This window comes from Anopheles moucheti, chromosome 2, assembly GCF_943734755.1.
Source record: "Anopheles moucheti chromosome 2, idAnoMoucSN_F20_07, whole genome shotgun sequence".
Lineage (NCBI taxonomy): Eukaryota > Metazoa > Arthropoda > Insecta > Diptera > Culicidae > Anopheles > Anopheles moucheti.
Genome location: NC_069140.1, coordinates 94,185,145 through 94,444,442, shown reverse-complemented (window position 1 = coordinate 94,444,442; position 259,298 = coordinate 94,185,145). Strand labels below are relative to the sequence as shown.

Sequence of the window (259,298 nt, the reverse complement as noted above, 5' to 3'; positions counted from 1 at the left end):
TGAAAAAAAATACCTTCCCATTCAACAACCTAAAATATGTTTACGTTATTCATCAACATCAACTATCACGTTGTTACTACTTATCCGCAAATAATAAATAATCCTCCACATTTCGTTCCCTAACCCATTATTCCCTACTAACAAGATACGAAAAACGATTTTGGAAAACATAACTAACATAAAGTCTTTCGTCTTAAGAAAAACAATAGTTTAAATTTCTTTCATCGTCGACATTCTTTGTAAAGGACACTACTCGCAGTAGCTTAACATCGTTTACCTTCTTTTTTTATCTTCACTTACTTTATTTCTTTTGACGCATTATTCGTCCGATCATTCACCCATTCCCCTTCACTCTTCCTGTCTCACTTCGCGTCCACCTCTCTACCTACTTCTGCTTTGTCGTGTTGTGTGTGTGTGTGTGTGTGTTGTGATTTGACTACAGATTACTCCTCGTCGCGGCGGCAAATATCTCGATCGATTCATATTGCCCAGCGCCACCAAACAGGCGCGCGCGCTCGCAGCTCCAACTAAACTTTCTCGGTTCCGATGTTCTTTACCACCGATGATGATGATGTGTACCACGCTCAAAAAGCATTACACACACGCGCGTTTGTCGTTCTTTCGCTTACACACTTGCGCATCTTTCCATAACTAATGATGGTTATTAGTATATATCCCTCTTATAGCAGAATAGTCTTCCCGATAGTAGTTATTAATAGTAGTTGTTATTCTTTGTAGTTGGATATTGTTAGAGGTTACGACGGGGTGTATGCATGCATGTATAAATGAAAAGTTTCCTTGTTTGTTTTTTTTTCCTGCCGATTTCGGTTGTTTCCCTTTTATTTTAATCCTTGCTTGTTATCTCTGTATCTCATTGCCACTCCATCTCGCGCTTTCGCTCCGCTTTCGCAGTACTCACTCTTGAAGATTTTGATGTATATGGTTGTGGTGTATGTTGTTGTAATGATTTCCTGTTCTTTTGTTGTGTGCGTGCTCCTTAAGTAGTACTTGTTTTGTTTTTTTTTGTTCCTTACTGACGATCAGTGGCGCGCAGCTTCTCCTCGACCGCTTCCCGAGATGCCTCGGAAAGGTCAGTGGCCTGAATGTATTTCTGGACGCCGACAAGCGACTTCTTCAGCGCATCGAACGAGCTCGAGTACAACATCTTCTTCTTAACCTAAAACAATAGCGAGAAAAATGAATATAGACATTACACTCAACTCCATCGAAGAAGACCTCCACCATAAACCCATGTGCGGAATGTGCCCCTACCTTGGCAGTATCTGGGCACCAGGACATCAGGAAAAGCTTCTGCTTCTTCGAACTCTCTGACGTTCCCTGACACTGGTGCATATACTCGAAATCAAACAGTCCATATCTAGCCGGGGGAAAAAGGAAACACATGATTAGATACTTGAGCTTCAACAAGCGAAAACCAAATGTACACTTACCGGCATTCGCCTGGACCACCTTTCTGTATGTCCTCCAGGAAGCTGTCGTATTCCGCATTACGGTCACCGATCACCTCGACATCGATCTGTTTCTCGTCGCGAATGTAGAAAATCACGTAGCGATGCTTCTTATCTTTCTTTATTTCTTCATAAGTGGTCTTGCACACATCCGATACAGTTACTCCGGAAGCCTGGAAGAGAATAGAGCGCACCCAAAACGAAAACAGGAAACGTGTCATTCAAATGCTTTACTTCAGCTACAGGCCCGAATAGTGTACATTTCTTTTTTGGCATTCACTAAAATGTACGGCTATATTTATTACCCCCGGTGTTCTTTCGGGTTCCACCAAAAATTGAGTCAAATTGAAGAGTGAAATGCACTTGTACGAAACGATAATCTCCACCACACCACATGGGTTTTCTTGGCATGCATGGGGCCCAGCTGCTGCTTCCCCTTTTCTATTCAAGAGGAGAAAGAAAACAACCTCTTGACGTACGATGATCTCTCCGCGGGCGCACAAGGAAAAGCGACACGCGTGATCACCCACCAACCAATGGAAGAGAGGGAAGAAGAAAATAGGAAAATGCAGGTTGGGCGGCCGGGTTGTTGGAAGAAAGGATGAACGGCCTAAAGAGAACGGCAAGCGCGCGCGCGTTCTTTTGCCGGTCGGTTGAAGTTAAAAATAAGTACCTTCCACCCATCAGCATTTCGGCCATGCGTGTCTTGGCTGCTCTCTTCGCGATAGCGGAAATAATGTACTTTTTCCACGTGCGTGTGTGTGTGTGTGTTTGTCTGAGGAGAAGGCCCTGCTGCTGCTGCTACTATGGAGCGAAGTTCATCCCAACTCCATCGGGAGTTTGTGGAAAAGGATGATGCGCCTGGGGGAATTGTAAAACTTGCGCGTGTTTTTTCGGGTGTTTCGAGAGAGATTTCGATGATCACCAAAAGCAGGAAAAGCGAGTGTACGTTGGCGATCAGGGCGGATCATCTTTCACTACTCCTCTCCTCGCTACAAAGCCATCTTAGCCATCGCACGTGGTTCTGGAATGTAGTCCACAGCATTGCGCTACCATCAACCACATCCAAATGAAAAGCCAGTAAGGATAAAGGTACCAAAAACCCTGCTGGATCTCCACAAGTGCACTTGACTCCATTCGTCGACCACGTGGATGATGATCTACCATGTATGTATTCAGAGGCATCAATAGCAACAAGATCGAAATAAAAAGTGTATGCGCCGGTGTTCTAAATGTAGAAAATCGTTCACCTTCCTTCTTTTCTACGGTTCGACGGATGTTTGGAACCATCGAACAGAGAACACAACGTGGCGTGTGGTGGTGTGGTTCAGGTTTCGTAGAACTCATACAGTATCACTAGGAGAAGTTATATACCACCCGTACCCGTATAAAACGTGTGCAGAGAAGAGAGATTTGCTCTAAATTTAAAACCTATTTTTGGAACCATGAAGATCGCACAACACAGCGCACATAGGTGAGTGGTACAAGCATTGAATTTTTGAGCTAAAGTCAACGTTCACAGTGACAGCCGGCCGTGGCCGTTGCTGCTAGTCTTGTGCGCGCTTTGCTTGCTGCAGACGAACCCAACGCATTATTCCACACACCACACCGAAGCAATTTCTGTGGTGTTTGGGGATGCGCGTAAATGAATTTCCTCTGCGAACCGGGGAACGACGACTGTGACACGTTTTGAACGAAAGTACATTGGAAAATAGAGAAAGCCATGATAACATCATATCCCCCCGTTTATGTTGTTTCCCACACAACACAAACTATTTATCTGCTCTAGCGCACTTGTGTCCCCCCCTTGGCAAGGGAATGTTACATATTAAATAGAAAGTTACAATTTGAGCTGCATAACACGACAACAAATGACTACATAAACTCGCCCCTTCTCCCTTTAACCCCCATGTTGTCATTTTTAATGCATAAGTTCTACGCGAGTACGTGCTTTTCGTGTTCTTCTGACCGACGCCAAAAAACAATGTCAAGATCGCAGTGTTTCACCAAAAAATATAATCGAATGTTGCATTTTAATGACACGAATTTCACGAACGAGAACCTTATCTAACAAAATTTAAATAAAAAACCCTCGATTGTCCGTAACAATCTTACGGTCTCTTGATGTCAAGACGTGACTAGTTCAAGCTAAAAGTTATATCTTGATTATACAACTACTGATAACAACATGGTAAACAAACTCTACACAAAGTGTGCTAAACTCTTCAAGTTTTAAGTGACATATTTCATGCGATTTTGATATCAATTTTCTGTTTGTGTGAATTGCATTTTACCTTCCTGTAAATTCTTTACAAACCTGATAGCTGTGACCCCCAATACTACCACATTGAGCTCTATAATGACTGACTGCACAAATCCCTAACAAATGTTCGTCCGCATATCTCGACAATCAAAATGAAAAGGTAGGTGCAAATCAATGCTCCAGGTATTTATTTACGACCCTAAAACCTTGAACCACTCACAGATGCGACACGTGCCTAACCGTGCATAGGAAGCATGGTGTGGTGCGGCGGCGATGAGTAACTTACAGCGATTCAGCAATAAAAACCCAACAACCAATTACATTTCGATTACTCACAGATCACCGATAAAACGTCATCGTGCAGTGACGAACCAGATGATTCACATGGATTTTTATTTAATTGTTTTCAAAGTAACAACAACTTGGTTAAGAAAATACGATTTCCGATATGTATTATCTTCACCCTGAAAATAATTTCGATCAAATTGTAATTAAAAAGTGTCGTAAGATTTCAATGAGAATACAAAATATCACCCAAAACAGGTTCTACGCGACCTTCACATACTGGAACACAGCAAGGGCAACAATAATATTGAATCACCAAAAATGGAGTTTCTCGCTAGCAATAGCAATGAATGAAACGGGAACGAACCGGCATCACCATCGCACGCACACGGTCCCCCCAATTGTACGAGATACCGGTTGATCCATGCTGTCCTATAGTGTGTTGCTTGTGTAGCAAAACCTCCGCATTGCCTACAAAGAACACGCGTACTACGTACATACACGTCAGCAACACCACACACACACCCCAACTTCACGGCGGATCTCCTTTCGTTTGACCATAAAAGGACATCCCAACTTGCAATGGACCGCGCCGCGAGGTGCGCATTTCTGGGCACATCTCGAATAGGCTGAAACATTGCGTTCCGTAATATTTTTCGAGCTCCAAAACTCTGCCTCGTAAGGAAGCACACTAAAAAGGTAAATCGTCTTCCGGCAGGACAAACCCCAACTTCCCATTGCTCTTCTATCGGAATATCCGTAAGTCTCGGGGTAAATGGGGCAAAAAGTTCTACTTAGACAATCAACATGACATGCAACAACACAAAAAGGATGAAGGAAACACGTCATCATGTCTGAGTTGATCGGTTGGACTGCCTCTCTCCGGACGTGGCGGCTCTGACTCACGGGCGCACATGCCAATGGTAAAAGATCGTCTGAACCGTGACCGTAAGATTCGGATGAACAGACATGCACACTCACACACACCACAGCACTAGAGTGCAAAAAGAAGCCCAAGAAATAACATGTGGAAATATTACTTTCAACCATGCCATGTGGATCAGCAACTAGCTAGTGATCGTAAATGGATCGATCGTCTCGCGTGATCTGGCAGCGCGCGCAAGAAAACCACGCAGAAAAAAGGAAGAAACTATCATCCTTCCAATACCTCAAGGTTGTGGCATACATTTGGCCAACAATTACACACACACACACACACACCAAAATGGAAACGAACCGTACGGGAAGATGCAATCCTCCACACCTCGCGCGTGAAGTACACGAGGACTTTTCGTATCGTGTGGATCGCGCGGTGGGTTGCGTGCTTTCCGTGCTATGTTATTGCTTCCTGTGCCATGTTTACAACACACCCGTCATCTACAGGTTTATAAACGTCCGCTCTGCTATCGCTCATCGACAATCAACAACAAGCAAGTAATTTCTCGCTATAATTGAAAACATACGAGAAGGTCCACCTTTCCCCGCTGGCACACGTAAACGAGAGAAGGACGCAATCTGGACCTACCGCAAAAAGTTACGAGAAGTATGTGTAAGAAATTTCCACTGGTAGAGTGCTAAGATGTGGCGTAGCCAATAATGTGATTTATCCGTGGTGTGTATGTCTTTTCTTGTTGGCTTACAATTTTCAACTGTTTATTCGATCGTTCATTCAATTTATGTTACATGTAGTTCATTCGTTTCAATTCTATAGTGTTCCTAATCTGTCATGATGCGTCCGTTTATACTGCTAGCTCGTAGTGTTGTCAAAGTGTAACAAATACAACACATAAATTTAAATTCATGCAATCTTTCCTAATCGTAATGTATAATTTCAAACAGTATGTTTATAAATGGAGAAGGCTTTTGAAGTGCAATGAATTAAAACACTCGCGTACGAAAAACTTCGATCATGTCCAATTCATTTCGAGGATATCAACTGCTAAGGAATCTGTCAAATAATCGATCAAATATTGAAACTGGTGAATTGAAACCAACATATTTTTTAACAATTTTTATTGAATCTATTAAACGTCGCCATTTGGCATTGAAATTTTGTTTAATTTTCACTTAGTAGATTAGTAGAATTCTCATTCATTCGCTACCATCCATTCGTCATAAAAATATTCAAATTTTAAGTTTAGATTTTAATTTCACAAATAATTGCACTAATTTTCATCCATTCTCACCAAATAATGCAAAAATTTAATACAATTATCAAACATAAATGTTGAATCCGTTTGTTAAAATATGAAATTATGTATAACTAATAGCTGTTGAAAGAAGCTGAAGAATTTCATAAATAAATAATCCCCCTTCAACCAAACAACTTCCGCAAATGAGGGGTGTCACCCACCCCGAGGGGGGCGATCAACCCCTAAAATAAGCGATGCCGTGAAAGACGTGCCAAAAAATGAAAGTGTTCTTCCGTTGCAGGAGAAGGTCAATGACCGTAAATGGCATAGCAGCAGTTCGATGGTGGTGGGTATGTACACAATGATCATCAACCTTCGCATCCTCGGATGCGCTGTGCGCGATTGCTATCCCTTTATCAGTGTGGTTGTAGTAGTGAGCGTTTTTCATACACAGCTTTTCCCAACCATAGACAGAAAACACACCCCCACCACCACAACATTATGTGCCAGGGGACGGGCCTGTCTTCCACAGGATACGGGGGGCAGGAGGAGGCTACGACGAGAGCAACTGTTTCGCGGACGTTGAATCCGTAGAATCATCATCATGGCCGGCACAAAATGTTCTCTCGGAAAAATGATATCCTCCCCCCAGCGATGGAAAACTCTGCACGTACCCAGAATTCTCCTCCATTCTTATTTCCCAAGTAGAGGTTCATGAATTTCCCCTAGCAGGAGAAAATGCACACCACGAAACGGCGCATTTGGGAAATGGTACTATCACACACACACAATGGCAAAACAGAAACAGTCAACGGCCGGAAGAAACAGGAACTGTGACAGTTGAATCTGGTTATCATTTCTTTGTCACCGGCTCCCGGGTCCTAATAAGGAGGGCAGCCGAAACTGACGGTAATTTGTACATTAAAAAAGCATAAAACCCGTGCTACTATATTCCACAAAGTCGAAAGTGATAAGAAATTATCATACCGAACAGATCTCGCCAGTCGTGTTGGGTGGTCTACCAGAAACAACTCAACTTGTACAAGATTACACCGCAAGTCATGCAAACAATGTGTGTTGATGAGATGAATCATCTCGCAAAGGGGATGCGTGGCCGCACGCGACAAAACCCACTGATTCTGCTCGTCCGATACAGCACGCGGCCCTCGTCTGGTGGCCTGGTCCTGTTTAAGATGTGGTCTTTATTTGTCTGCCGTTCGATAGGAACACTTATGCGTGGAATGGTGGCGAAGGAATGCAATAAACAACAACAAGAAACGCATATTTTCGTGTCATGCATGATAAACAGCCGGATCGGTGGAAACGGATAATGGGTTTCTTTATACATTTATACATTTGCTTTATACATTTGCCACCAATTTCGCAACCACTTTTCTATCAAACGCAATCATTTTTTTTCTTCTATGAATCGTCGTTATCGTTTTGCTGTTTGTTATCATTATCTCAGCCCAACCGGAACAATCTTTTAATCGCAATCGATAAGGCAAACGATTTTTATTGCGATGATACGTGACATTCGACTGAATCAAATCCTATTGTCCGACGTTTAACATCAACAAAAGCCATAAGCGAAACAATAAAAGTGCTATTAATGCGGTGCAGTATTATCGTTTGGACATATAAACAAGGATGTTGTCGATTATTTCTCTGCCGTAACTGCAGGCCACCAGTTGGACTAGTTTGTGGTTGTCAATGAGTTTATGATAGCAAACCCCCCCCTTTGCCAAACTTAGGAATCAGGAGACAAGGATCGTTTATCGCCGCATCTGTGTGCTACATTTGTTTACATGTTTAACGTCGCGGATTATCAAAGCATCATTACAAGCAATAACAATTACTTTGTAGTGGGGGTTTCTTCTTATATTCTCATGCTCGGATCATAGATTCTTACAGCTTGAGCTATTAAAAACCTCATCTTCAACATCCTGTACACAATGGTTGGATACATTTTTTCGCATCTTTCCTTCATCGATCGTACATAACCACTCACGCAGATTGCGTACATCATACCCCAACAAGGAGGGTGTGTTTAGGGAGAATGGATGCAAGATCGTAACATGTGTTGGTAACGTGTGCAATTTTGCAATGCTATTTTCTCATTTCTGCGTGTGTTCTAATTAGAAAAAAAAAACCCTTTTTTCCCCTGCTCAGGTTTTTCCCCTGCTTCCGGACACTACCTCACAAGCCTCTTGCCTGCCTAAGAACGGAACAGGTTGACTCATCTTGTCGCACGGCGAAAAAACCTCAGTAAGAAAAAGGTGAAAAAACAACATTAAACGCCTTTGTGTTGTGGCTGCTCCACACCTTACTTCGCTGCCCCCCTCTGAAGCAGCAGTAGTAGTAGGCTGGAAATCAGTCGGGAGACGACGTTTTTATCAGTAAAACACAGCACACACGCACACACGTGCCCATATCCAGCGCAATACACACATGCAGTTTATCGCAAAAGAACGCGCTTCACTGGGCGCTCGTCATTCGTAAAACAGCAGAAGACTGCAAAACAGTGTGGCCATTGGCGCTGTGACGTGTTCACGTATGCATGATAGCTGCGGAAGTATGGGTGTTGTGTGATCAGAAGTGAGAAAGCAAAACCCGGCGTATGAAGTATACAAAATTAACACGAACCGGTCCCAATCGTATATATCTCTCTCTCTTGCAGGAAAGAAATATCCAACACACACAAAATCTATTCGCCGCTATGGCAAAGCGCCGTCACTGTGCTGTGTGCATGCAGTGAGAGTATTGGTGAGCGAAACGAATTTCGCCTGCTTGGTGATCGCATCACATATCCAAAAAAAGAAAAGAGACAGAAGAGTCTGCTAAAATACCACACACACTCTTGTGTGTGTGTGTGTGCAATAAGAGCGATGAAACGCGATTGTGCCGTCTCGTCTCAATTCACGTCACCCAGTGGACGCACTGCAATCGTTTCACTAATGACTCACGCACTGCACGTCCTTCTGCATCTCCTGCTCCCTCGCCCTCACTCTCTTTCTCCCTCTGTCACTACATCCTTATCATATCATTATCCCACAACCGCGCACTATCCCACTCTAGTGTGAATTCGGTATTAAACCCTGCATTTCTCAGACCTTCTTCTCGCACACCTCCTTTGCTGACAACTTTGACCATATATGGTAATTTGGCTCTGTTTTTCCAACGCAGACTGGTGTTAGTGAATGTGGGCGCGCGCGCGCTCTCGTTGCAAAATACTAGTCAGCTACGAGAGGATGAATTAGGATGATGCTCGTCGTCATCAGCATTATACGCGCATTTGCTGACATTCGGAGCATATTATAATCTGTCATATCTCACGCAACTGAGAAGTGGTCGGTCGCAAGCCCTTTATCGTCGAGGAATATTACATACAAACCCGGTATGGGAATGCTTACAGGTTGTACCCTGCAATGATAGCGCTTATCATCTCACACATCGAAATATTTGGACAATAATTTCTGACAACGTTTCCATGAAATGGTATTACCTTTTAAGGTAAATCGATGGACATGGGTACAATACTGGTATCAACTTTCCGGCCAGAGGGCTGTACAGAATACAACACACATTGAAATACAAGTACGCTCTCCTTACACCAGACACACACTTCATAACGGTGGAATGAAGAGGCCTTCTTCAATCATGTCAGTAGTGTATGCAATCCATACACACATCCAAGCAACCGCGAAATATGCGATTTCTATCTACTGGTGTGCGTACGATTGGAATGGAGATGCTTTATATGGTGTGTTTTTCGCGATCATTCTCGCGATTTGATTTGACAGCATAACTCTCCATCGCTCACTACGGAACGTGAGTGAGAGAGACAGTCACGATCGTTTTGAAAAAGACCGGTTGATTATTTACTTCCTGCTCTTTTAACTGGGCGCTTTCGCTCTGACGTACGCCCAAACCCGTAGGCCAGTGATGTCAAACTCAATTTGTTTCGCGTGGCCAACTTCATCTAGAAACCTTCATGCGGGTTTGTTTTAATGTACACCGAAGTCTTCATAAGTTGCAACCTTCTCCCACAGATAGAATATGAGGATGAGATGACAGAATATCTCCCAAGGATGCGATTCTTTTTACTACATATGATAATTACACACGAAATCGGATTTTGAAACTATTCTGTCGTGTGAAGACTGGCACCGGTACCAATCCAACAAAGGGCAGCCCGCGTAAGGATTGATCCTTTGAAAATATTGAGGGAACTAAGTGGTCAAATCATGTGAACGAAGTGTCGTCAGTGCATCTTGCATGTTGCCGCAACATATCTTCAATCTTGGCATTGTATTGCCTCACCTAAACATAGCTGTGTTTGTCATAATAATAAACTATGTTCCATTTATGGTATTCAGAAACCATCTCCAGTTTGTTGCCATTGAACAAATGTAGCCGAAATACCGTTGTGCTCCAAATTTCCAGGAAGCTGGAACTTTCCCTAAGATGGCAGTCGCGCGCATCTTAGGGAAATTTCACTGTTCTGGCGGGTCCGTATTACACCCGATGTACTCGGGTCATATGAGCTGGGGTCTGCTTCATTCTTGATATTCCTTTGCGGGACCAGAAAGAAAAACTTTGCTGGCCGCGTGTTTGACATGTCTGCCACAGACGGTAAGCGATGAAGAACGGCGGTGGCACACCGATGCAAAAGTTGGGCGGATGACATGTTCCGATGACTGTACGCTACACACCCGTCACACTGTTTTTTGTTATAAATATAAAAGGGCTCTGGAGAGGAGTATTTCAAAAATATATTCTTCACGTTTTCCTCCCACTGATCACATGAACACACACACACACAGTTTCGCCCACTTTTTCTCGATTTCTGCACCACAAAATTGCTAATTTCACTCGCCCCCAAACACACACACATACCCATCCCACCGTTTACTCACCATTGTAATGCTCTGTCGTTATCTCTTTCTCTCTCTGAGCGGTGAATACGAAAAAGTGAGGTGCTGATACGCTTTTCCGGCGACTTTACGGTTCGACGACGGCGCTGGGGTGAATTTTCTTTCACACACACGCACAATGTACAGGTTCCGTTTCACACCAAACTCCTTTTTAATCCTGGAAGTGAGAGCGGGCACTTTTCGAAAAAAACACAATGCGTCTACTAAAAAGGAACGCACTAAACACACAAATACACACGTACGCAACTCCTCGGGTTCACAAACTCCACGGGATATAACACTCGCGGAACTGCAGCAAAATAAAGGGGAGAAAAAGAAAACACGATTAGTAGGGTGAACCTAATGCATAGAAAATTTTTGAATGATCGTATCAAATTAAAGGATCCTCCACGCCGAAAGGACACCCAATTGTTCCGGTTGTGGGGACGGAAAACGTTCCACTTACTTCAGTTCACGGATGCACAAGGCTGCCCACACAACTACCGTCAGTGGAGGAAAAGTATACTCTGATCGGCACCGTCAACTGTGAGTTGAGTTTTACTCTGGTTCGCTTCATCAAAAACCGCACACAGAAAGAGATAGCGCTACCGTAGCAACGGTATAGATGTGAGCGACAGAATGAAACGAAGGGTGCAAATACTCACCACTCGTCACACAAGTTTTCTGAAGGGGCACTTCAGATGCAATGGTGTGTGCGTGTATTGCTTGAGGGAACCGGCACGCACACCATATCAAATGCAGTAGTGTGTACTTCTACCAATTCAATGAAAAGTTCTACCAGACGCTAGCAGAAATTGAAAGAAAAAAATAAACCCACACACAGGAAACTTTTCCACATGTGGTCGCTGGGCAACTTTTCCATCGCGGACACGGAAGAAGTACATTTCCAAGGTAAACGAAAGCGTAACGACCGGAACCGGAAAGCGGAGGTTGTTACACACTACATACCATTGCGCCGTGCCGCAAACCCACACAACGTCGATCACGCACGTGTAGTGGTAGGTTTTCGGAGTATGGTGCTTTCCAGTTTTTGGTATAACAGAGACAGAACATGAAGCGCGGTTTCAATTTTACTTCTCATCACGCAACTCACACACACACTCTCATGCGTTCGTTCTCGCTCATTAAACCCGGCGCTCTTTTTCTTGATTTTCTTCTTCCCACACACACTCACGGTGTTCAAAATGGGTGTGTGCCTACGGGAGAATCATCTTCTGTGCCGGTAGCGTGAGTACACACTCAACCACATACACACACAGTACAATTTGTATGAAAAAAAGGAAAACGCCGCCTTCGATGCCACAATGCAGGTTGATGTGTATTAACACAAAAGGGAAAAAATCTATCGCCAATAACAATAGTAAACATATTCAACTTTTTTCATAATTCCAAAACTTTATGTTAGATAGAGAGCCGGTAATGAAACAATGCCGGTTCTGCACCACTTCTCGGGCAGTGTGAATGTGCCAAAAAAAACCTTGCCGGATACACATGATTACAAGAACTATATGAACAATCACACACAGCTTTAATCCAGTGTGAGAGTTTGAAGTAACGCACTTGGGGGAAATAATTGTGATAAAATGTATCCATTTAAGGCAAAAATCCACGGCTGAGCGCACTTCTGCACTCGCACACACACACACACACACACACGCATATTTTACAGCAGGGGGCATCCAAGTGATCGTCCACGATTTTGCTTCCAACAATTTCCTCGTTCATTTGTAATTAAATTGAATTTCGCCAGAACCGCAGTGTTTTCGGAAAGGTACGCTAAAACTGCACATCACAACAATTACCTGTACAGCAATAGACTATCCCAGACGAAGGAATACACCGATGGTGAGAAAGACACGTCCGCTCACTGTGGATGTTTTCACAAAGTGCAAAAGCGAACCTGGAAGCCAACCAAAGTGACACAAAAGATGGACTGTGGTTTCGAACAGTGAAATGTCGTAACGAAACTTCTCGTTGGTTTCATTTAATTTCTGACCAAAATAAATATGATTTTCTAAACTATTTTGTGAAGTAAATATTTATATTAACGGAAATAATAATTTCAATGATTCATAAACCCTCCATGACTACAGTGTCACCCTCCATGACTGCAGTCAGCCCATAGTGTCATGTCACAAATGTGTCAAAGGGTAACTTCAACCCCTAGGAGGGGGGTCTATAAAAATCATTTACCAACAGCATAGTTGTGGGTTTGCAAGGGAAGAGTGAGTTGTTACACCAGGAAAGTAAACACTAGCATAACATTTATCCAGCCAACTTTTCATTTTAGCCATTGCATCTTCGAGATCCAATAAATCAACAGCACCTTGGTGTCCTTGCTTCAAACACGGTCTCCCACCCCACACCCATAAAACAAACTCGCGATTTGGGGCGCCTTTACGCTCCTGTTGGGAGGGGGAGGACAGTATAGCGTCCTGTACGGTAAAAACGCGCTAAAGTTTGCGCGGACGCTGTTGGATTGATGAGCTGGTGGAATAACAAACAGTGAAGCTAGAGTGACATACTAGTGCCCGACGGTCGACACAAATTGGACGCCAGCATGAACCCACAACAATTTTCACTGAAGTGGAATGGATACAATTCCTATGTGGTGGGAGCATTTGGCTCCTTTCGCTATGAGGAAGACTTTGTCGATGTGACACTGTGCTGCGAAGGGCGCAAGATTCGCGCTCATAAAATATTGCTCTCCGCCTGCAGTCCATACTTTAAAGAGGTGTTTAAGGAAAATCCTTGCCAGCATCCGGTCATAATCTTCAAAAATGTGCGCTACACGGACCTGATGTCGTTGATCGAATTTATGTACAATGGTGAGGTGAATGTGCTGCAGGAGCAGCTTCCGTCGTTTCTCCATACGGCCGAGGTACTGGCGATTCGGGGGCTCACGGACAGTACGGCAGATACGCGCCAGCAAACTAGCTCCGCTACGTCCGCAATAGCGCAGCAGTTGATGCAGAACCAAGTACTGGAAAAGCCGGCAACGATCACCACGGCCGACTCGCTGTATCTCACTTTGCCATCGTCGATGCCCACCTTGGTGCACCAACCGAAGCTTGTACAAGCGCAGATTTCATCGACTCCGATCTTGACAAAAACGTTGATCAAATCACCACCGCCCGAAATGCCTCCGCTGACCAAAACCACTTCGGTTGCTATGCCAATTGTGCAGCAGCAACCTACGATCGTTAAAATGCAGGTACAGTCATCGCCGCAACAACAACAGGTCCAGCAAGTTGCCGTGCAGCAAATGCAACTATCGCAACCACCGCAACCGGTACAATCACAAACTACCCAAGCCACTACCCTGCAGGAGGTCGTGGACAGTGTTGTTCAGCCGTTGAAAAAGAAAAGGGTTAAGGTGCAACATATCAGTACGCCGCAGCCTGGCTCTTCGGTTCCTGCTGGTTCTACGGAACAAGTTGCTGCCGCGAACTCCTCGGGACAATCGGGCGAAGGTGAAATTTACGAGACGGATGCGTATACCATCACTTCAAACGAAACACCAGCCGGGGAAGAGGAACAGGACCAGTACGCAACAAATGGACAACAAACGGTTGATGGTGCCACTACGTTGAAGGTAGAAATACCGGAGTTTATCAGCGTCGGTGAATCGGTTAATGCGGAAACGTACGAACTTGTTGCGGAAAACATTGAAGACCGGGATGCCGAAGACACTGAGATCGAAGGGTCCGAAATGGATGTGAGTCGCATTTTCCAACCTTCAGCGGAACGGGACGTGAAACCGAACATTGTAAAGGTGACCTTGGAAAAAATCGAGCTGATGGGCGATGAAAAGGTGCACAAGTGTCCCGAATGCCGACGTACATTCTGCTCGATTAATGCGATGAAGCGACACCGGCAGGCGAAGCATTTAGAATTGTCAACATCCTATGCATGCGCCAAGTGTGACGCACGGTTCAAAACGAAATGGTCGCTGTCCACCCACAAGTCAAAATACCACCGAGGGCAAAACGTGTCCGGTACTAGCGGTGGGGAACAACAGCGTGCCGATAACACTCCTGGAGAGATCAAGAACACATCACCTACTACACAAAAACGGCACACGACTGGCACGATGTTAACGCGCGTCAAGGCGCGCCGTTTATCGTCGGAGGACTCGTAAGCGTAGTAGCGCATGTGTGCCATTAGATGATAGTTCTATATGCTAGGTTTAAAACAGTATGATTGTACTTTTGTGTAACGTTTTAGTTGATTAGCACTTTGTAACTTTTACCCAATTGATTCGAATAACATAAAACAGAGAAGAGTGGTTTACGGTCGTGGACATTAATTTACAAAGGGTGGAATTATTGTCGTAAAATAAATTTTAATTAAACCTCAAAAAGAATCATGCATTTCTTGTTCGACCGGCGTTCAACTTCTGCATGTTTTCGTACGATTTTATCTGTAGTTTGTTTGTAGTTCGCCTCCATTCTTTATTACCCGTTACAATGCGGCTACCACTATATGTACTATAGTAGAAGTTTAATAGTAACTGCACAATTTGATCATTCCCTATAGCTACAATAATGTGTTTCATCATGCGATGTTTATCGCTACAATTGCTTGAGTGTTCACTATTCCCCTGATTCTTAGTTTCCTTGTTTTTGTTTGCTAGCATCATCTGTATTAGCGTTTTATGTCTCCGAATGGTCTGAGCGTCTGAGCATGAAACATAACACATGCGTTATCGACATGCAATCCCATCCTTGCAGCCTACACAAACAGGTATGCCAGAGAAAAGGATGGGAAGCGGATAAAAAGATTGAAAATAAGCTATAGACGGTTGATTAAAAGCATTAAATAAATTATAGTTCTATTCATCTCCTAGTGCGTTCTCCGATACACGCGATTAATACCCTTACAAACATAAAGAAACGGTTTAAGGGGAGAGATATACACACAGACGCTAGGACAAGAGGTAATTTTGAAACTTTTTTTTGCCATTCTTTGGAGCGCTGAAGGGAAAAAGGTTTTACGGCTTTTTGAAGCGGCACAACAAGAGCTCTAGGCCTACCATTTTTGACCTTCTTTGACTTTATTTACCCATAGCTGGATAGTGAGTGCTGTGTACGGGAAATTTGCCCGAAAAGGAATTTGTATCGGTCCAATACACCCAATGCCCTGGTGTAAATATTATCTGATGAAAATTCCAAGCCATTCTGTTCAACTAGTATCCGAGAAATTCTGGATTCCCAGTTTTGCAAAGTGTTGTCCTGAGGCGTTTTCCCATAAGGGCAAATTTCCTATGTAGATTGATAACTCCTTCATTTGCCGGCCGATTATTTTTACCAGATATTCTAGAGCTTCCAGAGGCTTCCACAAAATGCAATAATAATGCTCGAATATCTAGTTGGCGTAACGATCTGCTACTAGGTCATGTCTACCATTACCGGCTTGTTCCAATTATTTTCCTACGCAGGCGGGACCGCCCGCATCCGCTGTCTGGATGTGATTTGGTACCAATCATGTCTTGTGGGAAACTGGCGCCACTACCAGGTCACCTTTTCGAACGTGCTGACTGTATATCTCCCTCTTAACTTTACGTTTTTACGTTTGCCGACATACGTACTCAACTTTCGGGAGTTATTAACGTAATCATAGAATAATGTACAATTAGATTGAAGCCGAGCAGTCCTCCTTTCGCTTCATTGAATCGAAAATTACAATGAAGCTTTACACTATTCGCTTACAATACAATCAATACCAGTCGCACCAGAACTAGATCAATCCACGTTTCTTTTTGTAATCCTCCAGGTTAAGCGATCGTTTTGGGCCAGATTCTCTTACGGGCTTTTCGACCGGCTTGGGGAGGACGTTCACGCTGCTTACTGAAAGAAGTAGAATTATATTTTAAAACCGTTATGCAAAACATATCATTGTACACGAGGAGCATGTACGCACTTGGCAGAGGAACTTCCAGATCGATGTCGAAATCATGCAGCGAGTACAGATTGTTGTCCGCCTGGCCACCCCCACCCTGATTGGACTTTTTTTCCTCCAGCTTTTTCTTGCCGGCCTGCCCTGGTGGTGGAGGAGCTTGCATCAGCAACATAGGCCCGTCGTCCCGCTTGTCGTCCTTCTTGAAGGACATGCGTGGTTGCGTTTGGCGACGTGTGAACGGATCTTCAATTTTAAGACCACGCGTCGCCCGCTTCTCCTCCATGATTGCTTTCTCAGCGTCCTCCACGTTACGCTTTCGGTTGCGATCGTTAATATACGAGATCAAACTAATGCTACTGCTGCGCTTTTTGTCCAGCGTGCTGGCTCGCTCTTCAATTTCCTGGATCTGGGAGTTGAGATCCCGTGCCAGATCGTCCTCACCACGTAGTTGGGCTGCATCACGCTCCTATAATCGAACAGTTAGTGGTTAATAACAGCACGAGGTAGTATACAACTTCACCTATACCCACCTTCATCAAGATCGTTTTCTTCATAGCGTAATTCGTCGGATGGGCTCGGAATCGATTCTTCTCCTCCACTAGCCGGTCAATATCTGCATCCTTAAACTCGTACTGTGACGCTTCCTTAATGTCACGCTGCTTGCGCTCGATCATGTCAACCGTCGGTAACGGTGTGCCGGATGTTTGACATATTGTGAGCCACTTCTGGTACTCCGTGTCGGAAAAGTCCTGGTTCGACACAAACTCCAGCCGAAAGACGCGCTCCTGGCTACCATGCTTTAGCTTAAAACCTTTGTTCGTTCTACTGCGTCCAAATTGGTAAATTTTGGCCGTCTCTACTACACCGACAATCTCCGCCACACGGTACACCGGTTTGCCCTGGTTGTTGCCGATGTTGATACGCACGAAGCAATTTAACACGGTCGGCTCGAAGATGGGCAAGTTGATAAAGCGTTCCAGCTTGTGGCGCGAGATTCGCAGTTTGTTCAGCTCGGCATTTGAACTAATCGCGACCGGTTTGCGACTGCTCGATCCAGATCCGGACCCGGATCCCGATCCCGAGCCCGACCCCGACCCAGATCCTGATTTTTTCTCCTTTTCTTCGCCCTCGGAATCGCTAGACGAACGACTGTCACTTCCGCTACCACTATCGCCGCTTCCGCCGGACCGAGACCTCCGATCACTCCTCGCTTTTTTGTCCCGTTCGTTTGCACCGCCAGCGTCGTCGTCTTCATCATCCGAGCTGCCAGAATCGTCCGAGTATATGTCGGATGCTTTCAACTTCATCTGCGATTTGCCGCCGGGCACATCCGACAGCTCTTCCTTGTCTTCCTGCTGGCTAGCGTCTTGTTTCCGTTGGGCTTCTCGTTTCGCCTCCTCCTCTTCACGTTTCGCCTTTCCTTCCCGTTTTGCCTTTAGCATTGCCATCGCATTGCTACGTTTGTCGTCCGTACGATTCATTTCGACCGTTTTCTTACGCTCCTTGGAGCGTTCCTTCGGGTCGAAGTATTCCGATGCACTCGAAACTAAAAAAGGAGAAAAAAACAGTACAATTAGTTACGTAACAAACGGACAAAGCACAATCCACTTACCATCATCGCTTTTCTTCTCCGGCGATGAGGAAGGACTATCTGAACGGACCATCACACTGCCGACGTCAGACGTATCCATTGAGCCTTGGTTAGGCATGTCGCCTCCCATGGTTGCAGGTCCCATTGCTTTCACAGATGCAGCGGTCGCTGCCGCCGCCGCTGCATTAGCGGCCGCAGTTTGTGCCGCTATTACGGCCGCAGCTGCCGCTTTCTTGCGCTCGCGCTCTGCATTCGCTGCGGCCGCGGCGGCTGCCGCTTTTTTCTGTGCCTTTTTCTTTTCCTTTTTTTTCTTCTTCCGTTCCGGTTGGGCTTGTTTGTCTCGGGCTCGTTCCGCGCGCTTCGCCAGCTTCAGCTTCCGCTCGATCTCCCAGCGCGTTTTCATCACGTCACGCCGTTCGATACGTTTGAAAATTTCCGTTTCACGCTCCTTCTCGGACAGTCCGTTCAGGCGCGCCCGATCCTCGTCATCGCCCATCAAATTTTCATCGTACCCATCGTTGAATTCGGAATCGCTGCTACTACTACTGCTGCTGCTACTGTCGTCGCTGCTGTTGCCATCGCTAGAGTCATCTTCGCTGGATGCAGGTTTTCCCGTCGTGCCTTTGCGGGTTTTCTCTGAGTCGGATGACACCTGGCCTTCCTCCGGTTCGGAACCATCGCCCTCATCGATAGGTTGTTTGCGTTTTATTCCTCCACCGGGCGTAAGTGTGTTGTTCACTGCGGTAGGTTGTGGTGCGTTGTTGCCCCGTTTGCGATCCTCACCGTCACGTTCGCTTTCCGATTCTGAGGAGGACGTTGGTTTGCCACCTTTTCGTTTGCGTTTTGCCATCGCTTCCGACCCGGACGCTTGTTCCTCCTCGTCCTCCTCATCATCGTCATCGTCGTCATCATCGTCATCGGAATCGGATCCGGAACCGGAATCCGAACCAGACCCGGAACGGTTGTGATTGGCATGATTGGGCGATGTCGACGCTAGACGGGTTGTTTTCTTCTTCTTGGCCAACGAAAGCAGCTCCTGAAAGAGACAAAAGATATGCAGCCGATGAGACATCAAACTGATTTCTTCTATGAAACCTGGTAACACTTACTGAATCGAGATCGGAACCCGATTCTGAATCACTGCTGCTCTCCGAATCGATCATGGCCTGTGGTTTGCGTTTCACCATTTTAGTATACGTTTTGTTTTTGTGTGGATGTATTTGTAGACAGGTGAGTGTGTGCGTATGCGTGTGTGTGCGTGCAGGTATGCAAGTATTTGCGATACACACAGCGAAGAACTTCGCGTTTGCAGTGCTATGACCAAAACGCCTTGCAGAAAGCGCTTTTCAGACGATTGCAAATTCCCGTTTAAATCCTGATTCGCAATTAGTAGTGACCTTTTTGTGAACCGTTATCGAGGCGGATGCACACACGCGCGCGTTTACGGAAACACGCCAATGTCCTCAAAGCTCTGCGCGCGTCCGTGGTGCGTTCAACTGTGGTCGGGATCGGTTGGAAACGGTTTTCACTTTTCACTCCCTAGTCCAGATTCTTCGACGGCACTCGACGACCGGGTTCGGTCCGGCTGCAATGATAATGATTACGCGATGGTTCGAAGTCCCAGCCCGGCCACTTTTTTCTCGATCGAAGCACAAGATGACAACAACCGCTGTTGCGTTTTTCAAGGCGAGCGCAGGTTGCCGTCCGTCTCTTTCACACGTTGACAGCAATTGCAAGCGACAAATTGAAGTTTGCTATCAAGATGCATAGAGAACGACTCCGTATATAAATACCTTGGACTTGGAGCACGGAAAAGTTTCGTACTCACTTGTAATTATTTATTTTCAACATTTAGAAAACGGGTATTGGACACATTGAGCAAAAGATTCAAAAGGAGAAACTAATCCAAATCCAAAAAAAAATCTACTGTGATTTCAATTCACTTTTTACACTTTCACTTTTTCCCAAAATAATAATAAAACAAATAAAAACCCATACTTTGAACCACTTTATTTTTAGTACAAACAATATCCCACAGTGTTGCATTAAACTGTCATCGACATTTGGAACAAAACGAAATCAGCAAAAATGAAACACACAGGAATACACAAGTGACAAAAGAAAAGCACACAACATTAAAGTAAAGAAATACGAAAATTCTTAACCACACGAATCCCTGCTATTGTCCCGATAACCGTGCCCGCCTGTAGGTTTCGAACGCTTTCTCTGGGATTCGATGGATGTTTGTGAAAAGTGAAGCAACAAGGAAAATCTCACAGCCACCTGCAGCACCAGTGTCATATTGTTGTGAAAAAATCGCAAACCAAAAAAACACCAGATATTAAAGTAATAACACAGTGTCCACAAACGGATTTCGTACGGTGCGCATAAATCCAATTGCAAGGAGATGAGATTGGACGGAAATTGAAAAACCAAAACATGCTAGAGCATGAACATCCACCACGGTAGGAACCATCAACTAACAACAGCTGCTTACTTGTCTGTTGTCGGAGCGCAGTTGGCTATTTGTTCTGCTGCGTGCGAAATTGCTGTCTGTTGATTGGCACATTCACAGACGAGGTAACGAAATTGCTTGCATCCTTGCCGTGTTTTTGCACCGAAAGTCCAGCAGCGGGTACGATCGCTATTATTTCCGTGAAGATCCGCTCGTAGTTTCAACAGTGTTTGACGAAATTGCGTTGGTGTACGTACATCACTGTTCTACCAGTACCGTCCAGATTTAATACTAAGCGGGAAGGTGTTCTTCTTGAAGCGTGTAAGTTTCCTTCAATGCACTTGCATGAGTAGATATTCTTTTCAATTTACCCTTGTACAAAATATCCGGCTCTCGTCTCACTTATCTATTCTCCCGCTGTCCTACTGAAGTGATAATGATTTTGTTTTTTCTGTATCATTCACCATCTCATTTTTGTTTCTAGTTCCCGTCTATTTATATTCTTGTCACCGTCGTGTAAGTGTGTTTTAGCCGGTGTTTGATCCCTGCAATCGTCCAAATTCCTGCCCGTATAGCTTATACACCTCCCGACACTGCACCCATAGTTTGACCGAACCATCTTCGGTGGAAGCGTAGCAGAAAGAGCATCCGAGCGATCGCACCCAAATCGGAATTGTCGAGGAACACCCACGCAAAATTGTTCCCAAGTGTTTTGAACGCGCCTCCGAATTGTGTGAGCGGAGGTTGAATGTGTGATGTTCTCAAACGGGCTTCCGTGCAATTTAGCATTCCCTAGCTGTCTCGGTGTGCCAAAGGATAGTGGAAGCGACGAGCTGCTGCCGACTAGCATGGGAAGCCGCGAACCTGTCATTCTCAACGTGTACGATATGGTGAGTGTGTGTTAATTCGTAATAAGAGGGAATTCGTGATGAAAACTAAACATTGTTGAAATTCCTTTTTTAGTACTGGATCAACGAGTATACCACCTCGATCGGCCTAGGTGTGTTCCATTCGGGTGTGGAGGTGTTTGGTACGGAATTTGCCTACGGTGGCCATCCGTTCCCATTCACCGGTGTGTTCGAAATATCACCCAGGGATCACGATGAACTAGGCGACCAGTTTCGGTTTCGGTAATTTTGTCAATTAGACTGCCATCGAGGCAATCGACTTATGTTTCATTCACTTCCAGGCAAAGCATTCAGATCGGATGTACAGATTTTACCGAGGAAGAGGTAAGGCGCATTGTTGAAGAGCTGGGCAACCAGTTCCGCGGAGATCGGTACCATTTAATGAACAACAACTGCAATCACTTTTCCGGCGCATTGACGCAGGTCTGTTATGGGATTTGGGAATGTTGGGAACAACTCATTAATCGCCCTTTCTTTATCTGACAGATTCTTTGCGGTCAGGAAATTCCCAGCTGGGTGAATCGGTTAGCACACTTCAGTTCGTGCGTACCCTTCCTTCAACGCTGTTTACCAAAGTATGATGAATTAATCAAATATGTTACAAACACACATTTTTTGTATGCAACTAATTGTTCCATTTCGCTTCCTTTTCGCCCTTTCTCAGAGAATGGCTAACGCCAAATGCCTTACAACAATCGATAACCGCCATACAGGATCGCGACTCCGATTCGAGTCCATTTTGAGAGTAGCACCGTTCGGCGCGTAATGACGATACCTCCTCCACTACTTTAATGTCTACTTTAAACACTACCACACGGGACGGGACTACTATCGCGACCATTTCCACCACCGTCCCTACATGAATAGGCCGGCACGAACCTTACGTGAGATTTGTGCTCCTTGTTTGTGTTACCTTTTAAATGCTTTACGCTCCTTACACTTCCTTTATAGCTTGCAAGTCTTGCAAGTTTGCTAATTATCTCACATTGATCTACAGCTGGTTGTTACATCAGCGTGGTACCGGTAAATTGATGTTTGAAGATCAAATAGACAGGAACACAAAAAAACGAAACAATCTTCCACGGATGAACGTTAGGTAAAGGTAACATCCCACGCATCGAAACCGATTTCTTATATACCTTTCTGTAACGCGTCAGTTATACGGCCTACGTTTGTGGTTAACTGCTGATAGTGGAAAAATCTGATAGGTTTTTGATAGAATAAATTTGCCCGCGTTTTTATATGGTCAATAGTCAAAGCGTCGAAGAGAATGTGGTAAATAACAAGCGAATTGGAAGAGGATATTGATTTAGATCTTTTTTTTAATTTCGTTGCTACAGATTTCATAGAAAAACGAGGAGTGAGAACTATTCGCCTTTTCCCCGGTTTTTCCCCTCTTCGAAACAACATTGTATTGCTTCTTCATGCAAGAAAAACATGTGTTTAGTAACAAAAACTGTTTTAAATTTATATTAAGTTTGTGCAATTTTACTTATGCACAGGCAAACCAAACCGTTTTTGTTTTGGCAAAATAACTCAACAAAAAATACGAACAACTGTCTTCAAGATACACATTTAACGAAACCATAGACTGTCGAACGTGTTTCCGCAGGAACCAACTCTCATCCAAAAACACCCACACACCCATAGCGAGAGAGAGAGCTAGGATAATTAAAACAATGAAGATATTAGTTTCGATTCTCAACGTTTTGTTTAGTTTTATCCGCGTTAGGGTCGCAAGTTATGCTGGATGTTGACGAACGGGGCGTGGTGCGTACGTGCGTGGTTTAGCAAAATCGTGTAATAAACAAAACTGTGTACATTAGTTTAATCCCGCATCGTCGGAATAAGTAAAAGCTTTATTGGGACAGGTAACATGAATAATCCAAATTCGTTAATATAAAGAACAGATTAACAACTCCTAATGCGCGCGTTAGATGCAATGGTTTGGAGGAATGTTCAGAGATAAAGAGTACTAAGCGAGTAGGTGTTGCGCAACGGAGTAAAAACGGAATATAAACGTATTACAAGCGTGAAAAACAAACCACAATACACATACGAAAGTAACTAGCAGCATATAAACAGTAACTAGCAGAAGAGGTTAACTAATCGTGCCCCCGGGGGGCATGGAATCCCGTTGCCGTTGCGATATATACATTATTTAACACTAGTAAAAACTTACGAAACATTATCGAGTGATAATCGAGTAGTTGTAGCGATGATACGAGTGTACAAGATATAAGGCAGCAAAAGGTGAAGTTGACATGTGTTACGTAGCATCAGCTAAGTGTAGTGTTGAGCAGAGCAATGAGGAATCGATGACAGATAATAATCGTTAACTGAGATTTATTAATTCACTGATTAATCGATTGGATGTGCGTTGGGATGAACAGATAGAACGAGGGAGATAATTTATCGCAAAACGGCGTACACTTCACACTCCTTCATCTGGCTATGAGCGGCGTGATGTACCTTTCTCCCCATCCTATGTTTCGAAGAACTTCATCATACAAGTGTAGGGCTCCGAGTCGCGAAAGATGTTCCAAATTCTGCCATAGGATTTAAGAGTGTAGTGCAGGTGTTTTTAGAAGCAACAGCTGCAACAAAACACAATGAACAAGACACACACGAAACTCGTACGGGAATAATAATCTTACCGCTGGAAAGTATTAAATCTCTTTTTTACTACGACCGAAGTTTGGGTATCACCACACCACTAGTTTTTTGCCTCTTAGTACTATGCGCTACAGCATCAGCGGGTCGCTTGTGTTTCGGATTCGATCCGACAGGAAGTTATATCCGTCGGACGGACGGGCGTAAGGGGTGTTCAGGATATTTGAAAAACCTTCAAACAACAATCATGTGCGATCACAAGCGTGTGTGTGTGTGTGAGTAAAAGTAGTAATAGTAGTTTGTAGTGAGAGCGTGTGTGTACAGTAGAAAGTGTTCTGTTGTCATTGTTTTGTTTTTGATACTGATATTCAGTTATGTTTTGCCTTTTTACCACCAAAACAGAACTACGAAAATGCGATGGCCCGGAAGCGTTCCGGGGCAGTATAATAAAGGTGGAGGAACACGATCGTTTGATCCTCACCAAAACCCCCGTACACTGTTATACATCACGTTAGGGTAAACCATAAGTACTAATCTGACTCTCGTAGTTACATTATTGCGCTCTCTTTCTCTTCTTCTAACTAGATTTAGCAGTATAAAAAGAAGATTTAAGAAGAAAAAATACCCGGGATTAGTGAAAGTGAACAGAAACAGATGAACAAACAAACCAAAACACTCAAAACGAAGTTAAACTAAATCGAACAACAATGTATAATGAATGAATAAAACACAAACAGAAGCAGTAAAACGGATATGATAAGTGAATGATAGTTGCAACAACTCAAAACGTAGGGAAAATATTTGAGAAGAAATAGCGTATGATAGTGCAATTAGCGATCGATTTTACAACATTTTTTGCTATCTGCACCTACCGCATTCGCTGCACACCACTAATGGGGCATCCCATTCGTTTAGTTTGACGGCCGTTTTGTTCTAATTCAATAATTCCACAGTTGATCTATTTATGTTCATCACGAAAGGTCAGCGATACGTCAGCGTCTAATGCAGGAGAAAAACCCATTCATCAAATCGTTAAAGTATCTCCATCTAATCCGTTCCCCGTTCCGGAAACATAAGAACGTTCGATAAGCGATAAGAAGTGGCGAACCTTTTGCCCTTTTCCGCAACAGGGCAAAAAGGCAAAGTGTGAAAATGTATCCACCAAGACAGCACAGTCTGGGAAGCGACGGTTGTAGTTGATTTAATTAAAAATTTATAATTTTTTTCCACAGCAGAGAGCTCTTTCCCAGTGTACTGATGAGACGCTTGCCGTTTTGCCGCCACCGCCACATCCATGGCTGTCGTTGCAAACAGGAAAGAAATGTTGCAAATAATTGACCAATTAATTCATTTAGAAGAAAACCGATCTACCGCCAACCGACGGGAGCACACGATTGAACATTGTCACCGCGGTGTGAGTCACAGAAAAAGGGCACAATGAATTGGTTGCTGCGATTAAAACGGCACCCCTAAAGACGGTTTGATTAATTCCAACGCGGTCCTCTTTCTTTGCAGCGTTCACAAATGTTTTATTGCTACGGAAAGTTTCCCGATGGCCAACACTGCTAGTAACAGCCAACTCCGGGGTGCAAATGCCGCTGCTGCACCATCACTGCCCGTGCCGTAATCGAAGAAATCGTTCGGAATCATATTGTCCGTAATGAGTCCACCGTCACCGAGGCCACCCGGGTCCGATTCACTGTACTCGAGCGTTTCCGTCGTTTGGATGGAGGACGAAGGCATCACGGACGCGGACGTATCTTCGCTGCCCGGTTCGATCTCCACTTCGCCACCGGTAGCGAAGCGCAGAATGTTGCTCGGATCGCTCCATCCGTAACGGTTGCGGGACAGCACGATCACCTCGTACACGCTCGTTGGCTGCAAACCCTGCAACGTATAACCGATCGCATGGAGCGGACCGTACGAACCGTCCGACGGTATGATGAGCTCGTTCCAGGCGAGCAGGGGAAAGTTGCGCCGCGCCGGGGTCACATTGCCCGAAGGCACCCGCCGAAACTTGAGCTTATACTCGATCAGCGGCGAGTAGCTTTCCGTTTGCCAGATGAAATTGTGCGTCGTCGGGGAGGACATTTCGGCCGCCGGCTTAAAGCTTGCCACCATCGGCCGGCCGGTTAGCTCGAGCTGCGCACCTGCAATGCCAACCCGATTGCCCGCCTTACACTCGTACTGGCCCAAGTCCGCGTCCCGTAGGTTGCGAATTGCCAGCTGATGGCGCTGCACCGTGTAGTACTGGTGTTTGGTGACGAGTGCGTCCAGCTTCACGATACGTCGATCGAACACGACCGGCAACCCGTGATGGAACCAGTGGATCGACGCAATCGGGTGTGCTGTTACCAGACATTCCAGGATGCCCGTCTCACCGACCCTAGTATGCACCGTGGGGCTTTTAACCTCAATCTCCGGCACGACTGCAATGTCCATTGTTGGCAATGGCGACAGCGAGAAAGATAGAGATAGATACAATGCCGTTAATATTCTCCAATGATTCCCACAACAATAGACTCAACTCCGCCATCTTCAGAGGTACAATAAGGGAACAATCAGTCAATAGCGGAAAGCACTTACAATGAACGAATACCTCCACGGATGCGGTTGCCGGATCTCCAACACCATTCGTAGCCGTGCACTGGACCGGCCCGGAGAAGCTACGATCCTCAATTAGCACGCTCAGCTTCCGTTCGTTTTCATACGGTATCGATGCATTTTCGTTCTGGAATGTCCGAAGAATCGATGTCTACATGTTAAAGACATACCTCGAACAGCAAGCACCTGAGCCATCCCTACCTGTAGTGTCCATTTAACGTACGGCTGTGGAACTCCCGTCACCTGGCATACGACTTCCAGAATTTGTCCCACACGAATATCTATCGGATCTTCCGGATAGACGGCGGCCGTTGCTTGATCTGGCAAGAAGATAAAGATCACCGATCAATATCTGGGAAGACTTAGATGTTCATGAGAGGCAAACATACACTGCACCTCGATGGCGTGCCGCTGAGAAGCCTTGCCACCGTCGGTCATGATCTCGCACATGTAGTCACCGGTATCCTCCGTCTGTACCTCCGTCACCTCGAGACTGCCGTTCGGCCATAGGCGCATCCGGGGCGGTGTCCGCAGGTCCGGATAGCGCGAGTCCACCAGCAGCAGATCATCCCGCGACCAGCGCACATACCGATATGGAGCTGCAGCAACATGGCCAACCGCCCAGGGGTTGATATGAGAAAGGTTAGTGTTAGCTGTCAATTGTGTATCAGCTCTCCGCTCTGTGCAGTGGTGTACAAGTGGTGACGCCGTTAATCTAATAGAGCGTCGCCCTAGGGTACGTGTGCGCGCGGTTAGTAATTGACTTAATGGTCCAACGTAACGGACGTACAGTAGAGCACGCTCGAAAAAGCGTCGGTCGTGATTTGGATACCACCGTCTTACTTCTCCTTGCCTGTTAATTCGGGTATTGCTTGATGCGGAAGGAATCTTAGGTCAGAGCGCAACAGCGCAGCATCTCTGCTGCCAAGGGTGAGAATTTTCATGCGTTGTTATCAGGTTCGGAAGACTCGTTCCTATCTAAACCCTTCCATTAGTATTGGATCAATTGAGTACAGTGGTTTGGACCACCGGAGTACATCGCATTTAATTACCGGAGGGTCATGAGCAATGCATATGCCAGGGTTAGGTCATACTCACAGTTATGATAGCACGGTAGCAGCACGGTGTCGTTTTCGTACCTCTTGACCGTTGTTGGCACGCTCAGGAATGATCCCGCCGCCGGGTTTCCGGTCACGATCTGCCGATTGGTGCCAAGGGCTGCCTGCAGTACGATCAACGCCGCGACCAACTGCACCAGGGTGGTTCTCATCTTCTCAAAATCCTCTCTCCGGATGCCGGGACCTGTTGTCGCGAAACAGAACACGCCGACTAATGGAACGTTTATGCATACGGAACGGGGTGCAAAATAACTGGACAGCAACAACTACAAAAAAAAAAACCCCTTCACGATGAAGTAACAACGCGGCGCGTAACCTGATGCCCAGTGTGTTCCTTGTTCTCGGTTCTCCTTCCAGTTTATGCCGATGTCGTTTTGTTTGGATTAGGAATCACTCTCCATTGCGTTAACGAGCTTGGTGTGTCGTTTCATCTTTCCACTGTCAACAATCATCTCGCGTGGATGATGGAATGGCCATTGTGCGCACCACAGCTGGTGCCGGGATATGAAACAAGCTGATGAGGCTGTCGATCACATTCCAATGTGGGATCCAGACTTTTTGAAACTGTCTGTTACATTCGGGTGGGGCTTTATGGCCTAACTGGGGTAAACATGGCAGCTATTGGTGGCTTGAGAGATATGGATATCGTACACCACTTCCACAGACACAACTTCTTTGTTTGGCATCAGTGTTCTTGTGGTGTATCACCCGAAGAGCTTAGACTATATTAACTATTTTGTCATGTTTGAGAGCACATTCATGTTTTATATTCATTCGATGACTTCATTGGAGATTAAATTAAATTACTCCTATGAAGTCCTCATTTGTGATGTTGAAGAGCATGATATAAACTTCATTATGGAACTTCAAGTTCCAAGGATTTCTTTATAGTTCAATTACTGACAGGACCCACTCACTGACTTTTATTAATTCTCTTCAAGGAATTAGGATTTTTCAGTGATTAGGCTATTTTTGACTATTAACTATCTTTTTCTCCTTGATGTAACGACCTACTAGGTCATGCCTGCCATTTCTGGCTTATTAGACTTCTTTTACCACGTAGCCGGATAGTCAGTCCTTGCTACGGGGGACTGGGGGCCCCAACTATTGACTATCATTCCTGCTTTTAGTGTGTCAGAATGTATATGCTACTGTTATCTGTCTTAAATGATAAATGACTCTCATTTATATGAATCTTAAATGAAGAGTTATTCAACTTAGGAATCGAATAACAAAACTATTCATGAATCCTCCGAGCAGAGGCGGAGCAGGGAGGCCCTTGGAGGCTTAAAGCAGAATGCAATTAATAGAGAGGTTTAGATTCAATCATGTACTTCAAAGATTCGTTCAGATGTATGAGTCTGAGCCATAATCACCCAACGGTAGTCTCAATATGTACGTTTATGTTTGCTCTTTGGAACCTTTACTTTTGGTACTGTATATAAGCCTTAAGTTATCTTACTAATATAAGTGAGCAGCTGCAACATTGGAATTTGGAAGTTGAAAAATTTTAGACGACTTCAAATTAGTCCCAAATGCCCACCCTAAAAGGTTTGTCCCTTGATTAAGAAAAGTATCGTGGGCGTGTGTTTACGTCTGCTAATTAATGTTAGTCCATATGTGGAACCCAGGCGGAACGATAAACGGTACAAAATATTGACATTCGTCCAAATTGGCCCATTTTGTCGAAGAGAAGCAAACGTCGTTGACGGTCATAAAAGACTACGCGCGATCAACGGAAAGTAGTGGGCATCCGTTCAGCGATCGTTAATGCCCATAAAAGGGTATAATGATTGGCAGATGTCCACGTTTTTTGATGACTTAATGCTGTGGGAAGCAAACCTTTTTCGAAGGACCGATTACAAAATACACACTCGAACGGCTTCGGTCACTGCTCTGGGTCTTGTTGGCGCCAACGGTTTGCAAGGGTGGAAAAGATTGTTTGACCACTTTCCGGGTGTCAATTTGTCACACTTACCGAACGTACGATGGATCACTTCATTAACCACGCTGTCCGTGACGGACAGCCGAGTAAATTCCGCCGTTCCCGTTCTTTTCTTCCGCTAATCTGTACACAGTACTTTAACGATGGACACACGCGAACAGATATCATACAATCTTCACTTAAGCGAGAGAGGTTTTGGATGTTTTAATTTACTTGCCGTTTGGATAACTTAACACAAAATATTCTTTCTTCTTGTTTTAGACCGCTTGATGCAACGGTCACCACCAGCTGCAGCTTCACAAAAACACACACGTTTTCTTCACTCAACTGGTACGGAATTGAAACCGATCCTCTTTGAATTGCATGACCAAAAAGATGAGGGTGTGTTCTTTTTTTTTGGGTAAGTGAATCTCACACTCGCATGGTAACGGTTGCTTTCCCTTTCGGTATTTCGGTATTGCACTGCAATTATAGCACCAGCAGAAACGGTTCGCTCTTTTTTTATTGTTCGTCCACCACGTCCCTTTTTTATGCTGCTTAATGAGCATAGAATGGACCCACCGGTTGCATTTGGACGTAATTGTTGCCGAACAACCCTGGTGGTGGTTGTTCCGGGGTCGGTTATTTGGTTTTGTCACTTGTTGTCCGATTGAAATCGTTTCCTTCCGCTACGATCGTTATCGGGAACTTTTAACGCACGAGCTGCACTCAATAATAACGCTCACGAAGAACGACACGCTGGGAAACAGAACGGAGCAGTACCGTTTCGTTCCGCCGCTTTTCTGATCCGTACCGTCCGGTCGGTGGATTATGACTGTGGTGCCTGCAAAATCGCGCATTGCGTGTCACCGTTGATGCTGATGCGCTTCTTGCCTCGGGAGCGTCCAGCGTGTGGCGTGTGTCCCAATGCGCAACTGACCGAGTATGGCAGGTCTGTCAAACGCGTTAACTTTATCACGATCGGTGTAGAGTTCTGGCGTAGAATGATTTCGTTCTGGAAGCCTTCGGTGTGTGATTTCTGTTAAAAATTAAGCCTTGGTTAGACCGTCGAGAAGACATCGATCCATTCATCATTTCTCTATCATATTCCTCATACCAGATAGTGAAATCATTGACCAACATTTCCAATAGTTTCAGAAGAGCTTGGATTTGATTCAGTGATGTATTACCAAATACAGCTAACCCTCCTATAACTCCTGAAGGTTCTTTCAGTGGAGGATCAATTCCCTTGGAGGCTCAGGGCGGAATTTTTAAAAGGGGGGCCTATAATTTTGTTACGGCATTATCGGTGTTAGGGAGGTGTACTTGAAACATGAATTAACAACACCAGCAAAGTCTCGGAAAGAAAGCTCCCTTGCGTACACCTCAGAGTTCTGTTGCGTAGTCCTGTAAACGGGTCGTTAAGCTAGTCTATATTTAAACGTTTGTATGCGCTAAGGAGAACCATAACGCCACTACTTGGATTACATTTTCTACGATTTACGTACATTTACGATGGCTGATTAGTCCAACGCCTTCTACGATTCTTCACCCAAGGTACAGTTTTCAATCGGTTTACTTCTTCGGTAACAATCACGCTGTAAAGGTGCTACCTCTTCGGTGGATGCTCTCCTGGTACTATACATTTGGAAATCCTGGTGCAATTTCGTTTATACTTTAAAGTCACAAAGTCGATATTCTTCTCTGCATTTAATTTATCACATATAAACAAATGTTTTATATAACCAAGGGCGATATTTTTGACAATTTTTTTTCCTTTTTAATTAATTTTTTTGCTTTAAATTAACTCTGCTGTTCAATTTCCAAAAATATATACAAAAAATAATACAAATAATAACATTTATGTTTTCTATACAATTTATACCTTTATTGGTTTATAACGTTAATATTTATATGATGAGTAGAACATCAACTATACGCCAAGTTAATCGCTGGTCAAATTAATCGACGGGCGGGCTATTCGCGTGCTGGAAAATTGCCCGGAAAGTCGACGTTCTACTGTTCTTTATTTTCTTTAAACCTTCGACCACTTTGTCGATAAACCAACAATACCCCCGCAAAGTTCAAACTTGCAGGTTTGACAAGCCTGCAGTGTGATAGTATTGACCAAGCTTTCCGGCTGAACGTAGCGGAACGAACGCCGGCTTTCGGTGCAGTGTTTAATATTACATTCTGGGAAATTGTACGCACTTTGAGACCGATAGCCAATGCTAAGGAAGCATAATTACGATAAAGCTGCCAAGCCGCCCTCTTATAGACCTGGGATTATAATGTGAGGGAAGCAAGTTTTGAACCAGCTGTGGAGCTGTGTTTTTTGGGGACTAATTAAACCGGACAACAAAAAAATCGTACGTATTCGTTTTCACATTTACAACAATGCCAGAAATGGCAAACAAGGAACATAAAATATACTTTTTACAAACCATGCGTGCGTGCTTTATTCGAAACCATCGACCGAAACAAACCACCTCGGTTCGGGTTAGTAGTTAATTCAGCTCTGCTTCCGTTGCGAGAATAATGTGGTTGAAGTTTGCAAAACCATTTGTGCTATCGGTTACTCATCGAACCTTTCCAATGCCCCGAATGGAACTTGGTAATGAATGGGGCAATGCAAATCGAATTTGTCGTTCTTCCAATTCAGCCACAAGCATGGATGATTATTAAGCCAGAACGCCAGAACTATTAGGTTGGGTATCTCCCGGTGATTCGAACTCATGCATTCCCTGGTTGAATATATTCTGGCTGTTCACTTATTTGCATAAAAGACGATCACACAGAAACACACACACGCACCTTTTACAGCTCCCGATCCCGAACCCAATTGTTGTCCAATTGAGATTACCAACCCGCAATGGATTTATTCATGATGAGAGGTTGTCCGAAATTGAACAATAATCCAAACTGGGGATTAGGACTTTGATTGCCAAGCAGAGCCAACGGAAAGATGGTTTATTCAACAAACAAGCACTGGGTATCATATGGCATGAACCGTGATGCATATTTATCACTCAAGGTAGTTGGAATTAGTTGAAAGCTAATCCAACACCTATGATTTTTTTGTCAATATCCCTTTAGAAGACCACTTATAGGATCATTGTCATATGACCACGAAGGATACTATTACTTTGGCACATTTGTAAGGTTCTCCAGGCACAAAGATTTGAGAGTTGCGAACAAAAAGAAACGAGTAATGTAGTGCTGAATTCCATCAGAAACAACAGTACAATATGCTTATTATAACAGTTATTACTTCAATAGGGTCAGTGAAACCAAAAGAGTACGAAATAAAGTGTTTAAAAGACAGTTCCCATCGAACGCACCCTCGTGCCAGCGTGCACTCATGCGCTATTGACCCACCATTTGAAAGGTGAGAAGGCTCTTAAGCCGAGTGTTGCTGTAAAGTGATACACATGTTTGTTTAGGGTCAACGGTAGTTGAACCGTACCAGCGGATGTATGATCATAACCATATCGGGCAGGATTCGATTATTAACGGCGATTGACACGCGTGGGCACGTGTGATGACCACGAGGGAAGTCTCCTGGTTGGACGAAAGTAGACATGCATCATGGATGCATATTATTTCCTTTTGTTTAACGTCACAATGCCTCATAAGTGTGTGTTCTACCTATTTATGCGCAATTCTCAAGTGTCCTGGGTGTTGTTCGGGTCACACTCAACAAAAAAATCGAAAAAGTAACAGGAGCGAAGAACATGCATGAAGGTAACGTTTTATAAATTTTAAAACCAACTTCAGCATGTTTATCACCCGTGATCGAACACTTCAATCGGACGGAAATTTTAACATGGACTTAAAAACGAAATTAAGCAAACAATCCATAAAACGTTAAACACTAGTTCATCGATTTGTTCCACATTCGCGCGAAAGAAAGTATTAAATAATAATTTTCCTTCTCTTACTTCCCCCTAAACGGTTTGATCGGTGCTTGCTTTGAACCACCCGTTGCTTGCTTTGATCGGTCGATGAACCACCCGTTACAATGGCGTCAACTACGAAGTGTTGGTTGTGGTCGTATTTCTATTAAATAAATGTTTAATTGAACTTCTTTCATGCTTTACTTCCAAAATCATAAAATAATGATATCACAAGCGCTTCGGATGCCGCATTAAATGTTCGCGCACGTCGTATTATATCGATTTATTTATTGAAAACGAATGCATTTCGTTTGTGTTTTGCCAAACAAACGCTTAATATGCTGCGCATCATTATCATCTTCTGTTTTTGTTCATACCAAATTGTACACGAGATCGAGACGTTTTTTTTTTACCAAAAACAGTTCGCTGGCAGTTTTGTTACTTTCTGCTTCGAGGGTTTACAATAAAATAATACAAATTATGCTTGCAAATCTTGCCCATTTCCGTCTCCGTGCACGGTAAACTGTGCGCACGGAAGAAGTATGGGAAGTGTTTCGAATTGGGTTCGGCTTTGTTATTTCTTTTTCGAATGAGTTTGAGCTTTGCGTGTCGAGATGCTTCAAAACAATTGGCATATTGGCCACACACCAGCCCATTATTTACAGATATGTGGAATTCGGTTCCAGTGCCTCGTGTATGCATATGTTCGGGAAGTAGATGGAAGCAGTTTAACCTGCCCTGTAAAACTATTTGCAACTATGTTAATGTAAAAAAATTAGTATCAAAAACCGAGTCTCCGTACTCCTGCCTCCGCTTTCCGTGAGTTGGGGCACGTGTTCTATCAAGCACGCGGCCCAAGATGGCTACTGGATCCTTCGGCAGTAGTAACCCAACGTTTTGCACTTTTCGCACAGCATCTGCGGGTGGACTTTCGATTGGTCCGACACATCCAGCCCGTCCGGTTTCTCCAATGGGCGCTGTAAAGACGGGTCCAAAGTTCTTGGTGAAAATGACTGAACTCGGTGTAGTAGGCGGCCCAGTACGTACCTGCTTGTGTGGATAGACATTGATGTGACACTTGATGCACTCCTGGCCGTGGTTTGCCCACGAATTGCCCGACATCCACTTTCGCTTGCACTTGGGACACTTGTACTCGCCGAAGCAGCGCTTCTTACCCTGGTACGGTGTTTTCCCTTCCGCTTTCGGGCGTGCCTGCGGAGAACAAGAACCGGCCGTTAGAGTATCCATCTTTGTAACTGATTCTAGTATGGACATGCTACCATGCTATGGACATGCTATGGAAATAGTTGTTCCGTGAATTCATGTCCTTTTGTTCTAGTTTTACCGATTCTCTTGCTTGGGATTACCTACAAACAAGGACTTCATTGTTCTCGTCTAATCCTGACAACTTCCCAACTTCCCAACATCTTGTTATTACACCCTAATCTCTCTAGGTGGCGCGTTTCGTGTCATAGCTAACCAGGGCGCTCTGGTCGCCACAACCCTGTTACGCTCACCTGTGGGCAATCTCTGATATAGTGACCCTTCTTGAAGCACAGATGGCAGAGATAGTTGGCCGGGGGCACCTTGCTGTACTTATGGTTTCCATTCTGCAGATGCTGATGCTCCGAGGCTCCATTATGTAACGGCAACGGGTGATGTCCTCCGTACGCGGGTGGATAATGGTGGTTCGTTAACGGCAGTGGTTGATGGTGATAGGCGTGCTGTTGATGCTGTGGTCTTGTCAATGGCAACTCGTGGTGATGCTGCTGTTGCTGCTGCTGCTGCTGAAGGTGCTTCACATGGTGATGGTGATGATGGAGTTGATGTATCGAAGCGTTAGGCGAAATGCTTCTACCATAACCGCCAAGGGAAGCCCTTCCATATCCCGCAAAATGGTCCACCTCCAGCTGATTCGGACGAGCTCTGGAAGTTAACTCGAAGAGCCCCAGATCGTCGAACTGGTCACACAGTTCCGCGAGTTCTTCGGCAAGCAGCGGTGAGTCACAGTCGTCCCTTTGATCCCGATCGCCTTTAAACGCTTCATTGGACAGTGAGGATGGCGCGAATGTATCAGATCCGTTCCAATAGGCAGGAGAGAACAGTTTCGAGCTCTAAAATAACATTGCATTTGAATTTGGTTAATATTTGTGGGTAAGTTGTAAATGAATTATTTTAATCAAAATCCTAAAACATGTCCCATCTTACGTGTACATAACTGTTCCACTCTTGCATGATATCATTGAGCGTGATACGTAATTCCATACAAACAAGCCGTTTTCAGATTTGTGCTACTAAGAGAGCATCCAAAGCAGAAGGTAACATTAATTCCCCTCCAGCGTGCACACAGCTGTTCCGCTCTCGCATGTTACCATTGAGCGTGATAGCAGATCTTCTAATATATTGGCTATCAATGTCGCATACCAACAAACTCATGAGAGCGATCGCTAGTGTAAGGAAGATCGATGAAACGGAAAGCATCCATCATCTCGCTCAAACTTTCCGTCGACTGGTACGAAATTCCATACAAACCACCTAGTACCAGCCGAGCAAGCAACTTCGTGTGAAATAATGAGCAACTGGCACAAAATTCCTTACAAAACAGCTGTTTTCAGTTTGCCGATACCAGGAGAGCATGTTTTTCAAGAGGTGACACCTAGTACCAGCCGAGCAAGCACAAATGTTTCATGAACTGTTTCATGAAATATTTCATGAAGTTGGTTTGAAAATTTATAAAATGTTACCTCCACGCGTGTTCTTCGCTCCTGTTACTTTTTCGAATTTCGGGATAAAATTTCCGTCCAATCGAAGTGTCCGATGGGTGATAAACATGCTGAAGTTTATTTGAAAATTTAGAAAATGTTACCTCGACGCTGAGCTTGATGAAGTGAAGAGATCAATTTGAATCTCGTTCCATTCGTTTTTTTATAGAGTTCGCTTATTTTTCAAAGCATCCATTGCTTTAGAATCATGACTTAATATAAGTAGAATCAAGAAGAATTAGATACTGTAAGCCAAAAAGAAGTGGCGACAGCTCAAGAATCACTATTTGTCATACTGACTACTAAGAGACAATTTCTGTCGTCCTTCCAAAGACATTATGCTAGTAAATAAACCCGTACTTCTTACCTGTAATGACTCGCTCGAATGTGCGTCCAAGTTCGCCAGATAGTACCATTGTAGCGCAGCAGTTGCCGCCGATGTACAGACCGGCGAATCATAAACGCCCCCTCCACCATTGTCCGAATCTCCGCTGGCCGCACTTTCCGTGCTGCCCTGTCGCGGTTGGATCGCATCCAGCCCGATCCGTCCAGTGCCGAGGCCCGGAGTCGTCACCGAAGTGGCAAGTGTGCACATGAACGGTGGTTCGCGCTTCGTATGCCGGAGGAAAATGTCGATTTGATGCAGTTGTTTACACACTGTTTCACGTTCACTCACCAAACACTATATCAGCACAACACAGGGTAAGCAGAATAATAAATCACACCGCCAGAGGGAGTTGCTTCGTACGCGATCACGGAAATTCACAATAATATTCAATACACAATTCATAAACACACGCCCGGTGGAAGCGCTGCTCAGGTGAAACACCAACACAACAGCCTGCCGGGATTCTTGTCCCAATTTCCCTCCCGACCGAAAGGGCGTCGCAACACCTTATTTTCCGTGGGATCTTCTGACTCCCCTTTTCGCGCTGGCCTCGCTCTACCACCACCTTCAATATATGATGTTAGATGGTAAAAATACTTCGTTTCCACTATTTTTAGCCACACACACCGGCAGTGTGGTGGTGATGATACGCTGTTCTGCTCGCTTAGAGATACGGATAGGGAGACGTCCCACGGGAGCGAAGATGCGTCGTATGTCGTAGTACAGAGACCTTCGTCATTTATCGAAACTAACTGCTTCCAAGCAAAATGCAATTTCCGGGAAGAATTTTCGTAACTTTACGCACCTAATCGTTGTTGGTGATTTTGACAGCCTTGCTGTTCGTCAGCATAATTGCCAACCGTTGTGTTGCAACGACCATTCGCAAACGTCGCTGCAAACTGCAACTAACTTCGTTGTTTCTTGGCCCGTGATCCTTGCCTCTTACGCACGATTTGTGGATCACAGAATTCGCAAACAAAAACACCGACACAAATCGGTCAGAATTCGGCTACTAGGCGTTGGTTGGTTAGTGTTGGTGATGATGATTCTGCGGATCTGTCTCACCGTGCCGCTGTCCACGTTTCGCGCTCAGGGCAGAGGTTTTTATTTTCCAATATGGCGCACCTCACGCCCACGCTGCCCGGCCCGCTTCACTGCACACGACGACACGGGCTGTCCGTCACGTCCTCAGACTGACCAGGAAAAGGCGCTTAGCGTGCGGAAAATTCAACCTCAATCACGTACGTGTCACGGACACTAGTATCATGCGCCGGGGAACATCTGCGGGGGATAACGATACGCAATTGCAATGGAAATTGAAAAATTGCACACAACTTCGATATCGGCAAGATGAAGAATTTGATCCGTGAGCATGCATGTTGGTGAGGTCTAATGTCCGCGTTAACCCAAAGATGGAATGGATGAGACACACGTTTTGCTGACGAAACTAAAGGGCACGAAGGTTATCGTCACTTACCTGCGGCTGAATATCTATTTTGACTAATGGAGTTGGAACTCCCGGCGGGGAGCAACGATCACGCGGACAATCTTTGGAGATTTCGGCAGGTTGTTATTCTAACTACCGGATGCTGCAATCTTGCACGACCACGATGCGATCTAACCCAACCGTACGCCATTGACCGTATGAACCGTTTTTTGAGCAGTCGATCTCGATTCCTCTCGGCACACGTATGTCCGTTGGAAAATCTCAGGATCACTTTCCCACCTACTGCGCACTCTCGCGGAAATTCTCTCGCACATTTTATCTTGCAAACGTGTATGAGTGTAAGTTGGGGGGGGGGGGGGGGGGGGGGGAGTTGGATCGGTCCGTTTGTTCCCAAGTCAATCTCAAGAACGCGCAGGAATACACCAACGTCACCCTCCCACCTCTTTCACCTTAGGCTGGGGGAGCTGGTGGTGGGAAACGTTCGAGACAACTCAGCAAACCGAAAATAACACGATCGGTTCGATGGAAAAGTGCATCAATCTGAAACACATGTTGGATGTTTTCCACCATTTGGTTTCGTTTGTCTGGACCAAGCTGTTTACCTTGCTGGCAATGCATGCGGGAGTACCAGTAGGTTGCGTTGCGGGATGCTTCTATGAGAGAAACATAACTGACGAGTAGAAAGTGAAGGTGTAATGAACTGTTCAGTTTTTACTGCTTTCTTCTGTGCATCAAAACAACTCGAATCTGTTGATCATTAGCCCAATTTCTTGCATCATTTCAATAACGTTCAATGAAGGATGAATTTTGTTGAGGGACCTGATTGCTGTTATTAATTCCCATAGAATTGGAAAATTCAACGATCGTCGGAAATTTGCAACATTTCAAACTAAAAAGTTTCATCCTGTTTTGTTATTGTTTTGCTCGACTACCTTACATTCACATACCTTGTCAGCCGTATGTCAGTTCACTGCTGACAGTTGTTTGTTTTGGAGGTGAACCGCGTGGTGGCGCGTAGCTATTTAACCGGAATCCGGTAAAATTTGTAACAGATTTTCTTCCAAAACAGTGAAAAACGTGCTGCACTTACCAAAATGACGTCAAAAATAGCTAAACGCAAGTTGGAACCCAATGGATCAGAGTGTCCTGTACAGCAAAAGAAGCAGAAATCGGTCAAGAAGGCAAGGCAACCGCACGCTGTTGGCAAACCTAAAGGTGGTGGCCGGCCGGTTTCGCAAGCATTTAAGAAACGCAAGACAAACGGCTATGTGGAACCCAGCGTCGAAGAGAAGAAAAGCAACAAAATTGCAGAAACCTTCCGACGGGAGCTAGAATCTGGAGTGATGGCAATGAGCGGTAAGTTAAACCGGGTACATCAACACACACAATGATTCCATCGTGTTCTTTCCCCTCAACAGCCATTCGCCATTTTCTGCAGGAAACTTACACGCAACCGGAGCTGGTTATGCATTACATTCGGTGTGGTGGTACATTTAAGCCACTGATGGCCATCCTGTCGTGTTGCGAGAAGGATAAGCTGAACGATATCGCGGATGTGCTGCATTTGTTGCAGTTGGTTTTGCTACAGAGTTTGGATTGTGACGCAACGCACCTGCAATACGCCACCAAGTGTGCCAGGTCGATCATGCTCAACTATCAGACCGTTATATGCAATCTGCTGCAGGATCAAGATGCGAATGCGATTTCGAGTAAGGCATCCGCTTTGCGGCTCTTGAAAGCAGTCTTGATGGTAGATAGTCAAACACACTGGCGAGATGTGTTACGGCTGGTTGACACATGCAGTTCCAAGATGGGTATGGCGGATCATCGTGAATCTATTAGGCAAACGGAGGGTTTTATCGGAAACTCGTTGCGTACGGCATTTATCGAGTTTAATTTAGCCTTTCTGATCGATACCCCAACACAACTGGTACGATTCTGGTTGGCCCGGCCAGCACTCGTTTTCCCGCTGGTACTAAATCTTGCGTTTGATAGTTCAGAGAACGTGGTTCTGGTCATGAAAACGCTACGGCAGTACGTGCTCGATAATCCTGACATCGACAAATACATTTACCGGACCGCCTTCACACCGGACATACTGAAGGCGTTGGTCCACGTGTACGAATGGGTCGGTCCCGAGAAACAGATGATAAAGGAGCAGGATAAACTACAGGTGCTGAACGCTACCGAAGAATTCCTGCTACCATTGCTAACTTCTCGTCGCTGCTTTTTAGTACCGAAATCGATTGATCTAGAACGGGCCAGTCCGCGTTACCGGCAGCTGTTGCAAAACTTGAAACATACCCAGCTGCACGAACACCAACGGCGCCTGGTGCTCAGTATGCTCGAAATGTGCCCGGAGGTGCTACCGGCAACGCTCGACATGTACGGTGGTTTGCTGAAATCGAAATCGGAAGAAATTCGCGAGATGCTCAAAAAAATGCTTGTGCTGTACAAACCGACCGAATTGATCGGGAAGCTGGAAAAGGGAGTATCCGCCAAAGCACTGTCAGCGTTTGTAGTGCAAAGTACGTTGCCACGCACGTTCCTTGAACACATCAGGGCAGCACTGGATGCACAGAAGGAAAAAATCCCCTACTGTCTAGAGTTTCTCGCGTTGATGGTCACCCGATGCGAGGAGTGTCTGCAAGCGATTGAAAGCAGCGGCTTATTGGATCAGTTTGGTAGGAAAAAGGTGAAGGTTGACGCAATTAATAAGATTGTGGCAATGTTTCCCAGTATCGATCGCATCATGGCAGCGATGGAAGCTCATCGTGATAATAGTGCCGCCAAGAACCGGGAAGTAGCGCTAGAGCACGCGATGGATATTTTGTTGGTTTGCATTCGTTCGTTCCGTGCGTACATCGAATCTTCCTCGTTCGTTACCACCTTCCGTGACATTTTACAACCGGCCTACCATACCACGCAGGTAGAGAAATACTTTTTAAACTACGAGTTCAAAGCGATCAAGGTGATCATTGCGCTGGAACCGCAGAGTGTCTCCTTCAGTTCGGATCTGTTCCCGTCCGTGTTTCTGCTGCTTACCAAAGCGTACTTCAACGGAAAAGACGATATGCGGCGTGATGCCATCGAGCAGTTGCTGACGCTGCTCCGCAACACGGCCCTGTTTGGTAACCGTGGTACGGAGATTGAATTCTGGTTTCAAGCACTTAGAGATGTCGAGTCTACCACCTTGGTACCGGAACTGGTAAGCTTTTTAGCGAGCGAAGTGCAACGAGCCGCACAACAAATCGGCCAAAAAGCGAATGTCAAATCTTCCATCGACCACAGCTTAATAGATGGGGCGTTTAACTTTGGCGCATCCGCGCGACAGAACGAACTGAACGCACTGTTCGACAGAGTGGAGCAGGAAACCGACGGTATGGTTGCGTTCGCCGGATCGGAAGCATTGCTGGACGCGCAGGTAGAGCTTCCCGTCGCGGATAACTTCTTTATGCATATGTTTGACAAAAACACCACAAGACCCGCACAGTTCCGTCTATATTTTGAAGCAGTAGCATTACGCTACCTGCACTACATACCGCATCCGGAGATCGTACATCGTGCTGTGAAGGAGCTCGACGATGGCAGTGTATCGGCCGCAGTTTATAAGTACGCAAACACCTGGCTAACGGGCAATGAGTTGGCTCTCAACTTCGGCGGAGCAAAATTTCGTCCACTGAGCACAGCGTTAATAGCGAAGGACAAAAGTTTCACTCTGGGCAAGGAATTCTACAGCCACACGAAGGATGTGCGTGCTGTGTTGTTGAATATGTTCCATCAAACTCTATTCTACTTCTGCCGCTGGGTAGCATCAGGCAAACTTGACCCGAACCATGCAGAAATAACAAAGCACTACTGTAACCTGCTGCTTGAACATCTACTCAAACCGGGCGTTCTGTCGGAGCAAGATATAGGCGAGCTGATGGAAGGTGTTTTCCTGCAACGGCCCGTGATCTTCCAACATTTTACCATAATCAAGCGGAACGAAGATTCGTTGCGCCGACAGGTGTCCGAGTTCGTGTATGATCTAATGCAGATAATACACCATTTGCCACACTTTGAAACGTACACAGAGTTGTACTCGAACAAGATCATTACCGAGCTGATCCAAGTTTCGACGGAAAACGCCCATACGTTCCTGGACGGCGAACTAGCCGAGAAGCTGTTAGCTATTTTTAAACTCAACGAGCGTCACTGTGCCACGCTTCTGCGTCACTACGCACAACTGCCTGCTGAGATCTTCGTGAACGGTAGTCAACGCTCGTGCCATTACCAGCAGCTGTGTTTCGCAATGCAGCAGCTGATAGTGCACAACCGGTGCCGGCAAGAATTCTTCCTTCCGGAGGAAACCGTTCAAGGCTTGGTGCGTATCTACATGGAATGTGGGCAAAGCAAAGAAAGCGACAGCCAGATGATCGAGTTGGAGGAGCTGGAACAAAAGCTTTGCGATTATTTCGATATGTTTCCGCACAGCATCGCGCACGTCGATCCCGCCCTGATGCGCGTGTTCATGGACAATAATCGGCGAATTAGCAAAGCGACGATAAAACTTGCGACATTCTTACTAGCGCGCTGTTCTCACTTGCACGCACCGTTCCTGCAGCTCGTGGGCCAGAATGTGGCGAAAAAGGAACTAGTGTATCCTTTGCTAAATGTTGCCTTCAGACGAGGCATTATTACCGAGAGCACAGCCGAAGCACAGGAAGGCAAACAATTGCTGGCGCAGATCTACGCAGAGTTTAAAGGTCCCATCCTGAAGATGCTGGAAAAACCAAACAAAGCGGCAGTGATATATCGCGATAATGCGCTAGCAAGCGAACAACTCGTCCGGCTGTGTATGCCACGCAACGAATGTGTAGATTATGCACGGAAAAAGCTTCGTATCGAGGCGGTAGAAACGTTCCAGCTGCGAGTGCTGATGGAGATCTATGGGGCAGCACTGAAGACATCGTCGGAGAGTGGCAATGCAAACGTACTGCATACTATCTACTGCAACGGGTTCAACATGTTGTTGCAATGTTTCGAGGTACTGTTACGTTCCATTTCGTCCGCACATTATCTGCTGCAGCAGGATGCACACATGCAGCGATTAAACGAGCTGACACTTGCAACATATCGGTGGGCAAAGCAATCTTCGCGCTACCACATCAAGGCGGACAAGATGTCTTTCGGGTCGGTAACAAAGACAGGCCAATGGAACACATTTTGTAAGAACTGTCTTAAGTTTGGTTTGGAAACAGTACGTCGGAGCGATAACGATCGACGGTTCGATGAGCGTTTGCATGTGCTGCTCAAGTTGATGGCGGTTTTGGTAGACCTGTTGTACGTCGACGATGGAAAGGAACAGGCGGATCTCGAACGCTACTATGACTGGGCTCTGTCACACTCGAACTTTCTGCGTGTGCTGCTGGTGCAGTATCAATACCTGCCGAAAACTGCTCTCGTACAGCTGTTGTATGCGCTGGCACGCAAAAATCCAACAGTCGCAAACCAGAAGCATGTCCCGGTGTTGTTAGGAGCGTATGGGGCCACACTCACAGACGCTAACCGCTACATTCTGGCGCTTCTCCAGCACTATGAACGTTCGGGCGTGCAGATGCACGAGTTTCGACCATTCTTGTGGGGTGAAACGGCTATTAAACATTTCTCCCTGGAATCTAGAACCACGGCGGAAGGGGATGGACAAGACTCAGGTCGTGGACCGCAGAACTCATTCCGCACGAACGTTACGGAGGTGTTTTCGTTGCTGGTGGAAGATAAGGTTATCAATATGATCGAAAATTTCCCCGTGTGGCGAAAGCTGGACGCATGTGCGCAACTACCGGAGACAAACTTTGACCAGCTCGCCGAACAGTCGGATACGGAAAAACGAGGACTGCTGGTGGATTATCAAGCGAACACCCCTGTGGAGCGGTTCGTTGAAAAGTATCGCCGAGGATACGGCAAAAAGCTTCATCCGCACAGCGATCTGCTGGAAATGCACACCACCAACACAGAGCAGAACTCCGTAACGTACGATCCCGCATTCCTGATGCCAATGATGAACTACCTGTACTCGAGCGAGCAGTCTGACATGTTGCGCCGGGGCATTCGGTCCGGCATCCTTACGTTACCATTCTTGTGCCTCGCGAGCAACGATGAGCAGATGCGTCTAGCGGCCGGCAGTGTACTGCTGCGCATTCGTAGCCACTTAGAGCTAACGAAGCGACTGACCGACTCCAAGACATGGCAGCATCTGTTCGCCATCGTGCAACGACGGTTTATCGAGATGTACGCGACGGCGGCTAGTTACAACGAAGATGTGCACAAACATGGACACGTCCCGAGAGCACCGTACCTGTCGATGCTGTTCATCGCCGAAACCGTCAAGCTGATGCCGAACGTGCTGAGCAAACTGCACGCACCGATGACGCAGTACCTGATCAACCAGGATGTGTACAATTTCCGCATGGTGCCCAACTTTTTGCCGCTGTTCAACAGCAGCGATGTGGAGAACAACGTGCAGCGCATGTTCATGGTACGGACGCTTCATCTCGGCGTGAAGTCCCATCGCGACTTTGCGGTACTGCGTGCCTCACCCATCATACAGGTGATGATGGGCTTCCACGGTTCCCCACTCTCGAACCGCGAGCTAAACATGGCCATCCTGAACCTGCTGAACGCGATTGCGAAAATTCCCAAATCCTGCCAATATCTGGTGGATTCCCTAGGGTTTGTCGGATGGCTAAGCGAGCGCATTGACGTGATAGAGAGTTTCGAATTCGACACGATCGAAGCCTTCCTGGGACTGCTGAGTGACTGCTGGTACTCGATGCAGGTGATGGCAAGCACGTACGGAGCCCCGTCTCAACATCATCCCCGCTCGACGGTGTTCTTCCAGCGTGGCATACTGATTTTAACGCTCAAGTTTCTTCCACTGCTATCGCCGCGCAGTACAAGCAACACGCTGACACGGTTCCTAAATTTGCTGGAAAAGACAACCTCCCCGTGGCACGGTTACCAGCATCTGATGTCGCTGGTCAGTGGCGAGGTGATACAGCAGCTGATGGACTACTTTGAGGAGCTGTTCGCCGAGCACAGTGAACAGTTGTCGTGCGTGCGGTACGTGCGACAATGTGGAACGTACGGTAAAGACGATGACCTGACGATGGGCAGAAAGATGCAGGATGCGGCGGTGGATCATACATCCATTCTCGTTGTGCTAGCATTGCGAAGGTTCGTTATGCGCTGGTGCAACTGTCAAAAGGATGGCACGGGCGTGGAAGTAAAGGATGAGTTGGAGGAGGTAGACGTTGTGATGGAAGGCGTTAACACGGCAAATGACGATGAAGAGGACGGTGATGTAAAGGAGCCAGTAGGTAATGCAAACATTGAAGAGGATGAGACACCGACGAAGGAATAAAAGTGTTTGATGATATAGAAGTTTTGTTAAAATTGATCAAAAAACTGCACACAAATAAATAAGATAAGAATAAAGAAATGTTTCTCAAACAAGGATAAATTGATGGCTAATTCCATACACTTAAGGGTTGAAAGTTTAACGGAGATGTAAAAAATATAAAAATCTCAATACTAGATCGTCTCTCCTGGTCGACATACGAAAGCTCTGCAAGAGCTTTCAAGTCCTCTTCCGTAAGCTGTTTCTCTCTCGCTCTCTTTCTCTATAATAATAGTTGCTCTTCTCTCTTCTCTTAGTAATCTCTCAACTTATTACATCCCGGAACAGGTTTTTCTTAGGGAAAATAATTTATTATATCAAGAGAACTAAACAAAAGCGCGAGCTCTCTCACGCTCTTCAATGCGTTTTTTTCATCTCATTCTGTCTGCAGCTTCACCAGATGTCTGAATTACACACCGCGCGGCGGTCACTCTCAGCGCGATGTAAAGCTCTCTGCGCAGAAGCAATTCAAAAGAGTTGAACGCCAGTGCCAGCGACGAACCTTTAAAGTATGAGATGCGTTACTATTAGAGCTTCCGTCGGCGACAGACGCGTTTTATATTCGCGCAAATTTACATTCGCTGGCCTCGTGAGCCAGCCTGTGCGTCCAGCTGTCGCTAGTGACAATTTGTCAACTAAACAAATAAAAACGTGATTAAGGTTACAATCAATCGAAGCTATTGCTTTTCGCCTTTTTCCACCAAACCGGCCACAAATGTTTGTTGTACGTGATCGCGCGCGTTAGATTTCTGTGTGCAACAGGGCGAGTTCTTCTTTTTTTCTCGTGCGTGGTTCGCGTAATCGTTCGCAGACTCGTCTCTGTTCTGTTTTGTTTGCTTTCTGGTGCGGTTTCCCGTGGCAACCTTTCGGGGGGAGGGGATCGAGTCTAGTGGTTTGACACACGGAAGGTTGATATATTAATTTTCGTTCCTTCGTACTCGTTCCGTTCCGTTCGTGACCCATTCTTTCCTGTCGTCCCGGGATGCAGCGTCCTGTGTACGGGAGGTGGACGGACATGGTTCTTTCATGCCGTCGGTAAACATGGCGTCCTCGGTGACATTGTCGCCGTTCCGTCATTGTTCAGCGCAGCTTGACTGTGAACGTCTGGCAAATGCATTGTGTGTGTGTGTGTGTACCTGAGTGTTGCGGTTAACCCGTGCCAGTAAGAGCATGTTGGCGATCGAGACATTTTCCTCAACTTCAGCAACTTAACATCATCAGTAACGGCAAGAATAAACGGCTTTCTGCTGTGTTATCTTCATAATACCTCATCTGAGACCACGTCGTTGCCCAGGAAGAAGGTGAGAAGCGACAACAATAAACATTGATCACGAATGCCCTTTTTCGGTCGAACTGGGTGAACAAGGTCCCAGATGGAAGAAAACGATCCAGTAGCGAGAGCGAGAGAGAAAAGAAACACAAAATCAAAACAAAATTAGATACACCTTACCCACCAAACAAAACAGGTCGATCAAACACGATCGATTAGGCAACCCAGTGTGGCAGGGGATGGTTTTTTGTTGGTGTTGTTGTTGTGTTCAAGTGCGTTACCTTTAAAGCTCTACCTTTTAGGGGATCCTTTTTGTGCGAGAACAAGTGTAAAGTGTAAAGTGACAACCGACCTACCACCCAATTATCTATCTTAGCTGTGTAATTTAATACTCCAACCCGGGAGTTGTGTGCTTTGTGGTGTGTTCTATCTGTTCGAAGTGCGCACCGTTTTTTTTTTGTTGTGAGAAAATTGTTGTGCATTTGAAGTGTGTTGTGCTTTTTGCCGCAAGAAAATCATCCTGAGAAGTCCGTTTTGTTTGAAAGTGCATTTTCCCCTGTTGCGATACGTCCGTGGAAGGAGTCAGCAGGCACAAAAAAAAAAGGTTTGCGTTTTCCACCAGCCAACAAACCGAAAAGGCAGCATCGGTTACGAGCATCATCATCATCCGGCGGCACTATTTTCCGAACCGGTTCGTGCAAACGGCGGGTTTGTACGGTGCGCGTGTGCGCTTGTGTGGAAGGTGCCGTTGTCGTCTGTGTGCGTGCTGGCTGCGGCAGCAGCAGGAAGCAAAGCACCAAAGCCGAGTCGAGACACGGAATTGCGGTATTACACTTGCGCAGAATAGCAATTGCGCAAGCACACCATCCAGCGACGCGCAAAACGGATTGTGAAGAATCGAGAAAAACGAGGAATTAAAGAAACAAAAAGTGCATCCGTACGAGAACCAGCTTCGATTACGCAGGTTCAATACGCACGCAGATCTACACAAACACACGAACAAAGAAGCGCCTCAGGAGTCAGCCAGCACACCAGGCCAGGTGAGGTGGATGGGCATCTTTTCGTTTCCCCCTTTTTCTCCCATGTTTTATTGTTTTACCCCTTATGGAAAATTGTTCCCTCGCCGTTTCAGTGCTAAAAATTTGGTTTTATTCTCCGGTTTGGTTTTTTTTGTTTGTCGGATAAAAGAATAAAACACAAACTTTTTGACGTTTCGCCTGCCGTGCAGTTGTTGGTTTTCTGTTTTGGGCATGTTTTGTTCCAGGCTTTATCACGCTTTTCCCCATTCCACATCGCCGCTGCTGCTTGCCGTTTGGTGCGTATGTGTGCGTACCATCCAGCAGCGCAACTCGCTGCGTACAGCAATCGTTTGTATCGAAGCGCGCGCGCCTTCCGTTGCCTTGGATACGAAAGACTTGTGCGTCGAAAGCGACGAACCTTTAACGCAATTCTTTAAAACCCGATGGAAAAGGAAGAAAATAAAAACCTCCCGATCCGATCGCACGACGCGTCCAGACCCCGGGTTGCGTTTTGGAATGTTTCTCCTTTTCGGTGAACCACATTCTTCCACATGTGATCCGCTTTAAAACCGTTCTACGCCTTTATGCGTGCGAGGGTTTGTTTCGTTCTTGTTGGCCTGAATTTTTGCTTGCTCGATGGGCCTTTTTTTCTTTCCTCCCTTCCATCGATAATATTTCGGAAGGCAAACAGTCCTCCACCGAATGGGGGGGCTCCGTTTGGGGTTTCAGTGGGTATTAAAGCGACCACCGGTACCGGGAAACATTGCATGTGTGCATGTTTCATGAACCAAACGAAAGAAAAAAAAACCAATAACAATACACCCCGTAAGCCATATTTAAATCGCTCCTTTCCGCAATTTTGCTGCCTGTGTCTCGAGGGCTGGATATGCGAAGTACACCAGACGGACAGCTTGCTTTTGTGTCTTCCCGTACACACACACACACACACTCGAAAGGGATCGTCAAAATTGGCATCGATTTTGTAAAATTAGCCATTTATTTTACCACGCCGACACGCACGAACCCCGCAAAGGAGCGAAGGATCGGTATAAAACGCTCGATCGCCCGCAAATCGCCCCCTTTTGCTCGATTTGCATCCTGTTCTGGGCTGGTAGCTAGAGCGCTTTTCGGGAGGGGGGGCCGTTTTGTTTGTGGTAACGGCACAAAAATTGGCCCATTTTTCGCTGGCCATGCTTTTCGGAGGGGCGGAAGGTTAGCAGCTAAAGAACAACTCTCGTACCATCGGACCGGATCGGGCGGGAAATGCATACCATGATAATTGTGATCAATTTACGCTTGACTCCGGGGAAAAGTTTTGCTTCCACTCAATATTTGGTGTCTGCGGATGATAAGGCAGCAGATTACAATGATGCTACACAAATGAAGATGATGATGATGATGATGGTGCACTCTTCAGCACACGCACACACTAAGCCGGTATGTGTTTGGTGCGGACTTGGGAAATGGTCGATGGGGGGCAATTGAGAGAAGAGAGAACCAGTTTGCCACCAACGTCCAGTGCATCATTGGCTGATGGCGGATGCGGGTGTATACGGATTTCTAGTGGCAACAGCTTTTTACCACCGCAAGCTACCCTGGTGCTGACCGAAACAAGGACAAACCACAATGCAACGAAAATGAACTTTCTTTCGATGGATTGTACAACCATTGTGCAGGGTAGTGGCCAATATGAATCAAATGGATTCATCGTTTTGTAACAAAAGCCTTTCCGGAGGGCAAGATTAGAACTGCTGAGGTGTAAGTGTTGGAAAGTTGTTGAAGATAATGTTTGAAAAGAACGAAATTCTATTCCTTAATTTGTTTAACTGAGGCTTGTCGTTTGCATCGTTTGCTTCACGAAGACTGGAAAGACACTCATGAGGAAGACTCAAACTAATCGAACACAGTTAGCAAGCTCAACGGGGAGAAATGTTAAATTTTCTTCACTAAAACGTCATGTTTACACAGAGTGAGATCAAAATTATGTCTGGAGTTCATTTTATGGAGTTCTCAATTTGCCCAGAATATTTGGAAGATATTTGGAAGATCCTGATGGACTATACATTAAATAACTCCTATTGTTGAGTGTATCGGAATGTGCCTTTGATTTTGAATGTATGACTTCGACGTCTCTGTTATGAACGTTCGAAAAATTTTTAAAATTCATAAATCGCTTAGGATATCTCCAATAATTCAAGGGTTTTCTGGCCCATATCTGCGGAAGGATAATGGAGGAGCCACTATGAGCTCGAGTTAGGAGCTTAAGAAGAAACTCTTAAACACAGCAGTTTATGCCATCGAAGAATAGTAATTTTAGGATTACTTTATCTCTATAATAATTAATATTGTAGATAATTAAAAATAAGTAAATAGGTATTAGAATCATAAATACTAAGATATTCTTGGATCCTTGCCGATTCTTCAATCCCTAAATCTTCACAGATATCCAAAGAGAGATCATTAAATGTTCATAATCAGAAGGATTATCAAAGATTCTCAAATATTAGAGAGTCGACTGATGATTCGAATGACTCTTTTTAGCGAATTTCCTTTGAATAACTCTTCTCGAAAGAATCATTTTCCACAACACTAACCAATGGCACACTTTTTACAAAATACATAAGAATTAAAATGGATTATTGGACGATCTTGATCCAATCTTTCAACAGATTGCAATTGAAAGATTTGTTTCATCTGTCTGGGCGCAACCACTGTAATTTCGAACTAATTTTGCGTTTTCACCAACAAATACAAAGGACTTTTCTACAAAAGCTTCACTTCGATAGAATTACCTAACTCGAAAACGTTTTCATATTTAGAAAGTACTCGAGCCGATCGAAACATTCAACCAACTCATATTGCACCGCACAATCCCGAAAGTCTATTGTTTTCTGCGTGCGTGTGTCTGTGTGTGGTTCTTTCTATTCCACATTTTCCTATCCATTTACTGCCATTGCCGGTCCAATCGAAGGCAGCAATTGCCCGACACACAGCCCAATTGTCGGTGGCGTCTGGCACAAAACACAACCCCAGCGCTTCAGCCCGGGCAAGGGAAAAAAGGAAAACGGGCGACGGGTGAACGGAAAACTGTAGCTCTCGGGAAAACGAGGTGAATCGAAAATCGGTTCAGAAGCCGCACGAGGCCAAACAATTTACCCACCCCCTCCCCCTCCCACACACACACACACACGGTTTTGGGGCATGGGGGAGGTTAAGCTTCCGTTTCGCTCGGGTGTATAAGCCTTCCCTCTCGCTTGCTTTCTGAACTAATTGAGACACAAATCGAGCATCGGGTGTCGTTGGCGAAGACGGGGCGCAAACCCCGATAAGAGGCAAGAAACGAGACGAGGAGACGGGTGGCGGCTTATGCCTTTCGACCATTGTTTCCACTGAACTGGATTCCAAGCAATGGCCAAACGATCGACACCGAAGCCGAAAGTGCGATCGATCGTCACAGTTTTTTTTTTTTTTTTTGGTTCGTGGACTTTCTTCTGGCAAAGCATCATAACGCCCGAAGGTTCACCGTGGAAAGTTGTTTTGCTGTGGGCTTCCCTTCCCAAAACGTTTGGTGGGCTCTTGTTCCTTCTTTTTTTATGTTGACGTCAATGAAAGTTTCGACCGAATATTACCTTGCAAAAACTTTAAGAGCCTTTCTTCGGAGTACGGAGGGGGCGCTCTTGACTTACCACCAATTAAAATGCATTATTATGCGGGCTATTGATTGGCTTTGATGGGGGAGGGTAAAATTTCCATCATAAACGGTCCGTCACAAGTGAGAAACATGGATGCTCACAATTGGGGTTCACCTTCCATTGTCCGGTAATGGATTTTCTACCCACAAGGGGAGAAAATTTGTCTCTCCTAATCCACCAAAGGGGTAGATGGTTACAATCGAACGGATATCGATCCGTAGCATTCTGCAGTAGAGGTGTGGCCCATTTTGTGCTTATTTGTTTCAAAACGGCACGACATTTTATGCCCCACAGCGGTAAGGGGAGCGATGCGGATAAGCGTGTCGGACGGGTGTACTCCCACGAAAGCAATTGAATCAAAATAAATCGTGATCACCTTCCGTTGCGGCCCCAGTGCTGCTGGGGTAGATAGACACAAGGGAAGCAAAACGGGCAGCTCCCGCACCAACAGGTGCCATTTTATTGCTTCCAAGCGCCTAAACCTTGACACCAGCACCAGCACTTCAAACGACATTTTGCGGTTCGATTTATTGCGCTTTTGGGTTTGGGGTTTGCCTGCAGAACACTGCTACGTTGTAATGTGTTTACTACTAATGCTCGCTTAAAAGCTTCACTGGACGAAAAACGGCGATCCTAAGCTCCACACCTTGTCAGGATCGGCGAGCGCTTTGGGTAAAGTGGGCAGCTAATTATTTACGCGCTCCAGATTTAATGGCATCCAACAACCCGCTGCCAGTGCTGTCATTTTACATGGTTTAGTCTGTAAAATGAGCTCTCTTCTATATCCTCAGCCGAAGCCATTTTTATTTTAAACGGTTTTCATCGGTTGCTTAAACAGATTGCCTCTGGGCTGGCTGGAAATAGATTCTTTCACCGGGTGTCTGCCAACCGATCGATTTCCACCGGAGGGAAATGTTGGAAAAGCGAGCAGTTGATGCGGACGCAGCTCGTGATGAGCTTCGACGGTGATGACAATCATAATGGCGCAACAGGGTAATGAAGAACCCGGGAGGGCGCAAAAAAGTGGTCGTTTCTGTCTAGTCGCTGTCAATTTTCCCGCGAAGATGCGCCACACCGGACGGGTAATCGATCAGCTCATTAAAAACAAGTAACGGTCGATCGCGTTGAGCGTTTTAATACCACCAGGTTGTGTTGACGTCGGTGTAATTACCCAGACAGTGTGCACAACAACAACTTTCACGTGATGGAGAAGGAGTTTATGATTAGGAGCGGGGTTTTGCTCTCTTTCTCTCTTTCTGGGTTTGTTTTGACGGGTTCGTGGCGAGAAGCTGAGATTGAATTACGCGGGGATATTTTACGACACGCGATTTATGATGATTCTATGCAAATCGGTGCAGGATATCCTTCAACTTACTTCCGTTTTTGCTAGACATCAGTGGGGAACGGTTGAGAAAGGTTGTTTGATGAGATGAAAACAGGTGATCCTGTTTCAACGTTGTCAGCACATAATAAGGGTTTATTTACAACGATTAAGAGAATAGTGATAGACGAGAATTTCTTCAGGGAGTTTCAGCTACGCACTATGTAAAACAATCGTATGCATCTTCAGTGAGAAGTTATTCAAATCATCAGCCATTTAAAAGATCATTGAAGATTACTGAATCCTCAAAGATTATTATCGCTCTGAGTCATTTTGAAAACAACCGTTCCAAGAAGGTTGGTTCTTGTTTGCACAACTTCATCCTCAACCTTCCGACAAGTTTAGTTGCACTTGATCCACCTAATGAGGTCGTTATGCTCCTATTCGACTTCCTGGTGGACATGAGCAGCTCCCTCAAACGAACACCACGTTCCTAGTAGGTAATAAGTCCGACATCCTCACGTGCTCTAGCCTGTACCACCATAAATCGGTATCGTCCAGAACTCCCTAGAATACCCATAGTGTACTAGAATTTGATATATAGGAGGCCGTGGAGTCCATAGTATTCACGATTCCCCATAATAATGCGGCTCTGGATTTCATACATCGGCGGCATCAACTGAATCTCTTCGTCATCACATTCATCCTCAATGAAGTACCTACGTTCTTGCGCTTCAAGCCGTCATCTGTCAAGCCAAAGAATAAGCGATTCACAAACGCTCAAAAATTCATGAATCCTTAATAGATTCATGCATACCCAAGAATCATAAACTCATAAGGAATACAAGTAACAACATGTAGTCAAAATCTTACAATTAGAGCTCCCCGCTCAAATGAGCGGTGGTCCATAATGGGCCTTTAAAAATCTCAATCGTAAAGCTCTTTTCAAAAACCGATTTAACAAAACACTTTTTTGCATGATAAATAATTCACCACTCTTTTACAGCAGCAATTGTAGTGGTAATTTATGTCAGAAACATTCCAAACGAACCAAAGAGAGCGGCAGCAATCGTATGGTTATGAAATTAAAAAAACCGATTACATCTTCAACTGCACCCAACCACCGGTTGTACAAGTACCGAACTTTGAAGGACGATTGAGGTTTACGGTGTGAGTTTCATTTGGATGCAAAACATTTTTGGGCGGTAATTTGTGAAACGAAACCAACCCATTTTACTGTGGGTTCAGTCCGAGCGGCATTTTCCAACTGCAATTGATGGCACTGAGCTGTCCCCCCGCTTCTTCAAAATAGAGGCCAATTGGTAATTATACAATAACAAAAAATGTCCGTAAACGGTTCGTTCATGCGTTCATGTCCCTGAGAGGTGAGATTGTTTGCTACTTTTGACCCATTCTCGACTGCAATATTGCCCATCGGGATGAACATCGTCCCCAAAATGAACGCAAGAGACAGTTTATTTCCGATCTATCGTAACGATCGGCTCACGATCGTTCCGCGGCTTAATGGAATATGATGCCTAATGTGCCGGTCAATCTCCACTCACGGGAACCCCACCCTGCCCCTCCCGGAGGGTGGTTTATGGATGTTTGGGCGATAATGCCCCTGCGGAACCTTTTGGGTCTTTTTTCGTTTTACCTTTACCATCCCCAAAGGTCCCATAAACGGGCCGAGCAATTTAAAGTTCGCTGCGTCGGAGAGCGCTCGGAAAACAACTACTATCGAAATGGTGTGAAGCAGCGTATAAACTAATCATTTTTCTCCGCTTCTATTTTGCCTCCACGTCGCTTTATGGCTTAGAAAGGGTAGAAGCAATAGCACAAACCGCCGTTAAACTTCGTGCGCCGAGCAATAAAATCTCAGTCCCCATCCATCGACCTCTCGACCAGTTCGGGAGGGTTAGGATCATTTGGCTTCCTCTGCCCCGAGAAAAGAACGGTCCGGAGTTGTTGATGTTGTTCGATTCCCCAGCACGGAAAAGAGAAAGAGCGGAACAGCACGGTGCAATTCAAATGTGATATTCGCGATCCTCGGTAGCCATTTTCCATTTCCTTCATCGACGAGTGAGCCCGGGTTTTGGGGGGTTTTCGGTGAGAAAATGTCCATTCCCGGCACTTGCCACGCTGTGTGCAATAAAGCAAACGTCATCAGCCTGCCGATCGGGAAATGCAATCAGTTTTTATTGAACTCGGACGCGGAAATTATTGGATCGGTTGTATTGAGTGAAGCAAATGGGAAAAATCGCACCGATTGTTGTCATTTGTGGTGGGAAAAGTTGAGCTGAGATGTGCCGATAGCAATATCCCGAATGGAAGCCTTTTTGTTTCATGTTTGCCGCTAATGATGTTGATAAAGCTTTAATTCACGGTTTGTAACAATCTCCAGTGAATATTTTGTATTTAAATGTTCTACGAAAAAGGCGGCTTCAGTTTGTACAAAGAAAACCCCATATTGCTTATTCCGGCATTGCATCGTCAAGCACTGCCCCTGAAGGAACTGGTTCCGAATGGGAAAGGGCACAAGAGCTTTTGTTGCTTTCTCCCAAATGAATCAACCGTTTCGACTGTGCCAGCGAGAGGATTTGCATATTTTTGCACACCGATCGAGTGCGGGACACACACACAAGCCAAGTAAAGTGGAGCAAAACAACAACTTTCATTGCATGAGCTTTACATCTGAAAACCGAATATTATTTACCTCATCGTTAAATTTAGGTCAACCAGTGTACCGTGTGCGCCCTATTATGTGTAAATTTTCGTACATCCAAAAGGCATTAGAAGTAAGCGGAAAGGTAACTCCGGCAGTGGTACAGACTACCCCGTAAGGAGGCTTACATTGTTGTGGTTTAAAGGTGGTCGAGGATGAGGAAATGTTCACCAGCAACACTCACATTACACGATCCTAATGTTTGCTCTTGCTGCTGTCGCAGCTGTTGATGCGGCAGATGAAGTGGGTATGTTTGCAGTGCTTTAAAGGCTGCAACTTTACACGAACACAATTATCTGCTCGGTTAATTGTCACTTTAAGCTGACAACTTACTTGTCCACGCTTGGAACATGCAATAAGGCGTAAGATGTCGGTGGTTGAATAGAGGAGCAGGATCGTGTTGAGCACGAGAGAAGGTTTTCGAGAATCTCGCCCGTGCATGTAATTTCTTCGTCCAAGTAGTCATAATCGTGCGACAAGCTATGATGAGGCAATGGTCTATTGAAGTTTGTATGCAACAAAATTATTTCATATTTATTCGTTGGTTAAATGTGGTGTGTCAACAAAAATGACACTAGTGAGTGATTTTATGGTGCAACATCTAGGAATTATTTCACCTCTTTATAAAACTTTCTAACAGAACTACAAAATTATTGAGTTCAGACATATTGCTGCCGCTCGGTCGCAATAAAATGGGTCTCGGACGGATTTATAGACTTATTCAACTTAATAAGCAAAAGCGAAGGTAAATTATTTATTGTTTAGGCAATTTTCTTCCTTCTTTTACTAATGATTCAGTGAATTTTTGTTCTGAATCATATTAATAAATAAGAATCAACAGATAAAAATCAAAGTAATATTTACTTCTTCAAATCAAGACATTTTAAGGATGAAGTTGAGGCTGTAATAACAAGGCAGAAAGAGAATAAGGATGGGACTTTAATTTTTTTTTTGAATTTTTTACATTTCAATAGAAAAATCATCGGTTGTCCGGAATCAATGTTTTTAATTTATGTTCGAACAATTATTATGAAAATGGAACTTGCTTGTGCTACATATGTTAAATGTTAATATTTTTAGTATATTTGAGAAGTTTAGCGCATCGGACAAACATTTATATTTTTAATGAGATTATTGACATTAGTTTTAAATTGAATGTCGTAAAACACAGCTTTGTTTTGTCCCTTATTATCAGATGTGTTGCTTCAATTTCCCTGTAGAACACATGTTTAATAGACAAAAGCAATTATAGACCACTGTCTCAAACCGGAACCGGAGACTACCAACGCGACACGCAACCCGGTGTCCGGTCGACTCCTCTTCAATCCCGGCATCGTCGCGTGGCGTAGGTTTGTCAACGGCGGCCGGGGGGGGGGATTGCACTCATTGCGTAAGTGAAGCAGCTAATTTCCGCCTCGCAAAGTAGTATTATTTTCGCTGATCAATTTCACCGGTAGCTAGCGAACTGTCATCTCGTGCATGAAGAACAAGCCGGGCCCGGCTGCTCAACAAGGCGCGTTCACTCTCCACGCAATAAAGTGATTAACTCTACCGCAACACTTCCACCCTCTCTGTAGTGTTTCTGGTAGGCCCTTCCGCAGGTAAACAACTTATCGTACAAATCAACCGCCTTTGCAAAACGAACGGTCGCGCGATTTGACAGTTTCGCCCAACGGTAGTCGTTTTGTTCCTTTTATTTTATGTGTGTTGCAACACTACAGAACGAAGGAAGTTAATGCCAAAAAAAGCAACAAGAAACGCACAGACACATTCACTTGGTCCAGTTTGATGCGGCATTCACTTAAAAAGGCCAGCAGCGGTGGGATGAATTATTCGCGAGCCTCGCACACCGAACGACCTCCAGATCACTTGGAACTTGTTTCGGGCCGCGCATGCTGCCGTGTTATTTATTCCCCCTTTCGCGCTCGACTTTATTTTCTCCCGGTTTGTTTTCTGTGTGTATGTGTGTGTGTTTCTTGTTCCCCCGTAGTTTTTTTTTGGGGAGTTTGCGATCGGCCTAACAATAATCGGTAGTCGACCTTCGCGGCATTTGTCATTGCGCCGTCATTCTATAGCGCGAGAACGCAACCACCACCTCGCTTGAGTACACGGTTGTGCAATTCATTATTCTGCTTCTTGAATTGTTTTATTAGCCAGAATTTGACAGAGTGGCTTTTCTGTTATTGTTGTTGGCCGAGAGTTGGACAAACCGAAGGTCAATGACACTCGAGATTAAGGCGAGTTTAAGCCGCGCTACTGGTTCACGTGCGGGTCGGACATAATGGTAGTGTTGTCTAGGATGCTGTACAAGGCGAAATGTGTACAAATTAGCATCGTCTTAGTAGTATCGATTTCTTTTCTTCACATTTAATTTATTCACGTAGGCGTAGGATATAAAAAAATATAATAAATTTCAAAAAAAACGTTACACAAACCATAAATTGAAGTCAATAAAGCCAGAGATAAATGTTTCGTGTGTTGCACAATCACAAATTGATGAACACCATTTTTAATTCACTGTCTTGCGTTAGTAAACGTAACTCGTTGCGCGCCTATTCGAGATAATTTATCAATAATCATTTCTTCTTTGAACAGGCAACAATTGGACGCTAATCTAATCCCCCAAAAATAGGCGTACTAATGAGTGAACACGAGATAACGCGGTTGTCCGAATCATTTGTCGGCGCTTGATTGCGTCCCGCTCATGTTCGTGCGATGCAACATAATTACACCGAAAGCGCACCGAGCGAATACAATCTTAACGAGATCATGCCATACTAAAGACTTCAACGATATGCCAATACACGAACCCTTTCCCATGCAGCATGATGCGGTTCGTTGCGCTTGTCGATGCCATTGTCTATTACAGGGAATTAGTGAAATGATTTGGGAAGTGATAAAAGAAAATGGATGCTATACAATCCATTCGAATCGTTCGCGAATCGAGCGAACCCTCATAAACAGACACTCACCAGTCACTTTCTCGGTGCGGTCGCGAGCATGTTTCTTTTTTTTGTTTCTGCGTGCGATTCGCATAATATTGCTCCCCATGACAATTGTCCCCATCCTTTCCGCCTGCGAAAGTGTCGATCGCGATCGCATGTGAATTTTCGCGCAATTTTTTCACCCCCCGACCAGTCGCTTCCCAGAAGGGGTTGATAAATCGCACCAACATGCGAACAGGGTTGGGGGGGTGGAAGGATTGGATTGAACGAAACAAAAAAAAAACAACACATTAAGAAGCTGCCGACATGATCGCAGTAGGCGGAAGGTGCAGTGTGGAGCTTTCTTTATTATTATTTGCATCATTACGGGATCGATGTTTGGGGTGAAAATGTAAATTGCCAGTGTCGATTACGGTTTACGGTGAAGCGTCGTGCCTTAACCTCGTGTGGTAAAACCGAATGCGAAGAAGACAAAGGCGTGCGAGCAGAAGAGGTGGAAACAGGTTTTTCCATGTGGATGGATCGGGGCTTCGAAGGGGTTGGCTTTTTTTTTAGTATCGACATCACCACAATAACCTCTACTCGACTTTAGCTTAAAAGTCTATTATTATTACGATGGCATAAAATTTCACTTTCTTCCGTCCGTTCCGTGCGAATGCGGAGAGTGAATGAAAAGTGCGCAAATGCTACCGGGGGTTGGGTGCCAATGGATCAATGTCGTGCCCGTGTATATACGATCATGTTTATCGTAGCAGAATGCCTGCACCGTTCGGGGCACAGGAGGAGAGCATTCTCATCGCGCTGTGTGCAACACAACGAAGCTTGAAGTAATTCATTTGCCGTCTGATTTGCATTGCCTTTGCTCGTTTATCGCCTGCGACACCACGTATCGGCAGCGCGCGGGTCGGGACGGCAAACCGGACGGTGCATAATACACATGGGAAACATGGGAAAATTAAACCTTCCTTTTCCCATCTCCCCCCTGCCGAGTGAAATCTAATACTCCCATCCATCACCGGATCCATTCATTCATGGCCGTTGTGTCGATATGTGTCCCAAAGTCAATGGGCGGATAATAATAATTTTCTTCCCTTTACTACGCCGAGGATCGGTTTTCACTATCGACACCGTCTGTTCGATGTGTTGGGCTGGGAAAAATCCCGAACGGAAAGGGAAACAAACTACCGTACCCCGACCGTATTAAGGGCCCCCGAAGCACTTCGACATTAATTATGAGACGGGTGGCCGATTTTGTTGCTCGGTCCCTCCCGGTGCTAATTATCTAATTATGTGGAAATCGATCGACATCCCACCCGTGGGGTTTTCCCCGGGTGAAAGTGATCGCACAGATGCATAAATAAGCAACTTTAACCGCAAATGCTCGCTTTCACAGGATCTTTTAGCGCCGATCCGTCCCAACGTGGGAGGGTTCGTCGCTTGCCGCAAGTCTTTCGTTTGTTTACACAACGCATGATCAATGGTGACACATTGGGATCATTTAGGGCCGCAACTTGTCCATGATTTCCAACAGATTTACAAAGTTTTTCCACCAACCAGATGCATCTTCCACCGAAAACAATAATCACGGTAAAGGTTCGGTTTTGTGGCTCTATAATCAGCTCAGAAATGATAAGTAAAAGCAGCACAAGCAGAACACTATAATTTTGAATTGGCCCCAATTCTTTAGGGGTTGCTTTGGCTACAACTTGATTGTAGGGACCGCGCGAAACCTCTGCCCTCTCTAACAAGGCCCCTTCCGATTGCGGTTGGAGTATTGCTAGAAGCGGCAACCGGCGTAATACACTACCAAGTGAAAGATTTGTTTGCAAGATTCACTAGAATGGCCAACCCTATAATATACTCGGGCTTTTCCTCCTTTCCGCCCTTATTTTCATTAGCCAAGTACCAAGCCTCCTTTCAGTTCTTTGGTACATAATTTCACAAAACAACTGATTCCGCATCGATGTTTCGTGTGAGAAAAAATAAAAACCTCCGAAGGCAATGGTGCGGAAGTTGTAGAAACATTCGTAACAGTCGGAAAAATCCACATTCACCTTGGGCGAATGCCAGTTGTAAGTTGTTCGCCAACTAATGGGAAGCATGTTCCGGATGGTGGCGAGAGAAGAGACACATCCCGCAAAGCGATAAGCTTAACTGACCACCACGGCTTAGCGGACTCGAGGGGGAAAACTGCATGGAAAATGCGCTCGAAATGATGGTGTTGGTGGTGATGGTGGTGGTTTAGTCACTCACACACACAACCTGTTCTTCACCGGTCCGCTGGTCAGCGTGTGAATCTCCGTTCCATTCGATGCGCCCCTACTGCAACGTTGCAGCCGTACGCATGTGATTGTTTTTATCATCTTCCGTTTACTTTTACTCTCCGCGAGAGGGCAACCGTATCATCCCACCGCCATCCCAGGAGTAATGAAAATTTAATTAATTCATTAAAATATTATAACATCTCGCGTGTTCGGTTCGTACCATATGCTTGAGAGCGTTTTCACTTACGGTCGCTGCCCATTTAAAGGGGCGCGGAGATGAAACCAGCTCGATCAACACGTACCAACGGCTCGTGATGCGATAAAAATCGCCGGTCACAAATTTGGTCGCGTCCGTACCGTGGACGATCGAGAAAGATGATTTGCCGCAAGATGGGCTGCAGGATAGATCTATCCTTATCTGTCATTTTCTCGCATGTTTTCGCTGGGTTCCTGTTTTATTACCACCGATTGGCACTGGTGTAATCGGTCGTAATCATACATCGGTGGTGCTCGTTTGTGACTGGCCGCCGGGAAGGTTCGTCCCGAGCGTGCTAAGATGCGTGCCAGAAATCGTGTTAAAAATGGCAAGAACGTGCCCTTACAAAGTAGTACAGCAAGCGTTGCACCGCGTGCGTCGGACGGTGAATCAACCGATGGCCATCGTAGCACAGCCGATAGCACCGAATAGCATCACGTTTTAATGGATTGCGATTGATTTTTTCCCATTGTTGCTTTCACTGCGATACGGCCAGGGTGCTCATTAGCGTTGCTTTGGCGGATAATGACGATACAGCACTGGCGGATCTATCCTTTTCGGCAATAGATCACGTTTCAACCGGCCCAGCCGGGGTCGGCGCGTGAAATAAATCTTCCCATTTCTGCTAGAGCGTTGCTCGAGCGGGGCGAAAAAAAGGTCAACCAGATAATCTTGATGAGGATTTTAACAGTTAAATCCATCGCGGGACATCGTTTCGGTAACATCGCCATATCTGGTGGCCGGTTGTGGTGTTTGTGCGCTTTAGGAGAAATGATTTTTCGATAAAAATACGCACAACAACCTGGTATGTCACTGAGAGCTAGCAGTTGGGCTCTGTCTGCCCTCGCAACAACCGAACGCACCAAGGCTAGAGCGCGGCAAAACCTTACGAACAATCACGACGCACAGCGCGTGGCCCCAATTCACGCTGGCCTACCCCGCAGAAGAAACATGGCCACAAAGTGTGAGAATCGTCACCGGTGACGATGCGGCGCACACTCGAAAAATAAAAAGCGGAGGTTCGTCGCTTGCGTGCAGTCTTTCGTTTATACGCTCGGTTTGCGGCTGTTTGCGGCCCTGTGCCGGGACCCGCGGGTTTGTGGTGTCCCAAAGCGAGAAGAAACAGAATCGTTTTACTTTTCATCTATTCACTCCGCAATCCGAATCAGATAGGAAGAATGCCTGGTGGCTGGTAGCTTGAATCGTGAGTAATTTCAACGCCACTAGCGGGACATTTGTGACAGCGGTTGGCACTTCCGTCTGTACCGGCACTGGGCTTGATGGACGTTCGGCAGTGGTTGTTTTTTTTTTTGGTGTAGTTCCCGCTTCTTCACCATATCATCTACATCTACCCAAGCTAGAAAGCGCACGATAAACATTTTTTTTTCGGCTCGGGGTTTTGGCTTTAGCCTTGCATGCCTTTCCGATTCGTTGTTCTCGCGGGCGACTCGTGCGACCGGAGATTAATCATAATCATCACCCACGAACGGTCGTTTTTCTTCCCGAGCGGACACTCGATGGGTCCCCGGTAACGAGACACAATTATGCGTCATTAGAAACGGCTCCGAAACGTCGGGCAGCGGCGCGTAGTACGAGAACTAGTTCGGCAGCATCAGCCCAGCAGCGGTTTACTCCTCTTGACGAATGTCTTTTAGAGCCGCTAATCCCGTTCAGGAGAGCGAGTGGGGAGGGAGACAAAAAAAGTAAATAAACGAACATAACGACAAATCAAGATTTGGGAGGTTTTACCTTTCTGGAGACAAAGAAAAGGCCACACGAAAAAAAAAACATAACGAGGCCATTGTAGAAACAAAAAAAAAACAACAACCCACTGGATGGAAGGGATAGCCAAAATTCGTTAGAAAAATCTGCGTCCACCTCGCTTACCGAGTAGGAAGTATGCTCTTAATATTATGCTCACGCCATATAATTAAATTAAAGAAGCGTGCGTCCAACCAGCCGTTCGGCGTTCGGTGTATTGTGGCGGTAATGGTACGGCATGCGCGCCGCGATTTGAATAGGGGAGCAGTTTTTTTTTTCGTGCGGTCTGTATGCTTCTCTGACCCACGCCGAGCTGCTGCACTAAACTATTCCGGTGAATAGAATGGTGAAAAGTAATAGTTTTTGCTTCATTTTTATTTCCCATCTCGTGCCCCTTTTTTTCGGGGGCACTGTTGTAATGAGATCACTTTCTACGATTTAAACACACTTTAACTAGCCCCCCTTCCTGCATAGTAGTGTACGGCGAGGAGGAGACAAATTGCTGCCCTGCCTGGCCACGAACCAACCAATTAAACTTTGCTAAAGACATAGCAACATGAGGAGCAGCACAAAAAAATATATAATGCAACACTTTGCTACGCGGCGATCGTTTTGCGCAGAACGGGTGTAAGCTTTGCATTAACGAGCGCAAATTTTTATTGGCCGGACCACATATGATAGAAAAATGGTTGGCAAAAAGGATTTCACTTCCGGTCGTAAAAGGGGTTTTATGTGTGCAGTTGGGAAGCTCTCATAAAGGGTTTTCCATTAGGTGTTTTCTATCGTTTAAGTTAAATAAACCGAGCTGGTAATGGAAGTTGTGTGTTGTTACACTGTAATGAATTGATTAAGAGCAGGTAAGATACATTAGAGATTTAACTCTTTTGGTTGAATCTTTAAAGATCTATTTTCCAATAGTATTATTGTTGTTTTATGAATTACTTCTCAGCATAACATGAAATAGGTGCATTGGTTTAGTTCAGCAACTCACCCATGGAAAAATTATTTCATTTATGAGTTATAACTCTTTGCGCCGACCATCGACTCACTCATGAGATTAATAGATCACTCATTTAGTTCTGCATCAGACCCATTATAAAATTATTTATTAACTAACTCAACAATCAAATTACTCGTGAGAGTAATAGCTCACTCATTTAGCAGCAACTCACTCATGAAAACGTTATTTAAATCTTGAGTTAAAACTCTTTGAGTCGAATATTAACTCACTCATGAGAATAACAACTCACTCACAGTGAGTAAGTTAATAGTTAAAAGTTGCTCTGGTGTGGTCTAAAATTGGAACATTAAAAAAAATATATCCTTCAAATGTCGTGGTGAGTTCAAATTTGGCTATAACATGGTGAAGACATCCATTTAATCAAAACTTATAAAGCGAACAATTTAAATCTAAATTCACAGATTCAAAATAGGGTTCAAATGATTATAGTCCTCAAAAATAAGAAATCTCTATTGGAAAACCCTTTAGTTTGCATGAAAATGATTTCTTGAGTGATCATTTATTTCTGCCAAAGTGTAAGCTTGAGAAAAATAAAGAAAATTCAAATAATTTCGTAAACATGTTCATATAAATACAATATTATAACAAAAAACGCATCCTGTGCACGATAAAGCCAAACTAATGAGACATGTCTCGTTGACTCGTTATGTGTGCTTCTAACACATCAATTTTGCGTTGCAGGCCAAAAATTGGGTCCTAAAAAATTACATCCACCATCCACCCGTACGCAAGCCAACATTCACAAGCGCATGTTTCTGTCTGTTTTCGTCGCCCCAAAAGAACGACACAGTTTCATCTCAATCATGATCACCGCGTTTGAAATCGCGTCTCTGCAGCGCACACTTTAGAACCGGGGAAGCAACAACTATAAAAAGACATACCATTCAAGTCACCTCTCGGTCCCACTCGCGGTCCACCGAAACGTCCCGTCGTGGCCATTCATCGTGCAAACAAACCAAACGCTTCGGTGGTACGGTTAAAGGTGGCGCTGAGTCCGCGTGTGTTTTTTTTTTTGGTTCAAACCCTGCGACTGAGACCGTTTTGCGGAATGTTAATGACTTTCGCGATTGGTTGTTTCCCGATGTTGTGGACGGTGCTTTTTTTGGGGGGAGTGAAACGAGACGGACGGGACGATCAAGAACGATCGTTTCTGGCGTTTAATATAAGGGAAGTGCAGAGTGCCGAGAACCCCGAACCAAGCAGAAGGGGAGTCGTGCGTGAATGATTGACTCCGGCCGAGGTTGTTGTTCGTTCGGTTCTCCGTTTCTCGATTACCATTTCTGCGCCGTCTTCGCGGCCCGCAAACGGGATGACGATTAATAAGATTAATGTTTGATCATTCGTTTGTTCACTCGCGTCCATCGTTACGGCGTGGTCCGATCTGAACCTGAATCGAAAGAAAATGAGTCCTCCGAAAATATGTATTGCCACAAAACCGGCAACGAAAACGAAAAAAAAAAACACTCCCAAGCTCATCTCAAAACTCATCACCATGAGCGGCAGCGTGCCCGTCGGGTGGATCGGTGTGGCTGATAATGAATATTAATGGTGATAATATTTTTTTTATCGCTTTTTTGTCCAACAACTCACCCGAATGTGTGTCCCCGTTAGGGGTCGGCGTCAGCTACTAGCGTCCATAATTTCTAGCATTAGACTCACCGTGCCGGCCGTGTGTGTGTTTGTTTTTATGGGCTGAAGAGGATTTTAGGCTTTGTTTTGATTCAGCTTGATCGTTTCATTTATTTGGCTCATATATGCCTGCTTAATTTAGTGACCGAGGGCTAAAGGGTGAGAAGGAGTATGGATTCAAATCGTGAGTCCAATCGTTCGATTCTTAATTAGAGCCTAACGTCGTCCGTTTATGAGTGTGTGTTTACCTTCATGCAATGATTTATCCGAAAATGATGCTAATGCGCAAAGGTGACTAACTCCCTCAATGTTCACTCGGGTTGAGCCGGTTTCCCATACGGACATTTGTTGAAAACGTGGCGCAGAGCGGTGAAGGAATTGTGAAGATATTAAGATCCATATCGGAACGGTGGTCGAACACGTGCCATGGAGCGTTGACAATTAGAATCGTTTCGATCGAGCTAGATAAAATGGAAATGAGTAGAGTTTGTGCAAAAATGTCCGAAAAAACACCAACACACACACCCAAAAATGCCTGCCCAAATCGTATAGAACCAGGGGAAGAATGGATCAGACACTTAATTACTGTAGCGCATGGCGAATCCACAACGTTTGCGACCAGTTTCAGGTAGCTCTAACCTTTAAACGCGTGAGATATCGTTAGTCTCCAACAACATTCCATTAGCATTGCTCGATCGCGCTGGTGATTATGATCCGATGTTTATGGGTTCGCTTTCCCAATAAACAACACATCCGTATGATGTGTGTGGCAAATCGATTTCAATATGTTAATACCCGTTCGTTGCTGTCTTTTTCGCTTCCACTTCCAATGTAGCAGAAGGAGTGCTGTAATAGGAGTCGAATCTTCTCCTTTAACGATGCATGAAATCAGTCACTCGTTTGCTAAAGCGCTGGTGGGAATTTATCGGGCTGTATCTGGGCGTCTTTAAATCACTCACCCGTGACGGTGTGGTGAACCGAATCACACAGCTCAAAGTCGTTGCCCTAGGTCGGTGTGGTTGTCGCGCAACCCGGGTATGGTGCAGCATCAAGGTGATGTTTCCAACACTTGTTACACACATGTCGCACATCCGCCCAACACTACCTCCGCACACGGACGCCTGGTTTCGGTATGTGGCATCAAATTCCTACCCACTAATGAGACCAATTTCAGCCAACCCTAATCGACATCGATCGATCTCTACGCGTGCATTCCAATGTTTCGCCATCGGCCACTTGCGGCTATTCGTGATTGAACCGCTTACATCGGAAGCTGCGCGAAGGAAGTGCAGTGAGCAGCATCTGTTGGGATGTTTTTGTTGAAATAGAAAGTCGATGGCGATGTGAGTGCAATTGCAAGATTGCAGGTCCCGGGATTTCCAAGGTTCGCGAATGAACGCTATCAAAAGCCGCAGTTGGTGGTTGGGTTTAGACCGGCACGATAGAGTACACGAATGCCTCGCAGGTAGTAGCTGCCTCGGCAAGGCGATAATGATCGCTCCCGACATTGGCCGTCGATTGGCGGGTACTTCAGAGCGGCTGGAAACGATTCTGCGGGCCAAGCCTATGTTTCCCATTTATTGCGTTCTTATGCGTGTTGGGTACGTTAAGGAGCCGTATAGCGATTGGTGAATTCTTCAAAAAGGGGGAAAAATAGCTCATAATATTTGTAATATTCCTGCACCTCATTACATTAATTAAGTGTGTTGTTCTACTCAGCTCTTGTGCATGCGGAATATTGAGAGACTCAGATATCCGTAGAGAAAACATATACTCTTTATTGTAGTAATATGTTCTTCAATATTCTTGCTAAGGGTGTGAGATATTCGTTCATCTGGACGAATTTAAATTCGGGAACTATCCTTTTGAAATAATAAAGAATCTAAAAACTCCCTGCTAAAATTGATCTACCTATCTATATATTCTATTCAAACTCTCAAGAGTAATAAATCTCCAGGACAGAAGACTCCAAAGTACAGCAAAGATAGAGGTATTACATTGTTGAATATCACCTGAAGGGTATTCTCAATAATACTTCAAGATTGATGTGTTCCTTTCGTAGGAATCTAACAGGGGTCGTAGGAATTTACACTCGGATATCAGAGTGCAAAAGTTTTTATCAAAGTATCGGGAATACAAAATGCTGACACCCTATTCTAGCATATTCTGATCACATTAATGGATGATATTTCTTCAGTAGTATGAAATTCGTCGAATCAGAAGTTAAAGGTGCATAAGACAATCAAGATGATGGTGGCGTCTCCAACGACGGCTCCTACTAACAAAGCCTGATTTACACAGGAAAGATACAGTACAAAATTTGACGTGCAAGAGTTTGTCTATAAATCGGTCGTATTACAGCCAAAATGAACTTTTACATTCGTAAAAGCTGTCTTGATAGTCAAAAGTTATTTAAACCATATATGGTTCTAGTGTTCACTTATTTAGTTCTTCCAGAAGTTATTTCTGAGACATGAACCCTGTCTAAAATTCATCAATTAGGAGAGAAAGATGACTTCAAGGAATTTTGGGACGTTATGTGCGAAAGGTCATGAGAAAGCTATTGCAACGATGTGTGTGATATGATGTATGATAACCACACTCTTAAACAGATTAGATTCTATCGCTAGATTGTGAGCGACTCCAAGGACTTCTGCAACTTTCTAAGACTTCTAATACAAATTTGATCTAAGATCATCCATATATTAGATGAAGAAAATTAGAATCTAACTCGTATCTCATTTTTGAACATTGCTTAAAAATGTATGTTCGTATGTATGTATGTTCTGGTCTTCACAAGAACGGACCGAATTAAAATCCCATCCGGACCAATTCCCCGTACGTAGGACTGTCGTTAACTGACTAGGACTGACGGGTAAACAAAGTCACAAAAAGCCAGAAATGGCAGATCTTGACCTCTTGAGGTTATTGTGCCGAAAAAAATGAAGAAGAAAAGCAGTTTAAGGGAATTAATTACAATCGTGAAAATAAACCGAAGTCTCACATGTTGCTGTTCCCCATTGAAGAAACGAACGTATTTTTGTGGAGTGAAAGATCACTCTGGGAGTTGATTGAAGTCACAATGCTTTTAGATTTATGTCAGCCAGAGTGAAGAAAAGCCCACTGTGTAAGATAAATTATTCGATGGGCAATAAATCGTTTTTCCACCCAACTACACCTGGCACCCGCTAGAGCAAACATAAACACCCTTATGTGCATAGCAAAATGACGTTTGCTTTTAGAAAGTCTCCGAGGTAGAAGCATCCCAGCATCCAGCGCATGAGCCTTTATGATGGTTAGAGTGGTTTTCCATTTGGACGTATTTGCATTCGTAACATTGTTTATTTCTCCGTTCTGTTTATTGTAGCAAAACCTCATTGACCTCTCCGGTAATTGCAGCGTACGATTGAACTCGATCGAGTGCATTTCCGATGCGATATTCCCACCAATCAGCAGCAGCCGACGCAGTGACGACGGTTCGATCGAGGCGCATTTGACAGTTGATTGGTTTGTTAACATCAAGCGCTACAGGGAGCTACACATCGTCCAGAATTGCATCCAAACGGAAGGACTCGGGTGGCTTTCGTTCTCCATCCCGCCCCATTTATCCATCCCATCGATTTATTGCTGATGTTGCTGACTGCGAACCCGATCAGTTGAAGCGATTGGGGTGGGTGATTTCGATGTTGCTGTACGATTCGCCTCAAGTACAACCGTGTACGCGATCTTTTCTACGGATAGGGCGAAACAGAGCGGGTAGCAATACTTACGATCAAACTCGATCGGTTCGATCGATTCGCTGCCGTTCGGAGGGTAGCAAGGGCGCACTATTCAAAGTTGCTGTCGTTGCCGAGGGTGAAATCGATTTTACGCTCATCCGGTTGGCCGGGCAGGCTGTTAAAGGTGACGTTTTGCCGACCGTTTTCGTACAGCCCTCGCAACAGGTTCCGCTTTATTTTACGACCAATCAACCCGGTGCCCGGTGGTGCGCTTCAGGCGTGGTGGTGGACAAACAAAAAACCCCGAAAGCCACCGATCTGGATCGATCCGGAAGCGCAAGCGTAAGCTTCTGCAACGGGCTTACGCAAAGCAAACCTGGGCTGGAAACGACATTGTTAAGCAAATCTGCTGTGGTTTTTGTGACTTTCCTCTCTTTATGCTTGCTTGTGTGTTTTACTATCGTGCTGTTGTTTATAACCGATCGTCTCTTAGCAACGATTTAATCTCTCCTCCATCGCCCATATTTGCATGTTTCACTTTCTTGCTCCGTTTCTATTCTATTGCCTACGGAACAGCGGCTACCTATTTCCTGCTGGACGCACGAAATGTCATCCACATCGCCGTTCAACACTTTCCCTTGCTGGGAACGAGCGTTCGAAACGCACAAGCGAAAAAGGAAGGCTGTAAAGGTGGTAAACATAGTTTACCTCCAAAAAATTTCAACATCCGCCAACCAAACATGATACTAGGGGTGGCTTAAACTTTGTTTTATTTTTTTTTTTGTAACCCTCGAAAGCTGCCAGTAGCGTTTGTGGGGAAGGGAACTCTCTTGTTGCTACTGAGCGCGTGAAAGGAGAAAATTATCGATTTTGGGCGGAAATTGGCGCTTCGTTTTCAATTTTTAATGTTCACCGTCACCGACACGTTTTGATCGCTACAATTGTCGCTGTTGTGCTCCGTCGTTTATCGATTTTTTCCCCTGTACGAACTGCTTTTGCCGAGCAATGTTTTATATCACAACACTCGCGCTTATCCTTTGTTGCGAATTGGGGAATGTTTTGCCGTTGGGCTGGCGCTTTATCGTGTTTCGCTTTTTGCTTGCACATAATTGACGTTGGTTTTAAATGGCGTTGAATGCTGCACGGGCAGTTCACATTACGTTTAAAAACCGATTTTAAAGAGGAACATGCTTTACTTTTGTTGATATTGCCACACCCTCGGAGGAAGCCACCGTTGGCCGGAGGAGGCAGGGTTTTTTAAAGAGAAACTACAAGTTAACTTTTATTAAAGTTGAGTCAACGTTTTTATTGTAGTTTATGCAGATATATAAAGTTTAGCTTTAAAAAGAGTTTTGTACTTCTGTCACATAAAAAGTCATTGAGAGTTATAGGGGATTTATCGAAACCGGATAAGCGGAAAAAACGGATAAAAAGGTAGATATGGTTTTGTTGATGTATGATACCCGATACAGACGATGCACTATCTCAAACATTACACATATTTTACAAAAAAAAAAAATAAAAAAAATAATGTAATAATTATTTACTTGTAATTCAAAACACAAATTAGTTGATATCATCTTTTTAAATATGTGTGGGTTGATGAGGGGAAATTATGTTTAATAGACAGATTTATGATGAACCTCTGAAAAATTTTTTTCGTCTAAGCTCACCATAGTGATTTATACAAGATGGTGGATGGAAATCATCTTAATGTTGATGTTAATGTCAAATCGTGTTTAGAACTGTCATTGCATAGTAGCACGGATAAACGATCAACTGGTCAAAAGCTACTCGCTTGTACGACATGTCTTTGAAATTCGAATTAGTTTTTAATTTCCGTGCTTTTTGTTTTATGAACAGAGGAATGATCTTTTGTTATTACAACAAAAGCTAAATGAAATAAAACTCTCCTTAACATAATCATTGCGCAGTTTTTGGTTGTTCTTTTCAGCAAACATTATTAAAATGTGAGTATAGCCGTCCTTTACAACACCATTTTGTTTCGTCTCAATAGATCACTACAGTAACTGAACTACATTTACTTCTACGTGGCCTCGTTTTTTTCCTTTTGACGCTCGTTTTGTTGTTAATTATCTTCCAAAAATCCCACATTCTCGAGCAGTTTTAATCTTTTACGACATGACGTTGTGCTGTTGAAATAGCGGCTCTCGTTATCATGAACGAGCACGACGGCCACGAACGAGACGACAACGATTGTGATCACCAAAGAGCCAAAGCGATAAACGCACCAAATGCTTTAATGGCGGTCGTGTGTATGTTGGACGAAATTTTGTGTGTGATTTAATTTTACGATCTACAGCGAGAAGGTTTTAAAAACCTGTACTTCCATGTACACAGATATCCATGCCAAACCCCAATACCTTCAAGCCCTGTTAAGGGGACGAAATCGTTTGGGGGAAAAAAAGCAGCCGAGATTTGCTCTCGAATCTCGGAGACTATTTGTTAACTAGCGGGGGCTATAAAAATTATCATAATTTTATCTCTAACCAGCGGTTCCGTTCTTCCTCCGGATGCAGGGTTTCACCGCGGTTCGGCGCGGTTTATCACACTAAATCATCACCGGTAACAACGGTGGAGCCGGGGTTGGCATTATTATTTTGTTTCGTCTATTTACCGAGAGGAACCATAAACAAATATCTATTTCCGTGTGTGCTTCCGTGTTTCTCCTTCCGATCTGGGAGGGCCCCTCATTTTTCGGGGCGCAGAGTTCCCTGCCTGTTGCCTGTTGACATCAACCAATAACTAATGTTCGGGAAACACGTATTTATCTGGATCAATCCAACCGAACCAGCCCAGATCGGTAGTTTTGTGGGCCACCCATAAAACGAGCGACTGATTGCTATGTGATCAAGTGATCAACTTCCCAACTTTGCCAGCGTCTCGCACGTACCTCCCCGAAATAAAACCACCCTTCGCGATAATAATAGGGGTTGCGAGAGATAGAGGGAAAGAGCGCCATCGGGTTGATCCACCGCCACGGTAGTGCGGTTGGACTGTATTTCGTTCGTCCGAAAAGTTTCTCCGTTGGTGGAATAAATGTATTTATACCCTTTGCCGGTAATAATACCCATGTCCCTGTGAGGACAGAAACATCTGTCTCATAAATGTGAACAAACGCGCGCGCGTGTGTGTGTGTTCTCCATCGATCTAGTCGCCCCGTTGATGACAAGCCCTTCGTCACGCTCTCCATATATGGGAAAACAGGAATGGAACAGAGCTGTATGTCTTTCTTTCTCTTTCGCTCGGTCGATGGAAAAACGAAAAATCACAAATTCATCTTTTAAAACTTCTTCCTTTCCATACTTTCGATTTTCGACTGACATGTGTCAACCTTCCCATGCGGGGTTGGTACTACAGCTACGAGCACAATTTTCGGTAGATTTTTCACCAGGAGATGGACTTTGTTCTCTGCGTGATCACTTAATTTCGCTTTCACGATGTCGCGACACATTCCAGAGCGTTCATTCGCCGCTCGCCCGTCGTATGGGTTGGGTTCACCAATCGATACGGATTTTTTTCATTTCGAGTTGAATAAAATTGCCTTCGAGTGGAGAGCGATTCAGAAGAAGCAAAAGCACTTCCCAAAAATCGTATTCTTCCAAACCGACCCGGTATGCTCTCGAGCGATCGCTTTCGATTCAATCGCGAAAGGTAATTTGAGTGTGGTACAGATTTTGCCTCGAACGGTTACATTATTGGCGGAGGTGGAGCCTTCCCCAGCAGGCTCCCGATGCCACCGGAGCCCGCTATGACATTCAATCTTCTTTATTCTTTATCATCCCCGGGAGCGTCTCTGCGGGTGCTGCCTGGGTTTGGCTTCATTTTTTTTGCCGTTCGAGGTGTGACCAACAGCAAACGACACGCTGTTGGTAATTTTTTCAGCTTGTCAAAATTCCAGCCTCCTTGAACGTGAGATGTCATTGCAGAGGAATGTTCTCTTAACCTTTCGGTGTATAAGGATAGGATGTAGCGGTTCAATAATATTTATATAAAATTGTTTGGCTAAATTTCCAACTAATAAAACGGAATACAAAAACTTCAATTTTTAACTTTCTTTAACATAATTTTTGAAGTTAAATTAACATTTAACGCATTTTTAAGATTAAAATATTTTAAATTTAACTTACTCCCTTACAAGTATTTTTCCCTCCGCTACAATAAGTTAAGTACTTCATTACAACATATAAACATTAATCGCATTACTATCTCACCGTAAAGTAAACACCGATTTTTAACTCAACCGCTCGCGTAAGTAAAATAAAATGTAAGCGAAAGACAAGCGCGAGGGACTTAAGGAACTTCCAGCTTTTCGCCCAGATGACGGTGACAGATCGATCACCTCCATGTCCGGCCGGTGATGGATTCGATGTGGCCATCCATCTGCACGGAACCGGTTCGATTGTTTCAGCCGCGTGCGCTCTCGCGCGGGTTTGTTGCCTTCGCCAGCATTGAAGTCTTTTCGCCTGTCGGTTGCTACCAAAGCCTCGGAGGCTACCCATTTTCATGCTAATGACGAAACTACATCAAGTGAACCTACCAGGAACAAGCAATAAGGAGGAAAACGGGGGTTTAAAATTGAATGGCCCCAAAAACAAGCCCCAAAACTTGTGTTGTCGCCATTCTTGTTGGTGAGGGCCCGACGGTGAGGGCTTGTTAGCTGTACTGTTATGCGTGGAAAAATGGCTTTTTTCGCGCTTAAATAGCATAAATCAAATACTGATCTAACGATATAACCGTCCAGAATTGTTCCATGCGGCAATAATCGTTAGTAAATGGTTCAGCCAAAAACGCTCCTCGCGAAACGTACGCCATAAATGATCTATTTGACATTTCCGCTTTCGGGAGAGGCACACGAAGGCCAAACACAACGATATGCCCATTTAGTGATGATTTATGAAACGGAACAACGGTTCGCTTGTTTGATTCGTTGGTGGTATTAAGAACGAAACCGGGGTCCGAATCCCGAAACCCTCCCGAGCGGTGCTAATTTCGTGCGTGTGGCGAGGACTTATATGGAAATGGCTTAGAAAATATAGCGCTGGATCTATTTTTACTACCACACCGTACCGCTGTTCTACAATGATGAATCACATCCTGCCACAAGGACAAGCGACAAGATAGCAGCGAAAGTGTGCTTGCCCAACACGAAGCGATAGAGAGAGAGAGAGAGAACCGAAAGACAAGCAAGTCGTATCGTATCGGGAATTATTTAAATTTAGATAAACTAGATCACCTTCGAAAGTGATTTGCATCGAAAGTAGGTGGACATAGAAAGAAGAAAGGCTAAACTCCACACCACAGTGAAAAACAAACAAAACCCCGGTGCGTTCTCTGCTGTTAAGGACCGATTGAATGGCGGAAAGCCATCAAGTAGGATTTGAACCAACCAACAACAAAAAACTCTCTGTATCTCTCCGTCTCATCTGTTGGTCTAGCGTCAGCTTAACCATCGACGGTTGTTCAAATAGCACGACACCCATTTGACGAAAATGGAAAACCAAAATCAAACATGCTAATGGATTTCCAATGTTCGGTTGGCTACCATTATTACTTCACACCTGAACCGGGCTGCCGGGTTTCGAATTTTTCTAGCCCCGTTCGTGGGCGCCTTAAGTGATGGAGTTCCCAACTATCATCATCGGATGGCCTTTTGTTGCGTTTGCCAGATCAAAGGGTACTTGATACTTTTCGCTTCCGTTGTTTCGCTTCCGAGATAAAGGCAAGACTAAAACGTGGGGGGGGGGGGGGGGAGCTGGGTTGGTCGATATGCTAAAACGCTCCATAGATGAATAATCCGGACACAACCCACGAACGCAACGTTTTGCTCCCAGATGTTTCCCTATGTTCTCGGCGATGTTTTTCAATCGATTTTTTTTTTGTTTTTTGATAGAAAAATGCTTCCAAATATTTGCTTTGTTTTGTGCATGTGTTTCTTTTTGCCGTTGTTGTTACGGTTCCATTAGCACCGTACTGTTAAAGGAAGTGAAGCAACGGTTGCGTTTGCCTTACCGCAAAAGGGATCGCTTGCTGGGGCGATACGAAAGGCGAGAGATCTGCTGCTGCATGCATATTAAACGCCATCCCAAATATGAAACATTAGGCCGCGCAAGAAGAACCACCACCTGCTGGTGCTTTTTTGTTCGAATGAAACTGAACACCACCATCCCGGTTTTGAAAGCCAATATTAATGAGTTCCTTTCACTGGCGGTTGGAATTCAAACTCGAGCGCATTTTTATTGGATGCTGTTTCGAAATTTGTTATCGGATGTTAAACAGGGCCCGGAGCTATTTGAAAGTTTACGGTTTAAGGAAGGAACACAAAAAAATCGGGCTATTGATATAGGTCTGTCTGGCAGATTGCAACAGTACAATTTTTTATACGAGGCCTATTTTTAGATCACACAGCATTATTTAAAAAAAATAGTTCTCGCTGCAATCAGGCAGGCTTTGACATCACAAGGAATTTTTTTTAATGAAATTCTAAAATTTCAACATTTTCTCTATTCTTTTATTTTATTAAAATGCTTTTATTGAAGAACTTATTAATCCGATCAGACATTACGTGTTTTATACTAAATAATTTGCTGACTTCAGTTTCTTTTTTAAAATCAAACTGTTTTTGCAGTCGCCATTTATTTAGGTCTCGAATATTAAACATGATCCAGAAAGGCCAAAACATTCCACATCTACTGCGGTATAATCCACTTGAACATGAAAACAATCATGAAATATGTTGAGAATAATACGTCCAAAAGGTAAAAGCTAGAAATAGTTAAGTTTGGCATCACTGCCACGCGCTCATGTCATCGTGCGACACTGACAATCAATATGTAACTCGCCTGCTATGCCCAACGTTTTGTGTGTCTTCATCTTTACAGAAAGAAATTTACAACAAAATAGCTCCAGCTTTCTCATTTTCTCATCGTACCTCTTGGGGCCAACAATGGCAAAGATCGACTTTTAATTTTATCGACTAGCACGAAAATAGTCGATTTTAACCTGTAGTCGCCTAGTATTTTGATAAATAAGCCATCTCCACTGTCTTTAGCATGATAAGCATCTGCTGAACTTGCTGCCCTATGTTAACTCAAACTAAGCGAGTAGTGTTCATCATCAAACATAATCATTTCCTTATCTTCCTCCTATTTTTGATGTCACGCTTTTCACGAACAGGCGCAATTTTCCTTCATCCCCCAGGTTGATGGATATCTCGTTACACACGCGCTTTGAGTTAAAGAAAACCATTTTCCTACCACCTCGAAGACACCATATGCTGCCCGGGTTTGATGATATTCTGCCCGGGTCAGCTGGGAGGAAAATGATCATTTATCCACCAACCAACCGTAAAAATAGAGCACAAGCATATTTCACGCAATTGTGCCCTGTTGCCTTGTTTGTCGTAAGCTAATGATTGTTTCGTTGCCTTTCTTTCTCTTTCTCCCCATACTAATGGTTTCTTTTGTCTCTCACTCTTTCTTTCTCTTATTGTAGCAATATTTCGTTTCTACTCGTGTTTGTTGGCTCAACCATCGATCAGGACAGGCGATGCGAAACGGGATCCGGCCGCTCTAGAACCCAGACATGCATAATGAGCCCACCCTGCAGCCCGCGAGGGAGAAGCCACTCCCGAACACCGACACCATCACCACCACCACCGTGCCGAACGTACCCCACATCAATGGCAATGGTGCAGTACCGGTAAGTGGAGCTATGTTTCCTCCCTGTGGCCCCCACGCCAGCAAAGAATTTGGCGTCATGTGCGGTAAAATCATTAACGGTCTTTATTCCGGGCACACTGTAGCGTTTGTCGTGGTATGTATTTTGACCAACAGTAGAAGGAGGAGTTTACCCATTAGCTAGCCCAATCCATCCGGTAAGAAAAGAGAATCCCTTGGTGCGCTTTTGTATTAATAAATACGCAGCACCACCGCGGGGCAGCAGATTCGCAGCCGCCGCCCGGGTGTGCGCGCGCGCGCACTTTTGCTCGCCTTTTTGACAGTGAGCTGTGTGAAAAAAGGGAACTAATGAAGCATAGAAGTGGATGGAATTTTTCACCGCGATTGAGCCATCCCTACTCTTTTGTGCACAATAGAAAATCGATCAAAACTCCCGCTGAGCGCCCGGCCCGGCGGGACCCATTTTTCGGCGGAGAGGTAGAAAATTTTCAGCAAAAATCGATTACACAACGACATTTAACAACCGAAACGGACGGCCGGGGTGGTATTTCACTTGTCGCTGCCATCAGAGAATAACCTTTCCATTACGACTCAATGCTTTCGTTTGTCGAAATCGCTTTAACGGCAATTTAAATTCCGCCTGCCGTTTCGGTTTGTTGCTGGGGTTCGTCGCTTGAAGTCTTTTGTGTTTTTCAAGAGGTTCGTTTCTTCCGGACGCAACCGAATCTATCGCTGGCAATGGTTTTGGAATTTTTGAATCTATCGAACGCGTGTCTCACCGGAAAAGAATGTTGTATCAACGGTGTTATTTTTCATCTCCCCGCTCATCTTCATTGCATCTTTACACGCACCACGGGACAGGGTGAGAATTCGAAGCGATTCACGAACTGATACACCCGATCCACCGCGCCCGGTGATGATGGGGCACATCGAGAGTGTAATAAATTCTTCGCTCATCTCACGCGGGAAAAGATCACATTTCCACAGCGCGATGGCTCTGCCGCTAGCATCAAACACGCACCGAAGCAAATAAAACAAACCACATTACGCATAATCTGCCATCTTATGCTCGCGTCGCTGTCGCTGAAGCGTACGTGGGTGATTAAATAAATTAAAATGCTTTTCATCACCAGCGCGTCGCGTTTTGCAGAAATCAGTGACATCCGAGTAGCACACAGCGCGTTCCCGCGGTTTATGTCGGCAACGGTTGATTAATGTTTTTTAAGCCCCCGATCTTGAACCGCATTCCCTTCTCGTTTGCACTGCGGTTTTCCATCGCGGTACAGTATCGTTTGCGAAGGTGGTCGCTTTTATGAAGATCTTCCTACGGCGAGCGAAAGGCAAACTCTCACCCACAATGCAGTGTCATTGTTTCACAATTGCTATCTCGATTTTCCTGCGTTTAATACCGAAACAATGTTTTCGTCGAACAAACACAACACTTCTTGTGCGTGATGGAACGTTTCGAAAAGGCTTACGGCTGGCTGGCGTTTAAAGTGGGAGCAATTTTGTTGCTTTTAATCTCTGCGCCACATGTATGTGTATCAAGCATGATGGATGCTATGACGGTTGCAGTTAAAAGAGATCCGATCTTCACTCCTCCGGTTTGATTGGATTACACTTTATGCTACCGTGTTTGCTCGTCGGGTAATGTATGTTAAGTCGATTATGACACAAGCTAACAGGGTACGTCAGAGAAAAACGAGACAGATCGGACAAAATGGTATGAAACTCCTTAACACTTTGTTGACGGGGGACGGACATGTCCGTCCTCGCTCAGCCGAACGTTGTTGACGGGTGACGGACATGTCCGTCCTGAAGACCGGCGCATCGATGAAAGACGCGCGCGCACATACATGCACACGGGCTATTTCTGATTGTGTTCTTTTCTGGATTATTTTCTGGACGTTCTAAGCTAATGATGAAAGATTTCAGGTAATGAATGACATCGTGCGACGGAACACGCTAAGCTCTCCAGCGCCTAAGACAACAAATGTTTGCGGCGATACCAGCACGTTCTGGCTAAAAATCGCCCGTCAACAAAGTGTTAAAAAAACATTGAAAGCTACGCCATCAACTAGAAATTGTAAATAGAGTGAAGGTATATTCTGACAACGGAAGGGCATGAATCCGACAGCCAAATCGTTCTAAGGTCCCTTTCTTGGTAGGACCACGAGGCGTTTCGGACACATGCTGTTGTAATCTTTGCGACACTTGCCCACAAGAAGAAGAATATTGTATTCAAAGCACTTTTCTTGACGTGTTGAAGTTGTTTTTCAATACTTCTTGTCATATTTTGTATTTGTAATATGTTGTACTCTAGAAAATTGATATTGATTGTGTATTTCCTCTTCTCTATGTCCAAAAACATAGATAACATTGAAACATTGAAAGGAATTGGAAGAGTTGAATTTCAGAGGTCATTTTATCCTTATCCTTAGACCTCAATTATTGGGAAAACAGCTAGGATTTCATAAAGACCCAAGTTTAATCCAACAAACTACAAGGCAATTGTGTAGATGAGCCTAATATAACAAGTTTCAGTATCTGTGTTGATTTTAAGTGAAATTTTTAAATTAATTTTTTTCGCAAAGTCCGATCAGATTGCCAGTTGTAGAAGCAACTTGTTTAAACAAAAAATAGATTTTTTATCAAAATTCTAATCACTTCCATATAAAACTGATTAGAGAGATCAGTATGATTATATAACCAGTCCACGAGCTATAGAAAGGGGTTGGGTTTATCTTTACACGTACAACACGGATATCCTCTAAGAATCGAGCATCGCTTACAAAATACAACATCTTTGCTGCAACCGTACACACTTGCTGCCCCGTGTGTCGGCGTGACCGTGTAACAGATTACGGCATCCATTTTTTTTATTGCGCCCGTTCCAATTATTTATTGCTTGACATCAAACATAATCACTATTGATTCGCGTGTACCGCGCGTTGTACCTCGTAAGGCATAGGCCAAGATTTAACGCCGTCTCCATCGCTTTTCACGATCTTGCACCGCTTAGTGTGGTACACGGCGTGCAAAAGCCTAACCTACTGCTTCTGTTTTCAATCGGTTTAACACACACACATGGTGTATGGTGTGCCGCCGACATTCAAATCGTTGCCTGGTTCGAACGGGTTGTTCCTAATTTATCAGCGCAACGGCATCAACTCCCCCTACTGCTACTGCTTGTTTTGTCCGGCCCGAAACCAGAAGGGAAGGAAGCCGAACACTCGGCAGTCAAATCAAACATTCGGGAGGTTCGGAGGGAGAGAAAAAACCCACCCCCCTCCCGTGTGGCCGTTAGCTTCCTCTTCATCGGGCAAAAGCTCACGGAACTTTAAATTAACACCATCGAAAATGCGCAATGGCTGCTGGTGGAAACGGTTCTTCCGTTGGGATGGGTTCCGAAGAAAGCAAAAAAGCTCTTCATTCATATTTCAATTTTCCTTTGCCCGACCGGCCAATCGATCCGACAAACATTGCATGCTGTACACAGGCTCGATCACGGAATTGGGCAACAAACAAATCCACTGTTTTGCCAACACCGGGGGCCGATGGAATTCTTCCCCCCAACCAACCCCGAAAAGAAAAAAAAAACACCTCCGAAGCAAAGAATTAATCCCATCACGCTCGGGTGGAGAATTATTTTGATTCCGCATAACTCTCCCATCATCATGCCAACGCGGTCGATCGCGGCACTTGGACCGTTTCCCGGTTCTCTCGGTATGTGTGCGTTTGAAATAACAAATATTATTCGATCCTCTTAACCGGCATGACCTGCTCGAATCGAAACCATCCGACACAAACACACACACACACACACGATTGCGAGACTTCCCGGAGCTGACCTGTCCGCACGTGGGGAAATCACAACCCCACGTCCATCAACACTTCAGAAGCGGTGTCCGGTGCGAAGGTGTTTATTTAATAACCTCATTCATCAAAATCTGGAGCAGCGTTTCAAGCGTTCTTCTCTCTGTCTCTCTGTCAGGGTTATGGCCAACAAATCCCCCCTTTAATACACCGTTCCCGGATTGGGAGTAGTGGGTGGGAGGGTGGTGCCGGTTTTGGCTTGCTGGGAGGTCAGCCTTTTGTTGGCCGATTCCTGCTCCAAATGGTAAATCCTCGCCATCAAATGGGAACGGTTCGAAAGATGGACGCGAGTTCGTCGCTTGATCGATCGTTGCTGTCTTTCGTACGCGGCGTTGTTGGCGGTCGGTCGATGATCGCTCGAGTGTCCTCCTGCAGGTCGATCTGTACACCGTTCCCTATCGAACCCATGACAAATGTGGCTATGAGGGGCTACTGTTTTCCGATATTTATTATTTTGTAACCGTTTTCCCCGGGTGGAATTGGAATGTATGCGGACGGAGTTTGCAGCTTTCTTAATGCAAGGTGATTGCATCGTCCCGGATAAAATCGTGTTCATTTTTAATGGACAATATTTATCACCGAGCTTGTCGACATGGTAGCACAAAAACAAAACAAAAATGGATATTACAAAATCTCGCACTATCATTTATCATTTCCCTGGTGCTGGTTAACGGAATTCGGGCAGGAATACTGAACAGTTTAGACACATTTAAATACGTCCCCGAAGACTCGGCCCGTTCCAAAGGGTTCGGCTTGGAATTTGATCTCGTTGCATTCGAGATCGGTTTCCGCTTCCACTTCGCGCCCCCAGAAAAGATGGGGCTCCTAAAGAAAGACCCCCGGTCGGTAGCTTGGGAACCGTTCCACTAATCCCATTGGAATGGGGGTGAACAATTATCACTTCGCTTTATTCACCAGCCTGCCGGCAGCTCACTTTGTTATCAGATGCAGACGACGACAGGCAGACATGCGTCGGCACACTCACACTCATCCCACGATTAGCGGTGCAACACCGCTGCATTGTTGCAGTTGCACCGCATGCCCGACAACAATCCTCACACCAGCAAAGCAAAGCCACCGACAGAGACAAGCTGTTCCTGTTCGCCTCCGCTCAGTTCCACACGGAATGGGTGTGCGTGATTGCAGTTAGCTTTCTGTTGCCACTTTTCTTTCCATCTCTCCATTGGAACGCTTTCCTTCTTTAATTTGCCTCTTTGGTTTTTTTTTATGTTTGCATTGGAAAATCATAAGAATAAGATATAGAAATATGTACAGAGACTAAAACCGGAGGTTCTTCTTCTTCGTCTGTGCACGATTAGCACAAACTACCCACCACATGATCGAGGTATTCACACCTTTTATTAGTTAGCACTTTTTGGTGCGGCTTTCACGATTCAAGAACCTTCATTGAATGGGGAAGAAATTGAAAAAAAACATCGCACAATGAAAAACCAAAATGCTGTTAGATAAAGTGGCCACCATGCAACAGCAAAACTCCACCACCAAACGGGAATACAATCGACTCGGTGGGTCCGACGTTTATCTTATCGTCAAACTTGAACTTAATTCCACCGAACAAGCGCTGTTTCACTCGCGAGAAGTGTTCGCAAGCCGATCGTTTGCAACAATGTACGTGTGCGAGTGGATAAAATATGATTTCATGCCGTTGCTGATGTTGTTTAAAATGCGCACCCAAAAGGTGTGCTGTAAATTCTGCTTTTATTTTGCGAAATCTGTTGCCGGATCTTTATCGTGCGGAAAGTATGCGCAAATATTTACGATGTACAAGAACGCATTAGGCAAAATGAGGGTAGTTTTAAAAGTGCTTGGTGTGACAGTTAATTTACAAGTTTAATGTTTTGTTTTTGCCATATTTTCTAAATTATTTTCATTATTTACAATCTTCTTTTATCTTCAATCTTTCCTTATTATTATTTTTATTTATTTGATACTTCAAAGATAGAAGCTTTTCAGCCAAGTTTGCTTTAGCTGCTCTTACTCCTTTTCTCTTCATTTTTTATCCCACGGTTTTCTCAATCATCCCTCATATTGCCGACTGGCACAAGGATCATATCCACTATTCCTCCATATTGTTCGCAGGGCTTCGCAGCATATTTGGCCAGCCAGAAACGAGCTGAAAAGGAAGTTGAACAATAGCCCGTGGGCGACGTCCCGCCCAACAAATAAAACGTACGCAGCACGCTTGAATGACACAACGCGCGACCCCAGTGCGGAATGTGTCACCGTTTCCAGTGACCTTTCTTCTCGCTTACCACCCGCTTTGCCAAACCAGACATACCCAAACACAAAGGAAGTGTTAAGATCTGTCTGTCCCTTGGTTGTGTGGTTTTTTTTTCGTTCGTTCGTGCTCGCTTCCCCCGCGACCTTTCGTGACGAATTTTCCTTCTCGCACACGCAAACCACACCAGCGATAAGCCAATTTTCCATTTCAACCAAACGGCCGAAACGACCGGTTTTCAGTTTTGCAGCCCACAGAAATGAAGTTGTGGCGAGAAAGCAAAAAAAAACCCGCCCTTCTCGCGATCTTCTCCGCGGGTCAGGCGTGGAAAAGAGGTCCCACTTCCTTTACAATTTCCGTTTCCTCTCCGGCGGGCTCCCCGCTCGGATGCCCCCTCCCGACGGTCACGTCATCGTCCCACCCTTTTACTTTGATTTCATTTAATGGATAGATTAGTTTTATTAAACTTCTTCATCACCATCAATGCCACGCGTCTTGCAGCCTGGGTCTGGGAGGAACTATGCATTTATCTCTTCCTCACGACATTGAGTTTTTTTTTGTTATGAAGGGAGGGAATGGGAAAAAAGGGCCATGAAGAAGAGAAGAAGAGTGAAACAAAAGTTACTTAAGCTAAATGAGGAAGAAAATAAACCTACGAACGAGACACATTCCATCACAACTTTGCGAATGACAGTTCATGATGCTGCAGACGGGCGTTGACGCGTTTTCTTTTTTATACACGCCTATGTCTTTTGTCGCCTCCAGCCTGTTGCTGTTGTGGTGGATAAGCAGAAGTAGGAAGGGAAACGGGGTGGAGTAGCATGATAAATGTTAGGAAAAAGCGGTCCCCGGGGTCGGATGAAACGGTAAACAAAAGCGATGAGCGGAAATAGCGCGATCTTCGCTTACTTCGTGACAGTCCGCGTGTTGCCAATCGTTACCAATCTAGTGTGTTAGAGTTCTTTATAAAAATTACCACGTGAGCTAGTTTTAAAACAATTACTCTACTAGTAATGCCAAAACAATAAGCTCACTGAGCCTTTTCATGCTGCATGTTCCTCCTTCGAGCATTAAATATCATATTGACAGCCCAGTTGGGATCGCGAAAAAGCGATCGACATTAAGCGATCAACCCTTAAAGGGTACCTCAAAGGGATCGCACCTGACCGTATCTTCTCGTTCAAGGCAAACAGGTGAGCTATTTGCATTGAAATTGCGCTGCCTCCGTTCAGCTGTACGATCGAGGCTGCGAACGATTAAAACTATCAACCCTTGTTGGAAAATGCCGGTTGTGTTGGACAATGTTCGGATATTGTTGCGATCGTGACAATGTTGAACACGCACGTACGGCATAATGATGGTGTGTCAAAACGGTGTGTTCACGGAAGATTATTTTCGGCTAGTCGACCTTCAACGGTACCGAATGTTGGGTGTATTTAACGGATCTTTTTGAACACCGCATACGGTCTGGCCACTTGCAATAACGAATGCAACCCCTGCAATTAAGACGGCATGTGTGCCTGCAGTAAAAGGTGATCCGGTGCGCTGTTCTCTTGATCATTATAATTCGATCGCACTTTCTCCTGCAAACCCCGGGAGAAGAAAGTGCAGCCTGCTTATGTACAGGTGAAGCCAACAACAAATGGACAAAAGCACCATTGTGCACCGGAAAATGAAGCCAGTGTAAATATTTACCAGAGCTAAAGTTAAACGCATGACTTGAACGGTCAAACAGGCGACGAACCCGATGGATTGAGATGTACCGTGTTTATGGCGCAAAGAGGGCAGACTTGGGCAGACAGATGGGGAAAATTCTAGTGTTGATGTACCTTTCAAAAAGGTTACAACAATGCTGATAATCAATAGTGTAAAGAATGCGCAGTGGTAGTAAAATGGTTTTATTCCATCAAATTGGATTCCTTAAACGTATGTGGGTCGTGCAAGCAAATGATTTGTATTTGTAAAATTACTTATACAATTTAACCCTTCTTTGTGACACTAATGGGAGGAAAATTGGTATTGACTGTTTAATTTTCATAAGAAAAGCTTACAGTATTACATTTTTCTTACATTTTTTTTTATACTTCGTTATCACGTTCTATTCTTTTTTCTTTCTTCAACCGCTCTTTTACTTTATCACATTCCCTGCTTTATGATTACAAATTTAAGAGTTAAGTTGTATAATCAGTACGTAGAGTTTTGTTTTTATTTCTTCTGCCGCTCTTGTTTTGCTTTTTCTGCACAATAAATTAGCCAGGCAAATAAATAAATGCACCGGACCACTCATCAGCTACACATTGTTTTTGCGACCATAAATTAGCGAACTAACCTGTGAACGGCCAGCTTCATTCCCATTTGAAGTGACCGGTGCGGAAAACTTTGGCAAAGGTTGCATCCACCTTTGGTTCTGATGACCCTTCCTTGCCGAACCTGCCATTCACTGCCAAAAGCGAAACAATCTCAATCCCTCACAAGAGAAAAAAAGAGACCAAAACGGAACGCGGAAGAAAGGTTGTGTTAATAAAGAGAGAAAAAAATCCCAAAATCCATGGTCACCTTCACCTATTGTGTTGGGCCGGGAAATCGAGTTGACTTTGTGTGTGTGTGTGCTTCTCGGTATGGATGGAACAACAATTGCTGTTCGCTTGACCAGCCAGTTGCTATTTTGGCAGATATTATCTATAATTACGAACGAATGCGAATGCCCCTAAACCGTTCGCTGCCTTGTGCAACAGTTTTCCCAATTGAATCCACCAGTCGGTGGTAGAAGGAAGGGAGGATGGTTTGGAGGAATTAATTTTCCCATTCTCAACCCACCGCTACAGTTCGCATTCCCCAGGCCGCGTGCAGTAACCGAACGCCGGTGTTGACCGACTTGATTTCCGTCGGTCGAAAATAAATTGGTTTTCCCGACCGGGTGGGATGAGCGTGATGTTAACGAAAAATAATAACAAACGAACGCGGAACAGTTACACCTTCCCAACTTGAGCTTTTTCCCCGTTTTTGCTTTTGCTTTGTTTTATATACGTCTGTCTGGCTGTCTGACTGGCTGTCCTTACCTTCCCTTCGCCACAGCCATTGAAAGGGAGCTGAAGGGATACACAGATAATAGTATAAAATATGGGTGTCATCTTTGAGCCATTAATTGCAGTCCCTTGCGCTTGCAGTAGGTTTCCACAAAATCGCAAACGGGGGCTGATCGGTGATAGTGCGCATTGTGGCGCTTTGCATCGTACAAAAGGCACATTTGCATCAATCAAAGCACATTTCAACCGGCCCATTACGGGAGGCACATTATGAACGGCAATTACGCTACGTATGCATGGTGAATTGTAACATAATTTGGACTCGCTTTGTTTTATGTTCGCTTGAAGGCAAACATAAGCAGACGGGTTTGGAAATTATTGTTTTATGTTTTTTTGTTTTTTTTTTTATTTTTATTCCATGCACTGAGTAGACACGATTTTAATGAGCATTGCGGATTTATAATGATTTGACATTAAAAACTTGACATTCAGGTTAAACAAAATGATTATTTTTGTGATCTCTTTAAAAAGTCTTTAAAAGGATCTTCTTCTTCCTCTTTTTCTTTATTGGCACAACAACCTCGAGAGGTCTTATTTTAAAATATTATGAAAAAACATACTAAAACCTATCAATTAATACAGTACATTATGTATAGAACATCTGCTGAAGTTTTCAAGTCACTCGGTTGACGGGTTTGGGAAACATCCTGCGATTCGATAAGGCAAAACGACGCTTATGAGGAAAAACATCTGCATCTGATACTTCTAAAGCTTTAAACTCTACGAAACTTCTATAAAAAATAATCGGTGTTGTAGATTATTCCCATTGTCCGGAACTCTCCTTCAATATAGTAAATAGCGAATAAGTTGATTGGGTTGTCCCTTGTTTACACCAGGGCTGTCAAGATGTTATACCAACTGACAGATGTCATACTATAAAATACTAACCTTTTTTGTTTCAAATGTTGTTTACAGTAATGAATCCATCGCCTGCAAGGCTATCCCCGTGTCTAATGCAATAAAACGCATGTTCTGATTTATTCGTTTATCATTGAATCGTGCTCGCAGCCCATCGCACACGCCCAACGTGGCACCTTCGAAGGACATTTGATTTATGGGATTTTAATCGTATTTGTCACCTCGCGACGCGATTTCCAAACGAAACACACACACTCGCACCTGTTCCCTCGTAGAGTGTATTGCATCACCTTCGATCACCACTTAACGTTCGTTTCGTATTCCACCAGCGTTCCGCGATAATTAAATCGCTTAATGGAATGAAACGGACAGATAGTAAATGGTGCAAGGAATCACACGCTCGTGTGTGCGTCCTTTATTTTTTTTTCAGCGAATGGTGGACAAAAATCACGATCATTCAGCGCCCACCAGAGGGTCCTGCGTGACGACAAATAATTAAGCACACTTACGATGGAAGGAACACGACCTACCGTCCCGGGGGATGGGGTTATCAAAGCAAAATGATTTATCGCCACGTTGAGGGTGTCGGGGAGGTGGCAAAATATGGGATTAATTTACGCAACGATTATTAATCCCGCTCCTGGGAGGAAAAACCGTCTCGTTTGGCCACCTTTTAACGCGAATGCATTTTTCTCAACCACAGCTAAATGATGTGGCTTTTCACGCGAGGAGAACAGTAGGAGAAAAAAACGATGTAGCGGGTACATCGGGTACCCGCCGGAGACCGATATTGAACGAGTCTGTGGCGGGAATCTCCGTTAGTACGCTCTCAAGGTGATAAACATATTCCGAAACCGGCTTTTGGACGAGGCACGGCACGCCATGCAAATCGAAAAACTGCACCCCGCACGAGAATATTGCACCGCCCGCTGTGTGAGGTAGTTGCACTTTAAAACTAGTTCATTTTGGGTCCGAAGATCCGAACGATCCTACCGAGGAGGAGTTGTTTTCTTTTACGGCAGCATCATTATGTGATTCAAATCTTTGAGCCATTTATTGCTTCTATTTATTAGCTAAGCTTCGTGATAGAGTCGAGATGAGTCTAGCTATTTTTATATGCTGTTATAACAAGCTAAGCAATAATTGCGGGACGTCAACATGCACATGGTGCTGTAAAATGGGAACGACAAAATGGATCCCTCCATCAGGTTCAATTAAATTTTTCTCGTTTCATAACGGTTGGTTTATGACTGATAATCAAACGCTCATACGTGCTTCCAAATGTCTACAACCATCTTTTGATCAAGATATTCCCAAGAAACTCTCGAGAAATATTTTAAAATTGATAAGTTTTATGAATGAATATATACGCCTGAAAGTAGGCAAAATATAGCTTTTGATTCCTAATACACCTAACACGGATGTAGAATATGCTACGGAATTGAACCAGTACTGAACTAAACCTTCTCACCAAAGTGAGCCAGCGAGTTATAGAAGCTCACACATGATTCCTGGTGAATGGGTCATGCTTCATTACGCAGGATGTATTGTGTATCGGCCTAGTTCTGATGAGTTGTTAATGAATGCACGCAGATTTAAAAGGAATGAATTAAAATTTACTAGACAGTGAGTTCGTTTAAATTTTCATGAAGAGTTGAGTTGATGAGTTAATTCTTTCTTTAACTCACTCACTTCGATTCTAACTTCTAATTGTAGGAAGTGAGTTGTTATTCTCATCTCCAATAGGTGACTTTTCAAAATATGGCGTCCTTCAGAAAGCCCTAACTCTTAATCGATTGCAGCTCCCAATCAATATGTAAATGATTGCATACGAAGAGACGAACACCGCGTAAACTGAATGGAAAGAAGATTTGGCAAATGTGGCAATCCTTGCGCATCCTGCACCACACGCCAAACTGACATTAAATGTTGATGCATCAAATCATGCAATAGGAGGCGTTTTACAACAAATCGAAAAGGATGGTCCTGAGCCCTTAGCATTCTTTTCTAAAAGTTTAATCTCCTGTCTACAAAAAGCGAGTACTTACCATAGATCACGTTCCTGGCGAACAGAACAATATCGCTGATATGTTAAGCAGGGTCGATGCGCTTGACACTGATGCGCTAGATGTGAAGCTGCAACGCACTGACACTAAAACACAACACTGAAACCGACACTGAGGGAATGAAATATACCCGGAATGAAAACAACACTGACACACGCAACACTTAATCGAATCACCCGCCGCATGGGTGTAAACCGAGCGCATAAGGGAATTGTCCTAATGTGCCAAGAAAGAACTAGGATTAAAAAAAGCACTCTTACAATCTGAACGCTGAACGAGTAAGTCGATTTCCCGCAACTCATCCGAACCGCCTCCACGCGACGTAAAATCTGTGCAAGGGCTAACCCTCAAACTAGTGCTAACCCCTAAACTGGTGACCTCGACGTTTTAAAAAAAATCCATTTTTGCGAAGTGAACTTATGCTACCGTGTAATTGTACCCGAGATAACGATGAGTACCGACGAAACTTGCTCCGACGGATCAAAAGCGCCGAAAACGATCGTCAAGAAGGAGAACGAGGAGAGGCACGTCATCTCGAATCAGCTTTCCCTATTTCGACGTAAATGATGGCGACACTTGGTTCCTTTGCCTGGAATCCTTTCGCGGAAATTTTAGCCGAATTAAACGATATTACGAAGCTCTATCCATTGAAGAAGCCCCACCAAAAGGTCGAACATCAAATATTAACAACAGGCGCACCTGTTGTCCACGCAGGTTGCCTTTAGATAAAATGAAGGAATTTCTTTTTCTCGTAAGCAAGGCATTTGCCGACCGTCACAGACAAATCTAATGAATCTTGAAGACCTTGTGGAGACTACCGAAACCTTAACGTCGTTACAATTCCCGATCGTTATCCTGTTCCGAACATCCAGGACGTGAGTAACGTTCTCAGTGGTGCCCGCCTTTTTACATGTATCGATCTCCAGAGAGCGTATCATCAGATTCCCATATATAGACGATAAATGTATTGCTTCCACTTACCTTAACACAAGGAACATCTCAGGACCGTATTTCGGCGTTTACGCGACAACATCTTACCGATAAATGCTGAAAAATGCCAAATAGATCAACAATCCGTCAATTTTCTAGGACACACCATAACCGCCGAAGGTTTAAGTCCTTAAAAAGAGAAAGTCCTAGCAATACTAGATTTTCCAAAGCCAACGATGGCTAAACAGCTGAAATGGTTTCTAGGCGCGATAAAGTTTTACCGCCAATTTATACCACATGCCGCTCATAAACAAAGTATACTACAAAAAATGATAATAGGAAACAAGCGAAACGACAGTACAAAATTGGTTTGGAATGTGAAAAAGATTTGGCAAATGTGGCAATCCTTGTGCATCCTGCACCAAACGACAAGCTAGCATTAAATGTTGATGCATCAAACCATGCAATAGGTGACGTTTTACAACAAATCGAAAAGGATGGTCCTGAGCTTTTGGCATTCTTTTCTAAAAGTGTAACTCCCTGTCTACAAAAAGCGAGTACTTACCATAGATCACGTTCCTGGCAAACAGAACAAAATCGCTGATATGTTAAGCAGCGTCGATGCGCTTTACACTGATGCGATCAATTATGAGCACATGGCGAAGCTGCAACGCACCGACACACAAACACAACACTGAAACCGACGCTGAGGGAATGAAATCTACCCGGAACGAAAACAACACTGACACATCTACACGAATATGAGACCATGTGCTCCCTTGCCGCTAAGGAAGCGTAGATTAGAAAAATTGCACAACACATCACATCCAAGCAACCACACACTTGATTTGCGAAAGATTCGCTTGGCTTTCTATACAGAAAAATTGAAAACACTTTGCGCAAACACTATGCCTAGTAGGCCACTAGTAAGCCACAAAAAAAAATCACTCGACACAACCATTCTCCGATACAACACATCACCAGATCACCAGATCATAGATTTTACCACGTGCACTTTCACCATCTGAATTAAACCACTATTGTTTTTTCACATTCACTTGTTTTTAAACGCATGTTTGATTCATTAGGGATAGATCACTTAAGAACAACACCATACGATCCGAAAGCTACCGAGCAAATAGAAGGACTGCACCGGCAATTAAAATCCGCAACATTGTGCCACAACCGCCCGAAATTGACTGAGGCACTACCGATCGTATTGTTAGGATTGAGATCAATGATCAAGAGAGATAATGTCAAACAAATGATGAGCACGATAAGGTCAACGATAACAAAAGCAAGTCGTACGTACAAGCAGAATTAGGATCATGCACGCATGTGTGGCTGCGTATCGATCCCACACTCTCCCAAAAACACACTCCAGGCGCAAGAAGATTCTCTCCCGATAAGCACTACGACAGTGCCTGCCCAAAAAAAAGAAGTACACCACACGATATGGTCAGTGTCAGTGGTCACACGATAGCAGTAAACAGTGAACTCCGCTTCCGCGTATAGTAAATTCTGTGCAAGTGCTAACCCCCAAATATTATGTATAAGTTTTTAAACCAGAGAATGGAAATTGCATGACTTCAGTGATTTATCAAGCAAACTTTATAATCAACTACGCCATTGACATATTGCCAGTAAAACAAACAAATTGCATTACGAAACGCCTTTAGTCACGCAATTCGCGATCTCGTCGCTAGCTTAAGGATCTCCCAGATGATTCATGCACATCTCCATCTGCTTGAGGGCTAGTGACAAATAATCCAATCATTATCCGATCGTCTTTTGTCACAATTTATTCATCACACTCTACCGTTCATCGTACAAACTCCACACTGTGTGTTTGTGTGGTCGGAAGTAGAGTGTTTTTATGTTTCATAGTTCGCCTTTATTTACTAAAAATAGCATGGCGACCGAGCAAATCAACAAGGAAAGGAGAAAGTAATGGCTTCCATTACAAAAGCCCACACGTTCACGGCGGGAAGAACACCAAACAATGCACCATACGGGAAGTGCATTACTTCCTTCTTTTCGTCCCTGGCTTCAGACAGACATTGCCTTCATATGCTCGCCCACTCACTTTCTTTCCCGCGACACAATAATAATTGCTTACCAAAAGGCTAACAAATGTGATTTTAATGCACACTCAAATGCAGTATATGCCGTGGCACGGGAGTGATGATCGTCATCCATCACGTACCCCTTCTTCCAATTCAGGCTACCAACTGCATTGCACGAAAATAACGATGCGCTACGCCAGTAAGTGAGTGATCAAAATTATTAAATTCCACAACCATCAAACTTAAAATCTCGTGCACAAACAATCAACCCGCGTGCCCGAATGCCACCATACGAACCTCTTTTTTTTCTCGCTGCTGCTTTCGTGTTGTCTCCTTGGGGCGGTTTCTTGGGTTTGCGATGCAATTGCTCATTTGCATTCCGTCATCATACAGGGAACGGTGCTTTCCATTTCCAGCGCATATGCTTCACTGGTTCCCTTCGGGCAAAGTCATCTTTTGCTGGTGCGCTACTCCACGATCACGATCACGAAGCGAAAAGTTCCCGAAGCTTTGAAGTTCGCTTGTTTTTTTGGTTTAGCAATTTTGTATAAGCTGTTATTATTTCGTTTTCCTATTTTATTATAGTTCAAATAATTTTCTTTTCTTTAATTTATGTTATTTTGTTTTTTCAAACTTATTTTCTATATTTTACTATTCATTAAACGATATTTATTATTTGCATCCCACCAAAACCCTGGTTTCTTTTCAACTGGCTTCTTAATCTCCTCGCTTTCCTTCACTTTTCCTTCACTATCGGATACAGTTCGTTTCGATCTAAATTTCCATTCCTGTTTCGGAAAAAAAACCGTCCAAAAGGCCAGCCAGCCAACAGCGCTGCGACGGAGAAGGTGAAGTTGATCGAAATCCGTTGTCGCCGCCGGCCTCCATCGGTGGGATATTAGAATGATGATGGTTTTGCTTATTGCCCGATCGTGACTGAAGCCTTTTGTATCCCTTGCGCATTGGCAGTGTTCAGCTGCACTTCAAACTGCAGAGCAGCAGTGTACCTGAATGCGTGGGTTACGTCTTCGAGCAGGCTGGCCCCCAGTGGCAGCCAATATGTTTGTTCTATTCTGTAGACGACTTTGTCAGCATTATGATCCCCAGTTCTTACGTGTTTTTTTTTCTGCAACACGTCTAGCTAATGCATCAAATTATTCTTTATGCTTTTCGTTTTCTTGCGTTCACTGGCAGCACAGCAAAAAATAGCGTTATGCTTTACTCAGTCCGACACGCGCGTTTCGCGCCGGTGCCATTGTGGTCGGGAGAAGCCGGACCAATAATTTACACGATTTGCTTGCCGGTCTGCGATGGCGTCAGCATCGGGAAACCGTGCTGTCATCATTAACCTCCAGAAGAACCATACCATTTCCCTTTTCCCTGCTTTCCCTCCACCCCGATTTTCAGTAATGCACTTTCTTAAGATGTGGACATGAACACGTTCGAAGGTACGGAAAGGTCTTTTTTGCAAATGAAATGGAAGGACTGATCATGTTTCTATGTTTTGTATGGTGATCCCACGAAATGGAAACTGATGTGGTCTGTTATAAGAAGTCTAGATGTATTATTACAACACTTCTTCCTTTATCAGCCTAAATGTATGCAATTATTATTACACGTGGGCTTAAAAGGTTAGCAAACAAGGAGCGGGGAAATGAATCATTCTGATGTCATTTTTAATTCTCCAAGCGTAATAGATCGATCTTTCGGGAGTGGAAAAAAAGCGCATCATACACACGCTTATAATGAATTCTTTCAGCTGTTCATACTCGTCTTGTATCGCGCTTCTCATCTCAAAACATCGCACTGCCAGTTGATGGAAGACATTAATTAATTTTTTCCACCCATTTCTTTTCTCACTACTTCGGCACCTGCAGGAAAACACAACCCGAACGCCACTGCACGAGGCAGCAGCCGGTGGGGACGAGACAAAGGTGGAAACGCTTCTGGCTGCCGGTGCCGACCGAAACGCCAAGGAATCGGTGGTAAGTGCGACGGGTTTTTCCTCGACTGCTCGTCAGCCCTGACTGCATGACGTGTTTAATGTGTTGTCTCGATCACTTTCAGCACGGTAACACACCACTTCACGAGGCCGCCTGGAAGGGATACAGTCGTTGCGTGAAACTTCTTTGCGCGCTGCCCAAAACGAAGCCGACCGGCAGTTCCAAAGGCATCTCGATCGATCTGCTGAAGGATGCGACCAAGATCAAGCACGCCCTGCATGATACCAAGGGTGCGTTACACAGTGCGCTGTTGGGTACGCGTAACTTTGGTGGCTTCTCTGCGCTACACCTGGCCGCCCAGAACGGTCACAACCAGAGCTGCCGGGAGATACTACTGGCCGGTGCCGATCCTGATGTACAGAACAATGTAAGTGCTCAGGTGTGCTATTGGGACGTTTGGAACGCCAATCGTCTAATGGCTGATGACTGTTGTTTCTTTTTTCCAGTATGGCGATACGCCACTACATACCGCGTGCCGGTACGGACATGCCGGTGCCATTCGGATTCTACTGTCGGCCAAGTGTGACTTTGAGCGGATTAATCTGAACGGTGACACTGCGCTTCACATCGCCTGCGCGATGGGCCGTCGGAAGCTGACACGCATTTTGCTGGAGTCTGGTTGTCGACAAGACACCAAAAATGCCCAGGTATGTCTGAAGAATACAATACAAGAATACAATCCTACGCCACATATTTGCAATGGCTATTGCATACTTTTAGGCGTTATTCACCCGACACTCCCAATGACTCCAACACACTCTTTTCATTACAGGAGGAAACGGCACGGGACATTGCGCAGCGCAAGAATCTGGTCGAGATCATCAACATCCTCAACACACCGGTCGATCTATCGGCAAGACGATCGCGGGAACGTTCCAGCAGCAGTTCACAGCACCAGCGTACCAAGACCGACGGTGTCACCAACGGTGGAGTGCATCACAAATCTTCTCCCCACGAACCACCCAACCCGGCCGAACGGCGTTCGCGCAGCAAGGACGAAACTGGACGAAAATCGGGCCGACGCAGCAATTCGAACGATGAAGCCGCCGCCCGGGCGGATGCAATCGATCCAAAGCATTGGTCACCGTACGGTTGTCACTACTTTCCCGATCCGCGTAATTTTCCCTCGCCCAAGCTCGAGACACTGCCAAAAGAACCGCTGGGAAATGGTGAGCAGTACTTCCTGGATCTGGCCGGTAATATCCGCAAAGGTCCGGTTGGGGTCGGCAACACCTGCTACTGTGCGCCATTCTTCAAGCATCTGGAGCAGCGCATGAACCAGAACCGGCGCAGCATTCGCAAGTATGTGCACCGGGCGACGGAGAAGCTGGACAGTCGTATGACCGCTCTGGCGATGCGAACTGACGACCAGATAGAGGAGCTTACCAAGTGAGTAACCTTATTGCTGTAGCTCGGGGAATCACGTTTGCTAACGAACTCTCCTCTTGCAGATCCATGATAGCGAGCCGGGTTCAGTGCGAGAACAAGCGACTCCATCTGGAGCAGTGGTTGAAGCGGGGTATAGCGGAGCGGTCCACCACTACAGCTACCTCGGGCGGGTTGGAACACAGCAACAGCAAAACCAAAAAGGATGAGGCTAACACTAACACGCTCACGCGTTGCCGAAGTCTCGAGTTACTGGACGACCATGACACGATGCTGCTCGCGACCGGTGTCGATGTACTGGACGACCAGCTGCGGAAGTCGTCCACACCAACCAGGCAGCTGTTCTCGCGCAGCATTGACTTCCTGGATGCGGCCACCAACGGGGACTCGGACCATGGTCACCGTGTCCATCGGCAGCAACACCAGCAGCAGCAGCAGCAGCAGGAGCTGGAGAGTCATCTTCGGTTGCTGCAGTACGCTGCCGTTGGTGGTCACCAGTCGGATGCGCTCGAAAGCTCCAACAATTCCAACATGAAGAACCATTCGGAATCGGCCGAAACGCCACCGATACCGGACGGTACTAGCATTCGGATATCACGCCGACCACGTTCCTCCTCCATGTCCGGCCGGGACAGTTACTCGTACTCCTCCGATAACAACAAAGACAACGATCGTGAAAAACCACCCCGGCTCGTGAATGGGACTAGCGATCCGAAGCCGCCGAAAAAACGCACCCTACCAACAATGCCAACTTCGTCCACACCGACGTCGGCCATTTCGTCCAACGGAGGATCCGGAGCGGTCGCGACGGGGACGTCAAAGAGCGAAAAAGCCAAAGTCACCGAACGGCTCGAGGAGCTGCTGAGCAAGACGAAGAAGATCCTCGAACTGGAGAAGATGACGAAGGGTGGATCGGGTGCAGTGGGCTCTTCGCCACTGATCGGCAGCCATCCGAACTCGGCCATCACACCAACGACCGACAATCGTTACATCCTAGCGCTGGACAAACTGCGAGACATTCACCACTACGAACCTTCGGTTGGCGGTGGGACGAAACCTTCCGGACGTTCCTCACGCGACTCGCCCGGATACGACATCGCACAGGAGATGGAGAAGATCACCAAGTCGCTACTACCTGCCGCACCTGTTTCGCCGGAGATAGCGAAGGACATTACGACACGCAAGGAACGTCCGACGACCGTACTGTACGCGTCCTATCAGCAGCAACAGCAGCCTCCACATCCTCACCGGCGCACCACACCACAGGACTCGTCCCCGCTATCTACGACGCCACTGTCGACGATGTCCCCGAGTTCGTCGCTGCTCGGTGGACAGACGGCTCCATCACGCAGCTCACCGTTCGCCTCAGACCGGCAGCATCTTGCGTCCACCAACTTCATGGAGGATCACGCACCGTGCGACGAACAGAACGTGTCCGCTGCAATGGGCGCTCTGATGAATGGGTTCTACTCTAACAGCTGCTTTGAAGATGCGCCGCCGAGTTCCTCGAACACGACGGTAAAATCGGCAGGGCCTCGGCAACACCACCCAACGACGGATGACTCGGAATTGGAGCAAGATGAGGAACCAGATGATGATGATGACGAAGAAGAGGACGAGGACGAAGAGCACGAACAGGAAGAAGCGAACAAGGTACAAGGAGATGAAGAGGACGATCCAGAAGAGGAGGAAGCAAGCGATGTGTCCGATCGATGTGATCTCTCGGCAATGGCGAATTTCGCCGAGCTGAAGGAACTCAAGAGCCGCATCCTGAACGGTACAAACTGGCGTAGCCAGGTGCTGCAGAAGAGCGTCCAGGAACTGTTGCGTAGCGGTGAAGGCAACGATTCAATCTCCGGATCTCAGGACCAAGATCCATCACCGGCTGGGGAGACGAATCGTGTGAAGTACATCATCTCGAAACTACAGCAAAGTGGTACCAGTTCTGGGGATGTAGCCATCCGCACACAGCACCACCTAGTGCCGCCGATGGCACGCTGTGAAGATTTCTCCGACAGCAGCAGCGAAGAGGAGGACGAAGAAGAGACCGTGCGGCATGGACAGGATGACGATGAGGATTGTGTGGATGGACCTCCGATACCGGTGAACGGTGTGCTGGAGCTGGAGAAACCGTCCGAAATCGGCATCGGGACGGCGAAAAGTCTGATCCAGCTGTACGAACAGTCCACGTCCTCCACGTCGGCAAACGGTGCGATCGGGAAGTCCGTATCGAACGGTTCGTTTGCGAGCGTTCCGAAGGATGCTTACTTTCATGAGTTACCTCCAAGGAAGTTATTGCCACCACCGGAGTTGAGCTCCATGTCGGGTTTGACGTCGCGCGTGCATCAGACGGCCCGGAGTCGTAACCCGCTGCCATCGTACCTGTTGCAGGAAGGTGCGGGCGAACTGTTCCAGCAGCAACCTTCAGACATCTTAGACCAGCAGTGTCCTTCTGGGGGATATGCACAACAGCAGAGTTACTTCGACGAGCAGCTTACCTTCCAAAGTCACCATCCACTTCCCCAGCATCGTACATCGGCGATGAGTTCGTACCCGATTCCAGCCGATGGTTTCTTGCCTCCCGTTGGACTGCCTACTCCCGTGAACCACCATCACCCTCACGGTCACCTTCACATGCAACAACAGCACCAGCAGCAACAGCAGGAGAAGCTGCTATCCGCCCGGAAGTACATCAATCCTTCGTCCGCTGTGTCACTCGCCAGCACCGGTACACCTTCGCCAGAGTTCCCGCTCTATCAGCACCATCAGCAGCAGATAGCATCGAACATCGCCGCACAGCCAGCGTATCCTTCTGCCGGTACCGCATCCGTCATCGGTGGCCATTCGCATGCGATGATGACAATGATGGCCGCCGGTCGCAAGTCGGTCGATCAGCTATCCTCCAACGGGGAAGATTCCGGTTACGTTAGCGGGAAGGTGAGCGAAATCCACATCCCGAGTGGAGGTGCCAGTCCACTGCTGCCGGCGACTGCCAGCAACGTGCTCATCATACCACCGCCAGCCTCCTCCTCGCCGAAGCACTTTCTTCCGTACAGCCATCACCACCATCCGCTAGTGACGTCGATGCACCATCGCAACGGAACACCTCCGCATCATGGGAGTGTGGTGACCTCGATCGTACCTCCACCGGTAGGATCTACCGGGCCGGCAGCTGCCGGATTGCATCCAACGGCGGGACAAACCACTGCCCAGCTCCACGCAGCCGTGGAGCAGAAGCAGCAGGCACTCTACAAGCTTGGTGCTTCCAGCTTGGTTTAGAAGCCGTTTTGTTGTACAGCTTAACACACCAGAGGCGCTGTTTAGAACTTAATTTCTCTGTTGATTAATCGCTAGAAACGTAAGCATGAGGGCGTCCCTCGCGGCGTTCCGTCTCTCTTTCACGTATTAAATTATTTTTCCCCCGTACGTAATGTGTAATTAGCGCTCCCGTAGCTACCGAGCTACACTCTGTTACTCGAAGTATGTGTTTTCTCGTTTTATGGAAGCGACAACAGTGCGGCCAACGGAGAAACGGCAGGAGTTCTCAAGCACGTTGGTCCAGCATGGATAAAAATAAAGCTCATTTTTAGCTCGCAATGTAATAAGCCTTGTTTGTTGTTCAATTCTCGCTAAAGAAGTTTCAACTAAGCACCTTCGGACTACACTCTAGGCCTGCCTAGGCAAGCAGTCACTTTAAACTGGTTACGGTCGAGCACCGTCGTCTGCCGATCCATTATCCCAGCCCTTCTGGCGGGCGCATCAGTGCTGTTAGTATCTGTATGACTTCTAAGCACATTATTATCACCGTGTGTCATCCTTGTAGTTCAATACGCATTTCAATGCACGTATACATTGTTGAATTTCATTTCACATTTAATACTTAGGTATAGGCGTTGAGTGAGCTTTCGTATGGATCTGTGCGTTGCATATTCCGAACGGTAAACTTTCATTATAGGATCGAACGTCGAATCGGATTTGCACTACCTATCCTTTTACTCTATTTCTGTTGCATTATTTAAACACGGCGCGAGATCGACATGTTGCAACGAACGAATTTTGATCCGCTTCTAGTACGAACAATTAGTTCTCTTCATGGTTATTGTGCTTCCGGGCTCAAATGTACAGATTGTTGTTGCTATAACTCCTAATGCCTGTGTATAAAAGCCTTCTTTCAAAGAACGCTACAAAACCGGATGAATTCGCTACACCCTTTCGAAATGTTTGTTGTCTTAAAATTTGTCTGTACAGGTCGTTGGTATCGTATAGTTAACTTCTCGCAAATAGAATGCTAAACAAACCATCGTTCGATTGCGTACAACACGGCATAGAAGAGCGAACCAAAGCGGGGTTAATTTCTTATTGGACGATAATTTAATGTCTAAGCGTAACGAGCGGCCTTCGATCGCCATTGTCTAACTCTAGATTGCTATGTTAGCTCGTATTTCAACAAATGAAAAAAGGAAAAAACGGACAACGAAGAAGAGATTCTCTGCGTTGCCTGCCGTCAACTCTCCTGGCACTGGTTGCACGGTTACAGCCCTTGAAGTGTGAGGTTGCTTAACTTAGCGTTACCCTTTTTACGAGGTCAGCGGAGCAATGCCGACCTGGCGCGGATCGGTAACGGGTCCGGCCGGTGTATCCAGATTCTTCAGCAGCATCGTCAGCCAGTGTTTGGTCGATTTATCCTCCTGCAGACACGCCGTAAATGTTCCATCGCGAAGTTGATCCGGCAGGCACTGTCGCAATGCTTCCCGTGCACTGCAATCGAACGGAGCTGGTTATTTGTTAGGAAGGAAGGCTTGAGATACGCTTCTTACCGTGGATTATCCGAGAGGCGAAGGTAACAGCGTACGACGTGCTTCAACAATCTGGCCGATGGTTCCTTAGACAGCGATATTACCATCTTTCCCTACAGTACACAACATATGTTAAACATTAATTGTTGTTTCTCACTCATTTGCTGTACAGAAGCTTACCAGAATTATGGCGACATGCGAGAACCTATCGTACGTGTGGCAGATGTACGACAAACCACTGTCGTCCAGCAGAATCTTCTGCAGTATGAAGGTCGCCACCGTTTTGCTCAGCTCCGAGCCCGACTCCATGATGCGCAGGCACAGTGGAATGATTTCCGTCGTCAGCAAAAAGGTTATCACCTCCTGCTCGTCAGTCTGAAATGCACAAAACTCGCATGTTACCATTTGCATTTGTTTTGCATCTTTCTCATTTGTTTACCTTCACCAGCGCTCCGATCACACCGAGCGACGTGAGACGAAGATACTCGAAGGGACGCGTCTTGGAGGTGGTGTGCAGGAACGGATAGAGAAACAGTGGAATGTGGGCGGCCAGAAAGGCGGAACGCGTTTCCGGATGGGAAGCGACACATTGCAGCAGGGCCAGCGCATTGCATACCCGGTTCGATTGATGCGCTGTCAAGGTGGCCGGATTGATCGACGGATAGATGTGGATAATTTCCTGCAGCAGGGCCGCCGTCGTGCCGAAGCTGTGCCACAGCATCGGCGCTAGGTCCGGGACGGTTTCGCGCTTTTTGCTCAGTTCCAGCAGAGCCGTTTCGCGCGATTCCGGGTTCGACAATTCATTTATCCACTGGAACACCTTTTCGCTGTGAGACGCCATTTGTTGCATATTTCCAGCTTGCTGAACGACGGCCATTCTTACGGATACGGTATGGCAGATATGTTTTGACTGCAATGCACACTGGGATCAAGGTTTACCGTGGCACGTAATCACCTTTGCAACACCACAACCTACCGAAAAGAATGCACGAATTAATAATAAAGTACACGAGAATATTATTATTCAAACACACACACACACACACCAGATGCAAATTCGACAGCGGCACAAATGGAGCGTGTGTCAAGCGTTCCTGAAGCGTTTGGGTGTTACACACAATGACAGCTGTCATTTTTTTTACTTCGAAAATCAAGGTTGACAGATTGTGCAAAAATATCGCACTAATTCAAACTTACCGCTATTGATAGTTATTGACAAAAATTCATACATCAAGAACTCGTTATTAGACAACTAAATTCAATAATCTTTTACTTTCAGCAAAAACGAAAATACCTTGATATACACAATACATGAAACATTCATTTATTGAGTAAATTTGTACGAAAGCAGACGGCGCTTCGACGCTTTTGGCAGTGCAGAAAGTTGTACAATTCGACGGGCGCGTTGCGATTCGCTTTTTTATTGTCAGGTGAGAATTTAGATTCCGAGGTCTTTTCTATAACGCATCAAACTGTTGTTTGAAATCAATTTGTTCAATTTATTTCGTTTAGCAAAACAAACTCATCCTCTCTCAATCATACGGAAATCATCAAATTGAAAAACTAGCCAAGTCGGGGAGAGAAAGTCGTAAATCGTGTGCTGGTTGATTTACACCACAGAACAACGCAATGGGCGCACTTCCGTACCGTACCTACAACATGAACCAAACGTCATACGTTCTCAGAAAGCAATAAATATTAATTACTGGGTCAGCATATTACGGTGCGGAAAAATGCAACGCATTCGCGCGAACGAATGCCCATCTGGCCCTAGCAAATATGCGCTAATGTAATAATGCATGTAGCTTTTTCCTTCCCCAAGCTTGATAAAGTCTGCAGCGTATATGAGACAAAAAAAAACAATAATTTAAATTATGTAACTGAACAAAAGGGACTGCCCACAAGGCAAAAACAAACGTTAACGATCATTCTAAACTAATTAAGTTGCTAGACGCCACTCTTATACAACAAAATAATGTACTCAATGGAAACGAAAGGAACACTGGAACCACGGCACCACATTTCCGCCCACCGTTTGGGCTTATACCACGTGGAAAACTCTACTACGAGCAAACGTGCTACTAATTTAAAGATTATATCGCTGTTTTTCTCTACCAATCCTATCTGGTTCCCCATCCGCAAAGCGGTTGTGTGAAGATTTAAGAACGTGAGTTGAAATAAAACGTTTCTACAGCATGCATTTTTGTCAGATGTACTTTCAAATACTTCAAGAGAATTTTGCTCGACCACAGGACGACCTTACACAGGCAAACGTAGAAAATGATTCTTTCTTCGCGTTGCGTCTGAACAAACGCGCATCTTTTCTTACATTTTGCGTAACTCTCGTAATTAGATTGTTCTTGTTCTGTTTTGTTTTGCGACACTCTCTACGAGAGAGGATAAAGTATTATTATTACATATTTCTTTGTTTTAATTATCGTTTTCCTGTCGCTCTTTAACATATTTCTCTTGCCGTCGTTGTCCTCGTTTTGTTTCTTAAGGGTAGAGCGCTGGGAAGGTCTTCTCACACCAACAGCATTCTCTTTCGGGAGGGATGGTTGTATCTATCACTCTAAAAGCTATTTTGTATAGTTTTTAACTCAATTAACTATCGCAGAGTTTGGTAGTTTTTGGTTGCAAATTGTGTAACACGCTCTATTCGCTCTAGCTTTTCTCTTTCTCCTTGCTTGTGACTAACGTTCCGGCGCTGGCCTTAATATCGTAGAATTGCCGTTTCCCTCCCTTGTCCGTTTTGCTTCGCTCCTGCCTGAGAGTCGGGATCAATGATGATGAGCTGTATATGCTGTTGGGGTCTTGGTTGCGACTGCACATTCATGTTTGCTTTACTTTGTCGGGTGTGTGTTTAAATTACTCATTTCGATGAAAACTTATGCTTAGAGTTGCAAAGGATGCGTGTGTGTGTGTGTGTTTGACGGTTGTGTGGTTTAAGTGCGTGTGTATTTGTTTATGCAATAAAAGGAGCTTTCTCCCTTTACTTGGAGGTGGCCTTGATCAATCCATCGGTGGACATCGACTTGGGACGCTCGATCGGCAGACCGAGAGCACGATCCCACACGAGCGACGCCAACACGCCGAGGGCGCGCGATACACCGAACAGCACGGTGTAGTAGTTCATCTCCTTCAGGCCGTAGTACTGCAGCAGCACACCGGAGTGCGCATCTACGTTTGGCCACGGGTTCTTCACCTTGCCGAGCTCGGTCAGGATTGGGGGCACGACCTTGTAGATGTTCGAGACCAGCCCGAACAGCGGATCGTTTGGCAGGTGCTTGAGGGCGAACTCGCGCTGGCAGGTGTAGCGGGGATCGGTCTTGCGCAACACAGCGTGACCGTAACCGGGCACCACCTGGCCCGACTTCAGCGTCTTCCAGATGAACTCCTTCACCTTTTCCTCGCTGGCATTGTCGCCCAGCTCCTTGCGCAGCTTCTGCAGCCACACCAGCACCTCCTGGTTGGCCAATCCGTGAAGCGGACCGGCGAGACCGTTCATGCCAGCGGCAAACGACAGGTACGGATCGCTCAGTGCCGAACCGACCAGATGAACCGTGTGGGCCGACACGTTACCACCCTCGTGGTCACTGTGGATGGTCAGGTACAGGCGCATCAGCTCGGTGAACTTCTCGTCCTCATAGCCCAGCATCTTGGTGAAGTTGGCCGACCAATCCTTCTTCGGGTCGATTGCACCAATACCCTTACCATCACGGTACGTGTTGCGGTAGATAGTGGCCGCAATTACCGGCAGCTTCGCAATCAGGTCCATGCTGTCCTCGTACACGTACTCCCAGTACTTGCTCTTGTGTACACCTTCGGAGTACGCTTTCGCGTATTTGCTCTCGTGGTTCAGAGCGGTCACGGCGCAGCTCAGCTGCGACATTGGGTGCAGAGAGGTGGGCATGTTGTTCAGCATGGTGACGACGTGCGAGGGCAGCGCAGCACGGTTGGCCCATTCGCGCGACAGCGCATCGACCTGAGCCTTCGACGGCACATCACCAGTGATCAGCAGCCAGAACAGACCCTCAGGCAGCGGTTCCTGACCACCTGCGAAAAGAATGAAGGAAAGAGAAGCAGTATGAGAAACGTTCAGCAAATCATTTTGTATGTAGTTGGCGCGTTTGATTATTCAATGTCTAAAACGATCACGAACATCAACAACTATCACGAAGGACAATTTCCTAAACAGTAAATTTAATGATCAATAAGTTTAAAATAAATTAAAAAAAAGCTAAGAAAAAGGACACGACTGTCAATTCCCTTCCGAAGTGCATCATTACGAGGCCAAGGTTTAGAAGCAGAGACGCTTAAAATAAATTATTACCACTAGTGCAACAACCCGGAGCCAACGATCGGACCCGTCCACATGGTGATGCACATCTGTGTGCATTTTGCATACGTCCTTCGCGGCATTACCTAACTCGTGACTTGTGTGTCTCGTAAGCGATTATTCAACAGACAACCCGACTGCTTTTATACATCTCGTGATACAGACAGGCTTTTCGAAACCGATCTACCACCGTTCGACCGTTCGTTTTTATCGATTCCGGTCAAACACAAGTTAACGTATCCATCACATCATCTATCCAAATACAGGGTGTGTACTACATAGTATTCCATTGTATTAAATAATTAAAATACTTAACAACCAGCGCTATTTTTTTAGATTTCAAACGCTTCGTGTTGCATCTTTATGTGACCATGTTTATGTGACCTTGAGTTATTGGAGAATAACTGGTGTTTAAACCATTACCCACTGGAGTTTACCCAGTGGAGTTTACCTCATAGATCATCAAGATATTATAAATAAAGTAGTATATATAAATGAACTATAAAAATGGCACTGGAATTACTATATCTATATCTATACTATATCTTACCTGGAGCCTTCGGAAGCACTTCCTGGCACTCGGGGATCGACAAACCGCGGAAACGGATGCCCTCCTCCGGATCAAGCACGGAAGTTTCACACACCAGGCCCTTGATGCCACGCATACCGCCATACATCTGGAATGTTCCGAAAAGGCAAGGAAAAGACATTAATCTTCCATTCGAATGATAACACTGCACCAATAGAAACTTCTTTAAGGGGCGGGAACCGAACCTGGTGTGCGGTTGATAAGCAAACTTAAATTTAGCCTAAGCTTTTATCTCCTCCATGTGAATCTTCTTACCGCAGTTCCGATCGGTACACAGTGGAGTTTCGTATGCGATGATACCCGCCCTTACAACCGACACATTCATGAAATTCCCAGCACTCAATTACACCCCCATATGATCGGTGCCAAATTTTTAGCAATAATTCTTGTTAGAATGCATCACCTCATTGCACAGCAGAGGTCAATTAAGAATTAACACACTAACCGTGCCCGCCGGCCATCATGCTGCTCAATGGGAATACTTGATCATAGCTTGATTTAAAGACTGCCCATTAAACCAGCTGTGTGTGTACGGCCGGTACACTGTTCTCATAGGAAACACGAATGAAAGAAGAGACGACGTAGACCGACAACAAGCAATCGCATTTACGGCGTGTCTTGCCTTGGCGCGCTATTGAACTTGACTTCATTAGACACCGCTGGAACATTGAGCATTGCACGCTGCCATCGAACGTGTGTAGAAGAAGGCCTCAGAATATAAAAAACACCCCAACCAACACGTCGTAGACACCGGACGTACAGCAGCAGCGTGGAGATAAGTGTAGTCCCGTCCGATCAACGTCTGTTATCATGCCAACATCATATGTGGTCGGTCAGCTGACTGTCGGCGCGCTCTATGATGTCACACAATGTGGTAGCGGAAAGTAAAAAAACAATATTTCTATTCTTGACGTACAAAAATGTGTCATTTTTATATAATAAACCCATTTGCGAACAGTCGCAGCGCAATAGCACGCAGTGATAAAATGCGCTAGCCACGTTTGCTGTCCTATTAGCAACCTTAATATGGCCTAATGTGATTTGGCTACAGCTAACGCAAACACCCCAAGGTCTAAAGCTTGCTAATGAGCGAGGAAACAAAACTACCGGAACGATGTGTTTTTATATCTGATGTACCTAACCCTAACCCTGTAACGGTGAAGCGTCATGTGATCGGACACATATTGCTAACATGACCAGTTCATTCAACTGAAACAAGGTAAGATAACTAACGAAGGTGTACACTTGCGTGCTATCTCTCCGTACCACCACAAACGTACAGTACACCGTGCAGGCTAGAAAAGGTTTTATCGCTGACCTTCTCGGATGTGCTCAAAACCACTCGTTATCATGTCCCTTTCTCGAGGTTTTGCGGCATTGCGATGTTGTGCCCTTAACTCAAACTCAATAAGCTCAAACAGTAGTTAGTCTAAAAAAATATGAGAAGACAGGGAAGGCCCCTCTATTAGGAAAGACCCTCGCATTAGAGCAGGGGAGTCACTTTCAGTACAATCACGCGTTAATAGTTCATCGCGAGGCGTATACCATTATGCCAATTATATCAGTTCTAGCTTCAAACAGTTCTACCTCGCTACAAAAGCGTAATTGTATATGCAGGAGAACCGATTTGATGGTACGTGTACGTGGGAAATTATTGGTAAACACGCTATCAGGTCACTGTCAACAGCGAGCTCCTAATGGCTATGTCACTGTCGATGATCTTGCTGCAACATCATCATGAAAATCCAAAGCACACTAGCTGGGGCTGGGTTTGCTGATTGTGGGAAAACAAAGTAAACCGGTTATCGGAGTTGCGGAAGGAAGCAATGGACGAATCGGCACGTGATCCAAACTTCCAATAACAAATTGCTCTTGTTCATTTGAAGGAGTTTTGTTTACGATTCAACTCGTTATACATGAATCTCAACAATAAAAACGCGAACCTTCTGGTTGACATACTGATGACATTGAGTGTCTATTAAGATACTAGCTAATTTAACGACACTATGCTAATATGTTATTCACAATTCATCACAAAATACGCTAAACACACGTTTTATTAAGCGCACGGAAGTTCCATACAAAATTATGACCCTTGTCTCGTCTTGCTGTTACGTATTTTGTTATACAACATACAGATTATCGTTATATAACTCGAAATGAATAGTTTAGGAAAATCTAAATCCTTAGAATTCCACTGTCTATGTTCATAATTTAATAGTCAACCTAATAACAATTACTGAATCCTATATTTAAAGGTCAAACTCCGAACAATAGATCAAAACTGCAATGAATCCAAATGCTACTCCCGTCCTTAGAATACAATACCGCCTCCATCTATCCGCCATGGAGTAGAAGTACAATGATCTACACAGTCTGGTCGCATTATTACATCAAACAGCAGACGGACGCTTTTCAATCATCCCACCAACCGGCCCATGTGCGTGTGCCCAATGAACCGGTCGGCGTGATGACACGCTCCAGTGACACTCCACTACCCGCAGAGAAAGCCACTCGGTCAGTAGTGTGACAACGGTGGCAAATCAATTGTGCCGCCAATGCCGCAATTTGATAGCAGTCGTTTAACTCAATTAGAGCTCTGGTCTTGGTTAGGGCGTGCGCGCACGAGTCAAGAGTTTTGTGATTACATCTTTCCACACGGGTAGAGGATGATCAACACCCTTCCGAGACTATGACCTTTTTCTGCGATACCTCCGCGGTGTCAGGAGAGATCAAGCACGTTGGATACATGTAACAGTATTTTCTTACGCTAGGCATTTGCAACCGTGCACGATGGGTGCATTTAAATTTGCGGCTGTGATTCTAAAATTAAATCATCCTCAGAGCGTGTTCCTTCTCCTGTTTTTGGCTTTCCCTCCAAAGATTCAGCTACGGAAAAAAGAGAAAACCCTAGGACGAAATGACAAATTCATGCTAAACTAAAGACTTACCATATCAACGGTGACTTCGCCAACCTTAGTGTTGCCATGCTGCTTACGGAAGTTCTTGATCCGCTCCTGCTCCTTCGGGATCTTTTCCGCCAGGACGGCCTTCAGGTCTGTGCTGTCGGAAGCATTGCGCACGAACGTAGCGATTGCCGGCAGGGCATTCTGCAAAGGCACGCGATAAAAGATAAAAGAAGAAAGTGGTTAGGCATAGAGCATTGGCACCGAGCCGTTCATTTTGACGCGATTCAATCGATGACTTTTCTTTGACGTAAAGCTATATTTACAAAACAAACGGGAATAGACTCGGGACAGGGAGATAAAAACGAATCGCAAAGTGAACAACAAATCCTTCGATTGCTTCAAGAATGTTTCTTCACGCGTAACGTGAACGGCGCATAAAGCCGAATGGGTCGTGTCCGTGGCGGCTATTATTAGACGTCCTCCGTTCGTCACTGCGAAAGAAGCAATCCTACGTCCAACTCCTCTCACGTTTCTTCCCTACGCGAAATGTACATACACTGTTGTCTTTGGCAGGGCCTACATCTTCCACGCAATTTGATCACGAGGATCAAGTGGTGGACGCTCAACCAGAGCCGAATTCGCTCGACTCTTCTGCATTGACGTATGCAGCCGTTATCATTAAAACTTTTAACTGCATAATATTTACAACACGCCATATGAAATCTTGAATGCAACTCATATCTTTATCTCCTCGAATTCTCATTCCGTTTTTCGCAGAAACTCAAAATTACATTGTAATACGTACAAATACTCCAGGCTGTTGTTAGGTGCCTACCCTGTCGGACATAACCGCACATCTCCAATGACCTTCAGAATGTATCGGTAGTAATGTACCGCAGTGGAGTTACAATTTACGTCAACTCTTTCGTTGAATCTCTGGGCTAACCAATAAAAACCGAATTGGAGGGGAAACCTGTTTTATAGACAAGCAAGTTGGACGCAGAGTCTCGCACTCGTGTGTCCAAAATTGTCGATTTAAGATCTTCCTACAAGAGAGTGCCCAGCGAGGCATAAAACAGTCATCAAAAACCGGTTATATTCACCGGTCTGAGCTTGAGAAACACCAAATCAAACCAACCCATTTCCTTGTTATGAAAGCTTCTCAAGGAAGCTCCATAACGAGGCTAATGCTCCTGGACCGGAATTCTACACGGCTGAGTAGCTTGTATAAAGCCAAAGAACCGGGTCATGCCGGCAATAGGAAATAACCCGTGCAGTGATGTAACAACACCTTTGCCTGCATTATCTAACGGTTCTAGTCCACACCCCTATTGAGCTCTGTTGCCTATCGATCGATAAGGTTGGCATTTATTCTAAGCCCAAAAATAGGATCACCGGCAAATGGTACCGATCAGAGAGTACCTACCATCCAATTACCGAACGAACACTAACTAATTATAGACTGGTGCACAACACAATCCCGGAACATTGACGAATTTCGAAGTGCTGGCCCGCAGAAAAGAGGTCAACCTTCAAAACGAAAGTTTTTTATTCGTGCATCTCGACCGAAAAGGGGCGCACAAGTGCACGAATGCGGAAGGCTGGCAAATTGCCTGCCTCGTTCAACGACTTTGTGTCTCAGTATGTTGCGATTGCCCTTAGTGAGCCCTCCCCATCGGCAATGTCATCACACCGACAACCATCGCGAACGGCTTAGCAAAAAGCCTTTCATTGCCATATTATTCTCCACCATGTGGTCGCGGACGCTGCTCTTAAACCGCATGGGAAAAGGAGTTCGCATATAAAAAAAAAAACAAATAGGCACACAAAACTTAGAGCAAAACGCGTCCGGCAAAGGTCTCGGCGCTAGATCACCTGATCTGTGCACAGCAGTACAAATCATTTTGTACGGTCGTGCACGAAGGCCCCGTGGTGCTCCATCGCATCGTGTGTACGTATTGCGCTACGCAACTCGCGCATCGCTTTGCGAATAAACTGTTGATAGGAGATTTCTTATCGCGCGATAGTGCCATTGGTGGCCAGACGTGATAATAATGGGCAGCGTGGTGCAGATGGCATTGATGGATGGAAGGAAAACTCTCTACAAGAATAAACCATTCCCTTTACACATATAGTATTCAAGGGTTCGTATGAAGTATAATCGTTACCCCTACCGGATCGTACATTACGAATGAACTGCTGATCAAACACAATACCATCGTAATAATGCTTCTGTTGAGCTACTACGGTGCTGTCTGAAATAGGTTCCCTAAACAGTAGATTGCCGACTGTCGACGGCTTATCGCTGACATTGAACTTTTATCGTTCATACGTCACCGTTCCCGTGTAATGTTTTTATCTACAAACTTTTCCGGTTTGCATTTTCCAAACATTACCTATTCGAGGACAAATACTTCAAACAATCGTTCAGAATTTACAACTTTTCGCGGGAGAGAAATATTATTACATAACGAAGCAATTATTCATATGTTCAATATCGTCCTCCTTCAACTATTTCCATACACACTTCGTTTTCAAAGGAATTCAACTTATATTCTCTCAACCAAATGGAAGAAAAATCGATAACTTTGGACATTTATTGGTCCGTTGAGCCTGACTTTCTTGAGCAAACAGTTTTACGACCTCACGGAGGTTCAACCTCGCCACATTTACAATGGAAATGAGCTCTGGATACCGAACTTTGGACCGTATAGATGGGCCTATAGTAGCGTGTGAACGATTCTTGGCTATTTTACAAGACAAAAATAATTCGTGGATTTATGTTACATAGTTTGTAAGGAGTTACACAAAATGTCTCTAACATTACCTAACAGTTCATCAACATTGTAGTGAATATGCACCATTTGTAGTTCCGAGTGGGATCAAAATAGAACCCAAAAAGCAGCTATGTTCAAGAATAACATTTTGATTTCCAAATAAAAACATGATAAACATACACCCGCACAATCGCACTCGACGAGCATCGCAGAGTAGTTATCTAACATATTCTGTGTTCCACACAACCGTTTTCCCCCATAGGGTTTAGAGGCGGAAAATGGGAGAAGTTGTTGGATTGCGTCAAGTGATGACACGAGTAGCTTCTCTCCTACGAATTTTATCCTCTGCGCGCGCTCCAATGCTTAATGTTATGACGGTGATTCTCTATCTGTGTAGTATTGATCTTTTTCCCCATTATTTCGCCATATAGCTGATATGGCTTTAGGAGCCCTAAGCCTTCACATCGTACACTTGTCCACAAATCGTGTTGTGTAAGTCCGTCAACTAAGCCACGGGTTTATATTGCCATTGTGCTCGTTGCTTTTTCTACGCTACTTCAATACAATTATCTCATCATCGGCGCCTGTGTGTGCAGCATCGTCGTAGCAACCCTCCACAGAGAGCCTACTTGATAATTAAATCCACGTTTTTCACGTTCCGCGAGCCAGAGCGCGTTTAACCTTCGCCTCAACCTTCCCCATTCGTACGGTTGAAGGATTTTCTCTTCCCTTTTTTCCATTTCAACGCACAACACCCCCCGAAGGAAAGCTACGGACAAGAGTGTTTCCTTTTCAATGCCGAAGTGCTATTTGTTCAGGTTATGCTTCACATTTTCACTTGGTCACCTGTTATGTAATGATCCGTTCTTCCGTGAGGACGGAAAAAAATCGTACACCAACTCTGCAAACACTTTGCGACGGCACTGCGTGCGCGATGACGCGGTCAAGTTCCTAAAAAAAATCACAGACACACGCATATATTCGCACACGACACCGCACTATACACAGGGGAGACAGCCAAAGCAGAATAATCAACTTCTGGGCTACACCCTTTCAAGGACACTCCAGCCGTAGTTTGCGGATCCATGTGTGCCACCGCATGTATGCCAGCCACGCTTCGAAATCTCTGCCCATTGAAACTGGAGAAACTTCCCGATAGCGTGTTTCTTTTCCCCACAGCGATATTGCGGACGCAACGTGGACGGCATTAGCGATGACGATGACGACTTGTAGCGGACCTTCTTGTCCAACTCACCTTATTGGCGGCACATGCCAACTTTGATGCATAGATGCGGCTGAGGGCCATTGTTGCTGCTGCTTGTGCTGCTGGTGATTGCTGCAAGGAAAGTGTCGGAAAAATCAACTGTATCAGTCTCTAGCAACTCCAACAATCTTCTACGGTCGGTTAGGGTTGCGGCAGAGCGTAGACGATGGCGTGTGCAACGGTGAGTCTACCACAACCGGTAACCGGTAAATCTCGCACAGTTGTAGCGATGCTTGCAACTCACTTGTCTCTTCGCTGCCAACTAGCGCACCGCGATTGCTGAGACGTTTTTCGACGGCTCCTATTTGTGGAAATGCAAATTCCGAGAAAATCCCAAGCGCGCAAGTCGACGACGAGTTTCGCGGGCGGCAAGAGAAAAACTAGAGATGGGCGTTGCGCATTGAATCCGCGAGGTCGGTTCGATACGAACGCTAGTAAAATGAATCCAAAACGGAAGCACTTTCAATGCCCAAAGTACTACTAAATGGATTAATTTCAACTCCTTACTTTACCTTAGCATAAGTCTGTATTGTATTTAGCTATTAAAATCAACCAAATTATTATTTTTGTCTTTTGTGTAAAGAAAACATTTTTTCGGATTACTTACACCATAATTGCCCATCACTAGGGAAGAGTGAAAGAGACAGTTTGACAGTTGGATGGTGAATTAAGGTGCCGCTACACTCAACACTTTCTGATTTTGGCTTAAATTTTAAATATGTTTTCAGGAGATTTTGGATTTATTTAATTGAAAAATCAAACTGCACAACTTTATAACGCTACTTGCATGGATTATACATAACTGGGAGTTATTTTCCCCGGATCTGTTGGTTTCTCTCAACTACAGAAACGTCAGAACAAACCAAACGTCACTTCGAATTGGATACACTGTAAATTATATTTGCAAAACGGTTTTTACGGAATATTCAACCACAAAAAAGGTTTCACAACAATTTCATTATAAAGTTAATATCACCGCAACTGGTAAGTTATCGTGAACATTTCTAAAACAAATATTAATTTGTTTACTCAGCTTTTCCCTTTGTCGCCGGGACTGAGTTAATGATGTCTGCTGTGCATGCTCCCTACGCTTGCCGGCCAATTTCACCCCACATTTAAAAAACGCCACACCAAGCGGCATTTGCAAAAAGGGGTGTGAAGAAAATATTTACAAAAAAATGTTACGATAAACATAAGTTCCGCCTGTCGACCGCGGGGGTAATAGCGAGCATATGTGCGCGTCTGTGTGAGAGAGCGTAGATTACAGCAGGGGTTCAGTCAAAACGCATTCAAATACTCCCGCGGTGGCGGCAGTTAGTCAATCACGCACTTCTGGTCTGGTTGTGCGGGGTCGTCCGTTGGCAAGTAGCTCACCCAAACCAAATCATCATTTCACCACCAAAACCGGTCACCAGTTCACGATCAACAAGATCAGGTTTCTTTTTTTATTGGGCGTATGCAAAAAAGACGTGCTTGTAAAAGAGATAGTGACGCATTGTGAAGGTTATTCCAAAACGATTCAATTGTGTTCGTTGGCATTACATTTCGAAGTGCTTTTCAAAACTTTTTGCGCCTAATTTCGAAAATTTGTGCCTAATTCCAGACGTGATTAGTGATGATTGTTCATCTAAACGAGGCATGGAATTGACTAGAACGTATCGTGAAATGTCCTACAGGGGTTGTTTCTTTATGATACTGGTGGGCATTCATCTGCTGTTGGCCCCACAGGCAGCGTGCGCGACAGAAACCAGCCGACCGAACATAGTTTTCATTTTGGCTGATGATTTGGGCTGGAACGATGTCGGGTTCCATGGTTCTGCCCAGATCCCAACGCCCAATCTGGACGCATTGGCCTACTCCGGCATTATCCTCAATCGCTACTACGTGAATCCAATCTGCACGCCATCGCGTTCCGCGCTCATGACGGGCAAGTATCCCATACACACCGGGATGCAGCATACGGTGCTGTTCGGAATGGAACCACGTGGACTTCCGCTAACGGAGAAGCTGTTACCACAGTACCTGAAAGATCTTGGGTGAGAATGTTGAGCAGTTTGTCCAAGGTGAAAATTGAAGCTAAATCTATCTTATTTGGTCCACAGATACTCCAACCACATAGTTGGCAAGTGGCATCTGGGACATTACCAGTTGCGCTACACACCGCTGCAGCGAGGCTTCGACAGTCACACTGGATTTTGGACTGGACATCATCACATGAACGATCACACGGCCGTGGAGCACGGACAGTGGGGTCTCGATATCCGCCGTGGTTACGATGTAGCCTACGATCTCCACGGGCAGTACACGACCCACGTTATCGGCACGGAATCGATCAATATAGTGCAGGGGCACAACAAGAGCGAGCCACTCTTCCTGTACGTATCGCATGCGGCCGTTCATTCGGCAAATCCGTACGATTTTCTTCCAGCACCGGACAAAACGATTGCAGAGCTGGGACACATTGAAAACTATAGTCGGCGTAAGTATGCCGCCATGATGGTGGAGCTGGACAGAACCGTTGGCAGTCTCGTGGACGCACTTCAGGCGCGCGATATGCTGAAGGATACGATCATTGTGTTTAGCAGCGATAATGGTGGCGCGGCGGATGGATTCAACGATAATGCCGCTTCAAATTGGCCGTTACGCGGGGCGAAGAATACGCTCTGGGAAGGTGGAGTACGTGGGGCCGGCTTTATTTGGAGCCCACTGTTACAAAATGTGAGTCGAGTATCGCACCAGATGGTGCAAGTGTGCGATTGGCTCCCGACACTGTACGAAGCAGCAGGTGGCGATGTCAGGTGAGTGACTTAATGTTCCCAGGATGTTGTTGCGTAGGTGTGACTTTTGCTTTTGGTTATCACCTATACGCAGCTCATTACCAACCGACCTGGATGGGATCAGTGTGTGGCGTGAACTGGATACCGGTGCGCCAACAAGGCGCATTGAGATACTGCATAACATCGACGACATTTGGGGCACCTCGGCCCTCACAGTGGGCAACTGGAAGATTGTCAAAGGTTCACACTACAATCGCACCTGGGACGGTTGGTACGGTCCGGCAGGAATTCGCGACGAAAAGGCCTACTCGTGGGACACGGTCGCGAACAGTTCGGCGGGTCAGGTAATGGTGAAGCTAAATATGCTTCCTAACCGCGATCGCACCACACAGCTGCGCCGCGAAAGTACGGTTTCGTGTGGTACCGGTGCGCACATGGAAAACGAGTGTAACCCGCTGGAAAAACCGTGCCTGTTCGATGTGGAAACTGATCCGTGCGAGTACAACAATCTGGCCGACGAACAACTGCACACGCTGCAAAGCCTACTCGCAAGGCTGGCCGATTACAACAGTACCGCTGTGCCACCGTCGAACATGGAGGATGATCTACGCGGTGCGCCACAGCATTGGAACCACACGTGGCATAATTTTGGCGACGAGCCCGAACCGGAAGTGATACTGCACGAGAATGAAGAAATGTAAACACGGGAATTTCGCTCCAAAACCATTCATTGACCTCAATGCCAAATAGTTAATACTGGATAGCTTTTTATTCTTTGTTTAAACACAAAAAGCATTAATAAATTCTAAGCAAATTACTCAATAAATTAGTTCTTGAAACGTTTGTTTAAAATAAATACTACTGCACAATTTGTGGTAAGCTCGGCTTTTACACAATTAAACAGCACCTGCTTCAAGTTCTAGTGCTATCGAAAATGTTCCTGTCTATCGTCAATTTGCAGCAGAATAATCACCGCTACGTTTGCATTACGGTAAACAAGCGTTAGTTTGAGTTTTGTGTATTGTTTTGCTTTGCATTTATTGGTTCTATTAGTAGCACAATATTGTCTAACAGTGAACGGCCGAACATCGAGAACGGATGAACGGGAGAACTTTACTTGTATTTGCATGCGTTTTGTTTTAAACTTTATACCACTTGTACTTTAGCTGAAACAGCCAACAGGCATGGACAGTTCCTGATATTCCTTTGCTTCAGTTTTATAGTGCTATGCCGCAAAATGTGTTCATAATATGACGTAACATGTAAAATAAACCAGGAAGCAAATTACGTTAAGGGCCTTACAGTATCTCCAAATCACAGTGTCTTATTTCGGGGAATTTTTTCTGCAAAATAGAAAAGCATTGTGAGAATGCGATAACGTTATGTAAACTGATAATGGTGGCCCTATCCACACTTACACGTAGTTTCATTTCGATCCTATCAATTTCACCGCCCATCAGATCGACAATGTTTTCGCCATGCTTCAACAGGAACGCTTCCAGCTCGTCGATCGTTTGGAACGTGCGCACCTCCTCCAGCAACAGGTTTAAATCCTGCTTATCCAGATATACGCGTGTCAGTTCACGGCCATCGAAATCCATTTCAGCCTATCGACGAAAGAACAGCGAGAATGGTAAACGATGATGTGGTACGATCGTTCGTCTCTTTGATCGCTTACCTTATATCTAACCAATGAGTTCCCCATATCTATACCCTTGACGTCATGGATTGCCCGGATCATAATGTCACTCTCCAGTTCGGCATTAATTTTGTCGAGATTCTCTTGACGAATCGAACGTCCGACTAGTGCTGCCACGTTCGTGTAGATAATGAAGGAGGCGACACCACCGAGCATGCAACCTACTAGCAGCGAACCGACCGCGTCTGGAATTGGGGAACCGGTGTAGGTGGATAGACCCATGCAGGTGGCTGCCAGAGCTACACTTAATACCGCGGCGGCATCCTCTGTAAGTACTACATTGACGCACGGATCCTGTCCGCGGGCCACTAAAACGACGCGAAAAAAGAACGGATTTACATAACAAAACATCGTCTCAACTCACACCACCTGTGTTGATTTACCGTAATCTCTAAAGCTCATGCCTAGGGCTTTCGCACCACTCCGACAGCTGTTGATCGCTACCAGCAGGGTGGCGCCTTCCGACACTAGCGAACCACCCAGAATGAAGAATGCCCAGAAGAAGTCATCGATCGGATGGGGATCGACCAGACCCATGATACCGTGGTAAAACGACAGACCAGTACCGACACAGAAAATACCGACACCGGATATTAGCGATGACACGTACTTCATGTTGCTGTACCCGTACGGATGGTCGGAATCGGCGATTTGGGTTGACTTGTGGATGCCGTACGCCAGGATAAGCTGGTTGATCGTATCCGCAAGCGAGTGTATCGTTTCCGCAAACATACTGTGCGAACCCGTATACAACCAGGCTCCGAACTTGAACAGACAGTTGGTCGCATTGCTACCGGGAAGACAACCGAAAGGGATACATTTGATTAGGCTCGACGGCAATGGCTTGTTTAAACGAGCTGCTATTACATTGCAATCGCGGTCAGTACCACCTTGCCCGATTTCCCAAACAGTCCCGGTTCGGAATCGACCACATTTGTGCGGCTGCCAATTTCTCGCCGATAGTCCCGCAATCTTCGCTTTACGGTAAATATGTCTGCGAAAGAAAAAAGCGTAATCGTACCAAGTATTTTCCGAAGATTCATCCTTACATACTTTGTTGGTGCATCTTTTTCTCGATTTCTCGCTTCAAACATTCCTTCAGAAGATTTTCCCGCGAGCCCCACACCTCGATCGCCTTCGCCTCCACATCCTTCCGCCAGTAGACCGTTATCGGTGGCTCCTGTTCGTACGGTGAGCGACGTTTCGTTTTAGCCAACGCTTCCAAATCGGACGGCTTTAGCAGGAAGTCGGACATGGCCCGTACCGGAGTGATAAAGTTGCGCTCCAGCGAAGAGCGCGAAAAATCCACCCGGATGCGTTTCTTCGCCAACTGACGATTTTTTTCGGCTAGCTGCTCCTTTAGATCGGCTTCCGCTTTGGCGCGAGCATCCTCTTCGGCGAGGAGCGATGGTTTCGGCAAATCTTCCCTCTTCGCGGTAACCGGCGTCGCTGTTTCTGATTTTGGTTTCTCGATTATAATCTCCTGCAGCTTCGAGTCCGCCAGTGTTGTTTTCACCAGCAATTTTCCGTGCTTCGTGTCTATCTCTAGCCGCGATTCCTGCTCAATCGGTGGGCTTGCGCTCGCTGGCGCTTGCACCTTTTCTTTCAGCTTATCTTGTTCCTCCTTCGACTGGTTGACGATGCGTGACGAGGAGAAACTTCTTTGGTTATATCGTTTATTGCAGCGCAACGCTTGCCCAGCCAGCAACACATCTGCCCACGCGTGCGACCTTGGGCATCCAAGCGAAAGTTTCCCAATTGGTACCTGGTGCAGCTAAAAGAGAGCAAATGGGGTTACAAACATTGCATAAAGATGTTCACATCACTCGAACGACAACTGTTTGTTTACGATCGGTCGATCGATCGATCGATTTAGTCACCTGACTCCGGTGGCATAGCAACATCCATGCTGCTCGGTGAATCGTCATTTTGCAGTACAGTTCAGAAAACGCGTACAATAGGGCCACCTCCGATGAGGAGCGCCCTATGTCCCTAGCTTCGGTCGGAAAAGGGGTTTGGCCGTTGTCTGTCCCTTTGCTGACGTGAACACCTTCCGTTGGGGAATAGAGATGGAATGGATGTTGGTTGCGAAAGCGCCCTACACACTATTAATTTTGTCGATATTTCGCAATCGATGTGGACATTTTTCGCGACTGTAGGCTGTTATGGCTCACTGTTATTTTTACACTTATTATTTTTTGCCGAAAAGATCTGTTTTGTTGACAATTTGTATGTTTGACGTTTGTGGCGAGTGTTTGATTGGCCAAGTACACACTAGAGACAAATCAGCAGATGTGTCGAATAGTGCAGAAATTTGGATGAAAATATATTATGCCGTGTTTTCCAATCGTTCAATTATTTCATGAACTTTCCATAAATTATGTACCATCCAGCAAAGGCTTACAAACAGACAAACGATTGAGTTTCATATCGTAAAAGAGGGTTTTTGTGTCCTTGAATGGTGTGATCAGTGTGATGCTAAATTCACCACACGTTTACAATAGCACATTCAGATATCTTCACGTACATTTCCATCATGGTTATTCTAAAATGCGGGGATTATTTCAATGGGCGCTATGGCAACACGCCTACCGAAGTTTGCGACATTTTCGCCACGCGCTCTGTCGCTTCCTTCCATCCTGATGCCGCGGACCAAAAGCAGACTGCAGACGCCCTGTCTAACTTCCCAATGGATGCAATGGTCCCCAATCTGCCGTCGATTGATGCGTCGTTGGTCTTGAGGGCGATTGACCGGCTTAAACCTTCCTATACTTCTGAACCTGACGGGATCCCGCCATCTATTTTATAACATTGCGCCATCGCCATCGTATAACATTGTGATTTTTTTGTGAATCGTTGCTCTGCCCTTGTGCGCCAAAGCTGTGTCAGGGACCTTGGAGTGCTCCTTGATGCTAAGTTGAGCTACCACGACCAGCATGAGCACATTGCCACTAAGGACAACCAGCTAATTGGCCTGTTGAAGAAGTTAGCGCACGACATTACTGATCCTGTCTGTACTAAGGCGCTCTACTGTTCCTTAGTACGTTCGGTGATGGATTACGCATCTGCGGTGTGGTGGCCTACGGCTGCGCGTCCTCTGGCCCGTCTGGAGTCGATCCAGCGCAAGTTTACGCGGTTTGCTCTGCACTCCTGGAGAGTCCAAATTGACTACGACGGATGCTGCGCGTTACTTGGCCTGGATTCGCTGAAACTGTGAAACTGTAACGCGCAGAGATTATTTGTCGCAAGGCTACTTGGCCATCGGATCGACTCGCCGGTACTGCTGTCCGGCCTCAAAATCTACGTTCCGGCAAGATCGCTCCGTGTCAGTTACTGTTACTTGACGTAGAGGAACGTCGTAGTCATTTTGGTTCTTCTGATCCGTTATTGTCCATGTGCCGAGAGTTCAACGCTGTTTGTGATCGTTTTGAACCTGACTTGTCACGTTTCCTATTCGTAAATTGTATTCGTTATGTGCGGCTAACTACTTGCTAACTGCATATCTATATCTAAGCTTCAAAAGGGCCACAAGAGGCTCATTGAATACAATTAATTAACAATTAACAATTTTCAGAAAATTGCTTCATTCAAATAATTTAAATAAGGTTCTTTTTTAAGCACATATCTTGTGCTGCAAACATTTCACATACAAACTATGGGATTGCAACGGCTGTTCGTATCCCATAATTCATCCATCTTCGACACACCGCTGAAATTCACCACTGCAGTTTGGTGGGTTTTTTTTACCCACAACTCATTCAAGTTTTTTTCGCTCTCTGCTTTCTCTCTTCGATCCGTGAAGGTGTTCCGTGATATGGTGTGAACAAAAATTGGAAAATTTCATAATTTCCAGTGTCCCGTGCTGTAAAAATCCGATAAACCTACAGCCCAAACGCCAGAGTATCGGAAAAGTGTGCGGAACCATCACTAGCGAAGTTTTACGTAAGTAAAATTGGACCGTGAAAATTTGCTTAGCACACGCACTACAGCACAGGATTTTTTCTTCTCTGCTTCCATATCTCGCCGCCATTGCAGTACATAATTAGCAGAGGCAGTGAGACAGAGAGACACATAGCGTTTAGTTAAGAAGATAGAAAAGAGAGCAGCAATCCAGTTGTAGACGACGACCCCAAAGCAGAGTCCCATTTTATATCGATTGCGCACAAGTTACGGCTTAGAATAAAACTCCCGAAGCAGCCATTTTTGCAAAAGTAATACCTGTTTTGTAAAACGAATCGAGTATGCAATTCCAAGGCGCAGCACAACCGCACCAGGGTGGTTTCCGTGGACCGCGACCGGAAAAGAACGACTTCTATGTTGGGCAGCCCGGCACTAAGCCGCCGCACTTTATGAACAAGCAAGGCCCACCCTCTATTCCGCCGTTCAACGCGAACGCGTTCGTTGGACCCAAACCGATGTATCAGCAGAACGCCATGAATGGCGTTGGCCCGGGAGGGTTTAACAAGTTTGGTGGTGGTGGCCGTGCATTCGGTGGCCAGCCGGGAACCATGCCGAAGAAGGACTTCGGTGGACCGAAGATGTATGGACCCGGTGGCAGTAAGCCATACGGCGAAGACAAGCCTTTCGACACGTTCGGCGGCCCAAAGAAGTACCAGAGCTCGAACCCAGGCATGGGCATGGGCATGGGTTACGGTGGTGGCACGGGGAGCCGTAACGGGTTCGGACCGCGATCAGACTACAACGGTTTCAACAAGGATGACCGTGCGAAGATCCAGTCGCTGAAGGCAAAGTACCCGGGACAGAACCTGATGAAGCCGATGTGGGAAAACTTGGAACCGTTTCAGAAGGATTTCTATGTGCCGCACCCGAATGTGATGGCCAGATCGTCGGAGGAAGTCCAGACGTTCCGCGAGCAGATGCAGATCACTGTGATGGGCAACAATGTGCCGCATCCGTGTCAGAACTTCGAGGAGGGTAACTTCCCGGAGTACGTGATGACCGAGATCAAGAAGCAAAGTTTTCCACGTCCGACTTCTATCCAGTCGCAGGGTTGGCCAATTGCGCTGAGTGGCCGCGATATGGTTGGCATTGCACAGACAGGTTCTGGCAAGACGCTCGCTTACATGCTGCCGGGATTGGTACACATCTCGCACCAGAAGCCGCTGAGTCGTGGTGAAGGTCCGATTGTGTTGGTGTTAGCGCCTACTCGTGAACTCGCCCAGCAGATCCAGACTGTGGTTCGGGACTTTGGAAACCATTCGAAACCCAACATCCGTTACACGTGCGTGTTCGGAGGAGCCCTGAAAGGACCTCAGGTGAGTTGGTTATTTTTATTGATTCGTTTTCCTTTAAATTCTTCCTGCCGCAGTTCTGTGTGTTAACGATATTGATAAGTGTGTGTGTGCGTTCATTAGTGTTGTTTTATACTCAATTATGAAGACCTGGGTTATGCTTCAACACTTCCAATAGTTTAAATTACATTACATTATTCCAATTGTTGGTATATAAAGCAGCGTATAATGTGTGTGGCATTTGTTCGGTTTTCGTTTTCCCCGTTGTAGGTGCGTGATTTGGAGCGTGGTGTTGAGGTGGTAATTGCTACCCCTGGCCGTTTGATTGATTTTCTCGAGCGAGGCATCACTAATCTTCGTCGTTGTACGTACCTCGTCTTGGACGAAGCAGATCGAATGCTTGACATGGGTTTCGAGCCCCAGATTCGTAAGATTGTTGAACAGATTCGTCCGGATCGGCAGGTGCTGATGTGGTCGGCAACATGGCCAAAGGAGGTGCAAACGCTGGCGGAAGATTTCCTGCGCGACTACATCCAGATTAACATCGGATCGCTAAGCTTGGCGGCAAACCACAACATTCACCAGATTGTGGATGTGTGCGAGGAGAATGAAAAGGAGGGAAAGCTGTTGAAGCTGTTAAAGGAAATTGCAACCTCGGATGCAACAAACAAGATCATCATTTTCGTCGAAACAAAGAAGAAGGTTGACGATTTGCTGAAAAACATTGTGCGCGATGGCTATGGGGCGACGTCTATTCACGGCGACAAGAGCCAGACTGAGCGTGACTACGTGCTGCAAGATTTCCGGCATGGCAAGAGCACAATTCTGGTAGCGACAGATGTCGCAGCACGTGGCCTCGACGTGGAAGACGTGAAGTACGTCATCAACTTCGACTATCCGAACTCATCGGAGGACTATATCCATCGTATTGGGCGCACGGGACGCTGCTCGCAGTACGGTACTGCGTACACATTCTTCACACCAAACAACGGACGCCAGGCACGGGAACTGTTGTCGGTGCTGGAAGAGGCCGGTCAGCAGCCAACTGTAGAGCTGATCGAGATGGCGAAGTCGGCACCGGGCGGCAAAGGCGGTAGACTCCGTTACTCGACGCGCGGCAGCTATGGTGGCGGAAGCAGCATGAGCAGCTACCAACGGCGACCACCGTTCAACGGTGGCGGTGGATTCGGTGGCCCACCGAAGTACGGCGGTATGCAGAACGGTCCAATGGGTATGGGCAACAAGTTTGGTGGCATGCCGAACAAATACCGTGACGGAGGCATGTACCGTAGCGAGAATAACTGGAACAAGGGCCCGAACGGACCGGCAATGATGGGTGGCCCAGGAGGCTACCAATCCCACTCGCCTCAGTCTCCGCAGGCTGCTGCGGTAGCTGCCGCATCCGGCCAGCAAATGTACGAACCGCCTCAGGCACAGATTCGTGCCTATCACCCGAAGAACATCTATCCGGGACAGTTCGATGACTACACCGCATTGTTTGCGGGTGGTGCGGCCGCTGCTGCTCCCGGTGGTGGCATGCGCTACTACCAGAACAAGGCGCACCAGGGCGGTCCGGGTGGTATGCAGCCGGGCTCGCAGCCTGGTGGCCGGTACAACCCGAACGGCGGCCAATTCAATATGGATGGCACACCGAAACCGAACAACGGTCGTGGAACGTATCCACCGAAACAGTATAACAATAGCTACGCTGCCGGACCGGCAAATCCGAGCCACCAGTATCCACAGTTAGCTGCGGCCGCCGCAGCTGCCGCTGCCGGGCAGACCATGCCGACGGCGGCCCCGGCCGGCTTTACCGGATTCGATCCGACCGGTGGACTGCAGTATCAGGCATCGTACCCAATAACGGCTGCCACCGCCACGTATTATCCATATCCGGCGGCAACCGCTCCACCGCCACCACCCCAGGCCCAGGCGGCCCCCGTTGTTCCGCCAGTGCAGCAGTAAGTGGGACATGTGCAACTTCACGTCCTCACGTCAACACAACACCCCTTAACACGATCGGAGAGAGAAAGCAAGGTTAGTTTTTAGCATCTTCCTTATTTATCCAACCAATCATAGTACCTAGAAAATATCGAACTTGTCCATACGCGGGCAAAAAACGTTGAAGTATCGATTTTGTTTAGTAGAAGAATGAGGGGAAAACACTTTAATGAAAGTATCTCACATTAGCAGAAGCAGTAGGGTGAACATATTTTGACACAATTGCAGCGCAAATGCTATGTTTCATCCTGTAGGTTATACGAAATCAATTTATAATATTATTGCTACTCAGTTTCCTTTTTATACTTTCATCCCGGAAGATACGAAACTTACGTTGCTGAAAACTTCTGATCGGAAGAACATATACTATAATACTATATAACCTTTTTGCAAATGATTATATGAGAAGCTAACGATAATACACTTTTAACTCGTGTACGCACGCTGCCACATTGAGCGGTGTGTGCAGGCGCGAGAGAAGAAGAGCGCAGCAGCGTTTGCGGAACGAGTATATACGATATACATTAATTTGATTTTTTTTTTGTTCATTTTCCCTTATTACAACAAATGTTATAATCTAGATTGGTAACGTTTAAAGCCCCTGTAAAACAACGTGTACGGCAAGCAAATGCGTTGCGCCTGCACCGTAGCTACAGTTCGTTTGTACGTAAAGGAACTGTTTGATAAAGGTTCATGGTTTCCGCGTCAAACGACAGTAGAATAGAAGCAGAAGAAGAAAAAAACACACACAATTTTGTTAAACGAACAGTCGTCATTCAGAACTTCTACGGGAAAATCCGGTGGTATGTCACGCAATTGTTGCACGAAACGAGTCGCCAAAACCAAACAAAGATACGAAAGCTCTCAAAATACTAAAGCTGATTGTTAATAGCGGAAAGCATTTTAGGGGAAGTGTAGCGCTGGTTTTAATCATTCCCTTTTAGTCTGACCATCGATTGAGGGGAAATGAGATCCAGCTCTTTGGGATCCACTGGATGCAGTGGATGGATCCAGTTTATTTTAAAACAATTCCTGTGAGTACCCAGACTATTTTGCTGTATTTTCCGGATGTTATTTCGCCGGATGCACTATTCTGGGTATCTTTTGTTCGACAGAAATCGAAAAAAGCATTTCGTTTAGGCATTAGTCTCCCTTTTGGGTTATGCTTTGTGTACGTTTGTCAGAACAGCAACGGAACTGAATCTCCTGATTTGTATTTGTGACATGTTTCATGATGAGTGTATAACGATTAAAACAAAATCAAGCAGAGTATGGCAATGTTAGGAATCGTAATGGGAACTGTTGATTGATAGGGAACATTATTTTAACATGCGAAAAAAGAGATGGCGAGCCACATTTGTTGCATAACGTTACACAATACCAAAGCATCATTATCCTAATGTGTGAATGCTTTGGTATAGGAGTATTCTCTAAAGTAGTGAAAACAACTGCTTACAGTCTGCTGGGGGTAATGTGTTAGCCAAAAACAAACAAAAATACGATACATATTTTGTATGAACATTCAAACGATTGTACTCACATAACGCAGGACGCGGGGAAACAGTTCAAGGGCATAGAAGCGTCCCGTTTCCTTTTTGTTTTCTCGTTTTTGTTATCTAAACCCACCCACAATAGTAAACAGATACATTCCTTTACACTCCGACACCGATGGTTGGCATCAGAAGTAGTAGAAGAAAACATATTCCAAACTTCCAAGTCAAGTGCGTACCTGTGTAAATCTGATGATGGTGGAACAAAATGCAAAAGAAAACTCCACACAGCAGCCGCGAGAATCTCTTTTGCATAGGAAATAAGAAGAAAAAAACATACAACATGCGATTGTCGCAGCAACTTCACGAAGCATACGATAGAGACAATTCGATATACTATGTTTTTTTTACCGTTCCTATGATGTTCACTTATATTTTCTAAACTCTATTACATGTATTAGCGTGTGTATGGCGCAACAGTTTCCGATAAGGAGCAAGCAGTTGAACGATAAGTTCAACGATCGTTACATGAAATAGCGCACGAGTTACGTTTTCGAGCGAAAAGCTACAAGCGTCTGACTATGCTTGTTGCTGCCCAAGCTTTGCGAAAGCCCCTCGCGCATTATCTAGTCAGATTTGGCAGAGAAATCCCTCCCCAAGAGTGGGCAGCGTGTTTTGCACATGACATTGCTATTTAGATGGTTAAGCAATTTGAACGTAACAACGGAAGCAGTTCAAAGCTCCCCAAAATATTATTCGGATATCTTCACTTTGACCGTGGTGTTATGCACGTCGAAGCGTTCACCGGGAATAATAGTACGCCGGGCGTGTGCCACGATAGTGAACCACCACTAGGGGAAACACTCGGGGGGATATATTCTCCACAAGTAATAGTAAACAAGAAGGGGAAAATGTCATTACTCACACATTAACAAAAACAAACCAAATGCCTTCTGTAAACTGTGATCGAATCTCGTGTTCCTTATTCAATGCTACTCTCCGGACGGGACGCCCAAGAGTGTTGTATGATTTGTGTAATTTAGCTCACGAAGGCCAAAGTAATACGCTTGTTTAGTCGGGTAAAATTAAAAAAACCAATTCGTACAACAGAGGTATAGGTTCTTGAATGTGTTTTTTTTTGCACTCTCTGTTCGATGGAGTGATAGTGGGATATTTTTTTACCAATACCCCGAATGTTGCGTAACAAAACAAAACTTCAAATCGCAAAAGCAAAAAAAAACGCAATTAAATCAACAAATTGGTCATTTTGCGATACTAGCATTAGTTTGTTCCAGAATGAGAAAGAGAGTTTCACGTATTGTTTTAAGTATTCGGTGCCTGTGAGCTAAAAGAAAAACTTGCGAGAAATATGATAACGAACAACCGTGTTTTTTTTTATTAAATCACGGCAAAACATGTTCTTGCAAACAGAGAATCATGTGAATAGACTGGGGCTTGAGATCGTTAAAGTAGAGAGTACCAGTGTGAATGTGTTGTTCCGTCGAATAAGGATCACCGAACCAGACTGAACCGATTCGAATACGCACCTTTTCTAATATACTACAAACGTAGGATAAAATCCTAAAACGAATAATCCCACCAACCTCTGTAATGCCAGATATAGCGTACATAAAATTGCAACAGCGCGCTAACCCAGTCGTGTTGCGCATGCGGGGGGGGGGAGGGCTACATCCGAATAGACCGGAAAACAAAACACAGCGGAAGCCCAATTGTTGTGTGGTTTAAGTTGTGCAGTAGACGAACATGCTCTGGGTGGAAGTGAATCATTACTTTTGTAAGCAGCGCAAATAATACGAGCAATATAACCGCACGGTGTTAAATGCTTTCGTTTTTGTCTTGGCCCCGAAACCAGCAGATCTCTCTTATATGATTAAACCTTTTTATTTACTTGGCAACATGCAAGCGTGTAACTATATGCAAGAATCTATAAAGCCAGACAAGCCAGAATGCCAACAGCATTGGGGGCATAAACGATGATGGTTCCCCATTATAAATGTACGCTCGCCTCTCTTTTGGAGGGAAACGAAACAATGAAACATGAACGTAAAGAATTCTATTATAGTTTTGGGTTACAACAACAAAAATATGCGCCTTTTGTTGATAAAATTAAAGCCATAGCGAAAGGCGATGATGTGCGATCCCCTGCCGTAATGTTGTTGTTGTTGCTGGACAAACAGCGCAAGAGTAAAGTATTCGTACGCGTTGTGCTCGTGTTAAGCACCCACAACACCAGCAATATATGATCGCTAAGGAAGGGAAGAATCGATACCGATTGTTTCGTATTAGCGCTCACTGCTAAAGACAACTTCTTAAGATCTCTCTTTTAGTCTTGCCAAATTGTCCAAAAGTAAGAAAACGTAACCGATGAAAGGGCGCGCGGTATCGAAATGTTTTCTTTTAGACAGCCAGAAGGTTGTTTGTGTGATATATGTGTGTCCTGTGTACCAGTATTGATTTTCTATGCGAAAACAGAGAGCACAATTGTCGAACGCGCGCGGCCCAGTTCGTTCCGGTGCCGTTAAGAAACAAAGGCACGGAAAAATGTCCTTGTTGCGTTTGATTTGTCGAGCAGCAAATACAAAACAAAAAAAAAACAATCGAAACTAGGAAGAGAATGCTGATGCAAATCCCCGAAAAACATGAAGCTTAATCGTCTTATCAATGGTATTGTTGAGCATCGTTACACAACATAAGGAAAACAACTCATTGAGACAAAGCAAAACTCGTTGTGGTAGTAAATTTTGCAGCACTTTCATGCGATACTCTCGATTGAATTGGGAAGTATGAAACAAAACAAAAAAAAAATCGCGCAACGTGTTTGAATTAGTGAAGCAAAAGCAAACATTAAACGTCGTGGGTTAGGAACTCTAAAACCGGAACATTTCAAAAACAATTGCCAGAGCAATCCCACTGTGCACGGAGGCGACATGAAGGAAGTAGAATGAAACACAAGTCGTTTGATAAATTTGTAATCTTCTTTTTATTTTTGCTAATACTTACATACAATGATAAACGATTTATTATTTTCTTAACCTCTACTAGCAATTAAGTCAGTGTGTTTTTGTGTGTGTGTGTTTGTGCTATGAAGAAACCGCAATGTTTAAAAGGCGAAAACGTTATCTGCTGAAAATTGAAATCTTGTACCAATATGTTTTCCAACAAAATAATTCCGCAGGTATAAATGAAAACAATTCTTATCAAATTATCGCGAAACGAGTAAATTGAATTTGAGATGATCATAATCATAATCAGCAAGAGTAAAACACAGATATGCGTATTTAAAACCGCGTAACGCTGGAGTAAACCTCCCACGTACCATTTCAGTAACACAGTTAAGCTAACAACGAGAAAACATCTCTTGCAAAATAGAATTTTCTTTAAAGTCGTTCATCAGCTAGAGATGGCTGTTTTGCTTGGAGCTAATGTTTAGGTGTATTTACACAGACACACATTACAGTAAAAGGTCTGTTGGTATTTGGGATAACATACCCGGAGTGCGCATGTTGCTGCTCCACTTTCTCCTTGCATTATAATCAATACGTTGCGCCAATTGCTATGAGAAGATAACAAAAACAAAATACGAAACATTAATGTCTTAGATGGGAAAATAATACAGAGGTAGCGTTTGTAAACGGTTAAGGATAATCTTACAACAATAATCAGATGCGTAAAAGTTTACACAACCATCGTGTTTTTGGTTTTCGACAAAATGATGAACGTTTTTTTCTTTCACTATGAACTTTTTAGAAGCATCCATCGACGATCGAATGAGAGATCGAATTGAATCGATCAGAGACAGTAAGAAACAATACGGGGAGAACGAAGAAGAATGTCAGATGAACGAGCAAAATTCATCTCTTTAACGCGAAAAAGGAACATCCCTCGGTTTATGAAACAATCCACACACAACGGAATACAGTGTATTAATAGTAACCGATGGTTCGCAACTAAAATGCGCAACGCATGTTGTACAACTTTTGAGACGAATTTCTGTTGCTTACGGAACTCTCGCAAACAATTGGAGCGAAGAGGAGACGATCCTTTGGCACCGCGCCATCCATCAATGTGTGTTTTTTTTCTATATGTTATTCTGAGCCACAATAATTAAATATAAGCTTTTCTTTGTTTTGAAACAATCATAGAAACAAAATCACACGAATAGACAACCATTTGTACGGACCGTTAAAATCATCCTTCCGGAGAGGTTGGATGAATTATTTGACGGTTTTGAAAATTACGCACTTCCCTATTCTTCTTCTCTCGAACCCATCAGATACTGTAACGATCATAGAATATTAAAACTTGTGTTGGGTGAATCTGATTCAGTGTCATGAATCTTTAAACTAACTGACGACTCTATGAGAGTTAAAGAATCTTTGAGAAGAAGCTTTTGCGCTAAACCACAAACCATATGGAATACTTCATTTAGCACAAGTGGCCAGAATATTTTAGCTATTTGTTTTGGTAAATAATTCATCTGGTTTCATTTAGGTGAAGATGAAAAAGACCCCCAAAAGCTATATATTAGAAAAAACCGCCCCATTCTCCCAAAAGCAGAATTGTTGAGGCAAGATGGTGTGCTTGTTGAGTTACATTTTCCAAGCAACACACACGCAAGCTGAGAAAAAACGTTACAAAAGATTAAAACAATGAATAAGGACGTTAGCACGAAATTCAATAGCGCGGATGAGCCAGATATGGATGGCAGGGACAGCAAAAAAAGAGGGACACAAACTCTAAGGGAGTCGCTGCTGCGGCGCACTACACGTGATTGCGCGCCCGGGAGACAAAGATAGAGAGAGAGAGAGAGAGAGAAAGGTCCTTAGACATTACATCGTGGGTGTATGGCTGTGTGTATGCTGCACTGCTGAAAATCATACCAGCCCCAGCAGCAGAGAATGGGCATGGTTGGTAGTGAAATAAGATGTATTTTGCATGCATAACAAAAAGCGTAAGATATCGCCAATAATACATTTAGCGAAGAATTAAAAAAAAAAGGAAAGGTAAAACAGTGCAACAATGCTGTTGTTTGATGCAACAAAAAAAAAATGGAACAGCAAAGCAGCTTTTTTGCTTTTCCCGCGTGTCTCGGAACTTAAAAAAGCAAGCGATTAAGGTTTTCACAAAAAAAAAACGATTAAAACAACACACATACGAAACAGTACAGCAGAAATTGTACGCATAAATCTTACACAAACAAAACCCACAAAGCGCAACATTTGAACCCCCGAAAAAAAGGAACAAGAAAAACAGGAAACTTGTGTGTCGTAGTCGCTAATATAGACAGAAATATCATATGTTGCAAAGACACACAGCCGAAGTGAAACAAAAATATATAGTACACCGGAACCACACGCATCATACTTTGCTTGTGCGACTATTGTGCGTACTAAAAAGAACCAGTCAGACGGTCTCGTCCGCGCTCTCTGCTTCTCAGTGCCCACGCATCGCAGCAATGAAAAGAAAAACGTCGGAAAAGCGGAACAGAGCGCAATTCGCAATCGAAATAAATTGCATCTCTTGTTGATCTCAAATTGGTTTAGGGAAATGAAAGATCAAAGTCTGACAGTTTAAACAGAACCCCCCCCGGCCCGCGCTTTCCGCGATGCAAAATTCCCCGGAAAATGTGTGATATTTTTTGCAAGAAACAAGGGGAATAGTAACGAATTTACCATGATCAATATTCCAAACGTTCGCCCCCTCCTCACAGTTCGAGTGGGACTGTGTCTACTACACTCGAATGTAAACGTACCTTTTCCCTTTAAATGGCGATCGTGTTGATCGATCACCGTTTGAACGATGCTTTAACAAGGAAATGGAATAGAGAAGCATCGACATACGATAATGGTTTATAGCTTGAAGTACACAAAAGTGTTTTGGCCAAAATCTGATCATAAACATTTGATGGCGATTGTGTGGCGATTTTCCGACAAAAAAAACCAAGAGAATATCTGTACACACATGTACCAGTAGCACGTGTCAGCACGTGCAGAAATGATCACGTGTGTGTTGCGTCTCCACGGGGAGGAGATTGGACCGTGTGTTGTTCCGACGTTCCGTGTTATTTTTGTGTTTTGTTCCACACAGGGTATTAACATATTAATATAAATATATTTTTGTGAAAACACTAGAACGCTGAATGAACTCGAGAGGCGAAAAACGAGAAGAGGAAGAAAAAATGTACCATTGTGATATTTTATATTTAAAGTTAATATGTAAAAAAACATCCAAAAAATGCACATACATACACTCGAGACGAAACAAACACGCGCATACACAACAAAACGGACCCCACACAAAAAGGATTCAAGAATGTGTTTAATGCTATTGCTAAAACGGGCCACTTTCACGGTTTGAAACGCACTGAGCGAACGAATAATTAGGGAACGAGAAGTGGACAAGAGCCAGAGAAATAAAAGCCCAATACGCTTACGGTGTGAGGAAAGCGAAGTATATCCGAGGATCCCCACAAAACAAACAGACAGTGAGAACGAAGACAGGATCTCAACCAATATGTCGTCGCCGGAAGGACTAAGTCAATATGCAAGCATCTTGTGGTGCAAAGAAACAAGCAGAATCCGATTCGTACGTAAGCTCACCAACCAGAAACAGTAGGAATATACCACCATATACCATATATACCAGTGTTGTAATGTCAAGAAATCGAAATAGGGCCGCTGTAGTGTGGAATTCAGGACGAAAAAGCCGGAGAAAGTGAACGAGAGGAAGAGAGTGAGATAGGAAAGGCAAAGAATTCGTTGTTGTAGGTTTTGTAGTATTTTTTCTGCTGCCCTTTTTGAGCAACAATGAAACAACAACTCCCGGATAAAAACACGTGTTTGATAGAACTTAATTGTCTCAAATGAACAATTCCCCTTTCCCACACTAGCCGAGTGGATTTCTTCTCTCTCAATGCAACGGAACAACAAACAAACAAACAAACAAACAAAAAACCATAGTTAAATATGTTGATTTTGGGAAACAAAAGTAAGCAAAACAACAAACAGCAGACGTTGAATATCAAATGCAAATGTAGTGTCTCGAAACGTGCGGCTTTTTGAGATCCATACGAAACATAAAAAAAAACAAACTGTCTGAGTTATACAAACGAAGAAGAATCGGTTTTGTTTCCACAGTTAGGATAACACTTTAACAAAACAAAACCTTACAAACGTAGCAGAGGAATGCGAGCAGCTAAATGTCGATAAAAAAGAAAGAGAGAAAACAAGAAAAATCAAACAACACAAATGTAACAAACAAAATTCGTTTTCCGTAAACCCAACGGGCACCACACACTCCACGTATTATCACATCCTTTCCCTCTTCGTACATGTCGTTTTTGGATCGTGGTTTTGTGGAAAGTGAATTGATTGAAGGGACAGTAAAATGAGATTGTGATCTGATCGTCGTCACGATGCTGTGAAAATTCATACAAAAACCAACAGGGTTGTGTACGCGTTCTTCAGCAAGCGGAAAACCGTACACTTCGTCACAGGTCTTTAGTCCATTTTGGTTTATTTGTGTGATGGTTCCACGGCTATCATCACGTCCCGTCGTACATCTATTAAACATTTCTATACTGAGCTGAAATTGACACGCGCGCACCTTTCCGTTCGATACTTTTAATTTATTAGTACTGCTCTCCATTTTAGCTTAACTTTTCATCGTTCTAACGGTTCATATTCGTTCAACAGAAATGTTAACACACATAACTCATTTGTCATTCTTATCCTCTCTATCCTAAAAAGCGTCGTCGTAGGTATCGTTTAGATAGCAAAAGTCATTTCAGCACATTATTTCTCCCAAAGTTCCAACATGTATCGCTCATCATGATTATTCCTTTATCTTTAATTACCCGCAATGTCGGTTAAATTTTATTCTGTTTTGTCCCTCGTTGTGAAACCCATTTTTAAAGAAACAATCCAAATTTTTAACTCGTTTTTGTTACTTCTGAGCAACAGTTTCTTCAGAGTAATCCTTTAAACGCATGCATATTATATATTGCAACATAAAATATGAATAAAAACCATGTGTAATTCACTAATAAGCAGCCGGGTTGTGTTTCTTTATTCGATATCCGAAATTATTTTTACGCATGCACAATCAATTTATTTGTTTATCCTCTCTCTATTCCATGCACCGTGTGCCTCGCCGGGAGCTCAGTAATTTATTTTTAAAGGTATCCTTGTTTGAGTAACGAATGATTCCTCCTGCTTGGATCCTTTTACCAGTATGTAAAACGTTAGTGTGCCTTGAAACACTACGAACGATCGTTCTGCTACGATCTCACGGATCGTTTTGTTCTTATCAACCATGTAGGCAAAACCAAGAATCCTGTTTTCATAGTAAACGTTTACTTTGCTTGCACGGTAAACTCTCGCTTTATCACACTCGAGTGGTTCCGCGAATAGTTGCTCCAGGACTTCTTGAATTCTGAAAAAGAAACAATAAAAATTACAAGATTTACGAAAGACATCAGCCCAAAAAGATGGCACGATGAGTTTTGCGTACCTTGTGGTTTCCGAAAGCTGCTGTTGGAAGTCGGTCGTATGAAACTCGGGGTAACAGAACACTACTGGCCAGGACAGGACCCCGTTTTCATCGCAAGACACCATGAAATCTTCCAACGGAGCTAACCGTGGTTTAAGCTTACGTTCATCTTCCAGCGCATTCCGTTCCTCGAACTTCACCATCCGCTGCTGTAACTCGGCAACGAGCCGTTCCCATTTCTGTTGCTTTTCCCGCTCCTGCCGTGCTTCCTTCCGAAGATCACGATTTTGGGCCGCTTGTCGTGTGAGGCAAGCTTTTCGCATATCGATCGCTGCACTGTTTGTCGGATCACGCTGCAGAATTGTATCGCAGAGCTCAACGCACAGCACGAACCGATCGAGTGCGGAAGCACATTGCGCCGCGCGCCATCGAGCCTTCTCGTAATCTGGGTTCAATTCCAGCGCCTTCTGAGCATCTTGCAGCGAAGTGCGGAAATTTTTCAGCATGTAGTTTGCGGCACTGCGATTATTGTACAGAACCGCTTTGTAAGCCGCATCACCAACCTTGTATCGGAGCGCCTCCGTGTAACTTAGCACGGCCATCCGGAACTTGCGGTGCTGCATGTAGAACTTTCCGTCCTCTTTGTACGTGTCGGCTAGCTCCTGTTCGGTGTTTTCCAGCGGGTCGTACTTTAGCTGCTGCAGCCCTTCCATCAGTGGACTCATTTTTTCGCCCGGTTCGGGTGATTTTTGCATGAAAAAGGGATGCTTTGCCATTTCTTCCTCCCACCGATCTTCGGGCCATCCTTCTGTGTAACGCCGTTTCTCCAGAGAACTGATGAAAGCATCCAGATCTTTGTCCAACTGTGCCGCCAATTCGAGTCGTTCCTGCTCCGAAACGACCTTTTTCGTTTGTTTCTCTGCCATATTTCGAACACCGTAGGGCAACATCGGGAAAATTGTATTCACCAACCGGCAAACAGAAACGGAGCACGCGAAGTTGTTTTGATGATTAAAATGTCAATAAACCAGTCTATACGTGGTAGTTGTAAACTGGAAAAGCAGATTTCTGCGAAACGGATGCCAACAAGAGCAAACTTGCATAATTTTAGCGATTGCACATTTTATTATTTATGAACGAAACAAAACAAACGAAAAACAAATTTTAACAGGCCTAAAACCGTGTGAATTCTTCGCAAAATTAAATAGACTGCAAATAAATATCATCTAACCATTTCATTTCTTGTAGATACGAACCAACTGTCCCTGTTCGTCGTACGTGTAAACCGGATCTCGAATTGGATCCACCGGAGAGTACTTCAGTTGTGCAGAAAACCCATTCACCTGGCGATCTTCGTCCGTGACCATGGTACTGAACACGACGCGCTGCAAAGTGTTGTCCGGAGACAGTATGTAGTACTGTCCTGAGAACGAGTTGGACACAGCAACTACTGTGCGTCCACCATCTTCATCGTAATCATCCTCGTTTTCGTCCTGCGGTACTTGTGGTTGTTCGGTCGTAGCTGGTTGCTCTTCCGGCTGCTGTTGCTCCTCTTCCTGCTCTGGTGGACCGTATGTTTCAGCTGGTGCAGCTTGTGGCTGAACCTGGGGTTGAGGTTGAACTACTTGCTGCTGGAATACATTGGCGCGTACTGCCGGGAGAGCCCTAAGTTGTCCATTGACCGGCAACAAAGGACGTTGGGCGAAATTGGCGGTCAACGGACGGTTAACAACCTGTTGTCGAAGATTCGCACGCTGCTGGAAGTCATTTCGTCGATCGGAGGGCAGTCCTTGCACCTTCAGCGGATCCAATTGGTCCTATGGTATATAACAAAAAATGGCTTAGTAGTGGAGACCCGGAGATCGCTCAAACAATACTTACCTGTTCGGTCGTGGAAGATGTTACCGGGCTTGGTTGCGTTACTGGCTCAACGGTAGTACTAGTTGGCTGTTCCTGAGCAACTTGACGTCCAGCAAATTGTACGTTTTCGCGTGTTATTTGAACATTAACACGTTGAGGTTGGGGTTGGAGCAATAACAATGGTGCGCCGTATTCTGTCGGCAGACGAAATTGAGCTCCTTCCGGACGCCATCCGGATGCAGGATACGGTGCCTCGGCAGTGACCGCAACCGCGAGGAATGCTACCAATGCTACGTAACGTTGCATTTCGCTGTTCAATTGTCTTACTCTCGATTGCGAACCAGCGAAGACTGATGGTGGTTCTGAACAATAACTAGACTTTTATATTTTGAAATCTCATTGATAGGCAATCCAATCGCGAGGTAGGTCAGTGTGCAATCGCGTCAAAGCCATTCGGAAGAACACCGAGACGCTGCTGTTGCTGAAACGTTTGGTGAGCAAATCAATCTTTCTGATTAATATGCACCTTGGGTGCCTGCGTGTGTCTGAAGAAGACACCGCGATAGTGCCTCGCCAACCATGGACAGCGCAATAAAGCTTAATGTATGCATGCTCTTGGTTGCTTCAACACAACAATGCAGCGACGAATATTACCAACTTCGCATATAGATCATCAGCGTAAGAACCCGCCGCGGTGTAATTGTTGTAATAAAAAATTCCGCGCAGCGATTAGTTAAACATCCTTTGAGCGGGACTTTTGGCGCTACGAATATCGCTTCCAGAGTTGCGCACCACCCATCTGGTAATGACACGTGCGTGCGCTTCTGAAGGTTTTATTTCCTTCTTATCCGGTTCGTTCTCTGTGCATTCACGCAGAAAAGTTGGGGAATGGTGCGAGATGGTAGTGCATTTAAAATGCGCAAGAAGAACTTGACCTCAGCGTCGTGTCATATCTGCCAAACGTGTCCTTTCAGATGGTGAAGAATTGATAATTCATCAAAATATTCGTCACCCCACGATCGGTGTTGCTCGCTGAAGTAATAATTTACTCCCGCCCGGTAACCGCGCTGGTTAACATGCAAAGCACGATTTGATTGTGCGTGGATCGTTGAGTTGCTTGAGCCCCGGCTTCGAAAGGTGGGGGTGAGTGATTCATGTTCAATATCGTACTTTGTGGTAATGTTTTGTGTTGGTTAAAAAATATGCATTATAGAACTGTGCATTCCCACAATACAAATTAGATCAGTAAATTTCTTCAGTATTTATTTTTCTGCTTAGATTGTATTTGAAGGGAACGATCAAAAAATACCTTCTAAGATTGAAAAGAATGTATTCATGAGGTATGTTATATTGAAAGATACATTTTTGAGAACATTATTAATAAAAATCCAGACAATATCAGCCACCTCGTGTAGAAGTAGATACGGGACGAAAAGAAATCAATTCACTCATATAAACCGTTCAGTTCGAACGTCAAAAAGTACAAACAACATCATAACAAAACAAACCTTATTCTTCAATTTCATTTTTATATTCCTTATAAGAAAGTTTTTTCCTTAAATAAAGGTAAAATTACAACAGGCTCGTAAGCTTCCACCAGCTCCGTATGATCGCAAACTTCTAACGACCATTTTTTGTTTTAGAATACGTCTGAACGCAGCATAATATGTCCCTGCACAGCGATACTTCCGAAGATTTATCGCGCAACTCTACCGAGATGGGACTGCCTCCGATCAATTTTGTCGATGACAAATATCCCTACTGCATCGTCTGGACACCGATCCCGGTTCTGACTTGGTTTTTCCCGTTTATCGGTCACATGGGTATCGCTATGTCGAACGGCGTTATACGCGACTTTGCCGGACCATATTTCGTTTCCGAGGACAATATGGGCTTCGGACGACCAACGCGGTATTTGCGCCTTCATCCGGCGCACGCCTTCGGAGGATCACAGAACTGGGACGAATCGGTAATCAAGGCGTCGGCCACGTACAGTGCGAGAATGCATAACCTGTTTTGCGACAACTGCCACTCGCACGTCGGAATGGCATTGGCGCTGATGCGATACAAGGAGTACAGCAACTGGAACATGGTGGTGCTTGCATTCTGGATGTTTTTCAGAGGAAAGTACGTAGGCGTACGAGGATTCATCAAAACCTGGTTACCGTTTCTGATCATACTGACGATTTGCGCGCTGGTCGCAATGTACTCCAAGTGGACTATCTAGTAAGTACATTCGTAGAAAGAAAAGTCTGATCGATGCCCAACATATTACATTTCATTCCTTGGGATCGTTTCTTTTCACCCCCGCCCGGAGGCTGATAACTAATTCATTAGACATAGGTGTACTGGATGTGTAAATCAAATGAATATACGAAACCCATTTACGACTCCTGCCAAACCACGCAGGAAAGCAGTAATTTATTAACAAAACAAGAAGTTTACAACGGTGTGCTTTGCTGCAGGGAGAAAACGCATTTACGGATAGGAACTGTGTGCGGCATCAGCGCTCTTAGAACTTCTTTATTTGCTCGTTGATAGCATCAGCTTGCTCGAGCAGCTTCTTCCATTGCGGTACAGTGAGGCTAATACCTTTCTTGGAAGGTAAATCTTTCCCATCCTTGTTGTAATATTCTCGAATGCCAACGTACACTTTACCCTTGAATTCATTTACCGTCACTTTGCGGTTTTTGTCCAATTCGAAGACATTTGGATCATTGCCGGTATCCGAAGATTTGCTTTCCTTCTTCGCTTGCTTCGCCGGTGTACGCTGTTGGGCACATGAACGGAAACATGATAGAATACCTGGTTTGGATTCAGGGAATAGTGGCACTTACATCTTCGAAGCTGGTATCAGAATCTGTTGAAGATTCTTTTTTCTTGTTCTTGGGCATTCTGTAGATCTTCGTTCCGTATCGTTTACTTTCAAGACAAGCGGAGGAAAAGTAGCGCGTTTTTACACAATGGTTGCACCTCGTTGCCCAAACTGTTTTCCGATTCCGTTGTCAAAACAAATTTGACAGCAAAAAGTTCGCGTTTTGGCCAATACATGGTGGACAATATTCAACAGTGATCATTTCAAATTTGAATTGGTAGTCGGGAATCGGGTAATCCAGTTTGCATAAAATGAATTAAATTGTTTGAATATTTAGTATTAATCGGGTTTCTTGATTGGTTACCAAACGCCAGCGAATTTATCTATATATTAACGTTTGTATGCGCTAAGGAAACCCATAACGCCAATACTTAGAAGATGGATGAAACGGAAAGCATCCTTCATCTTGCTCAAACTTTCCATCGGCTGGTACGAAATTTCATACAAACCAGCTGTTTTCAGATTTCCGATACCAGGAGAGCATGTTTTTCAAGAGGTGACACCTCCAGCGTGGAATAAATTTACCCTGAAAGTAAGCCTAGATGCTATTTCTAGCATCAAGCGCTAGGATAATTTACAAAAAGAAAAAAAATATTAAAATCTTGAGGTCGAAAACCCCTTTGAAGTATTCTAATACATGAATACGTTGAGGTAATAGGAAACATAGAAGTTTAAGCACGGGGCAGCCCGGTGGTGTATTGGTAGCAGTGCCGGTCTTCACACGACAGAGCAAGGTAAAATCACAACCGGACCAATCCCCCGTACGCAGGACTAACTATCTGGCTACGGATAAATAAAGTAAAATAAGCCAGAAATGGTAGGCCCAGACCTCTTGTGCCAATAAAGAAGAATAATTTTGAGTACACTGCATAGTTCTCTTGCGTAGCCGTGTAACCGGGCCCGATACAGCTAGTAAAATGAAAAAAAGATATTAAAGGTTGCTTAGGATAAACAGAACAGTATATTTGGGACAATCATTCAGTGGAATTAATTTTTAACACTATTATTCCATGCAATATAAACATGCTATGCGCCCTGCGTACGGTTATATGCAATTATCAAGTTTTTTCTCTGTTGAATCTATTTTTTGCTTATGTAAGAAGCGCTGGACGATCGTTGAATGAAGCCAGTGCCGGACGGTTGTCGTCCAGACGCCACTGTCTTGGGAATTGTCCTTCCGGATGTTGTGGGAGTTGTCGGTGGCAACAGTTTTCTTTGGCTCGATAGCAATCCAATAGAACCTGTGGACGGTTTTTTCAACCCAACCGGCATCTGTTGTACCTGTGGTGTTCCGCTTAACGATGCTGGCGGTCTCATGCCGACGGGTTTGCGTAATGCAGCAACTGACTTCAATTGCGCCACGGAAGGTCTTGGTGTGTCCGCACGTACTGTAGCACCACCAATGGACAACCGCGAGACGGACTGGAGCGTAGATGCGGATGAGATTTTTTTCACCGCTCCAACATCAACCGGTGGACGTCTTCGTTCGATGCTCAGCAACGAGCTGGAACGGGAATGTGCAAATTTGGGAGTTGAAACGAGCGACTTTCTCGATATGGAAGATGCATGCTGGGGAGTAATGGTGCCACCGAAACCATTCGAACCGTCCTGCGTGGTGTTGATCTTCATCAGTAGTAAAGCCATATCGATCTGGCTACGAGCTTCCTGTAGATAGCTGATAACGTTTCGATCACATTCAAACTGAGAGTTGGGCGTATCGGCAGGCTTATCATTAGGACTTGAAGTGATGAGCGTTTTCATTGCTTCGTACGCATTTTCATCGGCTACACTAGTATGTGCGGGACTGAGGATTCCATCGACCACTGGTTTGTTTACGGGATGTTCAGTATTCAACATCTCACGGGTTTTATTATTTATGCCCACGCTCTCAGATGATGTATTCGACTTAGTTTCACCCTCTCCAGATTGTCGGCTCAGTAGAGATGAGCTATTAGGAATTGTATCGTCCTTGCCTTGATTTTTTCCTCCAATTTCCTCGTTCTTCATCTTATCCTCTCCTGGGTCGCAAACACCCGATACTATGTCAATACGTGATGAACATTTTCCTTCGGCCGGTGGTGTCGAGAAAGGTTTTTTCATCGTCAATCCTGGACTTATGACATTCACCTTGGGTCGCGGTGATTTCAATGGAGAAAGCAACATGGCCTGTTCCTTCCCTTCCTTCACCTCTCGAATGCTGGCCTCGTAATAGTCTAACAGGTTCGAGAGCATTGCCTTCGAGACGAGTGCACAGCTTTCCGTAACGTCCGGCAGCAGGTTAGATGAAGCGTTGTTCTTGAACTTTGAAAACACCGTCGGTCCTGTTCCTTGTACCTGCCAGAAAGAGCTTTCACGGTCGCTTTTCTCCGGACAGCTGCATCGCAACAGCTCGTAGCTTAGTTCTGCCCTCATGCCGGATTTGTTACACTTGACGGTGATCGTCAGATTATCGGTGTTACTTTTTTCAGCCTCAAAGTCCAGGTACTGTAACCGCAGTCCCATCGACTTCAGCAAGAGTGTCAAGTTGATTGCGTCAATATCGAGTGGCTAAAAAGGAAATCCAAGTGCCGCAACGAAACGATGGTTATGAATAATTTTGGTAATGCTTGCACACCACGGAGGCATGTGCGTACAGTGATGCCCTTTTTGGGACATCACTGTTCCTCGCGGAATACTAACAAGATGCGTCAGCGTCATTGCTCGCAATGATTGGTATTCTTGGGTAAAGTTAGAATATGCCAATCTCTTAAGCAAACAACTAGTTTTACACTACTTTAAGGTAAGCGGCAATGTACTTACTTTTGTTCGTTCCAATTCGGTGAACTTCTTTTGCACTTCAATCCATTTTTGGATCAAGTCCGGCAGCTTAACATTATTTGTCGCCATTGCTCTTTTCGCAATCTCGATGCAATTCCACTCGCAATCAACGCTGTGCAGAACACGAGAATTAATTGTAACTAAAGCGTTCAGAAACGGTTTTCTAAAGTGACAAAATAGCCCATTGCCTACTTCGAACTCTGCAGCTAATTGTTTCGTGAGCTCAACAAAGCGACGATCAACGACGGGCCAAATCGCGGTTACCAACGATCGGTTGCTTTCAAGTGCGGATGCAATAAACAAATTGGGAAGCCGAACACTTTTTCGTTAAGTTTATTTGACGAATATCATCGAATTTGGTTTGGAAAATTGAACGATTTTATTTTCGTCCTTCAGACCAACCACTGTGGGAAAACATTCCACTGACAGCTGTGACAATTCGGCATAGCAGGTTTTTAGTTCAATTCTTTCCTCATAATAACATCGGCCAGCAAGGGTCGTGAAGCAAGGTTTGGTTCATAAATAGTTTTCTATTACAATTAGTGCAAATACAATCCCACCGCAAGCATAATCCGAGGTAAAACATGCGTTTTGTAGCAGATTTTTTGTGCGAAATGATTTACTGAAAGTGAGTGGTGAATTTGCGAGGTTGTGTTGTGATTTGTTTATATTTCTGTGCTGCCTCGTTGCCGCCCATATATTTAACCCTTTGGTGTCGTTCCGTAGTGAATTTACTGATAGTCCTGTGCACATTTCTTCAACAAGTACCAAGGATACGCATCCTGTCTGTTAGAAGATTTTTAATCTTGAGTGAGGTAGGGAACTGTGCTGAGAATGTGAGCGATCACGTGGTATTTAGACTGTGAAACTGTGCTAAAAGTTCCAAAAAGATTGGAGTTTAACTCACCAAGACAACTCGGAACACGTCATCATGATAAGGGTATAACATTATTGCATCATAAGTACAAATTCTAGAACATATAAATAGTGGAACCTTCTTTTTAAGACATCACAAATAAGTTCAAACATTCGGGAACATTAAATGTGGAATCTAAGACAAACTGTGTAGGGAAATTATGACGAAATTAGTTCAAACGTCTTTTGGTAACATAAAGGAGCAGTCGTACGTTTAATAATTTATAATCGTTTAAACATACGGCAACAGCGTACTGATAACATTCAAACGGTGTGCATCTCTGCGTGACCGCATACGCACCATGTGTCGATATGCCACCAGCAAGCAAGCAACGGTAGTGGTGTTGGTGTGATGCTAAATAAAACGATGTAAGCAGCAATCTTTGCTTTAGTACTTAGCGAACTTTCATTGCGTTCGGAGTGCAGTGGCTCGTCGGTGTTTACAACGAACTGAATACTTACACCGTGTAGGAAATATAATAAAACTCCCTACACAAAACAAGAAATTCGATCTTGTTCTGTAGTCAGCGTGCGACGTCAGGTTTCAGCGATAAGGTGTCGTCATCCTCATTCCGCAGTCCGTAATCGGCGGTAAACATTGTTCTCTATTGCAAGGTTGTAAATTGCTCCACGGTTGTGCCCTGTATGCACGTGTGTGTATGTGTGTTGTGTGTGTGTGCTGCTGCTCTGACAGCTGTTTGGCTGGTGGTCGCGTGTGTGTATGTTGGTTCGTTCTGTAGCGATCACCATCGGTCAAGGCCAACTGTGTCTCGTCTGTACAGGCGATTGTTTTGTGCCGTGTAAATCGCACATTGATTGATTATTTCGTCCAGCCTAATGGTTTGTTCTGGTGTTCCAGCTCTGAACATCAAAAGCAGCAGTACAACGAAGACACAATCGCATAAGCTACCGTCGTCACGAAAAGAGGGGAAAAGAAGAAATCCGCACAAAAAGGCCGGCCAAGTGAGGAACGAGTAAACAAACAAACCGGGGAAGCAACATGTTGTCGCACTTGTTGAAGGATACCAGCGTGATCGTCAGTACCGGCAACGTGCTGAATGTGAGCGAATTGCGCAAGAAGGCCGGCCAAAAACCGACCGATGAGGTAAGAGAAAGTATCATCTGACCCGTGGGTGGCTAAAACCCGATTGATTTCACATTTTGTGCTGTAAATATTTACCCCATTCAACTCTATCGGAATGTCGTATCGCCTCCAGTTCAAGGTCAGCATCGCTGAACGTTGAAACAATTACTGGCTAACTTCACCACAGATTAGTTTGTGCATGGTTAGCTCTTTCGAGTTGGTTGGTTTGTGGTTTGAATTTATCACCATGACAACGCTGTATTCTTAGTTTAAACAAACAAACATATAAAAAAAAACATAAATGTTCGAGTCTTTGCTAGAAGTTCGAATGGTGTGCACTGGAAGATGGATCCTAAATGGATACGGCAGAACTTTGTGGTCACGATGACTTGCAAAAAAAAAATCAGTGCACCAAATGATCAGCGATGATGTCATATCGTGCAGCACAATACTAAGAATCGAATGCGGATTTCACAGGGCACGTGAGGTTCAGGGTAATCTTATCGAAAGGGAAATGCTAGAAAATCTGGCAAACGGCCATGTACACCCGGGAGCATTATTGATTGTACGAGTATACACATTGTCATCAGTAATGTCGTCATCGATGTGCGTCTGACGTCGTCAAGGTCTAAAAAAAAACAATCGATCATGATTACATGAGCTGGAAGGAATAATATTCTTCGGATTTATGTCGCCATATTTTCTTTCTGCAATTTACTTTGAAGAATTTTGCTCGCAAAATTATGCAAATATGGCATCACTGTTGATGGAATAGGGAGTACTTTAAAACCTACACAAACAAAAACACACACACGAGCAGCTTGAAAGTGGCTTCAAGTCTTTTGACGCTAATTTCCGGCATTATCGGATGTTACCGCAATCTTCCGGTGCTATCGCGAAACCAGTCTTCCCACCAGCAGGATGAAAGGAGAGTAATTCTATCGACCGTGAAATGATGGTGTGTTCTTTCAACCGAGAAGCTCGTTAGTATGGTTAGGATGCGAGAAAAATGATGTTTTTCGCATAAAAAGGATGGTTTAGTGTAATCAGTCTCAGACGCATACTGCACCAACGGGGCGCTGGTAAATGCCTTCGGGATACATTTAGAATCTTCACCGAAACATCACTCTGCAAATATGTAGTCTCATTTGTATTGTGTACTTATGCATTCCAAGAGTTCTCTGTCATGCTTGAAGCGAAGGATAAAACATTATTCTTACGTTGCCACATGAATGAACTGGCACACGAGCTGGGAAGAATAGTGTGTTCTAGCTGAAGAGGCAACACAAGCAAAACGTGACGATGCATTATAAATGCACACTATTTACGGAATGAAGGAAGACACCAGAACACACTCGCAACCATTCCGCGCGCGTACGATAAGAGAAAAGTGGAACGAATGACGAATGATAAGCGTTCAACCACGATTGTAGATAAAAATGACATCAACCGATGAGGTGGATTCATCACGTTGCGGGACGTATATCCTATTTACATCCGGGAAAATGTCGGACCATTCGTGCTTCGGTTTTAAGCGGTTGGTCAGCACTAATTTACTGAAGTTCTGTTCATTGTGTCTTCAGATCTATTACCTCTGCCGTCAGGGAGAAACCATCAACACAGATCAGAAGGCGGAAATCAATAGTGTAAATCATAGCACACGCTGATGGCAATTTGGCACCTATCTGTTAAATAGGAACAACGTTATGATAAGTAGCCTCATTTCTCCATCGTTCGAAAGCTCCTCAGGAACAGCTCGGGTCATGGGGCCAAAAATCTTTCTGAGCATCTTCCTCTCGAACGCGACTAACAGTGTTTCGTCAGTTTTGGACAAAGCCCCTGTTTCAGATGCGTAAGTGAGTAATGGAAATACAAAAATTCTATATAATCCTAGCTGGAACAGTTACCTCCGACTGTAGAGAGACCGTCAGCACGTACCTCAACCTCGATGTTGTTGTCAGTGCGTTGTTACCGTTGGACAAAGATAAGTGAAGTTGTGGACGACTTCAACGGCGAGCTTGCCTATCTGTACGTCACCCTTTGCATAAGTTAGGATTTCCAACAATAATCCAACCCGGTCCGACTAAGATACTAGAAATACTTTAGCTACAGGCTTGGAGAGATGAGAATTGCGGCACTTCATTTTCACCCGGTGCAAGATTGATGGCTGCTTGTAAGATGTGTTTGCTTTGCAAAAGACGGCCACCTCTTTCTAATATACTGTTCGTATAGCGATTTTTCCGCCTTGCGAAGCATAAAAAAGCGAAAAAACTTGGTGCTGTAATTATGCCGCACATAGGAAGGCAAATGGGCAAAAGCGGGTCCAAACCTGTCCCTCGGGTTTGTTTTTCGGCGTTTATAAAAATAAAAGAAAACTGTCCCAAATGTGTAATTTCCGCTTGTGATGGTCGTTCTTCACCGCTGTTCCGCACTTGTTATAATGCACCAAGCACCGAGCTGAGATTCATCCGCTGTGCTATCTTCGTGTGTTTTCGGTTGGGAAAGAGGGTTTAGACGTTTTTTTTTTGGGCGATAACAAACAAACGGTGGGTCAGCTCGCGGTCGATTAGAGGTTAGAGAGATGGTTTTGTCCTTTTGTCTATAATTCAACTACATACGCACCTCGGCACTAATCGGCAGTTTGGTTTGCATAATATTTTGCACCAAATGTGCTGACCTAAGCCAAACGCTTGAGAATCGCTCAAAAGGCCCGTGTTTAAAGCGTTTGGAACCATTTCACACCGTTCCGTTGCTTCAGTTTTTTTTGGGCCGCGTTCCGTAGTGATTGCTACATGATGTTTGATCTTTTCGCTTCGGTGCATGTCTTTGCCCCGGTGTCGTAAATACACGAGAATCGCCTGTTGCGCAATTACCGGTTCGAGTAATTTCACGTGTCAATCGTTTGTCGACGAGACGCAGGCAGATGATGTTCCCGGGTGTCGTAATATGCGTAACGTTTTTAAATGGGTGTATTTCCCCAAACTGTTTTCCGTACATTCCGTGTCGAAGAGTGATGCTACTAGAAAATAAAAAAAAGGCTAATAATGTTAGCGGTAAAACGGAAATTGCCCATTCCCCAATAAATTTCTCCGCGACTCAAAAGGTTACCGCCGTTCAGGCGTATCCATTGCGCCGGTGTTGGGTAAACATTCGTTTTAAAATATTCGTCCCGTTTATTTATATCGCCACCATTTGGGGAAAACCACCTTGATTGACAGCTCTGACCCACTCGGCTTACCCCGGGCGCACTGCCAAATCACAAGTTTCGACGTTTTGCTATTCATTTGGCTCCATTTTTATACGTTATCCATTCCATTTTCCAGCTGACCGACTGTCTTCGTTCGACGTTCGGCGACGCGGAAGTTACCGACCTGCTGCCCAGCCGCCGTCTCATCACACGCCGCAACAACGATCTGCTGGAAAAGGTGAAGGAGCATCCGCGGGCGGACATAAAGATTGGGGCGAAAATTTTCCTCAACCGTTTCTCCGAACCAGCGCTAACCGAGGCGGTTGAGAAGCTGTTCGAAACGCTGAACGTATCGTACTTGGACAATCTTATACTGGCCTACCATCCGACGGCGACCGGAAGTAGCAACGGGACGGACGGTACCAACGGTGCTGCCCAACCGGACGAACCGTCGGAGGCGGAAGTGAAGGAGGGCGTAATCGAGTGGGCGGTCGGCAGTGACAATGCGGTGGGCTATTTGAAGAAGCTCTGGACCTTGCTGGAACGGTACGCCGGTGATGGGAAGATTGGACAGCTCGGCATTGCCGACCTGGATGCGGACTCGCTCAAGGAACTGTACGATGCGTCGACGGTACATCCGTCGATAGCGCAGATCAATCTAGCGGCATGCTGTGTTGTGCCACCGCAACTGCAAGCGTACTGCAATCAGAACGAAATTCAACTACTGACGCACAGTGACCCACAAGGTAAGACATTCCTGCCTTTTTCTTGCTGCTAATAATTCAATTTTCCCCATTTATCGTTGTAGAGCTGCTGCCAAGAGAGGTACTGAACGAGCTAGAACTGGCAAGCTACGGTGCGGGCTGGACGTCACGCTATCAGGTGCACATCAAGTGTCGCGGTGTGCTGGCAGCGAAAGGGTTCATCGTCAGTCTGGAGCGTTCGAATTGAGCGAATCCCCGCTTACCGCTCACCTTTCACCGAATGCCATTCCGCGGTGCCGCATATTGTTTTGGGGGAACAACCGGCCATGGATCGACGACACTGCGGGTCAGTTCCGTTTCACCGAGATGCACACAGGACACACACACACATTTGCACTGGCTATTAGAGGCACAAGAAGACGACACTTTGGACGAAGGGTTTCCCTTTGAGCCAATCCGCCCGTAAAGGAATTCCACCGTCGTGACGCATTCGGGCCGAAGATGGTAGTTGTTGTGTTGAGTGTTTTAGCCGATGTGTTTAGCCGTCTTCTATAAACCATAACAAAACAGCAAACAGATGCACTTAACAACATTCGATGTTAACAGTAGTGTAAGTAAGCGAGGAAGCAGCGGGGTTAGTTCCAGCTGCTGTACTGTGGGGAACAGTGGGGAAGCGTGGGGGAAAAGGGAAGAACAAGTATTGCCAGCTTTTACAGGATGAGGCTTAGTTGTGTAGTAGTTTAAGCACACAAAACAAAACAAAAAAAGACATGAACGCTTTTAGGTGGTACTGTGGCGTAGGCGACATGTAGGTGCGCTTTCGTGTTTTTCTTTCCGAATGGGATGAATGAGGCCTTTATCCGAGGTGTGACGAGAGGCGACTTTAGTAGCCGGTTAGTGTTTACGCAATCAGCAACGCACGAGAATGTTTCCGTAGTTTTGTATCGCTTTTATGACTATTGATAACTACTATTATTATTGTTAGCAAATGGTGGACCGATGATGAGCTAAGAGAAGGAGAGAAGGAGAGTGCGAGTGCAGTAGGACAGATGTTTATTGTTTTGTTGCAACCGTTTGTGTGCCAGCAGGATTGTCTTCTTTTTTCAAGAACAATGACAAGAATGTGCCTGAGGGGGAAAGATTCGATTCTGCCCGTTCGGCATGGTAAGGGATAATCGCGTGGTTTTATCATTAAGATCAGTACATGTGTAGGGCGTCATAGTGCTTCATAGCCAAGTGCAGCCAGCTGTCTTTTCAATGTGATTAGATATGTGCTGCATGATCGTTAGTTTTATGTGACGGATAAAAAACAGGATAGCAGGACAGAAAATGGAATTAAGCAAACTCAGCTTCTTGTCTCCCAGAGACTACACACGGTTCACAATCACGTTTAGTACGGTTGGATTGCATACTTCACCTGGCAGTGGAAACATTAGCACTGTGCAATACAAGGATGATGAGTATCTTTACCAATAAAAGAAAATCCGTCTTGTGGATATATTTGTGTACAAATAGTTGCAACATTTCGTTCATGTAGAATATATAAGTTCAGTACTTCGTAGTATTCGTAAAGGTTTGCAACAAGCTTTTGAACATATCGATGGCAAACTTCATGTCCAATCATTAAATAGTTCCTTAGATATTTTGTGGCTTAGAAAAAATCCTTGTAGATTTATAACTGGAGCCTAACCAAATATTTTTTGCTTAAATACTTGGTCCTGTTGGCTTCATACCAACTTCAACTTGCATAATTTCCATCTCTGCAGGCTAGATTCTACATAGCCAATCCCTTTGCCTGCGCTTATACGAACTGTGCACAAAACGAGAAGCAAAAATGAACAAACGCCTTACCAAACTGTGGAAAGAAAATCTTTTCACCGAATTTTACTGCACCCGCGGGCGCGGCTTAAAGAGCGAATCGCGAAGCTTTATTGTTAATTTATTGCGTTCGGCGTTGAGCTGCCATGACTTTGAGACATTTTCCCCTCCACTCATTCGTTCCTTACTTATTCGGTTCCGTTTCGAATGCCTTCTCGTTTCGTCGACGAAATCGATCGATCGAACATCGAAATTCTGACAAAAACTGCGCGCGCACTGTGCCATTTGAATCGGATCGAAAGAAAAAAGGAAACAGGAATTGGATGGCCGGGTGCGCCGGAAAGGATGATATACGTTTCATTCATTGACCGATCCCATTCATCAAACCGGTATTGCTGCCTTTGATTTTTGTTGAAAGATTTAGAAGGCAGTCGGGAGGAAAAGGTACGTTCTTGCCATGCCATGCCAGCACATTTCGTCGCCAGACTCGAACTACCTGGTGTACTTGCGTGACGGAATAAGCGACATCTTGAGCGGTTCTTATGCAAAATTCCCTACCGACATCACTCGGTTGGACGGTTCGATATACCCCGACTTTATGATGAATTCAACGATGATGTGTATTTAAATCTTAAGATGTCATACAGCGAACGAAACAAAAGTCTCCATCTCCCGTCCTGACGCTGGGTGAGATTTATGGGTATTGCTCCGGTGAATTGATACTGGAGGGCCAGTTATTGAGGATCGTTCTTTGAGCTTTACCGATGAAAGATATTCGATAGTAACAACCGATGAAAGAAATATTAATAACAAATTAAGTTACGAGAGTGTTGCGTTGCTATCGTTGCCGTTTACTGCTATCGATCAGTTCCCTACATCACTCCCTCCCTTTAGTAACAATATTGTTCCGGTATTGTGGTCACACAACCATATCGTGTGATGTACTCTTTTTTTGGTCAGGCACTGTCGTAGTGCTTATCGGGAGAGAATCTTCTTGCGCCTGGAGTGTGTTCTTGGGAGAGTGTGGGATCGATACGCAGCCACACATGCGTGCATGATCCTAATTCTGCTTGTACGTACGACTTGCTTTTGTTATCGTTGACCTTATCGTGCTCATCATTTGTTTTACATTATCTCTCTTGATCATTGATCTCAATCCTAACAATACGATCGGTAGTGCCTCAGTCAATTTCGGGCGGTTGTGGCACAATGTTGCGGATTTTAATTGCCGGTGCAGTCTTTCTATTTGCTCGGTAGCTTTCGGATCGTATGGTGTTGTTCTTAAGTGATCTATCCCTAATGAACCAAACATGCGTTTAAAAACAAGTGAATGTGAATGCAATCGTTAAACAATGGTGGTTTAATTCAGATGGTAAAAGTGCACGTGGTAAAATCTATGCTCTAGTGATCTGGTGATGTGTTGTATCGGAGAATGGTTGTGTCGAGTGATTTTTTTTGTGGCTTACTAGTGGCCTACTAGGCATAGTGTTAGCGCAAAGTGTTTTCAATCTTTCTGTTAAGAAAGCCAAGCGAAACTTTCGCAAATCAAGTGTGTGGTTGCTTGGATGTGATGTGTTCTGTGTGCAATTTTTCTGTTATACGCTTCCTTAGCGGCAAGAGAGCACGTGGTCTCATATTCGTGTAGATGTGTCAGTGTTGTTTTCGTTCCGGGTAGATTTCATTCCCTCAGCGTCGGTTTCAGTGTTGTGTTTGTGTGTCGGTGCGTTGCAGCTTCGCCATGTGCTCATAATTGATCGCATCAGTGTTAAGCGCAACGACGCTGCTTAAGATATCAGCGATATTGTTCTGTTCGCCAGGAACGTGATCTATGGTAAGTACTCGCTTTTTGTAGACAGGAGGTTAAAGTTTTAGAAAAGAATGCTAAGGGTTCAGGACCATCCTTTTCGATTTGTTGTAAAACGCCACCTATTGCATGATTTGATGCATCAACATTTAATGTCAGTTTGGTGTTTGGTGCGGGATGCACAAGGATTGCCACATTTGCCATATCTTTTTTACATTCCAAACCAATTTTGTACTGTCGTTTCGCTTGTTTCCTATAATATTTTTTTGTAGTATACTTTGTTTATGAGCGGCATGTGGTATAAATCGGCGGTAAAAATTTATCGCGCCTAGAAACCTTTTCAGCTGTTTAGCCATCATTGGCTTTGGATAATCAAGTATTGCTAGGACATTCTCTTTTTTAAGACTTAAACCTTCGGAACCTAGAAAATTGATGGATTGTTGATCTATTTGGCATTTTTCAGCATTTATGGGTAAGATGTTGTCGCGTAAACGCCGAAATACGGTCCTGAGATGTTCCTTGTGTTAAGGTAAGTGGAAGCAATACAAATATCGTCTATATATGGGAACACAAATCTATCATAAATCTATATCAGTCTCCAAAATGTGTGTGTAAATGCCGTTGCAGTGTTTTCCCTGCATTTCTTAAGCCAAACGTCATAAACATAAATTCGCAAAGGCCGAACGGCGTCGTTATTGCCGTTTTCGGTATATCTTCTCTCGCCACTGGTATCTGGTGATACGCTCTCTGCAGATCGAGACATGTAAAAATCGTCAAATGTCTTGCTTTACGAGAAAAATAAATTCCTTCATTTTATCTAAAGGCAACCTGCGTGGACGGCTGAACACAGGTGCGCTTGTTGTTAATATTTTACGTTCGACTTTGTGGCGGGGGCTTCTTCAATGGATTGAGCTTCGTAATATCGTTAAATTCGGCTAAAATTTCCGCGAAAGGATTCCAGGCAATTCCCTATGCGTCCAGTAGTTACTTGATTCCTGCTATCGAGCAGTTCCCTACATACTATTTCAGACTCTTTCGTTACAATATTCAAGAAATTGCCTTATTCCGTTCCACACATCGCGGAACATCGCGTAACGCAAGCCAAAAGCTGCAATTTATCTAGATGCAATTTGTGCTCGAGCGCATCGGCATCGGTACCAATCCGGTGCGCTATGGGTTTGAGGGCTTGAACCCGTCCGGAGGTCGCTTTCCCTGGCGTCTGCAAACTTATCGGCAACATCTTCCGGTTGTCTTTACGAAAGGGCGCCAGGGTGGAATCGACTTTCGACCACCAACCCGTATGGGACAGGCATCGATCATGGGCACCAAACCCAAAACAAACACGGGGGAACATCTTGCTCTTCGCTTCCTTCGGCCACAAGTGCGTGTGGTAACGCACTTTACCTTTACCCGCGAGTATTTGCAGCTGGAACGTATTCGTTCTCTTGCGCGCCCCCAAATCTTGATGCCAGGGTTCACCGCGGCAGAAGACGAACGAATGTTGGGAGAAGAAAAACAAAAACACACACACAGCCACGAGCGGTTTGGATTGATTCTGTAAAGTCCTCGGCGCGCAGGAATGCTGTGCGGTTGTTTTTTCTGCAAGGCGCTACGGCAATAGAGTCGTTACGGGTTGTTTTACCGAAACATCAGCACCGCGGCACCGTGCGACGGAGTGCGACGGAGTAAACAAAGTAATTATTTTATATCCGATTGACCGGTGTTGATAATTCGACCTTAAGACACGGTGGGATGGTTTTGCGCCCGGAGGGTCTTTTAAATGGTACGACGCACGTCGAACCCGTTGGATCCTTACCGATCCACTCCCCCTCACCACGTCCCCACGGTATGTGGACGCCAATCTGGTGAAGTGGGTTGGGCTTGGCGAGTTTTCACTCCATGTCGATAACGATATCGATTGAGGTGCAACGGGACGAACGGGACGATCCTGTGCGCTTGGCCAACGCAAGCCACCCACACGCGCGCACGGGCAAGCGATGAATCGAACGGATAAGGGACCTCAAATCCAATCGATGCCGTCCTGGAAAGGGGAGGCACAGTTTTACTTATCTGCGATCTTCGATCTTGCTACGCTGTGTTTTGTTTGTGGGAGATACTTACATAGGATAGTTTCATACATGTGTACGGCAGAATCTTACACATAATTATAGCTCAGCATGGGAGATCTTGGTGTATTACGGTTTAAATATATAAACATAACTTAAACGAGATAGTTGCAATATTACTCTGTAGAGCGCTGGTCATTGCAATAGATCAGAAGTTGGGTTTGGACAACATTCTTCACAACATTCCCCATAAACGCTTATTAACACAAAATGCAATTATCTAGCAGTGCAAAATTAATTTATAATGAAGCAAAAATGCCAGCGCGTCCGAACTTCCCATCGCAGGTGAATTTATTAGTGCTGCTGTTACTCTCTTTCTCCGTTCCCAACCATCATGCATGCGTCTCGATGACTCGATTGGATTAATCTTCACCGGTCCATGCCTGGAGCTCAGGGCGTTAATCATCAAAAAACCCCCCCTGGCCCCGCAGACGTTTGTCGTTTCGGAGCGATGGAGCGCGCAGGAATTCACACCACGGCCAATTAATCACCAATCCCGGCAATGGACACGCCAGTGCGGCACGCTAGAGCAAAAGAAAGAAACACCTTCCCGGTCGATGAGTCGCGCCCATGTTTGGCAGGCACCCAGGGACAGGGTTTGTGATGTGTCCGAGACATCGAGTTCCCCGCCCTACTGTCCGGCAGATCCAAAGACCCGATCCGGAGCGGCGCGCGTGTGTGTGGCTATGGTCAATAATGTCACCGGCGTGGCGTGATCGGAATGGGAATTGGCCACGATCATATCCCGCGTCCGGACCAAAAGACCGCCAAGGATGATTGAGCGGGGAAGTAAGGTCTTCGCATTGCCTTCCGCGAATTCAGGGCGCACCTTTACGCGCGGTCTCGATATGGAACGGAAGTCGGCCGAGTTGTCGGATCGTGTCTTGTGCCAATTTATGTTTGTCTCTTCGGCAAAGACGAAACGATTGCCTGGATAATGATCGTTGAATATGGTGGAACAGGGCTGGGATATGGGCGAGCGTCGAGTAATTAAGGAAAGTTGCTTCTGGCGATAATGTTTTTTTTTGTAATTTCAAGTGCCGCAGAATGTGGTATTGGAGCATCTTTAATTGATCTTTCTTTTTAGCATTTTATTGTTTCCGTTTAACGTCTGAAGTGAAATTGTTGGTAACTTTCTTTATCATGCTGCGCATGGGCTGTAACTCCTACAAGTATGCAATTGATGAGGACACTCTATTGCATCGATCACTACTGGGTATTACACATCGTGCTGAAATGACGAAGGTTATTGAGCAATTTCCAGAAAATTAGGTTCTGGTTGGCCCTCTTTGAAGGGTTGGTGACGCTCACCTGTAAGCTTGAACTTCTAATTACACTGTATGGATTTGGGAACCGCTAAAAACTGGTCATTTTGCACTAAAGTCCAAGGATTTCTGTTCGATATCACGATTTTTTCAAGGTATTAAAAAGGTAAGGTATATTATTATATAGAACTTATGTAGTTCCATTACTCACTTACGCTTCTGTGATATGGGCTTTATTCAAAACTGACGAAACACTGTTAGCCGCGATCGAGAGGAAGATTCTCGAGAATGATACCGGACGACCCAGCCCGTGAAGTCCTTTTAGGTCGTTCACAAGGACAGAGGAGCCGTGGTAGGCCCAAAATACGATAGAGTGATGGCGTTGATGCGTCCACCAGGAAGGCAGGGATAATAGCTACAGACATCCCTCGGGACGGATGGTCGAAGATGTCTATTCCATCTCAAGGTTGGAAGAGATGTTCTTGATGAGTTTGAGTTAGCCAATTTCATCTTATACTCACTATTAAAACCCCTGTAATAATTTGTGTTTATAATTTAATATAAACACGTTCATGTTCAGGAGATGTTTATGTCAGCACTTGATTCCATCCCTCCTGAATCCATTAACATTTCCATCCTGTTCAACAAAATTTCTCACCTAACGACCTCATTTAAATCCAATAAATCTTTTGTTTTCTCTTTCCTTTCCTTTAAATTCCAATAAACGGGAACAATTCATTGTTTGCCATTTCCGCCTGCTCGCCTAGTTAAAGATCAATCAGTGAAGAAAACGCATCTTTTATGTTGCTCTTTAAACTTCCCAACTTCTGTAGCGCAGCCTTCCTTTCCGTAAATGTGTCTCACGTGTCAAAAACAAGGAATCAGCCTTCAATGGTCCCTGCATTCCCGCATTCATGTCACCGATGTCAAATTTACCGCAAATTTCTGCCCACAAAGATCTGTACAACCTCTCAGGCCACTCACCGTGGGGAGGGGACATCCTGATCTTTCCGAAGTACGATGGGAATAGCAATGAAAGCAAGCGAAGGGGAAAATCGTATCCCATTTCTTCCATATCTTTGGGCTTTGGCCGTGTCGTCCAGTGCTGGTTCTCAAGTTTCTCCGACTTCGACAGCATCTTGACATCTGGCCCAAAATAAATCCCATTGTGATCCCGTGCGTGTTGACGTGTTTCCCAGCCGTTCGGGTTTTTGTGGTTCGGCCCAGCACTAACCAACTTCTTGTCAACTTTGAGCGAATTTTTCATCGATTTCCCACTGTCCTGTTGTGCCGTCGCAGGACGCTATCGATCCGCATCAGCGTACGGCCAGCGTACTTTGCGCGCGTACGACCCGATCCTGCTGCGTTCTGGCAGGATGCGAAATTCCCGTCTTCCGATCGATTTCCCGTCGTTTCAACGTGTTCGCTCGAACATTGCGCTCGGTTCCCCCTTTCTGTTTCCATAGTTACCGAACGCAAAAGACGACTCGCGCACCGCGGGACAGTTTTCTTGCTGCCGATGTTTTTCGATCGATCAAAGTTTGCTTGCTTTAGAGTCCATATCGCATCGTAACGTTGGGTCAGCTTCTTAACCTTCCGCACGCTCGTTAACCTCCTTGCGCGGCGCAAGACGCGCACACGGTGTGGTCTCCGACCTTCGATAGAGTGCGCTGTGTGTACGCTAAGCGCAAAATTAATATATCGAATTCCCATCAGGTTTGGGAAGTCCTGCAACGAGAGGGTCGAATCGGCCGCGGCCGGAAAGGCGTTCTTCGCGAAACCCTGCTGGGGGGTAAAGGAAATCTCTACAGGACATGCGCACGGACATGATTGTCGATCGTGAAGGCAATCGTGGACTACCCGTTATCCTTGTGCGTGAGAATTTCCAGCCGATTTCTTTTGCTGCCTTTGCATACCATAAAGGCAAAAAACCTTCTAGTGAGCATCAGGCGTAGCTCCGTCTTTTGGAGCGCAAGAAAATCAATCTGACAATGACAACCGGCAGGACTCCTCAGCAAGGTATTTAATATTCCACTTTAATTGGAACCATTCTCACGTTTGATTCTGTGCTTGTATGTCGATTTTTTGTTAAACTATGCCTACCCGTGCTAGGTTAATTGGTTTGTGGATGTTGGCTTTTTCGTGACTTTTCCACTTCATCGAAACCGTCCATTTCGAACGGTCCAGGGGGGGTTCTTTTACGAAATGCCATTAAATTACACGATCCGTTCCATAGCGTTAATGAGTTGAGGGTAGAGAAGTGTGGCATATACGGAAAAGTTTGGTAGTCCGTGGAAGAGTGTCTAACCCCTTGGTACCTCTGAATATTTGATCTTAAATGACTCATATTCTTAATGAGCTTCCGTGTGGGCAAGATGTTTACTAGTTTAAGGTAATTCTTAAGAAAACTCATCGATTGTTTTATGCGATTCAGACTGCATTCGACTTTCTTTGCGATTGTACTACGTGAATGCGCCTAAAAGTATGCAATATATTGTTTACTCTGTCAACTACTCCGTGACTACTACTTCAGGATTTCACAAGTTCTTTGTTGCTAGTGGACATGTAGAATTATGTCTGAGAAAGTAATACATTTAAGCCGATCCGATAAAAATCCGATCAACGTCCTGTGTTAGATCACTTCCATTAGTCATCTCCGGGGCGATCCCACTGATGCGTCGATACGGTGTCATTGCAATCGATTAAGATGGTAGGTACGGTCCATGCATCACCATCATGCCCTGCTGCAATGAGTCAACATCATGCCCGTTTTCACTTTCGAGGCCATCGTGCTCCTGGCACGTGAAGTGTCGTCGGAATAATTTCTTGCGCAACCGTAACCCCATCGTTTACACTGGAACGGATCGCCAAGGAGGCATTATTCAAACAAACGGCCCACCGAACGGAGCGTGGACAATTTTCCGCTCTGTAAAGCTGAGGGCCAAATGCGTTCGTGGCCTGTTTTTTTGCTGCTTCTTGTAAGCAGCTTTTGTACATTGCCATTGCAAGAGTGAAGGGAGACTGTAGAAATTATACGGAAATTTCACTTTCGAAGTCACTTTTCCAACCCCGGTGGAAATAGATTAGATGTAGCTTTTGCACATGTAGTTGAGTAATTTCTTGAAACTAGAGCACTTTTCAGACAAGTTGCATTAAAAGAGATTATGAGTCATTAGATGGCAAACTGAGGAGAAATTTCATTTGAATGTAGTTAATGTTAACAAAAAGATATTACATTGACAATATAAATATACATATTGATCCAAAAACTTTTGTAGTAAAAAAAATAGGGAATTGGACATTCATGGATATTTTTCGGTCAGTTCGTTTTCCTGTAGACAGGAATTTTTCAAACGTCAGCTATGCTTAAGAATTCACAATGGGTAGGTACAACTCCTTCTCCAAACCGTGTGAGACGAACAATAACAATGTTCAAAGAATCGTTCTATTTCTGGGAGTTCAGATTTATGCTCGAGGACCCTTATATCCTAAATATAGTCATAGTGGCATCATGATTAACAGCTATTGGCACTGTATTTGATCTTATTCGTCAGTTGAAGTATTTTCTCAGGCTGCTAAGATGCTAAGATAAAGAAAAAAAACGCTCTGGTTGCTGCGTTTTGAATATTGGCGATGGATTTAAATCAAATCCCCTCGTTGCTGAGCAACGAACAGTACAGTGCATGCACTCCGTGTGAGTCTTTCGCGAGGTCTGTGGCATTCCTTTACCCAAAGAATCAGTAAACTACCTACGGCAGCGTGGCAGCAGACATGGGGATAATTTGATGGCTTTTTGCGCTTAATTAGCGAGCAAGAAAATGGGCTGGCAGTAGTGGGGCAGGGGAATAAAAAGTCTGCCACAGATTCGAACCGAATCGGTCCCTCGATCACATCTCGTTGCGTGCACCAAATCGGCGCACATTGCACACGACATTCCGTTCCGTTTGCGCCCGCCGATGCGTGCCCTTACGTGCGTGTGCAACAAAGTTACGCAAAAAAAAAACCGGAGCGTCGATTAGTCGCACGCAATGCTCCTGGCCGGGGGTTGTCTTTTGGCAACACCCTTGTCGAGTGGTTTTAAAGCGATGTAGCTTAGTTCCACGGTATTACTGTAGATACATTCATAAATTACCGATATTGTTTAGATAGCATTTAGCCACGTATTACACAAATTTGGTAGACAGCCTTTAAAATGTGATAACTAACCTAAAAGTTACCTCAAGCAAAGAACACAGCTGAACACAGCATCACACGACTCTATGCCCATACATGGTCGATCGGCTCAGATCAGATGGAACAGTAAATTATTATAAGCCTTCCGTCGTATCGCAATCGATCAACCCCACGCGTGGCACGCTCCACCTTGATTGCGCGTACTAACTGCTTTCCTAATGAATTATCTTCCGCCCGATGCCCTCACTGGTCGGAGCTTTCTGCAGGAAGAGATACGCGTACACCGGCCAGGTTCAACAAGCGATCGGATAATCTGTTAATAGGTTCGTCTGATTCCGCTTGCCCTTGCATACAACTTCCCCTTTTTTCCTCGCCATCTCCTTCTCTCACTTTGTATGGCATGAAGGGACCAACGGTGGAAAAAGCCCACCAGAACCAGGTTTCCATTCCCTCGAGCGATGCGATCGGTTGGATGCGATAGGCCAACAGTCAACGCGAGCAAACAGCGCGAGGATCTCTATCCCCGTGTGGGCCACGGGAAAGATCTTCAACATTTCCTCCGAGTGCTCCGAGGAGTTTGGGGTTCGAAACGGTACGCGTAGCAACTATTGGTACGGTGTGTTAGATTACAGAATCGGCTAAAGACATACGCTGCACATCGAACGAACTGGGGGAGTGGCGCTAGGCACGAGATACGATCGGGGAGCAATACGAACATCTTCTTTTTGGAGCAAGAGATATCCGACACAATATCCGACTGTTTCTTCGCTGTTCTTAGGCCACCATACCGCTGTAACCTTTTTGAAGGGAGTCGTCGAAGGTCTAGAGAATGCGGGAAAGGAGGGCTCAGACGTACCAGAGAGCCCGGTCAGTGAACTGTTTGTTCGGTTCAAGCGATCGATTGCACTCGATGCAATCGATGGGACCAAACGAGACGAACGGATGTCGTCGTCCACATGCTACGAGTTAGCGCGACTGATCGTCGGATGTCTGTGTTTTCTTCATTTGCATCACTTCCTGTTTCCACTTCTAAGCCACGGGTGATATCCGTGTGGATATCTTTGCCGCTTTTTGGTGCTGTCCGTCGTAACCAAACTGACGAAATTAGCCGTCGGAATTAAACGGACACCGTTGCGGTGCTATCGTGACACCTGCTCTATAATGCCGCAATCGGTTGCTCATGCTTTGAGGGTCCAAAAAGGGATGAGTGGCTCAGCGTACGCCAATCCGTTTGGTGGTTCTTAATGTACATTCTCAAATAACATTTGCTGAGTTTTGTAAATACCGGTCAAAGAGAGACGTGACTGATGCGAGTTTCGCACCCAACCTGAATCACCAGAAATCTCATTTAATTCGCAATCTTTGTTTAATGGTCACAAATACTGCTTTAGCTATGATGCAGGGGACTGTTACACCCGGAAACATCTACCAAGACGCGCTGGCGAATGGGATTTCCCCATTCTGGTGCTGTGCTGATAAGACTGAACTTTCAACGCATCAAAATCAATTCAACTGCTCAAGCTGATACAGTTGTTTTGCGTCTGTCGCGGGAATCACAACCGTGGCCTTGCTGCAGCACTGATCATCAATTAATTTCTGACTCAGCTGAGAGCCGTTTATATTGCCGGTGGTTCTACATAAGATTTATGTCTGTGAGGCGGTGATTGTTGTTATTTGGTGAGGCATCATGTTCCTGGGCACTGAACGCAAACATACAAAGACGTGTGTTCTAGTGTTTGTGCTGCTGCCGTTCGCGATTGGCAAAATAGAGCCGCAGAGTGGAGCTATATGTAGATCGTCAAGTGGTTTGCAAGGAATGTGTGTGCTTTTGAAACATTGTCCTAAACTAAGAGCAATACTGGACAAGCCGTACATTAACCGGCAGGAGAATAATTTACTAACAGGAGCTGAAGGTGCATGTCCCCCGGAGTCGGAGGTATACGGAACCCTGGGCGCCTTTCCGAGAACTGGTCTAATTGGGTGTGTTTTCGTCTAGCAATTTTGTTGTGCGGATGGAGATATTCGTTGGGACACAAGATCTACAACGAAACTTCCGAAACGATCCTGGACGACAGTAAAGATAAAAGAGGATAATGCACCAGGCGATGAAGACTGTCTCCAGACACGCCTTGGAATGAGCAGTGAGTCCTTTGGAAGAGCTTCACTAGGCACCTCGTTTGGAGTGTTTATAACGTACACGGGTAAGACTAAGCTCAGCAGATGTGTGGGCAGTTTGATCACACCCGAGTACGTCCTCACAGTGGCCCACTGCGTGCGAGAACCGTACCGGAACCGGTAAGTTAGGATGATGTTTGCCTGCAGTTGGGTGGTTTATAGCTGGTGGACACTTTCAGAATAGTTTTGTACGTAAATGCACAACGCGTCACATTTGACCCTGTTCTGGAGATGCTGCAGGGTGATGTGAACCCAACGTACGTGCGGGAGGTCATCATCCACAAGGAGTACAACCGTACCACGTATGATCACGACATTGCTTTGCTACAGTTAAATGAGACCATCGCTCGGGGCGGTTACGGTTCGCCCACACCGATCTGTATCCCGTTGGGTGCCACACACGATGAGAATGCCTCTGCCGGTCGGACCCTAAGCTGCTTCGGTTGGGGCGTAAATGCCAACGGTGAAATAACTATAGACCTTTTTTCTATAGAGAATGTATCTAACGCACTGTTTTGCGCGTTCATCGCAGGTGACCCGAGTAACAGGAAGCAGTGGGTAACGCTGGAGCGCATCTCTCAGCAACTGTGTCAAGCACGTATGGACGAGTTAATGGTAGCGCTGGTGCATAGGGTGCTGGTGACGGAACGTAACATCTGCACCATCACCATCACCGGACATGACGCGTTCGCAGGATATTCCGGTGGTCCACTGATGTATCGGAAGGAAGGAACCTGGTTCTTGATTGGATTGATCAGTTTCGGAGTCGATACCACTAGCAGCGAATTCCCGGTGGTTTCCACTAACGTGCAGCAGTACACCGATTGGATTGTGGACGTTATTCGCAGCAGGCAGGGCAGAAAGTAAAATAGTATTCAAAACACTAACTTTAAAGGAAAGAAGGAAAGAGATTGCAAAGAACCAAAATAAACGTACTGAATGCTACTGTTGTAACAAGATTAACGCACTCTTTATAAGTCTTGAACAGGTTATCTGTGGTAGTGGTATCTCGGTCAGTGATTTACTTTTAAAAACACAACTCGGTCTCCCGAGGTCGATGATAACGCTCTCAGTAAACGATCACGGCTACAATCAGAAGCATCCCGCCATTCTGTTGTGTTCATTCAAGTGAACTAGAAGTATTACGAACGTGGTCTCAACATGGAAAAATGATCCGTGTTAGATTTTCGGTGTTGGAAGTACTCTCCTTTTTACTACTATCGCTCGTTGTTCTTGCGCTCGGACAGCAACAGGCGAATCAGCCATGTATCCTCCCGAACGGAAGAGCTGGACGATGTATCCAGCTGGAGAATTGTACCGAGATAGCTTGGCTAGTGAACCGTAAAGTATTATATCCTGGAGAACCGCAAACGATTACAGCCGTATTGAGTGCCTGTGGAAGTGATGGAGATTCATTGGATCCGATCGTATGTGTGCATGCGCTTCATCGTGCGTAATCTTGAATGTGCGAATCTTATTTTTTTATGTTTACCGTTCCAGGTTTGTTGTGAAGCCCCAGCGTTATCACCAGCAAGAAAAATGAAACTTCCAGTGCTTTGCGGTACGACCCGGGAACATCAACCCACATATCGTATCGTTTCGGATGCGACAGACGACGATAATGTTCACGTGTGGGCAGTTCTTTTGGAGATTAATAAGACCGACAGCAAAACCCCCGCCCGATGTGCGGGAACCTTGATCCAGGAACGCTTCGTACTGACCGCAGCTCATTGTGTATTTAAATTACCCAAAGAAAAGTATGTGAAGGAGTGGTTGGAATCATCGACTAGCTTCAATTTTGATTCATCTTTATCTTCTAGTATCAAGCTGTTTTTTGGCGTATCCAAAATTAGCAAACTGCAGCAATGTTTGGTACTTGGTGAATGTCAGGAGCGCGGTGCTGCAGAATTCATCATTCATCCAGAGTACAATCCTCACGCTCGGGCAAATGATATAGCACTTATTTGGTTAAATAATACGGTAGACCTCGACAGCGTTGTGCCAGCTTGTCTGCCGCTAAATTACACTCTCGACGAGAGCGTATCCCACGAAACACGTGTTCATTCGGTTGGCTGGGGCATAAACGAAAGCGGTGAGTAGCCTTTGCCCTCTGTCCATACGCAGTGTACTAAAAGTAGTTTTCTTCTGCAGGAAATTGGAGCGATTCGAAGGGTGTAGTATTGTTGAATGTTAAATCGCAGGACTTATGTGGCAATTTCCTCAGGTGGAAATTTCCACGATTCGATCCAAGTATGTTCTATAGTGTCATGTGCACTGTTGGTAACGTTGAGGGGCAGGACGTATGCAGGGGGGACTCCGGAGCACCGTTGCTGAAATTTCACGAGGAAAAGTACTATGTGGTCGGTGTGGTTAGTTTTGGGCCCAAATGTAGCTGGCTAACTGAACCTAGCGTATCTGCGAGAGTGTCAGAGTACTTGGGTTGGATTCTTCTCAGTTTAAAGCTTTTTGAATGATTGTAAACGAAATAAGAGTCTAGTTTTTGTAAGAATACTTCCTTTCCGTAACAGAAGCTTATCAAATTCAAATAAATAATAATTTTCATGTTTCAAATCAAAGCAACACGGTATGATTTACTGCTCGAACAAGGTAACAAGGTGTTTTATTTTTGAAGGTGACAAATGGTTTGGTTGTTGCTGTCGATGAATACTGCTTGTATTGTAAATACTCGTACCTAATTTTGAACAAATTTTGTATGTTTTTGATTTTTGAAGGTTGATTAACTTTTTTGGAATCCATAAGATGAAAATTGCATGCATAGTATTCTAGTAACTGCGTTCCCATGTCACAAAACCCAAGACCCAGAAAGCAACATGGACAGCAACATGGTGTTAGAGTGAGATGTCATGAGAAATGGTGTCCCTTTGACAATGGGGATGTCGATTGCGCACTGACCCGATCCTGCTGTCAGCGCCCTGGGACACTCACGCATACATCGCACACATGACAGTCGCTTGCCAAAGCCGAGTGGCTGTCAGTGAGTGACGCGAACAGATCAGGTTGGGTCATAACTTGAACTTTGTATCAACTTTGTTACTTGAGGTTTGGGCCTCAGAATAGCCGCTTAGTCCGGTCTTCGGAAGCTTCACGTCTGCGTAGGAACACTTTTGTAAGGACGAAAAACGCAAACAATTTTTCATCTAACTGTCAACAAAATTCCCACGGCTACTTGTCATTTTACACTATATGCATCGACCTGTATCCTATACGGACTTTGTTCAAAATGTTGGCCAGTTGCTAAATATATCCGGAAAAAAGTTTCGTGCATTGCAGCTAAGATTTGTCTTACCAAAAATGCTGTCAGCGTCAATCAAGCACCCAATTCCTTCGGGACGACACTACCTTCTGTTATGTATATACCCCGGGTGTGTCCTATAATAGTGGTAGTGCGATGCGATCTTAAGCTACAACTTGGGTCCCATTTACCGAGGTCGATGATAACGTTCTCAGTAAACGGTTACAGCTACAATCAGCAGCATCCCGCTGTTCGATTGCGTCCGGACTGAGTGTGAACCGTGGTTTGTTCGAGGTTGACCTGTTGCAATTATCACAGAAGTGTTTCTGCAGTGTGCCATGATCCGTGTTAGGTTTTCCGTGTTTACAGTACCTTCCCTCCTATTACTATCGCTGGTTGCACTCGCGCTCGGACAGCAACAGGTGAATCAGGAATGCATCGTTACAACTGGAAGCCCTGGACGATGTATCCGCTTAAAGGACTGTGCAAAGATATATGAAATTTGGAACCGAAAAATTGTCTTCCAGTCGGAAACGGATGAGTTAACAGCCGTATTGAGTGCCTGTGGAAGTGATGGAGATTCATTGGATCCGATCGTATGTGTGCATGAGAACCGTCATACGCAATCACGAATGTTTGCAAATGTTTGTGTTTTGTTTGCTGTTCCAGGTTTGTTGTGAAACCCCGACATTATCACCAGGAAGAAGAACGGTTGTAACTGCAACAACAAGAGCAACAACGACTGCTGCTCCAATGCCGATCACCATAAGACCAACACCAGCACAACCTACTACGATCAGCACCCGAACTACTGTCAGATACGATCACTACAGAGATGTGCTACCGCCGTATTGTGGTCAAAAGAGCAATCTCGGATTCAACATCATTTCGGATGCGACAGACGACAATAATGTTCACGTGTGGGCAGTTCTTTTGGAGATTAATAAGACCGACAGCAAAACCCCCTCCCGATGTGCGGGAACCTTGATCCAGGAACGCTTCGTACTGACCGCAGCTCATTGTGTATTTAAATTACCCAAAGAAAAGTATGTGAAGGAGTGGTTGGAATCATCGACTAGCTTCAATTTTGATTCATCTTTATCTTCTAGTATCAAGCTGTTTTTCGGCGTATCCAAAGTCAGCAAACTGCAGCAATGTTTGGTACTTGGTGAATGTCAGGAGCGCGGTGCTGCAGAATTCATCATTCATCCAGAGTACAATCCTCACGCTCGGGCAAATGATATAGCACTTATTTGGTTAAATAATACGGTAGACCTCGACAGCGTTGTGCCAGCTTGTCTGCCGCTAAATTACACTCTCGACGAGAGCGTATCCCACGATACACGTGTTCATTCGGTTGGCTGGGGCACAAACGAAAGCGGTGAGTAGCCTTTGCCTTCTGTCCATACGCAGTGTACTAAAAGTAGTTTTCTTCTGCAGGAAATTGGAGCGATTCGAAGGGTGTAGTATTGTTGAATGTTAAATCGCAGGACTTATGTGGCAATTTCCTCAGGTGGAAATTTCCACGATTCGATCCAAGTATGTTCTATAGTGTCATGTGCACTGTTGGTAACAGTGAGGGGCAGGACGTATGCAGGGGGGACTCCGGAGCACCGTTGCTGAAATTTCACGAGGAAAAGTACTATGTGGTCGGTGTGGTTGGTTTTGGGCCCAAATGTAGCTGGCTAACTGACCCTAGCGTATCTGCGAGAGTGTCAGAGTACTTGGGTTGGATTCTTCTCAGTTTGAAGCGTTTTCAATATTTAGAATAAGAATAAGAGAATGCCATGTGAATAAGAATAATGTCTAGTTTTTTCTAAGAATTCTTCCTTTATGTAGCGGAAGCTTATACAATTTAAATAAATATTAATTTTCATGTTTCAAATCAAAACAACATGGTGTGATTTACCGCTCATGGTTTTTTTCTTATTTTTCTAGTAAGAAAGAGCAGGAAGGCAGCAAGAAAAGGAGAAAATCAGCCACGTTCCCATGAGATAGCATGTGTCCCAGGTGAAAGAACAAGCGAGTATATATGTTTTTATCCAACAGAAAAAAAAAACCCTTACTCACAGTGTAGCCATCCTGTTTTCACCTCAGTAGCGTGTGTTCCCTTTTCGCTTACTCGCACGCAATATTTACCTGGTCGTTTCAGGTGTGCGTAAGCGGCCGATCTCCCATGCACAGCACTGTTCGTCTCGCTTGTTACGCCGCTGTTGATCGGTGTTGCTGCTTACTCTCTCGCTTACGCTTGACGTGCGCCAAGCTTAGCCAAACCGAAGGTGAGGTGAGCAAAACCGTTCACTCATTCGTTACTCACCGAGCAACCCGCGCACGCATCGCACGTCTGTTTTTTGGTGGCTTGCTGCCGCAGTTTATTCGTCGTTCGAGCGTGCCGTTTTCACGTCGATTCGCGTTGTTCGCCGTCGCCTGCACCGCAGCGAATCGTTGAGATTATTCGGTGGCACAGGAGCGTACGGCACCAAGTGTACGGAACTAAACATACCAGTGACGGGTGATTGAATATAGGTGCAAGAATTATACAAAAATTAGATTAGAGCCAGTGCAATAATAAAGCCAACCGTGGAAACGTGTCCAACAATGGATGCCGCCAATGCAAGGGCGCTTTTAATGGTGAATCAATAAATGTTGGTGCCTGTTCCAGTTGGTGGAAGCAGTGAAGCAGGTGTTGACCACCGCACAAATGTGGTTTGCCCTGTGTGTAATTTCAAACTTCAAAAAGTAGCGCAAGTTTTGTGTTTCGAAAAAAAAATCCTTTACATTCAAAAATAAATACATCAAATGCAGCTGATGGGTGCAGTATCTTCGTGCATCAACGCCGTGATTTTGCTGTGTGTTGTGTAGTTTATAAGCGAAGCAAAAGTGTGCCCATTTTGCGCGTCGAATCTTTATTTTTCTGGGTGTTGAAGTGGAGTTCAGAAACCTGAAGTTCAGTGTAAGGTTTAACTTGTTTTGGTGACTTCATTCCGTGTCCTTCTGTTCGGTAGAACTCAAAAGGGAGACATCTCCAACACCCAAACACCATGGAATCGGACGGAGAGCGTGATGCCGGATACAACCATTACAAGTGAGTGTACATCTACTGCGGTTATTTGGGTTTCGTTTCTACCACTTAGATGTTACAGGAAAAGTGACACAAATTTTAGTAAAAGACACACAAAAAAGCCTGTCAAACACGTCTGCTCAACCAAACATGTTAATTCGTTTCCGTTCCGATGTGCACACCTGGCGATGGGTTCATCATGCGCAACCGCCGAACGGAATGCAGCGATATTTAAATCGCGCGAATTGGTGATGCACTTCCGTGAATGAAGCACCTAATGCAAGACAGGGTAAACAGACGGGGTTGTTACATGGCGTGGATGATGACGGGGATGATGAAGGTGCAATTAAATGTTTCTTTTCTCAGGCCTTAAGTTAAGGGCGCAACAAAAACTCTTCCGCAAATATCGCGGCGAATTAGTTGCAATTGAATGATTCTATTAACGATAAAGATTAACGTCCATTAGCAAGTTCGAAGAATGTAAATGTTTATTAGTTACACATAAGTGTCATCGGTGCTTCAAACCAGATCCTAATGAATCATGTTGTGGAGCTCTGTTGTGGAACTTTACGCCGTCTCTCGTCAGCACGTCAGCACGTCTACGACAATTCCATTCGATATTCATAAAATTAGTGGCGCGTTTTAACAACTTCTAGTCGGAGAGAAACGAAAAACCATTGTACCCGTTACAGTATTTGTCAGCCCCGACGTAGAATGCAACAGCAGGCAACAAAGTGTGTTGCGTTGCGTTGCGCATTTCTTGTGCCGTGGTGCATTATCTCAATTATCTTTGTGGTATGTGCCTTATGCCCATAAACTGCAAAGTCCGTGCCCTTGTTCATCATCAAAAAACCAGCTAATGCGAACGAGATGCAATAGAAGAAAACCAATAAAGTGCGCGCGCAACTGAGCCTCCATGCGCCATCCTCATGACAGACGGTAGACGACACCGCGCACACTGGAAAGATGGTGCCAGGGAAATGTAAACATATATATATATAAAATACACAGCCTTTAAGCCCATCGAACGGTACGAACGATGCTGAAATTAAGACTTTAAACCGTAGGGTATAATTTGCATCCAAATTTGCCCGTCCCGGTTGCGTTTCCGCGCCTGTGGCTGGCTGAAGGTGCGCGATAATCATGTGACATCACGCCGAACCACGCGCATTTGCACGAACGTCGTTTATGACGGATGACGACGAAGATGCGGATGATGATGATGGGACCGGATTTACATCATGTCCGCGATACGATCGTTCCTTACCATTCGGTGGCGGGGGGAGGAAACGGTAACGATCTTCAAACCGATCCTGACGGAAGTGTGATGATGCCGTCGAAAAAGGATGGTGACGAAAGGAACAAGCAAAGTAAAGCAACACAGAAAAAGAATACAAACGACAGACCTTCGTCTTAGAAAGGGTTTGAAGAAACAAAATGCGGTGAATAAGGAATAAAAAAAGAACAAACAGATTCACAACAAAAACAAACATTTCATTGGAGCTTATAAAAGATAATTTGTATAATTTTCTTCCCGCTTTTTTTCGCATCGGCATCGAACCGGTACGATCGTGTGTGCGATCATTGCGATTGAGATGCTGGTTTGCACTACGTACAACAACTCGGCGACAATCACACTTACACGGCACTGCTGCAGCGAAAGATGATGTGCGGAAGTGTTTATTAACCCTTGAGGTAATACAGCATCCATCGAAGGGATGACCTCTGGATGGAATTGAGTGTTCAATTAAAAAATAAGAGAAGAATTTTGAACAAAAGTTGCTATTAAAGTTACGAACTGTCCGGGAGAGGTTTATTAATTCCATATTTTTCAAATCTGTTTGCATACCAATTTATACAAGTAACTGCCAAGTGCGAATGCTAACAATAAGGTGGTTTTAAATTTAGTCTGCAATATGAATGTTCTGTCGCCTTCCTTATCTCGTGGTTTTTTATGTTCTCCTTAACATAACCTAGTTGGGCTGGACACCTATCCGATACAGGTGAACGATGGTACAATCTTTAATTAGGGATAAATAAGAGCTTAAATTACAACACATCGATTTTTGGCATCGTTTACGTTCAGGGATCCCATATGATCTAAAGGGCAAGGGCCAATTCTGAGCCCAGAATTCGATTTAACAAATTTTGCTTCCAATATGATTCTGATCATACTAATACTTACATCTTACTAAGCAATATTTCCTCGCGACTATAGGAAGTGTCATAAATATCGTCAAATAAAATATCAGGTAGAGTTGAAATCTTGTCAATAAAGCTGATCCCATAAATCGCAGTCTTTATGAGATATATTAAAATGTTGTAATCGCCTTCAAAAACAGAAGTAATGATTTCGATTATTGATGTTGAACAAAGTCTAACTATAAACAAATCTAATATCATATTTTATTTATTCTGTTCCGAGTAACGTAATAAAGATTGTCAAAGAATCGACATTCGGCTCACTAGCCGTTGTACAGATGTGGAATTATAACGATTATTATAACTGAAGTAATATAGGATTTTCTGCATTAAGAACTTAAAAAGTCAGAAATGGAATTGCTCAGATTAAATGTGAAGATCGCGATAAGCGATCTTCCCCAAGGGTTAACCGACGTCTAGATGATTTTTCGATCCCTCTTCACCCGATCGATCCGTTCGATGCCCACTCGAGACGCCGGACGCGGCACCAGGACAGTGACGCTTTCTGGCACGAATTTCGGAATTACAGGTTATGCGTGGCGTGGCGCTGTATCACGCGCCCAAGGGTGTCCCCCGCCTCGCTAGCCTGTCGAAGGTCTCAGCAATTTACACCCACGCGTACGATCGTCATCCGCTTTGATGAGCTTTTGCAGCGTCTTTTCGAAGCCATCGCGAAGGGCGACGTGTCGTAGACAACCGCCTGACAAATTTTCTCTCCGATCTTTGATCTTTCGTCAAATGGCACCTTTTTCCCCCGCGACGATAGAATCTCGGACGAGTCGCGCGCGCGCACTGCGCCTGCAGACGCACGATGACGAGAATGACGGAGCATACGATGCGGGTTATATGGGGGATGTTCATGTACGTTTTTTTGTTTTATTTTATTTTTGGGACTCGTGTTCTGCTCCGTTCTGTGCTGAGCGCACGGGGACGAAGGCGAATCGTTTAAAAAACACCCCGAAAAAACACATCACCCCAAAATGCCAGCAGGAATCCGCGTACGATCGATCGCGAGGGTGTGGTCCGTCCGAAATGGGCGATTTCCGGTGCCACACCAGCGACCAAACAACAAGTTCTAGCGACGTTGGTCGATGGATGCAGTGATTGATTGATTTCGAACAAGTTTCATTCATCAAATCGATCGCAGTGATCGTGGATTATGGTGTCTGTGTTGGCTGTCTCAAATGTTTTAATGGAGTGCGTTGGGTTGGAACTGTTGATCGCTAGGCTATATGACTTCTGAAGTCCGTACCTCAAGACGGTACCTCAAGAAAATTTGAAACATTTCGTAAACGGAACTCCACTTTCACCTATGGGTTGCAATTCAGTTTAGCAATTCTTAGCAACTGATTCGTCCAAATAAAACTCATCCTCGAGCGCGCTGATAGAATTTTAATTTCCAACTCGGCATCTTCCTCATGGTCAACAAGCTTATTAGCGGACCTTAATAAGAAGCTTAATAGCAAGCACCAAAAAAAAAATTAATACAATCAACAACAACAGCAAAAAGCGGGAGAAAGTTGACCGTTTTTTGAAACAGCATCTTTGACAAACGTTTAAAATATGCAACCGGAAAGGCGATGGGAAACAAAAATCGGACAGACAGAATTAAACAGCGACGATCCCCCAAATGTCCCGGCCCGAGAAGGCGAAATTAAATACAATGCAAAAGCGAGAAAGCTGAATTTGCCGAAAGACGACAACAGAAAACGTGCGGGGCTATAAGTTGGAAACAAAATAAATAAAGTCAGCAAATCACAAAACACCGCGAGGTGCATTACCTTCACGTTGCGAATGGTGGAGTTTATTATTTTTTTTCGTAATTAAGATGCATCCCATTGGGCACGTTCCCCGGGCTTTGGGTTGGGATATGGATGGAAAATCTGTACCCTTTAATTTAGCTGTGCCGTTGCATATGAAATGATGATGTTCCATTTTTGGCCTATCCCGGGCCCCATAACGAAGCGAAACTGCGTGCGCGCGCGCGATGAAAATGTCGATTAATTATTAAATCCTACTAGCGCACTGGTGAAGCTGCGCCGCGCGTGAACGGTGAAAAGGATGTACAGTGCATATATCTATTGCGAAGTGAAGAGAAGAAAAAAAAACGCTCCCCGGAACAAAATAAATTCCCACCCGTACGCGAACGTTTCATTTTTCTCGCTTTTAATTTATAAAGTGAGCTTAATTGACTCCCGGTGCCATCGGTTAGGTGATGAAGAATTCTCGAACGGATTACGGCAGGGCGAAACGTCACAGGAGGAAGCGGTTTCGGCATACGCGGATTTAATACCGCCGACGATCTCGCGGCACGTCGATTTTTAGCTTATCGAGGACGGGTTGCGGGTTTTGCCGCTTTAAAGGGAAGGTTGTAAGCTCGTGTCCATATTTGGATAAGCGCATGCTTTTTTTTGCTTGCTGCTGTTCGCTTCGCGCATTTCGATGCGATCCTCGAGCGTACCGCGACCGAGAGAGAGAGAGAGAGAGCGCGTGAACGGGAAGGAAACATTTTTCCGAAGGGCGTCCAGTTGTCGTCACTCGCGCGTTCCACCGACGAACCGGCTCCGACTTCGGTGCGATCTTTCGCGATCTTGGCAACAAGTTTCGCGGCTTCCGCCGATCAGGGCAAGTTGTTGCAGCCTTTTTTTCGTTTCTTATTTGCTTCGTTTACCAGCTATAGCCAATTCTTTCTGCGCGAAGTGAAGAAAGAGGAGCGGGAAGGACGAGAAGGAAGAGTGGGTGGAAAAACAGGGGGGTGGAAATTGCTCTCACACACAGAACCCTCCGAAGGATTTTAATTGGATCGCAAACTAGATATTAGCGCTGTATCATACACGCGCGCGCACATGAAGAAAGCTTGCCCGGTGAAAGAATATCAATAAAAACGCTCTCGATCAGAGGTGACTAAAGAGTAGAGACGAGGAAAAAAAGGAGTCAAACAGCAAGACATAAAAACGGGCGTTGATAAAAAAAAAGATCTCGCAAAACCAGTTGCACACAGTAAAGTGCACAAAGTAAGACAAGCTTAAAACAAACGAGCGAGAGCAACAACAAAAAAAAATGAAAATAAGTAAAGACAACATAACATACCCCTCAGTACTGATAACAAAAGCTGGTGCAGAGTAGCAGTAAGTAAAGAATAACAAATATAAATAGTCCGATCGCGGGGGTAAGCCCTTCCCAAAGCGAACATCCTCCGCAAGAAGCTAACTCACATGTACAAACCCCACACCAAGGCGGCGTAAGCGGGGGTGGCGGGAAGGGTACGGGGTGTGTGTGTGTGCAAGATTATGGGACGTTGATAATAATTTTAATAACTTAAGTGCTTTCTTTGATCGAGCTAAATGCGCAACCGGTCACCGGGAGTTCCGAAATATGCTGCAGGGTTGGCTTGTTGCTTTGGCCATTTTTCCGGCATGCTTCCGAGACGCGACGAGATTAGCTTTAGCTGCAACTTGGTTGTAATTCCTGTATGACTCGGATTGCATGAGGGTGGGCGGGGGGTGGGGGAGGGGATATCGTACATTCGTCCTTAAGGGTTTGCGCAGGGCAGCGTAGTCAATCTTGTCGGTATTTTAAAAGTACATGCGCCTCCAATGCGTGGTGGCTGCTGGTGGCGCTCGATAACGTCACCGCTACCGTCAGTCCGGGCGTATGGCGGCTCCGTTGGTGTGCCCGTGGATGCCCGGTAAAAGGTGACATGTGTACCGGAGCATTCCGCCGGCAGATTGTGGCCGGTGTCGGTTCTAATGTGTGATTTGGGAGAGGGGCCGTAACTGGAATGGAATGTGGCCGGCAGTTGGTGGTAAACATTTTAAGCTGAAATTGCTTCTACCAGATAAGAAAATCGTGTGTAGCGAGGGTTAATTCGAGGGCTACGAAGCAAATGTAACGGAAGGAATGGAGAAAAGTACGCTTTCAATTTAAACTATTAAACATATTTTGCACGCTGAGCAACCATTACAGTAGGGTATATGTGTTGAGAACGATACCGGACAATCAACGACTGCAAGAGGAGTTAACTGAGGAGTTAACCGACAGATTTATTTCAGGAATAAGTGGAACTACTTCCATCGTTCTAAGTAAAAGAGACGCGAGATCAATTATTTTTGCCTGAATAGCTCAAAGCGCTGTGCATCATCAAACTTGCTGAAATAGATCCTCAATTTGGGTATTGTTCCTATGGCATAATGAAACGAATCCATAAATCAAGCTCAAGAGACCACATCTGGCCTTCACGTCATACTGCTCGATGAAGATGACTTCTGGAAGATGTTTTGTCACTAAATCTCATGCCATTTTGGAGGAACCTTTCGGAGACTTGATGAATGATGTGGATGCGTATAACTTATGCGTTCTGTAGTGGGGATATTGAAAAGGATCGAAAAGGTGTCGATCTAGCATGCGGGATCTCAAGAAGAATACTGTCTGTTTATGCATATGGTTTGGATACTACTTCTTAAGTAGGACTCGATCCCAATGCTACAACTCCTGATATCCTGTGGGTATTTAAAAATTTGTTGCTTCTGGATGGAGCCTTGAAGTTCTTCAAGGAACTGTTGTCCAAGAATTTTTCAAATAACTATTACAAATTAACTGATAGCGTTGTTCTGTAGCTGTATCTGCAATATCGGTTGGAGCTGTATCAACTACCAGTTGGAACTCTCATGAAAAATTGCGTGATCAATCATTATGTTTTTACAAAAAAAAAAAACTATAGAAAGCTAACAGATATTCGAAGAGCGTACATTCAGATGTGCGTAGAATTACGGTAATTAGATAACTTCAACTAAATACGCCGCAAGTTAGCCACGCCACATCAGTTTACTTAAGCGTCTCCACCTTGCATCCATTATCCACCCCATTAGTGCAGGTTAAAGACGACCGTTTTATTGCAAAGTACATTACCCATCGAAAAACTTTCACTCCTGGAGCTCCGCACGCTGCTCTGCTGCCCCGTCACATATTCTTAGGCAACGCCGCAACTCGACCGCGCTACCCTTGAAACGGTGCATAATCGGTGACGGTGACGTTACGGTTCGGGCTGGTAAGTGGTAAAACTTTCTCACTTTTACTATTAAAACGATTGCACACAGCAACGGCGGGATGTACCGCGGTGGGCGAACATTAGCTCTGGTTCGGCTGTTGTCACAGTTGCGTGGAAAATCTAATCGCTTCATAGTTTTGTGATTACGTCGCGGCTAAGGGTGGGTCGGGTAACAGGTAAGGGCGAAGTGGTGTGCGGGAACCGATCCCAAACAAAGTGAATGACAACCGAAAACAGCCAGTCACTGGTGACGACCCTCGGGTTGTTGTTGCTTCTTTCTACGCCAAAAAGGACGCGCTTGGTCTGTCACTCTAACGAGCTCTCAAGGTTTGGGAGGGCTTGCGGGCCAGGAAACGGCGAAGGAAAAGGCTCGGTAGGTGATTACTGGCATGCAGATGAGTGTCCCCATCTGCAGGAGTGTATGTGTGTTTTTTTTTGTACCCGATGTTCCAAATTGTAGGTGGCTGTTATGGCTGGTTCGGTTCGGTACAAATTAATTGTCCTTTACGCATTACGCTGCGATGGTCGGGGGCATTGCTTTGTAGCTTTTTTAGCACAAAAAAACACATCACAAAATTGAAAGTGTTTCACTCAATTTAAGCTCGGGTATTAGACTCAACTCTTTGCCTCGGTCAGGATGGTAAAAAAAAGCACTCCTCACATACACGCCCCTCTAAGCGTAATACACAGAGTGGCTCATCGAACACCCAAAATGCGAGGTAATGGAGTAATTTTGACAGCCAGCAAATTTAGCATTCGGTTAGACCTTGTTCTTCTTGCCATGTTGGCCTGTGCGCTGGTATTATTATTGTGGACAATTTATTGGTAGGCGTAAATTAGATTGTCTCCTCCAGCGTACGGATTTGGATTGCGCTGGGGCATTTTGTGTGAAGCGATGCGTCACTGGTTGCGCGGTTGTCTAAAACGCCACCAGAGCCAGAGCCAGACAGATGATGATGATTACGACGGTAGAACTATTTAGCTAGATTTGTTGTCCTATTTGCGTTTCCTGATGAGGTGAAAAACAACTGTTGAGGGTATGTTGTAAAGCTATTCTCATCCCAGACTGGACTTCCGTGCAATTTATGCATTATTATTAGTTCTAGTCGGTTAGCGTCCGTGTTTGCTCTGTATGAATGTGGTGTTTCACCTCCAGCGCTTAATGATTTGTATTATTTCTCATTTATGTGATATTACAAGATGCAAAAGGTGTTGTGCTTCACGCACACTAACGCTTTACATACCACAAACCACTCTTGACTGTGACTCTTGACGCACGAATGGGTTCGGCTACAGGCGAACGTATTGCGCGAGGGGTTTGGTTTTGACCATTTCCGTTCCGGTTGACGGAGTTTCGAGGATGACGACACTCGGGGGAGTTTATAGAACGGACGATCCTCTTTTTTCTACCGCTTTTCCAGTGAGCCAAACCGAAGTCACGCGAACTGACTTTGGGTAGATGTTTTGTGTATCTTCAGAGGAGCACTTATATTACTGCAGGTTTACAGCTGAGTAAGAAGACAGAAGTTTCAACTTTAAAAAAATATACCACAAATATCTCAGTTTGTGTTAAGTAGTCTGCAAATATCTTCATGTACATCGTGTGCCCGTTTTTGTCATCCCCACAAACCTTCAAACATCCGTGATTGATTGTCATTCTGTCTGGACGCGACATTGCTTCGCCAGAAGAAGAATTCCCTGAGGATTGTTTGGTTCTTCGCTTTCGCTCCGTTTCGTTTAGCTGTCGGATTCCACAGATGAACGATCGAATGATCGTGATCGTGGTGCGCGGTGTACGGTTGTAATTGCTCCACAATTGCTTAATGACACCGATAACACGTGTGCTGCATCGATAAAGTGACATGCCGTGGTGAGATCTTTATCAGAACGAGCGAGAATGTTGAAATCTTTCCAGCTTATTCTGACCCACATCCTCGCGCTGGACGCATATGTTGAAGATAGAGCTCCACGGAGATACGTTCTTTTCTCCCTTGACGGTACGATAACTCTTTGCGACAGCTGTCTTTTCGGGCGTTTTGGGGTTAGGTCACCCGACCGGATGTTATTGCTCGTGACGTCAGGCGCGTCCCTGATAGACCTGCCAAATCGTTGATGGGGTACTATCACGCCCTCCGGTCATCGCCGCTCGTGCGGTCATAAATCATTCCACTGCACTTCGATAGCGCTGCTTCAGGTATTGATATTTTGGGACTGTTCGATAGTCCCGCCGTGATTAGACGACCGGAATGCGCGTACTCCAGCGCCAATCGATCGAAGCACTGGCGCACTAATCCCACCGGCTCTAAGTAAATCCCCTGTACGACCGGTGGATAGCCGCATGAGCGGCAGGTTTATGATGATCGGGTGGTACCGCAATCAAACGCTTTCTTCAGTGGACGAACTGCTGCGCGAGGCAAGGTGTCTGGAGGGCGAAAACACTTGATTCGCTATATCGATGGGTCAGCGGGTGCCTGCTGATAAGGGATGATGATTATTGAAAGTGATAAAACGGGAGTCTTCAATGAGGTACTTTGGCTGAGAGGCAGGAGGACACATGAACTGAATTTTCGTAAGAAGCTATTATTGAACGTCAAATTGAGCTATTCTGAAGTTTAATTGCCATACCTGTGCTGATATTGATCCTAAAAATTCTTGAAATGCTGACATAGCAGATGAGATGCGATCTACGATCTTCACTGTACAAAACATCAAAAGTCGAGACATAATACCAACTAAAGATCTCAACTTAGGCAGACATATTCCTGAAGTATGTTCACATATGTTGCATTATCATGTTGTACAAGTTCCAAAGACGGAAGAAGCACAACTCGACTCGATTGAGGGTGTTGAAGACATGTTTGAAAACACACTCATTCTCGTGTGCGATACGAAACGGGTGATAAAAACGACTCTTGCCCATGCTCTTCCACGTCCCTCTAGCAGCAAACCCAATATCTTCCAACACCTCACAAGGTAATAATATTGTACGATCGAAACGTGGTAGAATGTTGACTTCCCGTTTGCATTATGCAAGTGTTCGGTTTCGTTGTCCCTTTTCGGGTACTCGCATAGATCGCTGTCCTGCACCTTCACCTCTCCATCCATCCATCCATCTACTCACCGGAAGCGTTAATAGCGATCGGAAATGAACCTGCGGAGGTGCGCTTGGTGATGCGTAAGAGAGACTCGGGTCTCTGCCTGCTGCCGTCTGCTGTTGCTGTCTGTCGATCGGTTTCCTTTCCAATGCGCCGCGGGTCCGGTGCGTAGTGCGGTGCGTCACGCGAACAAGCAAACCCGGATGGATGGGTCGACGTCTTTACGAAAGGGTCAGCGTTTCGTTTCGGTTGTAACAAGTGGGTGCGCACACAAGTGGCGATGCGCAAGTGGGTACTTTGATGACCCCTGAGTTGCAGGTTGCTCTTTCTCGTGCGACCCGCATGCCCGCAAACCCGCAAAGTCCAGACGCTGAATGCGTCAGCGTGCGCGGGAGTCAGCTGAGCGTGTCAGAACGTTTGAAGGTGACGACGATCGCTTTGAAAAGAACGGAATGATCGCGTCGCAGGACTATAATCCCGCGACGCAGTCAAATGAGACAGCCGTCAGCGCTACGTTGCCAACCGCTTCCCAGTTTTTTTTCGGACGCTTCGGTTTCGACGTAGATGCAAAGTTATTTAATTTAAAGAATCAGATAAACAGTCTACCAAACTTCCGAGCGGATCCGTTAGTTTGGATAAATAAAACACAAGACTTCTCGGCTTCTCGAGCTTTGTCGGCACATATTTACGACCGTTGGAGTAGGGTTTACCGTTGGGGTTCTTTCGATGCGAAGAATGTTGGAGGGTTTTAGAGGTTCTGAGAGCAATGTTTGCAAAGATGCAAAGAACCATTTCGTCTAAGGCTGCCAAAAGTCTAAAGGTTTGATTCCAAAATCTCCGCTTCGTCACCATTCGCGAAAGAGACTCAGATGCTCAGACGAAGAGGACATCAGAGACCGAGAGACATGCGAATGTAGACGATTATCGACATTCTGCCGCAGCCCGATAGAGCGTATCACCATAAATCTCGTCTAGATTTGGCATTGGTACGCCAAACCAGCAGCTCCCTTTGCATCGCACTCCAAGCACAGTAAAATATGTGTAGCATACATATTCGTCACGTCCAACAGTTGCCGGTATCTTCCTGGTATCGGCCGGGATCCTTGAGTTCCCGATCGAACGCGGCCCGGCAAGTTCGGCATCCGATCGGTTCTCCTTCTATCGGTTTGCGGTTTCAAGAAATCCTTCGGCGACGGACAGAATCCATACCTCCAAAAACGTGAACGCCAGGATTTTGCGCATATTTTGTCCCTTCCCTGGGCCATTTCACTCCCTCCGTTCGCTCCTTTACCACTTGTTTAAACGTAATGCCGCGCAGCATAAAATCAGCATAAAATCTGCACCATCGGTCAGCTTCGTCCATAATTTTGCGGCAAACGAGAATATCAAATGAAACTGAAAGAAAAACGGAAAAACTCCACAACGGACATCGAAAAACAAAACCAAGAAAAACGTCACCGTTCACCGGTGCCCACCGGTCAGAACTAGAAACGAAAACGGGCCCGTTGGCATAAAGAACCGAGAACTCGCACGGGAAATGGTAAAACATTAAAGAGCAACAAAAGTTGAAGAAATGTAACAAAAAAAAAAGAATCACAAACTTTTAACTAAAAACGAGCTAAAAGAGCAGCAAAAAAAGAAAAGAACAAATAAACACAAAACATGATACAAAAAAATACAGGAGGAGGAAAAACTGTAGCATAAAATTGTATCTCGGCTGGGTGGACAGATTTTTCTTGCCGACTCGTCGTTTTTATTTTTTGTATGTTTTGTGACCCCCTGAGCAGATCGGTGAGCAATATGTTGGCTTCCTCCCCCGTTTGGAGCCTTTCCTTTCGGGGAGTGCGAAGGACGAACGAACTGCATCGCAACAGGATCAGGATCATTCGGGGCAGTTTGTCGATCGTTCTCTCTCTCTTTTAGGCTGTTGCTTCACGCGGCAGCAATAAGGGCTTTTCGTTTGCGGTGTCCGTGTGCGCTTTGCAAGATTGCGATCTTTCTCCGCCAAAAAAGGGGGACCCCAAAAGGGTGGAGCTCCTTCAGCCCCTGCACCTCAGGTGGAGAACGGAAAGGGGAGCGTTTGCGCACGCGTTGAGACCATTTCGCTTATTGGCAATTCAAATAATCGTGCACATTCTAACCTCCCCCGTCCCATCTACACACACACACGGGGTGTCTCCCGGGTATGCTTATTGCCTTCTTATTATGCTCAGAACCTTGTCCCTGGTTTCAGTAACACTGCCCGGTCGTACCGTCATAAGCTATGGGTGCAAAGATTGTTCAGCTGAAGCCAAGAAGCGGCTTCCAGGCTGTAATCTCCTTTGAAACACAAATCGTCCCAACCGTCCGTGTACCGTCGGCCACCAGGTCCACCGGTGTCATCTGGATATTGTGTCTCCCACAATCACCCGGCCGGCCGGGGTTGCATCCGATGCAGTGATGCGGGGCATCAAAAGCGCATACGCAACTTCGATCTTTCTTTTCGTCCCTTTTTCGGACCGTATCGGATGGATATCGGCCGACGGCCGACGCGACTATCCCAGCGGGTATGTAGATGTGCGCACCCCTTGCATACATATCCATACATCGGGCGAAATGGTTCGATGGTCGGGCGCTGCACCGACGCTGCACGAGCATAAATCAATGCCGTGTGACATATATCCTTCGGATGTCAGGCCAGATATTGCTACTCCTTTTCTTTTGCATTTTTTTTCCACCGCGAGATCTTCACCGTTCCGCACCGAGCTTCAAGCTTCCCGTCTTTTGCGGGGGAATGTTGGGTGCCCTTTTTTGGAGCATTGATTTTTGGGTTGGTGAGGTTTTTTCTCCCTTGCTTTCTTTCTTGTTTTTTTGTTTTCCTTACCGCTGTGCCGGTTACAACTGGGCAGGGGGAAATTTTGTTGTTGATCGCTTTCGAAGCAGACAATGATCAATGAGACCACGCTGTGAACGTTGCGAACCGTGAGGTGTTCATTTAAGTACGGCATAAGACGCCTTAAAAGAGTTTAGTCAGTAACAGTAAAATCGATAACGCCCGAAGGAACATCCTGCGTTGGAGTTCAAATCTCACTTCGAACTTCACATGAGCAGAACTCTATTGCATTTACAAATATTTGAAGTCATTTGGGGATTTTCGATGTTTTTTAATATACTGAAGGATGTCGATCGAATATCATCTTGACCATTATTAGCTCTATACTCGGAATAGCCCTTTTGCCTTGCTATATCAGGCATCTCTACTAGTCTAGGATTATGTACCAGTCTTGCCCCGTGTCAGCTGAACCGCTGAGTCGCATATCTTCAATTGTTTCGCTAATTTCAACAGAGTTGTTAATATCTTCAATGGCAACCTCAAGAGATCCTGCAATTGCGGACATTCGTTCACTTTTATTCACATGTCGCTAGATGTCGTCTAAATTCAGATGATATTTAGACATCAGTACCTGTCTTGTCTCTCCTGCTCAAATCGCTTCTTCCAACTGCACCCCATGGCTGCGTCATATAAATCTACTCTAGCACGTCATCACAAAACTGGTATCAACTAGTAAGTTATTGATCCAAAGAAATAGTCAAGCTACCTCTCAAGTAACTCAATCCAAGGCCCTCAAAGCTCTAGCAGTAAATGAGAGTGATATTGATATTTGGTGATATTTGCTGTACAATCTTAAAAATTAATTTTAATCATAAATTCTTCAAAACCATCCCGCAACACGCAATCACTGGTGGGAAATTTTTATTTTCACCGCAATAAATAGCCGCTTGCGGTAGATAACTTTACCGGAAGCATATCGGTTTCAAATCTCACCGATAAGTTCGCCACCACTCGGCGCACGGCAAAGGCCACAAAACACCGAAAGTCGTCACACTTGAAGACGAGAATCAATATCAAGCGTCGTTCCCCCTTCCAAGCTTCCCGGGCCTGGGACGGTTGGCAATAAAATAACGCTCAAGCGGCATCTTTCTCACCGATATTCGTGATTTCTTCCACATTCGAGTGGATCGCAAACAGTGGTCTCGGTCCCGGGGCGCTAATCTTACCACTCTCGGCGAAACCACTCGGAAGTACTGATCAAACCGCGAACTGGGGTAGTATACACTGCACAGTGCTCACTCCTCTGTACATTACGCTCCCGAACCACCGTTTAATCGGCTGAAGTGGATATCGCAAACGTTTTGCTTGCGTGTTTGATTGCGCACGCGAATGATCGGTTGTGCTAAAAGCTGCAGCTGGACGTCAGTCAGTCAACTGTTGACGAATCACATTTAGAGCAGCCGTAGAGTGCAATTTGGTAAATTAAAAACGTTACGCTTTTCATTATGTCCACGATGTGATTGTTTTCGCGCGGAGAAACAGCATCCGTGAGGGGAGAGGGGAGTTTTTTTTTGTTGGCTTGGGTTTGTCCTCCAGAGGGAAATGTTTGGACGTTGTTGAGAACAATGTCGATAAACAATGGTCACCAGCTTTGGGCTTCCTCTGTGCTCCATATGTTCAACGCGTAAGAAGCACGCAGCTGACGATGCGCGAGACATTGGAAAAATCTTATCCTAACCTTTAACCTCTTCCAGCTTCGAGCGACGTTTGGTAACGGACGCCATTTTGCAACCGAGGGGTGAGCTTGAAGTTGTCGCACTCTACTCTCAACCGAGATCCGTGAGGTCTTCCGGTACTCATAATTAGGAAGGGGTTCCCGCTACTGCTCGCATTCAGGTTTTCCAATCGCGTTGTTATTTTTTTTTTGTCAATCTCGTCAATTCGTACTATTATTATTTTGAGCCCCTCTGGCAGTCGGGACGTCCCGCTGGGTTGCTCCGGCAACCGGGAAAGCTCGGTTCCCCGGGGCGTTCCATTATTATTCGCTTACCGGCACGCAAATCGCGCATTCGCACGCAGCAGGACGGACGGCAATGGTACGGCAAAAGGTTTGGAGGAGAGTGTTTGTCATTTGGCTGTGGCTTTATTGAGCGATCGTTCGTTGCGGTTCTCATGGTTGCGATTGGTTGGCAGGCTTAATTCGTTGGTTTTTATTTAATTCGTTCAAAAACGTTCCACCGTTCGGAAGTGACAGAGGGTTGAGCATTTAAGCGTTATTAACTTACTGCAAAATGTGTTGTTCTTGTGAACTGCCACAGTAATTGAAGCCACACTCGCATCAACTCCAACACGTGTGAGGCAAACCGAATCAATCCTAAAAACGCATTATAAAACACCCATGTGACAAAAGATCGACTTCCGGCCTCAGTGCAACACCACCACCACCACCAGGCTGATCGCGCACATCGCAGAAAGAAACAACGACCAGTTCCATTTGTCAATCATGCTTCCTTTTAATTAATCGTCCACCTAATGCCATTCATTTTCCGGCCTGACGCGCCTTGTTCGTTAGGCGGCAGGTCGGGCACCGAACTGTGCAACGGTCACAAATGCAACCGAAGTGCAGCGAATTGTTGCACTATGAGCGTACCAGGCGCGCGGTGTAATAGCAAAACCCGCCAGCGTGCTTTGTACGGTGACGATTGGACAATCGACCAGAATCCGCTACGCGGGAGGGTGGGTTCGGGTTTCGGCGAGATGCCGCCCAGAGATTAGGACCCGTTGAAGCCCGGTAGCGACTATTGTAAGCGTTTGTTGCGAACCAGTGCGAGTTGGTTAAGGTGCGAAACGGAATGAAATATGTAGTACTGATCGAATTTGATGCTATGCTGTATGTAAGCAGTGCATGAAGCGTTAGGAGTGGCATATGCAGCTGGTAGGAAATAACAGTTTAATATGTATAAAAAAATTCACATATATCTGCTTAAACTTAAACGTTTATGGGTTAAATATATCAGAAAGTTAATATAAATCAAAAATAACATTTTTCTACTTTATTTTACACTGTTTGACGAATGTTATCAACTCTTAATTATGATTTGCATGATTTACAGTGGTGGTCGTAGAAATATGGCCGTGGTTTAATTTACTTTAGTCCAATAAAATATTGATTGTGTTTTAAATACTTTATTTTTATTTGTATGTCTCATTATTACTTAATTGATTAAAATATGTTTCCTGATGGATTAAAGACCTTGCGTGCCAATTAATTTCTATAATCAACTACAAGTCTAGGTTGAATGATTTGGTCAATATAATATGACTAGTTAAAAAACAGTGATTGATTGTAATAAATTTTACTTAATTAGAATTATGTTTTCCTTATAAATTTGTCTATCCTTTGCCTTTGGTATACGCATTACAATGGTTTGGCATGCCACATGAAAAATTGTTGATTTTCTACAGCTTCTTGACCACTTAAAGGTATACTTTTTAAGCGAAAAAAACGACTTTACCCTTTGTGTAGTGTCAAATTTGGGAGCTTCTTAAAATCATTAAAATAACAGAAGGTTTTCTACAGCATGTTATTTGAAACACATGTTGAAGTTGTCTCGTTGGGTTGTTTATAAAAAATGCCAGAAAGTCCTAAATTCAATTAAAAAAATGCAAATATAATCATCAGAATGATACAACATGAGATATTGGTTTGCAATCGAAACTTCATCAGCAGAAAATTTAATTAAAAATAGTATAAATAGCTACCATAATACAGTGTTCACTCTGGTGGTCTTATTTAATCGGCCACCACTGTAATTTTTAAAAGCAATTTTCCCAACAGATTACTATCCAATTTGAATGATTTCGTTTGATGATCAACTTTATCAATTAAGCAACCTTGTTTGAAAGTTCTACAGCGAAACCTTAGTGATCCATCCAACTATTTGTTCTTGATCGCTTCATACAAGTATCTTACACCTTCCCAGCACGATCATGCATCCACCTTGGCACACTTCTAGCACATTGATCTATCACGCTTTCGGAACCTTACGCACGTTTGTGTGTTTGTTTGTATGTGATAGAGTACGGAGTACGGTATTTCGACATAATTAAAATCGCTTTACTATCGACCCGAAACCACGCGAGGAATGGGGCCCGTCGGTGTAGTGAGGAGAAAAATAAACTATTTATTTTGTGCTACATAATTTGCATTTTCATTTGCAACGCATTTGCCCCTGCTGACCTCTGTGAGTGATGGGGTGAGGAAAAAAGAGGAAGAAAACACACCAACCCAACCGGAATAGCAGTACGAAACGGTGGTTGTGTTCGGTGTGGAACCAGTGCCTCGCCCATAACAACGACGCGCGGAGTTCGGTGCGCGGTTCCGATGGGCATTTCAGTGATGCAAGCAGTGGGATGGAAAGAAATTGAAAGAGACAGAGCAGATGCAGAAATGGAATAGAGATGCTGAAATCAGTTTGCTTCGATGGAGCTGCCCGAATCGTCACCGGGCGTCGTGATGCGTGAAGGAACCGAAGCCATCGCTCTCCATCGGATGTGAGCGATGCGTATCCGTAAGGTGTGGTCGAAAATTCCTCCCCCTCGGTACGATCGGTCTCGATTTTCCACCGTGACCGGGCGGAAAAATTGAACCACAACCCAACTCCACCTTGGAGCCCTGCCCACTCCTTCAGCCTGCGATTGAACCGTTTTTTCCTTCACTCCACTCCCTGTGCTCGTCCAAAGTGAGGATCGTGCTCAGTAGCTACAAAGTTAGCGGACTGGTTGGGGAAAACGGTAACGTTTCCTAATATCCGATTTGATGGTCGGTGGCCCGGTGCATAAATCATAGCTACGTCAGCAGCAAACGGAACATGAAAATAACAGCTGTTTGGTGCAATATCTGATGCATAATTTACCCGCAGCCAGGGTTTTGTATTATTTATGCGGCAAAGTGTGTGGAAAATTTGTAACATCATCCTAATGAAATGGGTATGATGATGGTGCTTGATACAAAAGAATGAATGTGTTCCAGTTCCGAGATGAAGTGGATTAGGCAAGATCAAGTTACAAGTGTATTTGTTCATTCTGAGGAGAGGAGGCTTTCTTGGAGATAAGTTATATCACAATTTGATTGAAACTGTTAAATAAGACATTATCTTCTCCACTTTGAATTAAATTGGGGGATAGATATCTCAGACAACTTAACTCGTATGAGAACCCTTGGAGAATTCCTCATTTTGAGCTTCGAATCTGACGGGTAACTTTATTTAACATCAGCATCAGTAAAGCAACTCCAATGTTGAAGTTTCCTGCATTAATCAAGATATTACACAATTATTTCTCTAATTCCGTCTAATCTAAACATCAAGAATGGAATGCGGCTCGATTCGAAATGAAAATTAAAATAATGCATGTAAAAATTCCCAACTTTCCGAGTGACGTGCCGATGATGAAACGGAAATTAAACGCAACCGTACATGACGGGCCACGGGGAAATGGGAGGGTGAACCACACCACCCGCAACATTAACGCGCCTGGCAAGCGTTTTCCGGGAGAAAGAACATTGGACCGCATGGTCGGTCAAGCACGGCCAAACGTTTCTTTGTGCGACTCGTTCCGTGGGCTCGTGCGGGACTCGACGAAGGAAAATCACACCCAAAACCCGAGCAAAACGGGTAGCGTACCACTTTTCGACTTAGGGAGCCGTTTTTCCGCGTACGCGTAATTTATGATAAACTGAAAAAAACCTGAAACATCATAATAACAGTGGTAATGGTGTACGAAAACAAAATTAATGACAACGATTTTACTCCGTGCTGTTGTGTGAGGCAAACCAGCAAAAAAAAAACATAGTACTGGGTGGTGCCGTACGGGTTATGGATGACTTATGCCTGTGGAAGTGGTACGACCCTCGGTACATGCGGTGTGCTATCTTCGGACGCACCGAACCGAGAATCTTGAGGTCCATAAATAGTGACATTAAACGGGTTGGCCACAGTCACCTATCAGCAGCGTCACGGGGCCGTGAAAATCCACCGCGGGGCCATCCAATATCCGGCTTGGGCAGCTTTAGACGAAGATGCCCGCTACTGTCAGGAAGCCATTCCCGGCTTGAAGGTGATAAAAGTGGTGGGTTTCTGGTACGGAGGATGATGTGGACAATCATCGCCTGTCCACTGCTTGAAACCCACAATCAGACATGGCACGATGCAGACAACACAAAAAAATGCTGGACGCTTGAAGTCATGTGTGATTTATGTTCGCTGTAGGTATTTTCATGGATGGACGCGATCGCCGCCGCCACGAGCTACTTGCGGTCGTGGTCAATTTAGTCCGACCAATCCAATCGGAACCGTACCGAATGATAATGAACGTGCCGGTAGAGAACGATGGAGGGGTTTGTTGACACGGTTTTAGCACCTAATTTAACAGTGATTACTATTTCACAGCTGGCTACTCGCTGACCGGGCCGGGCCATTCTAGCCGCTCATGAAAATTGATCACACATACGAGCCGTGAAATGAGTGTCACCACTAGCGATAACAACACCAAATTGAGTGGTTTTGTTTTTGTTCCATTCGGTACATAAAAAAAAGTGTGGAAGCACCGGACCAGCGGGAATTACGATGGCAGCGGAAAAAAAAAAATCTTAACTCACCATTTACCGATAATCACCACAAATGTTGAACACTTCTTTTTTTTTGGAGAGCCCATCTACTAGTGCACGCCGCCACCGGACACGGATTATCAGCTGTCACTTTTTTGTTGCTGTTGTGCACTCTTGATTGTCATTCAATTTAGTTGTCGGCGGCGGCCGATTGACATTTGTCATCGCCGTTGTTGTAACGCCGTGAGGCGATGTTTTTATTCGGTGTGTTCGACATTCAGACGATCGATCGAGTCCGTGTGTACAGCTTGTAGTGCATGTAATACCAGAAGAAACAACGTGCAAACAACAAAAGTCTGGTCGCTTGTTTGAAAATATTCCAACACGTGATAACGGGCGGCATCGTTTTCGATTATTTAACACGGCACGATCGACCGGAAAGCTTCAACCGGGTGGACGAGGCGCCACCCAACGTTGAAGAAGGAACCTCAGCTGTCCTATCAGCCAACGCCAATCAGCTTTTGTTGGTCGCATACAACCATGGCAGGTATTTTGGCGGACCTGTCGGTCGGCGATATGTGAAGATATTCCGCCCGAACGGACGCAGTTGCCATATTGCGATTTTCTGATCGAGATGCGTCGGAGTTTCTGCTTTGTGTTGTTCATTTGTCACTTTTTTTGTGCTTTCATAATGACGTTTGATTCTGGTACTGTTATGTCTGCGGGGTTTTGTCATTTTTGGAGTCACCGTACGATACTGCACGGTCGGCATACTAATCAAGCTACAAGCAACGATGAATAACTGCGAGAGTTGGAGGTGCGTTCGCTCACTACGAGCTGTTTAATGTCGGCTCATCAAGTAACATCAGATATTTGTGAACATTTAGATCCAATTTATTAGTAAACGTATGGAAGATTCTCTCGCATGGGTCATAACTATTTAAAATAACTTCCACTAAAGCGGGGGTCTCTTCGGATTCGGGCAGCTAACGACTGGGCAAAGCGACCATAACCAGTTTACATTAAGGTAAATGTGTTGCTCGGACTCTCCGTGGTTCATGCCGCGCTGTGTCAGTGCGTGGCGTTGGATGTCACGACTTTTTTTCAACAACAGTGACATTCGTTCCCGTGGAGCAACATCGAAGGGCCTCGGTCGGGTATTGCTGAAGAAGCTAAGCACCAGTGTACAAGATATGCTGCCCGTAAGTTACTTCTTAAGATATGGATCTAGAAGATACTCTAACACACACACAGAGAACCTTCTGGTAACAACGGATTCAGCTCTCCGAACCAGCAGAGGCGCAATCGGGCAACCCCCAACCGAGAGCAACCAAGACTCGGTATCCGAAATCGGTACGGTTCCTTGATCTTTTTGCGCATTTGGGTTTTGTCATTTTTGCCCCGTTCTAGAACGGCCACAAAATGACCGCTATAAAGCGCCGTAATATCCCTGCTAAATGTCTTTGATGGTGTCCTTGGACCGTGGATGACCCGTCGCACCGTTTGATGCTGCTTAAAATTTGCCGAAAAACATTCTGCGGTAATAGTTTATGATCGCTAAAACTTAAAACAAACAAAAAAAAAACACATCGCTAACCGTAACAGCTGAGCCTTGGAGCGTGTTGGATGTTGTACGAGGAATATGTCCCCTTTTCCCTAGGTCTGTTACCTTGCCGCTTTGGGGGAAGTTGGTTAGAAAACGAGCTGGGGAAGCGACAAGAAACACAAAACGGGATGATTTGTAGCGCATCCTATCACCGGGACGGAATCTTGTCCGTCGGCGACAAAAGGGGCAGATTTCGGTGATCCATCCACCGCGGTTGATGGATTCGACGTACCGATCGTCGCGCGGTACGGTGCGACCCCGGTCGACACGGCGACCCGGGGAAGCTTATCGGCCGTTGTCGATCTCGCTTTTGCCGTGAGGCCGAGGGTCTAGTGTTGATGGCCGCAGCACTATCGTCACGATGGGCTTGCCGCCGTTAAGATGACTTCAGGTGAGGCTGCTAACCGCGAGCTGGAGAGGTAATCAGCGAAAGGGGATGACTTTCCAAGAAGGACGTGTACCGTGAAGTCCCGTTTGGGTTGGCGTGCGTCTTCATAGGCTTTGATCGCGCTCGGATGGTCGGAAGGGTTTTGCGTGATGAAGTAGTCGGGTGGGATATAGGATCTGGCTATTTCAATAAAGTTGTCGATCGACCATCTTTCCGCTACCGGAAGGTTAATGTGGATTGGTTTGATACAGCGGAAAGTAATAGCACGAGCTGCTCTAAAGGCAATATTTTGAAACATTTTTAAATGTCACTCGCTCTTGAGGTGCTTACAGACAACTGATTGCTATATCACGTTGTGATGTATTGCTTCCTGGTCGAACTCCAATCGCCGGTGAAGCACTTAATCCCCCTAATTTCCGTTCGCCAGGCTCCAGAACTTGAGGGAAGAGGAGTAAAAAGTACCCAGAGTTAAGCTCGTTCGCTTCATCAATCACTGGCGAGTGGGTTTTCCACACGCTACTCCAGAAGAAGGTCCAACAGCCGGTTCCATCGGTGATAGTCGTTCGCCTTTCCGCCGTCCAGATTGCAATGGCCCGTCATCGGGTACGAATCAATCATAATCGACGATGTGAAATTTGTCACCTTCCAGACGCAGTACGAGCGCGGGACGCCGTTGACGCCAGCGATAAGACGCAAACGATGGCACATGATTTACGGGAGGTTCCACCACCAGCTGCCAGGCGGCTGCTGGTACGCTGCACCACCGTCCGAACAATGTTGTGGTGATTTTTACTGCTCATAAACATTAACAGCACACATTGGCAGAAATTTTTCAAAACAACAGCACAAAAATAAACCGGTTGGGAAAGCACACTGCCGACCGGAATGAGTCATAAAAAAATGCGTGTGTCGCAGGTATTGTAACCTTTTTGCTGCTTAAAGACATCACAAAATTCGAGTTGGCATGTGTTCCGTCGGTGTGCAATCAAACAGTAACCACCGAAAAACAGGACGTGCTGGCACGTGCGCCGATTTGACGTTTAACTCGCTGTACCGTTAGCGGGTATCGGAACCAACTCTCACTCTCTCTCCTCGGCACACGCGAGGAGGTCAAAATGCCTTTGCAAGTGACGCACGTGCGCACGAACGTCACGGGATGACACGATTTCGGAGGTGGCTCGATGGTGTCGGATCGGTATCTGGCCAACAGTGTTGGGCGTGTTTTGGGTAGACTAGAGCTAGATAAACGCGAGATGCCTCTACGCCTCCGGTTGGGCGAGATTTGATCCGCATCTCCAAAATGTGCTCTTGCGCGGTGCGTAAATTACGGTTGACACGATCGGGGATATCTTCGCGACAAACGCTGACACGTCTGGACCATCGAGACGTGACATCCACCGGAAGGTTTAGGTTAGGTAACCGGACAACTGAGTAGCATGTACGGGCATTTCGCACAGACACACGTGGAGACGTGAATTCCACGAACTCGGTGGCGTAGGGAAACCCTCAAACGGTCGACCTAGCAAGATGTCCATGTCGTAAACTGAGAATTCTCATGGCCAGAGGCTAAAGTTCGTACCTTTGAGACGTTGGGCTGTTGTTCTGTTTATTTGAGCAAGGGTTTTATTACGCCCCGAAAAGAACAAGATGACCAGCGAAGCGTAACCGAGGAATAAAACATGATCAGCAGAAGGGGTTAGCTAATTGTCACGGTTCCTTCAGTTTGAGGCTTTGCGTGGAAGGAGAACTTAACAACATGCACGTATAGGAAGATGCTACACATAAAATGTATTATTCTGAATGTCCGAAATATTGTAATATTCAGGCAGAAATGTCTCACAGTTTTGAAAATACTGAAGAGACCCAAGAGGGATTCGTCTAAAGTGTCGCATATCTTCACACCAACATCCAAGAGCTTTGTTATTTTCACTCTTGCAATGTAAACAAAGCGACTACACCTCAGCCTTTCCCTCTCAGCCTGCTAGATCTGAAGATTCCACCAACGTAAAAGGGTGTTTCCCATTGTCCCACCGGAACTTTAGAACGTCGTTCGTTTGTTTTGTCTCGTTGCATGTGAGTCGGTGGTAGTTGTTTAAAAGGTAACAATCTCAAGGACGAACTTTTTCCTACCGCCACCATCGGTAAGTTCATTGTGCCGCCAGCTGATCCATTGTTTGTTTCCATATAAGAAAATTGAGCCGGCCCAGAGATGGATTGTCCCAGTGGCCCGGTTTTTCCTCCCTTTGCACCCGGTGCCGGTGAGAATGTTTTTTGCGGGTTGAGGGGCAGGGTTGGAACTACGGCAAACCTTACTACTACTTTGTGTCAAAGTTACTCTCCAATGCCCCACGGGTACCCACACCGGGTCCGGGAATGTTTTGGACCAGGGTTGAGAACAATTGATTATTGTATTAAAATTACCCAAGCCGCACCGGGTTCTCCGTCCCAGACATGATCTTTGTCTCTCACACACTGCGTTTGATCAGCGTTGGGGGTGTGTTTGAAGAAACTGGTGCGTTTTGCAAAATCGTCACCGCTCACACACACACACACATACACCGGTACCGGAAGGCTAGAAGAATTTGCCAACACAACTAGCTGAGACGGCAAGTGTACACCAACGCCTTCCCAAAACCACGTGCGTCTGGGAACTGGACTTTCGGTTTCAGGCAGGCAAAGGGAGTAGGTTTTGGGAGGCCCTTTGTTTGGGAGACATTTCTCAAGCCAGGCTATCAACAGATGGCCGAGAAGGGGAGACTCGGAATAACAATCGTCTCACAACGGTGATTCTGATCCGATTTGATGCCTTCGTGCAGGTTCGACGAGGTCTGTAAACTTTGAACCCTGATGATTCCTGATTCTTTGGAGCTTCTCCTACCGTCTCACATTTACTGATGCAGCTCACATACAGCTAGAACAATACCTCTCCGGAGTGTGAAGTTTTCTTTGGAGGCAAATAATTTGGCTGAGAAATTCTCAGAGTACGCTTCCGGTGATGCAACTCCGCGCGGGACAGAGCGAGAACAAAGCCACAACAAATGCCAGCTGATCCAACTAACTGGCCGGACATTTGGGGCCCGGTCTTGGGACCAGGTGATCCAGGTGAACTTGAAATATCCAAAGTTCCTTCTGACGACCGACGGGGGTACACCTCCGCCACTGATTGGGTCGGGTGGGTGGTTGAATGATCCACTTCCCATGAGTGAAACTGCTTCGATTTGCATTGCATTGTTGTCTGGATGGCGCGTGGTCGTGTAGGGTTCAAGCTTAGATTTGTATTGTTAGCTCACACACACTTGGAACCTTTTACTCCGCGATGTCTAATTTCTTTACACTCTTTTATTTGTGGAACTTATCGATACAATTTGATAAAAAGAATTTTGGAAAACATTAACAATTAGTTCTTCCAAAAAATCCTTCAAATTCTTCAATTGTGGGCGAATTCTTGAAGCTTCTATTGGCCAAACTCCATCTACCCAATTGTTTTTTTCTGAGCATATTCTTCACTATCTTAGAATCAACCGATTCCTACCATGATCAAACAGAAACAATGTGCAGATACCGTAAACGTACAGCGAGCGGAAGCTAATATCGCAGCGTTGTCACGATGTGCTATCCGTTCATGATTTCACGTTTCTGGTACAATTCGCGAGATCATGATCCCGTTGAGCGGCATAGGGGCACCGAGGTCCTGCAGGGCGGCATCGTGAGGATCATCTGCCATCGATACATTGGACAAATTGGGGGACCAAACCTATGGCCGTGTAGACGGAGTGTGTGTGTGTGTGCGAAACGTGTTGTGGGGAACGGTCTTCAGCACTGTTGGTGGTCCTAGTGCGTTATCTAGAGGAGCCGCTCAATGTTTGCCAAAGCCACGAAGTGAACCCAGCCGGTGAGCAAACATGGAACCGCTTTAGTTGTAGCTTCTGCTCCACACGCTGAGGTAGCGGTGGTAGTCGACCGTGTTTGGGGAAGAGACGAGCACGACTACCGACGGCGACGTCACCTACCGTGTGACCCATATCGTTGCTTATCGTTAAGCTAACATGGCTCGGGAATCGGTCCAACACTGCAGTTCCCTTGGGTTACATTTTATGTTACAGAAGCGATTGGCTATGTTTACGTGAGGTTTATCGTTTAAGGCTCCTTTTTGTTAATATTATAAATTGATAACCTGGGTATAACAATCTTATAACAATCTTCTGGCTCTTGTTACAGTTCTCCTCAGCATCAACCGCAACAGAGCTACCATCGGAATTACGAGGAATATGTCCACCCGATGCAGCAGCAGCAGCAACAACAGCAGCAACACAATCCGGCGGCCAGTTCGCCGCTATCTACCCTCTCCCAACACGGCAGCATGTTGGCCCCGCAGAGCCCCAGCATGCTCGGAGGCAGTAATGGCATGATGCCTTCGCCGCTCATGCAGTCTCACTCGCCACTACTCTCGTCGAACGCATCCCTGCTCCAGTCACAGTCCCCGCTGCTGTCCAGCTCACCGCTAATGAGCCAGTACAGTCCCTACCATCACCAGGATGTGCCGATGCCGACGATTCTGCCCCAGGACGAACCGGGTGGCGGTGGGGGAGGTTGGGGAGGGTACGCCTTAACTGCGGCCGGTCCTTACCAGAGCGAGTTCTGTGCGTCGAACTATGGTGTGCTGCATCAACGGCAGGCGTACGGTGGTCCCCACGGTCCGGGTAAGCTTGGACCGCACGGTGGGCTCAAGAGCGCCAAGGAGGCGCGCATCCGGCGGCCCATGAATGCGTTCATGGTGTGGGCCAAGGTCGAGCGGAAGAAGCTCGCAGACGAGAATCCCGATCTGCACAATGCCGATCTCAGCAAAATGCTAGGTAAGTCCATAAGCCGGATGGATTAAGTGATAAGGAACGTGTGTGGCTGGCAGAGGTGGCCGAGCTGATAGTTTATCGGGGTAGGTCAGTGCTGAACCAGGTGGCACATTATCGTGATGGGAAGGGTTAAGCCTCAGTTTATTTATAGCTTGAACGAATTTCAGGGGTTATGAATTGCGCTTCTGGTTTTGTTTGGAATACGTATTTGAAGATGTCAGTTCTATCGAGACATTGACTCGTCTAAGGTTGTCTGGGTCGAATTGTGTGTCTCGTCTATTACACAATTCCACTCAACAAACCTTACAGATTTCGACATCCAAATCGCGCAGTCATTTACACATTATCAGTCGATGGCGCAGCCTATGCTGCCGGATCTTTCGACGGTCAGAAGGGGCTCCACCAATCAAGCACTCTTTTTCTCATCTGTCAGGCACGCTAAGCTGACCTTACGCGAAACCAGCACGGCATCGGTCCATGTGCTCAATCAATGACCAATCAATCAGTTTAATCACCAAATTTAACCGTGCACGCTGTCCTAACAGGCGCAAGTACTCTCGTCTGCTTGATGTTTTGTGGGGGTTTCGCTCTGTTTGTGTTTTTTCTGTCTTGGAACTCTTTTTTTTACTTTGCACCAGAGATAAGATTACGCGTTTCGGATGACCATTTCGCTTTTCGGTGTTTAGTCGTTACAACAGGTAGCAGCAGTAGGCAAGGTGGTCAATCTTATCACAGCGATAAAAAACCATTACGTTTCCACTCCGCCCCATCGGCATCAAAGATGTTTACGGTGGCTTTACGGAGTGAACTTCAAGCTCGATTGGGTGTTTTGCAAACGAGAGGTGCATGATAAAGATGAGCAAGTCGTGCAATTGGATTTTCAAAGTTTTCGCACTTCCCCCGACCGACTTTGGTGAGTCAAGCGTACTTAGAACGTTATTAAAATTTCCCAGCAGATACAGATCTCCACTCGCCCTAGCACGCTTGCTGGTGGAGTTTACGTAACACGTAAAGGGTGACTCACTGGCACGCACAATAAAGAGCACGCGAAGCTAGCATTAAATGAAAATCTGTGCATCTTAATCGAGAACAATTTCCTGTTGCCTGTGAGGCCTCTGCAAAAAGGGGTCTCACGTGGTGTCCGCAGTTTCAGATTGATCGGAATTAGATTGAACGACAAATTAAACATTGATTTGACATTGATTTGGGCGGGAATTGAATAGAACTCCATGCGGGATGCAGCGCCCGATGACATGATCCTCAACGTGACCACTCCTAGACGAGCAATTGTGAATCGGGAAACAGGAAATTGTCACGAATGTCCGTCGCGCGGTTCAACCGGTTCAATACCATTGACGCACACGGTTGAGTAATTTTGGTCGCTACGATGACAACGGCAAAATAACCATCAACCATAAACCGTAAACCATGGGATGGTTTTATAATCCCAGCACCAAGGTTAGCAGCTTAATTAGATAAGAATGGTTTTTCGTTTCGGATGACAAATTTGTTTTTTGCGGAAAGTGGTTTACCGATAAGTGGCAGCGTATGCTGATGATTAACTCCCTGGTTTGCTATAAAATTGTGCTATAATGTTTTTTCTTGTGTGTGTTTATATTATCTTTCTGCCCAAATGGTTACAGTAGGCGAGGCAGCTCTTATAAAAAAATCCGGCCATTTCCTTTGCAAGCTACAAAGATAGATACAAAGCAGACGGTTGGGGACTGGAGTTCGGTTGAAAAGAAGCGTTCCAGCCGAAGACATCGATTTGCACCGAACTCCAATTAGGGCTAAAGTGTGCCGCATAAATTATCTGCTTGGTTGGTGTGTATTGGTGTGTTCGGTTTATTTATATTTATTCGACTCAACTCGAAGAGACTCAGTGGAAGTCGACGCAGTAGAAGTGCAAAACAGCGAACCTCGAGAAGCGAAATAGACCTTCACGTTGCACAATTGCAATGGAGAACATCATCCCGGTGCAACGATTGCAAACCGTGGCATTCGATTGGCGCGGTATTGGGAACAAGAAACGACAACGGATAAAGCAACGACAACGTTCCAGCGGGTCTGGTCGTTGATCTTGAAAAGAAACAGCGAACGAAATCGTAGCAACAACTGCGGTGAGATTGGTTTTATCGTTCATTTGTGCAGTGAGATAAGATGAGATGAGATGCTGCAAGTGAGAAATGAGAAAACGGTGAGCAACGAGCACTTCTGTCTCCCTTGCACGCGTCACCGTACCGAGAGCACTTTAATCCGGTGATCTCTCTTTTACCGTGCGTGAAAAATCGGTCTCATTCTCAGTGCGCACCGGAAACCATAGTGCCCTTTCTCGCTCTTCTCACAGCTCAGCCAAGTCGCAGCACCGGAGCGAAAGCAAATCGGGCAATTATAGACACCGCCCTCTTTTAATTCCGATCCGATTGGTCGATTTACCATAATTCCGTCGCAACCCGTTCCGTTGTGCTTTGATTTTGTATCGAGTGCCCCTGTTTCTGTACCGTACGGGCCAATCCGCGCACACAAAGCGGGTTCGTCGCTTGTGCAGCCGCGCTTCGAGAGTCTTTCGTTTTGACGTGTGTTCGCCCAGCAAGCACGATGCCAGTTCCGGGCGGTTTGCAGATTACATTTCTAAAATCACAAAAAAAGCGCGATCGCGCGTTCGGCAATGGTTCCCCGTACCGGCAGTTCCCGGTGGCTGTAAATCAGATTGTTTACAAATAAATCAACCAACTTGTGCAAGTCTTGCGGCTGACGCTCGTTTGGAGTTGGAATTTTGCTTCGGTCGGTGTGTTGGCACACAAACATTCATCAGTTTAATCGTTTTGTGCGGATGTTGCAATAAATTGAACTAGTCGTGACGCGATAGTAAAAATGGCAACCGAACTAATGAGGATACCGCGCTGGGTTTATGAAAAGGAAGCTTGTGATCTATAACTAAGCTACCGGCAGTTTATATTTTACGCGTCCGTTGGGAAGGCATGGTGCACATGCATGAATTATGCACAAGTCGTAGGTTATAAATTCTCAAACCGTTCCACTTTGCCCCGAACGATTGCGCTAAAGATGTACTCGCAAGCAACCGTCAATATCGCCCAATGCAACCACCTCTTAACCTGTCTTTTAAACCCCATTAGCCACATTGCGCCACTATCGCTTGTGCGCAATCGCATTTTGACAGCCACGAAAGTGGTCCAGTTTTCAAAGTGTAATTATCGGAGCAATTTTACTGCGGAAAAAGGCCTCCAAAATGGCCCGGTTGCCTTGGTACAGTACTGCGCACAACGCCTTAATGATCAGCGTCATTTTCGTGTGTCCTTACCGACCCGCGAGAGACGCACAGCGCACCGCAGGCAGGGCACTTAACCGACGGTGACGGGCATCAGCAAACCGCGCCAAATGTAGGGTGGCAGTTTGATTTGTACCGCATCTTCGGTGCGGCTTTCGAGGTCGATTTCACGGAGATCCAATCCGTGGGTTCCAGCGCTGGGTTCGCGGTGGATAGCATTGAAACCAATCCATCCATCACCGGTTGCAGACGGGTGATGTTGCGTGAACCGCACTGAAAGCTGGACCGAACGAAACAAAAAAATAAACACACACACAGAAGTGACTCGAATCATCCAACCGATCAAGCGACATGCAAATGAGCTTTTTTTCGGTGGTGGGTTCGCACCGCGGGGACGGGGACGGAATGTGAATGATGGTGATGAATGAATCTCCCTCCAGGGAGAGAAGCGCAGTAACAGAGGGCAGGGCGCAGCGAAGGAGGGAAAAGCAAAAAAAAAATACATCACTCTAAACTGATCAACCTAAATTCTCGTCATCGTAAAGTCGGGTTGGGCTTAAAGAAGCAAATGGGGGAAAAAATAAGCACACGAAAACCAACCACCTCGATTGCTTCAACAAAATCGACTGTTGCGCTGTGGGTGCAGTTTGGGGAGCACATTTTCCACCGGTCAGCAGCAGCGGTAATGCTGAAGCCGGAAATGACGATCCCTTCCTTTTTGGGGCCGAAGCAACCAAGCGCGAAGCGTGGCCGTTCTGTTGCGGGAGGTATGGGGAGAACATATGCGAGGGGGAGTTAAAAACAACAACAACAAGCAAACCCTGCAGTGCCTTCATTCCGTCCAGCAACGATCCCGACGACGATCTCGTTCATACGATCGGTCGATGTCATCAAAGTTGTTATTGCACAAGCTGTTAGTACAGGGCAAAGCAAGTCAAAGCCAAAAAAAAAAAAATGCGTCGCCCAGTAAATTAAGCGAAGGCAATGTAAAGGTCGTTCACGGGGCCGCTCGATTGGGGTGTGGGTTCCAATGTGCTGGCTGACCTGATTAAAGATAAATCACCATCCTTAAAATTTAATTAAAATTTAAAATTAAAATTACAAGGCGACTTCAAGCCCGCCCATTTGTTGGCTGAATATCTTCAACTTAAAACTGTCTCAAAAATGAAAAACTCACTCACGGATTGACTCACACTATGTCAATAACTGAATATAAATAGTGGTGTGCTTGAATAACCTTTTTTGAAGAGTTTTTCTTTTAAAGACTCAGGAGAGCTGACCAGATCTTGATCACTTTTGGAATAAAATTCCTACCTCTCGTCCCGAAAGAAAATCTTGTCCTACTCACATTGATGTTTGAATAATATTTCCAATAACGAGGCGATTCTCGAAAGTCTTGTGAATTTCCTATGATCTGAAGATCGCAACCTTACAAAAATCCACCAAGATTTTGTTGCAGAAACTTGAAATATAAAAGTGCATAAAACGATGAACTTTAAAGCTTCACGAAGCTTCAGGTATTCATGAATAAAGAATCATCATAACGAAGATTCTGAATCGGTTGAAGGATTCATTTAATTTAATGATTCTGAATCAGATAAACCATAATCATACAATGAGATTTATCTTCGAGTATCAATACAAGATCGATTTTTTTACTGTATTGATCGAATTATTTGTTTATTTCTTCAAGCAATCATTTTAAAGTCTAAGAATTGACTATTTTTATAAAATTTTCCATTTTAAGCTAATATCTTACATAGTTCAAGCCGTAACATAATGCTTCCTCACGAGCATGCACCTTAAATGCAGTAACTTCCACAATGGCAGGAATTTTCCATGGTTCCACTAAAACCCGTTCGTTTGCCACAAGTTCAGCGGACGCGGTTTTTCGTCCGACTTCAACTCCAAGCAGTTAATTTAGTTTTTCATTGCCTTCGCCAGTCGAAAATGGGAGGCATCGAAATAAAACACAACCTCGAATTGCTCAAACCTTGCGAGTACAACCCACTTTCTTGCCGAGACGCATTGCGAGTGTGGAGCGTACAGGAGATCAGTTTCCAAACCTGCTGAGCCTTCTCTTCCGTTACGGGTGACTTTAGGAAAACGGGGGAAAAAAAAGTCGTCGAGTTTTGAAATGGAACAGATTTTTAGTACCGTGCTACTCAGGTCCCCCTACCTCGTCTCCAAAGGTTCCACTAATGAACGACAGATAGACACCCCTTCAGCCAGCGTGGAAAGATAGACACCAATAATTGCTTCGACGAAATCGACCACCTCCGCAGTGAAGATTTTTGGATTTTTTCTTGCTGTTGTTGTTGTTGTTGTTGCTGTAAATCTTGCCATCAAAATGGCGGCCCTGTTCGAACGGTTTCGAGGTCTGGCGTGATTGCTTGTGGTGTGTGTGTGTTTTTTTTCGCTGTTCGTTTAGCTTACAACCTCCTCTCTATCACTTTCATATACGTAACAGTAGACGAAAGCCAAGATCACCATCAAAGCTGGAGGGGTTTGGGGTTGGAAAAATATATAAACCCGTATCTAAAACCCGTTCACGGCGGTTGGCGCTAATAGACGGAGCCATTCTCATTGGCTTGAAATTAAGTTTCATGTGGATCTCTTCTAGGCGGTAGACGACAGTTAAAAAAAAAAAAATGGTGCTGTAATTAGATTTATTTCATCCGTATAGTCGAACGCCGAATGATGGCCGACCCCGAAAAGATCGCGTTCAATTGCGTCGAAAGAGAACGCAGACGCGTCATTAGCTTTAATGACAAATGCTGGCTTCGTTTCAACGGAGAGCCGTGAAACCGTGACTAAAAAGGGGCAGGATGGCATTAACATTTATCGACATCAGGTTGGGTTTTTGGTTGGCTGGGGAGGGGGTGGATGTACTCCGCTTGAGTCCCAAAGCAGTATGTCATCAACAAGTCGCACGACGATCGCGCTTAATTTAATCGCTTGTTTTATGTGTGTTCCTGTAGATGGAGGTTATTAAAAAAGATCTTCTTCCAAGAAGATGTGCGTTTGCTCATCAGCAAACGGGCATAAAACTCCTTACTTGGCCGCTTTCCTAGATCACATTACGATTGGCAAAATGGTGCAAACATGTCGCTGTAGTGAAAAATCATTCTATCACACTCGCACGATCTATCTCGCGGCAGATCGATCGGTACAATGTATCATCCCGTGCATTGTTAGCGAACACATTTAATGGGCGCAATTGCATTCACGTTCCGCGTTCGTCATCGAACACACTGCCACACAAGGCAGTGGGCACTGGCAGCGATCGATCGATCCGTCCCGTTTGCGTCCCGAAATCATCCGATTGCACACGACAGATAAAGCTCACGCATTGCGCACCGATCGATGATTTACAAATCCTTCCACTCGTTTACATTCGCTGTAATGGCACAGGCAAAAACGGGAACGCTCCCTATCCGGCTAGACCGATCGCCGATCGTATCGTGGCCCGGGTGTTGTGTGGATCTGGACGAGCTGCCATTTTGTCTCCGGACCTTGGTGGATCCGAATTTCGATTCGAGTGCAGCTTCCTTCCAGCGCGACGCAGCGACGCAGAGTTGATGGATGGCATCGAAGGCCGTTGCACCATGGCCGAGCACGTGCACGGTTTCGGTGTGCATTTTAACATTTCCGTTGACATTTATTGCATCCGTTCGCCAAAGGCCTGGGTAGAGACCGAAACGCGCCAAGGTTAGCGGCAAGACCGCTTCGGGCGATCTTGTCGATCTGCGGTGTCGCTGTATGGGGAAGCAAATAAGACTGACTGGTGACTGTTTTGCTGTGCAGATTTATTTGTTCTGCGCCGTGCGCGAAGGACAGTGGCTGAAGGATGGCCAAATGATGGAAGACGACAGGCTAAATCGACTCCCTATGCGCGACGCTGTGTAACTGAATAAACAGTAGTTGAGTTAACAAGTGTCTCTTTTTTGTACTTCATGTTTGCCGTCGTATTCAAGTTTCTATTTATTCATGTTTAATAATAATAGACTGAAGGAATTGAATATAAATACAATATAATATTTGACCTGATGATGTTAACTTATGTCGACCTTTACCTGCGCAGGCAATTTATCTCGACTATCATGAAATGGAGTTGAAAATGTTCTTTCAGACTAGAAGTGCTTAAAGAAATTGAAGCGCAGTTAAGCCTCATATCACTTCTTTAACATATCACCCATACCACCCACATGCCCTCAAGAGTTAACTTCCCCCAAAGATCGGAATTAAGATTGACAAATTAGACGAGTTACAGTGATCTCATAGGCACCTCAAGGATCTAGAGGGGGATGATAGGATCTATGTCAAGGAGATGGGCTAGTTTGTCTTCTCTTCAAGCTAGCGCTAGATAGGGCCTTCCAAGACTTGGAGGTATAATCTTTGGGGATTCTATACGAACACACAGGAGTGACATACAGATAGGTAGACCACACTTTTTGAAGTCGTTCAAAATGTTGTGTAGGGTGAAAGATCCATTCCGATTGATGTCTAACAACATTGATGTTGAGATACGTGGATGTGTACTTGCTGCCAATTGGTCTTTCTAAAGCTGCTGTTGAGTTTAGGTACTCATAAGCGCCTCTGAGATGTGGATTCTGCCCAAAACTGACGAAGCTCCCCTTTCAGAGATGGTGAGGTGTTTTGAGGATCTTCTTCATCCATATATCATCAAGGTTATCTAAGTTAAATGGGTTAAACGTGATAAGAGTTCTACGGATGCTTTAATTAACTCTACTCCTCAGAGACTTAAAGCAAGCAGAGATATATCAGACATCTATTCCATTATTCTTGACATATATTCCATTATTCCATTAATAGCAAGAAGTCTTAAATCGAGTTTCAATATTTAATTTTTTTAATAATTTATCTCTACTCAAAAAAAAACCATCACCTTCTACGAATTTGGATAACTGCCGAATGCTTATTTAATTTGTTTTTTTTTTAATCTCAATATCCGCTCTGTGTATGGAAAAAATGAATGTTCTCTCTCTCTCTCACTCTCTCTATCTCTAACGGTATGAGGGAATAGCAAGAACAAAATAAAAAGCGTATCGAACAAATATGTATTCTGCGGCTGCTAATTTTACGACCGGCTTGATCGATCAGCAACCAACTTCCAATTCTTTCCAAACCGCCCAAAAACCGCGTGCCACCCAATTGATTCCTTTTAGTGTCGTTTGAGCGACGTGTGCGTGCATTATACCTGCCTTTGCTTTCTTTCTTTACTTTGCGCAATAAAGTACATAAAAATATTTCCCGCTTCGTAAACACGATGTACGACCCGGCACATGCCACAATATGATCGGCAACCGTAAACGTGCCAAACGACGCGAATGCCCAAAGTTAGGCCTGTTTTGGTATTCCGAAGGGCATGGCATCTCCATAAAGCACACACACACACACTCTTTGGCGCTGCCGTATCGCGCGCGCCCGATGGAGGCGCTTGATCAGCCCGCAACATGGCGCTGCAGATGGCTGCCTGCGATCGGTGTTCGTTTTTTTTTCTTTTTCGGAGTATAAATTCCCCAAAAATGGCAAAACCCTGCCCCTGGGACGGGACGGCGTTTGGGGCAAAGTCGGTTCGGTCGGCCGGTAAGAAGCCACCGGCACCGGCAACACCGTTGGTGATAATTAACGATGAAAAGCACGCAAAATTACCATCAACCGGTCGGGCGGGTGATGAAAAGGGATGAAAGGACACGCAAAGGGTGTTGCTTTTTTTTCTGTTTAAGGGTACGGTTTGTGTGCGCTTAATCATTGCGGGCGCATCGTTCTCCTTGGTGCCACCGGCTTGCAAATAAAAAAGGCAAAGGCTGCTTTGTTGCTTTCGTCTTCTTCTACGGCGGGTGCAAATCAGCGCTTGATAGAGTGTCGCCTTAATAAATTGCAATTTATTACGATGTGTAAAGGGCGAAGCGGACAGCAAAAAACACAGCCACAACCGGCACAAAACGCGCGAGAAAACCCGAATCAGACAAAAGCACTGCACAGACATCTAAGGGCGGAAGCTCGTCGCACGAAAAGTTACAATAAAATGAGCAAAAACATTTTGACACATCATAAATTTCGCTGCAATTTGCGCACTTGCAATGCGTGATCATGCATTCTTCAGGTGCAATGGGGGCCTTCTGGTACGATACAAAGTAGCGTAATTTATGGATTTTATAAAAATAAGCGAAATGATTAATGCCCATTAGTGTGGAGCGTAAAGGTTGTTTTTTTTTCGTTTCCTTTTCAATCTTATCTGTGGCAATTACTTGTTTTAGAACAATTTACAGAGTTTTCGAGTTCAAGTGATAAAGTGGGCCGGAGCATATTAGAGAGAATTCTCAGAAATTCTTAGAGATTTCAGATCTCTATCGTCACATTCTAGTCCAACTTGAACAGAATCCAGCAAAAGGCTCTGGCTCTGAATCTTGAACTCGAAAACCCTGTATTGGGTAACATAGAAAAAAGAAACCCCCAACACCCCCCGATAAAGAACTCCCGCCTAATAATTGCAACCGAGCCCAATTCTACGATCGTCTAAGCGAGAAATAGAAATCTAGAGAAGCCCAAAGTCGACGATCGAACCCGACAACGGACCATCCGAAGTATTACGTATTCCGATCAGCTGCCAGTGATTGAAATAAACATTTTCCGGACGAAAGCGTGCCCAGCGTACGCGTATTCATTGCTGCTTCCCTTCGCGGACCATCCTCCTCCCCCCTGGTTTCTCCGCTCGTAATGCCACCCCCGCCCAAAAGAGGGAAATAAAAATTTATTTTATAAGATATTGCGTGTCGCGCACACATACGATGGCTGGCGCGTACGTACGTGGGGTAAGCATTTTGTTCATTAAATTTTGATTTCGAACCCCGCAGAAGATGGGCGCTGCGTATCGTTCTATGCTACAGTCCCCGGTGCCGGTTCGGTGCACTATGGCGAACGATCGATTAGTTGAAGCTGATTTTTCATTCATCAGACACACAGCGTTACGAAGGGGCCGCGGTGGTGGTTTGGATGCGCGGGGATGCGTCGGGGTACATTAATCTCTTTTCGCATCCGGTTATGCTGTCGCACCCGCGCAGGGCTCAGGGCCCAATCGGAAAGCCTCAAGAAAGTACCGTTCGTGCAGGGTCCAGGGCAACAGTTGGGTGCTTGGGAGCGGGTCTTCTAGTTCGGTGCTGGGGTTTGGGGCTGATTGGAAGGCGCAAATGTAGGGCAAAGGTAGATTTAATCTGGCCCGTGTTATGCATTTCAATTACGAGCGTTTCCTGCGTGGAGCGTCATTTTGATTCTTTTTTCTTCTCTTGCTCTCTCTCTGCTCCGGACTATCCTCCACACATGAATCATTCGCAGCTTAGTTTCGTTGATAGGCAGCAATGTTTAGAATCGCACCCGAAGCACTCGACAGTTTTTATTTATTTATTGCGGTACCCTCGGAGTGGTGCTTGTGTTACGGGCGCTCATTTGAATGCGGTTGTCGCAATGCGATGCAACTCATTCTACCGCTGACAGCATCACATTGATAATGATGATGATGATGACTGCTGTGGGGTAAGGGAAAGGGAGAGAGAGAGCAAAAAAAAAAACAGCAATCGCATTAAAGTTAATACACATTTAGCAACGGACGAATTACGCTTAAACACTCCCGGGCAGCTCGTTTAAACTTTCCGCTTGTGTACGCGAGGAATGAAAACAATCTTCCAGAAGCGCTACAATTGCTGCAAGTTGCATCGCCGACAAGTGCACCCCGTCATACCAGAGCCGGAATGGGAGGATTGCAGCAGTAGCAGCATCACCATCCACATCAGCTGGTGCTACTGCCATTGCTGTCTGCCTGCCGCGAAAATTACTATCAGACATCAGGCAGCAAACAACAACGCGGACATGGGTAGTGGAGCGAGAGAAGAACAGCAGCAAGCAAGCAAAAAAAAAAATCACAAAAATCTAGACTGTGGGAACAACAACAAGACGCCCGCGCGATGGAAAACAATAGGGGTGGATATTTTGCAAAAAAGAAAAAAAAAGAGTAAAACAACAACAAACACTACTTGCAAACGCACCAAAGCCCCCCCTTCTATCTACAAAACACACGTATCTGTTGGGGTGTGCAATTATACTGCCGCATCGAAACGGTGACTGCAACTGCAGTAACTGCCGCGTTACTTACAGCCTGCGGTAACTAATCTGCACCGCTCACCGTGTGTTGCGAGATTCTGTGAGTGTGTGATGATGATTTTTCTCCCCTTAGCTCCAACCGACGTTTTTGGGATGGTTTGTACCATCATCGTGCGGTGGAAAATGGAGGTCCACCTACAGCCCCCGCGATGGAGTGTTAGATAGCAGGCAGCAGCTGTTGAAGTTTTCTACATCTCCCCGCACGTTGAGCGTCAAGACCCACTATCGGTGATGAGATTACGCGAGATTTCGCTTGGTGGGTTTGATGTTGTGAAAAAGGGCTTGTGCGAAGGAAGTTGCGGAACATGTATGCAAGAAATGGCAACGTGTCAGATTACTATAAGTTGCACCAAAAAGTCCTCTCGAGGTTGAGGAGTACTATTTCCAACAGACCCTTACTTATCAATGCATGTTGTGATGTCACCTTTTTCCTTTCCGGTTTCCGTCATTCGTCAGCCGCCAGCGGCACGCTGACAAGGGAAACGACGTGTCAGTTTGTCTGTTTCGATTCTAGTAGATTAATCGCCGTTCGATCCGGTGGCTTATTATTTCTTCCCAAGTGTCAACGTCTCAGGTCAAACGTTTACTTACTCGCTAGACGTTGCCGGGGCGGAAATAAAGCTGGTGACGCTCTAAAACAACGTTCTGATGGGCATTTGATCTGCTGCAGTTGTAATCGAAATGGGTTCTAGACAAACGTCATCGTCTTCCAATAAGTAATCGCAACCTTCACCTCAATGTAGACCCGGTTCTGTGTGCTAAGGTTTGCTTCAGAGTGCAAAATCGTTCGGTATCATTTTAATGACGTGACAGTCCTTCGAACCTTAGCAGATCTCATCTGCTGTTTAATAGTGAGGTTATCGTACATCACAGACAGCTCTTCATTCTGTTTACTCCCCCATTATACACAAACACTGTGTCAAGTCATAATGATTTATTTTTCAGATACAGAGATCATGTCCAAACGCATACAAATACTAAAAAATCTGTTATATAATCTCAGCTCTCTTGACAAGTGCTTGCGTATATCGTTATACACAATAGCAGTTGACAGCACTCTCGTGTATATCTCAATAACTATGCTGTTAGTACTTCTTAGTATTTTCCGTGCTAGCTGATGACTTCTGACTGAAGATAAATGAAGTTTTTTTGGCAAATCGACTCAAAGAAGAGCTCAACACTTCTGAATGATTAGATTTGTGTTGGATGAGATACTAATGCTGGTTAGTGGTGTTGTTGTTATTTGTTCCACAAGATTTTGGTTGCGCAACGTCTTGGGTTACCCCCTAAGTGTCTTCTACAGGCTCTGTAATAAAAAAAACTCTCTCTGCCGTGAGATTGAACTTAACACAACAACACGTCTAAAGTCATCTCTCCAGTTTAAATCAACTCTTGCCTGGTGACGGAAGATGCCGTGAAGTCTTGACGACACTGTGTCACAAGAAATCTTCTCCAGAATTAGCTTCATGGTGAAGTACTGGTCAATTGTTGATTTTTCCTTGTGGAATTCTTTCAGAGAGGACTGAGAGAACATTTAGCCCACATGAATCCACATGAATTTTAGACCACATCGAACCTATATTTGTTGCCCTCTAGTTCGTAAAAATGATTTTAAAGACTTTTTTAGATAATGAAACACTACCTTCTAACATATTTCCACATAAACCCAGGCAACATTGTAAGATGAGCAAGCCTCTGTGATTCGCGATAAAAATCAATCCTACTCATCGTACAAGCTTACGCGTAGCGTGTATAGTAGCGATCCGATCGAACAACATACCATCACACAACAACCACAACAAAAAACTTCCATCAGTAGAAAGCGATGATAACGCCACCGACTCCTACATCTAACGGCACATGATCTCATCTTCCCGCGAACCGGGTAGTGGCACCCGAGCAGGGGCACTCTAATACATCAACTACCGTCCCGTATCAAGCCTTGCCTGGTGCAACAATCTCGATCGGTCGATCTTCATACCGCGGCTAGCGCGGTTGAATCAGATCGAGAGCCGATTAGAGGAGAAAGAACGCGGGAAACGAAACAACAGCAACAAAAAAACGTACGGTGTCAGCAAGACGACATGGTGAGGAAATTAAAAAATAAAAGTAAACCTTCCGCATTACGAACGGATAAGCATGCCGGTGCGTTCCCCGGGTGTGACAACCCGGGGGGCCAACAGGGGGTGTCGCTGTGTGCGTTTTGATGTTGCTATTGTTTCGGCACGCAACGGAGCCTAATCCTCCGTGAACCCTTCTCGTACGCATAAACATGGTTTCCTTTTTTTTTGCTCGCGGAACTACGGATACCTTCCACCGGGGGTGATGCTTCTCTCCGGAAGCATAAGCCAGGGGGAAGAGAAAGTGTACATGAAAATTTATGTTGTTTGACTTGTGTGCGGTGTAGTGCGAAGCCCAAAAGCCGCTGTTGTGGTGCGTTGCGTCGCGTGGGAGATTATGCTAATTAAATGTTTTTTTTTCCTTTTTACCGTGGAAGACCAGACCGCAAGAGATGGAAACGAAAACATTACTCCACTTTCTTCGCGCCTTACTTCGGACTGTGTGCGGACTGCGCACGAAACTTGTTGATGTAGTGTATTTGTTTAATATCATTAAAACAACAAGAAATGATTCATGTTTTCCACAATGGCATAAAACCTTTGGTCTGTGTTTTAAGTGAGGTTATGTTCGAGGATATTAAGCTAAATTGTTATATCCTTCTTTACCATAAGGAACGTTTCGACCCGTAAATATTTCATGGTATATATTAGTGGTAAATCACAATCAGCTCAAGCTCATCCTCATTTACATCGAAAAACCATTTTTCACACCTTTTTTTTTTGCTTCGTAAACTCCTGCGCAGCAATCGGAGGTCACACAGTTAGGCTTGTGACACCATTCCCAGGCGAAATAATTGTCACGTTGATTAAGCACTAGAAAGCGCATCAGACGATGATGAAAAGCTGAACGATGATTTATGTTGCGACCTTTTAATCAGTCGTTTTATCTGCGCGCGAGAGGGGGGGCCTGTTTTTCCATCCACCCAACGGTGGAAAGTGAATTTTGAAAGCACACTCGCGTGGAAATGACTTCATTTCGGTCGCAAGAAATGGTTTGGTGGTTAGAGCTGTGTATTTCCTTGAGGAGCCATCTATCAAGATTCCAAAAAGTTATTAACGTACGTGTTTTTCGTATTATTGAAGAACGTGTTTAAAATGAAATTCAAATTTACGTAACGATACGCCTCTTGAAATGTTTTTCGAGCCAACTCATTAGCTGCCATGTTTGAGGAAAAGTACGGGTGATTTCATTCTAGAAAGCCATTATTAACACACCTCAGCTAACGAGGTTCGTTGATAATGATCAGTGTCGATCATTTCCCGTTGCGCTAGCGATGCATTGATTTTGCAGTTCCAGCAAAGCTCTGTCTTGAAAAAAAAAGAGCTATACGAGCCTGGCACGCAATCGAACTCAACCCCTACCCGCAGGGTTGGGGCAAGATCGTGATGTCTCGCAGCTGCGCAATCGGAGAAATCTCATCGTGCAAGATAATTTTCCGAACTCCTTTTTCACCCGACGCAATTGCGGCTAATTTGCTGTAAAGACGGCTTAATTACTCTCGCGAGTTCTGGACATCTCCGGACGCTAACACGTGCGCACGCACTGCCCGCCAGTTACAAGCTGGAACTACAAATCTCCAATATTTTCTTTCGATGTCCCGGACGATGAACCGGGAACAGGCTCGCAACTCCTCGCATTTGAGTGACATTTGTCTTCGAACGCGATACGATCGCGTCGAGATTCAAATCCTCATCAAGCGCTGCCTGACTGACTGACGCTTGCTACCGGGTTTGCGCGAGCTCTGCGATCACCCCGATCTGCGCTGACAGGATCGCTACGTCCAACCGCACCACGATCAATCTCGTACGTGATTTCTTCGAAACTAAATTTGGTAAATGGCTGATGTCAGATCGGATCGTCCGGATCCGCAGCGTGTGGTTGTCTACCACGCACCGGACCCGGCATCGTTCGATCCGGAGATCTTCGTCTGTGGGTGTGGCCTTTCGGAGCAACTTGTCAAATTCATTTCGTATCGCTTGGAAGAAGAGAAATAAACACACAAACATTGGAATAAAAACACGCAACCAAGGAAGTTACAAATCAAGAAGGAATTCTGCGTTGTTCTTCTGGATTTGTAGTGTCGTTTTTTTCCTTGAGGTTTGTCGATCGATGTCGATCAATCACCTGGCGGGGTTGAGGACGTGTGACGATTTCTTGGAATGGAATTCTTCTTATGCTGCTTTGCGTTGCTGGTCCACTGGATGTCTATCGAATTTAGCAGTTTTTAGGCAAACGATTGGAGGATAAATTAATCCGAAAGACAGGTTTTGTCTCGTTGGTTTGGTTGGGCACATTTCCGAATAAATGTTTTCCGTACAACCTTGTACAACATTTTTATTGAGCGATCTCGGTTTTTTGTTACACTAAACTGTTTTTAATCAGAATAATATGCAAGAATGGACATGATCTTGCATGATTTACAAATAGTATCCTCTCCTGTGAACTACAAGCTGGTGGGTCTACAAGAATGTTCCTCGATTGCTTGAAAAATCGGGTTTTCCCACACTCGTGGACGTGAAGCGTGAAGTAACTTCCCTTTAGCGCCTTAATTGAACCATGTTCGGGTGCGATGTGTTGTGCTACTCTCCGGTTCAGTGAAGCGTACCGGAGCAATGCTTGGTGTGCAAAGATTTACAGCAAACAAGCTAGCAATTAATCCTCGTAAAAGAAACTGCCCTGTATCCACGATCGAATGAGGTAGTTGCCAACCGAGACCGAGACTTCTAGCTCTAGTTCCTACACACATGTACAAAATTCCAATCACCACATGTGATCCACAGCGCAACACTCCTCACACGGATGGCTCGCGATGATCGCGAAAAGAACGAACCCCATTTGGCATGGGGATTGGTAAGATCCGGACGGAAGTGAAGACACCTGTGCTCACTGGAACGGAAATATCAGCTCGCCGTTCGGTTCGTAGGGAAGAAAACTGGAGGAATTGGCGTAACACTTCCCCAGGTTCGTTCACCCGTATAATGTCTTAGAGCGGCGCAACACACAACACACAACCACCGCTTATTTGCACCATCGGACCTGCGTTGGGGTGGAATGTTTTGATACTGAGCAGCACACCAACACCAGTGCCAGTGGGGGTTACTGTAGGCAGACTGATGTCTCGTCTTATTTACCCGTTAGTTTTTGTTTCATTCTTCAAAAGCTTTTTCTTGAAGATATTACACAAATACAGTAAAAAAAACCTTTAACCTGCTGTACGGTGCAATGATCGACACTGTACGGCGTGGGTGAAAGCCACCAACACCAACGTTGCGCCCGCACGTCGTTTGCAAGAAACGCACAGAAGGGTGACTCCGTCGGATCGGGGTGAAATTTTCCCAGGGTGGTAAAAATTTCTCACCAACAGTCCACGAACCGGAACGACAAAAGGCAAAAGGGCAGAACGCACCGTGCCGTGGACGAGGCAGAGCGAGAGAGAGAACATAGAAGAAGATACGATCTGAATGATGAAGCAAAGGAAGATTCAAGATCAACACACCGAACGCACACAGTTGTTCAAGAACATACCCGTAGCAACGCATCGATGGGTGGCGAGAACAAGGAGTTGTTGTGTCATGAAGTCTGAGGGATGTATAATTACTTTACCCTTTAAACTCGTTGCAGAGTATATGTTCAATCAGAAATTCTATCGGTAGTATCATTTTTTGTGTCATTCCATTCTATTAAGAAGGTCCTTTTGGATAATTTGATTCCCCGAACTCTTTTAACAATGTTTAAAATATTCTATCTTGAGCTTGAGACATCTTGAGCTTTTGAACTTCAATGAAGGAAGATGACGCAAGATAAGTTTAATTCTTGCTGAAGAAGTCAATTTAGACGAGGTTCAAAACGCTACCTTCTGTGAACTATTTTTAAATCCAAAGGACGTTGGGCCTTGATCTCTTTGGAATGAAGAATTCCCCCACAATTTAGGTCTTGTACATCTTGTAATAATTTTTACATAGCTTAATAGTAGATATGAACTTAATAGACAATAGCAACCATATTCTAATCAAGTTTCGTTTTGTTTCTATTTTTAGGTAAGTCTTCGTGCCTCGCTCGCTTTATCTTTCAAACATAATGGTAAGTTCTTGGAGTGGTACTCTTTGGAACGTATCGTGCCCTGTGCCACTCCCAGGGCATGCACAACCCCATCGGTGGTCCAATAAACGCTCGGTTGTACCCAAAGTCACACCGCTCACAGGAAGTGCCTCGGAATCCGGCAGGACATCGACACTCTTCGACGTGGGTCGCTTTGCCCAAACCTCTCTGATAGTCACTGGCAGAATCCATCACGATAAGCTGTTCGCTTGGTTCATAACGTCCACTTGGCTTGAGAGACATACGGATCAGGAAATGATCGATGTATGCGAGCACTATAAGAAACTCTGTACGAACGATTGATGATCCGTTTAGGTAAACGAAATGTGACTCATGCAGTTTAATCTTAGCTATTCCATTGCTGATCACTTCATGGTTACTATTCCTGTGAATAATCGTTCTGTTGTAGCCCTGAAACAAAAAAGATCGTGTCGTGTTTAACAGCTGTTTCATGTTTGTGGTACTGTTCTTACCATGAGAATAATATCTGGGACCTCTTGAGGGTCGTCTAGTTCTATTGGGATATGAAGGAATCCTCCGTACGATTTTACTTGATATTCTATGAAGCGATACGGAAGACTGTAGTATAGTGACCGGTTGGGAGAGTGAGAATTGGTGATAGTTTTCACCATTTCCACTGTGCCATTTCCATCCCACATTACGTACCGCATTTTCCAATCGTTCAACGCCATCGTATACTAAGAGGAGAAGAATTGCTTTAGAATGAATTTCTTCCATATTTCAATTATACTTACATTCCATCGAAAAATGTGAGCTTTATGGCAGAGGTCAGATACACCAGAACAAAAACACTTCATGCAGGATTTGATGTCTTCGTCTCCAGCCAGAAACTCTCCTTTAGGACAGGGATTCCCCTGCACCACGGCCACCGTCACCGGTTGTACGTTGACCATTCCAAGGGGATGTGCCAGATGGCAGGAATAATTTCCCGCATCTATTAATCGCATCCGGCAGGATAAGTGTCCAACGCCCTCCTCCGACACCCAGTCACAGACTGGATCGAGCAGTTCATTGCCATTCATTTTCCATCGTACGATTGGTGGCGGTACACCCGTTCCACGGCATGTTAGATTCATCCACTCGCCAACTTGAACTTGAACCATGGCGGGAGGTCTTTCGATAACCGAGGCACTCTGACAATCTGCCTCATCTGACCCGTCCGGACAGTGAGCGAATCCATCGCAGCGGAACGTTATCGAGACGGAAATGCCACATCGACACCGGAAAGGAACGTATCTCAAGGGAGTTCTGTCGACTATTGGGGAAGGGATCGTCACAGAGTACTACACGCTTTGCTATAATTCTAACACCTTACCGGCAATAACACCAACAGTTGGAAGAATTAATGTAATAAGCAGAAACTTTGTATATGTCATACCAACGACTACAACTGAATGACCAACTTAAAGACTGATAAGCAGCTTGACGCGACGTTCTCCAACGAATCTTTGAGAATGTTGGTCGTGGACAGAGAGAGAGAGAGGGTTTCTTCTACTTTCTATGATAACATTCACTGGAATGACACATTTCTGTTGAATGGAGAAATGTTTGAAGCAAAACATGAATTCTCTTTGTTGTATGCCGATATTGCAATGTTAAGGGTTTTGAGGGTTTGGACAAAAAAACTCATTCCGAAATAAATTCTATCCAACGCACCGGAAAAGCGGTAAATGTCTCCACCTACCATTCGTAGTTGATTTCTTTTTTGTCTCCCGCGTTAATCAAAGAGCGGTCAGGAAGACGCCATAAAGCCCGCCAACACCGATGAGCTGGCCAGTGGACGCGCGCGTGTCACCCGCAGCCACAAAGGCGATAGTCTATCAACGATTCCTTGCCATCGCGTGCGTGTTCTTCTTTCCGATTTTGATTTAAAGTGTATGTACCATCGTTTTTTTTTATACGCATCTCTCTCCTTCTCGACTTGTCTGGTTGCCCATGCGTAATCCATTCAAACGGTTCATCGCTCTGATTGGGCACGCACTTTGTCGTGTACGGTACGGTTCATTTCCCTCGTTTGCGTTCGAATACTTATTTATTACATTTTTACGAATTTGATTTGTCGAAATCGTGACTCGCGCACCGCATTGAACAGGGCAGGGGAACGGGGCCAGGATGGTAGTTTATTAGATTTTTATTAAAAGTAGCTACGAACCGATCCATAAATCATTGCGCTGGCACCGGAGGACCCGCCCGGGGTGGATTATCCTATTATTTAAACTGAAACGGGAAAGCACCACAAAACGTGTGGCGCCAGGGCGGAAACGGAGCAATGAAATTTATTTATGCTCGTTACAGCCCTGCTAACCCGTGCTATTACACGCTTCTTCAGCTTAAAAGCTCTTGCCTTGAGTACTGTTTCGTTTTGGGTGAGCATCATAAATTCCGCAGGACGCTACAACCCCCGCTTGCAGTGAACTGAAATCGTCAGCTCTATTCCAGGAAAAGTGAGCAACACCAAATCTGGTGACTGATTAGAATTTTTAATCCATCCCGTAACTCCAGCCCTCTGCCCCTGCGGGACACTGGGCAACATTTTTGCTTATGCTGTCCCCCCCTCCCCGGTAAGCATATGCTCGAAAACGGAGGGAAAATGCCTCAAAAAAGTTCTCCACCATTAAAGTTCGCGAGCGCCACCGCTAGCCATCCGCGCAAGTGCATCGAATGAATAATTCAAAACTCATCAAAATGCTGTGCGATTTTGTGATCCTTTTTTTTTGTTTGCTTTTCGGAGCTGCGGGGTTTTATATATTTCGCGAATAAGAAAGGCAATGTTACTGCAAAGTATGTTGCGCATAAATATTTTTTAGACAAAACCAAATGCTTCTCACTCTTGATTTGAACCTTCGGTATTTTTGGTCTTTTCATTTTTGGAATTGCGCGTTCGTTTGTGATCTTTGATGAACAGCTTATTGGTGTTCAGGAATTTACTAAAGCACTTATGTATATCGGAAACTTTAACACAAAACGAGATTTAACTGCAATCTTCCGAGAGTATTTCAGGTTAAAATGAAGCTAAATTCTTTAAAAACTCCAAAAGCACACTTCCCGCTCGCTGAAGATGACATCTACCGTGTCGGTTGACATTCCACACAAAGCGGACGAGTGCGAAAATTGCAAAAATAATTGCTCCCCTGCACGTTATGCACGCTAATTGGCGCTGAAGTGCAAAGATGTACGATTACACAGCGCTCGAGCGTGGTGTACGCCACGAACGAACCCAATAATTCCTGCGCGCCTTCGTCACGCTCAATCGGATTTCCGGATCAATGTAGGCAGGGGATTTCCTCAAAGCGAATCGGATCGTGAGGACAAAACTTAAAAAAAAAAACAGGGATCTCAATAATAAAACTTGCACAAGGTTTCCAACTTCACACATGTTGAGTTCTGTGTGTGTGTGTGTGCAATTCCTATTCCGCCGGATTGGATTGAGTCGATGATGAACTCATTGTAACTTAAATTGCTCGCTAAAAGAGGCAATTTGCTGCGTACGGTCCTCGGTGGGATGCCACCGACCTGGGCAATGTAATTGTTGATTAATTACCAGCCATTGTTTCCGCGGGACCATGTCGTACCAGGAGTGACTTTATGCCCCCCCTCCGGGGAAGCATCCCGAGCATTAATCATCGAAACGATCAAAATCGCAGACCCCAAAAGCGGTTGGGGTGGTTCGCCTTTCTTTTCGTGGCGATGAATTTTAAGCTCCCCTTCGGGTCGATGAGTGGAAGAGCATGAACAAACCGCTAGCTAGAAGCAATTAGCATGCTGCAATGTCGGAGTTTGACCGCAGACGGCAGCCGACGAACATCAGCGCGTGTTGCGTTATTAAAATTCACCCAACACTAAAGGGGAAGCGTGTCTTCTGCGCTAGGAGCTCAGGAAGAAAACCATTCAAAACGGTTCTGGAACACGTCGCGCAATCTACCGAGGGCACCTGTTCACTATTGCAAAGCAGAAGAAAAAAATCCGCAACACATGCATAAAAAAGGACCACTCAACAGTGCTTTTCCTCTGGTTGTTCCGTTTGCTGCTTTTATACGAACGGCTTGCGCCCGCCCGCACACTCACCAACATGGCGACATTAATATTCAAGCTGACCACGTGTTCCAGCTCCATTTAGCACGAGCCCAAAACCCAGTCCGGGTTCCTGGGGAGAAATAGTAGAGGGAGGGAAAGAACAACGGTACAATGACCGCCAGCAGCAGCAGCAGCAAGTCGAAGTCTATTTGAATAATAGTTTGTGCCGAGATTGTTTGTTGTTTGCTGTTGTTTTGCTCCTTCGCGTGGTTTCGCATTACATGTCGGGGGCTCGTTGCATGTGAAAGCACCCGGGCATATGGGGAAAGGGTGGTTGCAGCATGGCGGGTATGAAAGCATAAACAAATTTACTGTCCCATAACTGTTCGATTGTTTTGCTTGTTGTGCCGTTCGTTGGTTGCTCTGACAGGGTGACGCTAAAGACATCAGCTAGGTCCGTACTCCATAACTCTGATCTGGGGCATTTTCGAAGAAGATTAACTTTAAGTTGACGTATTAAAGGTATCCTGGAGTGATTTGTCCAGAGACCTTGAAATAGTTCAAGAATCCTCAATAATTTTCGTGGATCTTGTAAAATATCTTCAACAGAAGCTTGTGTCTTCTTGAAGAAATAGATAAAAAACGGCTCGATATTCCATCGGACATCTAAGATCATGAAAAGCTTGGAGTGTTCGCCCAAATTTCTTCGAATCTACAAGTATATTGTTAGAGGTTCTAGAAATGAGTAAGTAATATTGTCCGGTGTATACGAGACATGACCTTAAATTAAATCATATCTGGACCATTCCTTTAGACCCAGTACAGATTATCGAGCAATTCTGGTAAATAAGCCAAGAAAAGCCAAAAATTCCAGGCCCTTGAAGGCATCTCCAGTCGAATCTAGATCCCCCCCCCAGCAAGGTCTAATCAGTATCAATTAAATGCATCTCTGTGTGGTGAAATTTCGATCAGCAAGATCCCGATCATCACCACCAAGTGTCCAGGGTGTGTGATAATCAGCCGAACCGGAACGAAGCGGAAGCCACCAAACGGGCAGTAGATTCGGTAATTGGGAAGCCCGGTAAATCAAGCACCCAACGCACGTGTTGTGCTGCTCTTACCACACAGTTGCTAAATTGAATTCGACAGCTCGAACGAATCGCTTCTGAACCGTCGGCCACCAGGACCTCCAGGATCATCGTCCCGAGCCGGCTTACGTCTGCCACCGGCTAACAATCGCCAGATTTATGAGCACAAAACAGTCAGCAGCAGCAACAATCCGACGCGAAAAGAGCAAAACATCACCAAGCATAAGCCGCGCTGATAATAAATGTCAAACTTAATTTACCAATGTCATCGCATTGGGCGGTTTTGTGCTTCGTGTGCCGTTCTCTACCGACCGTCTGTGTGTGTGTCATCGCCGGATGATGGTAAAGAAGGAAAAATAAACCACCCGAGAACCAAACGGAACGGCAGCCACCGAGCCGCGGTCTCGGGGATGCTGTCTGCATATAGTGCGCGATTCCTGCTGATAGTGAGCTTGAAAGGGCGAAGCAACAAGAGATAAATGCCGCCCAGAAGGACCGCCAGTGTGTGTGTGTGTGTGAAGGGCAGAATTATTTATCGCCCGAACATAATTTACTCTCCCACGAACGATAGGAAGTGAGTCGGGCGTGTTGTTCATCGCTAGTTTCGTTGCTCCTTTTCTTCTTCAGCGCAAAACGACGACCGGAGCCGAGGAAGTTGCAGCTAAGCCGGGGAAATAATATTGCAAAAACTTTGGGGTGTGAGATCCCGTGAGCCCGAAGCATCTTCGTTGCATTGCGGCACGTTTTGCTGCGGTGTTTGCTTCGTTTGATATGAAGTGCATTGCACATCCGAGCTGTTCGATGGTCTTTTTATCTGTCTTTGCTGTTGTGAGCTAAATGCCAACGGAATATAATTGGCACGCGCCTTTATCGTGATTGCAGTGCGAAAAGTAAACTGCTTTACGTTGTCGTTGCCGAATTCTTCCAAGAAATGTGTGATCATTAATAGAAGTTGTTTTTTAGATAAATTTTCTTCGTATGACGTATACAATAATAGTCAAAATTTAAAGCAATTTCAGAACTTAATTTTGTTTTCCTTCTTTTTTACCTTCCACAGGTAAAAAGTGGCGCTCTCTAACGCCCCAGGATCGACGTCCGTACGTGGAGGAAGCGGAACGGCTACGGGTGATTCACATGACCGAACATCCCAACTACAAGTACCGTCCACGGCGCCGGAAGCACGCCAAAGCTAGGGCAGGTCCCGGTACCGGACCTGCCGGTACTGCAGGTTCTCTCGGCACAGGTCCGACTGTCGGTGGAAACAGTCAGGGTTCTGCAGCTGGAGCCAACCTCACGGTGAACAATTCGTCCCCAAGTGAGCTAAACTACGGCGACGGTGACTCATCGCAGCGTATGAGTCCGTTCACGTACAACCCGCACTATTATGCTGGCAGCAACAACGCACTCAACACGCCCGACTCGAGCCCCACGCAGAGTCCGGAACCGATCGCCGTCCCACCGACGGTCGGAAGTCGCAAGCTGGCCGCCGTAGCCGCAGCTGCAAATGGAGGTGTTGCTACCAATGGAGACGCTGGCCAGAAGATGGAGGACGTGTCGTCAGCTCTGCCCACACCGGAGATGAGCCCGTTGGAGTTGGAGAAGGAGCCGGGCTTTGGCGGTGGACTGCATTCGGCGCACGCCGGTAGTTACGATGACCTGAAGAGCAAGCAAAAGCTCACATACGATGGGGTGTATGGCGTGAAGAGTGAGCAGAAGTTGCCAGCCACCTTCCCGTCACATGCGTACGATCATGAGACGCATCATTCACATCAACAGCAGCAGCAGCAGCATCATCAGGGTCAACACCATCACCACCAGCAGGACGGTCTGGTGAAGCGTGAATATGGTGGATTCGGGCTCGGTGGTGATAAGCGGTACTCGTACGAAGGTGTTGGTCAACTGGTGAACGGAGGCGGTCTGCACGAGAAGCGCAACTATCTGTCGGCGAGTTCCGGGTCGACGACGACCACAGCCATGGTGAACGGGATGTACGTGATGTGCACGAACCGTAGCATTCTGGACCAGGGCCACATCGTCACTGGAACCTACTTCCCGCCATTGGCCACATCCGAGGATCATCAGACACTCGGGACTACCACCATGACGACGAGCAGCCATGGTCCACATCTCAGTACAAACAATCACAGCAGTGGCAACAGCAGCAACAACTCGAGCACTCCGGGGACTCCGAGTCAGCTGAAAAACTCCAACGGATTACTGGGCGCAGGAGTGTCCACCTCAAACACACAGATGTCACAGATCAATAACAGCAATGTACAGCACCTGCAGCAACAACAGCAGCAGCAGCAGCAGCAACAACAACAGGCAGCCAACGATCAACTCAATAGCTACTACGGTACGGCGTCACTACCGAACGGAACACTGCCGACGTACTCGTACGCCTACAAAGACTATGGCATCATGTACGAGACGCACCCCCTCGCGGGCCAGGACGTAGATGCGGTGGATGCGCGTGATCTCGACAAGTATCTGAAGTATCCGGACAGTAATCACAACTTCAACGGGTACGACAGTGCATCCTACCATCAGCAGACAGCCTCCTCACCTGCGGGTGGCTCCATCTATGGGATATCGCAGGGCGAGTACTACGCCTACGGCGGTACCGTCCTTGCTCATCAGTCTCCACAGCATCAGACGCAAGGGCAGCATCAACAGCAGCAGCAGCACCAACAGCAGCAGCAACAGCAGCATCAACACCAACAGTCCCATCAGCTATCCTTGCCCACAAACGGAGGACAGACCATTCCGAAGCTCTCGGACGTCATGCTACAGGGTGGTCCCGGTTCGCATCAACTCCCTTCAACGCCCGTGGCCCTCTACGCGCTGCCACAGCTGCAACACGCACAACATCTTGCCGCAACTGCTGGTGGTGGTGGTGGATCCGGCGCACAGGTCGTCACCGTTCCGCACGGTGTACATCCGCTAGGTCCAAATGGCACCATGGCGGACATCTACGTCGCCAACGAGCAGCAGCTGAAGGACGACGAGTTTAGCAACATTCTGGCCGGTGTGCGCAAAACCTGCTACAGCAACTAGTGTGCGAGCGAGAGCGAGGGATTCTTTTTAACGTGGAAATACTCAAGAGGACAGATCCTTTTCCAAAGGTAGTAGCTTCATTTCAGTATATAGCTGTGGCGTTCCTTCACACGGCTTCAAATTCACATTCTTCACTCGTTACGGTACTGCAATCGATTAGGTTTAATGTTTTGTATATGATAAATTAGTATCACATAACCTCTCCTCCTTCACCGCTCCCCGATCCTTCTCTCCCTCCCTGGCACATTCGTTGGCACCCACCGAAATTCCATCAATTCGATGTTCTAAGCATGGGGGGGGGGGCGTTCAAAGGAATGGGAACCCCGCATACACGCGCATACGAGTGAACCAAAGGTTTTGCTTTTCGCACACAGTGAGCAATAGCAAGTGTAGCTGCTAAACGTAACGTAACGTAATTAGTGTAACAGTGTTCGCATATTATAGCAACACTGCATAAGTTATATCTTCACCTTATTTCAGACACTTTTTTATCGTATTTTTGTGCTACATTTGTTTATTAGTGGTGTTTATTAGAATGTTTCGTGAGGAAAGCCATTTCCTTTCCACTTGAAAATACTGTACAGAACGAAGAAGTAGACAAATACAAAATTATAGCAAAACAAAAAAACACACATAAATGATATAAAAGAAGAAAACAGAAGACAAAAAAATGAACAATCACTAGAGCTTTCGAGCTGTAAGTAGTGGAAACGTATCATCGCATTCCGCTGTAGAATAATGATCGTAGATTAGTGGATGAAACAAAAAACATGATTATAGGTTAATTAATAGAAGAGTAGGCGTTAGGGACCGACGACAACTTGCGTTGACGAGTGGCTAACGATCGAAGATTCGAAAATGCGCCATGTGTTTTTGTTAATTATTTCTTTGAAAAGGGAGTTAAAGGAAACATGCTTCCCCCAAGCTTCCCCCAGCATGGTGGGAAAATTGTGTATGATCGCGCCCGGGAAACGAAAGATCGTAAATCTAGGTAGCGTCGTGGATCGTAGTCTATGAATCATTTATGTTACGATCATTAAATTGAAATCACATCAAAGTCACCTGCGGACGAGTTTTTGGGGTTTTTTTTTTGAGTTTGGTTGGATGATCGAGCAAAAGGAAGGCGTCATTATTATTTTTGGTTTGTTTCGTCGCTATTTTCCACACGCTTTCCGTGGCCAAATTTTTCGATTTCCGTGCGTCTGTGAGTGTGTGTGTGTGTGTGTCTGTGTGCGTGGAGGTCACTTTCACGTCAACGGTTGGAAAACGGTTCCCCGATAATGCGTAAGTGTATGTGAATAAGTGGTTTAAGTCGTAACTTCCCGAATGAATGTGAAAATAAATTAAAAGCAATCATAGATGTTCAACCAATAAATGTTTTGAGTTTTTGTTTCTTTCAGTAAACCTCAAGGATTTGTTGGGTAAGTTCAATGTTCAAAACTTCAAAAGCTGTGTTTTTTCTGCTACTTTGTTGTTCAGTTCCGAAAAGATCTTCACCGTTGGAAGCACTTTAGCTTCAATCCCTGCATTTCGCGCACAAATCGCGATCCATCTTATCCGGAGTTATCCAACTCCACGTCCAAACTCCTGACTTCTGACCATTAGCAATTTTAAGATGCGCCCGCTCGTTCCCCCGGTTCTCCAGTGCTCTTTAGCTGCTTTAAGTGCTGATGATATTTCTCCAGATTTCTTCACCCATCTCGGGTGCGTGAATGGGGAATGTGCTTCTGCCCTCTTGCCTCCACATCGACGTCCATTGCTGGTCGGGCAATCCTCAATCGGGGCAACCCCCGTGTGGGCGAAACATGAGCGCAATCGGGTATGCTTTAGTGATAAGGAGAAAGCCCGGACCACGCCAGGCGTCGGTTCCGTTCCGGTCGGGTCAAATGGGCAACTCACCGATTTTCTCTTCTCCCCGCTCCTTTTCTCCTCTCCCCATCAGCTTTAGCCTCGTGGAAGGCGTGTGGAACGCGATGTGTGTGCTATTCCGTTCCGGCTCGGCAGTTTTTCATGGGAAATGCGCCCGAAACGTCTTCCCCTGGTGTGTTAGTGGTGGTGGCGTTGTTATTTCTTTCTAGCCATTACGACTGGCATTTCATTCCTATCGGAGCGCCCCGTTACCCTTTTTTTTTGCTTCTCCATCCCCTCATGCGCCACCCATTCCGCTCTTTATCTTTAAACACTCATTTTCATGCCATTGGCGCAAGGCGGAAGAGAGGCCGGTAGTGTAAGGAAAATGATTTTCATTCCCGGAAGATAATATGACCCTTTTTCTTCCGAAGGGTCCACACTCGCGGATCGAGTGTCGTTCGGCTACGGAAGCAATGAAAACGAGCAACATAAAAACAAAACTGCAAATGCTTTCATTTTATGACATTTATGAAACGACTGAGCATTAGAGATTTTCTTTTTCTGTTGAAAACCTTACACATCATCAACTACCCAGTAAGAACTCCAACCCAACGCGTAAACTTGGGCGATATAAAAAAGAGAACTTCTTACTTTCGTCGCTTCCCATTTGCATCCACCTGCCAATGATAAGAACGCGGAAAGAAAGCACCACAGAGGAGCGAAGCAAATGGAAAATGGAACCAAACATTAATGAGGGTGGGGGAAGATTTACTATCTTGCGGAAATGTCGTAAATTTGAATCATAACTGGAGCGTTCATAAAACCAAGTGAAAATGGAGAGAAAAAAGGGGTTTCAAATCTCTAATCGCTTTATTTTGCTAGCGTAAATGGCGCTTAGATTTTGTCGCCATTTTTATGTGAACGATCAAGTCGGGTGAGTGGTGGGTCAAAGCGTATTGTGTTTTATATTTTTGTGTTCTCAAACTTGTGTGCAAGGTACTTTGAATACATGTCATACCAATGGTTGCTTTGATTGGTTGAAGTGATTTGTTTGAAGAAAAACTTTAACAAACAGAAAATCGACCATGTTTTCGATGGCCATTCAACAAAACCCCGATAACGGTTCTTTTCTACACACGTCATTATATTTTTTACATTTCATTCTAATTGTATAAACAATCCTACCACGAGATCAGCACCCTTAAAGCACCTTACTCAATCGCACTCTTGACCTCAACAGCACTAAAAACAACAACAACAAAAAACGCATCCATTAAGCATTAGAACAAGGCGGAAACCGACAGAAAAACGTAAAAATGTACCTTTTAAAGCTTTCCACGCGCCGATGGATCGTTAAAAATACTACCGCTGCTGATCACGATACGCAACCGAAGGGAACAGGGAAAAGCGATGGCGGTCATGAGAGGGGGGGGGGGGGGAGCAATCGAGTATAAATAAGAAGAAAACTTACACACAACACGAAGGAAAGGAGAAAAAAACAACCATACATACAAACACACACACACATGCAGCACGTAATCTGTATCGTAAAACACGAGAAATCAGCACAGAAAAGATGGAAAAAGAGAGCGAGAGAGTACGACACAAGGGTGAAAAACAGAGAGCGAGCTATATATAATGATGATAAAATTATAAATTAAATCGCATATTTAATTAATGCCAGCAGGGAACACAGCAGAGAACCAGCGGCGTATGCGGTACGGCGAGACAGGGACGAGACGGGGAAGCAGAGAGCAGAGAGAAGAAAACAGAAAAACAATCAAAATTTTCCCACGGTTTTCCTCGAGAGGGAATGGTGGGAGGGGGAGAGGGAGCCTTCGTGTCGCGTGGAACGCTTTATGTGTGGTGGTGCACCAAGTTCCATGCTTTTGATCTGCAGCAGATTCGGTTGTGGGTTGATTGTGATTTTTCTTTTTCTATTTTGCTTTTCCACCCCTTATAACCTCTCGCCCTTTTATTCCCGCTTCCTTCACACCTTCATCACCCATGTGGCTCGGGTTTATACGGCTCATATCAACACGTTAGGCGCGGAACACCGTTGCGGGAGACAGAAAAAGGAGTTGAACACATCCGAAGGAAAAACGCATTTCGAAACGCAACGTAACGCAACACCGTACTCGGGGAGCTTAGTCTGACCCCCGTGCGGCCCCATGGCCGTGTCAGAAGGAAGAGGACAACATGCCACCCGCAACCGTACGCCCTGGGGCGCGGGGGTGGCTTCGGGCACCCGTTAACCGTACGAATGGAAGGCATCTTGTTTGCTTCGGCCCAGGTGTTCGCCGAGTCGGAGAATGGAGCGCAGGGAAACATCCGTAACATGCGCAACATGTCCCGCGCGCTTGTAGCGTCGGTGAAATAGAGTAGAGCCCCGATAGTGTCGGATTTTCCTACTGGCGAGAAGGCACTTATTTGTTTTGTTTTGTTTTTTTTTCACCAGCGCCAACAACCCCCTTCAGCCAGTTGTAGCTAAAAACCTTGTAATGATACACTTTTACGTTTATAATTAATACGAATACAGCGAATTCCAACCAACCCCTGTGCCGGCGGGTACCGAGATTAATGGACTCGAACGGTGGCCTCCGTGGTTGTGTGCACACACACACACACACACACACACAAACACACACACACACACACACACACACAGACACACACACACACACACACACACACACACACACACACACACACACACACACACACACACACACACACACACACACACACACACACACACACACACACACACACACACACACACACACACACACACACACACACACACACACACACACACACACACACACACACACACACACACACACACACACACACACACACACACACACACACACACACACACACACACACACACACACACACACACACACACACACACACACACACACACACACACACACACACACACACACACACACACACACACACACACACACACACACACACACACACACACACACACACACACACACACACACACACACACACACACACACACACACACACACACACACACACACACACACACACACACACACACACACACACACACACACACACACACACACACACACACACACACACACACACACACACACACACACACACACACACACACACACACACACACACACACACACACACACACACACACACACACACACACACACACACACACACACACACACACACACACACACACACACACACACACAGCAAACGATGGGTCTCCATCGTTGCACCGAATTTCGCCAACAGACACAGCGTTTCATTAACAGGCCTCGCTTCATTCATCCCGCGAGGAGAGTTCGAGAGGCGATACCGCGTACGGCAATACGGGAAGCAATCACACACGCAGGCTAACGCGCTGCAGCAAGTTTCATGTTACGACAAGGGAAAGGCTAATTCACCATTACATTGCGTGCCTGCTGCACGTATGGTCACCACTTGCAGGTATGCCACTTGTTTTCGACAAGTTTTTGCGACGCTGGAACACCCCGGAACACCGAACGGCAGCAGTTTCCCACCGGAACGATCGTACGGTAAACCGTAAACCGATCGAATCGGATGCGATTGGGTTGCGCTAGCGTTGTCCAGATCCGTATCCAATTTGCGTACTATTTCTAGCGAGCTTGGGATTGCTGCTGTTGCGAAAATAGGCTTCCCGTTCCCGGGTCTAAGAGGCCCCACAATATCCGGGAGTCTAGGGAAACAGTGTTGAAGATCGAACCTTCGTTAAATGTTTGTAATATCGTAAGTATCACATTACTCCATGCTCATGCTGCTTGAGAGCTTGGCTAGCGAAGACTTCTTGGATGGTAGTTTGTGGACAAATCACAGGCAGAAGTTTCTTTGTTTTCTCTTTTTCGCATGATTTAAACTACAAAGTAAATGAATCAACTAACAAAAATTAAGTGAAAGTTAGCGATTTCTCCTCCCAATTGATAACTTGAAGCCTGGTTACGCGGTGCCAAGACTCTCAATGTCTTTGCTCAACTTATTGTGTAAAACAGAATATTCACTACCAGCAAAATACCTACGATAGGGCCTCTCTCTGTAATATTAACTCAAGGTTTTAAGCTCATATTTGGCCAACCCTTCAATACATCCCTTATTTTCTTATTTAGATATGATTTGCAATAAAATGGCAGACTAATTGGTGAAAAGAGATGTTTTGGAAGGTGAAGTTTTCGGTAAGTTGCTCGTGATCTCCACAGTCTTTTTGGATGACACATTAGTAGAGTAGGTGAAAGATGGAGAAGCTGTCGAAGTTTTTTGATTAGATTACTCCTCAAGCTTTCACTGACATCTGAGGAGATCGTGTGTTTATTCTAAAGATGTTTAGATATTGGCCTAACCATTACCCTTTTGCGCATATAGAATCTCTAGTGCATATACTTAATACTAGTATATCGGTCGTCTAGGCAAATGGTGACGAATTAGTCTTCAGTTCATATGCTTAGCCTGTGTCTTAAGTGCTTATCAGTCTTTAGGTCCTGTGTTTAGCTTAGCACCTGATTGGGGGTTAGCACTTGCACAGAATTTACTACATGCGGAGACGGTTCGGATGAGTTGTGGGAAATCGATTTATTCGTTCAGCGTTCAGATTGTAAGAGAGCTTTTTTTAATCCTAGTTCTTTCTTGGCGCATTAGGACAATTCCCTTATGCGTCGAGCAGTTACTTGATTCCTGCTATCGATCAGTTCCCTACATCACTCCCTCCCTTTAGTAACAATATCGTTCCGGTATTGCGGTCACGCGACCATATCGTGTGATGTACTTTTTTTTGGTCAGGCACTGTCGTAGTGCTTATCGGGAGAGAATCTTCTTGCGCCTGGAGTGTGTTTTTGGGAGAGAGTGGGATCGATACGGCATCGATACGCAGCCCCACATGCGTGCATGATCCTAATTCTGCTTGTACGTACGACTTGCTTTTGTTATCGTTGACCTTATCGTGCTCATCATTTGTTTGACATTATCTCTCTTGATCATTGATCTCAATCCTAACAATACGATCGGTAGTGCCTCAGTCAATTTCGGGCGGTTGTGGCACAATGTTGCGGATTTTAATTGCCGGTGCAGTCCTTCTATTTGCTCGGTAGCTTTCGGATCATATGGTGTTGTTCTTAAGTGATCTATCCCTAATGAATCAAATATGCGTTTAAAAACGAGTGAATGTGAATGCAATCGTCAAACAATAGTGGATTAATTCAGATGGTGAAAGTGCACGTGGTAAAATCTATGATCTAGTGATCTGGTGATGTGTTGTATCGGAGAATGGTTGTGTTGAGTGATTTTTTTTGTGCCTTACTAGTGGCCTACTAGGCATAGTGTTTGCGCAAAGTGTTTTCAATCTTTTTGTATAGAAAGCCAAGCGAATCTTTCGCAAATCAAGTGTTTGGTTGCTCGTGCTCTCGGATGTGATGTGTTCTGTGTGGAATTTTTCTAATCTACGCTTTCTTAACGGCAAAGGAGCACGTGGTCTCATATTCGTGTAGATGTGTCAGTGTTGTTTTCGTTCCGGGTAGATTTCATTCCCTCAGCGTCGTTTTCAGTGTTGTGTTTGTGTGTCGGTGCGTTGCAGCTTCGCCATGTGCTCATAATTGATCGCATCAGTGTTAAGCGCATCGACGCTGCTTAACATATCAGCGATTTTGTTCTGTTCGCCAGGAACGTGATCTATGGTAAGTACTCGCTTTTTGTAGACAGGAGGTTAAAGTTTTAGAAAAGAATGCTAAGGGCTCAGGACCATCTTTTCGATTTGTTGTAAAACGCCACCTATTGCATGGTTTGATGCATCAACATTTAATGTCAGTTTGGTGTTTGGTGCGGGATGCACAAGGATTGCCACATTTGCCATATCTTTTTTACATTCCAAACCAATTTTGTACTGTCGTTTCGCTTGTTTCCTTTTATCATATTTTGTAGTATACTTTGTTTATGAGCGGCATGTGGTATAAATCGGCGGTAAAAAAATATCGCGCCTAGAAACCTTTTCAGCTGTTTAGCCATCGTTGGCTTTGGAAAATCTAGTATTGCTAGGACTTTCTCTTCTTTAGGACTTAAACCTTTGGCGGTTATGGTATGTCCTAGAAAATTGATGGATTGTTGACCAATTTGGCATTTTCAGCATTTATCGGTAAGATGTTGTCGCGTAAACGCCGAAATACGGTCCTGAGATGTTCCTTGTGGAAGGTAAGTGGAAACAATACATTTATCGTCTATATGTGGGAACACAAAAACTAGGTCTCCAAAATGTGTGTGTAAATGCCGTTGCAGTGTTTTCCCTGCATTTCTTAAGCCAAACGTCATAAACATAAATTCGCAAAGGCCGAACGGCGTCGTTTTTGCCGTTTTCGGTATTTATGAAGATGTTGGAAGATGTAGGAAGAATGTAGGATGATTTCCGAACAATCCATTTTTTAGGCAAAACATCTAGACAAAAACATTGGATATTGAAGACTTCTGAAAAATCCTTCTTCGCATCCCCGTACTCTACAGTACAGTATTTAACGTACTTGAATTTTTGAGGATCTTCTCTGGTTCATGAGATTTGCGTTTTTTGTAAAGAATTTCGAACACCAACACAAACTAAAAAGTTGTTTGAGGATGCTATCAAACTGGAAAGAGAATAAGATATATGCTTAAAGAGATGAAGCCATCTTGAATTCTAAACAACATATTGAATACTCGATCCGGCTCAACCAAGATTTAAAGCAGTATCTTCAATTAGACATTGAAACTCATGCATCATGCTCATGCTCATGTACTATCTATTGAGGTTTATCAAGGTTTCAGCCTTGGATAGACTTGGTGATCTTCACAGGTCCTATAGCTGAGTTGATTAAAGATAAAGTCTTCCAATATGTTTAAGAAATATGTTAATCTCACTACTCACTAAAGCAGTACAAGTTTGCAAGCCTCCCTTCAGACGACCACTCACCCAACAAGAGGAAAACTCACCGCTTAGCTAGTCCGGCAATTTTCCCCGACCAAAAGCTTCGACCAAGTAATTACAACCCTCCGCTGGATATTCTATCCCCGCAGTTCACCGTGTTCCACTTTTTCCTCAAAATACGACACCGGCTGAGAATACCGTCTCTCATGTAAGTTTATAGCGCACATTACAAGCGAGTGGACCGCTCCTTCCTTTACGATCGCCTTTTTCGACGCGAAAGCCCTCCTAACGATCCCGTCGACCACTAACGGGCACCGTGCACACAACCGTGCTCGGTAGCAGTAAATCTGTTCCGGTGGAAATTTATAGCCCTGCTCGTCCTGCCGGTCCCCTTAACAAACGGCCCCGGCAATGGTGAGGTGGAAATGGAAATGAGCAAAACGGTACCGGCTGTCGGTTGGATGGTTGGTTAGCGTTTGCCGGTTGGTCAGATTCGTTTGGTCAAGGGCCCTGCCGTGTGATCTACGCAAGATATTACGAGCACTGACGAGCAGCGCTACGGTATGCACGCCTCACTGGTAAAGCTGTGAGGATGCGAGGAATCGCTTCCGCCCGATGATCGACCGGCAACCGGTGCGGATGCGTGCCAAATGCCAACCAATGTGCGATCGATGGAATTACGCCGAGGGTGGCTCGTAAGTTGCGATCCATCGATATGGTCCCGGCACTAGCCGCATTTTACCTAGCCAGCAACCATGCGGAGGCCATTTTGATTTCCGTACGATTCGTCGCCGGTGCCGATACCGTGGCGCAGCGGGAAAACCCACCCCATCGCAACAGCCAACCTCACCAAACGCTGGCCTTTAACGGTCTCTGGCCCGAGGTCTCCGCCCTAGCGTTTAATGATATAATATATTCTACATTTTTGCGATTAAATTTAACCGGCCGGTTTGACAATAAATTGTCGACAAACTGTCTTATCGGGATGCCGTGTTTCCAGCCGGGTACACGCTTTAATGCGTAATGCGGGCTGTGACTGCCGTCGTACCGACCTCACTCACTCCCCTCCCTCGAACGTTCGACCACTCAAACTCCGAACCTCCTTGGGCCGGTTTCGTTGCCGATGACATTGCGACATTGATTTCGCGTACGCAGGCCCGCGCAAGGAAATCACTGAATTAAAAAGATGCTGAACTCGCGCGGCTACGCCAGCAGCGCTCTGGTAAGTGCCCATCGGATGTGGTGTCATCTCCATGCGCATCGCGTATCTCGGTACGGTGCGGCAAATGTCGCCTTTGAGCCAGACAGTAAGCGGTTTGGTGGAAATAAAATCCAGTCCACCCGATTCTTTGCCTCCGCACCTCCTGCATGGCTTCTTCTCCACCTTCAGGGGATTATTAAAATTGTCCATACCCGCAGCATTACGCGCACGTTCTTCGCGGTCGTTGTTGTACGAATGGCAACAACAACGACAACGAAAAAAAAACCACCCCGGGAATGGTAAAGCATGGATGCAAATCTGCCGCCCGGAATCGAATCGCTTCGGCGTCAAAGTCGCAGGATTGGAAATTAAATTTTGCTCAAAGAAATCGACCGACTCAGGCCCAGGGCCCAGATCGAGCTTCGTTCGAGCGATCTTCACGCTCCCTTTGCTCGGGACCGGGGCCTGGCTGTGGTGCATCTGCATTTGCTGGTTCCCCTTTTTCTTTGCTCGCTCGTTTGGTTGCTGCGGTTCAAATGCGGTTTGGGCTGTGCGCATTGGAACACATCGGTCGTGTTCCTGGAAAACTGTCGGAGCCGGACCTGGACTTTGGTTTGCAAAAGCAACGGCGGCAGTTTTGCGACACACACACACACCGGGCAACGGTTGCAAACACGCTGCGGCACGGTGACATCAACAAACGCAGCGACGTTGACGATAATGTTTTGGCAGGCAGCTCGAATAACGGGGGACAGCCGATAACAAGCGCAAGAGGATGTCGGTATCTGTTCGCACAGTGCTGGTGGTCAGTTTGAGCGAAATTATACATTTTGCAGACAATAATTCTATTAGAAATGTCTAGACTAGACTAAACAGGCTGATCGAAGTGATCATGCCCGCAATAAGCTTAAAATCGCCTTAAAGTCTCCTTAAAGTTCTGAATTAAAGAATATGTTTATTTTTTTTATTTTTTTTTTATTTATTCAGAGACGGCCAGGCCGTATTGCTTACAACTAAGAGTACTTAATCTATTGTACAATTCACATTCGTTTGAAGACATTTCCTTCTCCAAACGGTGAAAGTCACCTTATCCCGGGTGTACTCGGTCGGATATGTTTATTTTAATTACAAATAATTCTAGAAAACAAAAATTGCATAATTGTTGTTCCAAATATGTTGCATTTTTATTTGTTAATGTTGATTTGATCTATTAATGGCTTTTTTCGATAATAATTCCTCTTGCTAACATTGAGCTTTGAGTCGCGCGTAAAAATCTAAATTAGTTTTTCTTAAGCTTTTGAGTTTTCTGAATAATAATTGCTTAGATATCATATCATATCATCAAAAGGCTTGTCAATAATTGACCCTTCAAGGTGTTTGTGTCAGTTTTATCTACTAAAGATTTGTTTGTAATGCATTGGTTAATCCCACGCTGAGCTTTAAGTCACCTTAAACTCAGACATCACGCGATTAAGACCAGATTTAAGCTCAAATTTCAATTACTGATGAAATGGGGAATATTTTATGATAAATTAGAAAAATATTAGGCAAACAAAAATGACATTTTCGAATAAAGATTTTGAGATATTCTGGATATTGAAGAGGTAAACGAGAAAAAGATATTAAAAACATAAAAAATCAGTTAGGGACTTATTCTTCGGATTCTAACACCGTTTATTTCATATTGGTTGATTTGTTCTACAATTTTATCAGTGATTCCAACATATTTGACCTTCTATTGTGTGTTTTGTTTGAAAATTATGTATATATATCTCTCTCCATAACTTAATTAGGTCAGTAAAATAATTCAATTAAGGTGTCACTCCCAGGAAATAATCCCACAAGTGATCCAAATATTTACACCAAACATGCGCACCTCACTGTACGGCCCGAGCACCGAAGCGTCGCAAGTTTTGAATTAGTTTGCAAATACCGGACGCAGCTTTCGATTTCTTTAAAAATCCAATAAAAATCCCCACACGCGGCCAGCCTGGCTGCACGCTCTGCAGGGCTATGTAGAGCAGATCGGCTTTCGTCCTTTGCGCATCGCGCACATCCTCAAGCGGCATTCGGCCCTTGCTGTCCTGCGCCGTATGTTTGCTACGGATGCAATATCACTCGATGTCGATCGGCGAGGCAAGTGACGGCAAGTTTCGATAGAAGGGAACGCCTCAGTGGGATCTTTGGGGACTTTGGCGAGAGTTTGTGTCCGTTTGGGTTTTTTTTCTTCTTTTCTTTCCCTCTCTTCGAGTGTGTGTTTATGTTTGGAGCACTCCATTCACCCTGAACTACGGTTGCATGGTGATTTCCACCCCGAACACATCCCCCGTTCCCCGTTTGGTACATTCGTTCCGTTTCGTTTGAAGTCGTTATGCACGTTTGTCCCGTTGCGCTGCGCGGATGCAATTCAATTGGGTTGTCTTCTTCGGAAGTCCGTTTTGGGTTCCGTGGCAAAATTATGCGCTTCTTATGCTACGCTGTCAAACTACCGGACCGATCGTCTCCTTCCTCCTTCCTTCCTGCTGGGGTTTGCATTGCGATCACCACCCTGACCAGCCTGCTTATGCTTATGTGCGGTACGAATGCAGCCCGAAGGAAAACCCAAAGGAGGAAAAAAGTGCCTTCACTGCGAAGAAGTAATACGGCAAAAACCTCTTCTCGCTTTACTCGCCGATCGGTGGCACAAAAAAGGGCTAACCACGCGTGACATCTACCACCATGCTTTGCTGTTCGATTTTTCCGCGATTATGCCCCCCACCCCCTTACTCCCCTTCCCTATCAAGGGATGATCTTCTCCCTCTTCGCCTCATCACTTTCCCCGCTCTCTATCCACAGATGTTTTATGCATGAGCCCGATATAAACATTAATAAGTGTCAAAGTTTTTATTTCTTTTATACCTTTACCGCGACTTTTCGATGAGTACGAGTGTGTGTGTCTTTTTTTTTCTTCCGTCGTTTGCTCCTTTTTTTGGCCCGACCGAGAGTCTGTCCGTCTTGTGCCGTGGAGGACAATCGCTGACATCTCGGGAAGGCGCAAGTCGAAAGGCATTTTGTTAACCTCGCTGCTGCCAGAGATAAGTTATGCCTTTTTAAGCCGGTGCAAAGCCGGGTGGACGATAGCCGATCGTTTCGCTTTCCATCGATCCTGCTAATGCCCCGGCAATAGAACGTGCCGGCTTCTCAGGCTTTTCCCAGAATTTACACGCCCTAGCAGCGTTTGATTTGGCAAACTTTGGGTTGGAAAGAGCACAAAACGGGGCTTTTTCAATTTTAGATAAATTATTGACTCTTGGTTTGGCTGTTGATATTGTCCCCGTCCTATTCTTTCAACAATTTGCACAACGGAAAAGCACATCTGAAGTGGTTCATTCAAGGATTTCCCGGCCATTTTTTTCACGCTAAACCTTTTTTTGCGTTAATGCAAACATTATTGCTAAAAAAGCCTTCTCTCTCATCACCTTCAACGCGTTTCAGACGGGCGCATTACGCATCATCTCTTCCAGTTGCATTTTCCAGCCAGCGCTTGACTTGCCTTGAACCGAAACGGGCGTCTCTTGGATGTGGATGTGTGCAAAACTGCACCAAGCAAACCATCTTAACAGTCGGCTAAACGGCTAACCTTCGGCCGTTGTTTGCAACGGTTATTAAATCAGCGAACAAATTATCACGCCAATTTCAAAAACCCACCCTTAATCCCCCTTTCGCGTTTTCTTCCACCCGCTGCAGTGCAGTTTGGCCACCTCAGTTTCGCCATTCGTCCGGGAAAGTGTCCGATAAACGCATTTCCATTTATTGTTTTCGTTCGTGGCGTTCGCGGAGTGAAAACTGGTGCAACGCAATGTCACGCACAAACAATGGGATTGATTTGAATTTTTCCCAAAATAAACCGTTTCCATGATGGCGACGACGATGGCATGACCACCCCCCCTCCCCCCGGTAGGGTGGGGATTTTTTTTCCTTTTTGCCGGATGGCCTTCACCACGCTGTCATTTACGTGGATTGCGTTACAGCGCCTTAGCGTCAGAGCGGCAGAGGTGGTCGGTATTTGGTCGGAAAAATGGTACCGAAGGGGGTCAAATTTCATTTTTACCGTTTTTGTTGTTTGTGTGTGTGTTTTTTTTCTTCCTCCTTCTTCACCACACCACACCGAGAATATCCGATCAGTGCGCGACCACTTTCCGTTGTGCGGACGACGTGCGCTTTAAAAACAGATTTTAGCATTAAATCCCGCGTTTCTCACCGTGCCCGTCTCGCGCTGCCCGTTGGAGGCTGTAACAGGGCGTGAGCTTTTAGCAAAGTACAGCGCTGTACGTGCTGGACGGCCAAGGGAAAACAACTAAATCTCCCTTCACGCCACCCGCCACGCCAGTCCGGAACGCGACCGAGCAAACGGGGAGCGAACGGGTGGAAATTAAAATTCAAGAGCAGTTGCGGACGATATCTATCTTAATGAATGAATTATAAATCCATTATTTATTTTTATTGCCAAACTCAGAACGCTGGCGTCACCGGTGGCATTTTGCTGGTGAACCAGAAAGACTTCAACGACCGGGCGAGCGGGTTAGCGCAACCGATGCATACTCGTTCGGCGTGCAGAATTTAAGAAGCTGGGAAAATGACATGTTGACCGTGGTGAGATGCGGTGCTTTACGGGCGGATAATGATCGGTTGGAAAAGGCTCACCGAATTTAAATTTGATTTGGGCCGAATGTTGAAGCGGTGTTTCGATAAAAGGCTACAAAAATCATAACATTTTCAAGGTTAGGTTATGCATCTGGGTCAAAGTGTTTAGAAAGGGATGATTTTCACGTGATGAATATTGCTTCTATCTACAGAGCTTCAAATGAACCTCCAGATATTTGGGAAAAGAACGAAGGCGAAGAACGATTTTTCCAAATGAGACCCTTAGGGTTCGAATATTTCGTTCATTATGATTTATGTTGGAAATTAGAGATTTAGACTTGAGGAATTTATTGATGGAAATTAAGTTTTTAACAAAAAAACAGAATATGTTGTTAGAAAATAACAGCATAATGAAGAATATATTTTCAGTATTGATTATTTTGCAAAGCTTCGAGATCATAATAATGAGGTAATATTTAATTTATAGCCATTATAGCAAAGATAATAGTCAACTTTTAATATAATTTATGGCGAATGCACTACAAGGATTGATAAATAAGCAGATGGTTGACAAAAAAAAACTCAGAGAAAATCAAAGGCGAGACATACATTTTTCCTAACGGTCTGAATATTGCAAGATCCAGATGTTTTCTCGTAATTTACTATATAGAATATTTCTGTTCATTGTACAAATCCATGGTATTGAAAATGTACTAAATAAAATATCATATTTCAAATGATAAGTAGCTGCAGCTAGTAGTAGAATTGAACATCTAGGTCCAAATACAGAACATAATTACATGTTGGAATTGACAAAATAACATTTAAAAATTACAATGAAAAGGATTAAAATAGATTTTTTTCTGGTATGCTTCTGGTAATATGTAATCAAAGAAAATTGATTATGTAGATAAAATTATGATGGTATATTAAAACATTTAAAATAGTTTTTCAGATTTTTTTTAGATGCGCTAATAGGACGCTATAATGTATGAAATTATTTATGTCATTTATACTTTAGTATTAGATTTTTTGTAATCTTATCACACCGTGACAAAATACAATATGTATTATTGGAAGAGATGGATTTTCACTGCTGTCTTAAATTACTTTTACACATCCTTCGCTCATCCACACCACGAAAACAAGTTCATTAACATGTTCAACAACATGCATGCAACATCCGTAACCATTCCGTTCCGTTTGTCGTGCCTCAATCGAACCGAAAAAAAGGATCCCCAACAGACCGGGTTCGCAGCTCTCGCCGCCCAAACTATAAATACAAAAGAAAGAAAAATCCCATCTTTCGAATTGGAGCTGGATTCCTTCCTTGGGCCGATTCGCCGGCACTGATTATCGGCCGACGCGATCGGTAAACATGCGAAAAGCGATGCATCATCATAAGGCACGGCCTCACGCCTCGGTCAATACGGTTCGCCTCCGGCGTGCAACTTGCACCTAGAAGGAGGTGGCAAAAAAGACATAAATGTATGCAAAAAGTGCGAAAATGTTCGATCGCCGTTCGAATGGGGGCCGGGCACGGGACGCATGTGGACTTTCCGGGCGATGCCGTTTTTTTTCTCCACCGCACTCGGTCGGGGCGGATCTGGCACTGACACTTTGGTTTGATAAATGTTCCCTCTCTCCCTCCCATTTCCCAACTCCCCAAACGGTCCGAAGGAAGGGATGCCGATTATTTTATTTGCCTGCCCGCGGGAAACGTCGATCGCGTTGATCTTCGATCGGTTGGCGTGAATTTGTAGGTTTGTTTGATTTTGCCCGATTATGGTGTTGCTATCGCACAACAAAATGGTGCGGCTTTCCACAGGGGAATTTTCAAACAGGTGACTGGAGGGAGGGGAAATAGTTCCATTGAGCATGAAAAATCGAGTTGATGTGCGATATGCATTAGTGTTACAGTTAAATGTCAGATGTGATGCTTCCCTTAAGACCGGGTGGATGTGAAAATCACATCAAATGAATATGAATGAATAACATAAAATTCACGAAAATATAACATCATGTAATGCAAACGTTTCCCTAACGAGTTCATCATAAACCCCGGCCCATTCGTGTCGCGCTTAGCAGCATAAGTGGCCGCACCAAATATGCAACACCCCTTTCACTGGTCATGACATCCAACCAACCACGAAAAAAAGGCACCCATACAGTGTGGTCCATCCAGTGAGGGGTGCAAAAAAAACCCACCGCAACAACAACAGCTTCAGAAACGGGGCAACCTTTTTTTTGCCTTCGCCCGGGACAAATGGAAACGATCCATCATTTTAAGGTGGCATGATAAGTTTGCCCACCACCCCTAGGTCTAGGCGGTGCCTCCGAGCTTAGCCAGAAAAAAGAGCCCCTTACAGGGCAAACATCATGCACTGACACGGTAGATACGGGGGGGAAAAGTTCACCTGTATCCATATCGTTAGCATACTTCCAGCGTACTACGGTATGGCGAGGTTAAGTAGACTAATGTGAGGGCGCCTAAGAAAGGGAAGCGATCGCGCAATGTATCCGCAACCGCCAGCGTGTTTGTATGTGGGGGGGTGGTGCTGTCGCAACACGGAGCAGCATAAGTGTTGAACTCTGGCCGCATTAAAGCTCCCTTTCATGCTTCGGGGGTGGGTGGGGTCAGAGTTGAGGCTACCAGTTGCAATCTCAACTTCACGGGGTCGAAGTTGCGGAGTACTTTGCTCCATATTTCATACCTTCTTTCCGGTGGAACACTATCATTTAGTGTTGTCTATGTTACAGTGAGTGAATACCTGCAGTTTGCTCATTCAATGTGGAAACAAAACCTCACATTACCGAAGGGACCTTATAAAGTCAAAGCTCCTCTGTAACAGGACAGAAATTTAGACAAAAATATTGGCTTTTTAAGGAGGGCATTTCGATTAATTAGTCTCAACACTACAACTACCGAGTGCCTTAAGCGTTTTTTATGAAGCTTCTCTTTTGCAAACTTTTTTGAGAGTTGAATTATATTTTAAAATGATTTAAAAAGTCGTATGTCGACTACAGTAGTCGACTACGTATGTCGAATAAAAAATAATGTGATGAAAATGAGGCATTCGAGTCAAAAATGTGTTAAATTCTCAAGCTAGAAATGAGTTTATTTTTATATTACTTAAAGCTGGTTATACAATGTGGAACCTTACGTTGGTTTCTTTTAAACACTTGCAGTCGTTGATTTTATGCAAGCTCAGTTTGCGGACATGTGCGGATATATGCGGCTTTGTACAGCACTCGCAGTAAGTAGACAACAGAAAATCCCACCAAGTGGCCACACAGCTAAACAGTCCAATCAGCCGCACGATAGCGAACAACATTCCGCCGCGTGTGCTGTTAGCTGTCCGTGCGATGCCCGAGCTAGAGGCGCAACAGAGACCACAGTAGAGATGGAAGGAAAACCTATGGAAAATGGAAGAATGGGCGACCGTCCAACTAGCGGCTGTGGAAAGCCGTGCCGAGAGAAGGAGCTATCAAAAAAGACAGATAGAGAGAGAGAGTGAGAGAGAGAAAAAAAGCCCGATCTTAAGACGATCGTGCCACCTAAGAAGGAAAGCGATACGGTTTTGCCGACGTGCGGTAGCAATAAAAAATAATAAATCCGTGTGAATTGGGGTATGTTATAAAATGGAAGCGATTGTTTTCCACCCGTTTTTCGGTGGGTGAGGAGAGGGGAAGGGTGTTTCGGGGGTGGTACACGGGGTAGATATTTTCCCGCGCAACCCCGCGATGAACCGATATCGTAGCGGATTTCCCGACCCACCCGAGCGGGTGACGGTACTTTCGAAATTCTTTCAACCACACACCCGAGCAAACGAAATAGCAAAAAACCAGAGCCACCCGAAACGTTCTGCCAGGCTTGCAACGGTTCTGACGGATGGAGTGTGCTCGCTCGTGTGGCAATGCACACCCCCCTCAATGCGCCGGCGTTGAGCCGGGGGGATGCAGCTTGTGCAAGATTTGGGGGCGGAAATGTTGCGAGTGGAATAATTTATCTACTCTGTTGGCGATTTTTTGCCTTACACTCCGCGTATGAAACGATCCAACAGTGTGGTGCTGCAATCCATGGTTGGATTGAAATGGTACGTTAGTAGCTGTTCGAATGGGTAGAAAATACTTGAAGTAATGTAATATTTAAACTGAAACTTTTTTATGAGAAATAGATCATATTGTATTGTATAATTGTAATTTGATGCATTATCGTGTCCAACAACTTTAAATAGTTATGACAGATGTTTTCATCTTTTCCCTTTATTAAATAAACAACCTCCTTAAAAATAAATATTTTCAAAATTATTTGACAATATCGTCTGAGTAAAATTTAATCTTGCTGTTGTTTGAGACCCTTAAATATGTTTTAGTACATTTGTTTGCGACAATTCATTCTATGCTAGGGAAATTCACCACGTTTACCGGTTTCGTCTCAGATCTTGCAAAATGTTAACATAAATACTAAGAACCATTTTTTAAATACTGTAACGATCAGAATGTGTCATTTCGACCACATCAATAGAAAAGGTTCACTATGTTTAAACGCCAGCTATATCAAATTCCGTGCTGTTAACTTGTATAATGATTTTTAATTCTCGTAATTTCCAATGTTTTTGAACTCTGCTCCAACTCTCAAATATTAAAAAAAAACATTATCCCGAACACAAAATCAACTTCAACGGCTGTTTGGCATCTAATCATCCAGCATCCGTAGCATACTGGGAAACTCGTAACATTTCCGTAACAAATATTTAGCATGTGATTCTGAAATGAAGTGAAGTTAAATTCTTGATACTAATAATAAAACTTACATTATCAAATTTTCTACACATTATTTGCTTGAACGTCCAACTTATATGTAGATATTATGTATAGATTTACTGAGTAAATGTTATACCACTTAAAGTGACTGTTTTCAACCATCAAAACTTCTCACCTTCTATACTGATTTGAATCCTTAATGGAAAATTTATTGAAGTGGAAATGTATGAAGGTATTAATTAAGTTCTAATGTCACGGTTTCTGTACTTGTTTCGTACTTTGATTGAAAAAATTAATAAGTTCATGATTACAATATGTTTATATATGTTTTTAGCTTGCAATGCACAGACAACAGAAAAACCCCATAATAATATCTAAAACAATTCTTAACCATACAAATTATAAATACAATTAGAACACATCCTCCGGTCGTATTACCGGTTGTATGAATCGATAAATACATTTTTGCATACCTTTTTGTGATTATTTGTCTAATAAAAGCAAAAATCCTGAAACCCTGAATGAAACTGTTGTTATCCCGTTCCACTACAGGGAAATTCGCCTTGTGCGTGTTCATGCCCGGTTTTACATTTTCGAAAGATCTGTATAAACCTTGCAAAATAGTTGATTTTTGGTTCAAGTTAAACCAACGTATAGAACTGGAAGCTAAAAGAATCATGAATCGTTAAGTCAAATTCAATTTCCAAATCCCAATCCTAATGGTCTACATTTAAGTAATGTAATTCTTCTATCATTTTGCCGATCATTTCTTCATTTCGTTTTACATTTTTATACAATCGTTCACCGGCACTTGCACCACGCAGAAAAAAAAACTACCCCATTGAACAATTCGCCACCGCTTTCATCAAGCCGTCCGTTCTGTTTTGTCGATGGGAAAATCTGTCAGCCTAAATGTTACAGCTGTACTTGGTTACTTCTTTAAATCGCCAATAAAAACCACCCGCTTCAATTCTTGCACGCTTTTTCTACACGACTACCATGCCTGTTCCCTGTTTTCCGTCCGTACACTGCTTCCATTATCTATTGATCAGATGGAACAAATTCTAGCCCGACGAAACTACTGTCAAGTGAACTACTGCCGGTGCGCTGCTACGATCACTCATTCGGTGTGCTTTTTCATGCGTCCACCGAGCCGGCGAATTGGTCAATTGGATCGTGCTCGAAATTCGCAAACCAATGCTGCCGTTGCTTTCTGTCATCACGCGTGGCTCTGTCAAGCCTGACCCCGTCCAAAACGCGGGACATACCATCGCCGCCGCTGCGATTACTCAATCATTCACCCGTTCCATGGTCCGGTTTTGTTTCGCGCTGTTTCGTTCGATCCGGTGCTATTTTAATTAATTTACCACGCGCTGATCATGACGAAGGAGATTTCGTGCCGCTTTTCGGCACCGGACCCGACCCCGGTCGCCATATTGTGGCACGAAGCACGATCCCAATCCCGGTCATAGCAATTGGCGCATTTCCTTTCGGAAAATCTTCTTGCCCCTTCTTCTACGAGGGGTAGCAGGTACTTCATCGGATCGATCATCAATCCGACTGGCGTTTTGCTTGGAAGTACGTTGGTGGAAAAAGCTGGTGGAACGGAGGGTGAGAATGACCATTGGAAATGCGCGAATCGGTTCTAGTGGTTTGATTTTCAAGATGGCGGCAATTTGAATTTCAAAGTGGCGCGCACCGCATGGAAACCTTCGCTTGGGAGGCGGAAACTGGGTGTCCGAAGGGGGATGGCGTTCCCTCCACCCCCTCCCAACCACTAACGCTTGGGTCTTCTTTTGATGTTGTTCCGATGCACCGTGATTCCGCTCCAGATACTTGATGAGTCGCGAACGTCTCGCATGGAAATAATGCTGCCAACGGAGAAGAGGAGCCGTTACAATGAGCCTTCTGTTCCATTCGTGTATCGTGAGCGAAACGGTTCCGTTTTGCCTTTTTTTTGCCCGCCACTTGTGTTCTGTTCATGATTTACCAATTCCAACCGTGTACCGTGTCGCCACCGCACGCTAACCCCCGATCGATCCCAATTTGTAGCGATATGATGAATTAGTCGCCAATCGCGCGACCACCGCGACCAAATCGGTGGACAACCGCTGTTCTAGTCAACCGCTGTCACCGGCTAGTTCACCTCCTAGGACTGCCGGGCATTCAGAATCCCCCGTTGCACAGGGTACAAAATGGTTTCGCGCAAAACCCCGTGGCCGAAAACCGAATTGAATTGAAATGTCTTGCGCGTGAACGTGAGCGAAACGCGAACGCGAAAGCGTGACTCGGTGGTATGCGAAGTCGAAGGTGGCCGATTTTGCGGCGGTGCAAGATAAGCGTACGGTGGTGGAGGAGTCGGCCACCTCGGGAGCCTAACCTCGATTAACCTTGCAACATCCTTCGGGTGAAGTAATTGCGCGGACCCGGGGAAACGATCTGAAACCCGCTGGCGGAGAGGCTTTCTTCTTCGCACACAATAAATCCTGACCATATTTGCAAGACCAAGTTTGTTTTGTTTGTTTTGTTCCGTTTGTTTGCGTCTAGGGCTTGTGGGCCGGCGGCCACTATTCGCAGTTGCCTCCCGTGCGAATGGTTCACGCGTGTGAATATGGCATGATGGCTGGGGAGTTACACACGGTACACAGGCCGTTGGTACAGAGTCGTTCATTTGCATATGTTTACATCGATTTTTGGACGGCTTCGAAGGCGGCCACCGGTCACAAGGGTGGTATGGTAATGAAAATGTACTTACCTTATCGATCTGCAAACACTTCGGACACTGTGGCAAATGTGTAAACGTTCAAAAGATGCGAGATTATCGAGCGAGTGTCGATCATGGGGCAAACCCTAGACGGATAGATGGATTTGGAAAAAGAAGGTGAAGGTAAATTTCATTTGCCTTTCTATTCCTATCGCTCTTTATGGTACATTATATGAGAAGATGTGCTTGAAATGCTTTAACGAGTGTTAATACTATTAATCCCGTAGTACAATAGTTCGTCTACTATTATATCAGTACGATTGTGTTTATTTTCCTTGTGTGTACTTAACTGCACGGCAGCCTGAATATCCGTCGCTTCTTTTGATAGTAACGCTGAAGAAAAATGAGAATCATCACCGTCATCATCTCTGACGATAGTTGGTGGTTAAGGGCCCTTGTTAGCAATTTTCCTTTCTTGATCAGTTTGTGTGTCCACAGGAATGTCAACCGTCTAATTATGGTTCATCAACAACCTCATGATTACTGGTCATCTACCGACTGTGTTTATCCTGTTATATTGTACTTTGATTACCATAGAAATAGGTTATATTAGTACAAATAATTAAATATGGTTTTTTTCATGCTAATATTGCTATTTTATTTATATTTATGGTCATCTATTTGATTCTCGTTCAATAACGAATTTAGCACCTAATTGCATACCTTCAGGCGTAGATAAAAATACCTCTACGCAATTTTTGCTTACCCCTAAATGTATGCAATGTAACAACAGTCTCGATTAAGGTTATTTTCTACCATTGGCTATTTTGTCAATTGTTTTATTTTATTAACTTGATACAAACTAATTGCATTTTTATTTGTGAAACATCTGTCTTATCGTATTTCTTTTCACATTCACAAAAACAAAAACTACACAAGAAAATTTTGATTGATTAATTGTGTAACACTCTATTTTAATTTTGTTACTTTGAAAGTACTTCACAACAAATGGGCAATGGATGGTAAATTGAACTACATGAAAAATTTTATTTCTGATAATTAAAAAAACTATACTCATGTTATCAAGCTCTACGAAAATTAACAACAGTTTTAACCCTAACCCTTCGTCCATAACGCAAACTATTCATGCGCGTTTTCGGCTTCACAGTCGCGAAATGTTTCCACTCCAACTAAAGCGCGGGAAAGCTTACTTTCACCTCCAATTATATTAGTTGTGCATGGTCACATGTGTATTTTATTGCATTATTAATAAACCATAAGAGAGACTAGATTGCATTCGCTGGTCGACGAATCGAAAATGGCAAGCGTCGCACTTGCTTTGCAGCACGATCAGATTAGAGGGAGGCAGTAAGCAAGGGGGGAATTTAAATAAAAGTCTCGGGGTTTTTTTTATCGAAGCTGACTTACGGCTAAACGCATTTCCCTAGCTAGCTTAAACATACTCTTTGGTCTTGGGTATTCGTAACAACAAAGAAGCTGATATGTTTCAAACGACACTAACTAAGGCAGGGCATTTCTTGCTTCCTCCGCTTGACCGTAGCTGACCATCGGTGAGGAACTTCCATGCCGACGGTACGTGGTATCGATCACTAACGTTTCGGAATGGACGTGCTGCGATGTAACGCTCGCTGGAGAATCTTTGCGTCCTAGGTGATGGTATGCTGCCGATGGTACTGCCCTGTCCGGAGAGTTTCGGTGCTCGCCCACATCGACCGTGTCCATTCGCGTGCTACTGGTCGACGATGCTAGTAACGATTCCTCGTCGATGGTGTGATCCTCTTGCGGTACCTCACGGGCAGAGGCTACGACCGCTGTGGGCAGTGTCATGCTAGAAAGCTCTCCTTCCGGCAGCGAATGGGCCTGTTGCTCCTGCTGTAGCTCTCCTGGCAAATAGTCTTTCCAGCTTCGGAAAAGATAGCGTGTAAATTTGCGTAATTGTCTGAATTTACAGTAGGTCGCACCTTCGGCCGATTGTAGCTGCTGCGTCTGGATGAGGAAGCCCTTCTCTTTGAACGTTTTCTCAAGTGATTCCCGTTGCGTGGCGCGGCGAGTTTTCCGACGCCTTCGCTCGGATGCACTGTTTGCCGCATTCACCCGGCACTGGGTGTTTCCACTGCACGGCACCGGAGACGATGAATCTCCCGGCAGTGATCCACACGGTTGGGGCGATGTTGGGAACTCGGGTATTTGCAGCAGATCGTTACTCAGCCCCAACGACGGAGGCGGAAGATCGCACGCTATCCGCTCACCGGATGCATTCAGAAAAGCCCCGGTCGTGCTGGTCGCGTTAATGCTGCTCTGCTGCAGGCTCTCCCGCGGAAAGAACTCATAGCCGCGCATCGACTTATCACCCGTGCCAGAGTAGTAGCGGAAGTTGCCACCCGAGTCAACGCTCAATATCTTCTTCTCCTGCAGACACGGTTTGGCGCCTCCGGTGAACTTAAACTTACAGATGCTAACCTCCGTCGCCGGATTGGGGCTGTTCTCCGCCGGTACTGGTGGTATAAAAATGGCGGATCGTTTACGTTTCTGTGCCGGTGGAGATCGCTGTCCGGCACCGGTGCTGGGTGGCGATTGCTTGTCGTGCTTTATTAGCTGCGATATGGGCTTCGGAACAAGCAATGGATGCTGCTGATTGCTTTTCCCAGCGTTCGGAGAGATCGGAGGAGTTGGTGCGATGGGAGATGATGCTACCGGACGGGTGTCTCTCCCAAGCGGGTCTTCTAGGTGCTTGACGGGGCCTTCGACAGATGCGGAGTTGTACATCGACATTGGATGTGCGAAAAGCCCATTCGCACCAGAAGACCAATACATATATCCGGGTGGAGTTTCCGCAGTCGAAGGAGTCTCCGTAGTACTACCGGAGGATGATTGCAGAGTGGGCAGTGAGAGCTTCATGTTGGCAGCCAGCGCTTGATCAGTGCAAATATCCGAAGGCGTTATGATTGGTGTTGGACAAGAGGACGCAAACACTTCATCCGTGTCCTCTTCGGAGCTGGAAACGCTGAACGTTTCACCACCCGCCGGCAGCACATTTCCTCCCGAATCACGCACGCACAAGTTCAACGGTTCCTCCTTTCGACGCCCTTTGCCGATGGACTGTTCCGTTGGTTCGGCTGGTTTCTTGTCGCCCGCAAACAGATGCTTCCTCTCGTCGGACGACGTTAGACGTCGCTCGAGGAGGCTGGCGACAGACTTGGAGCATCCCTTCGCTAGCGTGCCTTTCTCCAAACCGAGCTCTCGACTGGGAGTGCCCGGGAGAATGGTACCGTAGTTCTTGTAGATTAAATGACATATATCGGCCTTTTTTGGTTTTCTTCCGCGTCGCGGTTTCGAGTTCTCCAGCGTTATCTCACCCATGTACGGCAGATCGGTATAGCTCACGATCCGCTTCTGCTGGACACCGTTTTGATTGCCGGCGCTACTTTCGCTCGCCACACTGCACGGCGATGTCTGCGACGGTTGTACTACCTCGTCCTTGAGCGGTGCCATTGACACACCTTCCTTTTGCAGCTCGAGTATCTTCTGCAGCCAACTGCGAACTGACTCGTTTGTCCGTTCCTCACGCTCCAGCGCGGCCTGACGTTCCATCATTACCTTGCGCGATGAGGGTGCCGTTTGGTGGTTTGGTTTGGCGGCCTGTTGCCGCGATGACTTTGCTTGATTTGACGCAAGATCCTTTTTTTGCAGATTGTTTTGCGTTGCCTCATAGTGGTCGAGATATTCCTGGGGCAGTGCCTGATGGTGAAACCGCAGCTTGAGCGGTCCCTTTCGGCGCGCCCTAGGAGCAGCGTTGGTGCGCTTCGGGGGCTGCTCCTTTGCGTTCTGAGCGGTTGAGCCAGCCCTCGGTGGCGTTGGCAACGGCGAGAGGGTCGTTTCCGGTAGGTCCGGTGACAGTATGGCGCTCGGATGGCGATGTTTGGGCGGTGGCGTGGTTGGCGATGGACATATAGACTGGCTGACCGTCGGCACACTAAGCTCATTATCGTGCGGATTGTCGTTGGTACCACCGGAGATCAACGGATCATCTGAGCTGCGTCTACAACCAATAATGCACGGATTAAAATAGGGAAAACCGGCCAACAATCGAGGCATACTTACAAAAATCTACTCCCAATGTTAGCTCCCGTATGCCAGGGATATAAATCACGCTCCGTCTCTTCCAACTTGTTACCATCACCCGATTCCAGTAGGTCCGGTATGTGTGTTAGCTTAATCTCATCCACTACAAGGCCGACCGAGTTTCCGCTTCCGCTGGAGCTGAGATGATTCTGGTGGACCGTGTGGTGATCTTGATGTGTATGCGAATGTCCGAGAGGGTCTTTCTCATTACTGACACCACTCGATCCGAGCAACCCTAGATCATCCTTCGAGAAGTCTTGCATACCACCTCCAACTAAATAGACAAAATGGAATAAAAGGAAAATAATCAATATTTATTTATAAGAAGCAAATGGGAAAAATCTGCCCAAAATGAGTTATATTTTAATAAAGTTGGAAAAAATTGGAACTTCCGGATGGACATTGGAATCTCACTGCCATTCTCTTTAATAGAACAAATCTGCTTTAACAGTACGAAAATAGGCCCACCGGAGCACCAAACATGCGAGACGAAGCATAACCGCTCGGTTCGTGCCATTCGGGAAAAAGCTGCGCTCATTTTCGACCATGTCGCTCCCACATTTAGCCGGGTCAGCCTGGCCCCAATGTTGTCCATGCTGGGCCGGACCGTTTGGAGCAAGACCTGATTCACCCGGACAAAAATAACTCGCTGCTGGTCGCAGAACGCACCGAATTTCCATATTGTGATAAATTTTACGAGCACTTTACCTTTCGGGCGATATTTTTTTGGTTGGCTTTCCGTAATGGAAATGGAATGGCGCTCACGCAACCACAGGGCGATATTGGAGATCTCTCCGTACAATGTCACGCGGGAACACGTGTTGATTTTCTTGGAGTGCGAATTACCAAACACGGCGCGAGTGGAAGAGATCTTTCGAGTGTGAAATAAAATTAATTCCTATGTGAAGTTCCCTGTCTGTGTCCCTGTCTAAACCGTACGCAAATTCCTCAACAAAAATAAAAGGAGAGACTAATAATCTCGCACAATATGCAACCGAAATCTTGGCACAAACACGCAATTGCCATGTACAGCGCGTCGTAAAGAATTACTCCCAACACGCTCCCAACCGAAAGTGGAGCTGTACAACATGACCCCTCTCTTCCCCCTCCCACCTCCCGAGACCTTCCACCCTGTTTCGGGTGGCAAGAAAATTTGAAGCAAAAAAAAAAATATGTCCCTTCACGCAAAAAATGGACTTCTCGGTTTCGAATTCTATATTCAGCTTTTTCCTGCCGTTCGGCACAGCCGTTCTGGTGTGCCCACACGGATCGAGGTGCAAAGTGGTTGCATATTCGTGCGCTCCCGGCCAATGTTAGCAGCGTTAGACACACACAAACACACACACACGCATTCCCGTTCGGTCCGTTGGTCCGCATATGGCGGAACCGCATCGTCCGCGGTGCAGTTTATCGTGTTTCGACTGGTTTATGATGTACCACCGAACCACCCATCACGAAAAAGGACTCCTGGATGTCAGTGGAGGAACTGCCGGGTGCTGTAGATAATTTGCTAGCAACGAGCGGCCGTTGTGCTCCCGAGTGCGTTCATGTTTAATGGCCGGTATATATTGTAGATTTCGCCAATGTCTGAATGCTAAATTTAGCTAATATTGTTACCAGGGGGGAGTAGAATCGGGTAATCGAGATATACAGCTGCTTTACCCGAAAACAGCAGCTCTGGTAGCATTTCCGATACGATCATATAGTTGCCGTTTTCCCGTTGCTGCTCATCCAAACGTTCACGAACTTTGGAGGAAAATACGCTTGGAATACGCGCACTATCCTTGGCACCTGCTTGGTTCCCAATGAACCGATAAAGGAACCGACACCAAAACAAACCCAAAACTGCACTATCAACACACACAGACACACAATATCACTTGCTTCCTTATATGGTATTGATGGGCCTGTGTCGCGAACCTGCGATCGGGCACTCGTCGATCGATCGACACGAGCGGAAAACCGAAAATTGTGAAAGCCGAGAAGAAAATGTAAAGCACACACACGAACACACGCACACGGTAGAAAACCGCGCCGGACGAGAGCGAACCGCGTCCACGTCTCAAGACGGCAGCGCACGGTACATGACTAGATTGAGCTGAAAATCTCATCCGACCCCACGAGCACGGTGCCGACACGCGATCGCCGATCCGCGATAGGCCGGAATAGGGATCAAAATAATAATAGCAGAAATTGGTATAGCGGGACAGAGAAAAACGTGCGAGCCTTCCTCCTTGGGGTTCCCGTCTCCGTCCCGTCTCCTTAGGGGTTCAAAACTCGACTGTTTTTCCCCCACAGGGGGGGTGGGGGGGTGGTATACGAGGTGGTAATATTTGGGTAGAATGCGCAAAACCGAACTGCGCATCACAGCTCGCCCCTTTTTGAGCGATCGGTTCATTTCCCGAAACACATTTTCCAACCCCTCCCATGATACCTCACCTACTCCCCCCTTCCCATTCTGGTTAATTCATTCATAGGTCGTAGCGAACCGCCATGTCTGTGGTGGTGTTAGGCGACTTCCCTGTTTAATCCCTTATGCAGTAGGGCGTGTTGGAAAATTCAAATGATGGGAAAACCCATCCGGAGGTTTAGGATGTTCTCTCGACCTACATTCTATCGCCGGTGGTCGACCGTTCTCTCTCTCGCCCTAGGTCCGTATAAGGAAATGTTCGTCGATGGAAGTTGATCGGTTGATGAACATTTTCACCACCACCGTGTGTGAGAGGACTTTCCACCGGGAGACCAAAGGGGGACATTCGAGCATTGGCATTCGGTTCACATTACAATTGCTACAATGTTGCGACGTTCGATTTGTTCGTGCGATTGACCCCGGTCTCATCTGCCGCAGGGTGGAAAACCTTAGCCGAGACACTCGAGACACTTGTCGCTTCCGTTCGGCGGTGTTTATTTGGGTTGGGTTTTATTTTCCACCCGTGTCGGGCACGAGCTGGTACGGTACGGTGCAGCATCTTGAATTAGATATCTTGTTACATCTTGAGATACCATGTTTGATGGATGTTACGTCGATCGTCTCAAGTTAAAATGCTCATTCCAAACAAATAAGACAAGATAAGAAAGCAAGAGAGGAATGTTCAAATTGAAAAGCAATAGAGACACAAACAAATTGTGTTGCGAAAATACCGATCGTGTGAAGTCATCTGTTTCGTGTCCCAAGCGCCCGTTTGCCCATATATGGACTTCATCAGAACTTATCACACGATTATCTCCCCTCCCTGCTTCAAAGATTCTCCCCCTTTCTTTGCCTTTCTCTCGGTTGGGTGTCCGATTTCTCGCAGAGATTGTTTTCACGCGCTTCGGTGCGTACGATCGCTAAAAGATCGGGTCGTAAAACTCGCGATCGCGGCGGTGTCAATTCTCACGTACTAAAATTAGTCCATTTGAGAGCATGGTTCGAAACTGGCCGCCAACAAACTGGCCCTGTCCCGTGGATGTGATTCATCATGTAAACATAATCTAATCGACTAGATCACACCCACCGCCCTTCAGCGATGTTGCGAGCAGTTGACGCCGTGCAGGCGAATGGACGGCACATCAAAAAAAAAAAAAACGATCGAAGAAACATGTGTTTCGAAACACACACGACATGCGCGGCACTCTAGCGACATATTTTGATACGCGCAACATATTTCAGATGCCGGAGTATCGCGTTGATGATGGATGAATTTTTGGGGTGGTATTTTTTCAAAATAAATTTAAAAAAAACGTGTAAAACAAAATTGTAACTGTTTCACCTTCCAAACGTTTATTTAAAGCCATTTTAATAAGACAATCAGTACCAGAAGATAAATTAATATTCATGTTTTCAGTAAAGAGAGTCCCATCGAAAGTCCCATAGCAAAAGTTTAGAGGACTCGCACTTATTCTAAATTCCTCGTGTCTAGTCGTTACTCATATCGCTTTTATGTTGTTTAGCTTGTCTCTTGTGTAACTCGTTCTTTCTATTCACTTTAATATGGTGTCGGTTTTCGTATCTGTCTACAAATGTCAAAGCTTTCTCGAATCCATGATCGTCTAATGTCTTGTTCTAGTAATTTCATCTCTCGTCTAACAACACGGTTTCGTTGCAGAAAGGTAACTTGATAGATGCTTTTCATCTTTTGAAACTTTAAACATTAATTGCTGCTATTATTAAATGCTGTTATTTAACATTAATTGGGTTGCTATTATCTACATTGATTTTGAAGAGGTTTTTCACTGTCTTCTACATCAATCCTTTAAAAAATACTGAAATAAAATGTTACATTGATGATCCTTATCTCTACAACTGCATCTGGCCAGTGAATGATCGTATACATTGTAATAACGTATAGGATCTTCTAAAATAGATATAATCTGAACGCGTCCCAACGTTAGTTTGAATTCAATTCTATAAAAGATTGTGGAGTCTTTTTCATCGCCAAACTAACTTTTGAAGCGCATCATCGGAGATCGATGACTTGGGAGCTTAAACAAGAGAAGGCTCTTGGTATATTTTGCAGAATGGCATCTGAGTTTATGAACGCCAAGCGTCTAAAGATCTCCATTAGATTACACAACCAAGATTTAGACATTTAGCAGAGCATCTGTCACGATGAGACTTGAGTAAATTCAATAACTATCGAGGATCATACTACATTTTAGGATAGTCAAAGGAGAGATAGATTCAGCCCTTACAGAGGAACAGTTTGTCGAAGTGAGCTTCAATCGACGACCTTTGGTGTATTGTATGGAACACCAAGAGCGATACCTTTTGAAGCTATTTATTTTATTACTACCTCCCAAACAAAGCACCGTGAATTAAGACGTTATGTTGCAATAAACAACAATCACTGTAGTAGGGCACATTAAAATTAAGACACCGACCGACCTCCCTCAGTGACAGACATCACAAATTGCACAAAACACCTCCAATGATCGTACCAAGCAATTTGGTTCATAATCCTCCGAGTAACATCCACCCCCCACGGCCGGTGACCGATTTCCGCACTGGAACAAAGCCCTTTTATAACACTTCTTTTTTACGAGTGATCTCCCACGAATCCTGGGACGGACGACAACCAAGCGCCGGGTCTCAAAATCAGGTCTAGCGCCATAAAGCGAAACCACACAAGGCACGGAATGAATCCGTCAAGTACGCGAACAGGTACCCGCGCGGGAGAGTTCATCACCAGAATTGCGCCACATGCGACCGGATTGCAGCCCATGCGTGGGCGTCCCCCGTACCGTACGAGTGTCGCATCGTTATGTTACTTTTTCGTTTCGTTGCTGTTGCTGTAGGTCCGTAAATGTCACAATGCGCACAATTTCGGTGCCGGGGTGTGTGAAATCGGCAGTCGGTGGCAACGGTGGAAACGAACCATTTCCTGTCGCTGTCAATGTTTGTCACGGCTATTGATTAGCGGAGTCCGCGCGGGCCTAGCAGAAGGCGTCCGAACGGTGTCGCCTACTTACGCCGTCGGTCCGGTAATGAGCTAATCAATGTGTGTTTCCTCGTGTGGTCAACCGGTCGCTAGCTTTTGGGTGATTTTTATGCCGATTTGTTCCCCGTGGCCTTTCCCGGACCGCAAACACCAGTAAAGCCACACCTTGCTGTCGGGGGGGCCAGAGGCCGTGGGACACGACTCGTCTTTGTCGCCACCCCCGTTGTGGCAGAGGGTCACCAAGCGATTCAGCTTGATCGGCATCCTGCGCGGCGGTGATGATGATCGTCGTTGTCGTTCAGTGTCCATTAAAAATCAAACAAAACCACCCTCTCTCGCCGGAACGATCTCAACCGTAATAGATAAGACCAAAAACCGTCATAAGGCTGAAAAAAAAGAACACCTTCGGCCCCGAACCTGTTCGCTTCTAAATTTGAAAGTATTTCCAATCCCGAAACGACCCAACCAGGGGCAACCTGGGGCCACGGGCAGGAGGAGGCCAATTCAACATACACCCACGCGGCAAACACATAAAAACTGCTCACCTCTCTCTAATGTTTATTACGACGCCGTGTGACTTCGGCCCGAAAAGGCATTAAATGGTTTTGGCTCTCTATGAATATTGAACGACACTCTCTCGTACCTTCTTGCGCGTTGCCTGCCGAGGGGTTGATCATGCCTGCAAAGTGACAAAAAATTAGGCGACACTGGCACCCCAAAGTGTCCCACGTCTAGCGTTTGTGTTTATTTAGCACATTTCGTTCGCAGCCGCACGAGGAGGCGATTTATGGAGGCACTTGTCGGTAAGAGATTGTTTACGAATAACACTCGGGCAAAGGAAGGGGTTGTTCGAATGGGACCGAATTCCTGTCCGTGGTTGTAAAGAGTGCACTTGATAGGGTCTTTTAGAAAAGCTGCTGCTTATCGGTATTCAGCAATGAAGATACAACGCCACTAAGCCTACCCAACGGTCAGCGGAGCCTGTTACTGACGAGCAACGTTATTGATTTTCGATCGACACGGCGATCGGCAAGGGTAGGCATGTGTACTCTGCCGCCCAAGCCCAAGTCCATTGAGTTCGTCATTTTTCAGGCTTACGCTGATGGGTTGAACTGTTCAAAACCGTGATCCAAGTAATAACGGTCGAACGGTGACCACCACTCACAAAACGGCGCGTCCGAGTCCGTAAACTTTTGTCAAAAATCGATTCGTCCCCAACGCCCTGCGCGGGTGCATGGCTCAACGTTCGTAAATATGGCTACAACATTTCCATACGATTTTGGCACTGGGGGAAGGCCCGCCGAATAAGATGTCCGCTGAGGATGTGTAGACATGGGACATGAAACATCAGAATTAGCATGTGTGTTGTGTTTTTTTTTTTTGGGGAACACTCTTCTCATCCACCTCACTTTTCATTGATGAATATAGCAGCGTGCTTGTGCGATTTTTGTTCCTTTTCCACGTTCACAGCAACCAAATTCCACCCGCGCAGAATTTGGTGAGAGAAACCTTTGTGGGGGGGATGGAGGGAAAAAAACACCTTAGAGCAGCTTCAAACACAGCCAATGCAAAATGCCGAATTTGTAAACGATTTTACGATTCAATATTGCCAATCAAACGTAACATATTTTGGTAGGAGATCCTACACAGATTATTAAATCGATGACGCATTGCGCAACACACCAAACGGTGACAATACTGTTTTATCTATTTTAAATTTATTATAGTTGTTTTTTTTTCTTTTTGGCTGTTTAAAGCCGTAGTCCGTACCTGGGCGTGTGCTAAATTTAATCGTCCAAGCTTCAGCGCCTGCTTATGGTAAAACGAACATCGGCTTTGTGTGCATTAAAAGCTGTGAGTGTTGGAACGAGATTGATGTAATCACTTTCTAGACGTGCGTTTGGTAAATGGATGAATATTACAACACTTTATGAGGAGCTCCAAAAATCTGTAACAAAACAGACATTTATGTTCGTAATCCAGATAAATGGATTCGTAACGACTGTTCATCAATATTCTGTGGTCAGAATACCGTGTCGGATGACTTCATGAGCTACTGAAATATTGTGGACACCATCCGTTTCCAAGGATTTCTTTCGTTTCTCTGAACATTGTATGTCTATACCTCAATGTATTCTAATTATTTTACTGGGTTAAGATAGGATATGGCGAAATGCATCGCAAAAAACTAGATATGGAATAGCTAACACAATTTAGTGAATTCCGAATTGGTTTGGCTGTTTACGTACATGTGAATTCAAGAGTTGAGTTATGATTTACAAAACTTTACGAGATTTTGATTATTAGATGGGCAAAATAAGATTATAAAAAATATGTTTCATAATAATACAGGGTTTGCGAGGCTATCTATCATTGTCGAAACTTTGGAATAGGAGCCCTTGTTTGAAACGATTACCATCGCATAGCTAGTTTTTGTGATTCAGCAAAATATTTTCCGTTTTATCTTATTCGTTTGAGCGATTCAGTTTGCAATACCCTAGTTATTGTAAAACCCTGTACTAGGCTCTTGAAAGTCATGAAATACAATTTCTGGTATGTATATAGTCATAAAAGCTTTATACTCTTAATCTGTCGTAATGGTGTCGTGGTTAGCCTTTAATAATGTCTGGCTATCTGTGACTTTGATAATTATTCATTTGTAAACAGCCAGAGCTTTGCATACAGAAGCGGCATAGTCCACATAAGATCTGATCCCGGATCTGGTGTATTTGTATGCCGTGATCTACCGACTCTACTTTGCAACAAATCCAAAAAGTGATCCTCGATATTTCCAAATTAATGTGAGATGTAGAACCTTGAAGTCGCCACATTCCAGCATAATTATCAACTACTAACCTTAAAGGAATCCATAATGATGCCGTTGTATGGGTTTCAATTTCCTCAATCGTTCCAGAAACCGCTACTGAATCACGAGCATCGTCGGTATCGAATACCGACGCGTAACCTTGTATCACAATGATATATAACCACACTGTCACGCAACGTGCAACAACAGCCCGCTCGCATGGAGAAGGTTTCCCATAGCAACCGAGCCGCTGCTTGCTCCGGTTTGAATCATATCACTACACTTGAGTTGAGTTGAGTCACACACCTTCGCCCTTAATGCCCAGTCACTTCCGTTTGTCAGCCGGAGCAAAGAATGCGTCCGATTATTCTTCTTCAATTCCACCGCACTTACAATAATAAAAAGCCTTTTTTATCACTCGCTTGCCACTTATAGAACGGTCGCGTTTGCGTGATCGCCTTTACGTAAGATGAATTCATTCATAACAACGATCCACTTAGAACACAGCCACTACGCCTCTACGAACTGGTCGCTAACACTTTCATTCTCTTCGTCACACAGTTCCAGCAGTGAGAATATGTTAACGAATTGATGACAAGCGTCTCGCAACAGGAAGGCGTACGGGAGTAGAAATTAAAAGTCGTTTAGCTTCATGAGATCACCATCCAGGCGCGGCTGCTGTGCCGTTGTTGTGTGGATGATAATTAATTTAAATGACTATTGCCACACAACTGCCCAGTTGCGGGTTTGATCCCTGTTCGATAGGTCAGTTCTGCTAAGTTATCTCTTCTTTTCCTATTGCATTGCTCACCACCAGCAGTAGAACAACACACAATCACTATCACTGCAATTGCCAACAGATAGCAACCACTAACGCCACGAGATTCACATCTCCGGATACCGCGCAGCAGATACGACCACTCGCGACCACCGCTTCTAAACAAATGAAGATATTTCGAGTTCCCGCTCATGTTCGAAGGCACTGCTGCTGCTGCTGTTGCTGCTGGTGCTGCTGTTGCTGGAGCAGGAAGAAACGCGTCCAGCCGATCGACGATCCGATCGCTGGCTGCGGAGATCGAACAACGGAGGCACTGCTGGTCGCGAAGCTTCAGAATACATGCATAGCTAATGGGACATACACGGTGCCTTGATGACAACACACGACCTGCGCACGACCGCCACTTACGCGCGCCAACCCCAATGACGCTAGACGGTACACACGGTACGGTCGGACGAAAGGTTGCGTTGGTGTTAAAATTGCGCCTTCCCAGCATCCACCGTGCGTTGCGTTGTCGCACGTACGAAAAAAGAGCAAACTGGAGTGTGTCGCGTATTATGACCATTTTCATCTGCATTTTTGTACACTGCTACCTTTCCGCGTGGTCTACTTTCTTCCGCTTTCCCTCCACGTGGCAGGGTTCCTCCTCAATTCTCGGGGCAGTCTGCTTAAGATACCGAATCTGCTACTGGCCATTCCCCGGGTGTAGTGTTACCATTGCTCCGTAGTTCGGGGATAGCTTTCCAAACCGCACAAAGCACGAAAATGGTTCCTCCAAGAGCCACTTTGAAGTCACGCTCAAATCAAACCAAACAAATCCTCCAGCTTTGCGGGGATCAATATTTGTACTCGTCTCGGTTTTCCGTTCACTCCCGCCGTCCGGGCCCCGGCTGGAAATCGGCTTAACGAGTTGGACGAATAGTTTTCAAGAGTGTCACACGATTTTTGTGACTATTTAAGGCAGAGGCTATTGTTTACTTTCGAGCCAGTCATGGCGTATAATGAGCATCGTTAAAAGTAGAGTAACTTTACCAGTTCGCGGTTGGCGTTTTGACGGGGCCGCGCTGGTTGCGTAGGTGCGCCCCGGATTACGGTGTACGAGGTGAAGCTGTTAAGAACTACCCCTAACCCTAAGCAGAGATGTTTCCTCCAAACAACACACAACACGTAATATTTCCACTTCCGATTTGACAGCTCTTGAGCACGCTTGGCCGAAACCCACTACTGCTTATGATAATTACCATTTCGACAGCAGCGTACAAGCTGACTCACTCTTCAAATATTGATACTGCAGAAAGGAAACAGAGTATGGCAAAACCACTTCACTGTACACATTGTGTGTTCCACTTCTTCCCTACCAAAAACCGTCTGACGACTTTGGCTGTGTATCGATGACGAAGATGTATGGTAAATTCTTCGGGTGACCACACTTCTTCATAAAAGGGAAGCGAATATCGCCTCGTTTTATCTGATTAATATCTCCAATCGATCATTCGAAGCAAATGGCTCAGTTTAACCAAAATACACGAAAAGCAGCTTAAGGATGGCTATCGCGAGATGAAGAGCCTACCGTTGCATAGCGGAAAGGAAACCGTTGCCGGTGGAGCTTTTCGGCGGCACACTTTTCCAAACTGGTCCAACGGACATCAAACCGGCGACCAACCTGTTCCAGCGAGCGACAAAACCGTTCGATCCATTTGCAACTCCTCCGCACGTCCAACTCGCGAGGACGGTAACACTTGCCTCACCGACTCTGCCATGTTGTGGCGCACCGTGTATCCGTTACCGATTTAGTTCGCTAGATAATTAATTACTCCAGCGGCGACAATTGCCACGCACACGACCTATTGCCACCCAAATCCGACAGGTGAAACCAACCATCGACACCTAACCGGGCCGGCCATCTGCATATGTAGCTGGACGATGGGAATGGCAAAACACAAAGCAACAACATCACGGTGGACAGGACCTGGACCGCTGTGGACATCTAAGCGTTCGACGCCTGCTGTGCGAAATGAGCTGATTATACGAAATATATAATTTAACGATCGCGATCGTACGGCAGATCGCGGCAGATGACAGAACTACCTGTCCACCATTAATTGGACGTCCAACGTTGGACCTCCTGCAGCCCCCGGAAATGTACCATAAAAGGCACTAAAATGACCGCTCGCACGATGAACCGCACACCGCAACCGCAACTCCCTGGAAGAGGTCAAACACACCGGGCAGGCACTTGAGAGGAAACCACTTCAACCGACCTGGCCTTGGTGCGGTAGAGTCAACCAGAAATCGTAAACTCTCCGTCCACTTGTGAGTTCGCATCGATTATAGCAACACACACGCATACCGGAGGTCGTCATTTAAGGTGATAATGGTTTGGGTATAGTACGCGGCTACATGCGCTTTGTTGACAGTGCATTGTATATTTGCTTTTTTGCATACTGCAGCCTCCACTACCTCAGTAGGTGCGTTTGGTTGGCCGTGTACTGTTCTTACGTGCTTTACTTGAACAGTGCGGGGTGTTTTGCAGAGGTGGATAGTATTATTTTATGGCTCAATCTTCAACGACGATCAGACTAAAGAGTCATCTTCAGAGGATTAAGAATTCGCATCCTTTTTCCAAGGTCTTCTTGCCGCTTTGCAGATCTTGTGGAGTTTAAATTTAAAGGTGCGTTATGATCAAATTTTGAGGACAGGTTTAAGAATTCTTCAAGAATTGCATTAATATAAGCGCTTTAAAATAATTCCAACATCTTGAAGCCTCCAGATCATGGTGGATTTGGATAGTGCAGCCCTGCAAGAGATCCCGCGAGTCAATCTTCCGTGCACACCACTCTCCCAGCGTGCGCTTCTCCGTAATGCCTCCGTAAAACCTTCCGACCATTCCTGAACTCGTCGATATCTTAGCGCCCACTCGTAGACAGACTGGCTGCTTCAGCAATTCCGTGGCGTAGCAAACATCCACCCTCCAGTACCTCCCCACCGCCCATCCATACCGGTTCGCCCATGGCCACCACCACACCACCGGTGATTGGAATGAATGAGTTGTCTCCCTTGTGGTACCGTTTCGTTTTGCTCATTTTCGATATACCTGTGCAGCGCGCGATGGGCTTTTAGTCCCGCGTTGCTCCAAACCTCGCTCCAAACCCCTTTTGATTGCATATATGGCAATAACGAGTCTATACAAACAAACACTACACGACGGGTTGGATACCTCCGCACCAGCGGCACTCGGTGGGGTGGCACACAGGATGCTGGAATGGATCGAGGCGCGAGTTTGCAGTACGATCATCGCATGGCACTCGCAGGGCGCCGCACATACCGCAAATAAAACCCGCGCGAAGAGAAGGTTCGCCCAACGGGTTTTTGCCTGGGACGGGGTGGGTGATACAACTCGAAAAACCAGCTAGACACCCACGTGTATTTATTATTGTTGCCATTTCATTCACACCCGGTGTGCCCGGTTTGGCCGATCGCGTTCTGTCATACCTGTGCGCCAGATAGCGGACGACCTGAGAACAAGGGTGGGTACTTCTGCAGACCTGAAGAGTGGGTCCTCTCCCTCCCCGCCACAAAACCTCCGTCCCCTCCTCTGGACGTCGCATGCAGAAGGGTATACACCGGGAGGGTGTTGGTCGGTATCAATCTGCAGCTGCGGCACCCCAACTACTGCTGCAACTGCATTGCCCTCATCTACGTGGACCTACCGCCTGCAATCAAACCGGTCCCCAGTGGAAGGAAGCGTTGCGAATTTGTATCGCGAACTTCGTCTTAGTCGTTTCTTCCCGAATGGGCAAACGGTACTACGGCATTTTGGCAACTCTGGCAACGGTGTTTGTCATCGAACTCTGGAGCTAATCTCAACAGGAATAAGCCACTGGAGGAACCTACTCGAAGGGAAAACTACAAAATACTGTTCTGCTGGAAATAGAGAAATCTTTCTAAACCTACACGATAAGTGCAATCTCTTGTTCCTCAGCATGGTTAATCCGGTTGTAAAAACGAGCTGAGCCGCTTTCAGCACGACGAACATGATTCATCTCTTCATGCTCCAGCTGTATAATGTCAACGATCCCAAAAGTTGTCTCCCAACATCACT

The 259,298-nt window shown here is 45.3% G+C and overlaps 25 protein-coding genes across 38 annotated transcripts; 12 read left to right on the top strand and 13 right to left on the bottom strand.

The window, feature by feature from the left end:
- Positions 1-280: 280 nt before the first annotated feature.
- On the bottom strand, positions 281-12,990 carry LOC128306983 (cofilin/actin-depolymerizing factor homolog). Of its 2 annotated transcripts, none has more exons than XM_053044677.1 (5): positions 12,889-12,990; positions 11,069-11,375; positions 1,452-1,642; positions 1,273-1,378; positions 281-1,177 (listed from the first exon to the last, which is right to left on the bottom strand). In XM_053044677.1, exons 2-5 carry the CDS (start codon positions 11,069-11,071, stop codon positions 1,031-1,033), a joined length of 447 nt encoding a protein of 148 aa, XP_052900637.1. In that variant the 5' UTR covers positions 11,072-11,375; positions 12,889-12,990; the 3' UTR covers positions 281-1,030. The 2 variants fall into 2 exon arrangements, with proteins under 2 accessions (XP_052900637.1, XP_052900646.1); XM_053044686.1 differs by lacking the exon at positions 12,889-12,990 and adding an exon at positions 11,532-11,643.
- Positions 12,991-13,507: 517 nt separating this feature from the next.
- On the top strand, positions 13,508-15,440 carry LOC128306789 (modifier of mdg4-like). Its single transcript, XM_053044406.1, has one exon. The coding sequence runs from the start codon at positions 13,647-13,649 to the stop codon at positions 15,225-15,227; it is 1,581 nt and encodes a 526-aa protein (XP_052900366.1). The 5' UTR covers positions 13,508-13,646; the 3' UTR covers positions 15,228-15,440.
- On the bottom strand, positions 15,435-20,212 carry LOC128306756 (RNA polymerase-associated protein Rtf1). The gene is made up of 5 exons (XM_053044362.1): positions 19,688-20,212; positions 18,600-19,614; positions 17,518-18,533; positions 17,009-17,453; positions 15,435-16,935 (listed from the first exon to the last, which is right to left on the bottom strand). The coding sequence occupies exons 1-5, from the start codon at positions 19,763-19,765 to the stop codon at positions 16,826-16,828; spliced, it is 2,664 nt and encodes an 887-aa protein (XP_052900322.1). The 5' UTR covers positions 19,766-20,212; the 3' UTR covers positions 15,435-16,825.
- Positions 20,213-20,675: 463 nt separating this feature from the next.
- Positions 20,676-25,276, top strand: LOC128306938 (deubiquitinase DESI2). Of its 3 annotated transcripts, none has more exons than XR_008287601.1 (7): positions 20,676-21,354; positions 21,518-21,923; positions 21,997-22,163; positions 22,223-22,364; positions 22,428-22,516; positions 22,606-24,607; positions 24,677-25,276. XR_008287601.1 is itself a non-coding variant. In XM_053044629.1 (7 exons), exons 3-7 carry the CDS (start codon positions 21,789-21,791, stop codon positions 22,682-22,684), a joined length of 612 nt encoding a protein of 203 aa, XP_052900589.1. In that variant the 5' UTR covers positions 20,676-21,354; positions 21,518-21,549; positions 21,639-21,788; the 3' UTR covers positions 22,685-25,276. The 3 variants fall into 3 exon arrangements, 2 of the variants coding, with proteins under 2 accessions (XP_052900589.1, XP_052900579.1); XM_053044629.1 differs by having other exon boundaries at positions 21,518-21,549; positions 21,639-21,923; positions 22,606-25,276; XM_053044619.1 differs by having other exon boundaries at positions 22,606-25,276.
- Positions 25,277-26,056: 780 nt separating this feature from the next.
- Positions 26,057-30,456, bottom strand: LOC128306800 (neuronal growth regulator 1). Of its 2 annotated transcripts, XM_053044417.1 has the most exons (6): positions 30,255-30,456; positions 28,257-28,460; positions 27,548-27,757; positions 27,360-27,478; positions 27,141-27,285; positions 26,057-26,983 (listed from the first exon to the last, which is right to left on the bottom strand). In XM_053044417.1, exons 2-6 carry the CDS (start codon positions 28,426-28,428, stop codon positions 26,073-26,075), a joined length of 1,557 nt encoding a protein of 518 aa, XP_052900377.1. In that variant the 5' UTR covers positions 28,429-28,460; positions 30,255-30,456; the 3' UTR covers positions 26,057-26,072. The 2 variants fall into 2 exon arrangements, with proteins under 2 accessions (XP_052900377.1, XP_052900385.1); XM_053044425.1 differs by lacking the exon at positions 30,255-30,456 and having other exon boundaries at positions 28,257-28,512.
- A 3,918-nt stretch (positions 30,457-34,374) lies between these two features.
- Positions 34,375-38,895, bottom strand: LOC128306867 (uncharacterized). The gene is made up of 5 exons (XM_053044503.1): positions 38,724-38,895; positions 37,226-38,527; positions 35,614-36,210; positions 35,144-35,308; positions 34,375-35,073 (listed from the first exon to the last, which is right to left on the bottom strand). Exons 2-5 carry the CDS (start codon positions 37,451-37,453, stop codon positions 34,960-34,962), a joined length of 1,104 nt encoding a protein of 367 aa, XP_052900463.1. The 5' UTR covers positions 37,454-38,527; positions 38,724-38,895; the 3' UTR covers positions 34,375-34,959.
- An 892-nt stretch (positions 38,896-39,787) lies between these two features.
- LOC128306718 (uncharacterized) lies at positions 39,788-46,186 on the top strand. Its single transcript, XM_053044311.1, has 2 exons — positions 39,788-40,049; positions 40,112-46,186. Exons 1-2 carry the CDS (start codon positions 39,788-39,790, stop codon positions 46,096-46,098), a joined length of 6,249 nt encoding a protein of 2,082 aa, XP_052900271.1. The 3' UTR covers positions 46,099-46,186.
- Positions 46,187-77,361: 31,175 nt separating this feature from the next.
- LOC128306726 (uncharacterized) lies at positions 77,362-99,257 on the top strand. Its single transcript, XM_053044325.1, has 6 exons — positions 77,362-77,478; positions 94,455-94,562; positions 94,645-94,947; positions 95,027-95,227; positions 95,353-95,969; positions 96,032-99,257. The coding sequence occupies exons 1-6, from the start codon at positions 77,362-77,364 to the stop codon at positions 99,243-99,245; spliced, it is 4,560 nt and encodes a 1,519-aa protein (XP_052900285.1). The 3' UTR covers positions 99,246-99,257.
- Positions 99,258-100,314: 1,057 nt separating this feature from the next.
- On the bottom strand, positions 100,315-101,874 carry LOC128306877 (CCR4-NOT transcription complex subunit 9). Of its 2 annotated transcripts, none has more exons than XM_053044516.1 (5): positions 101,809-101,874; positions 101,202-101,734; positions 100,943-101,137; positions 100,784-100,875; positions 100,315-100,724 (listed from the first exon to the last, which is right to left on the bottom strand). In XM_053044516.1, the coding sequence occupies exons 2-5, from the start codon at positions 101,637-101,639 to the stop codon at positions 100,544-100,546; spliced, it is 906 nt and encodes a 301-aa protein (XP_052900476.1). In that variant the 5' UTR covers positions 101,640-101,734; positions 101,809-101,874; the 3' UTR covers positions 100,315-100,543. The 2 variants fall into 2 exon arrangements, with proteins under 2 accessions (XP_052900476.1, XP_052900483.1); XM_053044523.1 differs by having other exon boundaries at positions 101,202-101,672; positions 101,739-101,829.
- A 197-nt stretch (positions 101,875-102,071) lies between these two features.
- On the bottom strand, positions 102,072-113,011 carry LOC128306832 (probable citrate synthase 2, mitochondrial). Its single transcript, XM_053044457.1, has 5 exons — positions 112,885-113,011; positions 112,632-112,712; positions 108,642-108,800; positions 105,652-105,778; positions 102,072-104,818 (listed from the first exon to the last, which is right to left on the bottom strand). The coding sequence occupies exons 2-5, from the start codon at positions 112,680-112,682 to the stop codon at positions 103,755-103,757; spliced, it is 1,401 nt and encodes a 466-aa protein (XP_052900417.1). The 5' UTR covers positions 112,683-112,712; positions 112,885-113,011; the 3' UTR covers positions 102,072-103,754.
- Positions 113,012-114,278: 1,267 nt separating this feature from the next.
- On the top strand, positions 114,279-116,118 carry LOC128306779 (arylsulfatase B). Its single transcript, XM_053044394.1, has 3 exons — positions 114,279-114,676; positions 114,743-115,438; positions 115,512-116,118. Exons 1-3 carry the CDS (start codon positions 114,279-114,281, stop codon positions 116,116-116,118), a joined length of 1,701 nt encoding a protein of 566 aa, XP_052900354.1.
- A 156-nt stretch (positions 116,119-116,274) lies between these two features.
- LOC128306765 (zinc transporter 9) lies at positions 116,275-119,284 on the bottom strand. 2 transcript variants are annotated; one of them, XM_053044374.1, is made up of 7 exons: positions 118,997-119,284; positions 118,170-118,890; positions 117,984-118,110; positions 117,500-117,906; positions 117,096-117,424; positions 116,836-117,024; positions 116,275-116,760 (listed from the first exon to the last, which is right to left on the bottom strand). In XM_053044374.1, exons 1-7 carry the CDS (start codon positions 119,042-119,044, stop codon positions 116,716-116,718), a joined length of 1,866 nt encoding a protein of 621 aa, XP_052900334.1. In that variant the 5' UTR covers positions 119,045-119,284; the 3' UTR covers positions 116,275-116,715. The 2 variants fall into 2 exon arrangements, with proteins under 2 accessions (XP_052900334.1, XP_052900342.1); XM_053044382.1 differs by having other exon boundaries at positions 118,170-118,881.
- Positions 119,285-120,909: 1,625 nt separating this feature from the next.
- LOC128306746 (uncharacterized) lies at positions 120,910-127,559 on the top strand. 2 transcript variants are annotated; one of them, XR_008287597.1, is made up of 4 exons: positions 120,910-121,058; positions 121,152-122,392; positions 122,639-124,405; positions 124,951-127,559. XR_008287597.1 is itself a non-coding variant. In XM_053044347.1 (3 exons), the coding sequence occupies exons 2-3, from the start codon at positions 121,358-121,360 to the stop codon at positions 124,331-124,333; spliced, it is 2,730 nt and encodes a 909-aa protein (XP_052900307.1). In that variant the 5' UTR covers positions 120,910-121,058; positions 121,152-121,357; the 3' UTR covers positions 124,334-127,559. The 2 variants fall into 2 exon arrangements, 1 of the variants encoding a protein (XP_052900307.1); XM_053044347.1 differs by having other exon boundaries at positions 122,639-127,559.
- A 5,771-nt stretch (positions 127,560-133,330) lies between these two features.
- LOC128306849 (DNA polymerase interacting tetratricopeptide repeat-containing, protein of 47 kDa) lies at positions 133,331-135,332 on the bottom strand. Its single transcript, XM_053044480.1, has 2 exons — positions 134,392-135,332; positions 133,331-134,313 (listed from the first exon to the last, which is right to left on the bottom strand). Exons 1-2 carry the CDS (start codon positions 135,318-135,320, stop codon positions 134,040-134,042), a joined length of 1,203 nt encoding a protein of 400 aa, XP_052900440.1. The 5' UTR covers positions 135,321-135,332; the 3' UTR covers positions 133,331-134,039.
- Positions 135,333-135,605: 273 nt separating this feature from the next.
- LOC128306921 (activating signal cointegrator 1 complex subunit 2 homolog) lies at positions 135,606-136,536 on the bottom strand. The gene is made up of 2 exons (XM_053044594.1): positions 136,252-136,536; positions 135,606-136,187 (listed from the first exon to the last, which is right to left on the bottom strand). Exons 1-2 carry the CDS (start codon positions 136,534-136,536, stop codon positions 135,606-135,608), a joined length of 867 nt encoding a protein of 288 aa, XP_052900554.1.
- Positions 136,537-137,896: 1,360 nt separating this feature from the next.
- On the top strand, positions 137,897-138,680 carry LOC128306966 (transmembrane protein 222). The gene has a single exon (XM_053044653.1). It carries the CDS (start codon positions 137,897-137,899, stop codon positions 138,455-138,457), a length of 561 nt encoding a protein of 186 aa, XP_052900613.1. The 3' UTR covers positions 138,458-138,680.
- Positions 138,620-139,207, bottom strand: LOC128306997 (RNA polymerase II transcriptional coactivator). The gene is made up of 2 exons (XM_053044699.1): positions 139,068-139,207; positions 138,620-139,000 (listed from the first exon to the last, which is right to left on the bottom strand). The coding sequence occupies exons 1-2, from the start codon at positions 139,122-139,124 to the stop codon at positions 138,743-138,745; spliced, it is 315 nt and encodes a 104-aa protein (XP_052900659.1). The 5' UTR covers positions 139,125-139,207; the 3' UTR covers positions 138,620-138,742.
- Positions 139,208-139,778: 571 nt separating this feature from the next.
- Positions 139,779-142,196, bottom strand: LOC128306816 (uncharacterized). 2 transcript variants are annotated; one of them, XM_053044444.1, is made up of 3 exons: positions 142,115-142,182; positions 141,905-142,034; positions 139,779-141,652 (listed from the first exon to the last, which is right to left on the bottom strand). In XM_053044444.1, the coding sequence occupies exons 2-3, from the start codon at positions 141,989-141,991 to the stop codon at positions 140,186-140,188; spliced, it is 1,554 nt and encodes a 517-aa protein (XP_052900404.1). In that variant the 5' UTR covers positions 141,992-142,034; positions 142,115-142,182; the 3' UTR covers positions 139,779-140,185. The 2 variants fall into 2 exon arrangements, with proteins under 2 accessions (XP_052900404.1, XP_052900396.1); XM_053044436.1 differs by having other exon boundaries at positions 141,905-142,196.
- LOC128306893 (glutamate--cysteine ligase regulatory subunit) lies at positions 141,854-149,303 on the top strand. Of its 6 annotated transcripts, none has more exons than XM_053044582.1 (4): positions 141,854-141,884; positions 143,697-143,942; positions 147,245-147,854; positions 147,917-149,303. In XM_053044582.1, the coding sequence occupies exons 2-4, from the start codon at positions 143,838-143,840 to the stop codon at positions 148,057-148,059; spliced, it is 858 nt and encodes a 285-aa protein (XP_052900542.1). In that variant the 5' UTR covers positions 141,854-141,884; positions 143,697-143,837; the 3' UTR covers positions 148,060-149,303. The 6 variants fall into 6 exon arrangements, with proteins under 6 accessions (XP_052900542.1, XP_052900496.1, XP_052900533.1 ...); XM_053044536.1 differs by lacking the exon at positions 141,854-141,884 and adding an exon at positions 142,373-142,499; XM_053044573.1 differs by lacking the exon at positions 141,854-141,884 and adding an exon at positions 142,408-142,431.
- Positions 149,304-160,569: 11,266 nt separating this feature from the next.
- On the top strand, positions 160,570-162,152 carry LOC128306859 (serine protease 29-like). The gene is made up of 4 exons (XM_053044491.1): positions 160,570-160,934; positions 160,995-161,293; positions 161,353-161,636; positions 161,706-162,152. Exons 1-4 carry the CDS (start codon positions 160,686-160,688, stop codon positions 162,038-162,040), a joined length of 1,167 nt encoding a protein of 388 aa, XP_052900451.1. The 5' UTR covers positions 160,570-160,685; the 3' UTR covers positions 162,041-162,152.
- A 181-nt stretch (positions 162,153-162,333) lies between these two features.
- On the top strand, positions 162,334-163,368 carry LOC128306929 (CLIP domain-containing serine protease B15-like). The gene is made up of 3 exons (XM_053044606.1): positions 162,334-162,600; positions 162,674-162,930; positions 162,994-163,368. Exons 1-3 carry the CDS (start codon positions 162,343-162,345, stop codon positions 163,271-163,273), a joined length of 795 nt encoding a protein of 264 aa, XP_052900566.1. The 5' UTR covers positions 162,334-162,342; the 3' UTR covers positions 163,274-163,368.
- A 1,396-nt stretch (positions 163,369-164,764) lies between these two features.
- Positions 164,765-166,198, top strand: LOC128300336 (CLIP domain-containing serine protease B4-like). The gene is made up of 4 exons (XM_053036359.1): positions 164,765-165,022; positions 165,096-165,472; positions 165,536-165,807; positions 165,867-166,198. Exons 1-4 carry the CDS (start codon positions 164,765-164,767, stop codon positions 166,196-166,198), a joined length of 1,239 nt encoding a protein of 412 aa, XP_052892319.1.
- A 1,269-nt stretch (positions 166,199-167,467) lies between these two features.
- LOC128300325 (putative transcription factor SOX-15) lies at positions 167,468-221,311 on the top strand. The gene is made up of 3 exons (XM_053036348.1): positions 167,468-167,511; positions 193,463-194,097; positions 217,964-221,311. Exons 1-3 carry the CDS (start codon positions 167,468-167,470, stop codon positions 219,961-219,963), a joined length of 2,679 nt encoding a protein of 892 aa, XP_052892308.1. The 3' UTR covers positions 219,964-221,311.
- On the bottom strand, positions 211,754-213,051 carry LOC128306975 (basement membrane-specific heparan sulfate proteoglycan core protein-like). The gene is made up of 3 exons (XM_053044664.1): positions 212,539-213,051; positions 212,257-212,481; positions 211,754-212,194 (listed from the first exon to the last, which is right to left on the bottom strand). Exons 1-3 carry the CDS (start codon positions 212,905-212,907, stop codon positions 211,754-211,756), a joined length of 1,035 nt encoding a protein of 344 aa, XP_052900624.1. The 5' UTR covers positions 212,908-213,051.
- Positions 221,312-243,020: 21,709 nt separating the features above from the next.
- On the bottom strand, positions 243,021-247,972 carry LOC128306735 (uncharacterized). The gene is made up of 3 exons (XM_053044336.1): positions 247,855-247,972; positions 246,172-246,466; positions 243,021-246,109 (listed from the first exon to the last, which is right to left on the bottom strand). Exons 1-3 carry the CDS (start codon positions 247,892-247,894, stop codon positions 243,571-243,573), a joined length of 2,874 nt encoding a protein of 957 aa, XP_052900296.1. The 5' UTR covers positions 247,895-247,972; the 3' UTR covers positions 243,021-243,570.
- Between the last annotated feature and the right edge of the window lie 11,326 nt (positions 247,973-259,298).

Bases quoted from the DNA above. Each gene is read 5' to 3' on its own strand.
- LOC128306816 (XM_053044436.1), bottom strand. From the start codon at position 141,991: ATGGCGACAAATAATGTTAAGCTGCCGGACTTGATCCAAAAATGGATT. The intron at 141,653-141,904 runs GTAAGTACATTG...TTTCCTTTTTAG, and splicing joins CCGAATTGGAACGAACAAAA to CCACTCGATATTGACGCAAT.
- LOC128300336 (XM_053036359.1), top strand. From the start codon at position 164,765: ATGATCCGTGTTAGGTTTTCCGTGTTTACAGTACCTTCCCTCCTATTA. The intron at 165,473-165,535 runs GTATGTGAAGGA...TTTATCTTCTAG, and splicing joins TTTAAATTACCCAAAGAAAA to TATCAAGCTGTTTTTCGGCG. The intron at 165,808-165,866 runs GTGAGTAGCCTT...TTTCTTCTGCAG, and splicing joins CTGGGGCACAAACGAAAGCG to GAAATTGGAGCGATTCGAAG.
- LOC128306929 (XM_053044606.1), top strand. From the start codon at position 162,343: ATGATCCGTGTTAGATTTTCGGTGTTGGAAGTACTCTCCTTTTTACTA. The intron at 162,601-162,673 runs GTATGTGTGCAT...TTACCGTTCCAG, and splicing joins GAGATTCATTGGATCCGATC to GTTTGTTGTGAAGCCCCAGC. The intron at 162,931-162,993 runs GTATGTGAAGGA...TTTATCTTCTAG, and splicing joins TTTAAATTACCCAAAGAAAA to TATCAAGCTGTTTTTTGGCG.
- LOC128306779 (XM_053044394.1), top strand. From the start codon at position 114,279: ATGGAATTGACTAGAACGTATCGTGAAATGTCCTACAGGGGTTGTTTC. The intron at 114,677-114,742 runs GTGAGAATGTTG...TTTGGTCCACAG, and splicing joins CAGTACCTGAAAGATCTTGG to ATACTCCAACCACATAGTTG. The intron at 115,439-115,511 runs GTGAGTGACTTA...ACCTATACGCAG, and splicing joins GCAGCAGGTGGCGATGTCAG to CTCATTACCAACCGACCTGG.
- LOC128306849 (XM_053044480.1), bottom strand. From the start codon at position 135,320: ATGTTGCCCTACGGTGTTCGAAATATGGCAGAGAAACAAACGAAAAAG. The intron at 134,314-134,391 runs GTACGCAAAACT...TTTCTTTTTCAG, and splicing joins CAGCTTTCGGAAACCACAAG to AATTCAAGAAGTCCTGGAGC.
- LOC128306938 (XM_053044629.1), top strand. From the start codon at position 21,789: ATGTTCTCAAACGGGCTTCCGTGCAATTTAGCATTCCCTAGCTGTCTC. The intron at 21,924-21,996 runs GTGAGTGTGTGT...TTCCTTTTTTAG, and splicing joins TTCTCAACGTGTACGATATG to TACTGGATCAACGAGTATAC. The intron at 22,365-22,427 runs GTCTGTTATGGG...TTTATCTGACAG, and splicing joins TTTCCGGCGCATTGACGCAG to ATTCTTTGCGGTCAGGAAAT.
- LOC128306756 (XM_053044362.1), bottom strand. From the start codon at position 19,765: ATGGTGAAACGCAAACCACAGGCCATGATCGATTCGGAGAGCAGCAGT. The intron at 19,615-19,687 runs GTAAGTGTTACC...TGTCTCTTTCAG, and splicing joins CGGGTTCCGATCTCGATTCA to GAGCTGCTTTCGTTGGCCAA. The intron at 18,534-18,599 runs GTAAGTGGATTG...CTCCTTTTTTAG, and splicing joins GGAGAAGAAAAGCGATGATG to TTTCGAGTGCATCGGAATAC.
- LOC128306765 (XM_053044374.1), bottom strand. From the start codon at position 119,044: ATGACGATTCACCGAGCAGCATGGATGTTGCTATGCCACCGGAGTCAG. The intron at 117,425-117,499 runs GTAAATCAACAC...GCGTCGTTTTAG, and splicing joins CATGAGCTTTAGAGATTACG to TGGCCCGCGGACAGGATCCG. The intron at 117,025-117,095 runs GTAAGCGATCAA...TTTCGTCGATAG, and splicing joins ACTCATTGGTTAGATATAAG to GCTGAAATGGATTTCGATGG.
- LOC128306746 (XM_053044347.1), top strand. From the start codon at position 121,358: ATGCAATTCCAAGGCGCAGCACAACCGCACCAGGGTGGTTTCCGTGGA. The intron at 122,393-122,638 runs GTGAGTTGGTTA...TCCCCGTTGTAG, and splicing joins GAGCCCTGAAAGGACCTCAG to GTGCGTGATTTGGAGCGTGG.
- LOC128306735 (XM_053044336.1), bottom strand. From the start codon at position 247,894: ATGATCGTATCGGAAATGCTACCAGAGCTGCTGTTTTCGG. The intron at 246,467-247,854 runs GTAAAGCAGCTG...TTGTCTATTTAG, and splicing joins ACCAGAGCTGCTGTTTTCGG to TTGGAGGTGGTATGCAAGAC. The intron at 246,110-246,171 runs GTAAGTATGCCT...TATTGGTTGTAG, and splicing joins AACATTGGGAGTAGATTTTT to ACGCAGCTCAGATGATCCGT.
- LOC128306867 (XM_053044503.1), bottom strand. From the start codon at position 37,453: ATGTGCACACTTGCCACTTCGGTGACGACTCCGGGCCTCGGCACTGGA. The intron at 36,211-37,225 runs GTAAGAAGTACG...ATGTTATTTTAG, and splicing joins ATTCGAGCGAGTCATTACAG to AGCTCGAAACTGTTCTCTCC. The intron at 35,309-35,613 runs GTGAGCGTAACA...TGTTCTCCGCAG, and splicing joins ATATCAGAGATTGCCCACAG to GCACGCCCGAAAGCGGAAGG.
- LOC128306718 (XM_053044311.1), top strand. From the start codon at position 39,788: ATGACGTCAAAAATAGCTAAACGCAAGTTGGAACCCAATGGATCAGAG. The intron at 40,050-40,111 runs GTAAGTTAAACC...TCCCCTCAACAG, and splicing joins TGGAGTGATGGCAATGAGCG to CCATTCGCCATTTTCTGCAG.
- LOC128300325 (XM_053036348.1), top strand. From the start codon at position 167,468: ATGGAATCGGACGGAGAGCGTGATGCCGGATACAACCATTACAA. The intron at 167,512-193,462 runs GTGAGTGTACAT...CTCTTGTTACAG, and splicing joins GCCGGATACAACCATTACAA to TTCTCCTCAGCATCAACCGC. The intron at 194,098-217,963 runs GTAAGTCCATAA...TACCTTCCACAG, and splicing joins CGATCTCAGCAAAATGCTAG to GTAAAAAGTGGCGCTCTCTA.
- LOC128306832 (XM_053044457.1), bottom strand. From the start codon at position 112,682: ATGGCCCTCAGCCGCATCTATGCATCAAAGTTGGCATGTGCCGCCAAT. The intron at 108,801-112,631 runs GTGAGTTGGACA...GTGCCTTTGCAG, and splicing joins TGGCATGTGCCGCCAATAAG to AATGCCCTGCCGGCAATCGC. The intron at 105,779-108,641 runs GTAAGTCTTTAG...GGAACATTCCAG, and splicing joins GCGAAGTCACCGTTGATATG to ATGTATGGCGGTATGCGTGG.
- LOC128306921 (XM_053044594.1), bottom strand. From the start codon at position 136,536: ATGCAACGTTACGTAGCATTGGTAGCATTCCTCGCGGTTGCGGTCACT. The intron at 136,188-136,251 runs GTAAGTATTGTT...TATATACCATAG, and splicing joins CATCTTCCACGACCGAACAG to GACCAATTGGATCCGCTGAA.
- LOC128306893 (XM_053044582.1), top strand. From the start codon at position 143,838: ATGTTGTCGCACTTGTTGAAGGATACCAGCGTGATCGTCAGTACCGGC. The intron at 143,943-147,244 runs GTAAGAGAAAGT...TCCATTTTCCAG, and splicing joins GCCAAAAACCGACCGATGAG to CTGACCGACTGTCTTCGTTC. The intron at 147,855-147,916 runs GTAAGACATTCC...TTATCGTTGTAG, and splicing joins GACGCACAGTGACCCACAAG to AGCTGCTGCCAAGAGAGGTA.
- LOC128306983 (XM_053044677.1), bottom strand. The intron at 1,379-1,451 runs GTAAGTGTACAT...TCCCCCGGCTAG, and splicing joins GGTGGTCCAGGCGAATGCCG to ATATGGACTGTTTGATTTCG. The intron at 1,178-1,272 runs GTAGGGGCACAT...CTATTGTTTTAG, and splicing joins GGTGCCCAGATACTGCCAAG to GTTAAGAAGAAGATGTTGTA.
- LOC128306997 (XM_053044699.1), bottom strand. From the start codon at position 139,124: ATGCCCAAGAACAAGAAAAAAGAATCTTCAACAGATTCTGATACCAGC. The intron at 139,001-139,067 runs GTAAGTGCCACT...TGTGCCCAACAG, and splicing joins CTGATACCAGCTTCGAAGAT to CGTACACCGGCGAAGCAAGC.
- LOC128306859 (XM_053044491.1), top strand. From the start codon at position 160,686: ATGTTCCTGGGCACTGAACGCAAACATACAAAGACGTGTGTTCTAGTG. The intron at 160,935-160,994 runs GTATACGGAACC...GTTTTCGTCTAG, and splicing joins CATGTCCCCCGGAGTCGGAG to CAATTTTGTTGTGCGGATGG. The intron at 161,294-161,352 runs GTAAGTTAGGAT...GGACACTTTCAG, and splicing joins CGAGAACCGTACCGGAACCG to AATAGTTTTGTACGTAAATG.
- LOC128306975 (XM_053044664.1), bottom strand. From the start codon at position 212,907: ATGGTTCAAGTTCAAGTTGGCGAGTGGATGAATCTAACATGCCGTGGA. The intron at 212,482-212,538 runs GTAAGTATAATT...TTCTCCTCTTAG, and splicing joins CTCACATTTTTCGATGGAAT to TATACGATGGCGTTGAACGA. The intron at 212,195-212,256 runs GTAAGAACAGTA...TTTTTGTTTCAG, and splicing joins TCCCAGATATTATTCTCATG to GGCTACAACAGAACGATTAT.
- LOC128306966 (XM_053044653.1), top strand. From the start codon at position 137,897: ATGTCCCTGCACAGCGATACTTCCGAAGATTTATCGCGCAACTCTACC.
- LOC128306789 (XM_053044406.1), top strand. From the start codon at position 13,647: ATGAACCCACAACAATTTTCACTGAAGTGGAATGGATACAATTCCTAT.
- LOC128306877 (XM_053044516.1), bottom strand. From the start codon at position 101,639: ATGGCCGTCGTTCAGCAAGCTGGAAATATGCAACAAATGGCGTCTCAC. The intron at 101,138-101,201 runs GTAAACAAATGA...TGTGCATTTCAG, and splicing joins TGATCGGAGCGCTGGTGAAG to ACTGACGAGCAGGAGGTGAT. The intron at 100,725-100,783 runs GTAAGAAGCGTA...GTTCGATTGCAG, and splicing joins CGCCTCTCGGATAATCCACG to TGCACGGGAAGCATTGCGAC.
- LOC128306800 (XM_053044417.1), bottom strand. From the start codon at position 28,428: ATGAGAACCACCCTGGTGCAGTTGGTCGCGGCGTTGATCGTACTGCAG. The intron at 27,758-28,256 runs GTGAGTATGACC...ATGTTGCTGCAG, and splicing joins GCTACCGTGCTATCATAACT to CTCCATATCGGTATGTGCGC. The intron at 27,286-27,359 runs GTAGGGATGGCT...CGGACATTCCAG, and splicing joins ACGTTAAATGGACACTACAG to AACGAAAATGCATCGATACC.
- LOC128306726 (XM_053044325.1), top strand. From the start codon at position 77,362: ATGCATAATGAGCCCACCCTGCAGCCCGCGAGGGAGAAGCCACTCCCG. The intron at 95,228-95,352 runs GTATGTCTGAAG...TTTTCATTACAG, and splicing joins AAGACACCAAAAATGCCCAG to GAGGAAACGGCACGGGACAT. The intron at 95,970-96,031 runs GTGAGTAACCTT...CTCCTCTTGCAG, and splicing joins CAGATAGAGGAGCTTACCAA to ATCCATGATAGCGAGCCGGG.